Source organism: Camelus dromedarius, chromosome 21 (assembly GCF_036321535.1).
Source record: "Camelus dromedarius isolate mCamDro1 chromosome 21, mCamDro1.pat, whole genome shotgun sequence".
NCBI lineage: Eukaryota > Metazoa > Chordata > Mammalia > Artiodactyla > Camelidae > Camelus > Camelus dromedarius.
The window spans coordinates 14,375,835-14,664,192 of record NC_087456.1 but is presented as its reverse complement, the minus strand read 5'-3'; the positions used below and the strand labels follow the sequence as shown (position 1 = coordinate 14,664,192).

The window sequence follows — 288,358 nt, the reverse complement described above, 5'->3', positions numbered from 1 at the left end:
GGGTCCTGTGGTAACTGTATGCTTAGCTTTTTGATGAACTACGCACTATATTCCAGAAGTGTGTCTTCCTCGCAGCACTTTGTATCATTTCAGTGCCTCTGATTTTCATTATTTTTTTAAAACAATTTTTAAAATTGAAGTATAGTCAGTTACAATATATCAGTTACTTATGTACAGTATAATGTCCCAGTCATACATATATACATATGTTCATTTTCATACTTTTTTCATTAAAGGTTATTACAAGATATTGAATATAGTTCCCTGTGCTATACAGAAGAAATTTGTTTTTATCTATTTTTATATATATATATATAATAGTTAATATTTGCAAATCTCGAATTCCCAAATATTTCTCTTCCCACCCACTTTCCCCGACCCTGCTTTTCATTATTTCTGATAAGAAGCCAGTTTTCAGTTGCATTTCTCTGTTTTCATGATTTTCTCTTTGTCTTTGATTTTCAGAAGTTTAACTATGATGTGTCTAAGAGTGAATCTCTTGGTGTTCCTCCTATTTGGATGTCATTGACTTCCTTGGATCTATATGTCCAAGATGTAATTTTAAAAATAATATTTAGGAGGTGTATGTGCCCCTCTGTATTTTCTCTACTCTGAAACTCCCATTACATGTATATTGACACATTGATATTGTCCCATAAGTATCTGAGACTGAGTTCTGTTTGTTTTTCAGTCTTCCTCTGTTATTCTGATTGATAATTTGTATGATCTATCTTCACATTCACTTATTCATTCCTCAGTTCAGATCTACTGTTGAGCTCAGTCATTGTAACTTTAAATTTTGGAATTTCCATCTGGCTGTTTTTAATAATAGTACATAGTTTTTTTGGAAATTACTCCAATGAGATGAGGTGAATTATTGTCATCATATTTTCCTGTAATTCTTTACATAGTTTAATTATTTGAATAAATTTTTAATAGCTGTTTTGATGTCTTGGCTATATCCAAGACCTGGAACCACTGGGAGTAAATTTCTATTCACTGCTTCTCTCCCCACTTCCCAGTATTGGTCACACTTTCTTGTTTCTTTACTTCTTACATAATTTTTGTTAAAACCTAGACATTTTAAGCAATATATTGTATCACCAAGATTCTGATTTTTTTGTTGTTTTTGACTTTTTTTGTTCAGTAAAATATCTGTCTCTTGTCTGTTTACCTTACTAAAATTGGGATTCTGAGAAAAGGGGTGGATAGATGCTTGATTTTCAAAGGAAATAGTATGTGCTGCATGTGCTTATACAGTAAGCAATGTATTTATTTGCATGTAAATAAACAAAAAGAATACTCTGTTGCACTAATCTCCTAGGCTACAAAGAATCAGTTATTATATCCATTGCAGGTGACTAAGGTATCATTTTGCTGATATTATTATTAAAAATTGTAGTTGATTAATTCAGAAATTTGTTGAATTCTCTAAACAAAGCTGGGAATGATAAGGTGCATAATGAGTCTAGATCATTAGCTGAAATGCACTAAAACTGGCAGGAATGATGAATTAGATTAAACAAGCACTCAACAGGACACTTTGTTGGCACAGAGTTCCATATGTAAGATTACAGAACTACACCATGCTTCTGAGACTTTTTCCCCCTTGACTTTTCATTATAAGAAACTTATTCATCGGAGGTCAGTCTGAACAGGAGAGAATTTAAAAAAATATACCCGATGGCTCTGAGGCAGAATGGTATTATACAAGAACTGAATCGCAATTTCAAGTTAGAAGGTTACTCACTCTATCATTACATTTGACATCATTGACATCAAAGCAGACAAATTCTATTGCCTTCTGGGTCTACTGCCCTGTTCTATAATCCAAGGGCAATAACTCCTGCTAGTTTTTGTAGATATTAGAAATGGGGATCCCCAAACTTAAATTCCAAGGCAGTTAAGCATCTATTTAAGTTGAATGGGATATTTGAACAAGCTGATGTTGAAAAAATGTCAAAAATATAAAAGAAAAGTCTAAATTGTGTAGTACTGACAATAAAAGAAACCAGATTATTAAAAGGTCAGTGGGATTGCTGGCAGCACAGTGATATAATACAGCCCATCTATCAGCATCATTAAACACTCGGGAGCAAAACTCCTTTGAGGGAAGCCCATGAAGACAGTAGATCATAGCCAGCTCCTGAATCTACAGCTGCTTTCAGTCTTTTAGCAACTTTGAAGTTACCTTTGATTTTTTTTTAATGTTTCTTTCATTCTCAGTTTTTTCCCCTTCATATCTCTGGTCTTTATTCTTTCTGTTTAGTCTATGTTCTCTAGAGAAACAGAACTAGCAGAATATATACATAGAAAAAGAGATTTTAAGAAATTGAGCTCATGTGATGGTGGGGACTGGCAAGTCCAAAGTCCATAAGGAAGACTAGTAGGCTGGAAAATCAGGTCAGAGTTGATGTAGTCTTGAGTCTGAATTCCATAGGGCACCAGGCTGGAGACTCAGCCAGGGTTTCTGTGTTTCATTGTTGAGGAGAATTTCTTCTTTGGGAAATCTCAGTCTTTGCTGTTAAGAACCTTTGACTGATTGGATGAGGCTCATCCACATTCTGGAGGGTAATCTGCTCTACTCAAAGCCTACTGATGTTAATGTTTTAAATGTTAATTGCTTCTAAAAATACCTAAATAACAAGATCTAGACTGCTGTTTGACCAAACAATTGGGTACCATAGCTTTGCCAAGTTAACACATAAAATTAGCCATCACATTTTCCTTTCCACTTGTATATTTAACTTAAATCTATGCTTTCATCACCTCATGCTTGAAATGATTGAAACAGACCTACAGCCACCCTAAGCTAGTCTTCCTTTATCTAGTTTCTCCGTTTTCAATTCATCTTTCTTATGCTACTGCCATATTCCTAGAATATTATTTCCTTGAAGTTTTCCATTACTTTACCCAGCCTATCAAACTACACTGATTTCCATTTACTCTCTAACTCTCCCTTCACCCCATTCATGGTGTTCTCTCACTCTTCTCCACGTGAGTGGCTCATTTTGTGCTGGTCTTGTCGTAGTTGGGCTGTCAGGGTTCCTCCTTTAGTTTTCAAGTGCTCCTCCTATCATGGGTCCATTTACTTTGCATCTGCTCCAATTCCCGTGATGATCTCGTATCTCTGAAGCATGTATACCATCTATCACCAGTAGCTTATGGTTTAACAGTTTAGTTGTTCTCTAGTTGTTTCATATATGTTATCTTTGTTCTCTCAATCAAATTGTAAAGTACTTGAATTAAGAATTGTGTTCATTTCTTCTGTATGCACCACTTCACCTAGAACAGTGCTAGCCAGTGGCTGTGTGAAGTTGACATACTGGCCATTCATTGATTATGGCAAAAAACAAAACAAAAGAAAACTAGACTATTGTGAAATTCAAGTTTAAACAATGCATAAAAGCTATAGTTGGGACTACGTTTGATCTCCTGAATTAAGTCTAAGGATGAGCCCAGGAAACTTAAAAAACTGCTCAAAGTGATTTTTGGTTTTGCAAGTCCAAACACTGGTATTCAGGAATTACTATATAGACTTCCTATTTTTTGGCACCCCATTAATTCACAAAACAGTTCTGTGTATTTTTCCTTCAAATAGTTCACGAAAATGTCTATATTGTCATTGCCTTGTATAAGAATTTGCTTGCATTTTTACATAAATTACGTCAGTATCCTCTGAACTGTTCTCCATGCTTCCCATCAGGCTCCTCTCCAGTAATGCCTCTGTAGAGCTGTCAAAGCAAACTGATTGTGATATTTAAGCATAAAACGCTTTATGCTACCCCCTGCTCAGAATGACATTCGTCTTCTCTATGTGGCTTATAAAGCTGTTCGAGTATATCTGCCTACCTTTGTAGCCTAGGCTTCTTCCACTGCCTGCATCTATATTAAGCTACTCAAAAGAGTTTTATCCTCTCAGGAGTCTTTGCTTTTGTACATGCAAAGAATTCTGTGCCACAATTCATGCCATTTGTCCAAGTAATATTTATTAAACTGGTACTGTAAGGTGGTTTAGGCGTTACCGGACACTAAACATTCTCATACTAAAGATATAGTTCCTTTCTGAATCTTACTGCCCAGGAAGAAGACAGATAAGTAAAAACTACTATAGACTGAGAACGTGTTATTTACTGGGACTAGACTAAGAATTTTACATGTATTATCACTTTTAATCTTCACAGAGAGCTGGGCTAAAGTCCAGGTCTTTGGAACCTAGAGCCCACGTTCTTAACTGCTGTGTTCCTCTGCTCCTGTGTTGAAAGAATTAAGAAGAACCACAGTCATGTCACAGGAAACTTAATAAATTGCTCATGGTGTGGTCTCCTTGATTAACAGAAAAGACAAATGACATAAGGTTGATACTTTCTTTACTCCTTCGTTACATTACGTGGGGACTAATATTTTACTTATTTTAATAGCATCAGAAATGAACAAAGTGCTTGTCATGTGGCAGGTACCAAATAAAAGCTTGAAAGTTCAAGTTCCTTTCCTTCAGCTGTCTCAGATCACTTCACCAGCCCTCAAAGTGTTAACACTGACAAAACTGAGTTTGAATCTGGCTCTGGCCTTTTATTAGTCATTTGTTCTTAGGGAACTTATTCATCTTGTTCTTAGTTTTCTCCTCTGTAAAATGAATCATGCAATAAGTAGCTTGTGGAGTTTGCACTCTAATCAGGGGAGGCAGACAATAAACAAATACACACACTCACACATGCACACATATACAGTTCATGTGATATGTGCTATGGAAGAAACAAAACTGTGAAGGGAATTAGGGAGTCCTCAGTGTTGATATGTACATAATTTTGTAAATAAGGTGGTCAGGGAAGCCCTTCTTGGCAGGATGACTCTAGAACAAAAACCTAAAGGAAGTGAGGGAATAAAGAATGTAGACAAGATGAAGGGCTTACCTGGCAGAAGCCACAGCAAATGCAGAGTCCCTGAGCAGAGGACTGCTTAACATCGAAGAACTCCAGGGGGCCAGTGTGGCCAAAGAGGAGAAACAGAGGGGACAGTTGTAAGAGAGAAAATCAGAGAGGTCACGTGAGACTAGATTTTGTAAGACCCGTGAGTCTGCATTAGTTCTGACTGCAGTGGAAGCCTTTTAAGCCTCAGGGAGATAATTCTCTGACCTCCAGGTTAACAGGATCACTCTGGCTGCTGTGTTGAGAATATGTTATAATGAGGTGAAGGGGAGGGAAGAAGCAGAAAGAACAGTTAGAAAATTACAGCAATAATTTGGTGAGAGATTAGAATAGTTTAGATTCAGGTGTGAGTGGAGGTGGTGAGAGGTGGTAGTTTCAAAAGATGTACTGTCTGATTGGTTGCAGGGTGAGAAAGAGAATGACTCAAGGTTTTGAGCGATGGAAAGATGTAACTGCCATTAACTGAAGTTGAAAAGGCTAGAATAAAAAGTTGCGAGGGAAGATCAGAAGTTGAGTTTTAGGATATGTCAATTTCAAGATACCGCTTACGCACCTAAGTGAAGATGTTGAGTAAAGAGTTGAATGTGAGATTGGAATTTATGTACAATCAATAATAAATGAAGTTTTTCAGATGGTGCATATTCATTTAAGCTTGCCACCTTTATATTCTGCCTCATTTGTTTTTTAGTAATGTACAGGAGAACACATTTAAAACACAATTTACCATTAGTGGAGGGCTTTTTGTGTACAACTGAATTTACAATTGTGTGTGTACTTCATGGCACACTCCTATGGCTCCCGAATACTAGAAAAGCATCTTATTGGGAAGTAATCAGTATTCACTGCACGGTACTAGGTTTTCCAAATTAGTCCTCATGTGGTAGTCATCAGCTCCACACCCGACCCTACTTCTCAGCTAGAGAACTTAATTCTTCAGGTTTCTCTTATAAACATTTTCCTCTTACACATATGGATAATACTTATTAAAAAAAAAAATAGAGAGAAAGAACAGTTTTATTCCTTAGTCCTGGACTGTGGAACTAACTCATGTCATAAAAGCATTTATTATCTCTTGAAAATGGCAGGAGTCCTGTTGCCAGACTATGGGCTTTTATGTTGTATAATTTCCAATGTGCTTTTGGATGATTCTCTTTCTTAACAGTATCTGTTAATACTTCCATCTCAAGTCCCAGGACTTTTGCCAACTGCTTCTTTTGTTCCTTAGACTTTAATTTTAGTTGTACTTCAAAAAATGATTGACAGAAAATTATTTTCTTGAAAAAAGTCTGTGTGCTGTTATATCCCCATGTTTGCCTTAACTATTTCAGAATACACATTGCTCCAAAATGTGAGGAAGTAATTCATAGCTGATAAATGTGCACCTACTAAACGTGCTTTGAGTGACAATTGATGGCTAAGGAGCAAAAGTTTCCTTCCAGAGATAAATGTCACCCTTGGAGCCAGCTGTAGAGTTCCAAGGAGAATGCAGGACGTGGATTTATTTCAGTCAGGTCTAAAGGCAACTTTTGGCTTTGAAAATTTCTATTTAATTCTCCATCTGCTTTGCAAAACAAAGAATTCTGTCAGGGTACCAATTATCAATGACATTTTATGGAATATTAGGGCTGAAATAGTCTCTATCCTTTATTTCACAGATGTGGAAGGCAAGTCACAGATGAGAAATCATTTGTTTGAAAGAAAACAATTTTCTTGATAGAACTGTATCTTCACCGAATAGTCAGTGAATTAGGCCCCAACCTTACTTTGGCTTAAGAATCCTTTTCGAGTCTACAGAGTTAATGTCTAAAAAAAGGGGAATGGGAATTGAAAACAAATATATTTGAAGATAAAGCTATTATTTCTCTCCTCTTCCAGATTTGCTAACATTCCAACTGAGTGATCGCAGCAGTGTTTATCATTTAAAGGGCCACTTTTTGTTGACATTTTTTCTTTGTTGAGATAGTCATTTTCTAAACCAAAATGAATAAAATTGGATATCTACGTTGCATGTACTTATGTGTGTAAGTAGCATTTTAGAGTCCTTTTGAAAAGGCTGTTTTTAAATGTTTTGCAAGAAGCCAGAATAGTCATGAAGGGAAGTTAGTAATCAGATGGTATAGTCACGAAGACCACTGAAGAATGCAGAAATCAACATAGGGGAAGAGGGAGGGATAGATACATATAATTGTGAAGATAAGAAACATTATATATCCTCTATGATAAAGTAGAAAAATGTATCTTGGTCAAAACATGGGGGAGAGCAAAACTTCTCAGCCCTGAGAACTTGCATTAGAATCATCTGGGGAGCTTTTAAAAAATACCAGTGCCTGGACCCCACCCCACCTGAAATAAATCAAAATGAGGTTGGGGTGGGGCTCTTGGGCAACTGGACATTGGTATTTCCAAAAATTTCCACAGGTGATTCTGATGTGCCGCCAAGGCTGAGAGCTACCAGGGTAGAACCATAAAAAGGAACAGAAAATTTTGAGGACTTGGAGTAAAAGAAGAGCAACTCATTCCTCAAATGGAAGGGTGAAAATGGGCCTGTCTTAATCTCAAGAGAAGGACTGAATTCCTCTCTTGATTTTACAGGATCAGTTATTCTTCCTCACCAAAAAGTGGAACTAGAAGATTTTGAGCATCTGAACAGGCTCTGTGAAGCTCCCAGGGGACAGTGAATTCTCTACCACTTCGAAAAGTCTACCCCAAAGCCACCTCCTCTTTTTTTCATAACAGCATGGTTCTCAGGCATTTTCCCCCTTGAACACCCTTAGTGCAGATACAGGATTTTCACAAGGAGCAACCATTGCATTCCTCTGATACTCAGTTTTGAACACAGATCATTTTTGCTTTATTTGGGCACCTATTACCTTTAGCTCTGCTGAAAAAAAAGTTTCATTCATTCACCAAATATTTAATGAGTGCTTAACTATGTGCAAGGCACTATTTTAGATGTTGAGGTAGAGCAATGAAGAAGATAGACAAAAAGTACTATGTTGTAGCTTTAACGTTCTACTGATTCTTTTAATTATTTGATTGAGATATGTAACACTTTTAAACAGGTTTGTACATTTTGTAGCTGCCTTGAGAAAAATCCCACAGTAGTTGCTCCTGAGTATCTCTTTTAAAAAATCAGAAAACTCCTGTTTCATTCCTTGATGAGTTCCCTTGGTGCAAGTGCCACTCTCATCCAGAGCCAGTGAGCCTGCAGGCAGGGAGGACCAGCCTAGGTCCGCTCAGCCAGACTTGTGTAATTTCAAACACACAGACAGATCTTTCAGGAGAAATAAATTGCCAGAAGGGGGTTTTCCTAGAAATGGCATCACTTTAAATTATACTCATGTAAGTTAAACAATGAACAGACTTTAAAAAAAATTCTGGAACCATTGCAATTAAATGCGAACAGGCATCTTTTGAAGAAGAGTCATGTTGTGTTTTAGCTACAGGAGGAGGGAAGGCTTTGAAGTAGAAATGGGGAAAATTAAACATCTGAGAGTCAGGGTTTTAAAATACCCCATGAGGACAGCCCTCCTACTGGTTCTCAGCTAGACGGCTGGTCTTGCTGCACTCAGATCCATCAAAATGGATAAATGGTCACTTCCATTATGCAGTAGGCAAGCCAGGCAGCAGGAGCAACCTTTTTATAAAGGCAGGTTGAATTGAACTACTTGACACCAGCAGTCAAGGTAGCAAGGATGATGACAGAGAGACTGGAAAGGAAGAAACCAAGGAAGTCACCAGTCCTGCTGCCATGTGGTTGGCTTCTTACAAAGGGGGAGGAGGAAGCTGTCTGTTAGCAGTCTGAGGGACCTGGAACCCATATTGGAACGTGTAAATTCAGTGCAATGAATATAGCAGCTTTGTGGCATGACAGGGAGCTGAGCTCAGAATAATACAATGAGGTGCAAATTGTGAAGCTTGAAGAGATAAAAGAAAGCAAGAAAAAATAACCACAATAAAAATAGTGCCTCTGGGCTGTAAACGCCTTTAACTCAGAGGTCTTATTTATCTTTGTGTTCTTGCACAGTGCATGAAGCGAAGATTCTCAGTTAATGTTTGCAGAATTAAAGCCAAGGTGAATAGCAAAAGCTACAGCTGTAGCAAAAGCAGCAAGAGCTGAAATAAGCTGAACTCATGAGGCAGTGTAGCATTTGTGCAGCTTGATGTCTGGACACTAGAATGAATAGCTAGGAGAAAGAGAAAGATGGAGAGAGAGGAGACTGACATGTGGGTACAGAGGACAGAAATGAGTTAAAAAAAAAAAAACAAGTGACAGAGGATGCTGGGGTTGCACCATGTTACATTTAATTAAGAGATCAACTATATACACTCATTTAAAAAAATGAATAGTGTAGAAATTTCAATCCTCCATTGGGCTTAAAAAGCCAAAAAAAAAAAAAAAAAAAAAAGCCCTAAGGTCAGCCTGAGATGGGAAGCATGGCTTTTCTTCAGATCTAATTTTTGGCTCAATAACTGCCTCTCTTAATGCAAAAATTTTGCCAAGCTAGGGGTGATTGTACAGTTTAAAGATACATTTTTTTTCATACATGGTTCCTCCTTTATCTGGTGCTCAAAGCTTGAGGAAAACAAGTACGTTGGACCTGTCAAGAGAAGAGTAAGATGATCTCCAACAGGCCACTGTCCTAATGACCCTTGAGGGTAATTTTAAATGTGTGAACTTTCCATCTTACTTCCCAGCCTAACCCCTCCATTTATGATGTAGCTCACTTACAGAGAAGAAATGAAACACTGACAATCTGCGTGGTTAGAGTTCTCCTATCAAAAAGTTATTTTCTATGACTTCCCAGATGACCCTGAATACATCAGTTGCTTGTTAATCTGTCTTACAAAAAAGATTCTAGGCTCCTTGAGTTGGGGGTATACCATATTTATCCTTCTCCTCCTCCAAGTGTTTAGAGCAGTTCAGGCACGTAACAGGTACTTGGGTGTATTTATTAAATAAATTAGTAAATAATGAGTGATTGACTAAAACCAAAATGATGACTATGAAGAGCTTATTATTATTTCTTTTTTTTCCCAGTATTTCTATGTTTGCCCATGAGTGATTGATTTTTCCAAAACAAATCCTTTGTGACTAAGATTTCAAGTAAATAGTCCTATGATGTATTGTTATAGTAGGATCAATGATTTGAATCCAGAAAGATCCATGTAAGCATTTGGTCAAAGTGCTATTTTTTTTAATTTTGTTTTGTTTGTTTTTATTGAAGTATAGTTGATATACAACATTGTATTAGTCTCAGATGTCGAATAAAGTGATCCAATGTTTTTATAGATTATATTCCATTTAAAGTTATGAAATATTGTCTATATTCCCTGTGCTGTACAATATATCTTTATAGTTTATTTATTTATTTATTTAGTTACTTAGTTAGTTAGTTTTGGGGGGGTAATTAGTTTTATTTATTTATTTTTTAATGGCAGTACTGGGGATTGAACCCAGGACCTGTGCATGCTAAACACATACTCTACCACTGAGCTATACCTTCCCTCTATAGTTTGTTTATTTTACACATAGTAGTTTTTACCTCTTAATCTCTCACCCCTATCTTGCCCCTCCTTCCTTCCCTCTTCCCACTGGTAACCACTAGTTCTCTATATCTGTGAGTCTGTTTTTGTTTTGTTATACTCATTAGCTTGTTCGTTTTTGGAAGTTTGTCCATTTCTTGTAGGTTGTCCAGTTTGTTGACATGTAACTGTTCATCATATCCTCTTAGGATTTTTTTTATCTTTGTGATATTGGCTGCAATTATTCCTCTTTCATTTCTTATCTTATTTCAGCCCTTTGTTTTTTTCTTGTTGAGCCTGTCTAAAGGCTTATCAGTTTGGTTTATCTGTTCAAAAATCACCTCTTGGTTTCATTGATCTTTTCTATTGGCTTTTTTTTTTTTTTTTTTTTGGTCTCTATTTATTTCCTTTCTGATTTTTCTCATTTCTTTCTGCTGCAATTGCAAATCTAATCTAAATTAGATTGAAGATGGATACAACCCTAAGGTAAATTTTGGGCATTAGTTAGTCATTTGGAAGAATATAAGAAAATTTCTAAGCCAGACAGAGCTTCCTCATTCCTTGTGCACAACACTCATATATTATTCCTGACTTTTATGCAGCAGTTACAATGACCTCATTTCGCAGCCACCCTTCTCAATTTTGATTTTTTTTTTTTTTTTTTTTTTGCCCTTTCAAAACACCATAATGGCTTTCTCTTATAGCCGACTTGAGGAGAGACTGTGCCGACCATTATCAGGGCTCTGCCAGCCCCATGTCCCCTTACTGCTGTCACACACTATCTGCAAAATAACCAAACAGATGCCTAGTTCTTTTGGAATGAGCACATGTCAGAGACAGAACCATTACCAACTGCTCCAAAATTACATTTTCACCTGCTTCAGTGGAGTGTGTTCCTTTTATTTAGGAGGAAATTATTCTGAATATTATTTAGGGAATTTGTGTCATCAGAGCTAGACTTTCCTTTCCTCTCCTTCCTCCCCAGTGATCTCACTCGCTCCTCTACCAAGAAGTCACCCCTTATAATTGAAAAAGTTACTGGTCTAGTCCTGTCTGCTTGCAATATGAATGAGCAAGAGCTATTGTTTCTCCGATATGAGGTCCCTGCAAGGCAGTGGGCTCCAACTCTCTTATGTTTGCTCAGTGCCTCGGGATTTGCTCTCTCTGATATTACTGGGAATTGGGACCATTCTCTTCTCTGGAGGATTCTGTGTTGCAGCATTGTACCTCATTACAGATTATTTTGTTGGGGTAGTGAACAGAAAGTGTATGGAGCCAGGGTCGAAGGGCAGTGGAGCGAATACTGAGCTAAAGTAGGATACTGCAGTCCACTTCTCAGTGCTGTTAACCCGCTGCCAGGCATGTCTATTCATGCCTCTGGATCTCATTATGAACTCTGAAAAACGAGAGATTTGTACTACATAATTTCAAAAGGATGTTCCAGCTCTAAAATGCTATGACTTTATTTCTTTCTAGATAAAAGAAAGCCCCCAGAAAACAGACTTACGGAAACCACGTATTTGTTCTGAAGATATTATTTGACTTTTTCCATAATGTCCTACAGGTATGTGAAGGAACAGAAGATCTGGAAAGATGGGACCTGGAATCCCAAGAAAAGATCTTACAATTTGCTCTAAATGAGTTCTATTTAACATGCTCTCTATCTCTCCATAGAGGCAGTTATAAAGAGGAGGCTCAAATAATACAGCATAAATTTTTTTTATAAACCTGCCATGTTGTTTTCTAACCTCTCTGTCAGAACCATATGCTTTACCTGAAAACTGACTTGCTGTTATCATGAAGAAAAACTTCAGCTTTTCTATGCTGTCAAAATATTTACATAAAACGGTTGTTTACTCAAGCAGCAGCTGAATTCATTATAAAATGGCATTACTAATTATGGCAATTTAGGAAACTTTATTTATTTTTAGCTCAGTGGTAATTGTGGATAAGCTGGTATGGAAAAATGTGACACAGGGAACCAAAACAAACCACTAGTGAGAAAGAAAAAAAAAGATGTAACTGCATTTACTGGGGGGGGGGGGGCTACCCTAAAAATGTAGTTACCATGTAGAAATGGGATTTAAAAAATCTATGTTCATAAGTTTCTTTTTAAAAATATTTGTTTTTAATGGGCTTTGAGCTAGCTCTAATGAAATATCAGGGAACAAAAACAGTAACATCTTTATTACATCCCTAAAATTAGTCTCAAGTTATCCTCTAGCCAAATATTCTTAGGTTTTCTTACCATCTTTCTCTGTAAAATGGAAACTTAAAACTAATGTACTTCATATAGTTGATAAAATAAGACAATTACAAAGCGTGCTAGTAGTAATTAATGTAAAGAAATGCTTGATTTTTATAAAGAAGGATCTTTATAAAAGCATTGTCTTCTCAATGCAGTCACACAGTTGGAAATAACTGGCTTAACGAAATAACAGGAAATTACTAAATGTTGGCAGTAAAGTCAATCACTATAATTGATTTTATAAATTGTATGTCTGTTACGTTATTATAATGTTTAGTAATCGATTATAATTAGAAGCATATAATGAGGTCAACTTTAGTCATCGGAAAAACTGTACAGTATGAAACCCTAATGTAAGAACAGCTATTGCCATTTCTACTTCATATATATTTTTTGTTTTATTTTGTTTTAGGTGATTCCATTTTTTTCCTTCCAGTTTTTTTTGGAGATATAATTGACGCAGAGCACTGTATAAGTTTAAGGTGTACAGTATAATGATTTGATTTATATATATCATAAAATTATTATCACGATGAGTAAAATAAACATCCATCAACTCAAAATAGATACAAAATTAAAGAAATAGGAAACTAATTTTTCCTTGTGATGAGATTGTTTGTGAGAATGAGAATGTCTCTTAGAACCTTCATATATAACATACAGCAATGTTAAGTATACTTATGTTGTAGGTCAAATCCTGAGTACTTGTTTTTCTTACAACTGGGAGTCTGTATCTTTTAACTACCTTCATCCAGTTCCCCTTCCTCCCCTTCCCTCCATGTCTGTTAACCACAAACCTAATCTCTTCTTTATGAATTTGTTTGTTTTTGAAGTATAATTGACCTACAACACTATGTTAGTTCCTGGTACACAACATAGTGATTGGATATTGCTGTACATTTCAAAGTGAGCAACATGATAAGTCTAGTTACCATGTGTCACTGTACAAAGGTATTACATAATTATTGGCTATCTTCCCCACACTATACATTTGATACCATGACTCATTTTGTAATTGAAAGTTTGTGCCTCAGTCTCCCTCAGCTATTTCTCACCTCTCCCAAAACCCATCCCCTCTGGGAACCAACATGACTGTTAGCTTTGGTGTTTTAGTAAATTAGCACGTTATTTTTCTGGTTACTCCATTCAGTTAGTAGTAAGATAAAGATGTCCTACACCAGGCTGGTGATGTCTTTGTTCTAAGATTTTAGACCATCAAGTTCTAACATTCTGTGATATGTGTATGCAGTCTGGATTTAGTCTGGCAAATAAATAAGACTTTAATATGCTTGAACGGTAAAACCACATTCTCTAATTCTCTTTGTATTTCTCATGGTTTTTAACATACTTATGAACAATAGGCTTAATAAGCAATGTTAATTGGCTAATGGAAGATAAATTAATTGAACTGAGGAAAACGGGTATTTTACAAATATTTGGTAGTTTTTACTGACAGATTAACAAGAACAGAAACAAAGCCAGACATTTTGCTTGCATTCTCACAAAGTTATTTGATGACTTACTAGTTTCCTTCATTCAGCCAGACTTTTTGCTCTCCTGTATTGCTGTTTGGTGAGCATGGAAGCAGATACACTGCCCCGATCCCATTCAAGGAAAGACTTACTGGCCCAGCAGCTCTTATGGGGTTTATCTTACCTGGGGAGAGTTGCATGACCAGATTCTCATCCTCCCTGGGGCAGCCCACATCCAGTGATAGATTGTGGTGGGGGTAGAAAGGCACAACCAGTTCATAGACCGTGGTGTGTCAAGTGGTGGGCGGGGGTTGTGGTGTGGACTTGGGAAAAATCAGTTGTCTGTCTTAATTTGAGTAGGATGTCCATTTTCAGGGAAATTATTTGTTGCACTTTTATGAGTGCCATGTAATTAATTCCACATTATTTATTCCTTTGGATAAAAACAATTACAGTTGTGCAATGAGTATTTTAATATAACTCGATTGTTACTCTGTATGGCAGATTTGTGGCTTATATTCAACCTTTGTACGTTAATTTCTAGACTTTGCTGCCATTTTAGCTCGTTTCTGGCTGCTTTGAATATGAACCCTGGAGTTGCTGGGCTGCCCTGTCCTCTCCCCGATTCCACAGGAGGTTACTGGATCTGGACACCTATAAACTTAACAGAGTTTCAGAAAAATTAAAAAATGGTTTCATCCACTTAGGCCTGACTGATAAAGGATATGGGAAGAACTTCTCTAATCACATTTATGGGCACTAAACATTCATAGCTGTTAATTTCCCTCTGAGCTTTGGATGCAAGACATAGGTTTTGGTGTGTTTTTGTTTACAATTGTCTCAGAGTATTTTCTGATTTCCCTTGTGATTTATTCTTTGATCCATTGTTTGCTTAAGAGTGTGTTGTTTACTATCCAACAATTCTATTTGAGTTAATGTCTAATGTCTTTTTATTTCTGACTAAAGGACTCTCTACTATTTGTTTGAAGGGAAAGTCTACTGTTGACAAACCCCCTCAGTTTTTGTTTATCTGGGAATGTCTTGATTTCTCCTTTATTTTTGAAAGATATTTTTTCTGAATATATAACTCATAGTTGGTAGGGCTATTCCCCACCCCGCCCCCAGCATTTTAAATATGCCACTCCACTGTCTTTTGTTATCCATTGTTTCTGACGAAGTATTGTCTGTTATTCTCATTGAGGATACTTTTATATGGTGAGTTATTTCTGTCTTGCTGCTTTCAAGAGTCTCTCTTTGTCTCTTTTCACAGATTAATTATAATGTATCATAGTGAGGATCTCTTTCATTCTATCCTGCTTGTACTTTTTGAGCTTAGAATTGCAGATTAAATTTTTTCATCAAGTTTATGATGAGTAGGTCAATAAAAAAGTCTGTGATGAGTAGATAATTTGACTATTCTTCATTCACATATTCTTTCTGTTTCTTTGTCTCTCTCCTCTCATTCTGGGACTCCTACTGCGTGTATATTACTGTGCATGATATTCCCCCACAGGATTCTATGGTTCTGTTCTTTTTTATTCATTCATTTTCCTGTTTGCTTAGACTGAGTAATATCAATCTGTTTTCACTTTTTCTGATACATTCCTCCCTCTGCTCAAATAAGCTGTTGAACCCCTCTTTCAAATTTTCTATTTTAGTTAATACATATTTCAACTCTAGAATTTCTATTTTTAAAGTAATTTCTATTTCTTTTTTGATATTCTGTATTTGATGAGGCACAGTTCTCACTTTCATTTAGTTCTTTAGACATGATTTTCTTTAGTTCTTAAAAATGTTTAAAATTGCTGACTTAAAATCTTAGTCTATTAAATCCAAGGCAAGACACCATCTTGTCTTCCTTAGGGGCAGTTTCTACTTACTGCTCCCTTCACCCCACCACCCAGGTATGAACAGTACTTCTTCTTTCTTTACCTATTTGTTTTTTTGGTTTTGTTGAAAACGGAATATTTTAAATAATATAATGTGGCAGTTCTGGGGGTCAGTTTCTCCTCCTTCACCAAGTTTATTATTGTTGTTATTATATTTTTTAAGTGATTTTTCTAAACTAGTTCTATAGAATCTATATTCTTTGTTATGTGTGACCACTGAAGTCTCTGATCAGTTAGCTTATGAGTCAGCTAATGATTGGACATGGATCCTGAAGTACCTGGAATCAGTAAGTCTCCCTGGCTTTGGCAAGGGTCTGTGTGTGCGTGTTTGAACATGTCTTCAAAAGTCATTCAGACAGTTGAAAATTCTGTCTTAGCCTTCAAATCCTGCTTTTTCAGAGCATCAAGTTCAGCTAGAAATGAGAGTTAAGGCTTCTAGATTCCCAGGAACATGTCAGGAATTTTTAAAAGCCCATATGAACAGCTCATGTTGCTTTTCCTTTTAAGCCTTTTGGTTAGCCTTTTAAAAATTTCTCCGACTGTTATCTACCCGCTCAGACAGCAGTAATGTTAAATAATTGCCTCTGTTTTCAACAAGTACCCTCGGGCCATTTGCATTAGGAAAGCTCCAAATCAGGTCCAAGAGAGACAAGTTTTGTGAGAGGGCTTTTCTAAGGAATGATCAGACAGGTCAAATAATGACTGTTCTCTGGAAACGAGGCTTTTAAGGCATTCAAACCTCATTTTTCTCCCTCCAGTGGCTTCCAGCCTGCTGATTTTTACTGTGATTTCAAGGTTTAAGTTTTCAAAGACACTTCTGAGTTGTGGAAGGCATGATGGTTATAGGAAAAAATCAAATTACAAATATTTAGGCTTTTTAAAAAAATAAATACTCCCCAGGTTCCTTCAAGCCTTTGACTAATTTCCAGAATTTTGAAAATACTGATTCTGATGATGTTGGCTAGTGATCTCATGGCTTTTTTGGAGGGGCAAATATTTGAACTCTTTATTCTGCTAATCCCAGTGCTATCATCCCACAGAGTTTATTTTAAAAATATTTTAACACTTGGTTTGGCCATAGAGTATTTTACAACTGAATATAAGTCTGACTTCTAAGCCCAGTTGGCATGGCTTACCAATTGCAAATTTGATTAATTTAAGTGTTAATTTTCCTCCATTTCTGGAGAAGCGATTAATAACTTTCTTTTAACTCTGGTGTTGTCTGGAGATTTTTAGGGGATTTCTGGCCCTAAGCCATGCAGAGGGAAAGTGTTAATTATTCCCCTAACATCTCTCAGTTAGTGTGTAAACTCTAACTGCCTTTACTCTCTCTCTACTGAGATTACCCTTCAGCCACTAGCCAGAGCGTTGGGCAGAGTTTCTGTTGCCATCTCCCCACCACACAGAACATTGGCTTCGTAAAATAGAGCCCCATCCTGATTTAGTGCTAAATCACTTGCTCAAACCTATTTCAAATAACTTCTCCATATTAAAAAGTGAATTTTTACTCACAGACACAGAAAACAAACTTATGGTTACCAGACGGAAGAGGAGGGAAGGGATAAAATGGGAGTTCGAGATTTGCATACTAATATATATAAAATAGATAAATAAGTTCATACTCTATATAGCACAGGGAACTATATTCAGTATCTCATAGTAACTTAAGGTGAAAAAGAATATCAAAACGAATATATGTATGCTCATGTGTGACTGAAACATTATGATGTACCCCAGAAATTGACACAACATTTTAAACTGACTATACTTCAATTAGAAAAATATATTTATATAAAATGAATCTTTAAAGAGGCCACTCTGTGTAATGATTAAAAACATAATTCTTCAAACCAAAAGAACAGTATCAAAGATGGCTGTGCATATTTTGCATTATAACTTTAGCAGCTTTTAAGCAGGAAAGTGAGAAACTAGGAGAACAAGCAGGAAAGGTGCAACAACTACGTAAAGCAGTGCGCCTCAAACCTGGTGATTTCTTAGAATATTCTGGAGAGTTTAAAAAGTACTCATACCTAGTCTCCTCCTCAGAGCAATTCTATCAGAATCTCTGGAAATAGGAACCAGGCTTTTGTATTTATTGAAATCTTCCTTCCCAGGTGATTCTGAAATGCAAACAGGAATAAAAACCACAGGCATGAAATGTGTGCTGAAGCACACCGCTACCCTATGTGTCATTACAACAATACCTGGAAAACTCCAGCACTGGAAGATCTCCTGCCCTTGCAGACACCTGGAGTATAGGGAGGAAGGGGTACACTGCAGCACATGGCCACAGAAAAGCCCCCCTTGCAGGCAGAACTAAAAACAAAAGAACACTCTGAGTATCTCTGCATAATATGTTCTATACCCATTAAGCACTGACTTAGAAGACAGAGTCCTGGGTTTTACTCAACAACTAACGTACCTGTGAGTGCTTACCTGTGCCAGTCTCTACTCTGTATTAACTAGCGTGGGTAAGTTATTTAACGAGATCTTGGGTAAGTTATTTCTAATTTCTAGACATGGAGTTCTTCTAGTAGCCTATGGCACAGTTTTTAGCTTATGAGTATTTTGCCAAGTTTTTCAGAAGGTTTATTCCATTTTCTGGTAATTATGTTCTTCCTGCTTTGGAGGGTTTGAATATAATTTCTCTTTGTAAAAAGACAGTATTACAAAATAATAGAGTTTTTAAAAAAACTACCCTTAGTTAATGAAGTAAAAAATCAGGAAGTATTTCATTGGTGCTCCTTTTGGGGAAAAAAATAGTTTTAGTTGTCTGTAAAAATTGAATGTCTGAAAAAAATTGAAACCACTCATTTGGAAAATAATGTCTGTATTTGATGACTAGCTGAAAGAACATCAGTTCAAATTATTCCAATACCAGTGTTTGTAAAATATTGTGTTTTGAAACGTGAAATGCCAGCCGCCTTTATTTTCCCCATCTTGGCTTATAGAACAGGCCCGTTTAGGGTTTCCTTTAAATTTTTAACTAAAACTTAATTTTACTTTAAGGCAAAGTTAGCGCTGGAACTTACTGAAAGACTGATAGTCTTAGGTAGCATTGCAAATTGCAAATTTAATTTGTTTGTAAAAGATTTTTGCCTCTTGGGACTAAGCTAGATAAAAAAAAATCACCATTTTCTTTGGAAAATTCTGGCTTTTCAAATGGAAATCTCATATCGATGAACTGTTAACCTTGATTCTGTATCATTAACGATCACTTGGAAACATTATAATCATTGTGGTAATTGGGACAGAATACTCCAGTCATGACAATGTGAATCCTTGTATGAGGAAATCACCAACGTGTTTAAAGAACAGGCCCCCAGCTAGACGTGAGAGTGGCTGAATCTGTTTCCTTAATTGTTTGTCCATACTCTTTTCTCTAAGAGAGCATATTTTAGTTTGAAAGATCCAGGCTCCAAAGACCTTGGAAGATACAGTGTTTCCGAGAATAATACGAGTGTTTTTTTCCTAATTCCTTTCTACTCTATGTGCCGTTCTTATCAAAGCAAAGAATCAAAACATCGTCATTTGGATTCGGTACATGCATATACAAAAACTGGACAAATCAGATCCCAAACTTCAAGGCTTAATTATGAAATCATCAGAATGGAGTTATGAGGTTAAAAATATTTCCTTCTAACTAGAACAGTAGCTGTGCTCAGTCAATATGGTTGAAAAAATGCACGCATAGTCGTCAGATAATTAGATAGGTACCCAATGCCTTTTCACTCTTTTGTGCTTCATAAAAACTTTACGAACAGGTTTCCAGTCCAGCATTTTCTCCTGCACATCTTAAGAAAGGTCCATTTCTGTGCCAGATGAACTGGTTATCAAAACGTAATGTCTATTGAGTTTTCTGTATTTACTCAGAGGACAGAGTGGTGGAGATAAAGGTGCAAAAAGGGACCATCATCACTTAGCAAATAACAGAACCTTGGCTAAATCCATACAAATGCCCAAACAGTCCAGTTTATCAAAGATGGCAGTGTTAAAAATGGTTAGTATCATGCCCAAGGTCTCCTGGTCTCTAATACAGAGCAAATATTGAGATCATAACACCTGCTCCTCAGTTGTACGTTATAATTTTGTTATTTGGGTAGCTAGATGAGCAAATCAAATTATGTGTTTTGAGGGTCAACCTGTCAAGAGTTGGTGAGACTTATTAGTAAGCACATAGATTTTTGGGGTCAGATAACACCTGATTTCAAAGTCTGGTTTCTAATGACTAGCTGTTTGTCTTTGGTCATGTTATTCATGCTGTTTACTCATTTGTAAATAAGAATATCTGCTATTCAAGGCTGTTGTAAGGATTAGTTGAGTTACAGATACCTTGTTTCCTATCATATCAAGTACACGAAGTTATTTTCCATTTTTTACTTTTTCTCATCAATGGCAGCCTTGATAATAAATAATTCATTGTAGTAATACAGTCATGAACAGTAACAGTGGGGGATGGGGCACTTGCTTTCCTAAACATGACAAAATGTAAAGCAATTTTTCTTTTCAAAGTTGGCAGCAAATATTTTATCACAATGGTGAGCCCCACATTGAATCCTAAACCATGTTCTGTGTATTCTATGCACAAAACCTATCCCAGATCTCTGCACTTCCCTCTGTACTCTCTATTACAGCCCTAGACCAAATGACCATTGTCTCTCACTTGGAGCATCCTAATTGCAGCATCCACCTACTTCTCTGAAATTTATTCTTCAACACACTATCCACAGTGCTGTTTGTAAGCCATGAGTCAGTTATCCAATGCTGAGGATTTTCATTGTACTTAGAATAAAATTCCGATGTTCTGCCATGGCAATAGGAGAGCCTTCCATGGTCCGGTTGCTGTTTTATGCTCTGGCTTCATCTTTGTATTAGTTTCCTGGGGATGCTAAAACAGAGGACCACAAACTTGGCAGCTGAAGCAACAGAAATATATTCTCTTATAGCTTGTGAGGCTGTATGTCCAAATTAAAGTGTCAGCCAGGCCATGCTGCAACTGAAGTTTCTAGGAAGAATCCCTTCTTGCATCCTTCCATTCTGTGTGGCCCCAGCCACTCCTTGGCTTGTGGCAACAAGCCTCCCTTCCCTGCCTGCCTCCATCTTCACATGGCCTTTTTCTCTCTATGTGTGTCCTTTTCTCTCTCTAATAAGTTCACTCTCATGGATTGAGGGGCCATTCTAATTCAGTATGATCTCTTTTCAATCTTTGCTTTAATTTTATTAGCCAAGACCCTCTTTCAAAATAAGGTCACATTCTCAGACTCTGGGTAGACCTGGATTCAAGGGTGGGAGGCACTATTCAATCCACCACAAGCTTGTGGGATCCTTTTTCGGTCATTACATTCCAGTCTCCTTGACCTAGCCTCCTCAGTCATTCCCCACGGCTTCTGTATTTCCTCTCTTCTCCTCCTGCAGCATCTTTCTCCCTGAGTTTTGCGTGATTAGTGCCATACACATTCAGCTCACATATTAACTCTTGCCCTTAACTTTAGATAATACAAGTCAGTAATAACTACTCAAAAGTCACTTGTTATTCCATCACCTTGTTTTACTTTCTTTGTTATAATTTTGACTTTCTGAAATTATCTACTTTTATTTTTGTGTTGGTCTACTTGCTTATTTTTTAATCCTACACCATTCCATTCCAATAGAATATAAAATCCACGAGAGTAGGGGTAATAACCTTATTTTTCATTAATGTATCTCCTGTACATATCTCAGTAATAGGAACATAGTAACATTCAATAAATATTTTTAACGGAATGAATGATCAAGTAGGAGAAAGAGTATGAATTGGGGGTTAGCTGACCTAGATTCTAGTCCCTACTTTGCCACTAACTAGCTACGTAACCTTGGGTGCCACAGATAATCTGTTTATCAATTTCTCCACTTATTAGAAGGCTGATGGCTTAGTAATTTTCTGGCTAGAAGACTCTTTTTCTACAACTTCCATTAGGTGCTTGACCACGTTTCTGTCAGAGACAAAATTTGCAAATAAAAACATCCATTGTATTCTTGAATAAAGCCTTGTTCTGTGGCTAAATTAGTGAATTAATTAGAAAGTTCTAAGTTTCAATACAATTTTGGGAAAACATTTTTTTCCTTAAAAATTGATTCTTTCTGAAGATGGTCATCAGTTCTATTTTTTATTTGTCGGTTGGTTTCTGAGCATGTTTCAGATAGTTTTGGTCTATTAATAACCTGGGTCAGAGACTACACTGTGCTGAAAGTGGGGAATTGATTTGCCCAACTACAGTGTGCTAGAGAGAGAATTTCTGACGCATGAATGGTGATGACAATATTACTAGCACTCTCACGAATTCAAAAGAAGATATATTTGAATTATTCTCCTAACTTACTTACTTCTACAGAAATTCAGGTTAATAAAATAGGTTATTTTCTAAATATGACCTCTAGAATTCTATTTGTTTTTTCTTGAGAGTTCTATACAGTGAAGCCTGCCTGAATACAGACTCTGAATATGCTTTTTGGAGGAGAATAGAAAAGAAGATGTTTTCTGCTCTAAGTTAACCTCCTCCTGGAACAAAACTTCAGTAACAATGCTACTTCAAAGACAGAGCATAAGCTTTCAATGGCTATTTTCAATATCTGTCACTGTGCTCATTTTTTGACTAACAGAACTAATTCTGTTGCAGCCTCTGAGAGGAGATAACATAGAGCTCCAAACATATAATAATTGATCCTAAATCCAAATGTGTTCTATATCCAGAGCTGCTGCTACCCTCTTGGCTGTCTCTGAGATCCATGAATTTGAAAGGCTTTCCTTTATCCTTTACATGACTCATTGAATTTTTCATCTCAATAAGAGCAGTTTATAAATATGATGCTTCAGGTGGCTGCTAGAAGAGTATATATTTATTAAAGTTGCATATAAATAGTGTGACTTGCACCAAACTATTCACTCATTTTCTGTTTGACCAATTAGCGGTCAGCTAGACATCAGCCAAGATGCAGGGGTGGTCTACGATTAAGTAACCAAGACATTTCTATGTGAGAAGTTGAATCAAACAGTATTTTCAGTTTTTTTCAGCAACCAAATATCTGTTTACATCCCTTTAACATAATAATTAGGAATGAAGGACACAGTTGTGTATAGACCTAGGTATTTGCAAAAGGCATATTCTACAACATTTAGCATGGTGAGTTGTATAGTTCTTCATTCTGAAAAGAAACACTTATTTCCTATGTCATTTATTTAATAATAAAAAGTATTCTTCATGAAATGAAAAATGTGAGAGAGAAGGAACATAAAATTCCATAAACTGAGTACGTTAGTTGAAACAAAACATGGTAGCAGCATGGAAGTAGAAAAAAAAAATCAAAAGCATCTGAATCACAAAGTGATAAATCTACCTGCCTCGGTACCCTTCACCTACCTCCCTCTTCCTCTTCCTTTTCCCGTTTCCTTCTTCTCACTTCCCCCTCTCTTTATCTTCTTTCTCCTTCTTCTTCTATATAGCTAAATATTTTTGCCTACCCTTTACCCTTTACTTAGGATATATTTCTAGAAATGAAAGTACTAGGTCAAAGAAAAAACATCAACTTTTTGAAATTTCTAGCAGTTGATATTTAATAGCTTGGTTGGCAACATCTGTGTTTATCACTAGTGAAACTCATATGCAAGGTCCAGGAATCCTTGCCGTATGAAGGCTAGATTAATAAAAATTATTGAAAAATGTTTGGTAGCAAAGAGAGTCAGGACAACATGGTACTGCAAACAGACCAGGAGGAATTTTGATTCTGAAAAGTTTTCAATTAAGAGATGAGAATAGTACACAGAAAAAATTAGAAAAGTGCAATGTTCACTTGATGTTCTCAGTCTTACAACTCTGAAGATACAGTACTTAAAATGCTTAGCATACTTTTGGTTCTCATAGCACAGCAATCTCAAATGAGAATATTAGAGTATATAGTACTATCATCTTGACCTTTGATAGTACAAACAGATTTTTTTAATCATTTTGCTTTTTTTTTTAATGAGTTTAATTGTTAGCTTTGCAGAATATTAGCTTTAGAAACAATTTGCAGCTGGATTTTTGGTTTGTTTTTTTAACATTTTTGCCAGTTTCTTGAGAATTTAATTTATGTACAATAAAATTTACCAGTGTAAGCATAGGAATGGATGATTTTTAACAAATGTATACACTTGTGTAACTACTGCCACAATTATTATATAAAACATCTGTCATCTCAAAAACTTTCCTCATTGCCCTTTTCAATCTTCTCTAGCCCCTCAACCTCTCAGTAACCACTAATTTACTTTCTCTCATTATAGTTTTGCCTTTTCTGGAATTTTATATAAGTGGAATCATATGGTATGGGTTATTTTATGATTGGATTCTTTCACAGAGCATCAGGATTTTGATACTTGTTCATGCTATGGTGTATATAAGTAGTTTACTCTTTTTTTAACATGAAAAATGTGAAAAAATAAGGCTATAGAAAAACGTAAAAATTCTTTCTGATGACAGTAAATAGGAATCTGAAAGTGTTAACTCATAAGTCCTACTTGCAACTAAATCATGGACAGAGAAATGAGCTCAGTGTGATGGCAAGGAAATGACCAGAAAATTAATTGGACCTAAACAAATTCATCTTGACTTCTATTACTCCTCCAGCATAGACATATTTGTTTTTCTGGCACTGAATTAATTAGAAAAAGTCTCTGGTGCATCCAGTATGTGTATGTTTTATTTCTAAAATAGATAAACAGCTTGAAAGAAATTCTTTTCTTGAAATGAATGAAAAATGCTTTTCCTGAGAATAATAACATATGCTCATTCACCTTTTCCATTCTTTATCCTGCTGTTCTTGCTAATTAGCAGAGACATCTGTGCTTACCTATGTTGTGTTTTTCCTTATAGTACAGCTTTTTTTTTGTTGCTAATGACTTAACCTGCAGTGAAAGTATTTGCCTGGACTTCATAGAGAATGAAATTGCTAGTGAAGCTGCACAAACACTATTAAAATAAAAACACAAAACAAAAAGTTCTTACAGTGAGAAAAAGACAAAGCTTCCAGAGTTTAATGCCCTCTTAGCCTCCTTTCTTAAGCTTAGATGCTAAGTCTGCTGTATTTCAAATCTTGTTCCATATTGTAAAGCATAAGGACAAATAAATATTTAGTTTTGGTTCATATTACTAAGACTATTATAAAATTCAGTAGCTCTCATTTAAAGAAATATGTGCTACTCTAAAGGTTTAAACTGTTCTTAGAAACAATGAGCAGTATATATATATATATGTAAATTTTAAAATGGTTTTATCTTTCAATGAGTTGCTCTTCCTAGAATAAACTTTGTTTACCCCCTCAAAATATGTGCTACTAAAAAGCCAATGAATAAATTTAAAATAAAATAATATATTCAAACATACCAAAAGAAGGTAGGAAATGGAGAACAGAGAAAGAAAAAAAACCAGAGGGATAAACACAAAACAAATAATAAATGGTGGACATAATTTCAAACATCAATTTATTACATTAAATAGACTAAATACTCAAAGGCAAATATAATCATAGTAGTTAAAACTGAGTGAAAGCAAATGGTTAGAAAAACAATATGCCATACAAATTATTAAGCATAAGAAGGCTAGAATGGCTATATTAATTAAACACTGAGACTACAGAATAGTCCTGGGATAAACCATAGGACATCTGCATAATTAAAGAGATATCATATTCATGAAGTTAATATTAAGGTGACAATTTTCCTCAAATTTATCTGCTGATTGAGGAAAATCCCAAGCAAAATCCCATCAGGGGTTTTATTGTTGTTGTTGTTGTTGTTGTTTTAATGAAATTGATAGGTACTTAGTAAAATTGACATGGAAACATGAAAGATCTGGATTAGCTAAATCAATCAGAAAAAAGAGCAAAGTTCTTCAACCTCATTAGTCATAAAAATGCAAATTAAAACTATGAGGTACTGTTTACACACCCATTATAAGAGATAAAATTACAAAGACAAACAATACCCAAGTGAGAATGTTGCACAGCAGGAACTTTCATATACTTCTGGTGGGAATGTCAGATGGTATAAGCATTATAGAGAACAGTTTGGTATTAAATGTACATAAGGATTAAACATACATCTACCATACAAAACAGGCATTCCACTCCTAAGTATTTACTCAAGAGGAATAACGGCAGATGTTTACATAAAGACTTGAACGTGATTTCTCCCAATAGTTTTACTCATAATTGACCCCAAATTAAAATGACTTAAATGTCTATCTATGGCTGAATGAATAAACAAAATGTAAACATTACTCAGCTGTATAAAGGAAAGGAAGTGAAAGTAGCAGGACCAAAAGGAGTACATACTACATGATTGATTCTATTTATACAAACTTATAACTCTAGAATTCTATAATTCTGTAATTGAATTTAAACAAAATTCAGACTACTTAATAGTGACAAAAAGCAGGTGAATGATTGCCTGGGAAGGGGATAAAACAAAGTGTTGGCTACAAAGGACCATGAGGAATCTGTACGTTTGATGAATATATATTTTGACTGTTGGTGATTTCATGGGTGCATACATCTATCAAAATTTATCTGACTGTACAATTTAAATGGATATGGTTAAATGTATGGAAATTATACCCCAATAAAATTGAATCTAAAGTGCTACATTGACTGGCTGAGCACATACTAAAACCTCCTTCATGATTAAAAAAAAAAAAGCAATGCTCAAAAACAACAAAGGGGAGTCTTTTTATATTAGAAATCGAAAGGTCTTGGCAACAGACAAATAAAGCTAGAACAGAAACAGATGGGAACCCATAACGATAATCAAGGGACAGGGACAATGGTTCAAAAACCAGAGGGAGCCTGTACTGGATGGATGCCAATCATGTAACATCAGGACAAAGGGCCCAATGTCTGTGTGGATGAGCCCCTCTCTCTAGGCTGGAGCTCAGGTGAAGTGTGAATTTGTAACACCATGTGGTAAGGAGCCAGCATTAGTTACCTGGGAATGACCATACCCAGCTACTCAAGTTTCCAGCAATATATGAGGCTCCATTGTACTGCAGGGAGCAGGAGCGGTATCACCCATGCCTAACTGGGACTCCGGCCTGTGCAATAGGTGCAGGTGTAGGACACAGAATTGTACCTTAGAGCTAGAACTCCAAGCACGGGTACCCAAAACACGTCTGATTTGGATCAGTGTCTCAAATGGACTACCAGACCCACTTATAGGACAGCTAGAAATGTGGAGGAGATTTCCAAAATAATAATAATTTTTTTAAAATGCAGAGTGAAAATTATCCACTAATATATCTTTATTACCATCTACATAATGATAATTCCCCTATTTACATATCTATAAGTATGCATGTTTATATGTAAGTAAATTCCCAGGTTTATATCAGGCTTCTTTGAGCACTGGACATTATATCTGTCAACCTGTGAAGTACATTTGGATATCCTAGAGATGTCTCAAACTTGACATATTCAAAACTGAACACTTGAGTCCTCGGACCACCATTTCCCCCACCATTCTTGTCCTTTCCTATCTTAGCATGTCACCACCACTTACAAGTCTTGGGGCCCAAAATGTAGATGTGTTCCTTGAGTCATCTCTTTATTTCACCACCACTACATTAATTCATCCAGAAGTGATTTGAATCTATCTGCAAAATGCGTTTACTTTCATCCACCTCTGCTGCTATGTCCTGTGTTAAGTCTACATTATTTCTTGCCTTGACTCTTACTTAGTCTCCTCAGTATTCCTCCAGTTCCCACTCTTGCATCTCCTATAATTCTCAACACAGAAGCCAGAGAGGTCCTTTAACAACATTAATCAGATATTCTCTCTCTCCAGCTTACAACCCTCCAATGTCTTATTTAGTGAAATTTCCTGTGGAGAAGTAATTCATTTTCAGTGTAGGAAGGTGCTAACTAGCTCTCAGAAGACATAGAATTATACAAAGTGAATCCATTAGGTTGAACTCAAGACACTGAAGAAATATTCTAAAATGATCATTTTTATGTGTATGAATAGCAGTTCGGGGTCATGTGAGGTAACCAGTAGAATAGCTTTTTCTGCTGTCTCTTTTGGGATTTTGGATAGGACGGGGTGGTGGGGGTGGGTGTTGTATTACTACTATTGAGAGCAGCTCCAAATTCAGAAACAATATATTTGAAAGCCCCATTTTTTTCTTGGCAGCTCCCAAGTTAGAGAGTGTGGGTGGCAGCTGATTTCCCATTTTCACTTGGTGCCAAATTTCTCTGGGTTTGATTTAGCCAAAATAGCAGGTAGCTTCAGTTGAGCAATAAAAAGGTTAGCTGAGGAGGAAGGAGAAAAAAGAAAGGATAGAGGTACTTAGTGTGCTTTTTAATTGTTTTGTTTTTCTGGCAAATGTAGCCATCAAAATATTTATTTGACCAAATGTTTTATTATTGATGTTCTTAGTATTTGGAGTGACTCTGTTAGATTCACTTAAATCTCTGGGCTGGTGAGAAGCTATTAGCTGTGTGGTTTACTTTTTTACAATTTCAAGAGTGATAGGTCAACATGTCATAAAGCAGAAGACAGTTTGATGGAATTATTCATTTTTTATGTTGTGACATTGAGAAGAGTGCCATGTAGGGGCAATTCATTGTCCAGGAGATGCTATTATAGGAGGCTGAAGGAAGAAAACAAAACAAACTAGATACGGTGAACTGATTGCAGTTATGGCTCCAATTTTTTTACTCCCCCTTATAACCTTACCCTTCAACTGTGTCCTCCCATAACGACTCACATGATTTGTTTTGACCAATAGAACAGTAGACAATATGACACAAGGAGAAACTTGAGAAACAGCGTTGCTGCTCTTGAACCCTGCTACCATATGAGCATGCTCAGACTAGCTTTCTGGAGATGGAGAGCTCTTGCAGCGATTCCAAGCTCCCTAGCCAACAATTAGCCAGCTTCCAACTTAATCAGAAGCTGACAGATGACTGCAAACACAAGTGTCTCAGATCAACCAAATTGCAGAGCTGACCCCATCTTAAACTGTTGATCTGTAGACTTGTGCATGATGATAAATAGATGGTTGAGCTATTTCTATTTAATTTGGGGGTGGTTTGTTATGTAGCAAAAACTAGCTATTACACTAAGGTAAAGATTACAGATTTATTCTTATGAGGGAAAAAGAAACCAAGATCCATAGAATGTTTTCTCAATTATTGTAAACCATTGGATTAGTAGCCATTTGTAAGTTGGGAGCCAGATTTGTCTTTAGGAACATTTCAGTGCTCAGGTATTATTGTACACCATTCTGCAGGAGAGTTCACCAAACACCTCCTATTGACTGTCTCTGATGCAAAGGAGTGGGGATAGATTTAAGGCTGTTTTAATTAAAGTGATTTTGTTCTTTTGAAGTTTAGTGGAAGGCTGTTTACCACCACGCTCTTTCCATTGCGGTGTAATTCTTGTGTGGCCTATTTTCCATAACAGTATTAGAAAGACTCCCTCGGAGACCTCACTACAGATTGCAGAGATGGCCTCTACTGAGAAGAGGAACTGTTGAATTATAGCTTGGAATTTGCTGCAGTATTTACCAAGGGCCATTACATTTTTTTTTTTAATTCAAGAAGCCAGGTATGAGGTTATGAAGATAACTGCAGTCCAGAAAGAAAACATTACTGCTACTCTTTGAAATTGCAAGTACCTTAAAGTACATCTTCTAACAGCACAGCAGAGTGACAGATCAGCCTGGCACCCATTAAAAAGGAATCCCACAAAAGGGAAATAATATTCTTGAGGAACCACTTTGGGTGAGCCCCAGTAGTTATTTTGTTTTCCAGTGGAATAAAATATAATAGAAAGTTTCAAAAGAGTTGTGAAAACTCATTTACTGGAGTCACACCCAAGAGAGCTGTTGGAGACATAAGATGCTGTACTTAGTACGTTTTATACAGTGCAGAGGAGATAATCCAGAAGTGACAGGTAGTCTCCATTAACCAAAAAAACCACAGTCTAGGAGATCAAAATAGTGGAAGGCACTACAACAGCATTTGTCCACAAAACACAGGATTAAATGTTTGTGGGCCCAGGAGTCTTTTCATCCACATCTGCATACACTGAGTGGATAAAAGTAAAATGTTTCAGGAAATTCATTAGTTATTCTATCTGGCAACTGTCTAGATGGTGACTAATATGATACAGAAAATGGTACAACTATCTTATAATCAATCTTTCTATGGAATAATTCTTCAACTTGAAACTTTTATGTTTAATAGCTTTAGTTTTAAAAATACCAAAATGATGCAAATCACTTCCATCCTTATTGCAGGGCATACAAAATCGCTAAGATTCATTGGGTTCATACCATTTGCTTAGGTGTTATTCTAAGCCTCATGTGTAAAAGGAACACTGTACTTTAAGACTGATTCCTCCCACACTATCTGTTAACCACTGAGCATTTCATTTTTAGTACCTCTTTTTCCTTAGGTGAGTTTTGTTTTGCCCAACAATTTCTCAGGATTTTTTTTTTTTAACTTTGCTGCCTTTTGCTTTGTTTTAGTGATGCAGAATAGAAATAATAGACAAAAAAAAGAATGGAACACAGTAATGCATGAGGATTCCCTTTTTGCCACATCTTTGCCAACACTTGTTATTTGTTGTCTTTTTGAGAATGGCTATTCTGACAAGTGTGAGATATCTCATTGTGGTTTTGATTTACATTTCCCTGCTGATTAATGTTGTTGAACATCTTTTCATGTGTCTGTTTTCCATATGTATGTCTTCCTTAGAAAAATGTCTATTCAAGTCCTCTGCTTATCTTTTCTGTTTGGATTGTTTATTTTTTTGGTATTGAGTTGTTTGAGTCCTTTATATATCTTGAATAGTAAACTCTTACTGGATTTATCATTTGTAAATATCTTTTCCTATTCAGTAGGTTGCCTCTTTGTTTTGTTGATGGTTTCCTTCACTGTGCAAAAGCCTTTTAGCTTGCTGTACTGCCATTTGTTTGTATTTGCTTTTGTTCCCTTGCTTGAGGATAACTATCTGAAAAAATATTGCTAAGACTGATGTCAAAGAGTGTACTGCCTATTTTTTTTTTTTGGACTTTTATGGTTTTGGGCATTCCACTTAAGTCTTTAATCCATTTTGATTTCTTTCTGTATATGGTATGAAAGTGGTCTAGTTTCATTCTTTTGCATGTAGCTATGTCCAGTTTTCCCAACACCATTTATTGAAGAGTCTTTTTTCCCACTGTATATTTGTAGCTCTGTTATTATAAATTAATTGATTTATTGGCTTCTCTCTATTTGGTTCCATTGATCTGTGTGTCTTTTTTTGTGCTAGTGCTATACAGTTTTGTTTACTTTAGTTTTGTAGTATAGTGTACTTTGAAATTGGGGAACATGATACCTCCAGTTTAGTTCTTCTTTCTTAAGATTGCAGTGCTAGTCAGGGTCTTTTGTGGTTTCATACACATTTTAGAATTATTTGTTACAGTTCTGTGAAAAATGATGTTGGTATTTTGATAGGGATTGCATTAAATCTGTAGATTTCTTTGGGTAGAAAGGACATTTTAACAATATTAATCCTTCCAATCCATGAGCGTGGTATATTCTTCCACTTGTTTGTGTCATCAGTTTCTTTCTTCAGTGGCTTATAGTTTTCCAAATACAGGTATTTCACCTTCTTTTTAAATTTATTCACAGCTATTTTGTCTTTTTTGATGTAATTGTAAGTGGGATTGTTTTCTTAATTTCTCTTTCTGATGGTTCATTATTAGTGTATAGAAACATTACAGGTTTATGTGTATTGATTTTGTATTCTGCAATATTACTGAATTAATTTATTAGTTTTAATAATTTTTGATGGAGTCTTTAGGGTTTTCTGTATATATATTACCATGTTATATTTAAACAGTGACAGTTTTACTTCTTTCTTTGCAATTTGGATGCCTTTTATTCCCTTTTCTTGTCTGATTGCTGTGGCAAGGACTTTACATACTGTGTTAAATAAAAGTGGTGAGAATGGGCATTCTTGTTTTGTTCCTGATCGAGGAGGAAATATGTCCAGGTTTTCTCCATTGAATATGATGTTAGCTGTAGGCTTGTCATATATGGCCTTTATTATGTTGAGATATGTTCTCCTTCCCCATGTTTTATGTTTTTGATGTAATATTTTACATCTTTGTATTTTGTGTACCACTTTAATTTTAGATATAGATAATTTTATTAATTTTGTCTTTTAATCTTCATACTAGGTTTATACATAGTTAATTCACTACCTGTACTATATATTTACCTTTACCAGTGAGATTTTTTTTATTTCATAGTTTTCTTGTTTCCAGTTATGGTCTTATTTTTTTCCCATTTATATATGTCCCTTTAACATTTTTTGTAAGGCCAGTTACATGGTGATGAACTCCTTTAGCTTTTGCTTGTATGAGAAACTCTTTACCTCTCTTCAATTCAGAATGATAGTCTTGTTGGGTAGAGTAATTCTTGTTGTAAGTTTTTTTCTTTCAACATTTTGTCTGTTATACCAGTCCCTTCTGGCCTGTAAATTTTCTTCTGAAAAATCACCTGATAGTCTTACGGGATTCCCTTGTACATACATAACTAGTGTTTTTCTCCTGCTGCTTTTAAGATTCTCTTTTTATCTTTAACTTTTGGTATTTTAATTATAATGTGTCTTGATATGGGTCTCTTTGGGTTCACCTTGTTTGAGACTTACTGTGTTTCCTGGATTTGGCTGTCTGTTTCCTTTGTCAGGTTAGAAAAGTTTTAGCCATTATTTCTTCAAGTAAATTTTCTGTCCATTTCTCTCTCTATTCTCTTCCTGGGACCCCTGTAATGCAAATGTTAATATGACTGATACTATCCCTTATATACCCTTATTTTTTTAAATTATTTTTTCTTTCTGCTGTTCCAGTTGGGTGATTTTTATTACCCTCTCTTCCTGATTGCTGATCACTTTTATGCATCCTCTAACCTACCATTGATTCCCTCTAGTGTATTTTCATCTCAGTTAATGAATTTTTCAGTTCTGAGTGGTATTTATTTTATATTCTCTATTATCTCTTTGTTGAAGTTCTCACTGTGTTCATCTATTCTTCTCCAAAGTTTGATGAGCATCTTTAAGATTATTACTTCGAACTCTTCATCTGATAAATTACTTATTTCCATTTTGTTTAGTTGTTTTTCCAAGGTTTTATCTTGTTGTTTCATTTGGAAGGTATTCCTTCATCTCCTTATTTTGTCTAACTCTCTGTGTTTGTTTCTATGTATTAGGTAAATCAGCTACATCTCCTAGTCTTGAAAGAGTAGCTTTATAAAGATAGTGTCCTTTGAGGCCCAATGGCCAGTCCCCCCAGTCACCAGAGCCAGCTGCTCCAGGAATATCCCCTGTGTGGGCTGTGTACACCCTCTTGTTGTGGTTGGGCCATAATTGCTGTGGGCATGCTGGTGGGCAAAGTTGGGCCCCCGGGCTGGCTAGCTGTGAGACCTGGCCACAATTGTGTACTGATGTACAGGGCTGGGGCCCCAGAGCATGGGCTGATTTGGAGGGGTACTGGTGCTGCCTGGAGCTACCTGCCGGGTTGGGCAGGGCTGGAGACACTTTAGGGGGAGGTTGGTGGGAAAGTGGGGGACATTGTGGGTCCCCAAGTGAATGCCAGGATGGGGCACATGGTGTTAGCTAGGTTGGTAGGAGGATCCCTGAACCTCTAGCATATGCCATAAAATTGGTCAATGAATGTCCTTCTTGTATGACTCAGGTGCTTTCAAAGCTATTGCCTCTCTGCTTAGACTAGAAGCAACTGAGTTTGTATGCAAGCCTTTGAAAAGCAAAGTGTTGGTTTCCTCTAGCCCTCTTACTCTCTCAGATGTAAGCTGTGCTGATTTTCCAATCCAGACACTATGAAGGTTCGTCTCCCTGGTGCAAATCCCCTGGGCTGGGGGACTGACATAGAGCTCAGACTCCTCACTGTTTCTTTCTTATTGAATTTCTTATGAATTATAACTATGTATCTATTAAAATTGCAAAAGTTAAGAAGATTGATTATTCCAAGGTTTGGTGTAGATGTGGAGCAACTGAAACTGTCACATAATACTGCTGGGAACGTAAAATAGTGTATCCACTGTGTAAAGTGTTTTGACAGTTTCTTAAAAAGTTAAACATATATCTACTATATGACCTTGCTATTCTAACCTAGGTATTTACCCCAAAGAAATACAAGCATATGTCCACACATTGACTTGTACACAAATGCTCATTTTTATTTGTACAAGGCAAAAAAGGAAACAACCCAAATATCTTTTGTGAGTGAAAGGACAAACAAAATATATTATAAACATACAGTGGAATACTACTACAATGGAATATTGCAATAACACTGTGATAAAATTCTAGCAATACAGATAAATGTTACATGCAAAAATATGAATAAATCTCAAAAAAGTTATGCCGAGTGTAAAAAGTAAGACAACTCAAAGTACATACTGAGTACAAAATGAGTCAATTTATATAAAATTCTAGAAAATGAAACTGATCTAAATTATAACAAAAAGATCAGTGGTTTACATAGAGAATGGGTAGAGAAGGAAGTTGCAAATGGGAGGGATTACAAATTCTTGCAGGCGGTGGCTATGTTAATTAATTATGTTAATTGTGATGATAGTTTCATGAATATATACATAGGTATATATATCAGAATTTATCAGATTGTACTGTTTCATTATGTGGAGTTTATTTTATTCAGTAAAGCTCCTTAAAGTGTTAAAAAAAAAAAAAAGAAGGCAAAACCAAGAAATACAAATTTCTCTGCATCTTTCATATATGCCCAAATGTCTCCATCCAATGATATGTTTCCCAATTCTTCCTCATCAGTGTCCTTACAACAGTATGAGAGACTTGGCAAGGCTGAGTGTTCAGATGATGCTCTAACTCTACACTCATTACAGTTATACTTGACTTTGTCCTCAGCCGTATCTGCCCTGTGATTCTCAGAGATGATGACCTCTTTCAAAGCCATCATGGAGGCCTTCTGGTTCTCCTCACATGTTTTTAATTGCATGTTCATAGGTTTTAATTTCTCTTTTTCCCTCCTGTGCACACCCATTAGGGACTTAAGTGGAAGCTAGTTTCCTCTACAATCTGTTGTCATAGAAGGTATACACATGCCACAGCCATTAGTTCTTCTCACTCTTCCCTCTATTTCCATTTCATCTCATGTTATATTAGTAATACTTTGAGTAATTGTGAAGCCTGTCTAGCCATCAAGACTCTTGGGTAAGTTACCTCAATAATTGTTTAATCCAGCTACTTTCTGAAGTGTCCACTTGATCAATGGGATCTTCACATATCAAGAGGGGCTAAATTGCTAAAATGAGAGTTCTGTTCTTTAAAAAAAAATTAATCAAAAACAATAAGTGAAAAGTTAATCTAATTATAAGATATTTTTATTTATCTACCCTGAATTGTTTGATAGCAGCAATGGGATCAAACAATTTTAAAATGAACATGTATAAACTATCTGAAATTTTGAAGAGCTTGGTCTTAGGAAAATAAGTTAAACAGGAGCACAGAAGGTAAGTGAAACAAAACATTTAGTAAGTAAAACTTAAATACATCTTAAAAGGTAATTTTTATCTCACTTCGAAGGCAGAATGATTCTGGGCAACATGGATCATGAATGATTCAGGCAATGTCTTAAATGTTACTTCCACGGACAAACTGGGGCTCCTTTTAAGCATTGTTACAATAAAGTCAACTGGAGGTGACTATCAGAGGAAGCTTATTGCTTTCCAGTGTGATGAAAACAGAAACTCAAGTCCCAGATGTTTCTGGAAAGCAGGATAATGATCACAGATTTTGTGTTTCTGAAAGTGTTGCTCAGCCTCTGGTTTTGTGCTTTGCTTGTTCCAAAAAAAAAAAAAAAGAGAGACATTCATGTGTTCAAACATACAACTTTAGCAACTGACTCTAAATCAAAAGGACATGTTTTCATTAATATGTGTTCTCACTGGGGGTAAAGACTAGGCCGTCTTCTTCATGCTATGAGAGTTCTTAAGGTGCCCAGAATTTCACTAGAAACTTAATGGATTTTCAGTAAATAATGACAGTTGATAAGGAGGGCAGGCTGAGTAGAGAGAGAGTTCTTGGATTTGCGCTTGCGGACTTCTGGATAGTCTCAGTGGCTGTGCTGACTTCTCGTGCCTTCCCTGTTATGTGCTCTCCGCCCTGGTGGTTAGGTTTCTGTGAGGATTTCACACTGCAGAAGGACTTCAGACACCTTCACGTCCTTAGCACCATTTAGCTCACCACTGTGTTTGTGATCCCGTGAAAGCCTGATCGTGCCCCCCCATCCCTCCATCCCCCCTGCTTCCTTTCTGTCAAAACTTGCTTAATTCATATACCGCTGCCATTCCTACTGCCCATTGCTCATCCTGATAGTTGTGCCTTTCTGCTTTCTCACCCACCTAGCATTTTCAGTTTGACCTTCTACTTCCCCTTGTAAATCCTCTAACTCACTAGGTGGGCCACAGTGGAGCGAGTTCATAGTCTTGACCTATATAACCTGCTCCAGCTTTTATCATCCATTTGATTTGGATTTTAAAATGTGTTCATCGCGTTCCCTGGTCATTTCCATACTTCTCTTAGATTTGGACCTGTGACAGGCTACTCGCCTTCCATCTACGCTCTTTATCTTGGCACTTCTCAGACTACCATTGACTAGTTATGTGTCTTGGGAAAACCACTGCAATGTCTGTAGCCTCATCAGTAAAATGGGAACAATAATGCCATCTATCTCATAAAGTGGTTTTTAAGGATTAAATGAATCAATATATGTAAAATTCTCAGAAATTTGCTTGCTCTAGAGTGCTATATAAATATTAACTATATGTAAAAATTATAAAAATTGTGAATTAATATATGCATATGTATGTATTTTATTTATACATATATATGTATGCATATCTATTTATCATCTATCTATCCATCTATCTCTTATTTAGCCCCCTCCCATTGGATGTTGTATTTTTTTTATTTTTCCCCTTTGCATTTCAGTTTAGGAAATTTCTGCTAAAATGTCTTCAGACTCACTCATTTTTCCTTTGGCCATGGCTAGTGTACAGATGAGCCCATTAAAGGCATTCTTCATTTCAGTTATAATGTATATTTTCTAGCACTTTCTTTGATTCTTTCTTAGAGTTTCCATTCTCTGCTTCCATTACCCATCTGATCTTGCATGTTGGCTGCTTTTTCCATTAGAGCTCTTGACATATTAATTATAGTCATCTTACATTTCCTGTCCAATATTCCGAATTTTTTGTTGTATTTATATCTGGATCTGATGCTTCCTTTGTCTCTTCAAAGTGTATTTTATTTGCCTTTTAGCATGATTTGTAATTTTTTACTGAAAGGAAGAAATGACTTATCAGGTAATAGCTGAGGTAAACAGTTCTTTAATGTGAGGTTTCATGTTAATCTGGCCAGGAGTTGGGCTGTTTAATATTTCTTGTAGCTGTCTGAGGCTTCAAATTGCCCTGGTGTCCTTGTTTTTTATTTCCCCTGTTGTCTTTGGGCTTCTCTAAAAAAAATCCTCCTTGAATGTGTTGCTGCTCCTTTAGCTGTAATCTGCTGTCATTATACAGGCTCCCTGTTCATGTGGTGTAAGGTGTAGAGAAGGGGAAGAGGGCGTGTTCTGGTTTAGAATCTGGTGATTCAACCTCAGTCTTTCAGTGGCTTGTGTTCCTGGACTGTGAACTCCAGAAGCTTTTTTAAAAAAATCTCCTCCTCTTCCTTAGAGAGACAGGAAGGCTAGAGGGAGCTGGAGTTGGCTGACTACCCTCCCCCAGGTTGAATAAGACTCTGGTAAAGTCCTTTGCATAGTAGGTCCTGGATATGGCAAATGCTGTGGGCATGTTTCAAATACGGGTTTACTCTGCCTGTCCACCTGCCAGAAACACAAGGGGAGTTTTCTTGGCTCTTCACCATGACAACTTGATGGGATCTCTGGATGTAAAACCATGAACATATGTGAGGGCCCTAAGAATGTGGCTCCTGGAAGTTTCTCGTTCTCACAATAATATCTCATTCTCAGCCTCTGACAATTCAGTAACATTACCATTAAGGTATTTCTGCCAGCTTGTAACTCCTGTAGATTTTGCTCCAGGTAAACAGATCTCAGCTGTGATTCTCTGCATCCTCCTGTCTCTCCAGATTTCAGGATGGCAGTTTGCCATGTGATCTCAATTCTTTGGTGGATCCAAGACATTAATTTTCAGGTCGTTAACTTGTTTCCCAGTTGTAGGACAGGAATGATGACTGCCAAGCTGTTTCTGTGTCACAGCTTTTTGGTAAATGAGGATATAATGTCATCAGAGCCTGGAGGGCTCACTCTCTCCCCTTGTTCTCAGTTTAGTGTTTCAGTCCTTTGTGCTCCTCCTTCAGTAATAATAACCATAGTCAGGTCAACTCAGGTTTGCTTGTTCATCTTTTTTAGTACATATTTACTGAATGTTTACTGCATCCCAGACAGTATGCTAGGCTATAGAGACACAAGGTGAACAAACAGGTGAGCTCATCCATTTTCCTTTTGGTTAGAATTCTTACACAGTCCTGCTGCCTACCCGCTCCTTTGGGTCAAGACCTTGCCACACTGTCACAAAAACATATCACTTCTTCCTATCCTCTCCCTCCACCATGGCATTTCCTTTCCTATAATCTTCACATCCTGCTCAGCCCTTGGTGCCCAATTCAAAACCCACATACCCTAAGGAAACAGAATTTTTCTATTTATGCAGACTTGTTTTATTACACCTCACTTTAGTGCACTTTACAAGTATTGTGTGGTTTATAAATTGAAGACTTGTGGCAACCCTGTGTTGTCAGATGATGGTTAGCATTTTTTTTAGCAAGAAAGTATTTTTTAAAATTAGGTATATATATATATTTTAAGATATAATGCTGTGGCACACTTAATAGTTTAGAGTATCTTGTAAATATAACTTTTATGTGCACTGGAAGACCACAGAATCTGTGTGACTTGCCTTATTGTGTTATTTGCTTCATTGCAGTATTCTGGAACCAAACCCACAATATCTCTGAAGTATGCCTATAGTGACGTTTTTCCTCATTGAATTCTTACCACTTTGTGTTTATTTGATTCATTATCAGTGGGGGCAAGGTGGAGGGATATTTGTGGAGGGCTTAATAATACAATACCTTGAATTGGAAGTTGCCTTTTTTTTACGTCATCTATATTTCAGTTTCCACATAATTTGTAAGCAACTGGGATGCAAAAACCTGGTCGTCTTGTTCCTTACTCATTTATCAGTTGAGCACTTTCATTAGTGCAGAGGACACAGTGGGGTATCACGGAAGAAGTCAGTCACATCCACCAGAGCTCGTAAAGACCAAAGACAAGAGCAAATACTAGTAGGTTCTGTGCTGCGTGCTGATGGCCATAAAAGAGTTTGGCCAGTTTCTCAAAGGCACTTGATTTCTCCACAAGCATGAGTGTCTCATTTGTCTTTGAGAGGATGTGCTTTTTCAGAGACTGAGACCCATGCTTATTAGATCTTTTTGTGCTATTCTGAGTCCTTTGCCATATACATTAAGCCCTTGAGGGTGAAGCTATCAGATAATATCTGAAAGTGTAGGTTGTTTTCTAGTCAATCATTTCATTTGTCAGGCGGTTTATGCCTCTGTGCTAAACAACTTCAACTCTTTCTTGTTAAAAATAACTGTGTGTTTCACAGGGAATTCTATAAATACATCCAGTTTTACATGCTTCCTGTAAATATCCAGTGTGGTTTCTGCTCTCTCCACCGTGGGGACACATATGTGTTCTGTACCGTTGGCTTGGATTTGCCAAGAAGTGTTCTTGATGAATGTGTGGAATGCCCTTTTTCCAGAGTCAAACATCTGGTTTTGGCACCAGTTTTCAGGCCAGCCCTATGCTCAGCACAAAAATGGAATGTACTGGATTTGCTTGGGTAGAAGTTGCTCACGCAACCCACATTTCCAAATGCCAAGGCTATTGCAAAATTCATGTCAGTCGATTTTAGGTATGACATGGAATCAGGAACAGTGCTCCTTCTTGCCTGCTCTAGATCTTTGCTAGTGCTGCTATCCCATATAAACCATTGCGTTACACATTTCTGTGTTCGGTGGGAAGACCTGGTTTACCAGCAGTATCAAATAAGGGCTAAGCAATTTCCACATCAACAATCAAGAGAATGAATACCTGCAGATTTTAAAAATTGCAGCAGCAGCTGAGTTTAAAATTTTTTATTATTGTTAACCTATGTTCAGAGGTAAACATACAAGAGAAAAACAATTGGGATTTATGCTTAACTGTACTGTACAATAGACAACTGTTCACATAAACCCTAATGTTTATTAAACCTTTGGATTATACTCTACGATAGCGTTGAACTTGAGTCTTGAGGAGAATTTCTGTCATATCTTAGAGGTCCTGCCGTATCCATTAGTGTCGTCTTTTCTTTTTTCACAAGTATTTATTGAGGACTAACTATATGTCAGTCACTGTGTAAATGCTAAGAATATAGTCATGAATAGAACAAAGCTCTTACAAAAAACAAGCAGGAGTAGGTAGAGATGATAAAAAATAAATGACCAGATAAATATGTAGTTAGGAAGTAATGTGAATCACAACCGAGTGAGAGGATAGTGACAGCTAGGGTGACCTCTGAGTACACGTTTGAATCAGGGGAGGGGGGGAGCCAGTTGTGCAAACATCTGGGAGAAGTATGGTCTGGGCAGAGTAGGGGGGAGAGTGCAGAGCAGATGCTCTGAGGCAGAAGCTTGTGCAGCCTCAGAGGCCAGGAGAGCGGTGAGGCTGCGGCAGAGCGAGCAGGGATGCAGGAGGTACTGAAAGAGACAGCAGTGCTCAGATCCTTCCAGATCAGAGTAAGGACTCGGGTTGTTCCTAATATGATGCAAAGTAGTTGAGGGCTACGTCCCTACAGCCTGGCAGCACCTAGCAGATCAGCCTCATGGTAAATGTTTGTTGAATGCCAAAAAAAAAAAAAAAAAAAAAGATGAAAAACTGAATTACACATTGCATTTACTTCGACAATCAATAAAGCCTTCAGCACAGCAAAGTGAATAGCATTATTATATCTTACTCATCACCCTAAATCCCCTGCATCTATTTGTGAACGTGTTTTTGATCCTTTCATACTTCTAGTAATTTTCCCTGTCTGAATACTCACTCATTTTCCCCATTATCTACCACGGAGGGACGTGGATCTCATCTGCTTTCCTCTCACTGACTTGTGGAAGGACCTGGACTCTTGTTTCCAGGTACATGTGCTTGACACTGTCTTGTTGTTTGAGCCCATCACTCCTTGTTGTTCTCTAGGACCCAGCAGAGGCTCTCTGGAGTCAAAGAAAGAGCCAGCTGTCCCCTGGCCCAAACCAGAGTGTTTGCTTGTTTCATTCGTGGAATCAGAATTGTTTTTTGGAATTTTCCTCTCGCTCTGGGTCTCTAAAACAGAGCATGTAGCCAAGCCATATTTTGACACTTCTACTCAACCAAGAGGGAAAACATAGGCGTAGAATGTAGACAGACAGAGGCTGTACGTCTGAATCATGGCTCTGGTGTGTGAGGAGGCAGTGAGTGTGCAGGACCTGAAGTGCCATGCTGCTGCTTACCTTGTGTGACTTTGGGAAATTTGCTTGTGTCTTCTGTGCTCGAGCTTCCCCATTGGCAAAACATGGAAAATAAAAATATTTTCTTCACAGAATGAATGTGATGATTAATGAGTGTTTGCTATACATATAAAGTGCTTAGGAAATAACCTGAAATACAGTAAGCACAAAATAAGTATTAGTTATTACTGTTATTATACTCACCGTGGTACCTACAGAAATTGCTTAATGTCCATGCACCCCAGTGTTCACAGCAGCACTATTTACAATAGCCAAGACATGGAAACAACCCAAATGTCCATAAACAGATGACTGGATAAAGAAGATGTGGTATGTGTGTGTGTATATATATATATATATATATATATATATATATATATATATATATATATATAAATTATATATATAATGGAATACTACTCAGCCATAAAAAGAATAAAATAATGCCATCTACAGCAACATGGATGGACCTGGAAATTGTCATTCTAAGTGAAGTAAGCCAGAAAGAGAAAAATGCCATATGATACCACTTGTATGTGGAATCTAAAAAAAAAAAAGGCAAAAATGGGAGCTGGGGAATCTATCTCAGAAGTCCCTGACAGACTTCCCTTCACATATCATTGGCTGGAACTGGGTCATATGCTCTCTTATAGACTCATCACTAGCAAAAGAAGAGGGTTCACCTTGACTGGTTTACACCAACCAGGATTTAGCTCTGGAGTCAGGGTTATGGTCCTTTTCTGCTGAATTCTCTGGGGAAGTGGTGAACCCCAGAACAGCACCAGGGCTCTGCTGTCAAAGAAGAAAAGAGAAGAAGGTGCAGTGTAGACAGCAGTGTCTGCTATAAATGACCAGCAAATCTTGCAAAACGACTTGGACTGTCCTCCAAAACGCACTCATGCTTAGATCCTCTGTTTTTACAAATTCTAAGGACTGACTGACTGCTACATTCGGTAGCTACACTCATGTTTCTCACCCCAGACTATTACATAAGAGATGCCTTGGATATTTTCAAAACCTTGTCTTTTTACATACCCGGAGACAACCAGAAGTTGCAAAAAGTCTCCCATGAACATTTCAAGAGTTCTGGGTCAGAGACTTTCTTACTGCCAGTTGAGTTGAATTTTACCCTCAAACCAAGTTTCCACATTCCACAGGACGCCAGTGGAATGTGAGATGGCCAATGAAGAGGGAGAATTGGTTCTTAAGTTTGTCCTTTTTGTGTTTGTAGTGATACTGTTACTGCTTTAAGAGGGCAGGAAATGCTAGCTTTGCTTTTTGTGTATTGAATACAGCCTGCCATAAACTTATTTTATTTTCCTCATAGCTGTATTTAATTTTCATCTGTGTTGATGAAGCAAATAAATGTCTCACAGGACCAGCTGGTGAGGATTTGATATTAACAGGAATCACTTTCTTAAAAAGTAGTTGAATGTAGGAGCAATGAAAAAGTTAAAAACTAAACAGCAGAGAACTCTTCTTGTTGAAAGTACAAACTGTACCATCAGCACTGGTCATGCACTGGCTACAAGGACAGATCCAGTGAGAGAGAGAGAGAACCTCCAGTTGAATTTTCCATTATAGAATCTTTTACAAAGGGTATTAAGATGCTGAAGGAAACCCACCTTAAATAAGTGGGTTTTAATTCTTAATACTGAGGTCATGAGCAGTGGGTATTAACAATACTTGTTTACATGGGCTTAAGTTCTGTGAAAAAAGAAACTCATTCTTCTTCATCTGCTATAACCTTTCTTCTGCCATCAACACTCTAGGGTCTTTAAATAGCCGTTATTCATTACCAAGTGCAATAATCCTTTCCTTATTATCCTTCTCAACTTCTGCAGTAGTTGATTTACTCATTCCATTTGTTAACTCTTCTCCCCTCTTGGGATCCAGACTAAATATATTCAAACTGAAAATGTCAGTTCTACATTCTAAATGAAGAGATGGAACCAGTGGCCACTGGAAGCCAGTAGATGGTCAGAAATGAGGGGTAATTATTGATTTACTATAAGCATAAATAATGAGTCTATCATTATGTCCATGGTCCTAAGAGACAGACTCTCTTAGCTCAGAGATCTAGGCAGCTGGTCTGGACTTGTGTTGGGCTCAATCCAGGGAGAAACAGCTGAATCGATGTATAGATCAAAGTCACCAGAGTGAGGGTAGCAGGATGGAGGGAATGAAGTCATCTTGAGACCGAAAAATGAGGCAGGCAGCTCCATGTAATCGATGGATCAGTTTCCTCTAGAGTAACTTACTCGCATGGTAGGATGGGGATTGGGCAGACAACGATCCAGAAGCATTCTCAGCTGTACTCCACGCCACTGAGGGGCCATTGGGACAGTGTTATAGTTAACCTAGGGTAGGTGGGTAGGCACTTGGAAACAGGATGTGCATACCTAAGTCAGGACTCATGAATGGTAAATAATTTCATGGCTGCCGGGGATACATCAGGGAAGGTTTTCATCATTGTTTGGGGACTAACAGAGCACGGAGGCTGCTTGGTCCTACTGATTATTAAACAATGTTTATTAACTACAAAGCCCTTGATGACAGAGAAGTGATTCACTGCACAGTACAGACCTGGGTAGGGTCAGTGAAGGGACAGGAGAAACTGCAAGGGCTCAGGATGGCAACAGTTACATGAAGAGCCACATGTGAAGACATAAGACGGATGAAGAAAGCAGATCAACCAGAGGAACTAGAGGATGATCAGTAAAGCAGAGAACCCCACGTAACACAACTAGAAAGAGACATTGGGGAGCTATGGTCATAGTCCAATTAATTGTCATAATAGTTAATTTTTAAGAGCCAGAGTCAGTCTGGTGTTTGAAACAAAGAAATTCTATCATCACAGTCCAAGAGTGTTCTTTCTCTTTACAAAACTGGTGGCTCAGTGAGTAGGAAAGATCTAAAGAGTCCTATTCCTGGGAAGTACACCTGGTGCAGAGAAACAGGCACAGGGGTTGAGTCACAAGGCTCCTGTGGTAGTGGCCTCTCCTGTTTCACTCTTCCTGTCTCTCTTGAGGGATTATTCCTCTTCTAGCCCCTGGTCTGCCTCGTCTTCTCTCTTCTATGATGTGGCAGCCAGTCTTTCACCCTCTTCCCTCTTCGGCAATCTCATTCACTTTTCTGATTTCACATCTACATCTCTGGTCCCAGCTTCACACCTAAGCTCCTAAACCACTCAAATATCTCCACTGCACTGTATCTAGATGTCACTCACATCTCTCCTTCTGGATCAGAGCTAAGTTTCCCGACTTCCCTTCTCTTTTGTTGGTATTGTCATCTCAGCCACTCTGTCTGGAAGCCTCCCTAGTTTTGGAATATACCTTTAACCTTACTCTTCATTCAAGATCCTGCTAAATTCTAGACATTCTAACTTTCTCACTTCTCTTGTATCCATTTCCTCCTCCATTCCCAGGGCCATTACCCTTGTTCAGGCCCTTACTTCTCACATAGTCTACTATTCAGCTTCCAATTGCTTTCCTTTCCACTCTGTCCTGTAGAGCACTATGGCATTAAATTTCCTATAGTATATATTTCTTTTCATTTCCACTCCTTTCAAAAACTTCTTCTGTTTCTCCATCACCATTGAGAAGACTGCAGTCCAGGTCATCATCAGTTTCTCGTCTACTACAGTAGACTTTTTATAGACTATTTACCACCTCCAATTACCCTGTGGTAATCTGTTACCAGAGTGATTGTTCCTAAAATCAAGTGTGAACTCGTTAGTTCCCCACCTATAGCCCTTTAGTGGCTCTCTATTTCCTTAACATAGTTTTGAAGGCCTTTCACAATCTAGTCCCCTATTTTTATCTCTGAATCTCACCTCTTGCTATCAGTTGCCAACCCCGCCACCCCTGCACCCCTCTTAGGATACAGAACGAATAAGTAACTAATGGCAGATGTTCCCTTTTATCAGACTGGGCAGCTCATGTGGGTAGGCACCACTTAACTCTTTAGCAGTTGGCTTAAGGCCACTGTGTGTAAACAAAGCCTGATGCTTTGTTTCCATGATGCCAGAAACCATGTTGGTTGAAAATGAAAAATTCAGCCAATCATCTGGAGGCATCCCAAATATCCAGATGTTTGGCACCCTGCAGACAAAACAGCCAGATGATTCCAAAAGAAATTTTCACCCTTCCAGTTAGAATATGTTTTGGTCTCCAGTAGTTATCAAAGGGGCGCACATGCCCAAGTGACTTTCTGGAGAAAATGAATTTCAGGTGGAATTAAAAACACCAAAAGGCAAAGGAGTTGTGAGGACCATGGTTACTGCACTTATAAGAATCTAAGGACAGTGACGTCGTTTGAATCAGTGCAAATTGTTGTTAACAGCAGTCTGCCTTGTGACTGCTTGATGTTCCCAGCCTCAACTGTGGTGATGGCTTCCATATCAAGAACGTCCACAGATACTCTGACATGCAGTAGGCGAGTCCACATGTGTCACTCTGAAATGACTTCGGTGCTTTTTGTGTACAAACCAGTTTAGCCACCTGAAAGAATGAACGTTATACTAAGGGTTACTGTGCCTGAAGCTGACATTTCTGAAGCTGTACCTTATAGCCAAGACAACCTGAAGAGCTGAAGAAAAGCTAATCTAATGGCGTAAGTATATAGGTTTTTAGTAAACTGAAGAAGAAAACTAAACAATGATTTAATTTCCCAGTTAATAGTAAAGCACAAAGATGTGCTCCCACAACTCTGAATGCTGTAGGGAGGAGGCTAAAGGATTGTAGCAAGTGAGTTTATCTAGCCCAGGAAGCACTCAGAAGTTAAAAGTGAACACCCCCAAGGAGAACCAATGACGATAGTTGAGAATTTGTATCTGAATCTATTAAAGTTCATTTTAAATTACTGCTGAAGCCCTTGGACATACTACAGATACCTGTCAGTGATTTTATTTTATCTAGGCAAATACACACTCCTAAGAGAATCAGTTGGAACCATTTGGGACTTGGTTAAAAAATGGCTACTGTCTTAGATGCATACTCTCCAGGAAATGTGTGTGCAGTTACTCAATGTGTATGTATAAAAAATTTCCATTGCAAAATTTATCACCAGTTGGTTGAAGTTCATGAAGAGAATGTTTTCATCAGGCAGCAAGTTGATGGGAAAATTTTCAAGGTAGAATAGTGATGCATGTAATGTGAAACATCAGCAAACACGACCAGAGGAATCTGTATTACAGTTGAACTGCAATGATAACAACAACATAAAAACCTCATCTCAAAGTAGAATATTATCTATGCAGAAAAGTGGTAACTGATTACACTTTTTTCTACTATATAATGTTAGGGTGTGTAGGAAGTCACATCATTGTGTTGTTTAAATGAAATTAATGTTTATTTCTTTCGTGGGAAAATTGGTGAAGCAAAAATATCTTGTATGTTCATTGTACCAACTGCATTTGTAGCAACATCAGTCATATATTTTTTTGGCATTCACCTGCCTAATAATATGTGAACTGAATGAAAGTACCTTCAGATATTCCTTCAGCTCTAGAATTACCTGATTACGATGGAGAATTGGCAAGTCTGTCTGGTTAATGTATAGCAAAGAGCTAAGTTTCATGGGAACAGAACCCTGGTATTTTAAATCATTAAAGTCCTAGGCCTTGAAGAATTTTGTAAATTCTAGGAAACAATATGGGTCTCTGCTTCTATGAGGCCGATGAGAGTATTTTATTATTTTAGAGAAAGCAAAAGTTGATGGCTTCCTGTGGGTATAAGTTTTTCCTTGGGAATCAGGATATAACTCAGAGCTCTGTTAATTTCCATAGATATATACATCCTGTCCACTCACGCACATGCCTAGGAGTAATTAAGGTTTTGACTGGAAAACTCTTTACCACATGGGATGAAAATATGATGTTGAGACCAAGTCTATGGAATACACACTCCAACATTTGGTTATGATTAGCCCCAATGAATGTACAATAAAAATACATTCAAAGAACTAGAGTGCGTGCTGAGCAGAATGCTGATAGTTCCTTAAAGTTCTGTTCTATTATTGAATTTCTTCTGCTTTCATATTAAACTTCAATTAAATGGTCTCATTGGTTCATTGGAGTAGGTTTCCATTCAAAATGAACATTTGTCAACAGATGCATTTATAAACAGCTGTGGTTTTCTTTGGTTATATACAGAGTCATTATCCAGACCATCTGGCCATGTTACTGATGGTGTTTCTTATTTGGGCTCTGTTTCTGACATCATAATTTATTATCTTTAATCTGCTTGATTTCTTCAGAGAGAACTTTTCCTTCTCTCACACCTCATGAACTGACTCCCATCCCCCCAAAAAACCCCAAAACAAACAAACAAAAAAGTAAACTAACAAATTTTAAAAGGTTATAGGAAGTGAGCAGACTTTTCTAAAGGTCACTGCTTGGCCTGGTTAATTTTTTTTCTCTTTTTACTAAAAAACATAGCCTGATTAGAAAGAAAGATCAGTTTTAAAACAGAGTAATACTGCATTAATATTTTTAAACGACATTTTTTTCCAAATATAAATATTTTCTGGGATTTATTTGTTTGATTTATTGTTTTCTTAATTTTAGAAACTTTGGCCACTTCACAAATGATGAAGAAACAACAGCTTTATTTTTCCAGGGCTTATCATGCTAGTCCATGCTTTTCTTACCACCATTTTTAGTCAGAATTATATAATCCTGGGGGGGGGGGAAGAGGAGTGTAAATGTGTTTATTTTAAAACACATTCATCCATGAGCAGCATAAGAACCTAAAAATATGTACCCTTTTCTTATTAAAATATAAGAAGTAAATTTTTTAAATGCAGAAAGGTATAAGGAAGTGTCATTTTACATTAATCTGAGCCAAATATGTAATGAGTATATTGGTAGTCAAAAAAATAAGTCACCTTCTTATAATTATCTTATTATACATATATAAATTATTAAACTTTGATATTAAAATTCTGTATAAATTTTAAGAAAAATTATATTGGAAAGCAAAATATTGAATATAGAATAAGAACTTGTAATTTTGAATGTAAGAACTGACTCTATCATCAGTGACCTAAGAAACCCACCAGAATAGCATGATCATTGTAAAAAAATGCAAATTTCATTCTATAACGTCAGTGAAAAAGGTAGGTTTTCAGTTAGAAAAGAAATGGCAAATCTTATTTAAAAGGTTCAATTTTTTAAAAATTGATGACATGATAGAAATAGAAGACACAGAATATGTTTAAGGTAAATAAACTTTGCACTTATTGTATATTCATTCAAATAACTAAGTGCTTTTTTTGTTACCCCTAGCTTATTTAGAATTATTTATTCCTAAATTACTTATTAAATAAATATTTTAGGAGGGAAGATATGCCTTTAAAGATAAATAGAAGAATGTTGAACTTACGCGTAGCTCTTTCTGAGAGTAATTTAGATGCCAGGATATTCTAGCACTTTCTTGTGAATAACATACTGCATTAAGAATTTACATTTATAACAGTGATCATCAGTGGCTGCTAACATCAGAAGAAGAGAGATAACTAGATGTTATTTACTTCCTATTGGAGCACAACACCACCTATGAAGTAGTGTCACCTAAAAGAAAATTACCCCTGACACTGCTCTGTCTCTCTGACAGTTTACAGGAAGTACAGATTAGAAAGACACACATGTAAAGTGACCCTATGAGGATGAAATCAGCAAAATCTAAACTGTGGGAAACTCTGTAAGACAATATACAATTGCTTCAACAAAAAGTTGAAAGAAAAAGAATTAGATTGAAGAGGTCCCTATAGATTAGAAGAAACTTAGGAAATATCTCAATTACAATGTATGAACCTTATTTGGATTTAGAAACTATAAAAGTTAATAAGCAGAAACCTCAATTAAAATAAAGTCAGGAGGCCAAAAGGGGCGCTCTTAGGTCCTATGATGATAGCGGAGCCCAGCAGGAAGAAGAAAGACTTCCCTTCTTGCCTGGCAAGAGCTCAGTGAGAGACAGTCACAGCTCAGCCAATGAAAAGCCACTACACTTGAACTCTCAATTCCTCCAGTGGACACTCTATTTACTGTAGCCCTTGCAACTTCCTCTTCCTCTCTTTAAGAGTTCTTCTCTCTTTGTAGGGGGATGACTTGCATGTGGCTCACTATAGTTGCAGACCCCAAATTGCAATTCTTTGCCGATCCCAAATAAACCCATTTTTACTGGAGAAATAATTGGCAGTCTATTTGTTTTAGGTCAACATTTGGGTGCTTCATACAGGGATCCAGAGACGACCCCTGATGACTCAGGATGAGTGAACAGGTGCAGTACCTACATAGAGCCCATGGTTGCTCACTGCTGTTGTCACCAACCCTGGGGTTTGAGGGAAAGTCTTCCTCCTGGATTGGAGCTTTTGCCCTCTTTGCATTTTGAAGCTCTTCAGGGTTTATTCGGGATCGATTTTAAGGCTTTGTCCTTTCTGGTCAAGGCTTTGTTCTATATGGGGGTACTCATTCAGCACTTCAGCCTGACTCTTTCAAGTCAGGCTATTCTAACTGAAATTGTGCTTGCCTTCAGTCCAATTCCTTTGGGAGAAGGTGCTGTTCTATCAGAAGCCTTAGACCTGACTCCTTTGGACCAGGCTGTTCCATTAGAGCTGTGCTGAGCAGTCTTCAGCTTGGATCCTTCGAAACCAAACTGTTTCTTGGACTATCTGGTATTAGAGCTGTAGGCTGTTTAAGCTGTTTGAGCCATTTAAACTGGGCTATTTAAGCTGTTTAAAAAGTATCCTTTCACTCTAGAGAAAAATCTCTGAGAAATGGGATCCTAGTTATCTAAATATTTTAAGAGTGACTCCCTTCCTAATCCCCCTTCCCACAGGGACCCCACAGGGGAGACTTTATGCTGAAGAGCCACAATTCTTCCTCACATGCATTTCTCACTAAATGCACCAACCTGACCAAAGGCGATTTAGAACATCAATGGCCATTATGGAGAACTTTTGAAATACCCAAACTTTTACTTTTTTAAAATCTGAATTGGAAAATCGTAGCTCTAAAAGTTTCCAAACTGAATGGAGCACTTATTTCAACTGGTATTTTCAGGTTTCCAAATATTTTCAGGAGCTTAAAACTACCTCTCTGCAAACAAGGCAAACAAGTGATTAAAGAAAGAGAAAATGGCTTCTGAAGCCTCATGCTCCTCTCCCCCACTTTCTTTGTCTTAGGCTCTGTTTCCAGCTCCATCTTCCTCATTCCTTTAGAAGCTGCCTACACCTTCCCTACACCCTCAGTTTCCCCGTACCAATTCTCTCACCAAACTTCACTTTTTTGCCTGAAACTCTCCACACCTCCTTTCCCTCTGTCAGAGCCTGACCCTTTAAAAATTAAGCCTTCTGGGGATCCAGAGGCTAAACTCTTCATTTCTTACATTCCCATAGTCAAAGATTTTCCCAAACTAACTGAAGATCTTTAGAGATTTTCTGAGGAATTTAAAGTAGTTATCAGATTTATCAACCAGGTTACTCTGACTTACATCAGCTAGTTCATATGCTTGTTGGTAAAGGCCAGGCCCAACACTGAATGAAGACCACTCATCGGGAAAATCCTGACAGGTTTTCTAGGATTACAGCTGGGAGACCAGCCTGCTACCCTGTTATATGATCAGGCTTGGGGAATCACGAGGTGACTTAATCAGACAATTCCTAGGACTTTTCTAAAGCCTATTGATTGGAGCAAAATTCAGGCTTCTACACAAAAATCTGATGAACATGTTCATGACTATTAAAACCAACTTCAGATTATTTTAAAAGAAAATTCTGGTTTTCCTTCAGATGGTGATTTCACCCAGATAGCTGTTAACTCTGTTTATTAATGGGCTGAACTGGGGCCTTTCCCTTCTAGTAAAAGGGACCAGGGTGGAATGGGAAACTATGCCTGCTCTAGACTCAGTTAATCAGGCAAGCCAGCTCATACTCTAGCTCAGGCCCCTAAAAGGAGGACTCCTAGAAGTCTTAATCTTCAAATCTAGCAAATGAAGGCCCCTAAAAGAAACCAAAACCCTCCTAGTTTCTGCTATTATTGCAAAGAGCCAGGATATTGGAAAAGAAATTGTTCCAAATTTCAGTGCTTCAGGTGCCTCCAGCCCTCTGACCAGCTTTTCCAACATCCTCCCAGCTCTCAGCGACAGAGGCTCTTCCTAGTCTTCCATCTGAATCAGCTGGAGAAACATCTCTCCACATTGAGGATGAATCTCTTCCAGCCCTAACTGACACTGGAGCCACACTCTCAATGCTCAGCCCCACCGCCATAAAGCAGCCCCTGGCTCGGAGTACTAAAACAGTTCAAATAGTGGGGAACTCCAGTGAACCTCAAAACGTTCCTGTCTCTGAACCTACTTCCTTTGGTTTAGGCCCTTTGTGAGATACACACACTTTTGTCCTTAGTTCCTCTTCCCTATCCATTTATTGGACTGAGACTTGGAAAAGTAGCGTGCCAGAAATTCTTTCCCTGCAAAGGAGGAAATAATTCTAGAATTTGACGATCAACATCAAAGCAGCCAACCAGGTGAATTAAATGACATCTTTTATTTGCTGTATCTCTGATGATACTAGAGCTGATTCTGGAAACAGTGATCATTTGTCCCTATTGAACACTCCCTATGGGTAAAATCTCCAATTGCTATTAGCGAAATTCATTACAGCATACCTCCCATGGAGATTTAAACAGACCCCTCAAAGCCTCTTCCCAGAATTAATCAATGACCTGGAAGTAATGTAGCTTTTTAAGGTATAGAGCCCGTAACAGAAGATTACAAAGCCCCAGGCTTCATTATCACTTGTACTAGTCCCTGTAATACTGCTTTGCTGGTGAGAAAAACTTCAAGGCTTAGGGGTGGAGGTTTGTCCAAGACCTTTAAGCAATAAACAATGTTACTATTCCTCAGCATCCTGTGGCTTCTAACACTCATGTGCCACTAACATCCATTTTCACTAGAAGCAAATTCAATCAGTTTTGCTTATCTAATGAAGCCTCCATATATATACAAAAGGGAGGGGTTCAGAGAGCTTCTGGGTTGGTGAACATGTGGGGATTTGGGAAGAATGGTGCACTGAGAAGGCACGGAAGGTCTGTGTCCTTTCTTCATACTTTTCTCTATGCAACATGTCCATCTGGCTGTTCCTGAGTTATATCCTTTATAATAAACTAGTAATCCAGGGAATAAACTGGTTTCTCGAGTCCTGTGAATAACTTTAGCACATTTATTGAACCCAAGCAGGAGGCTGTGGGAACCTTTGGTTTAGAGCTGGTGGGTCAGAAGCATGGGTGATAACCTGGGTTTGCAGTTGTCCTCTGACATGGGGGGCAGTCTTGTGGAACTGAGCTCTTTACCTAGTAGAACCTCGAGGTGGATACTATCACAATTGAATTGAATTGTAGGACTCTCACCCGGTGTCAGAGAATTCTTAGTGGTGTGGGGAACCACCCTTCACCCCACATCAGATTTGGAGTCAGAATCATTACTCCTTAAAGTTCCTTTCTAAGGTCCCTAATCTCTCCATTAGATCATAATTCTCTTAGTCCCACAGACTTGAAATTGTGCCATAATTTTGAATTATTTCTTTCTTTCATTGCAGTCGCAATCAACTGACGTCTTGATGAATCTTGTTTGTCAATGTGTCATGTATTGCCCTCTCCCAACTTTAATTTCCAAACCTCATATCTGAGTCCTACTTAAGTAGCTGAATTCTCATACTACTGACATACTCCTTCCTAAAATGCTAATTTCATCACTTCATCCTGTACCAGAGAACCTGCCATAGTCTCCTATTGTTTGATGTCTACCTTTATTTCTTTGCCTAACAGTCCACGTTCTCCTAACTTTGTCCCTGCATTACCTATAGCTACTTCTTCCTTCTCCACCCCACAAAGCTTTGCCCTATACTCCAGCTCCATTTTTCAACTGTCTCCACTCTGTTCTCAAAGTCTGCCTTACATAATCACTTGTCCTCTAACTGTAAGGTTTGGTCAGTAGGGAGCACTATCAGGGGATTTATGGATTAAATAAAACCTACAAGAGTTTAAAAGAAATTTTTCTTTAAGATGAAGTGAGGGAAAAAATCCCAAACAAAACTGTTTTCTCTCTATCCTAATAAGAATCATAGTAAATTATATAGAATCTCAGATTAAAAAGAGATCATACAATTTATTTACTCTAATGGCTTCCAAAGCCAAAGTTTTCTATGGAATAGTCCCTAGCTTATGTTCCCTCTTTTCCAGGAAATTCCTTCCAGACTTTGTAAGCTTTCATTTTCGGAAAGTTCTTTCTTATATCAGACTTTCTGTCTCCTCAGAGCTACATCCATTGACTGTGTCTACGACTCTGGACCTTTAAAGATAGAGTTTCGCTCCTTATGATAGCACTTCAACTCTTTTATGATAGCCATCACTTTGCACTTCTCCAAGCTGGAAATTTCCAACTTTAAAAACTGAGTGAAAGAACTTGTTTCAAAAATCTGCAGAGCCTGTTGACTAAGGCTTCTCATAGCACTCACTTCCTTACAAGGACTCTTCTTTGGCAGGTGCCTGTGCGACTTCTTAGATGCCTGGCTCTTCTCTCAATGTGAGCTCTTTAGAATCAGTGGCTGTGTCATTTTCATCCTGTATTCCCACAGCCTTGCTCAGTTATTAGTACTTTTATTTGTTTTTAAACAGATAAACAGATGGATTCAGTTACTCCCCTTTAATGCTTCATGTGTGGCTCGCCCCCTCTCAGAAATGAACTCGATAGTTCCAATGAGGTCTGATTAGTATAAAGAGGATTGAAACTGTACTTGTTCAAGATGGAACATCATACTTCCTATGATGGAGCCTGAGATCCTTAGCATCTTTTTTTCCCTCAACCATAGACACTGTTGACTCGTATCAAATGCATTTTAAATTAAAATCAAATTCTTTTTTTTTACATATTACATCCAAACCATATCTTCCTAGCATGTATTGGTGCAGGTGCATTTCTTTTTCTTTTTTAAATATAAGAATAATGTCTATACATGTTAAATTTATTCTTACTGAATCTATCAGACTATACTTTGAGATCATCTAGGATTCTGATACTGTCATCCGTATATTTGCTATCTCTCCTAGTTTTTTCTTTGCTAATTATGAGCATGTCTTCATAATCCTTTCTTCAATGTATTGATAAAAGTATCAATTTTTTCATTCATTTATTTAGTGGCTATTCATTGAGCATCTAATAAATGCAAGCACTTATTCTAGGTACTGGAGATTCAGTGGTGAGCAAAAGAGACATGATCTCAGCCCTTAGAAGCTTATATTCTAGGGTAGTGATTTTCCAACTTTAGCACGACTTAAAAAGCATATTGAAATACAGATTATTATAATGGTCTCCACCCCCAAAGTTTCTGACTTAATAGGTCTGGTGTGGGTGTGTGTGTGGGAGAGGGTGAGATTTTGCATGTCTGACAAGTTCCTAGGTGATGCTGATGCTGCTGGTCCAGGACCCACACTTTGAGGACCACTGTTCTAAGGAGAGATAGACATTTAAGTACTAAGGACTTAATTATAATCAAATATGAGTTTACAGGACTGAGAACAGAATAGAATAGACTGAAGTTAATTTTATTCTGTATGGTGCTTGTAAATATAACAAAAACAATAGGTTGACAATTAATTACGGCAAAAAAGATTATCCAGTATACTGGGGAAGAATAAAGAGCATACTAATAGAAAACCAAACTGCTCTGTTATAAATTAATCAGTTAGTTCAATTGAAATAAAATATTTAATATCATCCTTAAACAGCTAAAGTCCTTTTTTTTAAAAAAAAATAGTGACTATTACATTATATTAAATAATAATTTCCCAAGTATTTTGTGTAGAAAGTAGTAAATCTCTAACATTTTATTAATATAACTATGAATGAACAAATGAATAAGGATCAGAATGTTAAGTAAGAAATAAGTGACAGAGTCTGGACTTGAATTCAGATCTCCAAAGGGGAACAGAGTCAACAGTACATTTAGAGCAGTGAAAGCTTGTTTCTAAGTCAATGTCAGTCTCCCAGATAAACGTACGAGTTGCCTAAAGTTTGAGCATTTATTTTCAAAAGTGCAGTTAGGCTTGGGCATCTTGTGGGACATGGACAACGATCTGTCAGACTCCCTTGAGAATTTCCCCTAATCTCAGATCCTTAACTATTTCTTGGAGGAAAGCCAAAGAATTGTACACACTGTACTGTTAACAGCTGTGATCTGGCAGACTGGCTTTAAGGAAAATTCAAGGGCTGGCCCACCCAGATAGGACCTTTTTGGCCCAATTGAAATGTGTGCCGCTTGCCCAGCTGGAACAGGGCACTGGAGAGATGAGTGGTGGTTTTTAAAGGTTACCTACAGCACAGAGCCCTTCCTATCCCTTGTATTCAGGTGCCCTGCTTCCAAAGTGATAACCATACCATAGACCTACTACAGTGGTTGGTTTGAGCCATCCCTTGTGCTGTTCTGGGAATAAACCTCATAATGTGTAAATCATGCTCACTGCTGAACTAAAACTTGCCTACACACTGTCAAAACTTCTAGCATTTATTAGCTCACTAGATGAATAATTCAGCTCTCAAACACCCAAGTGGTTTCTCTTTCATTATGTCAATGACTCCACACTTTTTGATGTAGAAATCTCATATCTTTGTTTGTTTTAGACCTCACCTATTTTGAGTCTACTAATCGCTCGTACTCTGTTATTTTATTATTATTATAGGTATTTACCTACCTTGTTAGTCACTAAGTTCCACAAGGATGGAGGCTACATATATTATATTGTTTAAATTAAAGTGAAATGAAATTGATTTTATGTTGAGAATCTTATGCCAGTAATGGAGACCATTTAAAGTGTCTGGGTTGTTCCATGCATTCAGAGGGGAAATAATGGTTTACAGGTACAGTGACAAAGCAGGCTACTCTGGCCTGAATTATAGTCCTTCTAAATCCATATGCTGAAGTTCTATCTCCAGTGTGGTGGTTTTTGGAGATGGGATCTTTGGGAGATAGTTAGGTTTAGAGAAGTTTCTGGGGCAGTAACAGGTGACTCTCGTGATGAGATTAGTCCTTTTACAGGTGGAGACACCGAAGAGTTTGTTCTTTGCCTCCCCCTTCCAAGTGAGGACACAGCAAGAAGACCACTGTCTCCAAGCCAGGTAGGGAGCTCTCACCAAGCCTGGCCATGCTGGATCTTGTGCTTCTATCCCCTAGAACTGTGAGAATTCAGATTTCTGTGGTTTAAGCCGTCCAGTCTGATATTTTGTTATGGCAGCCCAAGCTAAGATGCACAGTGTTTAAATGAAACTTTTACATGAATTAAGCCATCTCCGCTAATAACACTCAGATTTTGCTGCAAATGAAACAGACTCAGTTTGCCTTTTAAAGATTAATTGTACTGGAACTTTGAACATTATGAAGACATTACCTGGCTGGTAATTTTTATAGCGTATCACTGCAGATATAACCTGTTTAGAAAATAACAAGATGACTCTTAAGTGACTTTTGATGCAGTGTACAAACTCACCAGCTATGAAAAACACAGTGGAAAAATATGCATCCTTTTTCCTTTCTTTTGCAAGAAAATCATTGACATTTAGAACAATGCTCAGAATCATAACTAATTAACTTGGACATGCCTTTCTTGGGGTATATAGTTTGAAATGCCACATGCAACCCCTTGAACTACATCTGTATCTTAATAGAACATGATAGCAGGCTAAGTTGTGCAAAAGATTCTGAGAGCTGAGGAGGATACTGATTGGCAGAATGCCAAGTAAAGCCATCCTCTGAGTCAGTCAGATGTTCAGATTTCCAGTAAAGGTCCGACAAACAACTACCCCAAGTGCATTGAGAGTCAACTGTCAAAACAACAGCTTCTCTGTTTTCCAAAGCAATACATGTGTACAATCCATAAACAAACTGTCAAGGACATTGTGCATCTGGACAGCACAGTTGCAAAGTTAATTTTGGTCGGAAGAAAACTGTGCCCCTGGTTTTAATTTGGATGGAATTTTGATCAGAGAAAGAATCCTACCGTGGGCATTTCTGATGTTTCCATGGACATGTGCAGCAATGCTATGAGCTGCCAAACCTAGAAGATTTTTATAAAGAAAAAGAACATAGCATGAAATAGTGAAGAGTGAAAACCACTGAACAGTTTCTTCTTCCTTATGGGACTATAGTGAGATTCTCACTCTTAGAAAAGAACACCATCATCAAAGTAGTTATGTCCTCTTATGCCTTTACTTACTCAGAGCGCTTGGAGCTGTCTACTGAATAGTCCTCTTATTTCTGATGTTATGGAGGTCCCTATGAATCCAGCGTCTCCAGGCAGTAATATCAGAGAACCAAATGGCTCTTTCCATCCCAATTTAAAAAAAAAAAATAAGCATATTTGTAATGACAGGGCTCACTGGAGAATCTTTTTAAGCATGGATAAAGAAGAAAGTGAATAACTTTCATGATGTTGCATAAGGGAACCCATACGAAAGTCAGATTCTCTTTACCACGATCTCAATCTTTTCTACTTCTCCCCTGAGTAGGACATGGTCAGCTGCATGATACAGCCGCCTTATTTTCTGTTGTTGCAGCGGACTCTTGTTCGTGTCCATGTGCACTCAGGACAGTGTCTGAAGTCTGTGCAGTTCAGATTACCAGGAGAGGAAGAGTCTGAGGAGCATTCGGCACTCAACTATTAGGTGCCACCCTTGAACACCTATCTTAGCAGCTTTCATCACTATTCTGACAGAAGTGGCTTTCCACTTGCATGGGACTAGGCTAAAATATTTTAATAACCTGGGCTTTTTAAATTTGAGAAAAGCCAACACACAAAGTTCAAAATTATAAATAGATGCACTTGAGAAATGATTTGTTTTTTCATAAGGGTTGAAAATTTGCCCAAAGGGTGATTGCAGTTACCCTAAATGATGACAGTGTCCAGTGTTGAACTTGTTTTACCTGCTCTGTACAGGGACATAGGAATAGCTCCTTTTATGTCGAAATTTCATACACGCCAAGTGTATTGATTCATATTATCTTGGTGACAGTTTTATAAACAGTACAGACCAAGAATGGTGTCAATTTTGTAGCTGTAGAATCTTAGAGATTAAAACAAAAACTCAGGTTTCAATTTCAAGCTTCACATGCTTTCTACTATATGGTGTCTACCTTTGAGTAATAGTAAACATCTAATAAAAACACTTGGGTAGATTAACACAGGGTGTCTATTGCTATTTAAAGAATAAGGATCAGGCATACTCATTAAGAATTATGCATATTAACTCATAATCAAAAATAACGATGCATCTGTGACATACGTATTTTTTCAATATCATCGTAACTGTTTTTTGACCTCTACACGTCTCAGTATACTTTAAGCATGAAGCCTGTATCCATCCCCATATGGGAAATATAAAGGCCTAGAGACTTTTCTGGTGAATCAGGAGGCAGAATTTGCTGTAGTAATCTCATATCAACTTGGGACTCACTTCTGATAACTGGGCTTTTTAATAAACTGCGTTCCTAACCCATGTTCCAAATCTCTTCCCTCTTGCCCCAGTTTCTGTCTTAATTCAATGCCGGGCACTTTGGTTCCTTCAGTCTGAAGGATTTTTTTGCCCTACTGCTTCCCACAGCACCCGTCACCCCATGCCCAGGCACTTTCCCTCCTGGAGCAACACTTCCTCGACGCTGACCTTAGTCTGCTCTCCGGGGTCAGGAGGGTCCCGGTGGCGACACCATGGACTTTGGAGTCTGACCATGATGGGTTTGAATCTCACTCTTCACTTTTTAGCCATTCATTTTTATCTCTACAACAACTCCATGAGGTCATTTTTCAATTCGTATTTTACAAACTAAAACCAAGGCAAGTTACTTAACCTCCTGAGGTCTCAGTTTCAAAATTCTTAAAATGCTACCACTACTATTATTGCTTGACCAGGGCCTCTCCAGTGTTGACCAGAAATTGGACTGCTCTCCATCCAGGCTTTTCTGGCTTTGTGGATTCCCTGCAGGCCCTGGGGCATTTGTTGAGGCTCCAGGTACCCCCCCCCCTTTTTCTGGTCAGCTCTATTTTATGACAATGTGGGCTTCCAAATACCCCAGGAACAAATGCAGATTGACAAAGCAAAGTATAAAAGTTTAGATAAACACTCTTTGTCATAAGTTTAAGACAGCGACTGCATGTCATGTACTGTGAGATCTGAAACAATTATCCACTGAAGTTCAGTTCAGATGTCCTTGTATCATTGTCTTCCTTTGTACCTGGGACGGTCACAGATTCACTTTACCTTGCCTCGTTTTCCTTCTTAGTACTAATCCGTCATTGCTGTGTGGCATTTTGTTGTAGCTCTCTTGGCTTACTGTCAGGCTCCTCCTCATGAACAAAGCCTCCTCTTCATGCAAGGAAGGTTGTCTGTGGTGTTCACGTCTTTCTAGCACATAGAGGAGTGCTTGGCACATGATGGTTCCTCAATAAGATTTGTTAATAAGGAAGAAAGGGAGGGAGGGAGGGAAGGAGGGAGGAGCAAACTTGGGGTAAGATTGGAAGGATACAAATTTTAATAATTTTGATGTTAATGATCTCAAAGACTTACTGATTGCTTACTCTATGTCCTATTCTAAGAAATCAGTATGTGTTAACTAATCTAATGGTGCAAATACAGATTAAGAGATAGGTAAGACTGGGAAACTGGGACACAAAGAGGTTAAATATGGCCGCAGAGCTCCTAATGGTGGAGTTAGGATTCAAATCCAGGAAATTTAACTCCAGATTCTGTTCGCTTAATCTCCGTGATGCACTGAGTGTAGAATTAATTCATGGACTGAAAAAATAAGGCTGAACATTTATTGCTCTTAAAGCAAGTGACTTGAAGCAACTCTAAGAAGATTCTTAGTAATTGTTATTAAATTCTGTAAACTCAAAAAATCCTTCTTATTTAAGCAAATTTACAGTGAACCCTTGAGATAAGAGGACTTGAAGAGAGAAGGACCAGGCTGAATCACACATTTCTTGTTGAGACCCAGTACAGAATAGTAAATCACAAACGATTCAGAGGACATCCTCATGCAACTCTGAGGGTATTTCAAGGAACCTTCCCATCTGGAGTCTGCGCTGATTCTTTTCATATTGTATTTCCCTAAGGATGACTCACAGGAAATTGAGGTTTCAGAAATATGTTGTGTTTTTTATGGCATTTCTCTACCTTCACTGCAGAAGTTTTAAAGATAAGTGATTTTGTGGTGGTGTTTTTACCCCTTAAGTTTAAAGAAAGAAACTCATGTTTCAATTATTTTCTACAGCTTTTCCAGTCATAATAGTGTTTATGCTTATGCGACAATAATGGTGATATTAACGATAATCCTGTTGACCAGGGTACAAATATTCAAGTAAGTGAGGGTATGAAGAGAGTGGGGGAAAAAAAAGAAACCCTGAATAATAGATAAAATTGCAGTCAAAAAACAGTAGTTGGATAAGCGTTCTGTGTATGGAGCTAAGGGGCAAATCGTGAGGGGTGTGGTGATACATGGCATCATCTCTCCTCAAAGAAACCTGTCTGTTGGAAGAGTCGGAGGTAGCCCGAGTGTCTCCAGCAGGGGATGAAGGCAGTAAGTGTGTGAAATAGGATCACACGTTCACTGGCATATGATTAATTCCAGCTGGAGGACCCTTAGAGCCTTGTGGAAGGGTGGCATTTGAAATAGGTCTTGAGGGATTGTAGACTTTCTTTAAAAACACCATGAAGAGTAATGAAGAAATTTGTTAAGGTGGAGATAGCAGAGGAGGACGTGGGGAGAAAGCAGCCAGCTCAGAGGCATTCCTCACTTTTTCCTTCCTTCCTTCCTTCCTTCCTTCCTTCCTTCCTTCCTTCCTTCCTTCCTTTCTTCCTCCCTCCCTCCTTCCCTTCCTTCCTTCCTTCCTTCCTTCCTTCCTTCCTTCCTTCCTTCCTTCCTTCCTTCCTTCCTTCCTTCCCTCCTTCCTTCCAGTAGCTACACACCACTGAATGGGGAATAGGCCAGAGTAGGCCTTCACAAATCTCGCCCTGATATGGGGTGGAGGGGTGATGCCTGATGTATGCGATATTCAATAAATATTACTGGGAAAAAAACTGGATATATTGTGTACAAATGGGAGCTTAGGTAGGTGAGCACTTCTCATTTGAAGATTACGGAAAAGCTTTTGTACTATATCACTTACCACATGAAAGTCAATTTAAAAAGTTTATGAGTATCTGTATGAGCCACACATTGTGTAACTGCAGGAGAGATAAAAGAATGAACAAAAATTCAAAGAATAAAGTTTTTTTTGATTCTCTCTTAGTAGACTCTGAGACATCTAGAACAGGAACCATATCTTTATTCATTTAATGGGTATTTTATTTGATTCCTGTGATGTGTCAGCTGCTGTGTGAAGTACTGTGGTACAAAAATGAAAGAAATGGCTCCAGCCAGTGCTGTGCTGACAATTGATGGGGAAGAAAAACAGATAATACAAGGCTGCTGCTGATTTTTAGGTAATATCCACTGCCAGGCACTCTGATAGGCAGTGCAAATACATTATTTGTTTGGTATGCCCACCCTCTGGGGAGGATACTGTCTCCACTTTACAGATGAGGGTTGAAAGCTTAGATAGGCTGAGTAGCTTGCCCGAGGCCACAGCTATTGTGAGTGTCAGAGCTGAGATTAAAATGCTCAGACTCCAAAACCTGTGCTCTTGGCTGTTTATTACACAGCCTCAGGGGTTGGCAGTACAGTTGACCCTTGAACAATACGGGTATTAATTCACATAAAATTTATAGTCAGCCCTCCATAACTGGGGTTCATCTGCATCCACGGACCTAACCAACTGCGGATGACGTAGTACTGCAGTGTTTACTATCGGAAAATATCCCTGTGTAAGTGGACCTGAGCAGTTCAGACCCACGTTGTTCAAGGGTCAACTATAGTCACTTCCTGAATTGGTGCCTATGTTGGGTCTTAAAAATTGATTGGGGATTTGTAAGGGAGAGAAGTGGTAGGGAGAACATTTGGGGCAAGAAAGCAAGTGGTTTATTAAGACTAGGGCACAGGGTGTGTTAGGAGAAAGGTGTTGGACCTGCCAGTAGGGAAATAGCAAGGAGACAGTTTATAGGAAGCACTGGGTACTTAGGCTCGAGGAGTAGCTCCTCACCTTGGCTGAACATTGGAGTCAACTGGGGAATGTCTAAAAAATATGAAAGACTGGACACCTGTCCAGACCAGCTAAAATAAAGCCCCTATAGGTGGGGGTCAGACGTCTATATTTTTAAAACTTCCTCTGATGGGTCTAGCACAGTTTTGGGTGAAAACCGCTGGGCTGAGGTATGGGAAGTGTTGAGGGAGATTAAGCAGGGAAGTGTGGTAGATGGAATGGACGGGCCCAGAGAGAGGTGGGGGAGTCAGTTAGAAGGGGGCTGATGAGTAGCCATGAGCATCTCAGTAACATGAGGGGCAAAATGAGAGGAAGGGAGGGGAGATGTGTGAGAGGGAATGATGAGGGAGCGAGGGGCATCCACAGGTTTTGATCTGTCTGGATGCACAGGCTGGAAAAGATGGGGACGTGCCTCTTCAATGTTGAGCCTGGGTGACAATGTAGAAGTTAATGCCATTTACCAAGCCACATACAGGAGGAAGGGCGGGTTTGGGAAGAGACGGTGAAGCCCCAAGCCTGTGAATGAGACTTACTGAACAGTCAGAGAAGCGGTAGAAAAGCCAGGGGACCGCAGTACCATGAAAGCCGGGAGAGGAGGGGCAAGTGGTCAGTAGTACCACATGCCTCTGGAATTGGGAACAACATGATGTTACTGGACTAACTGAAAACAGAATAGCAGACTGATGCTGGTTTTTCTCCCTTTGGCTACCTGCTAAACAGATTCCTGCTTTGGATTTAGAAAGCCAATGGGCATAAGAGCAGAATTAGAAGCAGCCCATGTCAGTTAAGTCATTGTCCTCAGCTCCAGACACCCCTTGTATACTCTGCCCTTGATGCCAGGGCTGAACTTGACCAGCTGCTCCCTATTAAACTCTGCCAAGGAGGGGCGCTGGAGGGCAACTGCGAGGCTGCAGGAGGAACCAGCCACACTCTATTTCTCCCCAAGGCAGTAGCTCTGAACATCACTTCAGAATTGTTTTTTCACTCCCTAGTGACAGTTTCTTTTTTCCCCCACAGCAGCAGCTGAAACCAATTTGTAGTTTTTCTTACACTTGTGGAACCAGCTTCATCCTTTCTTCCACCCAGAAACAGCAGCAAGAACTGTCTGGTGCCCCCTCTCCAGAGACCTGGGCCCAAGGGCGGTAGCTGCTGTCTGCAGCTGCTGTCTCAGGTGTCTTAGCATTCTGCTGTTAGGCTTTATCTGTTTAAGAACTTGATAACTAGTTGATAATTCTTTACATTAAAATTTCTTGGATCAAATAGGCAGTGTTGTGTCTGTCTCAGAAATGAGCCCTCACTTACACAGAAATTATTAGTTCCAGGGGCTATCTTAGGACACAGATCCTCAAAGTTATTTTGGAATTAGTTTGGTCATGTTCTCGAGCTCCTTGCCAATGGGAAGTGAGATTCTAATAACCCATGGCATGTAGTCTCATTACAATTAATCAAGTTACTCCTTGTGATGGATTGTTATGAAGTATTTACTAAATGAAGGGTCTTGGGGACTCAAGTAGCTATTGCACTTGACTGTTGTGGGAATAAGGATACCCATAAAGACTGTGGTATGGGATAGGTTTTCATGAGTGCATTGGAGTGCTTATAGAACGGAAATGATAAACACAAGTCTTTACATTTTCAGCTCAAGTCATGGTCAGAGAATCATGAAGCTCTCATAGCAACCCAAAATGAGTCTCATTTTTTTTTTTTTGTAACCACAGGACCATTATTCCAAAAAGCTAAATTCAAGATATTGTGTGTAGGTTGCAGAACTGCAGTATATGTTGAATTCAAGCCTCACCCAGTCTCTCACAGGGAAGTTAGGGCTTTAATTAGGAAGAAGTAGGGCTCAGAAATTTGAAATGTACACATCAAGTAAGATTCAGATGAAGCTGAGAATCTTAGACTCAAGTCACTCTGAATCTCCCTTGTCAGTAGGAGCTGATTGCCTATCTGTGTCTGAAAAAATAAGCCTTCCCTTGTTTGAAAGCCTTGCAGACATCTAACCAGGGGCTGGTGCTTTGCAAGGGGAGCTCATTTTACTCACGATTAACCTCCACCGTCTCTTGTTGCCACCAGACTTATGACTAGGGTCAGGTCTCTGCATGTTCCATAGGTCAAGTACAGAATCTGACCCAGAGGGAAATAGTTTATACACGAAAATAATTGCAAGCTTTTGCAAAAATATATTGATAGGAACCTAGGGACTATGTGTGGAAGTCAGTTCTAAGGAAGATGGGATATAAAACAATTTTACATGTTTAGTTTATTTTAATGTTTATATAATTTTTCAAAGTTATGCTCCATTTACAGTTATCACAGAATATTGGCAATGTTGCCCGTGTTTTACAGTACATCCCTGTCGGTTATCTTACACCCAGTAGTTTGTATCTCCCACTCCACCACGCCTATGTCGCCCTCCCCTTCTCTGCCCACTGGTAACCACTAGTTTGTTCTCTATATCTGCAAGTCTGGTTTTTGTTGTATTCCCTAATTTGTTGTATCTTTTAGATTTCACATATAAGTGAAAATACACAGTATTTGTCTTCCTCTGTCTGATTTATTTCACTTAGCATAATGCCCTCCAAGTCATCTATGTTGCTGCAAATGGCAAAATTTCATTCTTTTTTATGGCTGAGTAGTATTTCTCTCTCTCTCTCTCTCTCTCTCTCTCTCTCTCTCTGTGTGTGTGTGTGTGTGTGTGTGTGTGTATACACCATATCTTCTTTATTTATTAATCTGTTAATGGATACTTAAGTTGCTTCCATATCTTGGCAATTACAAATAGTGCTGCTATGAACATTGGGGTGCATGTATCTTTTTGAATTTGTGTTTTTGGTTTTTTTTTTTTTTTGGATATATACCCAGGAGTGGAATTGCTGGGACATATGTAGTTCTATTCTTAGTTTTTTGAGAAAACTCCATACTGTTTTCTCCAGTGGCTGCACCAATACATTCCCACCAACAGTGTATGAGGGCTCCCTTTTCTTCATATTCTGGCCAACATTTGCTATTTGTGTTCTTTTTGATAATAGCCATTCTGACAGGTGTGAAGTGGTATCTCATTGTGGTTTTGATTTGTATTTCCCTGGTAATTAGTGATGTTGAGCATCTTTCCATGTGCCTGTTGGCCATCTGCATTTCCTCTTTGGAAGAATGTTTATTCAGTTCTGCTCATTTTTTAATCAGGTTGTTTTTTTTTTTTTTGATGTTGAGTTATATGAGCTGTTTCTATATATTGCATGTCAATTCCTTATCAGTCATATCATTTGCAAATATTTTCTCCCATTCAGTAGGTTGCCTTTTCATTTTTTCAGTGGTTTCCTTTGCTGTGCAGAACTAGCATGACTAAGTCCAGGAAACAGAGCACTGGTTAGAGCTAAAGGAACAGATCTAACAATGGAGTCAGATTTGTTCTTCCCTGTTACAAATGTATGTAGTTTTGCTGCCTAGCATGACATGAAATCCCTCTTTTATGCCTCACATAAGAATTAAGTTACTTTACATTAATTTTGGACATTTGGACGTGTACTTCCTCTGAATGCAGTATTTAACTGAGACTGAACAAAAGGCACAGCTTTATACCAGTTATATTTTGGAGCTACTGTGAGGATTTCAGACCCCAGTCTAGTATCTGTAGCATCCCAGACACAACAGTGACTCCAGAATCGAGCCAAGAGGGAACTTTCACTTTCACTATTACTCTCTGCCTCCTTGACTTTTGGTGCCAGGGATCAAGAATTGACTAAGCATAAGATGGGATGGCCCAAAGGCTGAGTTATTGCAAGTCAGGGGTTACATGACCAGGTAATGGTGTACAGAGAATTTGATTTGTTTTGTGTTATGTGTGAGTTCAAGAAATTAATCAACTTTCTAAAGTCTGATATAAATTTTGTGGTTCGTTTTTCACCCAGTTTCAACAGATTTATGAATTTCTTAGGTATCATTGCTTTCTGGAGGGGAAGAGAAAGTTTGTGGCAAACACGTTTCAGTTAAGTAATTTCAAGACTTTTTCCCCTGTTCTGCCAACTGGAAACAGATCTCTTTGATTGGTACAGCTGGTCCAGAGCCCACTGTGGGTCAAACTCTGGATTCACTGATAGAGGACACTTGTTACCAAAAACTGACAACATGGGATATAAGCAAAAGACAGAAAAGTTATGTCACAGTAATAGAACCATGAGATTGGAAAAATACCAGCATTTCAGTGGACCGCTTCAGTGTCCAGCATTAGGACTTATCTGAACCTTCAGTACCGTAAAAATCTTTTGTCTTTGTGATGGCTGGCATGACCATTTTTGGAAGAACCTCTGACTGAGTAGAGAGTTCATAATTACACACTGAAAAAGACAGAAAGGCTCTCCAAATTTCTTCCAGCATAAAGGAGTTTTGGAGAGGGACATATACCAGGAGGCCAGTTACTCTGGCCAGCACTGTGTAACATGGCCACATCAATAGGCAGCAGGATGGAATATTCTCATTGGAGCCACCAACACAATCACATGGAATGGGGGAGAAATATTTCTCCAAAGAAAGTTGAGGTTGCTGTTGTGAGAGGAAGGGTGGGAAAGTTACGGAACAGACACAATAATGGATAGCTACCACAAAATTGCATTAAAACAATTATAAAAGACTCTCAGTTGTCTTGCAGCTGACTTTTTTCAGATATGCAACAAAGAAAAGTCTTATATTGCAAAGTTTGTTTTTTAATTTAATAATTCATTAAATTAGTTATGTCCAGAATATTTCTTAATTCAGTTAGTACTATATATTAAACATATACTTATTGTACTCTATTCTCAATTACTCTGACACTTTCTGAATAAATAGCATATTACCAAAGTAACTCTCTTAGACCTGACAGAACCTAGCCTAGGGTTCACTGTAGCTAGTGATTGAGAGTTTCATGTGTCACCTTTGGAATAAATAAGAAGAAATCTAATTATTAGAATTTTGTTTATACACTGACTTGAAACAATATTTTAAAAACTTCACACTCCTTGAGACCTTTTAAGATTAAACTGGTCAACAGAGCTGTTAAAGATCTGCTGACATCAGGCAATTTCTGTGAGGAGGCACTGTAACCCAATTCTAGGACACCTGGCAGGGCAGAAACTATCCACTAGCTAGTGCTAACCCGTAAGGACCCAGACACCCTTGGAGAGAGTAAATGTAAAACAAATTAAAAAGGGAACAAGGAGCCAGACTTCCCAGACTCAGACCTCAGGCTAAACATAATTTGGAAAGAGAATTTGTCTGGAAATCTGGATGTCTGAGCTCATAACTGTAACACTGCTGAGGCCCTCCAAGATGCCGAAAATGAGTGATTATTTGTAAATACAGTAAGTTGAGAGAAGAATCTAATACTAGTGTCAGAATTCAATAGTTTATTTTGAGTCTCTAATGTGTAACTTTGGTCTTAGATTAAATTATAATCATACATTAAAAGAAGTCATGTGTATCTAATCAATTTCCTTTCTCTTTGAAGTGATGTATTAAGAAAACAACAATGGCTAAAATACCATTAAATTTATAACACTGTGTACTGAGTCCAAACTGGGGTCCACCCCACAGGGAGCCCCTCACTGACAAAGTCTTTTAGTTCCTTAGAAACTATTGCCTTTGGAGGGACTCCAGGATGATGGCTGTTTGTTTTTAAGTCCTTCTCTGATCAGGAGTTTGCAGTACATTCTTCCTTAACTGAATGCCTCATTTGTAAAGAGAAAAATGAGTCATGAGAAAGGGATCCCCAGTCTTCTGCATACATTCTCTGACCCCAAACACAGTACCCCTAACTTTGTCCTAAAACTTACACTTCACTCAGAGTTGGTAAAGTTGCCACCAACAGTGGTCACTAAGCACCATCCCAGGGAGTCAAATGATGCTGTTGACCTCCTATTTCACTCGTGGAAACTGATGTACATTTCTCCAAAGAATCCCTTGCAGTTGCCACTGGTGGCCCCTAGCAATCCTGGGCATGCAGCACTTGGAAGCACCTGCAGCCCCGGCTCCCAGAAAGTCACATTTAGTTTGGTTCACAAAATATGTGTAGCTTCTGGGTGAGTCAGAGCATTTGAGTGTGCAAAAATAGATTGGCTCTAAGGTGATCAAAAGAATGAATTTGAAGTCACATACATCAATGTAATAAGGAGAAACTGAGGACAACATATGACAGGATCAATTACAGAAAACAGGAAAATTGACATCATAATAGAACCAGGGAAGGACCAGACCTTAAAAAGAAAAGCATCTTATTAATGCTTCACCCGACATCTCTTCTTTCAGATTGTGATACTTAAAAAGTCTGCATTTCAGATAAATATATAATACATATATACACACATTTATATGTAAACATATACACAGCTAATGAGGAATAAAAACTGAGAAATAGAATTCTTATTAGCCTAGGAGTAGTTAGCCTGCACAAAGTTGATTCTTCTGTCAACCAGTGCTCAAACTCTGTATTTTGTTCGGATCACTGAGGGTAGTGAAAGGAGCATGCATTTTCTGGTCTGAGGGCACTTGGGATAGAACCTCAGTTCTCTCATTTATTATGTGTATTATCATAAGTAAATTATTTGGTGTGACTAAAAGACATAGTTTCCTTACATGTAAAAGGAGAAAAATAAAATTCTTGGGATGATTAAAATGTCAGTATTTATAAAGCCTCTCATGGTACCTAATACAGAAATGCCCAGTAAAATTTACTGCCTCTTGCTGAGTACAGAGGGAAACAAATAAATTTAACATGTTCCAATCTTTCCAGGCAGCCTATTCACAAAATTTTATGATTGGTCAAAGGAGTAAGATTGTGTACGTCTGCCAACTTTGTATGAAAACTCTTTCTATGTAAATTTGAGTCTTGGTTATAGTCCTTTTCTTCTATTACATGTGCATTTTGCTGTGAGATTTCTCAATATTTTTAGGATGTAAGTTAAATTTGGAGTATAAATTGAAATGCCGGGAGAATGACAATCAAAATGCATTTTCTACAGAACTGTTAACCGTCCTCAGGGTAATTGCTGAGGCTGGGCTCTGCTGGAAATGCCAGGTTTCAAAATTCAAGCAACTTTCATGTACTAATTACTGGAAGCAAAGCAAATGTCTCACTGTAGAGATTAAACAAAGTGTAGATGTAATATGTACACTCTGGAGAAAGTATTTTAATAATTAAGAGCTAACTAGTCACTCCACCTCCATTCAGTAGATGTTGAAATCTTTCATCTGTTCTGTTTTCACACATACTTAATCTCTGACACCATTTGATTACTCGGGTCCGGTAGAGTCTTCTTTGACTCTAAACTGCTAATCTGCTTCTGAGACACTGCGGTTAGAATTGCCTTAGAGACCAATAAATAGCTACTGTATGGGAAATTAGAGGAACAAACGTCCCACTGGGCAGCGTGCCAGCGTGCTTTCTAAAGATCTTCTATAGGAGAGTGACAACTGAGACATGCCTAACATGTTTACAATTTCCCCTGAATGACATGCCACTCAAAATAGAACAAAAGTCATGACACCTTTTGTCCCAAATATTAATGACCAGCGTGCGCTGGATTTTTCTCACACAGCCTTGAATGGAAGGACCTTGCTGGCCTGAAATGAGGTTGAACATTTTAAAAGTAACTGAGCTCTTCTTTGCTGTCTGGAGGAACTGAGTGCTCATTCCTTCCATGTGTAAACAGAGACCCTGCTCCTTTTCATTTCTGAATGGCTGAATTGGTCTGCCCTTGGTCCTTTTCCATTTCTAGATCTAAGTCTCATCGTGGTAGACAGACCTTAGAGGCTTGGGAGTTTACAGAAGGCACCTTGACCTTGAAGGTTCTATAATCTCATCCATTTTTATCTTCAAGGGATTATTAGTCACAGCCCTGTATTTGCAAGATGGGGAAACTGATGCTCCCCTTGCTTGTCATCACAGTCGGGCAGTGGCAGGATGAGGACTAGAACTAAGATTAGGACAGTTTCCCTTCCACCATGAATCATTCTTCTCAAGTTCAACCTAGGTACCAGTTTTTCTGTGCCAATATCCCGTGTGGCAAATCTCAACAAAGACTATCACTAGACAAATTCCCTAGACTAAAAGAAATAGTAATTTTCCAAAGGGCCATTATTAATTCAGTTCAATTTAATAAACATTCTTTAAAGACTAATATTTCCAGCATAATATACAGAGTCTGGCTCAGAAATGATTACCTTAATTACCTTTTGAGTGGGTCCACATAGGATAACAGATTGTCTCTGGCCATTGAAAAGGCCTGGGGGTTAGTTTATTGTGTGCAAAGAGCCGGAACATGTTCTAACCTGCATTCTGTGTCCTAAATTTCTGATGACATGCTATTACATTTGAATCCTTCAAGCAGTCAGAATGCTTCCTAGGTCAGAAGCTTTTTTAGCTCTTCAGTGTTCAGAAGCACTCATCAGTCAAAAGCTGTATAAGGTGTCAGCTTGCTAAGCCACCACAGATAAGCCTGGTACCTGGACAAAAATGTAGCAAAGAAATGACTATGTAATTTAGATGTTACTTCAACAGCCTTTTAATTTGAGGAAAAAGCTCAGTCATATTTTTATAGAAACTCAAAGATCTACCAATTCTGGCCTCCAATATATTTGCCAGAGTGTGCTTCTATGGGAGGAGGTTGGGTTGAAGGTGACAATGAGTTTGCAAAAGGAATATCACACTTGCCGCTCCTAGAATACACATTCTGGCTACTACTATGTTTAGCTACTCTGATAGCACCCAGGCTGATGATAGGTGATGAGATGGACCTGGGATAAAAGGAAAGGATCATCTTCAGGTTCAAGTCTGAGTTGAAAATTGGGCTCATTCTTGACCTAGGGCAGAATTAAGGAAGTGGCAATAAAGCCACATGATCTGTGTTCAGTGGTCATTACAGGTCTGGAAAAGCCAGAGCTACCCTCTGGTGTCAGGCAGTGTACAGTCTGCTAAAAGAGCAGGAATCCCGGCACAGGAAGGGGCTGGGTGTTTCCCTAGGATGTTTCCTCTGAGGCATTTTTGTAAGAAACATATTGCTGGTACCCACTGAGACTGTTGCTCTCCATGGCAGCCCTGCGACTCTAGGCAGTAGAGCTTTCTGGGATATGGCTTACATAGTGGGAAAACCAGCTGCTGTGGATTCTGACTTTGGTATGTGGTTCTCCTGGTGCATTTTCGGCATTAAATGGCTGTTACTATTACAACAGAAGCTAATCTAATGATAGGACGTAATCCTGGGTGAAGAGAGGCAAGATCGTCTTCACCCAGGGTATGACTTACCAAGAACCTGACCTGTAGAATCTGATACTCATTTGTAAACTGGAGTTTTTGAAAAAAATATTCAACCCAGCAGGCATTCGAGGGCAGCCTAACCTGGTGCAGACCCCTTCTGAAGCCTCTCAAGCATAACAAAAATTACAAACTTGGGTCACTACCTTCTCCCACCACAGTTTTCTGCTCGGTCAGCTTCTCTGTCCTCCTCTACTTCCTCCACCTGCCTCCCTCCCTCTCTTCTCTACCCACCCCTACCCCCACCACACACACATACGTTCCATATGTAGAAGCCGCTGTGCATTATGGATGAACAAAGTAAAATTTTAAAAGTCCCTGTCTTCAGGGTACTACAATTCAACACTAAGAAAACATGTATTAGTTAAATGATAGGAGAGCTCCCTAGTAAAGAAAGCTATGTTCTCTTTGGGAAGATTAGAAGTTACTCCTATCTCAGGCTATCACAGGGCATATATCAATAGACCAGTATTGTGTCAGATCTTTTTCCTTTCCTTTTTGTACACCTCAGGCAGAAACAGCTCTTATTCCCTGTGATCGATGGCTTATACATAGGAAACCCAATCAGCCTTGACTCTGTTCTTTGGACAAGGTCTGAGGGATCACTGCTAAGTGTACTCAGCTCTTCAGGCTGGCTCCAGGGCATATGGGTAGGTACATCTCCTTTTACTTTCAGATGGGGTCACTCACCATCCCTGTAGTGGTTTTTAGCTTGCTCACTTTTCCATCCGACAGCCTTAGGTTTCTCTCTAAAATTCCAGCAAGATTTTAGAAAGTCTTATAACCCTGGAGCTCCTGGAATGAAGATGAGGTGTTGCAGTTAATCAGATGTACTTTTAGGGGTTTGCCTCTCACTCTTCCTGTCTGAACCTTTACTGGGGATTGTGACTTTAGCCAGACCTTTGTGGTTGCTCTGATGTCACTTATTGAATATAATTGCATAATTGCCACATGCTGTACAGCTGTAATGAGCATACAGGTATTTCAGGGGAGACGAGTTAAAGCACTGAGGAGCTTGGAGAGTTTAAACGAGCTTGGAGGAAAAGCACAAAAATCAATGTAACTTTACAAGTTTGCTTTAGCTTCTGAATGAGGCCGCTGGCTGCTTCATTATGACACTCTAGGAGAGAAACAAATATTGAAGTTTGAGTCAGCCCAAAGCAAAACCAAAAGGGGACTAATGTACCTTTGACACCCTCTTTCCATAAGTCAAGATTTCAGCTGCTTCAGAGCCAAACCCCAGCATGGTCTCCCACCTTGACCAGCCAGCGTCATCTGGACCAGAATTACTTTCCAGGCTCTGAAACCACTTCTGTCTGCCCTCCCTTTCCCTTGAGACCTTACTGGACTTTAATGAACTGTTCAAGGGTTGGTGGGTTAATATATATGTTTTTCTCTGTTCCAAACGATAATTTTGGGAAAGTGTATAATTTTTCATATGTATACATATATATGTACAATGCACTATATATGCTTTTATATGGCTTGTTTTTATATATATGCTTATCAATAATCTCTGGGCATATAAAGTGTGATTGCTAAGTAATTTTTTTATATTTGACATTAGAGTCTATACATTTCCATGTTTTCCTGTGTATTTGCAATACTTTTAATATTTAGCATTCATTATATTCACATAATATTTGACTGAATTTTTCCTCTTATAATCTGTTAAGGACTCACTTTATTTCTAGATATTTGGAAATAGAGAGGTAGCAAGGATTCACCTGAGATTTAGCCTCACCTGAAATTTAGAGAAGTCTAGCCTGTCTTGCTAACTGATGTTCTGTGTCCAATAGAAGCCTGTCTGAATGGGAGCCTGGAAGAGGGGTGCAGTGTGATGACTTTAGCACAGCAACAGTAGGCCGGGGTCAGAAAGGAATACTGAGTTTCAGTTCAGTTCAACATCCATATTCAGTGCAGCCACATGACTCATTTCTATATATGAGAGGCATAAAAACTAACATAAAATTTAAAAAAATTCAATTTCTCAGTAAACTATTGAAGTCATGAAGCAAAACTGCTTTGAGATATCCTCCATTTTGCCACCAAGAGTGGCCCAGTGTAAGAAAGTCACAGCTATGGAAAATGGAGTGTTTCATAAGAGCAGTAGTGGTCGCACCAGATGGCAATGACAGTGCCTGGTGAGAGACACAAAGCAAGAATGAAGCTCTTCAGGAGACTTGTCACGTGGGAGACACTTTTGGGGCACGTGGGAGACACTTTTGGGGGCTCCTAGAAGTACCTGGAAGAAAAACATTTGCCAAAAGGTGAAGAAAAGACCCAAGAATTTCACATTCTTTCTAACAGTGTGACCCCATTACTTTCTGTGATCTAATGATGGCTGAGAAATCTGGTTACATAATTGCACTTCTAAAACATCTCAGAACTTACAGATAATTCTTTCCTTCCTAAAATTATTCCCTTGGGATAATATCCCAGAAGTGAGAAGAACTTGTAAATACTTGGTTATATTTGTGTCTCTTTTAGAAATTAGTTTTACTTCTGATGGGGTTTTCAAGAGCCAGTTCCTTTAGAAGACTAGTGGGAAATACATTTTGGTGCAAATGAGACTCCTGAAACACCTTAATGCACCAGGCTATGTTAATCTTCATGTTCTTTATTCTCCAAGGACTGGCACTAATTAAAGTCTCCCCTTAGTAATTTGAATTGATCAAAGAAAGAAATATAGCTTCTGAATAGATGTAATTGGATATGCTGCAATTATAGCAACCTACTTGAGGTGATTGCATCTAATCTAGTTTCAGAGTCATTAGACATATAGATTTGCTTAAAAGGTGAAGAAAGGTTTCCTGGTATATTTGGCTTATAGTCAGCATCACCCCTGGACTATTCCAGAAACTTTCCTGCCTCAGGGTCAGTCCTGACTTGTTTAGTTTTTCCTTCCCTAGTTACCTAGACCCTTAAGATCTGAACAGGAAACAATGCCTTTCCTGCACCTGGGCAGTGAGATCGAGTAGCATGTTTACCTGCAGAAATGATTCTTGGCAGCAGAAGTGAAACTCAACAAATAATCACACGGAGATTTTCACCCAGATGCACTTTGAAAAACCAGTAAATAATGAAAAAATGCATAGTTTTTCATTTTTAATATTCTTTTAAAAATAATAGACATCATTTCTACTTTTACTTCCACAGTGAGGTGCAGTGATGATTTCCTGCCTGTGATAAAATGACTCTTTTCCCCTGAAATCATAATTAATAGTCCATAACAATTTGTAAATAAAATGAAAGTCCAAGAACCACAGCCTTGAGGTGTCCATGACCCAGCCACAACTTAATCCTTAAATCGTTCTCACCCACTTTTTCCCTTCATCCATATCTAATTATTCCCTTTGTCACAATACACTTTTGGTCATAGGTGTCAAGACAAGGGTCTATGTGGGATCAGGACGAAGGCCAGGTCAAAATAAAAGTGGGAGGGTTCTGGGTTTTCGAAGAAAAGGAGCACAGGTGGCATATTAACTACATTCAATTCAACCAGTCAGCAGAGATCTAGACAGAACCAAGGAGCAAGAAGCCACCTGACATCTTTATTGCTGCTTCCTGTCCTCTTGCCCGCCCTCCCGCTCTCCCAGTTCCCCACAGGGCATGTGGAGCAAATTGCTTGTGGAGGTGATCCATTCGGATCTCGCTTCAAGAAAACCTGTTGCACAGCTGATTCTTGATAACTTCTAGTTTATGCATTTTTTGGATCGACTATATAGTTCACTCCAGGCTGTGCTTTTGTAGGGCTACCCCCAGCCAGCAGCTAAGGACAAGGAGGTGTGAGACGACAAATATGTCATTTTAAGGCACCCAGCTTATGAAGCGTAGTTATGGGAGTCCTTGGAAACTGATACAGATATTTCTCCAAATCAGTGTCTTGCATATCTAGCCCCATTTTCGTATCTGATTCTTGGAGATGCCTCGCTGTGACACTTGTGTATTGCTGGGGGCTAGAAACAGTCTGACATGATGACCCATGGAAGTGGGGAAAGAGGGAAGGCGGGGGGGCGTGGTAAAAAAAGACTCCAAAGATTTTCACTTCTTAACGTCAGAATCACATCATTCTCACCAGTTATATTTTACATACTTGCTCTTCCATGAGTTCTGTGAACCTCAAGATGAATGAGAGCTTACCTCCTCCAGATCAAGCCAGTGTCTTTCTAACTCTGATGGCACACACCATTTTACATCTTGGTTTCTTTTTGTACATATCTTAATGAGATTCCAATTCAAAACTGGTATGTCAAAAGGGATATTACATACTTACGTGAATCCATAGATCTGACTCTTTAAAATATTTGCCGCAGAACTTAATGTGTGATATCCAGCAAAAGCCAGTTTTATCTGCTTTCAAATAAATGAGAATGGCATTAATTTGGGGTTCTGGGATCCCTAGATGATGAATTGTGAGATCTTGAAATAATCTATTTTAATCCGTGTATAGTGCGGTACATTAGCTACACAGTAGGATATGGGGTGATAAATTTATAAGCTCTTTACAGTGTGAGGAGTATGTAAAATGAATGTTCCTGTCTTATCCAACCCAGTTATGACTTGTGGGATTTTCTGAGCCCTCTGCATCCTCTCACATCATTTCTTAATTACTTCAAGCAAAAATGACTGTCCAGGAACACTATACTGTGCTTATGAAATAGAGGACAACTCTTTGGCAATTAGGGACAGCCCTGGCCAACAGCTTGACTGCAACCTAATAAAAGGCCCTGAACCAGACCACCCAGCTATGTCATTCCTGGTTTCCTGATTTTTTTAAACTTTGTGAGATAACAAATATCTATTTTAAGTTACTACATTTGGAGGTAATTAACTAATACAGATTCATTACTATAGGACTTCCCAAAGCCTTTAGCTTGCTGGATCTTTAAGGTGTTGGATAGACTATCTAGTTAATCCCAGTTTTTTTACCACAAAATATTCTTTTTTTCCCCAAAGAATCCTGAAGGGTAGAGTTTCACTAAATATTTGGAGGAAGGGCTGACATAGAGCTTTGATTCTTCACAGTCACATTAAAAAGAGCTCAGATCCACTTAACTATAAGCAACAATTTCAGAGCAGTGAATTTAGAGAAATTTGGAAAAGCCCAGATGCACTTGGCTGAGTAGGCCACAGAAGTCGAAACATTCTAAATCTCTGATCTTTGGTACATTTCCTGCAGTGTGCAGTGGGCATTGCTACACTTAATTAGCAGGTTATCAGGATCTGATTAAATAGATATTTTTCTGCAAAGAGCTGTTACCAAAATAATTCATGAAAATTAGAGTCCCTCATTGTGATGTTGGTCATATTCCATAGCTAAGCATAAGAAATTATCAAACTGCAAATGTTAAACCTTTAAAATTCAGCTTTGCCATGGGGAGAACATTCGCATATGAATAGGAAATGTATTTTTTAATTCCTACACTGAAACTCAAAGATCTTGTTTTGCTGAAGGAAATTGCTACTGGGATTCAGATGAGAATAAGACCTTTACGAGGGAGCCTACACCACTGCAGTGGGCTTCCTCAGATAACACTTGAGGGAACGGCTCAAAGAGGGTTTGCATGACTCTCAAGGGAAAGGGTTTTGAGAAAGGCTTATTCCTAAGCCACTAACCTCCAAAATGTAGGCATAGCTTCTGCAGGCTTATGGCAAGCACAGTGGATGGACTGCTCACCATCTGACCACTTCCCTTGGTTATCATGTCTGCCCACGGATAGGCAATGTAGGAATTTCAGACCACAGTATCAAAAAATGTCTTTAATGCCACTTAATCTAAACCTAATCAAGGGAGCTTTCTGTTTAGCACTTGAATGGAGTCAAGTCGACTCAGAAGGCTTTGCAGGCAACTTGGCCTGCTCCCCTCATTCATTGGTTTCATTCCTTTGGTTTGAAAAAATTTTCATTCTGAGCCAGTTCTCTGACAGCATTCTTTAGTTTGTGAGTATCTTTCAACTGCATATATTTAATTAGCTCTCCACTTATTTCTTTTGCTGGAGTATTTAATTTCCTCCTGGTTGACGTTACTAAGCTCCTTACTACAACATATACAAGTGTTTAGTTCTCAGCTGGGGGTAATTTTGTCACTGAGGGGACATATTGTAACAGTAGGACCTTGGGGGCCTTTCTGGGACAGCCCACTTCCTCCTGGTGCCCTCCACCTGCTTCTTCTTTGTAGAAAAACTTTAGCCTCCTAGGCCTTCCCTGAGTTCCAAGGGACAGATTTAATCAGAGAAGTGAAAAAAGACAGAAACAAAGGAAAACAGTCAAGCAAGGCAATAATAATAATAATAATAATAATAATAATAATAATAATAATAATAATAATAAAGGTTTGGCCATTAAACAAAGCTAAGAACCTTTAGTTCCTCTTCAAGAGCTATAGATAATATTCTCAGCCGTACCCTTGAGTTCTTTTGCAGATACTGAAAGCCCCACCAGGTGGAAGAAGTTAACTGCATGCTGACCACACCACATGGATCCTAGATCAGTTGGAACCAGAAGGTTGATGATGTTGATTCCAATGAGCTCATTACCAACCAATCAGGAGACTTTCCATGAGCTGATAAGGCACCAGCATCCCTTTCCCTCACCCTGTCTTTAAAAACCTTTCCCTGAAAGCCATCAGGGATTTTGGATCTTTTGAGCATTAGCTTCCTGTAATCCATACTTAGCCTTGAAGTAAACCTGAACTTTCCTTTACCACAACCAGTGGGTTGGACTCTGTTTGGTAACAATATGGCAGCATCCAGAGATATTTCTGGTTGCCGCAATCTGGGTGGCACTACTAGTATATAGTGGGCAGAGGCCACTGATGCTGCCAAACATCCTACAATGTACAGAACAGATCTCATAGCAAGGAATTAGTCAGTCCAAAGTATCAATAGCACAGAGTTTGAGAAACTCTGTACTATTAGAAGTCATACTGTTTTATTTTTCCAAGTTGTGTGTGGTAGTTAGCTGTTAATTGTTCTCCCTCACTCACAGCTAGTACTTGGTTGGACTTCACTAATTTAGCTATTTTACGACTAGTTTACCCAGCTTGCTTCATTTTTCAGACCCTGTTGAAGCTAAGGACAAAACTGTACATCTCTCCAGCCTTTACCACAGTCGTATCATTTCAATCCATCTGATATTTTTGTGTGTCTTATGTTGTCATTTTTTAACTGTCCTTTTCAGAATCCTGAAAAATTGTTCCAAATAGAATGCAGAAAAGTGATCAAACATGAAGGTGGAACTGGGTCTAATAAAAGCTCATTGTTAATTATAAACAATCAATAGGGAAGATTTCAAAAATTCCTACGTTAATTATAAACGTATTCATTTCTTGTCCCTGACCACACCTCCACAAAGGATTATCTCCAGGCCAGCTTCCACGTGGGCCATGTCAGACTTGGCTGACTTCAGTGTTCTCAAAGAAATTCCATACTTATCATCTTCATAATCAATCTAAAAAGTTTATCAATCCAGTGATAAACTCAGTTTAGAATGACATATGCCAGTAATTTGGTCAAATATCAGAGATCAACACCATGAAATTTCTGCTGTCTAACTTTTACTAAAAGCCATGTGATAGAAATAAAAACTTGGGAGACCATTTCTACCTAGTCTTCAACATGAGTTTCTCAATGTATGGATCCTGAACAACTTGGCAGATGGGGTATGTATAGAAGTCTAGTTTGGGGGGCTTCACTTTAGACCTACTTTACAAGCTTCTCTAGCAACAGGACTCAGAAAGTTGCCCTTTAACCCAACTTTCTGGTTATTCTTAGGCACACTGAAGTTTGTAAAACACTGCTATAGAAATTCAAGACATTCTGATATCCAAGGCAAATATCAGAAAGATGTGCACGTGAATAATATCATTTTGACCCATGCAGAAGAAATGCTTTCACTAAACTAAAATTGGTGCTATTCCATTACCTTAAATCTAGAACCAATACGAGATCAGTCAGAGAATCCACTACAATATTTTATATTAATATTGTGTTCTTCTTGTATCTCTCTCTGTGACCTATATGAAACCCCTAGAAAGGCTTTGTTTTCATAAGATGTAGATAGATACTCTTTCTCATCATGGACAAGGAGAACTAAATTCATTGGTTTACTGATAAATCTTTCACTTTTCGATGTGGCTGCCTAGAAAACAGAAGTCAAGCAAGTCCTAAGAGTTATCACTTCTGTGTTTTTTTTTTTAATTGTTTATTCCTTCCCAGCCTGGATCTGACCTACTCCCCTTTATAACTTGTACAGTTGTCTTCAAAAAAGAGCCAGGGACAGAGATTTGGGTGCGTGTGATATTTGGAGGCTGGCACTCAGGAGAAAGGGAGTGAGGACAATGGGAGAAAATGGAGGAAGGTGCTAAGCAAAGATGTGGTCTCAGCTGGAGTCTAGCCTCAGCCTGGCCCCACAGAGAGCTCTGGAGTATGTTACAGCACAGAGTTAGTGCCACCTAAGGCAGAGATGTCTGCATCTGGTTATCCCCATGGCAATCATGGGCTGTGGGTCGCCCATTGGGGTGGGGCTGGAGCTGGGTAGCTTCCTAGGGAGGTGGCTTCTGATCTACATAAGACTGCTTTCCAGAAAAGGGGGTGGCTGTGGAACTGTTAGCATCTAATACTCGGAGCGGCTGGGGATGGTGCCACTGGCCCAGTAACACCCGCAGTGTCCCCTAGAGTTGTCATGTATGTTTTCATTTGTGTTTTGCTATTTTAATGCATGAATTAGTTGTATTTCTCCTTTCCAAAAAGAGAGGATGGCCTGGGAACACGTGTGAAAATTAACAGAACCAAACGAAGTAGTTTAGGCAGAGCTTAAAAAAACAAAAAACAAAACAAAACAAAAAAACTACAGACACATGTATATGCTTTGCTGATGAAAACTATTTACCACAAAGAAAATATACGCAAGTGATCACTGTGGACGCAGCCCACAAGGAATGCCTGCTTAACATTCAGGTTGAAAATGTTCTAAGACCTTGCATAACTCAGATGAGAAGGTTTTTGGACTTGCACTGAAACACACCTCACCTAGGCATCATTTAAAATTGGATTAATATTTAGAAGGGGAATTTTATTTAACAATATTGACTGTGGTGACTTCAGTGGCCCATTTTCAATGTGCAGACTTCTAACGTCAGCGATTCCCACATTCATTTCTCTTCCCCAGATCCCTGACCAGAGCTCATGTGAGTATTCTAACTGCCCACTAAGGGTTTCACTTTGGTGACCCGGCAGATTTCTTAAATTCAAAACTTGCGTCTCCCCCTCAAACCTTCTCCCCGTTCCCCCAGCCTAATTCTAGCTGGAGGCAGCAGCTTCCACCCAGTGCTCCTGCCCGCTGGTGCGGTTCAGACCCTAAGGGACCGCCCCACGAGTCCTCCAACTCCTTGCCTCGCATTCCCCTCCGCGTCTGTTCCCCGCTTTTGCCAGAGTGATTGTTCTATAAAGTACAGCTCTTTTCACATCATGCCCTATTTTAAAGTTTGAAATGGCTTTCCTGCTGCCAAATGCGGAATTCTCTGAAAGGCATCACACTTCTTTCTAGGGGGTCTGGCTCCTGGCCAGAGTGCTGTTGTGATCTTTCAGTCCCAAGCGTAGGCAATTTCAAGGTTTGGTCTGGCAGGTGTCGTTGGGGAAGCTGCCCTTCCCACAGCCAGTGCGCTGTAATTTTCTGGAGAGAGTGGCAGGCAAGCGCTCAGACCCAGGCAGCTCTGTTCAGAGGCCTCCTTACTGGGGCCTCAGCTGAGGCACTTTTCTCCACTCTGACTCTGTGACTTCCCACTGCTGGCCCTTCTCCCTTTCCTCCTGCCTCAGGCTCCCGGGAGCATAAAAAGGCAAGAAACCACGAACACAGCAATTACTTTGTTGGCATATATGCAGTCATCATTGAAGAGATTCACACACTTGGCTAAAATGTTTGTATGTACCTAGACCGTGGCAGTATTAAACCTTCTCAATGTGTGCATAAGCTCTTAATTGTTGCACCTGCCTGAGAAACAAGATGGGTTAGGTAGATGTCTCAACAGTATCCTGATGCTCTATCTTTCCAACTCTAAAGTGCTTGGGCAGTGATAAAACTTGAATCTGGACCTGACATTGCCACTCACAGAAACTTGTTTAGAATTTTTAATTATAAACTCCAGAAACGTACAGTTTAATGTCAGTAATATTTAAAAGTCTAAAATGGTGTTTAAACAAAGTAGGTGATATGATAAAAATTGTCTACTGCTTTTTCTTAATTGTATAGTGTGGAAATGGATACCATCCACAAAAGTCAGCTATCAAGTGGAATGAAAACTAGTGTTTATTCTATGAGTTGATTTCAAAATTATACCATGTAAGTGACTAATATTCTCAATTGGATACAGTTCAAAATGTACCCCATAATGGATTTCTTCCCAGACTGATTATAAATTTGTTTAAGCATGAAAAAGCTGAGTTTCATTTGGCCAAGGTAATAAATGTGCATTGAGCTTTCTACTAATAAAAGGCACCCATTTACTAGTGTTAGCAAATGTGCTTTGTAATTAATTTCTAAACAAATTTTCAGGATTAAATTATCACTGAAAAGCTTTGATAGTATCTATTGTGAGCCAAAATTTGAAAATGAAAATAATGAAACCCTTGTTTATAAGTTGCAAGAGTGTATAATAACAAAGTGCAAGTCTCTTTAGTTGAAGAAGCTTTTGAATTTTTTGTGTACAATGAGTAACTAGTACCAGCTTGTCAGTTAATAGGAGAAATAATTGCTATTTGTATCCCATTTACTATTAAGCTAGTAGAAGAGGACACATAAATGTTTGCAGAGCTGAGAAAATTTGGGATACTTATGCACAAGGATACTTCAGATGGTTACAACAGTTAAATCCCTGTTTTCATCTTCATTCATTTGTTCATCATGTACTTTTTGAGCACTTGCTGTATGTACTATGCTAGTATTTGGAAATAAAAGTACTATAGTAAGTGAAAACAAATGAATTCAATTCTAGTGGGAAAGACATAATAATCAAATAAGAATAGTGTGATGAATATCTGATTGTAAACAGGGAAATAAACAGAGTTTTATAGAGTGTATTATAAAGATACCTGAATTGGTGTCAGAGAAGGCTTATCAGAGAAGTGATACTTGAGCAGGGTTATGAAGAATGAGTAGGAGTTTGTTAGATGAAACAAGTGGAGGAGGACAAGGAGAGCGTGCATTCCAGGCAAAGGGAACAACAGCAGCAGAACTTAATGAAAAAAGAGAAGTCTGCTGGGGCTGGGAAACAGAGAGATAGAGAGGGATCCAGCATGAGCCTGGAGAGGACGGCATAAGGTAGACCAAAAGAAGGGCTATCTGAATGATTCTGGCCCTCATCTTAAAAGGATGAAGGCCAGTTCGTGGCTTTAAACTGGTGGGTAACACAGATTTGCATATTAAAAAGACCACTTCTCCATCCATGACTGGAGCAGAGAATGAAACAAAAGCAGTTAGTAGAAGAGGGACTATGGTGCTGGCTCGGATTAAGGTGATGGCTGTGTACAAATTCAAGACATGTTCAGGATACAGGTTAATATGGTTTGGTGATAGGTGGGTGTGGGGTGGAAGGAGAGAAGACATCAGCGATGACTTGGCCAACCAAATGGATGGTGATGCCATTTGGCGAAGCCGGTGACAGCTCAAGAGGGTCAGGTCTGGGGAGAGGTAATGAGAGTCTTAGGTATGCTGAGGTGTCTTTGAGAAGTGGAGCTGTCCAGTGGGAGTTAGCTAGGTGAAGATGGAGCCCAGAGAGACAGCCGAGTCTGAGAGGGCAAAAGAAAAAGAGTAAAGACTGGACAGGAAGTTTTTGGTGAATGTACAGAAATACTTTGTAAAAGAATGACAGCTAAAAAGAAAAAAATAGTTGTGACTTGAGACACATGTAACACAGTGAACATATTCTAGAATGCTAACCCAAGGAGAAAAAGAAATGGTTTAGTGAGTATTAGAAATAACGAAAGCCAAGGCTTAGTGAACAAGGGGTGCTGAGTCAAACAAAAGAGCAGAGTCAAAAGTCCTGGTCGTTGGAAGTAACCCCTGTCTTTCAGGAAGGGGTAGCTGACATCTGGGTGGGGATGTGTCAGACAAAAGCTGTAGAAACCTTTGAGGTGGGGTGGGATGAAGGAAGCAGGTGGAGTTTACGAAGCTTTCCCCTCACTAAGGTAACCACAGTAAGTTACTCTTAAAAGTTCCCATCACCAGTAACCATGTTACTCCTTGACATCTTGGAACCAACACATGAACACGTAAAGACCCGTTTCTCTGGAAAGGGACATTTAAGTAAACTCATGCTGAAGCAAAAGTTACATATTAATTTTAATGGCGTTATGAGTATTCAAATAGAGACATCTTTTACTTTATACAAAAGCAAATTTATACTCACACTATGATAAGGAACACACACCACAAATAAGTTATGATTTGACTAGAACAGCAAACAGTTTTTTCTTAAAAAGGAAAACAAAAAAAAGTTGATCGAGGCCTCCAGTTCTTAGGCATAAATAGATATCTCAAGTCTTCAGAATGTCTACCTTTTTTTTCCTTCTGGTATTCCACATAAAATTTCTTTGTTTGAACTTCTAGCCTTCAGAATCAAAGACATACAGATTTTTTACACAAAGTGAGGTGGCATTTAATCCTTCTTATATGTCACCTGTTCCTTAGAATTTGAGAAGGAAACCATGCCCTACACCCTGCTCTTATTTATTTATTCATGTTTTGAAGCCAAGACACAAATTATTCAAGTCCCTCTTGGCTTTAGAAGTTTCACTTTTTCCTGTTTTGCAAGAGTGAAATATTATTGAAAAAAAGGATGCATGACATGAGTTATGGTAGCAAAGTATATAGATGTATGTGATAAATTTAAAAACTCCAAAATATTCTCTTTTGCATTTACTCGCTGTAACATACGTAGACAGCCTTCCCTAGCATCCGTGCCTAAGATTTCAGATGAGGGAGTTCCTAATCCTTGCTGGGTTTGGTACTTTTTTTTTTTTTTTTCACGTGTCCTTAAGGGCAAAACTACTCACTCTTTAAACTGGTCCATTGAAAAAATAAACTCAGAGACTATGTCAAAATCTTTATCAGTGTTTTTTCCACAAGAAGTAAACAAAATGGAACTTGAAAAAATAAAATTGATATAATGTGCACATGCTTTCTTAGATTTTTTCCCCCAATCTTAAGGAGAACACTGGGGACTAGTTTTAGAATATTTACTGAATGTCAAGGTGCTTGGGAATGAATCAGTAAATTCATGGAAGACACTGACAAGGCATGTACTCCAAATACTTGGGGTATGGGGTCTAGGAGATTAGCTGGCAACGACCTTCTTTAGGCTTCAACACTGCCAGAATGCTTGACTGTTTTTTTCTTACAGAAAACGTTCAGGTGCCCATGTTTGGCATTTCGATTACTTCAGTGTCAAGACAAGGTCTAACAATGATAAAATAAGGTAGTGATATAACATAATTTAATAGAAACAATCTTGAATTTATATGCTATTTCAAATATCATATTTCAAAATTGAAATTTCAGAATATTTACTTCTGATTAACATCCACCAAGATGAACGCCCGCGCATTTAACAAGGGTAGTCATACTGCATTAAAAATATTTCTTGAATACTGTGAACGAAGGAGCCACAAAAACTCAGCATGAAAAGTGACATCTTGGAGTTCTGCACAGCCAGGATCAGATCTAAATCCTCAGCAGCAAGCAGGAGACTCAGAAAATACCGACTTTAATTACAAACTTTATTTGCCAATGCAATTTCACAGTTTATACATGGTGCGTTCCACCATACGAGCTTTCAGAACAGTTACTGTGGAATTGGGTGTCGCTTTCCTTCTAAAAGAGCCTGACTTTCTAAAAATTTGGTTAGAATTTTTTAAGTTTATAAAAGTACCTCCAACAAGTTAATTGAATATTTACATTTCTAGCTTAAATTTAAAATTTGGAAAATAAGCATCTATTAAGTTAATTTTTTAAAGATCCGGGGTTTATTTTTTAATGAGACCCTAATCTGAATGCCACTTATTCAGATACCTCCCCCCACCCACCAGAGTAAGAGTAATATTTTGCAGTTCTGTGTAGGGAAACCATTTTCTTTCTGCATTTTAAAAATTATATTTACAATGTACAGCAGATCTATGTATGAAAATAAAGAAAGAGGAGCAATCTACTAGATGCCTTTACTGAATTTCTTCTGAATCTCGAAAACATCGAAAGAGTTGCAGGATATAAAAGTAAACTAAAAAGGATTATCAACCTTTTCTATCTTAAAAAAAAAAAGCTCTCAAGATTTAAATTGTGCTATAACAGCTTTTTCTGTAATGTCAGAGATGAATTATGCCTGCAGTCTGCATTTTTCCATGTGCAAAATCACAGTGATCCCAGTTTCAACTTCTGCTCTCACACTCAGTCACAACTCCAGAGGTATACCCACAGAAGGCTAGGACTGTGCCCACCTGTGACTGGCACATCTCCTCCCCTCCTCTGGCAAAAGTCACCCAAGGAAAGAAAATCATATAAGCCTTTTCTGCATCAAAAAGCAAAGAGATTCTGGCAGTATAATGTTTATTAGCAAATGCCTGTAACACATAGTTGTGCTGTCTTCCTTTCATCAGAATGGCAGTTCACACCAGTTGTCGAAATTCACCTTCAATAATATCCATTTTAACAGTTTTATTCTGTCAAATCATTTATATATATATATGTATTTTCTTCTTCCACCTTTCAAAGATGTATAGTGATTAATAAATGTTAAATTCCAAATACTGCCAGGAAAAAGGGGACTGTTTGGGAGCAGCCAGTTTTACTGGCCTGGTAGTAATTACGCTGTATGTATGTACCGTTGGTACCGGCGTTAAATAAATACTCAGAGGGGCCATCCTTGCACCTCATTTCTCTGCAGTGCCTTTAACGCTAGGGTTTCTGAGTGTTGCGTCAGTGTCCATCTAACTTGGCATCTATTCCTTCTTCGGGCATCATCACTTCGGTCATTTTACACACTGTTTCCAGCAAGGTATGGTACTCAAACGGGAGTTGTGGGGTAAAGGACTGTGGAGTTGAGCCTAGGGGTGGGGCAGGGAAGGAGAAACCACACATTAGCTAGAGAGGTTCTGTTTCTTCATATGATAAGGCACTGACAAAAATTTTCTTAGGTAAAAGGCTGCATAAGAATTTCTTGCCATTTACAAAAAGGAATGTTGTCATCCACAAATGGTCCGTATCTAGGCTCAGTTAGGTAGACCCTGAAAAGTTAAGGACTGATCCCTCAAAGCTACATTATTACCAGAAACAATTATAATTCATTCTGAGGCCTTATGGCACGTTAGGAAAAAAGGAGGAAAACAGTCTGGGCACAAAAAGGCATCAGACATGGCTTGTTTTATTCCACTCGTCAAAGAAAGTGGACCGTTCAACAAGCATCATCAAAAAGATAGTGCTGGCTCAGAATTCCAAATTCTCTTGATGGTAGATGACCATGATGGGTGTATCTATTTTTTCCCCCTTTTGAGCTCATGCACAATTTAAAAAATGCTACCAGCAACAGTCATAAAGAGCATACAGAAGTCCTCACCTATGGCCATGCCTACGGCTCTTCAAAGAGAGGGCTATTTAATGTTCTCAATAACAGCAATCTCCTCGCCTGGACAGCGTGGCGTCAATCCGTTCAAATAGATACTTTCCGTTTTCAGTAAGGGAGGCAAGACATCCCTCTCGCTGGCGAGGTGGTTCACTGACAGGGTCCTCCTACAAGGAGTCAGCTCCTGGTTATGGTTTCCAGCCAGTTCTGCCGAGAGCTTCCGCTTAATGGACGTGGCGCGCTGGAACTTGTCATAAATCTCCACGCTCAGCCGCCTCCTGGTTTCCTTGAACTCGGCCGTGACGTTGGCTGTCCACTCAGCAGCATGGGCTCTGAACTCTCCCACCTGGAACATGCACGCAGAGAAAAGAGACAGACACCAACAGGGCAGTCAGTGTGCTGTGTGCTTTATCTTCTGATCATTTTATTTGGAGCTTTTAAAGAGAAGACTGTAGCCTTTTATAATATGAGAAGTCTGAGAAGTGAGGTAACTAGACAGATTGTGGAGAGCCAGATCCCATTCTGTATAGCTACGACTCTAAACATTAATCTATGAGCTTGAATTCTATAAACCAAATTATATAAGAGGTACTAGATGTACTTGTTTCTGGACACGAATCCTGTTATTGAAACTTCTGATGCTATAATAAGGCAATCTCTAACCTTTGAAAACTCTGTGAGTTCTCTTATCTGTAATTGTAAGAAGTATTCCAATGTAGAGAAGGCAGCAAGACACAGGAGAAGCAACAAGACAGAGTGATAAAACCTGGAATGTGAACCCGGGTGACCTGGTTGGTTCTGTTAGTAGCAGTGCTGTTCACCTGGGATATAAATACAGATTTTAGGGACCAGAAACAATGTGTGCAGGAACTCTGCATCCAACCCCTACTGGTCATTTAGGAATTCTCCATTTACTAAATAAGCAAGAAAACATATATATTTTTCTGCTTCCAGGGAAAGCGAATAGACAAGGACTGGCAAGTTCATTTTGAGGCCCATTTGGAGAATAAGTCCGAGGGGTAGTTTCTCAATGAATGTTTGTGGCATTAGTGAATTTAACCTTCTGAGCTGCCATTTCCTCAGCTATAGAAGAGGTGTCTTCATAGTGCGCACCTAACAGGATGGCTGGGCTAATGGACTTCACCAACTGCGGGAGCCTGTGTACTTACCATTGTGGACTTTGTCTGAAGGTTAGATTAAAAAAATATTGCCAAGTCCTCAGCATATGCATAATGTTTTTCCTGACCTCTTTAAAATTATGTTTGCACTTTAGTGACCTAAAATAGAACAATGACCAATCCCTTTATAAGTTTCTATTTTTTTTTTTTGGTGGCTTTTCTTTCTTTTTTTAAAATTTATTTTTATTGAAATATAGTTGATTTACAATGTTGTGTTAGTTTCAGAATCACAGCAAAGTGATTCAGTTATACATTTACATATATATGTTCTTTTTCAGATTCTTTTCCATTATAGGTAATCACAAGATACTGAATATAGTTCCCTGTGCTATATATGAGGTCCTTGCTGTTTATCTCTTTTATATATAGTAGTGTGATATGTTAATCCCAAACATCTAATTTAACTCCCCCCTTCCCCTTTGGTAACCATAGTTTGTTTCCTATGTCTGCGAGTCTATTGCCAGTTTGTAAATAAGTTGATTTGTGTCATTTTTTTAGATTCCACATATAAGTGGTATCATATGTTGTTTGTCTTCCTCTATCTGACTTACTTCACTTAGTATGATAATCTCTAGGTCCATCCATGTTGCTGCAAATGGTATTACTTCATTCTTTTCTGTGGCTGAGTAATATTCCATTTTGTGTATGTGAGTATATACGTGTGTGTATGACAACTTCATCCATTCATCTTCTTAACCAACTAGAATTTAACAATCTAGAACATCTAGAATAATCTCCTAATGTGGAACAACTCTCCATTTCTCATTGTTAGCACTTCTGCCTTCAGCTGAGGGAGCCCTACTTAAGTCCTTTTTTTAAGTGATCTGGGCTCCTCTTTACCTGGCAAGCAAATAACTACAGCTTTGTTTTGTTTTATCTCTGTTGCTTTTGTTTTAAATTTTGATACAGGAAATGATGGCTTCTGCCATAGTCTAAATGTCTGTGTCTCTTGAATAATTCCTATGTTGAAATCCTAACTCCAAAGGTGATTGTATTAGGAAGTGGGGCCTTTGGGAGGTGCTTGAGTCATGAGGTGAAGCCATCATGAAAGAGATTAGTGCTTTTATAAAAGAGGTTCCAGAGAGCTCCCTCCGCCCTTCCACCACGTGAGGACACAGCCGGAAAGGCTCTGGCTGTGACGCAGGAAGAGCATCCTCCTCAGTCTTGCTGGCACTGTGAGCCTGAAGGCCCAGCCCCCACAGCTGTGAGAAAGCAGTGTTGTTTATAAGATCCCCAGTCTGTGGTATTTGTTACAGCAGCCTGATTGGACTAAGTCAGTTTCTAAACATTTATACTGAGAATCTGAATTATAAGAGGGCATATGTATGTACATATGTGCCAGTATGATGTGGACATGTACTTGAACAGTCACAAACAGAAGTGTGTGCATACATGTGTACACAAAAACAAAATGCAAACTGTTCAAATATCCTTGGAAGGCGGTACATGGCAGGTCAGCTCTCCCTCATCCACCTGTAATCACGTACATGCACACATTTGACGATCTACTTGTTATTTCAAAAAGGTCTTTTGTCTCCTACTTGTATTGTGCTAACAAGAAATAACTGCTTGTTTTCTGGGTCTGCTTCTGAAAAAAGCAAAACTGGAAAGATGAGAACTGTGTGGCACACAAAATTGGCAAGATCAAGCATTCCTTAATCTCTGAGGCAGTTTAGAGGGAACTTGCAGAAAAAGAAGTGCTAAATTTATAGCAGTTCAGCCTGAAAAGTCTCGCTCTTCCTACAGGGGACCGTGTCTTAGATCTAAAAGCGAGTTTGAATGTTTGCTTCTGCTCTGGGCGGACTCTCGGGTTAGAGACATATGGACAGTGTGATTGGTGGTAAGGGATGCTGAATCACTCCCGACTTATAAATAAACCCTCCAGCTGTTTATATCCTTTATTTAATCGTTATTACAACGTTGTGGGGGAGAGTCTATTATTTCACAGAAGAAACTGAGGCCAGAGAGGTTATAAAACTTAAGACACAATGAATATGGGGAGAGCCAGGATTCAAACTTGGAGGTCTGACTACAGCATGTTATTCTGCCTCATCAGCAAAAGCTTACTAATTCTAAACACTAAACATCTTTGGGAGGCGTGCAAGGAGAATTTACATTATGTGGAAATCCACCCTACAGCAGGTTATATTAGGGTGAGGACACACTGCCAAATTTTCCTTAAGATACTCAAAAGTTAAAATTGACTCATAAAAATACACACTAGGGCTCATTGTCTAAGTCAGTAATGCTATCGATTCCCTCTCTATTGTACCCTGATTTTTCTACTCTTCTTCATGACACTAGACTTAAGGAACACACCCACTCAAACTCAAAGCTTGGAAAAAAAAAAAGGAGAAAAAGAGAAAAGAAATAAAGGAGAGTTCCTCAAAAACCAAACCAAGGCCATCAAAATAAAGAATTACTTATTCCCATTTCTAAAAAAAAATTCCTGAATTTAGAGAATTGTCTATACTAATGTATTCATTATTCATCAAATCGCATACACTGTCCTAAAGTATAGATTCATATCTTTTAATGGTGATAAAATTGTACATTCAAACTCTGAAGATTTTTGTTTGTTTTCAAAGAAATTAAAAAACAAGGCCCTGAAAACAGCATGTTTATATACACACATTTTTTTCTTGCTTGAAACATGAAGGCTGCTGGTGTTCTGGATAATTAAAATGAATCCTTATGCATCAACACATGTTTGTTTCATTGTCTTTTTAGAAAAATCTTTCAGCAACTTATTCAAATAGTATGTCATCACCCTAAAACTAAGCAAATGTACATACACTTAGTAATAACAAAGTTGAGGAGCCCACCATGAGCACAAATAGCTCATAAAGGATCGCAATGAATGCTCCTGCAGCTCATGCAACTTGACCCAGAGGTTTTCTCCTGTGTTCCATGTGTTCTTTTGTTTTAATCTTTTTAAAAAAAATTTATTGAAGTGTAGTTGATTTCCAATGTTAGTTTCAGGTGTACGGCAAAGTGATTTAGTTATACATATGCATACATATATATTTTTTTCTTTTCTGATTCTTTTCCATTACATGTTATTACAAGAAATTGAATATAATTCCCTGTGCTATACAGTAGGTCCTTGTTGGTTATCTATTTTATATTTAGTAATGTGTGTCTGTTAACCCCCAGCCCCTAATTTATCCCTCCCCACCTATGCATTCTTTCACATTATTCTCGCAGCCCAGGTGATCTGATTTACAAGAAAAGAAAGAAAAGAGAGGGTTACAGTCAGTTGCTTACCCTCAAAGCTCTACAGGAAATGCTCTCGTCCTTGTCACTACATTCAGTGCGCCAGTCTCTCCGCCTCTCTTGCCTGACCTACACAGCGGCAAATGGCGTTGGTGACCACTCCCTCCCTCCCAGTCTCTGCTCTTAGCTTCTAAATCAGCACATTTTCATGTTTTTTTTTTTTAAACATCATTAAGGTTAATTCTCAATCAAACTCGTGGGCTCATGGGCTCATTTTCCTTCACCTCCTCTTAACGACCTTTGTTCCTCAGGCTTCTGATCTCATTTTCCCTGGTTGACTGTGTCCTTCCAGTTGTTTGAATTACCATCCGTTTTGCTGATGACTTGGGAAGGCATGTTGGTAAGTCGAGTTTCTCTACTGAATTCTGTATCTGTACCACTGACTGCTTATGAAACATCTTCATTTTAGATGCCTCCCAGGCATCTCAAACTCAGCATAGTTCCAAATGAAATCATTTAACTTCTTAAACCTGTTCTTGCTTTTTCCTTATAACAGCACCGTTAACCACTAAGTTTCCCAAGTTGAACTTTTCCCAAGTATCACCCTTTATTCTTCCTCTCACTCAGCCTTACAGCAAATCAACCCTAAGTCTTGCTGGTTTACCTCTTTTTGTCTCAATTCCTCTCACTTCTTTCCATTCCCATTGCTAAAACTATAGTCTGGTCCATCTCTTGATCTCACCTATATTATTCCAGCCACTTCCTAACCAGTCTTGTCGACTTAAGTTCATCTCCCTTAAATGCATTGTTCACGCAGCAGCCAGAGTGCCCCTTATGAAACACAAATCAATCAGATATCTTCCCCTGTATAAAACCATTCAGTTGATTCCCACTTCACTTGGTCCAGACTCTTTAAAGTGGTTCATATGTTTGAGGGGCTACCTACTGTCTCAGCCTCAGTTCTAACCCCCAACCCTTGCAGAGTCATCATGAACATTTCTTTTACTTCCTCAAGCATGCCACCCTTTCTTTTCCTTCCTTCTCTCATGTTGTATTATTCTCTCTGATTCCCAGTCCTTCTCCGGGATATCTTCTACTCATCCTAAATTAGACATCTTTATGGAGACATTCCCTTATCCCCTGGACCACATCAGGATCACTTGATATTTGTATCTATATCAGCCTGTACTCCCCTAGCATTAATCTCATCACAACTTACTACAATTGCTAGTTTAAATGTTCTCCTGGCTTCATGGTTATAGAGAGAGTTTGTATTCTTAGGACCCAGAATTGTGTACATAGTGGGGATTCACTAAATATTTGTTGAACAAATGAATAAATGGCAGACAAATCAATCACGTTTTGGATACATGCCCCCGTGAAAGGAGTCTGCTTCCTAGTTGACTGCTGAGATAATAATGCTGTTTCTCTCGGGAGGGAGATACCGCCAGGGGTATTCATAGTATAGGTTCAAAGTGGATGTCCTCAAACGTGTCCGCCTTTGTAGCGCCCCCTCTGCGTTCTAAGAAGCCTGTGGTATTCTTACTGTCTCATGATCACAGCGAAGAGCATCACGCCTGTTGTGCGGGCCCCTTAAATCAAACTTCCTTTTCTTTCCCTTCCTACCAGCTCCCTCACCCTTTTCATTGTTCACACCACTCTGGGTGACAGTGCCTGAATACCCTATCCCAGAGCCTGGGCTTCACCATCCTTAAGGGGTGCAACCTTTTCAAAGTTAAAGGAACCCTTTCACTTCAGAAGAATCGCTAACATCTCCATCACCAACTAGGAACAGTTACTAGGCATCTAATAGCTTTTCAAGGTAGCAAAATCTCATGATTACAGAGGCCCAGTATTTTCCTCTCGAATAGTGGTTCCAAACCCAAATTTAAGGCAATTTTCCATAATCAGGTAAGACCGATAGGCTGGCCTAAGGAAGCGGAAAGCTCACTATTCTAAAACTTGCAATTGATGAACTTTACAGGAAGCTCACCTGTAACCAGAGGGAGTATTTATTACTCCACTGCCTCCAATTAACCAACTACATGGCAGATTCCTTGTGGGTGAGGATCCCTGCCCTATTTCTTATCAAGCTCACCCTTCCTTCCCATCCACTCCACATCGCAGAATCTTAGTGCTTTGAGTAGAGTGTTTTAATGAAATAAATTTGTCTTCCCAATAAGATGGTAAGTGTAATGACAGAGACTGTGCATCATATTCATTTCTTCTCATAAAAAGTACCCAACATTGTAATGTGAATAAATTAGATTCGTACATATTTTCAGACCGACTAGTGAGACGTCTGTTACCACTGACTGACAGCCCTCTTCCTGCACAAACAGTCTCAGAGGCAATCATATGAAGCTGATATTTGCCTAAGTTTTCTATCAGTGTGTACTGGTACAGGCTGCAGAGAAAGCAATTTATAAACCAATTTTACTGATGACTAAAATGTTCCTATCCTTTGATAAAGGTCAATAATTAACAGAAACTTATTCTGGGCAAGAATTTCCACCAAAGGAATAAGTATGTAAGAAGATACTCTCTGAGCCACATTTTGAATAGCATAATATTGAGATAAGCAGATGTCATTTAAGAAGTCAGTGTTTATGAGAAGTCATTCAGTTCTTACTATCATGACTACATTAAGTGATAAAGAAAACAAAGTTGTCTTTATTCTGATTACAACTATATAAAATAATGACTTTATATAGGCAAGGGTATTAAAAGTGTGTAAAAATAGAAACTGTGAATCTTAACAACCCTGTACTAAATATCTACTCTGTATCAGGCCTTGAACTTAGTGCAGACCTACTTGAGGTGTGGACATTTTTGAGCAGTCTTTTCCTTTCAACTGTCCCCTTTCTGATGTTACTGTATTCCCCGTGCAGATTCAGTATACAGCACCTCCGGCCCTGAACAGACTCTGCGAGGGCACGGATCTCCAAGGATTGCTATTTATTTGCTAAGCACGTATCAGAATTGGACGGCGGTTGTCCCTGGGGGTCTTCGTTATCTAAAGCAAAGTAAAAAACACCTCGAGGGAGTCTTTAATTTTTATTGTCATGAAGAAAATTAAAAATAATTGAGAATGCTTGAGTCAATATTTCTGAATCCTAACTCTCTAACTTGTTCACTGAAGTATTTTTTTTGTACCTTACTGTATACCTGGGTGTGATGAAGGGTAAGCCCCTGTTCTGATTTTTCGATTTGTTAACGATTTCACTTCTGAAAGTATCCTTGTCCCTATGGCTGGTCAATTTTCACTGTAGTCATTTCTTAGTAACAGAAAGTGTAACCTGACCTTAAGAGAATTTTCACTGTTCTCAGTTTGAAAAAATTTTTAATTGCAGGCTTTTAAATGCTTGGTTTTTATCAACTGCGTTTCTTTTCTTAAGTTGAAGAATAGTTGAGTTACAATGTTGCGTTTGTTTCTGGTGTACGGCATAGTGATTCAGTTAGATATATATATATCTAGATATATCTATATATATCTCAACTGCATTTCTAGGATAATTTTCCCCCAAACAAGTCTACAAAGTGTCAGCGACATGTTCTTCCAAGAGTAAAGCTGATCTGTGAGGAGCCCTGCCTCCTTACAGTTCCTTTTTCCCTCTGATCTGTTTCTGAGCCATGCTTCTGTGACAGGCAGTCTTAATCCTATTTTGACGTTTTGATAAGAGAATGCACTCCAGGATGCATGTCATCTAAAATCATCTTCTCCACACAGCAAAAGTCACTGTCACCCCACCAGCTGGGGTTACCTGAAATATCACGGTTGAATATTAGCCAGAGGGACAGAGGCTCTGCCATTTGAAGCCATGCTGTCCCAAGAGTCCTCTTTTCTATACAGTTCACCCAGCAAATCACCAAGAGCTTGAACATTATTTCATTTTAAATCTGTTACTTATTTTATCTAGATGAACCTGTGAAATGCCTCAAATTTAGAATAATTCGAACCCACATTTATTTATTTACCTTAACATCACTATTTCACTATGACCTTGAGAGCCACCCACAACTTTGTCCTGAACAAGCCCTTTGTACACAGCCAATTTCATAATTGGAAAACCTAGTGTTCTCTGCCTCAGCTTTTCACCCAGCGGCATAACCACCCCACTCGCCCTATTTATGAGTTTTGAATTTCTGCAATAGTCTTTACAGAGTTTTGGGTTTTGATCATTAATGGATGAGTGATAATCAACATTTGCTAATATTCTAAATTGTCCGTTTCCAAAGATTTCTCAGCAGTCATCCTAGGCAGCCACTTCAGAGTGGAAATTTGTGGTATGCTTTGGAAATCTGGCAACGGCAACTCTACCTGTCCATCCTCTGCCGTAAGGTAACAGATCAAATTTCGTTTCTCCAATCATTATCCTTGAATCACGTCCTTCCCATTCTCACTTCATGAATAAAGCCATTCCTTCCTTCCTTCCCTTTCCTTCCTTTCCTTTTTCTTTCTTTACTCTTTCTCTTTCTTTCTTTCTCTCCCTCTCTCTCCCTCCTTCCTTCCTTCCTTCCTTTTCTTCCTTCTTTTTCTTTCTTTTTCTTTCTCTCTCTCTCTTTCTTTCTTTTCTTTCTTTCTTTCTTTCTTTCTTTCTTTCTTTCTTTCTTTCTTTCTTTCTTTCTTTCTTTCTTTCTTTCTTTCTTTCTTTCTTTCTTTCTTTCTTTCTTTCTTTCTCCTCCCTTTCTTTTCTCTTTTTAATTGAAGTATCGTTGCTTTACAATGTTGTGTTAGTTTCTGGTGTACAGCAGAGTGATTCAGTTATACAAGGCCCTTTTTTATTTATTTTTTTTTGCAGAGCTACAATCCTTTCTAGTCCTTTTTCCCTACAGATCTTGCCCTGCCTTACTTTCTGTTCGATACTTTCTATTCTAATTGGCTTTACTTTGTTTTTCTCTCACATACACGACTAACTATGACTAATCATTCATTATAAGTAAGACAGCCCCTTTCATGGGGTCATAGCTGGATGAGGAATATTTATCTGAAATGTTGTAAGGTTTTTGTGAGGTTTTCAGTTACCGACAGCCAACTCAAGTATTGGATGGAGAAGCCTCAATTTTTCTTTAAAAAAAAATACTCTATTTATGTGCAGATCTAATCACTGTTTCTGATGTGGACAGAGTAACATGGATAGAGAAACTTTTCACTAAGGGATCACTTCAAAGAATCTAAAGCAAAGCTGAGCATTTAGGATTTAATGGCCACTAAGTAATTTTCTTCACCCAGAAGAAAACAAAAGAGGTTTTCCTTGTCTGGGATCAATGCTCTTCCCCGTCCCTTTTCACCGTGGGATTTTAATTTACTCTTCTCAGCGCTCAGTGCTTATCTACCTTAATGACTTAAGGAAAGCTAAACATTAAAAGCAGTAGCTGAGTTGAAATCATCCCTCTAGTTAAATTTGTAAAAATAATTTGAAGCCTACTTTGCATTCCAAATTCAGAGGCTGCCTAGACTATAATTCCTGGCAATTATCATTAATTCATTTTTCTGAAGTATTGCCATTTCGATGTATTGTTGAACTGTACTATTAAAAGAACAATTCAAATTACTCTCTTTACCGAGCAGGTTTAAAAAAAAAACAACTAAAAGGATTACAGAGTGTCACATTATCTTGACAGAACAGTACATGATGTTTTCCTCTGGTTTTCAGGAAAGTATATGTAATATTCATAAGGTCTCCTTAATCTAAGTCACTTTTTTTAGTTAGCAGTTTCTCCACTTCTTAATATCGCACATATTAACATAACTGTGTAAAGATTAACTACAATAGTCTTACTAGAAAAGAATGTCAAGAAAGATAACAATACTAATATTAATACCATGATTTTAAATACTTTTCATCTAAAACTTGAAAGGATAATATATATTAACTGCATTAATGATGAGCTGATTCGCTTGTAGAGTAAACTCAGCTTCTTAATCTTTGTCATTGTAGTGACATACTGGCTTTGTGTCACTGAACACTTGAAATTCTCTGCCTGCTCTGGTATTGGGGTTACTTTAATAATCCATGCTATGGAACCTACTCAACTTATACGACATTCTGCTGTGTTGAATCCATGAAACAAAATAAAATAATTTGTATACTTTTTTTTTTTAGAAAATTCTACACGCTTTTATATGATTGAGCTATAGTAACCAGATATTTGTTTGTCAGTACAATGTGGAAACTCTGATTGGGGGGTGATGGTGAGATAATCATCTTTTTGTTATTTAAGTTCTTAAAGCTGTATAGCTGGGCAAAAAATATTGATTTACAGATACTGACTACTATATGTAAAACAGATAAACAACAAGGTCCTACTGTATAGCACAGGGAACTATATTCAATATCTTGGAGTAGCCAATAATGAAAAAGAATATATATATACTATGTATAACTGAATCACTGGCGGTACACCAGAAACCAACACAACATTGTGAAGTGACTATACTTTGCTTTAAAAAAAGACATGATGAAAAAAATAAACTGTTTGGAGGAAAAAACTCCACACAAGTAATAACTGAATGAAGGGGTGAGCTGAAACCTTAAAAGTATTCTCTACAAAATATATTCATTACCTATTTCACAAAATCAAAGTACGTAATGATGTTTCAAAGTAGATTTAGGAAACCAGGATTTGGTAGTAGTTTACCTGTGACTAACAGGCATTTTATGTTCCTGTAGGAATACCAGACCTGTGCACTAGAAAAGGTTTTGCTTCCCTCCCTCTCCCACTTTCCTTCCTAAACAGCCCAGCCCCGGAGCAGTCAGGTGGAACAGAACGGGCACACATTCGTGGGGCAGGTTTGGAGGTGGGGGACCATGGTGCCAGACTGGAGTCTCAGAGCTAGACCAGCATGCGGGGAGCACCTGAACAAGGGGGCAGCCCAGCTTTGGGTGTCAGAGCCTGAGATGGACAAGGAGGGCAACCCCAAAGGGAGGCTCAGCACAGACTGCTGGAGACCAAGCATGAAGGCAAGGGCATCTCTGAAGGGTCGGGGGTGGTAGCAGCAGCGGCAATTCAAGACTGGCTACCTACAAGAAGAGTGGTCAAATGATATATTGAAACAAAAATTAGGTATTTCACTGGAAGAGAAAGTAATTACAAATATAGAAAAGCAGAAATCTAAAAGGAACTCTTGTGATACATTGGAATTGGAAATATCAGTTTGAACTCATGATTTTTTTTTCTGTAATTATCATTTTTTTTAATTGGGGTATAAATGACAGAACATTATATTGGTTTCAGGTCTACAGTGCAATGATTTGATAGTTGTATATATTGGAAAATGATCACAGTAAATCCAGCTAGCATCCTCATGGTTTTCAAGATATATCGATATATAGATATATAATAAATATAGACAGAAATATATATATATGCATGAATATAAAATATACTCCTTAGCTCTGTCTACTCATGGTACCCAGGAGCAGTGACAACCCATTACCCATGAGCATTCATATCTTTCTAAATACCACTATCCACTAAAAGAAACCATGGCTCCCCGGACAAATGAATGATTCCAGGGCTGGAGCAGAGAAACTATAGATCAACCTGGGAACATTTTATTGTGCCAGAAAGTAAAGTATTGCTCAAAGATTGATGGGTATGTACCAAAAGACGCAGAAGATGGCTTGAAGGTGCTCCCACTGGCCAAGACTGTGGCCACTTGAAGATCAAATAAATGATGCTTGTAACAGATTGTAACTCACTGATAAGAGCAGAAACCCATCAGTCTGTACTGACATGAACAAATAGACAAATAAATAAGTAAATAAATAAATAATGGAGAGTCTGATGAGGAGACAATTGTGTAAGTTTCAGAGTATCTCCCTACAATGTATCCATTAATTATGGAGCAAAAGGAGTAACTTTATAGTGCAGAAGTCTGGCAGCCACTTTGCAGCTTTCTACTTTTCTACTCTGTGGAATCAAGTTAACATACAAGTGATGAGACAAATCAACAAGGTGCACCATCTAAGAGGATGCAATGAGAAGAGCTTTCTCACGTATTCTTTAGACTTAACCACGGGTATCAACCACTGTGATATTTATATTTCACTGTACATTTAAAGAGATATATAATATTATAGTTAAATGTCTGTGCTTAAGTTCACTGATAATTATACCCTTTGCAATGATTTGAAGAATTTTTAAATTTTAATTTAAACATATGCATGGACAAGACCTCACTTTTCAAAAGACCTTCAGGGAGTTCACACACGAGAAGGGTGAAGACCACTGTTCTGGAGCAGTGATTTACAGCTCTGGCATTAAGTAGCAACAAGAAAAGGTTTCTCCTCCAATCCACCTCCTTCCCCTCCCCCAGAGACAGATGTTGTGGCTCACTTCTTATTCTCCATTTCACCTTTCGTCTTTCTCTATCCCAGAGTTTTAAGAAGAGAATGTAAATATTTTGGCACCCTAGACCATGACTGATTTAGGAAATGTCACCCAACCGTGAGCTGCAGGGGCTTTGTGAACCTCTTAAAACTGTATATACACTGCTAGGATTTGTGCATTTTTCACTAGGAAAGGGGATCAGAGCTCTTAACAAACCCTCAAAGAGGATGTGACCCAGTAAAGGTTATGAACCCTTTGCCATATTAAGTAAATTCAACATGGATGCTTATAAGTGGAGTTGTCCTTTCTAGAAGTGGAAGACCAGTCAGAGCAGTCTGTTTTGTAAGTTTCACATTGTGCACTGTTTGTTTTATCTCAGCTGCCCAGCACAGTGCAGGCACACTGCAGGCACTTACCAACCTTCATCGAATGAAGGAGCCAAATGAATTTTGCAGAGTCACAAGGAGGAGGGTAGATAATGGAGAAGAGGATAGAGGAAGTATTGTGAGTGAATGACATCATTTTCAAACAGGAAGTGGCATGATATAAAGGCTCATTTGAATGAGTTGGGACAAAAGCTACTGACCTCAGTGCTTCCTAGGTGAGACAGATAAATAACTTAGCAAGCAAATACACAGTTACAAATGATGATTAAGTGCAATTAAGCCAAAGTAAGAAATGTGATGAAAGCATAGAAGAGAGAGGGATAATTCATACTGGAGTGGTCCGATGGGATGTCTGGAGAGATGTGACACTGGATTTGAGATCCGAATGATCTCTGTGGTTAGCAGGGTGATGGGTGTAGAGAGAACATTCCAGGCTAGGGCATTAGCTTGTGGGAGGGGAAGGGACACATGTGAGAAAGAGCTTGATGCAAGTTAGAGAGGAACGATTGGAGGGTTTTAGAGTGTGAAAAAGAAGATGAGAAGTGAGTAATAAAGAAGTAAGAGAAGGGAAGGTGTAGCTCAAATGGTAGAGTGCATGCCTAGCAAGTATGAGGTTCTGGGTTCAATCCCCAGTCCCTTCTCTAAGAACAAATAAATAAACCTAATTACCTCCCCCGACCAAAGAAAAAAAGGAAGTGAGAGAAGAACAAGTCTTCATTCTGCTATTCTTCGCTGGTGTTATTTTTGGAGATTAATGCCTTTATCTTATTATTATTATTTACATACATATTTAATTTATATAAATATATAGATTTATCTTATTATTATAATATTATTTATTAATGCAGTTTGAAAATAGCTTTGTCGTATTTAAACTTTGCATAAAGGGCTGTGAAGAAAATATTCAATATGATCTAAGCAGCTAGATCCAGGAAAATCATTATTTCCAACTATTTTCAAAGGGGAAATTGTTTCTAGAAACTTGCTCTTACAACATACACTTTCCCATGTACAACTGCATGGGTGTGGGTGGTTGACATTGCAGCAGTCCTCTGAAATAATTGATGATCCCCGTAGAGCTGTTCACCTTGACACATTAGATGAAATGCAGAGGTAGCAACAGTCATCCTAACATAAAGCTCAAAGACACTCTCCAAGAACTGCTTCCAGCCGGGAAAAGAGTAAGTTATGTGAATGGACACGTCTGTGTCACTGCCTTTGCAACTTGCCCTTTACTCTTCTCCTTTCAAAATTCCTTGAAATGATGTCAATTAAAGACAATAAAACTTCTAGGAGGAAAAACACAATCTTTATCATTAGCACAGAAGCAGCTTTCTTATAAAACAAGTTACTGCCAGAGATTGTCAGTCGATATCCTATGGCGTAGGCTGTAATCTATATTCTCACCTTTATCTCCAGCTGTGCTCTCCACTTCACTGGCCACTGTCATTCTGGCTACTGAACACTTTAAACATGACAAGTCTGATGTGAGATGCACTGTGAGTGTAAAATACGTATCAGATAATGAAATTTATTTACAAAATATATTTTAAAGTCTCACTTACAAGTTTTATATATTTACATATCAAAATGATAGTAGTTGAATATATTAGGTTAAATAAAATTTATTATAAAAATTAATTTCATGTTTCTTTTTTCTTTTTTAATGAGGCCATTAGAAAACTTCAAGTTATGTATGTGGTTTGCATTTGTGCTTTGATTTATATTTCTATCAGACAGCACTGGTCCATAGAATGCCCTTCTATTGCCTTCTTTAAATTGGGCTACAAAGAATCATGCTTTTATTCTTTCATGAATGTATGAAAAAACTTTCAGAAAAAAAATGTACAAGTGGTCCTGTATTTTTGGAAAGCAATGCAAAACCAGAAATTTCCTCCCACTCTATTTCAACAAGTAAAAGTGGCAGAGACGGTCTAATAACGCACTGTTCACTGCACATGAAACCAGTCCCACAGAAAGGTTGCTCGCTGTGCGGGGCAGCATCTGTCCTACAAGCATTCCACTGTATTTCAATTAACTTGGCCAGACTGTGATGGGCTGCCTAAGAAACGGGAAGAAAAGATAAAATTAAAGAAGGGGCAGTGGAAACACTGAGGATGTGACAACAACACACAGCTAGTCTCTCACCCGGGAAGGGTGCAGGGCTCTCTCCCTGGGTGATGTATTTCCGTCAGAAATGCCATGAACCTGCACCCTCAGCTGTGTCCACTGATGGCTTATGGCTTTACAATTTAGGTAAAAACAACACCACTGAGTGTAAGGATAACACACGGGGCATCCATCCGTTGTGAAAGGAAAGCCAGAGCTAAGCATCTATGTCCCTTCAATAAACGCTTCTAATAATATCTGGAAAGGCAGCACGATGCACTCACAGCCCCCTTGCCTGTGGCAGTCGGAGTTGTCCAGAGCAAAGTACACTACACTAATAGCAAAGACCTCTCCCAAGACAGAATGAAATGGAACCTCTTCACTTCCCCTGCTAACCTCGGGCAGGCTGACTTCCCTGCATAGCACTTAAGCGATCACTTCATGCTTTAGAGAACACGATTTGACCTATTTTCATTTGTATCCATTTAGCAGAGAGCTGTGCTATGATGGGTTTCTATTATACTTTGGTCTGGTTATTTTATGAAGCCTGTGTTACACCAAGTCCTAAAGGGGCAAGGAATATTCGGGACTGTGAGAAAAGGCAGGGGAAAAGCAACGCCAAATCCAAGTGCCTCTCCAGATGCTCCCCGGTGGTCTAGTGGTTAGGATTCGGCGCGCGCGCGCTCTCTCTCTCCCAAATGCCTCTCCAGGTATCATGCCAGAGTTACCTACTGTTTTTAATTTGATACTGACTAAATAAACCCAGATTCATTTTCTTTCACATTAAACCAATAGTTAGAGAGGGTGGAGCGATATGGAACTTTTGCCTGGGTCTGATTTTAACATCTTCAGGGCTTACTTACAACGAAGTTCTCAAAGACTAACTTTTCCCGAGTGCCCCTCTCGCAAGCCTCCTTTTCTTCTTCTTGAGATGTAAAAGTTGGTTGCCTGTGCATTTTGAATAATGGAAGGTGGAATCTTCCAGGGAAAGGGAAAAGAAGAGGAAATTAACCAATTCATTTTTCTCTAGTTAAAAATCTCTTTAAATTGCCAGATTGTCCGACAGGGGACAAGCCATACGTATGATTGCTTTGTGAGAAAAACCACCCAGCTACCTGAGAGCTTTTAAATACAAGAATATTACGCTAGTTGTGGATGCCAAACGTGGACACACACAACACATCTGTAATAGCAAGCAGGTTCAAAGAGGCAAGGATGTAGACATCTACATTTAAAGTCATTTCTGGCTCAGCTGGCAGTGTCAAATCAGGGATGCATGCAAAGACCCTCAAGTTGACAAGAGAAATGGGGTGAATGTAGAATATTTATCAAATATTAAATTCTAGAACTTTGACATTTTCCAAGAACTTCTGAAATCACATTTTTGAGTTATGTGCTTCCCACTTACGGAAACTACACAATTTTGATTATAAGAATCTAGGGTTTATTTGGCAAAGTAGGGGTTCTAGAGGCAACTTCACATTTCTATTTCTAACACTTCCTCTGTTTATTTTAAGGAAGTACTGGATTTTGAGATTTAGCTTCAGTGTATTACTATTTAACAGTTCCGTGGTTTATGATGCTTGTAAAATTGGGCAGGGTGGGGGGGGGGAAGCTTTTTTGGTAAGGCTGAATCTGCTTATTTAAAATAAGAAGAGTACTCGTAACTTGGTTATGTTTCATCAGGCCTCCTCCTTCAATAAGCCATTAATGACAGCACCACCCTCTCCCTTCATGAGAAGAACTCCATGAGGCAAGTGAGCTTTCCCACTGGTCAAACATTGGAAAACAAAACCTTTGTCTATCTCGAATATAAGACTATATATATAAAACATTTTCACTTTTGATATACTTTCCACTATATGACATCTCAAGCCAGGAACACTTTTGTTCCAGCCAAGTATAAGCAACCCCAAACGTTTCCCTCTCAAATTATGGAAACCATAGAGATTTTATTTTACATATAGTCACTAATGTAGCAGAAATATAAATATCTAATTTAGCATTTAAGTGCCAACAACGGTATCAATGTTCAGAGGATCTTTAGTGTGTAAGTTGGTTGGGGGGACGGGAGATCGTACTATTTCGTTCCCCAGACTGCTCATTCACAGTTCCCAAGTAGATCAAACCGAATGTCAGACACACCATTTGCAACAGAGAACACACCTGCTCCATCAGCTCCCGCGGGAGGGGAAAACCTGTACGAGTAGAAACTAACAACGATTTTGAAACCAGCATCTCTGAGCAGAAGATTTCTAACTAAAAAAACAAGCAGCAGACAACTCAGCATTATGTATTAGAGGTAACTATTTTCTAATTGGAGATCCTGGAAAAATACTGACTCCTCACTTAGAATTCCGCATCGATTTAATTTCACGTTAAGGAGACAATTCCCCTAAGCCTCCTTCACTTTAACCCAATACTGTTGCGCGTGTACTGCTCTATAGAGGCAGGTCAGACAGGTTCTGCCTGCGTCTTTTTTCTCTCACGCTGCATTTTACTTTTCAAATCAAATAAATGCCCTTCAAGTCAGAAAGATTTCAGTTTTACAGAGCCTAGAAAGTTTAAAAGCATTAAAACCTTCTGGAAACATGTTCTTAATGCTTAAAGTAGAACAAATTGCCATAAGCAGTATTTCACATGGGGTGTGGGGGGGGACTTTTTAACACAGCAGCAAGGAATAGTAAGAACTGATTATTATAAAATAAAACAAACAAGAACAAAAATATTAAATTGCCAAGAAATTAGAACATCAGAAATAAAAATGAAATTTTCCTGCCTGACATTTTATTGCAGCTAGAGACTAACTTTTGAACTAGCTTCTAGCTTGATGGTATCAAACTTTGTACGACATCTTAGAGTAATGACTCAAGGTTTTTTTTTTTGTTTGTTTTATTTTTTTTTTTCACTGAAACATGAATTGTTTTAGCCTACAGAAAATTCTAACCAGCTTATATGTCAGGCTATTTAATTATGAAATTGATCATCTCTTAAATATTAACTATAATTTATTTTGTCTCTATAAGCAGTAATAAATGAATAAAACCCACCAAATCAAGTATACTTGGGTTCTCCGGAAAGTGTTAAAGAATGAACAAAATTAAAATCATCTCTCTGACCCGACAGAGAGGAAAAACTAGCCCCTTCCTCTTTTATCACTGAAGAAGTACAAGATGTGCAAATATTGAATGTAAGCTTGAAAAAGAAGCTCCCTATATTATTTGATATGTCTCCAAATTTTTCCGAATTAATTCTACTCCTTCTTCTGAATTCTGAATCATTTTATGTCTACACTTTTTCATTCATTCAACTCAAGCACCCATTGAGTGCCTATTATATACCAAGCACTGTTTTACCTGATTTTGATGAAGTAAAATATCAAAAATTCATTCCCTTATGAACAATACCTTCTGGGAAGAGAAATAGGCAATAAACAATGAAACACAGTTAATGAGTAAATCACCTAGGATGTTAGAATTTGGTAAATATGATGGAAAACTAGAGCAGGGCATGGAGAGTCAAGGCAGCTGGGGGAAGAGGAGTTTTAGCTTTAAATAGGATGGTCAGGTGTGTCCTCACTGCCAAAGTGGCAGGTGACAAAGATGTTCTCTTCCACACTGGTTCCTGCAGCAGCACTTCCAATGTGTAAAAGAAGGAAAGCCACTAAGGCCAAAGACTTAAAAAAAAATCACTGCACAAATTCTTATGTTAGATTAAACTATCAGTTGTGCTGTAATATTATTTATCTTCAATATGCGATGGGACAGGAAAGATGCTGAATGGAGAGGTGGAACTGCAGGGGAGTATTTTAAACTGAAGAGGCAAAAAGTTATACTATTTATAATTTGGATGACTGTTTTTATACAGAAGATTTTTCTCCCCTCAAGTTGTTTCTGGAATGGCACATTGTTTTCATTATTAAAAATTGAAATCGTTTATTAAAAAAAGGTTTGAAGACATTAGGAAGTGAGCCAGCCAGACAGATATCCTGAAAAAGAATATTCCTGATTCAGGGAATAGTCAGTGCAAAGGCACTGGGGCAGGGGTGTGCCTAGTATGGGGAGGAATAGTAAGAGAAGAGGTCAGGGTAATAGGGACTAGCTCATACAGATCTTTCATGCTATTTTACTGACTTTAACTTCTACTCTAAGAACAATGGGGAGACACTGGGAAACTTCTAATCAGAGAAATGATGTGATACGACTTGTTTCAAAGGATTAGTCTGGCATGTTGTTTTGAGAACAGACTTTCCATACAGCAAAGGTGGAAGCAAGGAAACCAGTTAGGATTTAGAATAATCCAGGTGTGAGCTAATGATGTCACAGAAAAAGATATGAGAAGGTGAGAAATGGTTCAGTTCAGTCCGTTTTCAGATCAATGCTGTAGGGCTGAATGTAAAATGGGAAAGAAAGAGAGAAGTCAGGGGTATCACCTCCTTTATGCAAATTTCCCCAAATCACTTAATTAAACCTAGTAATTCTATTTCTGTAGACCGTTGCACACAGAGCATCGTCTTTTTATCTCTACCATAGTACCTACTTGCTAGTAATTATTAGTAATCATATACCCCCACTTACCTGTAAATTTCTCCTTGAGGGCAAATGCTGTGACTTTTCTTTATGCTTCTATTCCCGATACCTATAAAGTGCCTGACACACCATGGAAAATCAAAACATGGCTGATGAACAGACCAGTCAATGAGTTCGTGTAGAACAAAGCCACTTGTGCTCTGCATCTCTTGTGGGTGGCACAACTGTCCCCACCTTGAAGACCAGAAACACTACTCAGTGAAATCCTTATTTCTCCTATACTCAAACTTGGACTCCAGTGCCTTCTGGTCAATTCACATTTAAGACCAAGTTTTCATGTTGCAGTCCATGTGGCTTCAAAATAGGAGAGCCATTTTTATCCTGCCCTGCTTATACACATCCTTGCAGACTTTATTGCCCATTTGGAAATGTGTATTGAACACAGAACAGTAGTCCTTAAGCTGAAATTCTATTTAGGTTAACTCTGTCCAACAGGCTCTCAAAGTGTGGTGGAAATGACACAAATTGGAGTAAAGGTAATATAATATCCATATGTATATAAAGAAGAATATATATATATATACAGAACACTGGATGACATAAAAACATCCTAAGAGAAATATTTTAGCTTCTCACAAATAAGCACCAGGAAACCGAAAGGGCTATTGAAATATTACAAGCTTTGGAAATCGTGAGAAAGACCATGAACAATATCATATTTATACACGTAGCTTCCAATTTTGGAAATAAATTCCTCTGTATAGTAAGATTTCCCAGCATGATCGATTTCCCACCTGGCGTTAGGGCAGGGTTTCATACAAACATGTTGCTCGAAGGATAACTAAATGCTGGCTGATGTGGAGAGATTACAAAACTAGTAAAACCAGAGTGGTTATGAACAACTATGTGTAGCTGGGATAAACAGCTGTAAGATGTGAGCAGCTTTTTGTTTTGTTTTGTTTTAATTCTAATGGCAAAAAAAAAGCAGACATTTCAGGGATCATAGGCAGCCTGGTATCCTGGAGCTAGAGTTTGTAGTGTGACCCCTTCATTATAAACATGACTACTTTGGTGAGCATGTTTGTTTAATCACAGAAATGTAAGTCAAGTACATATCCACAGCTACTAGGAATGACCCTCACTGAGAAAGCAATCCAAATGAAGCTGTTCCAGAGTAAGATATCCAGGATCATGTGTAACAATTTAAACAGCTATCTCCATTTGGGTGAGAGTTTTGTTGCATATATTGTATGTGTGTGTGTATACATATACACATACAACTTTTGTCTGTATATATTTATACACAACACGGTATATATTGTATTGTTATTGTGTTAATTGATCTTCTGCTGGTTTGGTCCCTGAGCTTAGGAGAAGGAACACTCAATAGAATGAATGGGTCTACAGTGATAAGCAGATCCATGCCATACGCTATTGAGCCAGGGGTGGAGGTATGAGATGGCCAAGGGGGGACTCTTCCAGAAGATGACCCATGGACTCTGGGAGCAATATTGTCTGATTGCCCAAGCATACAGTTTTCCTCTTCTGCTCTGTAATTCCCCTGAGTTATCCTCAAGACTTCCACAAAGTTATATAAATGGTTTCAGCCTCATAGTAGCTGCATTATGGGAAATACAGTGCGGAATCTATATCCACGAGTGATGTGAAGTGGCCCCAGGGAGCGCTTCAGCAGTTATGACGTGGCCAGGTGAGAAAAGAAGAGGGAAATCCAGAGCTACAGTCTGGAGTGACAAGTGGTAAGTGACAAGTGACAGGGATAGAGTCGTGCAGGTGTAACAAATTGGTCTGTCTTCGAGTTGAGATAATTGGTCTATAGTCTGTACATAAGAAAAACAGAATTTTGAAAAGCTTTAGCCAAGTACCAAGTAAAGAAAGTATACCAGAAATTGTAGAATAGATAAACAAGATTATACTGTATAGCACAGGGAAATATATACAAGATCTTATGGTAGCTCACAGAGAAAAAAATGTGACAATGAATATATGTATGTTCATGTATAACTGAAAAATTGTGCTGTACACTGGAAATTGACACAACATTGTAAAATGATTATAAATCAATAAAAAAAAGTTAGAAAAAAGAAAGCATACCAGGAATATCCAGCCATATATGATTTTGCATAATGCATATGCTGTAATTAATGATGGATTATATTATGTATAGAAACTGGTTTGTAAATACAATTGAGTATTAGAATATTCACTATTAGAGTATTAGCATTAGAATATTTCACATGGTTGAACCATGTGAAATTGTGAGTTTAAGGTCAAAAATAGTTGAATGTCAACAATTTTATACAGTTCAACCTAATAAACTTCAAAAATAATATTATATAAGGAGAACGTGTTCTTTAACATCTATGATTATTTTGGTATTACGCATTGGTTTCATGAAACTTAACATCAGTTCAAGATTCTTTCTTTCAGAACGTTTATACATAAAACAGATTCAATACCATGGGACCCAATCTTGAATGAATATATTATCACGAATGAGAGCAGAGACTGCTTTTTTTATAGGAACAGGGATATTTGGTCTCTGAACAATTTAAAGACTATCTATAGTTTCTTTAAAAAGCATGTTGGTCTGTTTTACTTCAACTCTTACCTTGATGTTTTTTTTTTAATAAAACCATTAGTGAATCTTAGATAAATATAGATAATATAGTATTTTAAATAATATACATGCAAATAATCTAATCTTTTCAGAGACTTGGAAACTAACAAAATTCACCAAATATGAGTATGGCATATAAAAATTTAAATCTTCTAAATTATTATTATTATTACTTTAACTCTTTCCTTGAATTAGAGCAACTGTATTTTATTGTTTTACTGGATTAGTCAGGATAGGGGAGGTTATAATCTAAAAACAAAAAAAAGAAAACAGCCTCTTAATATTAGTGGCTTAAAGCAACATAAGTTAATTTCTCACTGCTGCTGAATGGCCATAACATGTCAGCAGCAGGTTCTGTTCATTATGGTTATTCAGGACCCTGGCTTATACAGCACCGTGATCTTTAAGTAAGCACTTGAAGAGACTCACAGGCGCAATTAAATCTTCTTCCCATCTTGCCCACAAATGTGGCCAGAACCATTCCTATGGCTCACCAACCACAAGGGGAAGAGGAAGTGCAGTCCTGCCATATGTCTAGAAGAAGAGACAAATGAAAATATTTGTGTTATAAATAACATAGTATTTGCATAATAAATGAATAGCACTGAGGACTCACACTTTCCCTGGAAGAAGAACAAGGGTTCTTCCTTGTTTGGAAAGAGGATATTTTGTGTATCCGTGTGTATACATTCACAAACATATCATTAATTGGATTATTTTGCTTCAAATCACGTTTGAGGTAGGAAGAAGTAAATTTCCTTACTAAAATTCTGGTGCCATCCACTAAACAAGTCACCATACTTTGTTGCAAAGGATGCTTGAATAATCCCTGGTTAAACTTCAAAGTGTTCCCCTTACTCTCAGCAATAATCGACCACAAACTAATATTCTTTCAGAAAGCCAGCTACGGAGGACATAAAAACCAAATTATTTGTGTCATTCATCTTTGAAAATACACCTGCTTGTCTTCAGCAAAAGTAGGTTTGATTTTTTTTGTAAAATGTAATTGGTGTTAGCTCTGAATACAGGCCTGCACAATACTCTGGTTTGATGAAGAAAGTCCAAAAACAATTTTAAAAGCAGAGTTCATGGTGGTCACTTTTCTTAACACAAATTCTCAGAACAGATGACATTATCAAAACAGTCAAAAGAGATAGATAGCATTATATCTTGATGCATTAAATCCCCTTAATGCACTCTCTAGCTAAAGAAAACAAAATTACTTAAAAAGTGCTTTGAGGCAAAAACTATTATCTTAAGTTATCTTCCTATTGTGTACAAATGAATAGAAAAGATTACTCTGAATTTCCGTTGCCAGATGACATTCTGTGAAATACCTGAAGAAAAAAGAAGTTACAATTTATAGATTCTGAGGGTTCAATCTAAAATCTAAAACAGCAAAAAAAGGAATCTTCCCTCATGTTTTTATTTTTTAACATAACTATTGAGCTACTCAATTTAATAAAAGGAAGAATACAAATGAATTCTACCCCAGTCCGCACATCAAGACATCTGAAAATCTGGCTCTAATTCAAGAGAAGGATTAAAATAAGAGTAATCTGGGTTGATTTAAGAAAAATTTAATGCAAAAATAGTTTTCAAGGCCACAGAACATCCAGCAGATTTGAAATTCTTGTACCCACTTTTTTCCTGGGCTATTTTGGACTCTGGGTTTATGATCAAATTCCAGTAATATACATAACTTTAATGTTTTCTTGTTTATCTTTTCTTTTGTGTTTGTTATCTCAACCAGATAAAATGTTTAGCCATATAAGCACTCACAGCATTTCAGATTCTATAATGGAGAATATATGATGACGTATAGATGATAGTCTTAAAAATGTACAGGATCATTTGATTTGGGACAATAATTTGATACTAATTCCTTCAGAAAACCCATGAGGAAAAGAGTAAGCATACATTAAGCATGTAGCCACATCCCACATTCTTCCCACTGAATCTTCAAGGCACCTCATAAAGGAGGTTAAACCTCACTTTATAAGAAAATGGAGACTTACAGATTAGGTATTTTGGTGAAATTTTCAGAGCTAGTAAACAGGATAGAATTAAACCACAGTTTTAAGGGTTCCAAAGGCCATGCACTTTTTTGAAGTAATACATTTCCATTCATTTAAAAGAGTGTTAAAACTTTAGGTTTCAAGATTTCACTGGTCTATATACCACAACACAACCAATGACGAAACTAAAGTCACAGAGCTCTTCTCTGTAGCTGCACTGTAACAGAGGAGTCAAATTTGGGTACTTACTTCTAATGTGTTGATATTACTTACATATAAAAGGATAAGAAAAAAAGAAAAGTAGCAACAATACATAACCAACTTTTTTGAGCACCTGGGAAGCAGCAATGCAGAAAAAAGTTACTTTAGCAAAAAGGCCTGGCCACGCAGTCGAGCCATCTGGGGGATTATGGATTCTACCCCGTACCAGCTGTATAACCATAAGCAAGTCACCTTACCTCCCTTGCTTCAGTTTCCTTATGAGCAAATATTATTTTGCAGCTGAACACTTTATCTCATTTAAGAGTAAAAAAAGAAATAAACTATATTCTAGAAGAAAAGCATTTCCATTTTCACTACTCGCAAACCCTATTTTGTTTTTAACACGTACTCTGCCTTGTAAGGACTTCCTCACACTAGATGCACAAAGGTTCACGGTAGGTAATACAATACTAAAATGATACAGAAACATAATTCGGGGTCTTAGTCTACGGAAATGACTGTCCATAAAATTCATTTAGAAATTAGACATGTATTGGTGTGTGAGAGTTACTATTGCCTTGAAGAATAATTTAAGTCTTACATTGCTATTTGTTCTTTTATTTTTATTCTCCTTCATCAGGTGAATTCATCTATACTCACAACTTCCGCTGTCGTCTATGTTGTGATGACCACCCTCTCCACCACCACTCTCTCCAGCTCCTATCCTTCCTACATTCCAGGCTTGCATATCCAAATATCTACACTTGAATTACCCACCTGGATGTCCAACACATCCATCAATCACAATATATCCAAAATGACATTCTCATTCCTCCTCCATCTGCTCAGAATCTCTCATTCTCCTGTGTTTTGTTATCCCATCCAAAGCTAAAATCATGGATGTCATCTTCCCCTTCTCTTTACTGACCACAGCTAAAGGATTCCTTCTATCCCCGAAATAACTTTGAAATCTCTGGTTTCATCTCTATCCCCCTGCCAGCATAGATTCTTCATTCTGTATTACCTAGATTCCTGTAATAATCTCTCCCAACTGATTGCACAGCATCAAGCTTTGCTTCTAATCCATCTCCCTCACTGTTGACAAGATATTTCATTCCACTTATTTAAACTACTTCAGTAGCTCCCTAAGGTTTTCAGAATAGTGTCTAATTTTTATTTCAAAGGGCATATAAAACCTTTCATATTAAAAGTCCATCTCCCATAAGAAATAATGATAAAGTACTATACTGAAGCCTTTCCAGGGCTCAGAATGCAACTGTTCTTTAACTGTCCATCTCCAGGCGAGATAAAGAGCCATCAACTCCCAGCTCTTTCACTAAAGGGAGGTATCACCACACCGAGTAAAGTTCAGAGAAGACCAAATGCTCTTGCCAAGTAACCAGCAGAAAAAAAAAATTACATCCCTCCACATCCTCAGGTCCCTGTGCAATTCTGGGGCCAAATATAAGTTTGAGGGACAGTCTTTCAAGGCCTCTCGGCCCTAGAGCTTCCCAATCGGAGTTTCCTTAATATGATGTAAAGCCAACTTACTAAAGTGAGTGTCTTCATTTGCATGAATAGCTTCAGAGGCTAAAGAAATGATCTGGTAAAGAAGTGATGTTGGTTAGTTGTAGTGCCACGTGGCCTGAGAACACTGGCATACTGACATAGGGGCTGTGGTGGTGTTTGTCTCACATACGGCTGGGAACACCCCAAACACTGTAGTATGTGTACATCAATACCAAAACTATATAGAAATCACAGGTCTTTCAAACTCAAGGAATGTCAACAGTAGCAAACAGAACTATGTCTGCACGTAATAAGAATGCACTATTCTCTGCTTGTTTATGAACTTACCTTCTCAATTTTGTGGTCAAATCTTATTTTTATTCCTCCTGATATCAGTATTATTGTATTATCCAGAATATATAAATAATCTTTATTCTCTAAATGGAAATATTATTTCCTCAGAAGAGGGTATATGGCTTCATAGACAGTCTAGTCATACCACTTCTTCTTGTTGAACACGTGTTACTCTCCATTAGAGCTTAAAAAATAATGAGACAAATACACACTTCTACAGAAACTCATATGCCTCCATGGAAAAATTATTGAGATCATTATTTTTTTTTTGAGGAATGCAGATCAACTGTAATTATATGTGACACTTCTGAGACTATGCAGTGCTCCAACTAGCCATTTCCTTTCAAATACTTCAGATGGATTAGCTATACCAACATGTTTTATTTCAGTATGCTCATAAAAAACCATTTTTCCTTACTTCTAAACATAATATTTTCATTAAAGTTAGTCTTCATTGGAAACAGAATATGCTTTAACCTAAAAAACAGAAATAAGGCCACATATGATTAGAGCTCTATGTTTATACCTAACCAATATGATTTAAGATTTGTTTTTGAAAAAAATAATATAAGCTTAGGATTTACTATTCCCCAGAATCTTTTCATTTGGGGAAAGCATGTGTTTTTGTATTATTATTTAGAAATTTGATACTATATATTATTTTATATTTTTATATTCTGTACTAATTACATTTTTAATAGAGAGGATGCTAAGTTATCAAAAATAGCATTTTTATGCAATTGAAATCTAGAAATATCCTTATTGTTTCTGAACATTTTGGTAGGTTTTAAAAGTGGAAGTATCTGGAATCATTTAGGTACAGAAGATAAGGAATACATAGTGAACAGTCACCTAGCATGGTTCATGTGTGTAAAGATGACAACCAGAATGTATTTAGTTGGTTTCTATTTAATCATGTCCTTTAGTGAGTTATTTCAAAACTAAAATTATCAAATAATCTTTTTTCCATTACTGTAGAAATGAGTAGTAGTATTTCATCCATAAAAACTTTGGCCTTGATCATCTATAGATAAATTATAAATCGTCTTTCCCTTTCTTTCTTCATATTCTCTGTTGAATTTGCAATCCAGTTTTTTCACTTCCATAAATTGCATTATTATAAATTAGAAAACACACATCTGCTCCAAGTGACAGTTCCATTGCAACTGACTCAACTGTCTGGAGCAGCTGCAGCTCCGGAGGATTCACATAAACTTGCTCATGGCCTCTACTCACACGAGCTTTCCACAGATGCAGTCACCAGAAAGTACATGTCACTCAAAAAGCTAGGTAGAAACCAAAAAACTCATGGTAAGAAAAGAAAACAGCTCTCTACTTTTCAGTGTTGAAAACACATGAAACACAAAAGTATACTTTTGGCTGAGAATCATGGAGATCACTCATAAGCAGGCAAACAAACTTATTTTTCATATTAAATAAGCCAATTAATGTAGAAATGTAAATTTAATTCAAAGGATTGTATTATAGCCTGACTTTTGGGTCCTCCAAAAAGTCTTACGTTGAAGCCCTAACCCTAAATGTGATTATATTTGGAAACAGACCCTTAAAGGAAGTAATTAAGGTTAAATGAGGTCATAAGGGTGGAGCCCTAATCCGATAGGACTGGTGTCCCTATAAGAGGAATAGCCACCAAAGGCCCACCCCCTCTGTCCAGGCACGTGCACAGAGGCAAGGCCTTGTGAGGACACAGCAAGAAGGCACCGTCTGCCAGCCAAAGAGACAGACCTCACCAGAAACCAGTACCTTAATGTTGAACTTTCAGCTTCTGGAATTGTGAGCAAGTAAATTCTTGTTGGTTAAGCCACCCAGTCTATTTTGTTATGGCAGCTCAAGCAGAGTAATACAGATGATTATCTCACTACTCTGGGAAAAGGTGCCAGTGCTTTCCCAGCTCGTCCTACCACAAAAGCACTGGTTTTTAATAATACAGGTTTTTCAACTCTAATCAAATACAAATTATACAAATGGTGTAAGATAAAAATTCCCTCTTAGTCTCTGTGTGCTTGGGTGGCTTTCAAACTTTTGGACTGTGAGCCATAATAATATTAGTATGTATACGCAAGTATGTATATAATATATAGTGTGCTTATTATACATATACATGTGTATATATAAATATATATTTCCACAAAACAGTACTTTTTAAAAAGTAACTATAGGAGATTGGTTCTGTTCAATTCTATTTTATTTAAAAAAATAAATGTGTGTGTTTTTAAAATGCATTTGAAAGCCAGTTTACTATGAGAAGTTTGAGAAGTTCTCTTTTTAGCTCTGCTATGCAAAATATTTCCTAGTTACAATTTCCCCTTTTCCCTTAGTTTCTTAAGATCCTTAAAAGACACTTAACTTAAATTAAAATAACCATAATTCATTCATTCTCTCTCTCTCACACACACAAAATGAACCTAATACAGACTGGGGAGAAATCAGTTGGGGTCCTATACAGAGGAGAACTTTTCACATGATTTAAACTAGAATGCCAAGCATACTGTCTTGCTCATTTGTTTATATTAAATTATTGGTTTTACAGTATAACTAAGATATAGATTAATACATACAGACTGAATATATGAATTACCAGTTGAGAAATATGGTATCTGTGAGAGGAAATGTTGGAAAAATTTATACTCCTTTTAATTACTGTAGGCACCTTGGGTATTAATAAGAAATTATATGACTTGATGAGTTTCAAAGAAAATGTTTATAGAGAGAACATTTCCTATCTCATTCTGTTCCTTTTGGGTGTATGTTTAAAGACTCGTGCTTGTTGTATCAAAGATTTTGACACTGGTGTCTCTTGGCCTATGAACAACACATAATGAAATGAAGGGGTAAGTAAAGGGAGACAGGGTACTATGGCTGCAGGCCTTACAGATTTGCTGTGCTCTGAAAAAAATCACTAAGTTGGCTAAGACTCAGAAGCAAAAAAATACAGAATTCATAATAAAACACACTCAAACTAATAGTACTTTTGGACCCGTCATTATAAAATCAAAATTCAATCTCCAAACTAGGAAATTTCAAAAATCAAGATTTAAATTTCAAATTTTCTAAAATTGCATGAGTCAAAATTCTAATGTTCATTTCTGTATATACAACTGTACAAAACAGATAAAAGAATATCGTTTTGAAGAGCTGAAATCTGTACACAGGGAAATTAGTCATAACACACATGGCTTTGGGGGAACTGCGCATGTGCATACATGGGCACTTGCACAAACTTATATAGATAGATGAAGAAAGGAAATTATTGAACACAATTTAAAAATTCAATATGATACAATATGTTCATTTTTTCATGCTACTGATATTCTGACACAAATATTCTATTGTCTATTTCTTTATGGAATAAAATTTACCCTGTATCCTGGAGGTAATAAAGAAATAAAAGAAAAAAGAAAAAGAAGTAAGAATATATTTTTAATTGCATCTTTCTTCATTACAAGTTACCCTCAGCACCAAGGTATCATCTGGCATGTAGAGGTGTTTAGAAAGTCTTTGTTAAGTGAATGAATTTTAACTCATTTGATAGCCTCATATAGCAAATTCACAGCAAACATAAATATTAAAAATCTTAATGTTTAAATACTTAAAAAAATAAATGTAAAAAACATTAAAAATAATCTTTACTGAATTAGCTAAGTAAGACTGTCTTTGCACACTTCTTAGTTCTCACCTCTTCTTTTGTCTTTTTTGATATCACTCGGAGCCAGTCTCCAATCATGCTCAGGACAGCAGCAAAGTAAGCAAGTCCTACCAGGATCCAAAACCACACGACAGGCTTATAGAAGTCTAGATACTCAATATCCGATCCACCTGTAAGAGAAAAACAAAGTAGAAGAGAATGACTTCATATTCATAAGAGTAAACAATATAGATTACTGCTAAAATTATCAACTGAATTTTGGCCTTTCAAACATAGAAAGCTTCTTGTCAGTTGATCCATGTCAGTTTCTTCGTATGGAATTCCTTGTTTTCGCTCATGCAATCCTTAAAAAATCCTATTTTTCAAGAACCAGTAAATAAATTCTTTTTCCTATTGAAGTAGAGTTGATTTATAATACTATATTAGTTTCAGGTATAAGTATGTTCTTAATGAGCCCTCTCATTACCTCTCCAAGTCATAATAATTTTTCACTGCCCAAATTTCATTTTTGTTTATTATAATCAATCTCAACTAGTCTAGCACTTAATTATTCCATGTGTATCAGGTTCTCTTTCTACTCTATTGCAACAAGTAGGAGACAGAGACAACGCTTTTTTTCACGTGCATTTAACTTAGTACCTTTATCTCACTGCCCATCAATTCATGCTAACCAATCAATACATGCAAACCAATCATCAATTCAAAGTCATCCTGGACAGAAAGTAGTTCTTGTTTTAAAATCATCAATACAATGAATTGATAACAAATGCCAGAGACAATGCCTTAGTGGATCTAATTTGAACAAATAGTAGCTTGCAGGTGATACCGCCATTCATTATTCGCTGACTTTTCAAAGGAATTCCTATGCTTGCCATATATTTAAATCCCTAGCTCTCAAGAAAAAATTGGCAAAGAAGTTCTTTTGCTTTAATCTTCGTTACTTCTCCATTTATTTGGTACAGTAACTGCATCTATGAGAATCTGAATCCATTTCAGTACATCCCAACTTTGCACATATTAATCGGGCTATTAAGTTTCAAACACTGAAAGAGTTTCTTTTTTTTTCCACAAGAGAGGGAAGCAAGTCTCTCTCTGGAAAAATTCATAATTTAGCCTGAGGAAGCTTCACATAGACAATGAACCATAACGCGGTATACCGAGTGATGGCCAAAGAAGAACAAAAAGTACTGTGAGAGGACACAGAAGAAATGATTTTTACTTCTGGAAGGGTGAAGATGAGAAGACAGAAGGTGAGTCAAATAATGAGGATCAAAACAGAAAAGTTCAGTGTGAAAATATATGGTATATTCAAAGGACTTTTAGTATTGGCTAAAGCTACATATGGAAGGGGGCCAAGGGAGCAGACAGGTAGAAGAGAGGAATCTAGAAAAAGTAAGTTGTGTCAGGTTGTAAAGGCTTGTTTCTACAGCAATGCGGAGTATGTCCGTGTTGGACTATATGCCCAGAAAGATCTAGCGGCAGAGAGTGGAGGACTGACAGGGAAAGACCCACGAGAAACTTTTGTTCTGAACTCACTAAGGAATTACTGTGCCTGAGTTAGGCTGGAATGAAAAGAAGAGACCTTTTAGAGGCAGAATTGTCAGGGGCTGATGACCGCTTAGTTGGTGTGATAAGGGTAAGGAAGGGCTCTAGAACGACCAGAGACCAGAGACCCTCAACTGGGAGATGGTGCCCGGAACTGAACAAGGAAACAAAGGGGAAGGAACAGTGGCCAAAAAAAGGAAAAGTAATCAAACTGGGACGTGATAAATTGGCACTGCTCGAGATACCCACAGGCAAGATACCCAATAGGAACCTTAAATACAAAAGTAACGCTTAAAGGAGCAGAGCCAGGAGATAAGGATTTTAGGATCAAAAGCACTGAGACCGGGGATGCTTTAACAGAGGCTGTGGGTATACTCAGTTCAAAAAATTCAACCTGTACAGCCAGAACAGCTAGTAAGTAGCAAGTACACATTAAAAACCAAACATAAAATTCTGAATGTAACATTACTCTCTATAAATTATAAGACGCGTTGCCCACAGTGACATTTTCAAATATTAAAAGGGTCAGAGTAAAAAGAGAACATTTTTTATATCAGGCAAATAATATGTCCCAAAGTTCAGCTTTCTTTTGGGACAAATAGTAATTTTCAAGATTCAGTTCACAGAGTCAATATTACCTTCAAAATAATTATAAAAATTTTTTTACCTTGTGCAGCATTTTAAAAAATATCATTTCTGGGAAGGATTATAAAAGCTAAATGCATCTTTTGGTGGTTAAGACTTGGCCCACGGGGGATGCAGCTCTGCAAATTCACAGAAGTGACTTAAGAAATGTGTGTGGAAACTTGTTATATGATAGGCTCACTAGCAAATTCCATTTTTTAAATGTTTCCATTTCAATGAAACCAAAATGACATTTTTTCCCCCAAGTACTTTCTCTTTCAAAACCAAAAATCTTCATCCAAATAGTTGTGACTCACTTAACACATAAGTTCACCAAAATGTTGATTTTAGAAGTTAGTTCATGCTCAAGATGGCTTTTTATAAGTCTTCTTTCTTATAAACAGGATGTCACAGTTTGAACAGAGTAAATTAACTTAATCAGTAAAAGGTCTATATTTGGGTAAAATGTTCATCCCACAGGTTTTAGTGGATTCTAAGCCTGGGGTGGGGGGGGGTGTTTTCCCATTCTTAATTGCCCCCTCTTAAGATGAAATACTGGCAGTCAAGTGATCCAGGAAAAGCTAATGTATATGGGAGTATTATCAAACAACTCACAAATCCTTTTCACTTTCTAATATCTAAGATTTGTGCATTAATTTTTACATTATTCAATTCACTTGATTCAAGAATCTTATTCAAATTAAAATATCTGCAATGTTAAGATAACTTGCTAAAAAAAGGTTCCTAGTGTTATTTTTTAAATTAGGAAACTTTTAAAAAAATGTATTGGCTGTTATAAGCATTAAGTATAGTGCAGCATATTCAAGAAACCTGTACGTGGGTCTCTTGCTTGTTAAGAGCAGAGGGTAATGTCTCTATCCTGGATCGCCTCCCTAAATGCCCTTACTTCCCTCTCCACCCCACCACTTCATCACTTTTTTCCTTCCCAAACTCCTGAGATGCCACCTGCAGGATGCTGCAACCCTCTCTCCCTTCCTGGGTTCCTCACTCACTCAGCACGTCACTGCTGTTTTCTTTGTTGCCACTGAAGATACGCACACAAGTCCTTTCCATTTTAAGAGCTTCCTGGCTAATCATAATAGGAGAGCAGACAGACGGTAATAAAAATAGCAAAGAAGGGTGGAGGTACCAAGGTTTTAGGAATTTTATAAACTTTTCAAAGTAGTTAAAGTAAGTCGCTGACTCTCACATGACACAGGCCGGCCTCTTTTACATGGCGCCATTTTTCTCTGGACTTCTTCTCCTTGACACTTTACATAAGGAAATCACCAGAGCCTAAGTTTGTCTAGCAGATAAAACTGCTAAAAATGTAGCTCAGGAAGGATTCAGTCTGGTCTTATTCCTAGGAACCCATTCTCTCCTCAGATGCGTTTCCCAAACATTTGCTGGCAACAATCCCTTTCCTACTTGGTCCCAGCATTAAGAGAGCCCTTTCCTGTCTGGTCATAAAGAGCTGTTGGTTGAGGGGCCAGAACAGACCACGAAAAGGCTCTCTTGTTTTGGCCCGATAGTCCTACCTAATTCAGTCTTTATGCCCATTGCAGCAGATTGTACAGAATATTTAAACTCTGATCTAGAAAGAGGAGCGAAAGCTACGACTTACCGATGGCTTACCGAAATGAAATCATTCCATCCCAAGCCCCGAGGAGGGGACGTGTTGAGGGGAGTCACATTCCCACTCTTTATATTTCCACGGATTTAGTACGAGATTCTTAGTAAGACCACTTGGCCACAGATTTAAGCCTTACTTCCAGCTACCTTTATAAGTAATTAAGCTGGTATTTCAACTGCCATCATTCTCACAGTCTGTTCAGAACTCAGGGATGAAAGGTTTGTCTTGGCTCCCTGAAATCCCAACAGTAAGTATTGCCATTTTACAACAGAGAAGCCCTATGCTCAGAGGTAAGATAACAGTTATCAGGTCCTACAGGAAAGGGGACAGCAGAGCTAGAATTCAAGCTCAGACCTGTAGGGCTTCATAGCTCAGGCTCTTTTCATTAAACCAGGCTGTCTGTATCACCTATGATCTCAGCTACTATTTTTCCCATCACTTATCCATCATCCTTTTTAATCCCTGCTGTATGGTAGACGCTTAGCTAGGGCTGGAAACACTCAGTCAAACAAGGTGTTCCTCTTCCCCTCAAGGTTCTTACTGAACCAGGTGGGTCTGAAAGTAAGCACTGCTTTCCCAGGAGCCTCCTTACCTTGCTATGTCCTCATTCCACCGGTTTCCAGAAGTTAGCCCTATTCTGCTCCATGGAACTTGAGAGTACAATGCCCTCTCCCTGCTAAGTTTAATTTTCTTTGCCTTGATGCTGCTGAATCACAGAATATTTATAAAAAAAAAAAAAGATATATCCTGGATTTAAAGAATCATCTAGCCATTCTGGAGTAAGGTTATCAACTCCACGTCCCTTCTCTGGTTTTTTAAAATGATACATGTATTATAGAATACTAATATAGACTTTGTTCTAAATAAAATCAGGATTTTTTTTACATGGATCTATAAGTATTTTTAGTTTAGATACCAAATTATCGATTTCAATTTTTTTGATTTGTTTGATTTTGTTTTTATTAATCAAAGGTACTCTGTCTTAATATGAAAGGGAAAAAACTTTCTGCTTTCATGTATTTTTTTTTAATAGTAAAGCAATTTAACTGAATGAAGTGTTTTCTCAGTGCTTCAAGAGCTAAAGGCCCTTTCAATAATGTTAAGTTCTGTTTTCATTTTTACAAATGGAACTGTGACTTCAGTATTAAACAAAAGCTCACCTGCTAAACCAAACTTCCCTTATGCTATCTAGTAAAAAAAACACAAGACCAAAAAAGGCCAAAAAAAACTAAACCTCTCCAGCATTTGAACCTATATTTTGGGATTTTCAATTTCAGCATTCAAGAAGTTGTCCATTTCCTGCTAGGTTCTTGGCCCAAGATTAGGAAAACTGCCATTGGAACAATATTAGGCTCACAATCATAAGGAAAGGAAGATCAACACATTGCCTTACCCAACCTTTGCAAGCATGGACATCTACAGTATACAGGATGCACAGAATTTTTATCCCTAGAAATTACCTTTGAGTCTCAATACAGAGTAATTTGGAGTCTTCTTCATTAAATCTAGTACAATTTGCTGTCTGCCTCACTAAGACTTAACTGTCAATCACTGAAGGTTTTCCTTCTCATTTTTTCCTCCACATGCTTCCACAATTCTTCTATATATCCATTCCAAATCCCAGAAGTTAAATAACTTCTTGGTTTCCCCATAGTCCCTAGGATTTCTGAACCATTTGGGTCAAATCCCACTTAATTAATCACACAGAGAGCTATCAGTTCTCTAAAGAGTTCTGAGAGACCACTAGCTAAATAAGGGGGTTATCAGACCCCTTGCAGAATTTTCCCACAATAACACACAGAAGCACCAAGAAGAGAAAAGATTTCCTGCTTGATTTAATTGTTACTCCTTGATTGCAAACATTCTGTCCCATTGGAACAGGAACTAGAGCAATCATGAGCACTAGTGCTAAGCACAGCACCTGATACATAGTATGTGCTCACTGAACACCAGGATGAATGAACGAATGAGCGATGAATATAAGACATCTCCCTTGCAGTCACATAAACCCTCTCTCTGCAGTCCAAGCAATTTTTCTGAGCCACTGTGGTGATGGTGGTTCTCACTGCTCATCAGTAGCCCTCACTTCTCATCAGGTACCTTCCTTGTCATCTGTTAAATTCCTGGCAAACTTCTGCTCAGTGATCAGCTCATTAATAGCAATTTTAATAACTGGCTTTTGACATGGTTGCAGAACGTTAGGCAACATGAGCAACTGTTTTCTAGAGTTTCTCTATTAGGACAAACGGTTTTGAACAAAAAACCTTGCCATGGTTTTCAGTGGAGGTTTATATGTTTTCATGATAAAACTGCCTTCCGTGAAGAAAGCTCTGAGCACACCACTAAATGAGTCGTGGTTTTGGTTGTAAGAGAAACTAACTGTTTGGAGACTAAAACCTGCATTTCCAATAATGACTTTGAAAACATGATTCCAAGGAAACTTAATATGATATATACAAATATGTTCTTTCCAAGTCAAAAAATGTGAAGACAAATGATTTGACAGCTGTGAAAATCTGTAACAGTTTAGTAAATATAAACACACCAGAAGGAGACTTCTACCTGTTAAAAGTCCCTAATTATGTACAGAGAGAAGAGTATAAGGCATTAGACTGAGATGAAGCAAATTTTATTATTAAACTAAATACACTAAATTTCACTGATCAAAATTCCAAGAAGATATATTTGGATGGCAAAGTAAATTTATGCTGAGATGGAAAATGTGTTTCCATAATATCAACCATGAGGATTTCTTAGAATACATCTGAACTTTTGGCTAAATTTTTTTGGTTTTTAGTTAGAAAAATAGGTGAGGTGAGGATACTTTGTGAAATTATAAATTTGCATATTATTATGCAATCATATTATCTCTTATGCACTAACCTGGTTTACAAAAAGGACTGTATCTAAGGAATTCTTTGGGCAGCTTCTAAACGATTCATGGAAATGCACTTCTTGGCTTACGTGAGTCACTCCCATCCTAACAGCATATATTAAAGAGAACACTGATTTTGAAAAATAATGTCAACTTGCATTAAATTAGGCAGTTATTTCATTTTTTTCAGATTTTGAAGAATCATCAACTAATTGTTTTTATTGTGGTATAACTGACATACGTTACATTAGTTTGAGGCGTACAGCTCTAACACAGTACTTCAACATTTATATACATTATGAGATGATCACCACGACAGGTCTAGTTACCATCTGCCACCATTTAAAGTTATTGCAATATTAATGACTATATTTCCTATTCTGTACATTACATCCCCATGACTTATTTATTTAATAACTGGAGGTCTGTGCCTCTTAATCCCCTTCACCTATTTTGCCCATCCTCCCAACCCCTAGGAATTTTTTTTAATCATGGACTTAGAAGACAAATTTTGAAAGCAAGCCTAAATAAGCAGAACTCAATCTTTCACACATTTCCATATACTTAAGATAACTTCTTAGATTTTAATGAAGAAAGGCTGATCTAGCTCTCAGTCCATAAGGCAAGCATGATTTAATAATTTATCAATTCAGACTTCTCATCAAATACGAAATAAAATGACAAAAGTTAATAAACAAAACATAGGAAGCCAGCAGTAAACTGTCAAACATAATTTTTACCATTAACTTTAACTTACCTCTACAAATTTGACTATAAATTATTATAGGCATTGCTAAAATCAAGTAAATGACACTTTGCTAAATAATTTACTTCCTTCTCTCACCTTTTTGGGAGGGTGGCTCTGCTAGAGCTGCGGTTAGCACTAGGGGGCCTGTTTATTCATATGTAAAATAAAAGTGCTGGAGGGGCTGTCTGGCTCCCAGGTCTTTTTAGCTCTAGAACCCTGAGCATTGGTGAAAGAACAAAAAGGACCATCAGGAATACTCATCACTAAGGTAACCAGCCAGCCAGTAAAACAGGTCCTCTGCATAAATATAAATGTAAAATTAAAATCTTCCGGAAGGGCTCTTCCTGCAGAAAAATGACTAAATGTTGAATTCTTACATTCAGTCTCATACACAGAGAAACCTGAACTCTTGTACCTACTTCATCTTCACCAGTGGTCTCTAAATGCTTTTGATCCAATATTGCCAACAGTGAAAAGGATTTGTGCATGCCAATGTAAATGTATATTTATTCATGACTGAGAAATCTATTATGCTCTAACAAATTACATCAGGAACATCATGAACTAAAAAATAAAAAGTAGGGAATGAGGTTTTAAAAACACAAAGCAATAGAAGTTTTCCTGTTTTCTTCCTATGGAAGAAAGTTTCCCTGCTTGGACTTTCTTGCTCATTTCCCGGGGATGAGCACTGTACTTCAGAGCTCTGGTCAAAGCCACTGCACCACCACTGGGTGCTTTTGAGATGCTCCCAATAATCACACCAAGGTTACAACCTATATCCTAAACACTTATGTATCACTTTCCAAAATTTCCTCCTTTTCCTTTAATTTAAACACCACTGTTTGCAGAATATGTTCTTTAAGCTGTCTTCAAAGAAGTTCAATACAACAACGTAACTGAACTCTAATCCGATTCAGAGCAGGGCTTGCTGGCTTGAGAAGGGCATCAGACGGTGAATGTCCCTTACGGGAAGTACATCTGGGTTTCTTTTGAGATTTACAGCCCAATAGAAAGATGAGAAGGTTCAAGTTAAAGCAATGCCTCTCGCTTTTTCCTGGCAAAAATACCAACATGAGTGAGAATACTATCTGTCGTTATATCTGACAGCAAAAGGAAGGTTCTAAAAAGTAAACAACCGATTATTTCCCAGATGGGGTACTCGCCTTAACTCAGTGGCTAATTTTACCTTATTGTCACAAGGTAGCCAGGAGGAAAGACTATTTTTATGTACTCTTCTGAACTATACAAGACGATTCTTTTCCAAGATCCTTTTAAAAAAGCTCATAATTTTTGTTTTTCCAAAGACTCTTGCAAACACGCATTTCCTAGCCAGCTTTTGCCACGTCAGGCCCCCTCGTCCGCATTTCATTCCCAAAATGCTCCCTGAGCACAAGGATCTAGCAGGTAAAGACTACAGTACTAGGAACAGGGTTCTACAGTTTCCAAAGACCAAAACAGCTACCAAATACAAAAATTAAAGAGACAGAGACGGGTCAACAAAAGTAGTGTCCATCTGCCTCTTCTCTAATTTCTTTCTCAGCATTTGTTGCTTTGATCACATCAAAGTCCTTTGCAAATGATTGGCAAAGTGTATTTCTACCATTTTCCCTTATTTCCTCTGAAAAGTAGAAATAAAATTAAAATAATGGGTTTAAAGAGAGGTACAAGAAAATAAAATCCTAGTAATAATAAAGATGTTTATTACACTACTCAATGCCATGCAAATACCATTTTGTTCCCCTGTTCCCCTACGATGCTGTGACCATGACTCTGTATTCAGGGCCCCCACTGATACACATGGGATGTTTTCATTTAACTTAACTCCTCAGGCAGTTGGGAAGGGCCACTAAGAAACTCACAATCTAGCCAGTTTCAGAGTATTATCTCCTAAGGTAAATTAAAAAAAAATTTTTTTTCATCTTCTATGAAACCATCAAGTAAAAATATTTGTTCTTTTCTTCTAAGCCAGTTTACACTGTGGTCACAAACACACCATTATTTTAGGATTCCACCCACATTTTTTTATTTATAATTTTTGGGTTTTTTTAGAGTCTCGAACTGTGAGGGTCACATACTGGACTTACAATGTGTTTAAAATAATATGTGCACTGTATTATATCATTGAAATTCGGTAAGACAAAAGAACTTAAATGTTCTCACTAAATAAACAAAGTGAGGCGATAGATGTATTAACTCATTAGATCCTTTCACAATATATATGTATATATCTTTCAATTGCACCTCAATAAAGCTGAAAAATACATATATTAAGAAATACACATACCTATGCGTTACCATAAAAATTAAAAATTGAGTAGAATACAGTAACGTGTAATACAAGGCTACCAGCCTGAACAGGGAAGACTCTCATCACCTAGAACCTGCATACTCCACAGTTTCTAGAAGATCTCGTTAATTATATTTATAAAGTGATACAACAGCCTAAGATTAACATGCCGCAAGTAAAATTTTTGTTATCATCACTGTGTCTCATTTTCTGCTATCTTAAAGCACTTTCCACTTCTACTTAAGCAAATTATTTCTATGTCATCAATGAAAAGGAGAAAAATGGGTATTTTAGGGCAGAAGCTTGTTGGCCTGTATGGAGCTACCAATGTCTGAGAGTCTTCCCTCTGCATTTTGCTAATTAGAAAACTAAAAGTAATCTCCAGCAGAGTGTTGCAGCCTCCTTTCCCAGGGCCTCCATCCACCACAGAGATGTGCATGGGGTATTTCTGACCGAAAGCAAAGCTCTGCTTGTAAAAACATCCCCATTTCCAGGATATTACACACTCCCCAAAAGAAGGGCTTTGCCAGGTTAAACTGTAATTAACAAATAATAAAAACAGATTCTTCTCTGAGATTTTTATAAAACTGCAAAGCAGATTTTCTTTTCTGATAGTATTTAGGAAAGAAGTTTGAGTTAAGAAAGAACGGCAACCAACCAGAAAGTATAAAACCCTCCTAAAACTGAATCAGGCTAGTGAGTTTATTCTGGGAAGTTTAATAGTTTAAGTTTAACTAGAAAAACATGCTAAACACTACATTCCTACCGTCATGTTTAGCATGTTTTTCTAATACTTCAAACTGATTTAAAAAAAATGGTTTGGATTTTCAGGAGCTGGTCCAAATGATCCGTGACAGAGAATTACTGTATTACTTTTACCACTATTATGACAATTTATTTAAAATTGGAGTTAGAACAATAATAATAATTGGATAATATAACCAGAAAAGAAAGGGTTGAAATGATAGGAATGCAAGACCTAAGAGATACAACAATAAAGCAAACAGCAACTGAAATAACATGTATAAAAAAGGAAAAAATTTTTTAAAAAACGTGAATTACAAAATGTGGAAAAAATATTTAAAAGGTAAAAAATATTGACATTAGAATTGAAAATTAAAGGAGATAAACATCTTAGAGAAAAGAAGGTTTTTAAGAAGCTAAGGACATTTTCTAAAGTTTGCAGGTGTTTCTAAAACTCAAATTTAAGAGACTAACATCACCAAGATGGGAGAATAACTAACTACGATCTGAGAACAAGACAGCACTGAGAGGACATAGAACACGGGAGTGAGGTTGAGGCATCCTCAGCACCACAGGGACCAAGGCAGACTGACTGCATCAGAGGACTGGATGTTAGCTGCACCCACTGTAGTAATCATTTCATTTCACGATCTGTGTAAATCAAACCATCATGCGGTACATCTCAAACTTACACGGTGATGTACATCAACTATTTCTCAACAAAACTAGGGGAAAAAAACTAAGACATGAAAAGGCTCAGTAAAAAGAGCAAAGATAATTTAAACTTGAATTCTTGTGCCACTTAAAAAAAAAGAGGCAGATATCTCGTTAGTAAAATCAGGGTGGGACAATAAAATTCTGAACAAACTGCAATTTAAATTTCTTTCATAGAATGAAAAACAAATATTCAGTTGCACCCCTTTGCTTACCTTCATTGTCATGAAATGACCTTTTTTTTTTTTTTTTTGCTCTGACATAGTTGTAGATTAAACTGTCTTCCAAAAATATGTATTGAAGTCCCAACCCTGGTACCTTAGAGCATGACCTTATTTGGAAATAAGGCCCTTACAGATGTAATCAGTTAAGATGAATTCATTCTAGACTAGAATGGGCTTTTGGTTCAATATGACTGGTGTCTTTATAAAAAGAGGGAAATGTGGACACAGCAACAGGGACACAGGGAGAAATGCCATGCGATGTTGGAAGCTGGGATGGGAGTAAGGTCAGCAAGGACTGAAGGTCTCTCCTCCAGAAGCTGGGAATAGGCAAAGAGGATCCTACAAGAGTCTGGGAGGGATCTGGCCCCTGCTGGCACTTTGATTTTGAACTTCTATGAGAAAATGAATTTCGTTTGTTTAAAGTCACCCAGGGTCTATGGAACTTTGTCATGACAGCCCTGGGAAAGAAGACAGTAACTGTGTCCTGCTGCAAACCCAAGAAAACAATCTAAACAACAAGCGTTGGGGGGCAGGGTCGGTGCCACCAAAAACTTACCTGCAACGTAGTCGCCAAATCCAATGGTCGTCAGAGTGATAACCACAAAATAAATGGCATCCAGGGCACTCCAGCCTTCTATGTGCTTGAATATGATCGCAGGCAGAGCAACGAAGAGGACACAGCCAAACAGTATAAATATGATTGTTGAGATGATGCGAATCTTGGTCTGACTAACATTCCACTTCTAGGGATGAGAGAGAGTGAGAGAGAAATAGATTGAGATCGATCACTGGTGTACCTGCAAAGTAAACCTATAGACACCGTTACCAGCAAATTAGCAAATGAGAATGGAATTTTATTCCCTTTAATACTTAATTTTCAACTGTCTTTACTTGTAAATATTGAGTATAACATGAATAACTGAAAACAATCAATGCTAATAATGTTGCTACTTTGCCCTTACATACCTTTGCAACAGGTAAGATATTTTCTAAAGTAAATTACATTTGATTGGAGAATCAAATTTCAGATTTACATCATTGTTTGTTTACCTAAACCACTTTTGAAATATTTCTATTCTGTAGGCATAACATCTGATTGTGGGCCAAACACAATCTAGAAACAGATGAAAACGGAGAAAACTGAACTATGAATTAAATATTTACTGTTGATAAATGATAAAATCATTAATTTCATGAAGACTTTTCCCTCTTGCTCCTACCAGATTTTCCTTTCATTCTTCAACTGATTAAAGTGAAATACTAACAGACTTTAAAGTCCACAGTTGGTTCCCAAGTGAACCAGATGAACTCTCTTTGTTCTATGGCCTTAAGTTGTACAACTAAATATATCAGACATGCTATGAAGGCAAGGATACGTCTTCAACACCCCTATGCTACAGCTCCCTCAGAGTCCCCATATTTTTTCACCTCTTCTTACCAGGAATTTCCGCAGCATAACATAGGAGGTGAAGTCCATACACACAGATCTCCTTTTGAGGTCGTCACCATATATTTTCATCTCTAAGTGAATCTGTCCTATCTACTATGAAAATTATAGGTCACATCCCCACCATCGAAAAATCACTGAATTTTAGAGCTTGAAAATTTTCTAGAGATCAAGATCTATGAAACCATAGAATGGAAAGTAAAAATAAAAATTTCTCTAGTTCACCATCCTTATCACATATGTGAGAGTTAAATGAATTCATGTTTGTAAAGTTTTCAAAACAGAGTTGACTATGAAACGCTGAATCTTGACCACTGAAATATATTCACTACCAGGACATCTGTTCTAAGCCCTGATGTGGATGCAGCATGAAAAACTCTCCAGCATCCAGCAGGCAGTCAAAAATCTGTTGAATGAATGATTGAAGAACAATTCAGCATTACTAAGTTTGTGCCACTAATCTGCCCTCTCAATTAATACAAGATACTTTTAATATCAATGTAAGAAAAATATAATACCAGAAAAAATGGGTAAAATGCCTATTCTGGAAGAACCATGCCTATTCCACTCTCACAGTAAAAATATTTAAGAGTGAAATTTGAACTTAATGTGAAACATATCTAATGCTAAAACTAGAATTATAATTTAAATTAAAAAAACTAATATTCAGTGGTCTTATTTCATCAGTAGAGTTCAATGTAAAATACTTCGTTGAAATTTTTGTTAAAAGATAAAACATTATTGAAGAGAAAATAAAATGTAACAGTAGTGGCAGCGGTAACAAATCATTTATAATCTCACCCTCTAACACAATTGTTTTCTTTATCCGTAATTTTTTTCAAGAATAGAAGCTTGTAATCCTGATGATACTGTTTTCCCTTAAAATTCTAACCAGAGCATTTTCATTTTAATTATTTATTTCCCTACTGAATATAAAATAGCCATGAACATCTTCATGTATATTGCTTTTGGTTCTACTGAATGACATCCCTGAGATAAATTTCTGTCAGTGACATTACTGAATCAAGTTATATGACCCTCTTTATCATGTTTGCTGTATATTATTCTGTCCTTCACAAAAGGGCTATGTAAAGTTTAAAATGCTACCAGCCATGAACAAGGGCACCAAAGTGATTTTTAAATAAAATGTCATTCACTTACTAGCTAGGTTAAGCTTTCACATCTAATATCTCCAACTCTCAGAGCAATGCCCCATCATCAGTACCATTATTCACATTCTACAGATGGCAAAATGAAAAAAAAAATGAAGACGAATATATATGTATGTATATGCATAACTCGGACACTGTGCTGTACACCAGAAATTGACACATTGTGATCGTACTTCAACTTAAAAAAAGGGCAAAGTGGAGATTTAAGGGTAAAATAACTACTTTAAATGAATAAAGCTATAAGATGATACATCTAGAATTTGAACCTATGACTTTTTTCCTGTTTATTTTGCTTTTTCTCATTCATTAATGTATTTATTCAGAGAAATATAAAAAAACTAGAAAGTGAGTTACTCGCAAATAGAGGCACATATAATTTGTTGTAAAAAAAAATAACTAAATGTCTAACTATACCTGAAGTGAAGAAACATTTATAATATTTTTAAAAATTAAGCAATTAACATATGTAGTTAAAAGACTATTGCACTCACAATAAAAGTATCTTCCACTTTTGCAATTCCTTTTCCAAATATGGTCCCTAGTTGATCTCCAACTCCGGCCAACAGAAAACCAAAGAGGGGAATTCCCAGTAAGGCATAGATGATACAGAATATTTTTCCCCCTTCTGTGCGTGGTGAGATGTTTCCAAATCCTAAAAAAAAAAAAAAAAAAGAATTCAGTTGTTTATAAATGGGTGATAGTTTAAAACATATGACCTCAAGCTTGATTCAGAAATTCCAAATGTTGTATCAATTCTAGATTTTGACTAATTAAGAATCCCTTTATACCATATAAGCTTTTAATGGAAAATTCTCTTATAAACAGATATTTTAACAATCCATAAGTTATAGCTAATGTTCCAATTAAACTGGATGATTGAAATTGAGGGAGTAACATAGGCAATGAAGTCACTATTTTCATTAAATTAACTCCTATCTTTCTATACTGATAATCCTGTTGACTACAAAGCTTCCATTGCCATTTACTGAGAAGAGTGTATTGCCTTAAGAGTATTCACATATGCTTAAATTATTTAAAAAGTTTAATAACTTTTAAATTTGGGTTTCATTCAAGTACCTACCAAAAAGTAATAAATAAAAACTTAAAATTATCAAAAAATTTTTAAAGTCCTGAGGATTTTTAAGGCTTTCCAGTTTTGTGTAAGGATGGTCTCTACTTGTTATGATTAAATCAGCTCAGTTCCCCCTCTTTTTCCTAATAACAAAAGCAGTGTCTAGAAATATGTTTGAGGTAAAGAATGCACATCTTCTAGAAGTATACAGAGCACCTATGTGAGCCTCTCATTGTCCTTCATATTATATTAATCTGGAATTTTAGTTTTAATTTCCTCTTTTACTCAAGGCTGTGGATGGATATTTTAAGATTGTTTTTTTCTGTTGCTACTTTCTAGTTTTATGACTATTAACAGTTGAAGAGTATGGCCTATATGATTTTTACTTGTTTGGAATCTACTGAGATTTTCTTCCTGGCTTTACAATGGCAATTTTTGTGTTCGCTTCACTGTTCTTTGAAAAGAATATGGGTGTTCTATTTGTTGGGTACAAAAAGGACACATATGATCAAGGGGCTTCATATCACCTCTCCAAATCCATTCCTAATGTTCTTTCACAACACATTCCTCGGGGGAGGTGGGGAGAGGCTAATATTTAATCCCTTTCGCCCATTCATTTTTCTCCCCGTAAGAGTTCCATCTTCCTCTTCTTGCTTCCGCCAGTTTGGTGTTCATTGCTAGTCATTTCATCTATTGAGGGTTTTTTTTTTTTTCCCAAATGTGTATAATTTTCAAGAACTTTTGCCTTTTTTCATTAGCCTGTTCTTATGCTATGAAAATAATAATTATATTCATTTCTTGGGGTTTTCTCAATGTTGTACCATATATTAACTCAATTCCTTAAGAGAAATTCTAGGCTTCCTTGATTTAGGTGAATTGCTTCAAGTGTTTGAGCATTCCTAGTTGTATTTTCATACACATAAGCATACTATAAAAACAGATTGGTTACTATTTGTGGCTGAATGTATTTCCCAGCCTCAGTGAGAATCGTGGTTGCTCTGGTGGTACATGCAAGAGTCTCTTCAAACAAGTGTGTTGGCCAGAGAGAAGGGGACCGGGGTCTGACTGGGCATTTCATTCATTGAACTGATGTGGGTGTGCCGCTCACATAATTTGAGAGCAGGGTCTCCTAATTCCTCACGGCAGCCTCCAGGTCACAGCTGCCTGACTGCTTCTCAGGCCCGCTGGCTGCTTGAGGAAGATCTGTCACACAAGTCTTTGAAAAGCTTGTATTCACAGCTTAATTCTGGAGGCAAAGGCTGGAGACAGCTACTGTGAAGTCAGGATTAGCAGTTCCCCCAAGCTTTGATTAGTTTACAGGCTACTGCTCATGGGCTCACGTCTGTTTCTAATTTGGATGCCTTTATGAGGTTCCCTAAGAAAAATATTCCTTTTGGACTCTTCCGTTTTGCTTCTATGGGGGATGTGGGCTCCTCAATTCAAAATATTTCAGTGTCGATGTGCTCTGCTCACAGGATGAGGAGGGCCGGAGGGCCCTGGGTAGAAGGAAGAAGCCTCAAGTCAGGATAAAAAGCCTGCCATGGATGGCACTCCAAGACCTGGGAAAATGGATGGGTATCTACGCATTTAACTCATTTATCTTCCATCTGCTCTCATCTACTAATACCTGGGAATGCCGAACACCAGGGCAACATGTGCAAAGGTCTCTCCAGAGCAAGTGTGAAAAGGGCCCAGAAGTCTTGTACCAAGGTAATTTGAAGAAGAAAAAGGCCATCCCAAAGGTTAACTAGACAATTTAAGCTGGACTATTTGGGACAGTGCATGATTGCTGTACAATATCCAAGAACAGAACTCAACCATCTCAACACTGTCCTCTGTTCTAGCATTAATAAGCAGAGTACCAAGAACAAGAGAGCCTTGTGAAGTCAGCAGGGGGGATTGTTTTGACCTGAGTCCTCTGATTATTCCAGAGAGTCCTGCTAAGATCCAGCACTGTTCTTTATTGTCCCCCCAGATGAAAAACCACGTGGCCTGAGGTAGGGCAGGCCTACACCATCCCACTTTCTCTTTTTGCATAAGAGGACAAATGTCTTCAGAGGTATATCCATAAGAAGTAACCTACCTCCAGGAAGGGTCAAGGATCAAAAATAAAAGGTACAACTTTTAAAAAAAAATTCTGACTCTGGCATCACTATACATAGCCTAGCTGTCAGAGGGCTCAATTTGATCTGCTCCACGAAAGTTAAAAGCGTAAGAAACAAAGGCTCCAACTTTTCATCCATCACTGACTCAGATTCAGCCCAGAAGCCACTAGAACGTCTTCAGAAAAGCTGACAGAGAATTTCCTCGGGAAGCCCATTTATATCACCAACGAAATGGCCCCAAGTCCAAAGAATTCTAGATGTAAGGAGAGCCAATCTACCTTTCATTGATCAAAAACAGAGACCAGTTCCTTGTGGCATCATTGTGCTTCATGTTCATTGTCTCCATGGCAAAGTCAGCAGAAGGGAGAACGAAGTGGGTAGGATTGAGGGAACCCGATATGATTCTTTGCTGAGTCTCTGCTGCTTCCCCTTCCAAATATTTCTCTCGACACCATTAGGCTGCCCTCTGCGCCCTCGGGGGTGGGGCCCCTCCCACAGTCACCCAGCGCACACACACAAAGTGACCTAGCACTTTTCCGACATAAATAATGCCATCTGCAGCAACACAGATGGACCTAGAAATTATCATATTAAGTGAAATAAGTCAAAGACAAATGTCATATGATATCTCTTACATGGGACTCTAAAAAAACCTGACACAAATGAACTTACTTACAAACTGGAAATAGACTCACAGACATAGAAAACAAGCTATGGTTACCAAAGGGGAAATGGATGGGGAGGAGGGGTACATTAGGAGCTTGGGATTAACAGATACACACTACTATATATAAAACAGGTAAACAACAAAGACCTACTATATAGCACAGAAAACTATATTCAATAGCTTATAATAACCTATAATGGAAAAGACTAAAAAAGAATATATATATATATATATATAAATAAAACTGAATCATTTTGCTGTGTACCTGATTACAACCTTGTAAACCAACTATACTTCAATTAAAGAATAAAGAGCATGCCAGCAACTCCCCAGACACTTTCCTGGGCGAGAGGATCAAACGGCTGTTCAGGGGATGGTCCTCATGTTTTCTTCCCTCTTCCCTGCGTAAAGTAAGAGTAGGCTTGTCTCCACAGATACGCCACATGTTCTAACCAATGATTAGACAATGTTTAAACAACTCGATACTATTAACGGATTTATGAAAAGTATCCATTGACTCTAAGCAATACAATGTGCTAAGCTTTTCAAAATATTGATCTTAGTAGTTGTCTGGATTTCCTGACCCTTTCCCTGGTTAGTCAGCAGCATCTCCATTGCCTCGGGGTGGAACAGACTGTTTTGGCAAGAAGAAAAATGGGAAAGAAACAATAATAAGTTTTGCTTTCTTTTAACTCCTAAATTAAGGTGTTCACACTCAAAATGCTTCGCCTGAGGAGAGCAGCTGTCAGTTTACAGCATAACATATGCTTCGCAATAAAGTTAAAGGAGTGGCTTTCAGTGCAGCTTCCAAAGAGCTTAAGGGAACAGAAAAGACTGAAGACTGATGGGGCCTAACCTTGGAGGAGGTGGGGTGGGGCAGAAACCAGAGAGAGGACAGGGCCTGGGGTGGTGGGGTGTGTGTGTGTTCCAGTGGTATCCTGAAGCTGTCTTGAGAGATCAACGATCAAATGCTTGGGAATTTTGCAAGTCAGCTGACTTCGCATTAATAGCTTGAAATCAACTACCATAGAAATTGGCTGGCACTACAATTTAGGGATTTACACCCCTCAGCCGCCTAATATTGGCCAATACGTTATAGAATAGGAGTCAAATTTAAGAGGCTATACATAGTCTGTGCCAGAGATCTGGATGGAAGCTTAACCAATGCCTGTTGGCCAACCCCTGACAGTTACATAAGCACATCTCCAGAACAGCTATCATCTCGTCTTCACATCACCTTCAGGGAAGAGCCTTCCACAGAAAACTGCTATTAAGTCCATTGTAAGCAGATCACTTAGCAGGAGGGCCATATATGCCACTCCTATCTGAACAGTCCTAGGTGGACTGGTCATTTTTCTGACAGAATTTATTAATACTACAAATAAATAATACCTCCCCTTCAAGAACTGTCCACACTTGCAATTAATTATTTGCAGCAATCCATTTGATGTCTATAGTCCCTGCTTGGCTATGAGTTCCATAAATGTAGATATTGATTTTATTGTTTTTTATATACATATACTATGTATATATATAAGGCTATAATTCCAAAATCTTACTGGCTTATTAACTAGTGCATTAATGGACAATCAATAAATATTTTTTGACTGACTAATACATGAACCTAAAAAATTTACAAAACTTTAGCAAGAGGGTTAAGAAAACAAAAAATACAGAGAAATCCAATGTTTCTGTGTGAGAACTCATAAAAAATTAAATGTTATCTCCCACCAATTAATAAATTTACTATCTTTCAATCAAAATCTCATAGTTTTTAAAACTGATAAACCCCAAATACATTATTGGCTATGTGTGCTTGAAATATTTACTGAATAAAATTATTCTAAAGTTAATCTAGAGTAAAGTTAACAATAACAGTCAATATGGAGTAAAGTTAACAATAACAGTCAATAAATATTTAAAAGGAAGATTAATGCGAGGCAAAGTTTGCTTCCAAATTAAAAAGATACTATCTGTGTTTTAATAATTTAATTTAATAATAATAAGTTTTAATAATTAAAAGTGGCAAATTAATGAGTGAAAACAGTAGAAAGTATAGTACAGACCCCAGCATATAAATGAGTTCAATATTTGATAAATATGATATTTCACATAAATATAGAATTAGAATCAATAGACTTGATTATTAACTAAACAGTGATGGGGTAAACAGTAAGCCACCTGGAAATAAATTCTGTCCTTATCTCATGTTATACACAAAATATTACAGATGGATTAAATCATTAAATATAAGGAAAATATGACCATAAAATATACAAGAAAGGGCAGGAGGATAACTCTCTAAGTATAACTCCTAGGGCAGAACCATAAAGAAATGAAGGATAAATATGACTACACAAAAATATAAGGATGCTGTATGTCAAAAGAAGAACATAAATTCTATGTAAAGGCCAACCCAAGAGGCAGTGAAGAAAGACCCAGTCACATCTGCTGCTGGTCTGACCAGGGCTCCTCTTCATCAAATCACCAAGCTTTCATTTCATTTTCAGGGATGAAGTTGGCCCAAGTCTAACATGTCTGCACTGGTGCTTTGAGATGGTCTTCTAATTTAGCCTTCTGCCTTTTGCCTCCAGCCCTCATCTGGAAACCCTGGATTGCCACATAATAATAGACCTATTCCCAGGAAATATCAAATTTCCATAATGATAAACTGATAAACGCCAAATACATTCCTGATTTTGTGCACTTGGGATATTTACTGAAAGACTGTCAGCTGGCCAACTTGCACAAACAAGTTCACTTCCACTGAAAAATGTCAGACTGAACTTCTAATAAGCAACACTGTTGGCTTCTACCCTCTGCCTAAGACTTACTGAAATTAAGTTACATAGTTCAGTTGTTTACACTTCTTAGCTACAGCACACACACTCTAGGTTTAAGAGCACTATGTGACTAGCAGGCAGTTCATGAAAATCTTTAATTTCTTAGCCAGCTTCCAAAGTGGAAACAGTAGTTTATGACCACTTGTATTGACGACAGCAATGATAAAGGCAACAATCAATTGAAATTGCATTTATATGGACCCTCCAGAGTTAAACATAGTTTACAAAACACATCTAAGTAATTCTGACCCAAAATTTAGGAGGTAGGCTCTATTACCCTAATCCCATGGAGAGAAAATTTAGATAAGAAAAAAATACTATTATTTTACTTGTGATCAATTTTATATCATGAAGTACCAAGCTATACACAGAAAAGAAGAAATCAAACATCACCACAGCAATCAGTATGATTTAATTCTGTTCAATGAAGAAGTAGTCAACCAATACCACACCAATCACTGTGCAAGACACTGTGGACACAAAGACGAAGATAACACTCATTTAAAAAATTCCAAACCATTAATAAAGTCAAGCAAATATTCTATCTACTAACTTTTCTTGAAACATCAGTGAAGGTACACAAATGGACAAAGATTTGCCACAGTGAAAACCAAAAATAGCAATGTGTGTGTGAGAAACAACCCCATTAAAACACCGCACTTAGAAAGCTGGGTAAACAATTTTGGTCCCATATTTACTATGATCTGTGAAACAGAAGAGCAAGCCAACTAGGAAGTGGCTAAGTTAGGTCTATTCAAATGCTGACTGTACTCAGAGGCCGTATGTACTCTCGTTATGCAGCATTTAAGCATTGATGGTAGGACAGCCCCAAGACGAGCCTTGAAATAACTCTATTCTGAAACAAAAAAAATGTTAATGTAGTATATCGGGAAATTCTGCAAGGACCCACGGATAAATGAAGAGTGAGGAGTAATAGGAGACTGGAAAAAAAAGTGGAATATAAACCACTCAACATGAGCCTCTAAACAAAAAAATCCATGAATAAATCAAATGCAAAAAACATAAACACAACTAAAGCAGAAATTCACTCCAGATAAGAACAATTTCACAGGACAGTCTGAATTAATTTTTAAAGAGGTATGTTAGAATATTCAGAGGAAGAAAAACATAAAACTTCTATAGTTCTAATATACCTCACATAGGTCTCGTATACCTAATATCTGGGGGAAGAGAGGAATAAGCCAGTGCAAAGGACCTGTGGTAGAAGTGGGCCTGGCATATTGAGGGAGACTGAGGAGGCCAGTGGGGCTGGAATGACAGGAGCAAGGTTGGGCCTGGCAGGGCCTGATTGTGGGGGTCTAGTGTAACCTCTAAGGCCTTGCAGGTACAGGGATGCAGAAATGCATTTGATAAAACTGATCTTCATTGATAACACAAATTTTAGCAAACTACAAATGGAAGGAAATTTTTATTAACCTGACTTTTATTAAAAAAACAAAACTAAACTAACAGTTGTTATTTACTTAAGGTGAAATTCCAAGTATTGGCTTTAAGATCAGGAACAGGCCAAGCACATCATCATTATGACATCTTTACTACACTGCATTGTGGGTCAATGCTACAGAATTAGGGGAAAAAGGTATAAAATGAGAAAGCAAAAGTTGAGGCTTTTACTATTTTTTTGTACAACGTGCTTGCCTATGTAACAAAGACAAGAACAGGTTTACTGGATTCAAAATCAAGAATCACCTCACACCAGTCAGAATGGCCATCATTCAAAAGTCCACAAATGATAAATGTTGGAGAGGATGTGGAGAAAAGGGAACCTCCTACACTGCTGCTGGGAATGCGGTTTGGTGCAGCCACTGTGGAAAACAGTATGGAGATTCCTTAAAAGACTAAAAACAGATCTACCATAGCTTATAAAACCCTGAGGTGTTCCAAGGCCTTTACTTACGAATCACCATTCCTATTCACCCATACATTCAATTTTAATGATAATGTATTAAGTGCCAAGCATTTGGATACACAAGCTTCACTGAATCTCCACCACATCCCTGTGAGGGAAGTACTATTATCACGTCTCTCTTAAAAGTGAGGAAAATGAGGCACATAAAGTTTAAGCAGCTTGCCCAAGGTCACACAGCTAAGAACTGGAGGAGCCCAGATTAGAACCCAAGTGGCCAGACTCCTGAACCAGTGCTTTTAAGCAATAAAGAGGTAACCAGTAGGTAAATTTCCTGCTATGCAACTGTTCAACCTTCTGGTAACATCAAAACCATCATTACTGACTGAAAAAACTAAGCTAGACTTCTCTGACTCCTTATTTTTTTTGTGTGTTTTGCTCCTTCTGACTGGTACAAACATGGCCCCTTAATTATCATGTGAAATCTTTTTTGTCCTTTCTGCTCCACCAACGAAACACCACCTGCAACACACAGTCATTCCTTACTCTTTCAACCAGCTGTGATCTTGCCTTCTTTCAACAAACACAGTTCTTTCATTTCCTTGGGAGGGATTATGAATTACTCTAACATGAATTCTTGGCTTAACAGGCTTTTGTCTCTCTTCTTGATGATAAACTTCTTGGGAGCAGAGACTCTGTTTTAGTCATTTTTCTCTCCTTTACATACAACATGTAGTGCTTTGTTCTGAGCAGATGTTCCAGAAAATATGTTGAATAAAAAAGAATTGCCTGTAGGTTTTATTAACACATTGTATTTTAATTAAACAGACATGCTCAGATCTAAATTGTTCTACTGTACTAATTTTTTTTACTCCTTTTAATTTTATTCAAAACTGACAAGAAAAAAAAAGCCAAATTCTTGACCCATGCAAATTGTATTTAAAAAATAACCCCTAAAAGTAACAATGAAAATATTTTAATACAAAACAATTTAAATTATTTTTGATGCAGAAAAAAAATACAGTTGTAGGGCATGAGAATAAAATGTTGGAGGTGGGGTGAGGAAAAGAACAATGTAAATTCAGGGCGTGCTCCATGATCAACCTAAGAAAAAGAGGACGCTGCTCAGAAGTCAACTATGGAGGACAGTATGAAGATTCCTTAAAAAACTAAAAATAGATTTACCATATGATCCAGCAATCCTACTCCTGGACATATACCAGGAGCAAAATATAATTCAAAAAGACACATGCACCCAAATGTTCATAGCAGCACTATTTACAATAGCCAACACAAAGAAACAACCCAAATGTACATCAACAGATGACCAGATACAGATGTGGTGTATGTGTACACACACACACACACACACACACACACACACACACAATGGAATACTACTCAACCATAAAAAATAATAAAATAATGCCATTTGCAGCAACATGAATGGACCTTCACTTCTAAGTGAAGTAAGCCAGAAAGAAAAAGAAAACTGCCATATGATACCACTTATATGTGGAATCTAAAAAAAAAAGACACAAATGAACTAATTATTTTTTTTTTGAATATGTGTAAGCACATTTGACTGTCCTTTATGATTAGATTACTGCATTCTGTTGATTCTTATTTTGTGGTTGGCTTTATTCCTTTGATAACTATGTAAATTTAAAAAGCTAAATCTCTAAACTCTTCTTAGAAACAATGAACAGTACATACATGTAAATTTAAAAAATACATACAGTAAATTGTATATATGTATTTACATGCAATATATTATCTATGTGCAGTCAAATTGTAACAATTCTACTCAATAAAACTGAAAAATGAAAAAAATTTTTAAATAAATTTAAAAAAAAAGAAATCAAGGTGCAATGATAATAACGCCTAGTCTTTTTTAAAAAGCTAGTCAAACCCACAGGTCTGCCATATAAGCAAAGAAGCCAACCAAAGACCGAGAAAGAAATATGGTTCCAGAAAAATATGATTGTAATTAAGAGACCATTAAATAATACTTTCATTTCAGGACTTCGACACTCAAAATTGTAGCTGTTCTTCTAGATCATTGGTTTTAAAACAACGGTGCACATCAGAATCATGTTATGAAATTTAAAAAGTCCATCCCAGAACACATAAATTATTGTCTTCCCCTGGGAGGGGGAAGGGAACGTGCATATGTATTTAAAAATATCTACAGAAGTGATTCTGGTTTACACCCCTGTGGCAGAGGCAGGGTTTATGGGTCTAAAGCTATACAATTCAGGGAGAGGGGCTCTTTAGGAGAAAACAATACAAAATTAGGAAGCAAACCTGTGCAAGTAAGGAGTCCTGAAGTTTAACCCTCATGAGCCTTCAGGTAAATCTGCCCCTGCCCCTTTGTATGTCAGATGACCTTGACTGGAGTACCTCTCCTAGACCAGCTCTGGTGTTACTATACTACCATGTTTTCATTACCAGTAATAAAATAATAATAAAATAATTGTCATTCCCAGTAATAAAAATCATGGCAGACACTATTATTTGTTGAACCCTCGCTCTCTCACTACATGACAGATACAATGTTCCTTCATACATACACTTAATTCAACTTGCACAACTGGATGAGATGAAGTACAACTATTATCTTCCCTCTGAATGTGGACACTGAGGATGACTGAAGTACCGTGTTCAAGGTTAAATAGTTACTAAATGGTACGGCTGAGATTTAAACTATTAACTCAATTGCTTAGAGCAAGTATTTGGGACCAAGTCTATAAACACCGTTTCTCAAACTTACGGGTTTGTTTTTTTCTCAGTTGTATAATCACTGGGTATAAAATCCACACTTGGACATGCCGTTGTGACAATGTTTGCCATTTTACCTAGTCAGACTAGGAATGAATGGACAGGTTTGTCAAAACAAATGTGTCAAAGTAATTAAATCGAAGGGTTGTTTTGACCATTTGATTCAACATTAACATCACCAGACTTCCTCTTGGCCCAGAAGACATGGGCCTGCAGTTCAAACAGTATTTCACAAGATGGCCCCCTTGCTATCTTGAGTTTCAACTTACATCATAAAATCCTACATCACAGTTGAATATTGGCAAATCTATAGGAAGTCACATATTTCTGAAGTTGCTTTTTGACTGAGTTTCTACCAGATATTTTTTCGCTAAGACACACTGATAAAATCTATAACTGCAGCTAAAGGTCAAAGGGAAACTCCCTTGCGAAGGAACTTTGCCAAAGAACGGCAACATTAATCCACCTGCCTGTTGCTTCCTAACTCCCCCAGCTTTTTCTTTAATACGTTGGGACCGCTTCCTATCCCCTTTCACCTGGGAGAGTATGTGGGAGAAGGAGAGATCCTGCAAGAAGAGCAGGAATGAGAGTAGCACCAGAGCTTCACCCACCACTCCGCTGGTGAGAACGGTCTACTGTGAACAGGACACGGGAGGAGGAAAGCAGCTCACCTCACAGTCCTTCTCAGTCCACACAAACCTCCCAAGGTGGGAGCCTCTAACTGTTCTGGATTTGATTCTAAGTGTTTAAAGATGTGCTGGGTTTCTGCTTGTTTGTCTGTTTGTCTGTTTGTTTAGATTTTTAAGAAGACTATCCTTTATTTAATTATCAGGATAATTTTCCCTTTTATTCTTTTTTATTGAAGTATAGTTGATTTACAATGTTGTGTTAATTTCTGGTGTACAGCACAGTGATTCAGTTATACATACATATATATTCTTTTTCATCTTCTTTTTCATGATAGGTTATTACAAGCTGTTGAATATAGTTCCCTGTGCTTTACAATAGGACCTGGTTTTTAAAATCTATTTTATTGACACTAGTTTGTATCTGCTAATCTCAAACTCCTAATTTATCCCTCTCCCTCCCTTTTCTTTCCCTTTGGTAACAGTAAGTTTGTTTTCTCTATAAGTCTTTTTCCATCTTGTAAATAAATTCATTTGTGCATTTTTTTAGATTCCACAGACAAGTAGTATCATACGATATTTGTCTTTCTCTTTCTGACTAACTTCATTTACTATGATAATCTCTAGGTCCATCCACATTGCTGTAAATAGCATTATTTCATTCTTTTTTGTGTGAGTAGCATTACTCTCTATATAGATATATATTCCACAATTTCTTTATTCAATCATAAAGATGTGCATTTTTGATAAAACATGAGCATTAACATTGGCCAACTATTTCATCTGAGGCTCAAGCCAATAAACAGGGATCTGTTTCAGATGTAATGAAATGGTATTTCTATAAACAGCAGCAAATTCATGTGCTATTTAACTGCCCAGTATTATCTGGTTCTCCTCCTGTCCCAAGAGGGGAGAAAAATGTTCCAACAGCATGAAAGAAATAGGGAACTATTTCTTAGCAAGAAATCTAAATAACTAAGTTTTCCCACATATTGAGAGAGATTGTAAATCAGGAATCTGAACTCTGATAATGCATTTTCCAGAAATCACACTTTAAAAGTTATTGTTAAAAGAATTTTCCTGTAAGAACTTCAGTATAATTTGATGTTGTATTCCTGATCATCCATGGCATCAAACAATAAACCATAAAAGCAATCAGTAAAACCACGCTCTCTATTGGGAAAGGTTCTCTCTTTGACCAAACTTTGGTCAGGCTGTTGGAGCTCTTTCTTTGACTAAGCCTTGGGCTCCTGTGTCCTTCTGTGTCAAGCCCAGTTCTAGAAAGAACCCTACTAAGTCAGTGTAGCCAGAATCCCCCATCCTCAGTATCTGATCACCCTCAATATCTGATTGGTGACCTTATCCTCCACCATCACCGGGGGGCATCCAGTCACTGCTGACAGGCCTTTAGCAAGAATCCTGTTAAGTCAGTTTGGCTAAAATCACTGCTTACTTCTTGTGTTTTCTTTTAATAATTTTCTTTCCACTGATCCCCACTCCTTTCCTTGGCTATAAATCCTGACTTTGCCTCATTGTATTCAGAGTTGAACCCAATCTCTCTCTCCTACTACAAAACCCCACTGCAGTGATTCCTACACTTATCCCAATGGTCCTGAATAAAGTCTGCCTTACCATTCTTTAATAAGTATCACTGAATAATTTTTTCTTTAACACTATAAGCAGTAAAATGATAAAACTATACAGTATCTCTCTCATCAAACTGCCCTGAAAGGAATACACTAGATACAATAAGTTGGATCTTGGAGGACATTAATAATCTGAATCCCTAAGAAAGCTACAGTATCTTTGAGATGCAAAAATTTTCCTCAATTGCTAATACACTCACTAAAATTTACCTTCAAGGGTATTGAGGGCAGAGTAGCATAGTGATTAAAACTGCAGGCTGCAGAGCCCAAATATTTGGGTTTGAATCCTAGCTTTGCCACTCTGTCATGGAGACAGTTACTAAAATATATATATATATAAAACTATATATATATATAACTATATATAGTAATCTCTCTGTGCCTCAGTTTTCCCATTTGTAAAACAGTAATGAGGATTATGTGGTATATAATACACATAAAGGATAGAGTATGGTGTTTGGCACATGGCAAGTAGTCAATGAGTACCAGTCGGCTAACATCACTTTCCTGGCTGGTAAAGCGTGGCTCAGGGACTGTCACTGATACTCTCAGTAAGTGTTCACTGTTGATGGGAAATAATGGCGGTAGAGTCAGCCATCGATGCTCACGCTGACGCTACTTTCCCCACTGAAACACGTTTGGAGTAAGAAGGAGTTGAACCAGCATTCTTCTTTCATGCTCTTCACTTTGCAGATTATGACGTGGAACAAAAACCGCTATTTGATACCAAATAATTGGCGAAATGCAGTGCTCTGAGTTACTGCAATTCACGGTGTACTGCCCCAGCCAAGAAGGCACTGGCAGCTCTCAGACCTTTCATCCTTCATTAGCAAGTGGTAAACATAGTACCTGTGTCCCAGCAAGGCCTGCCATTTGGGAGGAACTGCTTCGACAGCTCTAGGAGGATTGCTAGACAGGATCTTGTCTGAGGTGGCCTGCTCTTTTTCTATATTCACAATATAAAGTTCCATGAATTGAGAGGGAAAAGGCGCCTGAGTTTTTTAAACAAAATCGTAAATTGTAAGAACTGCAATGGCCAGTGGAATTCTAACCCCATCGTTACACAAATATGGAAAGCTGAGATCAAGAAAATTGAAGTTTTGGTGGTAATTAGGTAGCAGAGGTTGAAGAGATAAAACGCAAAGTTTTCAAGTGTTGTGTGTCTATATTTAATACAATTTAACTTGAAATTATGGTGTAAGGAACTATGCTTGTCTTGGCGATTATCCTGGGGCAATAACTCAAAAGTTATCAACTATTGTCAGTGTCAGACAGGAAAAGAGAGACAGTGTGACAGCCAACCTACCTGAAATATGTGTAATTATCCAGATACTGAACGGAGGGTTGATAGCTGATGTCAGGTCATTTAGATGAAAGAATACAGCACTCATATCATTAAGAGGCACTGATTAAACTCAATTTAAATTTAATACCCAATATCTTTAAGATTCATCTCTGATAAGAGATTAGATTTCCATGCATTCTGTAATTCTGACAAATATCTTCCAACTAATTCATTTGTGTATCTTAAAAAAATAGACTAAAACAGAAAATTAAGGGTGTACATTTTTATGTTTACAAACTAAATATCCTCAACATCAAGAGAGTAAGGACATTTAGCCAAAATACCATACAAGGTGTTCTCACACATGGTAAAGGCAGATATACTTTGCTTAATTCAATATTTACAAGTAAAAAGTGTTAGGGGAACCCATCAGAGCCCAGTGCTCTTCAAGCTGATTTTATGCAAATTACCAGTAACTTTTCCAGAGGTGAGGACGGTATCGTCCCTTCACCTACAAAGGTGGAGTCTTAAAACTAAGTCCCTACCCATCAGGAGGGAGAGATGAACAGCTATCATCAGTTCACTCAAAATTTCAGGTAAAGGATAAATACCCTACTTTTCTCAACATGTGATGCAATGCAGGTCCGAGGTTACCAGTGCTCTGACACTGCGGCCAAGCTCTGTGGGTTTAAAACTGCACTAATGCCATGGACTCGCTGCATGACTCGGCGAAGTTATTTAAACTCTGAACGCCTCTGTTTGCTTATCCGAAAGTAGGAATAATGACAGCAATTGCCCTATAGGGTTGTTGTCAAGATGAAAATTTTTGCATACATACATAGAGTGCTTAAAACAGTGCCTAAACCATACTGAGTGTTTTATTTATTTGCTATTCTTATTCTGTTACACAAGGGACCATACAAAAGACAAATCTTTTAGTCCAATGCCACAATTTTCCTGACTTTTCAATGTCTCTTGGGTTTTATAGGTCTCACCAATCTACACCTCTTATATATTTCTGTCAAGTAAAGAACCATCAAAAGCACAAAATAATCCACACTATAACAGCTGGTGGCTCATCGATCATATGCTATTAATCTTTTTATTGTTTCTGTCCTACCTAATGGAGATATTTGCTTTATGTGGGGAATTTCCTTTGCTGTCTAGAATTGATTTTCCACAATTTCCCACAGAGAGTATAATGTGTGCTTTAAGCCTTATGACTGGGAGAAGAGTGTGGGAAAGGCCTGTCCCCCAAACTCTGGGAACACTCTGAACTGAAAAGGTGTGTAGAAGGCACTTAACACGGACTGATAATCTATTGTGAGTGAGGGACTGCGGTATCCTATGCACACTGGCTATATTGTTCTCAGTTAATCCCCAAAGTAACATTCTGGAAAAGGTGTCTTAAATATACTAAGGCTCAGAAATGTTCAGTAAAACACATATGAGCAAAAGAAAGGGGCACCGCCCGTTTAAACGCAGATCCATTTGAACTCCAAGTCTCGCCTACTATGGAAACAGGCTGCCTGCTCTTGAATACAACCCACTACCCCTGCCCCACCACAGGCAGACATGCACACGCATAAACAGTTCCTCTTATCTGTTTTATATATATTTGACATTCATAAGGCTTAATTTAAAGGAAAGGTTCCAGGGGGTGGGGGACAGGGAGGGAGTGCGAACACCATTGTTCCACATCACCCTGCATCCTTAATTCTTAATTTCTTACACACTCTTGTTAGAGCTTGAAATGAAACACAAGCACAAAAATGGGGACTCGATATCTTTTTCTCCTTTCTGTAATCTCTTCCCAGGTATGAAGACTGCCTCAGATCAAGTCCTTTAGCCTAAATTCAGTCTATTAGAAAACCTAATCCTGGAATGCAAGATATTAGCAAGAAATCAACAAGACTACTTATTCTTAAAGAGAGCCCAGAATAATATCTATAAAAATACTATTTCCTGGTTTCCATAACAATCCAGAGCCTTTAGGTGGGGAATATGGGAGGGTTTTCCATTCAGTAGAAGTGGACTGAAATGTACCAATTGGTAGCTAACTGTACTTATGTTATCCTGCTGCCAAGCCTGCCCATGTTGAATTAAGTAGAAAGAACTTTTCAGGCCCCCATTCACACTCTGTTTCACAGTTTAGAAACACAAATCCAAAGTGAAAATAAGTTAACAGAAAAAACTGGAAAAGAAATATCTTTCAGATGCCTTTAAAATTGTTCCTCCCGTACCCAGCCTATTTTCCTGGTCAACTTTTCCCCCTAAGCTATATAATTAATTAACACGTAACATTCTATGTAATTTACTCCTTTATTAAGTCTCCCACTCGTTTTTTTGTCTATTTGTTTGATCTGGAAAGTACTCAAGATTAGCTCAATAAATACCCGCCAACTGAATGAATGAATGATTAGGAAGAGAATGTCTCTGAAAATGGCATACTGCAGGACTCAGAAGAGAAGAGGTAACATGACATATCTATAAACCTGGAGCCTAAAACTAACAAAAAACGAATTCACTAGGATCGAAAGACAAAATTAAGTAAAGAAAAAGAGATGGACTGAGTAATTTAATATTGAAAGGAGACTAAATGTGCAATTGCCAAATTAAAAATCTGTGTTTAAAATAATTAAGGAGCAGAATTGAAACAACAGAAACTATAATCAATGCCGCAGCTTACAAAATACAAAAAATTCCAGAATTACAGAAAAAATAAAGCCATTTGCAAATATGCAAATATTTATTCCACCCACGTACTTTTACGGAAAACTTGTCTGAGGATTACATAAGTTAACTGTGAGATAAATCCTCACGATAACAAGATATTTATATGGCATGCTGCTTTCTTTTTCTCACAGTTTTAAGTGACGCATTTTGAATCTTACGCTGGACGACACAACAATTTAAATGACTGGATCATACTGTCTGGAGAATAAGAAAATAAAACTTTTTTCCTTCACAAAAGTAAAGCAGCACAGTATAACTAGTAGCCATTGTAAGTGACAAGTAGATTAAGTAATGACTTTCTCTGTCTTTAAAGTTCATATCTACATTTCTGCATTTTTCCATTTCTATATTAATCACATATTACCATACATGAGAAAAGACCAATTTATATATGCAGTTTGATAGAGTCACAATCATCATTTCTTAAAAAGTAAGCACAGGAAAAGGACTGTTAAAAAGTGGTACTGGACAAAGGAAAATATGAAATCTTATATATACATATATATATATGTTATAGGTTATATAACATTTAAATATCCAATGTAGTGCTGTTGGATTGAAAAACCACAGAAGTTTGCCAATCACTGGACTAAAGAAAAGAGTGTAGAGTAAGGAAAAAGAGTGTAATTTGTAAACACAAGACCTGATATTAAAGGAGATTAAAGAAATCATGACATAGTCTTAAAATGGAATACTATGCAGCTGCTAAAACAATAAAGCAAATCTTCAGAAAATGATAAAAAAAATTTTAAGATCTATTATTATATGGAGATAGTAAGATACAGAGTGGTTTTCACTTGTATAATAAAGGACCATTTATATATCAATTATGCACACATACACTTACATATATATACATACACACACACACACACACACACACACACACACAAGTGATTTCTAGAATGATAACAGTGGTTGACTCTGTTTAAGATGAGCTGAGAGGTCAGCTGCAGGAGGAAGACAGCTGTCACTCTGTTTTTTTCATACTGCCTGTTTCTCATTTGTTTAATCATGTACATGCGCTCCTTATTAAAAATTTTAAGTAAAAGTATACAGCATTTGATTTTGAGTGAGCATACCAGTAATTCCTCACTATTTGCATGCTCCATGTTGCCACATGAAAGAATACGATTTCTCTTCTGCACTGATGTCAGCAAAACACCTATCCTGAGTTGCTTTTATTTCTATATCTGTCCTAGAGTCGCCATGAATTTTGAAAGGTAATTAGTACTGCTCATCTTCAGACATTTAGCAAATATTTATAAAAGTCAACCAGGAAACACTGTAGGAAGACAAAGAAGTTATGAAACGTGATTTACAACCAGGTCTATGTTACTTTTTTCTTTCTAGATTATCCACATTAAGAGGGTCTTTATCGATAACAACCTCCTTCCTATTATCACAAATCTACAATTTCCAACACCTCAATTTATCCCCAGAAGAATATAGTGATTCCTTTTTCTGGCACCTAAATTTTATTTTATTGAATTTTTTCCCCAATGTCTGAATTTTTTTAAACCCAGAATTGTCATGGATGGGGATTGGCAGTACTCTGGTTTTCTAAAATAGAACGTTTCTCATCATGTTTACAGAAAACAATTCAGAATCTGCAGGCGTTTGGAAGCACTGAAAATACTTGACACTACAATATCACTCGGCAGTAGAATGAGGTTTTCTTATTTTTAGGAATATATTTTCACATGGTTTCTCTCTTGAGCACTAGACACAGTTTTCTAAGCAGTTATTTAATGGACCAGCATTTACATGAGCATATTGCTGCTATGTTTCTAATATGGTATTTTTTTTGTCAATTTTGGAAGTGCTACAAAATGTTATTTTCCATCAGTCTGAAAATTGAAATAGAAATTATTCAAGCCAGTGGTTTTAAATCCTTTAGAAAACCATGGAGCACTCTGAGAATCTGCTACGCACGAGGAGCCCTCTCTCCAGAAAACATGATCATAAGCCCTTTAAGTTTCCCCTTGCAAGGTTCACAGAAGTTGAGTCGCAAAGCTCATTTCAACTTTCCCTGGACAATGAGGAAGAATGGAGAAGTACAGCATATTCTTTAAAAATGATCCATTTCAATCTTAGTAGTTAGTTAAACATTATTTAATATATTCTCTTTTGAGTTTTTATAAAATCCTGTGAGACAGCAAGCACAACTATTCTTATTCATCTATCAGGAAGTCACTTAAGACTATTCACAAGAGGAAACAATTCAGAGGAGTTCAATGATCTGGTCAAAATCACGCAGAGAACAATGTTAGAATCAAGACAAATCCAGGTCTTCTATTTACCAATTGTATTATTTTCCCTTTCTTCACACTCTTTTCTTTAGTCCAGTGGTTGGCACCTTTTCTGTAAAGGGCCAGACGGTACATATTTTCAGCTTTGTCGGCCACATGGCCTATGTTGCACTATTCAACTCTGCCATCACAGCATGAAGGCAGACAAAGACAACGTGGAAATTAAAGGGTGTAGCTGCACTCTGACAATGACGTAACAGGAAGAAGGCTGGATTTTGCCCACAGGGCCATTGTTTGCTGACCCCTGAGTTGTTCTGCCCCTACATCAAAAGTAAACTGAGTCTTTTAATTTCCTTTTCTAAATGGTTTGAATGTTTTTATCATCATGATTTTGACCTTGTTAAGTGATCACCACTAAAACACAGTTGGCCCTCCATATCTGTAGGTTCCATATCTGTGGCTTCAACCAACCACAGATGGGAAATATTCAGAAAAAGAAAATTCCAGAAAGTTCCAAAAAAAAAAACTTTGAATTGAATCTGCCACATGCTGGCAACTATTTCCATAGCATTTACACTGATTTACAACTATTTACATAGCATTTATATTACATTCGGTATTGCAATTAATCTAGATTATTTAACCTCAACATGGGATTGTACACAACACTACATCATTTTATACAAGAGACTTGAGCATCATGGATTTGGGTATGTGCAGGGGTCCTGGAATCAGCCCTTGCTTGGATACCAAGGGATGAATGTACTCTAAATGCTAATGGAATCTCTATATAATATCACCAGTAACAGCAAAACCTCTGCCAAGAAGCTGAAAATAGAATTTTATATATTGATTTTTATTTTCACTTTGAGACAGTTTCCCTGATGAACCACTGTACAGGGAGGTAATTTCAGAACACAATCTCCTTCAAAAGCACAATATTAGTTGTGAAAAATGAAAATCCTGTTGCAGTGATGGAGTTGAGACATAGTTTGGAAGAGCAAATTAAAATACATAACTTATTTTATTATAATGTCTAATTAGTTTGAATATCAAATAACATTCAAGGAGGTATCTAATTAGTATATCTATTTATGGTAGTTGTTAGGCCTGTCACAAAATATCCTGGTTCTTCTGAGCACATGGCATTTCCCCACCTGTATTCTTGAAGCTGGTCTGGCTAATGTCATGTGAGTGAAAAAAAAAGAGCGTGAGCACATATCTGAAGCTTGATTAGCCAGTGTTCAATTTCCCAAGCTCTCCTTCTCATGCTGAAGTGGTCCCAGAAGGACATGGGGAGCAGAAGTGTCACTAGCAGACGTCTCTGAAGAAATACAACTTTTATTTTGTCAAGATGTGAGGATTGTTTACTACAGAAGGCAACTTAGCAGATCCTAGCTAATATAGAGGCATAGATTTTTTAAAAAAATCATATAGAAAAAGACTTGTACAAAGATTAATTTTTATTATACTCAACTAATAGTAATACCTTATTATATTATGTATTACTTTGATCACATTTTAGATTATCTACATATCATTAAAATCAACTCATTTCAATAGATCAAAAAATAAATTAGATGAAGAAATTAGTCAAATCTGACACTTAGGACTGTGAGACTAACTGGTTTGAGCAAACCTGAATAAATCATGTGAAGGCGAACATTAGATATATTATAAGAATTTAAATGTATGGATTAAAGCTTTAAGAAAGAATACATTTTCTTGCTTTGTTACCATTAGTAGTAGAAATGAATGAACAAAAGATAATATTGGCTTATTTTAATACTAAAATAATAGAAATAAGTAATGCAATTTGCTCACTCTAGTTTACAGTCATTCGTGTACGAACTATTTTTACATACATAACTTTATTTTAGCTTCACAACAGTTCTGATTGTGAGAAACACTAGCCCCATTTGACAAATAAGATCAAGGGTAACAGAAGAACTGTGATTTGCTCAAGAACACAACTCTAACATTTCTCTGAAATGAAATTCAGTGTTCTTTCTACTGATCACTTTAAAACAACAGGGAGAAATGTCTTTATATTTATATAAAAGTACACAAGTACAACTAGGTTAAGTGCATGAGTATCTGCGGCACGTTATTTACTTGCAGTGTAACACTTATTAGGAGGTCATGTCTACATCTATTTTTTTAATGCAGCAAATGAAATTGAAACAGAGTTTCTGCTAAGTTATCTGCAGATACACTAAAGTTACCGATCAAAACGTGCCCTCTTTGAACAGGAGCTACTTAGTCTATTGTGATTTATTCCACACCCTTTCTTTCTTTTCCTCCTCTTGCTGCTTGCCTTTGGGAATTTCTCTCTTTGTTAGCATCTCCAGTAAGGGAAATTTAAGCTCAGACAGGAGAGGTACAACTCATCAACCAAACTTGCCCACATGTCTGTTGCTTTTGCTTTAAAAATAAAGTTAGAAGGGAAAGAAGTTTAAGGTTAGTAATTACTGTGCATTTTTTGATGACTTGTGACTTCCAAAAGGTCATAGTATCAATATTTCCCCCAGAGGTACGTTAGAACCAAGAGATGGCTGCATGGAATTCCTTTCCATTTAGAATTAGTCATTATCTGCGTTGTACCTCATGTGCCCACAAACCACAATACTTACACATGAACCTCATTTGGCACAGGTACTTCTTTTGTTAATATCATGTTATAGTTACAGGACCACATAAATAACAATGTCAATTTTCTAAGATTGCACAAGTCTAGATTTTTTTGGAAAAGGATTGGGAAGAACACAAATATGTAGCATAATTACTAGCTGAAAGTAGACAGGCCCAGACAAACCTTATTACATTCCTTTCCTATCAAATGAAACACTTGAGACAATTACCAAAAAGATTTTTCTGATAATCATCTCACCTAGTTTTAACACATTCAGAGCAATACTTGCATATCTAGAGGTCAATCCGATGCTCTATAAAACCTATAATCTATGACAAATCTGCTGCATTTCAGTGGTTGGGAAGAGGGGAAAGACAAGATAAAAACAGATTTTGTATCTATTCAGGGCATGAACCTCATGACAATTCTTCCAATTGTTTGGTAATTTCATGATCACACCATTTGAACAGTGATTGCTTTCCAGAAGATTAAAAATATGTTACTGTAAACTTTTCAAAAGTATGCAGAAATATATAAAAGTGTATTTTGTTACAGAAAACAAGCTATTCTCCTGACTTGAACACATCCAAGACATGGATGACTTCTATGCTGGTACCATAGCCAGCCCTCCTCTCAGTGGGACTTTCAGTTTCTTTTATAGCTAAACTTTTCTGCTCTTTGTTCTCCTACTACCAAAAAAAAAATAAAATAAAATAAAAAAAATACTGCCTTACCCCTGGGAAGATTACAACCCTAATGCTCCAAAATCCCCTTTCAACTAGCACAGGATTCTGAGTACTAGGTGCTCTGAATTAAACCTCCATGTGACTGATTAACATACGTACGTAAGGAGAAGAGAAGACGACAAATCTATTTCATTACTGCTTTGGAGTCTACAAACTACTTATGCAATAATTCAGCTTTATTGCCTATCAAATGCAATTTTGCACTCTGCCAACTTAATTACTGTTCATAAGACATTTTCTCTAAGAAATGCATTTTAACTTAGAAAATAAACCTACATGAAGACTTTGAATGGTAGGAACATATGTTAATATCCTGAGATAGCTTTTATTTTCAATAGTTTTAGTGGAATGGAAGAGAAACAGAGCATCAAAGGCCCCAAACAATTTCTTAATTTCAACTTCTGTACTTAGACTGCACAAGACCAGAATTACGTATTTTAGAAAAATAATCATCCTCTTTAACCAACCGGCAAAAAGGAAAATGCAATGAAATTGTAGAGTCAGAGCTGAAAGTCTCCTTGTAAGATTATCTTCTTTTTAAGCTACATAAAAGAAGCTCAACCTTCCATTAAAATGGGTTTCCAAAATCCAATATGCAGTTCCCAGAGAACAGCCAAGAGACTGGTGAAATGCTACAGAATTATGAGTGTACCAAATTAATAAGATAGCACCCAACACCCAAAGCTGCAATGATATCATCCCCTGGGAGTATGCTGACTGTCAAATTCTACACCACTGCTTCAAGTCTATTCATTTCCAAGTTCAGATAGTGGTTTCATCAGATTACAAAATTGAACAGAAAAAACCCTAACAACGTTTCCCTTGTTTTTTAAGTTATAGTTTTTAACGTGGTCCAACAGAAAGGTCCCAGACTCTCTTCTAAAGATATGCATAAGACTTCACAGTTTTCAATATACTCTCGACACTTTCAAAATTGACCTCTTCTTTTCATCTGGGACTGTTAAAACTACTTTAATATTTTTTCCTTTTTTTTTTTGTTTGCTTTTCTAATCAATTAAGCATTATGCTCAACAGGTGAAATAGGAGTTCGCAGAAAAATCTGTGACCACTGTCAAAGCAGCTTCAGCAATTCAATAATTCAATCTAGGGTAAAGGCAAATTGAAAGTCCCAGTGGCTGGTTCAAAATATAGAAAAACTAAACATAGAAACTACACACCTGAATCCAATCTATATAACTCAAGGGGTAGAAAACAAGAGTCCTTTGTAAATAGGAGAAATGTTACTCCAAGAAAATGTTTTCCATAAGACTTAACATAATGCTTTGGGATCTTAAAGTTGCTGCAGACCACAGTGGTGTCTTGTTATTTGCATTCTGACACAGAGATCGTGATGATTCAGTGATAAGCTTGGGCAAATTCGGGCCCTGGCATTCCAATTTACTTTCCACTGGGGAAAATTTTATTATATTTTAATGCCTTCAAGTAATAAAATCATCTTACATCTTACTCTAATCTTTAAATTGACCTCAAATGGGATAGTTTTCCATTACATCATTTTTGCCAACAGCCTTCCCCAGAGTTTAAGTGATTTCTTACTAGCTTTAAAATAACTGAAAATTTAAACCACTAACCCCTCTCTGGCACCATGCTCAGAGATAAGTACATCTCCATCTGCAAACTCTCCTTCTAAAATCATGTAGCTGTTCACTTTTCACTTTCCTCTTCAGTTCAAGTCAACAGCTTCTCTCATAGGGATTAACACAATAACCTTCTTACTGGTCTCCCTGCTTCCCCTCTGGCCCTCCAAATGGCAGGCTGAGTGACATCAGGCCTCCCTTCTGCTTCAATTCTCCCACAGCTTCCCACTGAATTGAGAATATTGTCATGACCGACCAAGTCCTACAGGCTTGGCTCCTATGAACCTTACTAACCTGGCTTCTTCTTTGCCAGGCTGCACCCTCCTCCTGAACTCATCTTTGCACTCTCTTTTGCCTGGCTGATCTCTTTTCATCATTTAGGCTTCAGTTTAAATGTGACCTGCTCCAAGAGTGCTGGAAACAGTCTGCTTTAGAACACCTCCCACTCCCTGCCCCGGCTCCACCATCTACTCTCTGTCACGGGAACTCCCCGCGCAGCAGTTACTGCCGCTGTCCACACTGGTCTCTGTTTTCTGCGGTGCCGACTGATGGTTGGTCTCAGCCCCAGCGTGAGCTCCAGGAGGAAGCCTGTCCACCTTGGCTTTCTAGTCTGTCTGAGTTCAAGAAGAAACCAACAAATAAAAATCGAGGAGGAGAAAACTTTTAAAAAGGAGCTTCCTACTATGACACCAGGTATAAAATCCTGGCCATTTTTCAACTCCTTTCTTTTCACAGGCTTGACCAGCAACTGCCTAGGAATTACCAGCCTGCTGCCTAAATATTCATTGCATTTCAATATTCAACATGTTGATGCCTCTCCCTTCACTGTGTTAGTCATCAGGGCCTGTGGATTCTTGTATCAAATCATTTTAACCGTTGGTCTTACTCTCATCTTTCCACACCAGCTCCAATCACCCCCAGTCAACACTCTGGCTCCCCTTCCAGGGGTCACAGAAATGGCCTCCCAGCTGCTCTCTCAGCTGTCGGTCTCCATGAATCCTCTTCCTGATGGATGCATCTACTGATACCACTTTCAACCATCACTTTCCAAAAAAAAAAAAAAAAAATCCATGGTGTATCTTAGTACAGTAGGTCCAAAATTCTCAAAACTCAAATTATATTCACCTGTATATTTCCCATCCGAATTGGTCATTATTTCCCACTACTCCTTTAAACAATTCCTCTGTTCTCTTCAAATACTTATTTTCTATCCTCCAAATACATCAGGCTCATTCTCTCTTGGTATTTTTGCTTAGCCATGTCACAGACTGGGAGACTTTTTCCTCTACATCAGTCGAAAACAAAACATTTTCTTCAAAGCATAGTTCAAATCCAACTTCTCCAACCCAGACTTTCCTCCCAGTTCTGGCCCACACATTCTTATAGCACTGAAGCCATCAATCTATATAATATTTGATTATACAAGACTTATTTCTGTTACTCCTCCACTATTTCATAATTGTCAATTTTATCTCCCAAATTAGATTGGACACAAGGACTGTGTTCTTATTTCCTTTATGCTCCCAGCAGTGGCAAAAGTAGAACTGATCCATCAGGAGTTACTACACTGACCTAATGATTTACATGGTCCTGGGGATGAACCCCTTCAACTACAGACCACTGTTCTAGGTAACTTGTAATTCCCAGACAGATCACGTTCTCTCTTACCCCTAATCTTTCTCATGTGAGCCCCGGATGCCTAGAAGGCTCCCTTTCCACCTTTATTCACCTGGGAAATGCTCAATTCTTTTTCCAGTCTCAAGTAGGACCACATTTACTAAAGCGAGGGAAGTATCCTTTGCCCCTGTTTTTATCCACCTACCCACCCCAATATCTATGTGCAGTGCCCTCCCAGACATTCCCATCAAGTGCTCTTAACCCGCACAGTACGTTGTAAATGACCGTTTGCCCATTGGCCTCCCTGACTGGTCTGTGTGCCACTCAGGCTCAAGTAATCCACCTTTTATGTTTACAGTAGCAGAGTGATTACGTTTTTTGAATAAATAAATGAACACACAAACAAGCTGGTAATGAAACGTGTTGAAAGAGCTAAGAATGTAGTGTAATAGATATTAATTTCGTGTTTTCTAATTTCCTACAAGCCACAGTTCATATCATTTAGAATACCCATCTGTTTTTACTTCCAAAAATAATCATTAAGGACCCAGTATGCGTCAGGCACTGGGGATACAGAAAAGTCTCAAACACATAAAAATCCCTAACCTCACAGAACTTGTACCTTACTAGGTGAGGTGAGCAACAGAGTATGGGTTTGCTCCAACTGAGTTGAAATCCACAGACTACCTCTGAGCAGAAGGTTTCTTTATACATGGATGCTGGCATTAAGATGACTGATGCTGGCTTGGACCAAAATGGTGGCAGTCTGAATGGTGAACAGTAATTAAATGATAGACCAACTCTCAAGGCAGAGCCAACAGGACTGACTGATGAACTGGGAGCGAGAAATGAGAGAAAGAGAACAGTCAAGAATGGATTTTAGTCTGTGCAACTGTGAAGGCTGTGGAAAGGGTATGATGTTGGAAATAATGTGTAGATATGTGAAGAGATTCTCTGAAGTTCGGCCTTACATTTTAATATTCTATTTTGTGTAAGTGAACTTTCCTTGGTATATTTCTAATAAATAGTAAGGGCCACTTGGGCTTCTTAGACAAATGACTAACATGGAAGAGAAAAATCTGGGACAACTGCAGCCGATGCAGCTCCATGAAACACTGCCTGTGTCAGGCACCCTACAAAAGCCACTGCAACTTACTCTTCCAGGCTGTCTCAAGTTCTTTTTCAAACAACTGATGCAATGCAGCTAGGGCTAGAAGCTATAATTTCTATGGTTTCTAAAAACCACTTCATAGATTAAACAATCATTGTCATTAGCAATATTAATAATTATACTTTGAATTTTACCAAAGTTATGTGGATGTCAAATGGACACTTATGAAGGAGGCCAAAATTTTTACCTTGCCCTGGACATGCATGATCCAGTCCAAGGTCAGAGGAGATGGCCTTGACCTAGGAGCAAAAGACCATGGAGCAAATGTGGCTGACCTAGAATGACTTAATCCACCTAAGACTAAAGCCTGAGATAGAACAGTAGGAGATTTGGGCTGGCAGGCAGCTACCTAAACAATCTAAATAATCAGCTACTGTGCTTAATGGCTGTAATTTGGGGTAAGGCTGGTAATAATGGTTTATTTTTTTCATGTGTTGAAGTATATGTCTACAAAACTTACTGAATTTGGGATTCAAAAAATGAGACTGTTTATAAACACAGGATGCAACAGTAAGTCTGTATAATGACTAAGTCTCTTGCAGAATAATTTAGTGGTGGTCATGATGAGTTATAACGTAGACTTTTGAGTTTTCATTGGGCAGAAACAAACCATTCTCACTCAGTCTGTGAGCTTTTTTTTCCTTCCAGACTGTAAGTAGTTTACACAATAAACAGTTATTTCCATAGTAGAAATGGCCAAGCTGTCTAAGCTCTAAAGTCAACCTGTTATTATGGTTAGAAATCAAGGCTGCCAATCTTCCAGATTTTCACAGCCACACTTTTGACCTAGCTGATGGAAATGTAAGAGTAAACATAGTTCTTTGACCTCTTAACAAAGGCAAAAATCAACATGCTAAGGTATTTATTTAACTGGTAAGTGATCCAGCACAAAGAGACATTACAGTGGATTTATATAATGACAGGACACTACAGATTCCTCTCCAATGAAAATTTTAAGTGAGAGTTCACTCATAAATAGTCCATGTTTTCTTATTTAGGACTTTGATATAAAGTACTGATTTGAAAACCTTATATATATTATATACTTCATAATTAATCAGTGACATCAAAGAGTAAAACTGAAACTTTTCAAATCTTAATTCACACCCCCAAATCAGAGATCAGGCCCATGGAAGCACTCTCATCATAAGCATATGTGGAAGGGGAGATATCCTTTGCACATATATTCTCTTCTGCTTTAAATTCCTTCCTAACTGTGATGAGTCAATTTCCTTTCCTATCTTGAAAATTATGCTTTAAACCCACCTTCTTCCATGAAACAAGACAGGTGTAAGCCCTTCCAATCCCCACAGCATGGCAAACATGGCTGTCACTAGGGGGTCTGCGTTTATATCCTCTGGATATTTCTCAGGCATGGATGACTAACAGAAGAGAAGTCAGCTACATGAACCCATCCTGCTGCCTAGAGGGTGCTGAGTGTACGCACTGTCAATCCTGAGAAAGAGACCCTGTTCTACTATGACTCTTTTTGAACACTATGACAAACAACATAGTTAAAAGGCAAAAGGGCAAGGGCTCAAACTTTCATTCTTTTTGTAATCCTCATATTTCAGTATCAACTTTTTATACATTTGTGTTATTGGAAAAACATAATGTATAAAAAAAAAAACTGCCCTTAAGTATTCATTATGGACAGGCATATGAGAACAGGAACAATCTGTTGAAATGTAGATTTAAATTTTACAAATTGAAAAGGGTGATATCAAATAAGAACTTCATGAAAAGAATGTCAACATTGTACTCAAATCATTTCTTTCTGCACTACAAAATCAAAGATGCAGAAAAATTTTAAACTACTTGCTCCCCCCAACAAAAATCATTTCAAGCCATTTGTTGATGTTTTTATCCATCAGTCAGATGACTCACCTGCCCTGTTCTCAAGTTCCATATGTACTTTAAACAACTCAGTATTCTGAAACAATAACTAATTCATTTCCATCATTCCTTTGTTCAAACCTTTAAACTCTCTTTTCAAAATCAATTTACTAAAATCTAGTTTTCTACCTTAAGTAGACCATTTTGACCAACTGTAAAAAAAATATTCAAACAAATGAATTTTAGCTTACAAGCTGTATCAAAATTAAAAAAAAAAAAAACCACAAAATAAGTTGTCTCCTACCTATGGTTGTAATAACAGTGCCAGCAAAGAAGAAGGAACTTCCCAAATCCCAGTGACTGATTTGATTGGAGGTGTTTCCTAAAGGTATAATCCCTGCATTTATTGCTGCCACTATTTGCTGCAAGTTTAAAAAGAAATTTATCAGTACACATGAATCACATGGAAGCATCAAACAGTATATATCCCATCCCAGATGACCAATTAGACAAAGAGAATCAATTCTAAGGTTTGCTTTTCCATTTAAAGTATGCAACATAGATTAAAACTTTACACTAAAGAATTTAATACATTAAATGATAGGAAAATTATATTTGATGTCAGGTGAATGGATCTGCATATGCATAAGGCTTATCATTTGGGCTGTATGCATTCATATTATCCAGTACCATACTTAGTGACTTATTTGAATTAACAACTAAATATAGCAATAGTTTTTAGTAAGCAGCACAGAGTTAAAATATCAGATTGCAAACTACACTTCAAATAATATATAATAGCATCATCGAAAAAAAACCAAGTATTTCCAAAGTGCTAGTCATTTTGAATGGTAAACACAGGTACCCAAGCCTGGGGTGTGTATAACAGTAGAGAGTATAATGTCAGGGAGGTCCAACAAAATAGACTAAGACGAGAAGCAACAAGCAACAGCAATCCACCATCAAGCTTAAGTCAGTCCGTTTATATCTAGATTCTTAGAATCTCTACAGATTTTTATAAATTCTGTAACAGTGAGTGTCACCAAAGACGTGTAGATGATGACAGTCAATGGCATTACTATAGGAACACTAGAATATGGATGCTGCCTTGAGTAGTACTGGCAGAGGCAGAATGATGTTATAATCCCTTCTCAATCCTCTGATGTTGGAGAGGGGAGGAGGAGATCCAGAAGCACAAACACAGAAGAGAAAACTTTAGGAGAAAATATGTAGTAAAAGAGAGGCATACAGATTGTAGCAAAAGACGTTTCTGTTGGAAACACAGTTTTTAAATCTTTATCACTCAATTTTAAATTGGATTTAAAATTTTTATTTTAAAATCAGATTTTAAAATTGGAAGGAACTTCATTTGCTAGGCAAGGAAATTAAAAACCAACAGCGGTAAAGTGACTTGTTTAAAGTTATACCGTTTATTGGCAAGTGGACAAAAACTACACTGTGACAAGGGAGGCACTATCCAAGGAAATGACTGTCAGATGGAAAAGCACAGTAATCTCATTTGTCTGGCTTGTCCTCACCTATAAATTGAAACTCCAATAGTTAGCTGAACTGTAACACTTTTGTTTACTTTAACAATGATACAAGTTCACTGCTAAAGAAATCAGGAAAAACAGAAAGGCAGAAAGAGGGTAATAAAAATTATTCATAACTCCAGAATCCAGAGACAACCACTATTAATAGATTAAGGTATCTACTCCTGATATTTTGCTATACATTTTTACAGAGTTGGATTTGTGAAATATATGAAACATATTCTCTATTTTTGCTTACTATTATTCTACATGCAGTTTTTCTTTGTTATTTATTTAATCATTGCCCAATGTGTAGACATATATGCTATTCTAAAATTTGTCTTATTATAAAAAGTGCTGCTGTGAACATATTTGTGTATCTTTTTTCACTTCTGCATATTTTTGTGGGAGATATTGCTAGAAATAAATTTGCCACATTGAAGATTATGAAAATTTTAAACCACTGGATGGGTAGTAGCAAGAAGCTATCCGAGAAGGTTACTCTAATTTACAACAGCCCCTCAACAATTTACGAGCACCTAGCAATACTATTACCTCTAATATTAATATTTTATCTTTACTGAACTGATAAGAATTATTTACATTTATATATACTTGATTGTGAGTGAAGTTGAATACTGTTTCCTTTCTCATATATTAAATGTACACAGATATACACATATACACATATTTGCCCAGCACATAGTGAAGCTAGTTTTGAGATAATTGATTCTCTTTATCTGACTCTCTGCTGTAAATTTAACATCAGATAAGGTAGGTTTCTCTGATTATCCTTCTTCGAAAAAATTTTTTGCAGTTTCTAACCTATTATTCTTGCATAAACTTTAGAGTCATTTAGTTAAATTTTATAGAAATAATCCTTTTCATGTGTTTAACATATTTCTGTTGTTTGGATATATGTGAAATCTATAAATTAATTAAGGCAAATTAACACTCATAATAGTGAAACTTCCCATCAAAGAACATGGTGTGAATCTCCATTTACTGAGTCCCCTTTAATATTCTGAAATAGAGCATTTTTGGTGTACTTCACATAGGTCTGTAAGGTTATTTTTAGCTATTTTACTTTTTTTCCATTTTAAATTATAACTGGTTATTGCTGTTGTATACATAAATATATGTTGCCCATTTTCTGCACCAGCAATTCTCAAATTTTTTATCTCAAAACCCCTTTTCAGTCTCAAAAATTATTGAACACATCAAAGAACACTGGAATATGTGAGTTGTAACTATTGATATTTTTGCTTGAATTTTTACCTCAAAATGTTTTAATTCATGTAAAAATAAAAATAACCTCATTATATGTTAACATAAGTTAACATACTTTTATGAAAAATAATTATGTTTTCCAAAACAAACAAAGGTTTAACGAGAAAAGAAACATTGTATAATTATCTAAATGTCTGGCTTAACAGAAAACAGATTATAATATATGCTTCTGCATCCAATCTGGAAAACAGTATGAAGATTCCTTTAAAAAATTAAAAATAGAACTACCATACAATCCAGTAATTCCACTTCTTGGTATTTATCCAAAGAACAGGAAAACGTTCATTCAAAAAGATACAGGTACCCCTATGTCCCTGGCAACATTATTTACAGTAGCCAAGATACAGAAGCAACCTAAGGGCCCATCAATAGATGAATGGATATATATACACACACACACATACACATACACACACACAATGGAACATTACTCAGCTATAAAAAAGAATTAAATCTTGCCATTTGTGATAACATGTATAAATCTAGAGGGTATAATGTTGAGTGAAGTAAGTCACACAGAAAAAGGCAATTACCATACAATTTCACTCACAGACGGAATCTAAAAAACAAAACAAACAAACCAAAACAGAAACTCCTAGATACAGAGAACAAACTAGTGGTTGCCAGAGGGGGAAAGGGCAGGGGGCTGGGTGAAATAAATAAAGGATATTAAGAGTACAAACTTCTTTATAAAATAAACAAGTCACAGGGATGTAATAGGAACAGCAAAAGGAATGTACAGCAAATGTACAGCAAAGGAATGTACAGCAAAAGGAATATATGTACTAACTTTGTATGGTACAGATGGTTACTAGATTGATCACAGTGATCATTCTGTAATGTATTTCATTGTTGAGTCACTATGTTGCATACTCGAAACTAACAAAATATTGTATGTCAACTGTACTTCAATAAAAAAGTATTTTTATATATTACAGACATTTCTTCAACACATTCATTTATTGAAAAAAACATTTATCAATTATTTATGGTGCTAGGCAACTGGGAAGCAACAGAGAAGTAAAAACATGGGTGATATAGATGGGAAAAGATAAGGCATGTCTTTAGACTGCACCCAATTAAGTAAAATTAGTTATTTTATTCATTAGAAGCAAGCTAATTCCTCCAGTTGACTCAATATTGACTCCAAAGCCAGCACCATCATTCTAACCTATTATTTGGCTTGTCGATGATAAAGCACAGCATTACCCAGACATCTGGATAAGTTCCACAAATTACTTAAATGCAAAAGAAGCAAATGTAGACTTAGAGACAGTAAAGTCTGGCAATGTGTAGGCTGTAAATAGTTATCACAGAGCCGTGATTATTGCAACAGAAGCTGGAGATGGGACCAGGAATATGTCAAATCACTAAGAATGAGTCTACCAGGAGATCCTTTCTTTGGAATACTCTTGTAAGTTTATTTTATATTTTTTTGTACAAGGTCCCTTTGTCAACATCCACAGGAAATCGGACGCCCTTGGCAAGTGCACTGGCACAGATCGAAGAGTCTCTGCAATTTCGTCAGTTCAGGCCATCAGAGCACTTCACAAATGCCTTCATGGGAACCACTTCCGAATGCACCCTATTATGTGCTTAAAGCAGCAATCACTTCATCTATGATAAAAATTCACTTTTCCACTAAAGGCAACTTTTTTAGACAATCAAATCATGTTGGCAACTTATGAATAAGTTGAATTTTTAAGGTGAGGGGAAAGGGAATGTGGGATCCTATACATTCAATCCTAACATACAATTATCTGAAGTACTGATTAAGGAAGGACTTCCAAACCTAAAACCCCCAACGGAAACAGTATAAAATAATCTTGGTTGGATTCACACTCAATTTTGCTCTGTAGTTTATAGACAATCATGGAATGTGCATTAAGGAAAGGGAGTTGCTACATGGTTCTAGTCAAGAATAGGAGCTTAAACTTAGGAAATGGAGCTCTGAGAGGCTTATACTCACAGAGGTGATAAAGGTAATTACTCATAAAAGTAATTATGAAAAATCTTAGTTTTCATGACAATGATGGCTTTAGAATCAAAGTTCACCGAGTTCTAACATGAATTTGTGTATTCTTGAATTGTAAGAAGTTTACGTCTCATCATCACCGGGCATTTTGGAACTATATTCAGCTTTCACGACACCAAACACTGGTAAGACACACTTATCTGTAATTGTAAGAGACTCAGGGCAATCACTGACAACCATGAAAGTGTTCCTGTGAGTCCAGTGCCTGGGAACAACTTTTTCATGTGTTATAAAATACTCGACAAGCTATTTTTTCCTTTGAAGGAAAAGATTTCAGACAGCAAGCACCCCCAGGGAAGGCCTCAAAAATACATTGTTTTCAGAATAGGTTACACTGTGGATCTTAAAATACAAGCTCTGTTTTTACTTTTTTGCCCCTTTACTCAGAGGCTCAGATGTCCAGGTTCACCAGGACAATACAGACTGTTCTGAATGCCTTCCACAAATTCCTCCTCTGTTAATATCATAATCAAGATTTCACTAAATATATTATCATGCCTATAATCCTAAAAGTAAGGTCACATTAATAATTTGAATTTTTTAAGTGATATAAGAATTCTAAACTGCAGGTACAAGGCATTGACAACTAATTGGGCCACACCAATGATGTATGTGTAACCAGTTCAGTGACAACTTCTTTTAACTGGATATTTAAGATTGATATTTCTTCTCCTTGGAAAAAGGACATTATTTCCAATATATGGATATAATAGCTAAATTCAATTATACTGATGTCCATATAATTATACAGTTCCTCAGAGAGTAAGAAGTATTCTCTTGCCAAAATTCTGTAAGACACAATTACACATCTCTTTTGGTCACTATTTCCTTGTGGAGGAACTGGTTTCATCCTGAGTGGAGGCTAGTCTTTAGGAAAGAAGTTCAAATCACACATTCACAACACTGTACCTGACCACTTCAACCATGTAAACAAGACTGTTTTGAAAGATTTGAAGGCTACATAATGAGGAAAACAAAATAATACATGATGCTCTCCTTGCCAGATGACTTGGTGAGGAGGTATTATGCAGGTATCATTGCTATTTATTGTCACATCACAAAACAGTCATCATCCATCAACGGTACACAGCCGTGTACGAGGACTGCTGTCAAAGGCTGCAAGATCCTTATGCATCTCATTCTCAACCTCCTGGCTTTGCCTCAACACCATGATTACCTAATGCCAGATGATGTGAGCTGCTTTGAAAGGTCCAGCTAGTAAAACCAGAGAGTATCTCAAGATGGCCTTTCTTCTTACAGGCTCAGAATTCACATACAGCACTGACAGATCCCAGGTAAGCTCCACTGGCATTTTTGAATCAATGAGGAGTCACTTTTGTTTATCCATTTCCTACATGCTTCTTTAAACAACTTTATTATCCATAGAAATTCATCTTAAATGGTATTTACAAACATCATTTGCACAAGAAGTTTCTCTTCTAATGTCAGTCTTAATCACGGGGCTGCTTCTTGGGCCATTATGCATATCTATTTAGGTTCAGCCAAGAAGTGGTATCACAGGGCCTTATTGCAAACTTACATACACAGGCAGCCCATGACACATTCTTTGTACCACTGGGAAAACTCCCCAGAAACCTAACATCTTCTTCACCTTTGTGTCCTTTCAAGGTATTCCTGAAACTAAGCAGTGCCATTGGCTTCCTTGCATGAGATGGTTATTTCTGTCAGAGTTTCACTTGGGGCTGTTGACAACCCAACAAGGAAGCAAACAACTTCCTGAAAACCATACTATTAGCATATTGCAAGAATATTCCAGCAGCAGCTCTCAGCTAATGATAATCCTGGTTGAACCACATAAAACTGCCAATATCCAAGCACTTTTTGGCCTATAAAATGACAATTTCATATCAGCATACAAAAGAATGGTATTTATGTTTTCACTAATAGTGTGCAAGCACATCCTAAATTTCACTGAGTGTGATACTTACTACTGCAGCATTAAAGCTAATCCCCATAAGCAGGAAACTGTTAATAGCAAATTAATCTACTATGGTGTTGGTTATAGTTCTACGTTGAAGGATATACACTTGCTAGTTTAAGTAAAACCCTCTATGGCTGAGAATGCTATTCTGAGTAAATACGGACTAACTATTGCATCCATACTGGAAATTCAAGGTATGTACAACTTTGGCATAGATTTCAGAAATCAAGGGGGTATTATTTACTATTTAAGATGATTACATTTTGTAGAAATAAATGTGTATATTCATCATTTGATATCAAATATTTCACATTAATATACATTCTAGCCTCTAATTTGATAAATGAACTTGAGACACATTATTTTACTCAGTTATTCAGAAATCTATAGTTATATAGAGATGGCATTTTTTTCTTTTCTTTTCGTTTCTTTTTTTTGGCTAGGAAAATTAGAGGCACCTACATAAATCCAAAAAAAAGAAAAAAGAAAATCCAAAATTACATTCCACAATTAAATGAACTGTTGTAAGTATTGACAAAGTTATATTTTTCTAAATCTAACATCAATAATCTTTTTCTTTTTAAAAGATATATTTCTGATTTCATGTGGAGAAAAAAGAAGGAGTACACTCGCATATTTTATACAGAACACAGGTGATTACATCGTTCCATATTTAGAGTCTGGTAAAGAAGGAAGTTTTTAAGGTTTCCGCGCAGTACATCTCATAAGTGAGAAAGTGAAAAACAAAATAATGTTTTTAATTTATTGTTTTTGTTGGAAACAATTTGAATCAAAATAGATTTTCTGTTTTCTTAAAAAGGCTTTCAAAGTCCTTAGAACGTGTTTCCAAATAATGTATGACCTAAGCTTAACCACACATTAATTATAAACTTCTTATGAAGAAGCACCCTTTTTGTGAAAACAAAACAAAACAAAACAAAACAAAACAAAACCTTAATTCTTACAACTTAGAAAGGATAATACTTCTGACAGGGAGCAGTTTCCAAAATACAGTAGATTTTAGGAAGCACCTCTAAAAGGAAACATTTCGCTCACCTATCCATATCTTTCCTCTATTTAGGGATTATGCCATTGCATGTTAGAGATATTTTTACACAGACTTATGAAGTGTACAGCTTTTTTCTTGCTCTTTTGGCAGTGTAAATTTATTTTCTATTAGAAGGAACAAAAGCTTAAAATTCAAGGTAGGAAATAACAGCGAGCCAGAGGTGGATGTTAGCCAGAAGCAAGAGGCACACCACTGGATATGAGGTTTGCCTTCCCTGTTTTATCCACTCTGGAAGATTTTTTTAAATCATAAAGGTAATATACATATTACTGGACATTTGGAAAAATGAGAATTAAAAAAAATGACTCACAGTCCTCACAGTCCCTAAAACAGTTTTTTGCAACATGCATATATTCAATTTTTGGTTTTAATAGGTATAATCATTAAATCTGCTTTCAACTATTTTCATGTAACATAAGCATGTTCCAAGGCATTTTGAAGTTATCAATATCTCACTGAGTAGCTACACGTAACACAGTTCACATACCATTCCTCCATCATTAAGTGAATTTGTATAACCATATCCAAGTTCAAGTGACCACTTGCAAGGTGACTATAGAGATAATTTACACAACAGACAAGAACCAAACTGGAAATACTGAAATTCTGTTATTCTTTGAGCCCCATGAAATGACACTGTGGTACAAAATGGATAAAACACAGTCAAGACTCTTGAGTCCTTGCAACTCTGAAAAAAACATACAAAGCAGGCAGACTGAAACACGCATTTCCCCAGTTGTGCATTTTTCCATGAGTTTTCCTAAATTCCGTATTATTATATGGTGTATTAATATTCTACCAGAAAATTAATCTCTGTCTCTCTGGCCCCCTTCCACCTCATCTCAGTATAAGTTAGGGGTAGGGGGAGGTTAATAATAGAAAAGGAAATTTTGGAGAGAGAAGGACATAAAGCAAGAAGTCAGAAAGAAAGAAAAGGACAAGTAGAAGAGAAAAAGATGAAGGCTGTTTAGATAACAGAAAATCTTAGAAGAACAAAGGAACTTAATACAAGTTACAGTCACTCTATCTAGGAAGTTCTTTTCAAAGAGGTTATCCTTCAAATAGGATTTGAGCAGGCAGAAGACAGAGATCAAGGACACACAGCATCTAGGCAATATTTTTACACCAGTTTGCCCAGACACACCACACAAACCAATATTTATTCATGCTCTGTTTTTTAAGGTTTGAAGTTCTAAACTGATGAGAGAAAAAACAGCCCAAAATGGAACAAAGGGAGTTTCATTCTGCTAATTTTATGCATCCACAGAATTCTCAAATTTGGAGATTCTGTTGTCTTTTTCAATAGAACATCACTGGTCTCTACTCATTTGATTTTCCAATTCACTTAAGCATATATTTCCATTACAGACACAAGTTTAAACAAAAAAAGTACTTTATGCCTACATAAGAGTAATCACAGGGGAAACAGGGAAACTATTCAAGTTTCCACAGAAAGGCAATCTTTTTTTATTATAGGTTTTAAACACAAATGAATTTTTTTTCCCCTGCCTTTCCTGAATATGTAACTAAGAGATAATGACAAGGATTGAAAATTGGAGGTTCTGCACACACACGTACAACCAACAAAAGTAATCAGTTAACCCAACTTGTATTAGAATAAACCAAACTTCCCACATGCCAAATTAGTCACCAATAAAGGCAATTACCACGGCACTAAAACATCGCAATACTCCGATAGTTCCTTTGTCTCAGGTCCTGTAAAATTTATGTATTTCTCACTTCAGCTGCACTGACTCACTGCCATCAATCAGCTTACAAGAAATTTCTGTGCTTTTGGGTTCCAGGTAAAAATTTCTTAATACACTGCAGAGTAAATCTACTAATGACTTGCTAACATTATGGAGAGAAAAGGAAGTCCTGCAAAATTGCTTCATATGTTTATACTTCTTGGCTCTTAATGTCACCAAATCAAGACAGCAAAAATAATATATGAATAATTTCTCAAAATGTAGTGATTCACACTCATCTTGTCTTAGTGTCTTGGCATTTCTCGAAGTTTCCCTATCTTTCTCAATTACATACCCGTACACTCACCAGTTACAGCAAATCTGAACTGGTTGAAATCCATTCTGTTGAGAAACAGAAACCTGATGGAATTTCTTATACTTTTTCAAGCCAACTGGAATGACTGAGCTACCCTTTGACACCTGTCCAGTAGTGACTGCACAAATATGCAATTAAACCCCTCCCTCGGGCACTTCTCAGCCTGACTTGAGTGTCACACCACAACCGTCAGCGCTGAAAACGAGCCTGGCACCTGTCCTCATGTTTTCTCCATTAGTCATTCACATGTGCAGTATTGTTCACCTCCTTTCACACAAGGATACCAATCCCAAGGGCATTTCAGAGCACAGCAACCTACGAAAGGGAAGACGCCCCCAAATCCACATGATAAGCCCGAGACTGCAGGGTCTCCTCTGCTCAGAGGCCCGGAGCATGAAGATGATATTTAGCAGGGCAGTCTTTAGCGGAGGATGGGTCTAGTGTCTGCAGAGGTACCAATGTGGGCCAAACATCCTTAGTGAGTGTCACTTCTCCTGCCTGCAAACTCCCTCAAACCAAGAATGTGCTTATACTGGTGGAACGAGCAAGGGAGAGTATGTTTAAACTGGGCAGAGAAAGAGAGAGAAATGAAAAATCACAGTACAGCAACACGCAGCATCCTGACGACCCAGAGGCGGCGTGGCGGGGCAACAGTGCTGGCGTCAGATGATTTAATACACTTGAACTTCCTTTTTCGTTTTTAATTACCTGCTGTGCATCTACTGAGTGTCCTCTGACAGCTGCTTCTCCTTCAGTTAACTATTTGGAACCAGTAGTGCAAGACCCAAGGTACTTCACCATCTCATAAAAATAACTCTGTGATCACTATCAGTATGGTATCCTTTGACAGGCATCAGATACTTATAATTTATCTTCCACAAAAGCTGAGGCATAGAGAGGTTAAATGGATCACTAGGCCAAAGTAAGTAAAAACAATAATAAAGTAACCTGGAAAACCAGTTACAAGTCTTGGTGTTACCGTTTGTTAGAGACTTTTTTTTTTTTCTTTTTTGGTGTTAGAGTTTAGCTGCATCACAGCTTTGGTTGCCTAGCTTTGGACATAGTTATCATTCATAATATTGTTTCTATGTGATAACACTTTGGAAGTTCCAAAAAATAAATACATGTATCAATAAATTTTTTTTTAAAAAAGAATCAATTCATAAGTTTGAAGTGGGGTGAACATCTTGTTTAGTTTGTCCACATGTGTATAATGTGTCCCAAATGATCATCAAGCCTTGTCTTGTATCTTTGCGTCACATATGGCCTGTATGCCTAGTGTAATGCTAACTGCTCAAGAATTATTTGTGGTATATGTTGTGCTTACTGATTTCTAAGGGCACATAAAATCACTATCATGAGCCGACGGGCTAGACGCTAATTGCATAGTACAGGTCATGGTAAAGAGAGTAAGACTTCGCGGTAGCAGTTGACACTGCTAATCTCTCCCACATGGCAACATGTCTTCACTTGGCTCAGAGAACACCACCCTCTAGCTCTCCTCCAGTCTCCCTGATGGCTGTCTCATCCCCCTCACCTTTGAGCCCATGGTTCTGTTCTCAATCTGTCCACACTCCTAAGTGATTTCATTTAAACTCAAGATTTTAAATAGCAATGTAACCCCCAAATGTGTCCCTCATCCTGGACTGTTCCCTGCTTGGATGTCTGGAAGGCAACTCAAACCAATAATATGCCAAACTGAACTCCTAAAGCTCCTCCCTGAAACCGTGCCACCTGAGTTTTTCCCACCTCAATAGTCGGCAACTTTATTTTTCCAGTTTTTCAGGCCCCAAGTCTATGAATCATTCTTGAGTTCTTTCTCTCGCATGTCACATCAAATTCTCCTAGCTCTACCCTCAAAATATCCCAATTTGATCACATCTCATCCCATTCAGTGCTTCTGTTCTCATCCAGGCCACCAACATAGCCCTCCCGGACTCTCCTAGAGGATTCCCAACTTTGCCCACCTATGTTCTATTCCTCACAGGGCAGCCGCAGTGATCCTGTTAAGTCCTTGATCTGCTCCAAGTCCGTTCATGGTCCTGCAACTCACTCTGAGTAATCTGAGGCCCCTTACACTGATGTGCAATGCCCTGCAAGAGCTCAGCCTGTTACTCTTCTAGCCTTTTTTCATGTAAGTGTCCCCTTCAGTCATCCCTCCTAACCACCTGCCAAGAATGTGCCTACCTCTGGGCTTTCGCTTTCCTCTCTCCCTGGAATGCCTTCCCTCAGTTATTCACATGTCTACGCATACCTATTTATTACCTTCCAGATTCATGCTAAAATGTCTGAATTCCCTGAACTGCCAATTTACTTAGCTCAGGCAGTGACTCTCTATCACACAAACTATATATTTTTTTTATTTTTTCAAAACACTTAGTACTGTGTTTTTTTAATTTGGAATTACCTTATGTCTTTATCAGTTTACTTATTCATTGTTTCTATAATTATAAGAACCTTTCTTGGGTTGCTCATGGCTTTAAAGCCCACAGCCTCACGGGCAGTGACATCAGCAAGATGGAGAAATAGGAATCACTAGACCCTCCCCCTGCTACAGAGATACCAGCTGAACAACACACAGACCAATTCCCTTAGTGAGAAATGCAGAAATCAGTTAAGGGGCTCCTAAACCTCAAGTGAGCATGAAACCAACCACATTGAAGCTGGTGAAAACTTCAACGGTCTTATTTGCCATAGTCCTCCCTCCAGTTCAGTGTGATGCAGCTGGGAGAAAACCCAACCCCTCACTTCTTCTTGTAGGGGAAAGAAACTGGAATATACATCTAATGTTCTGGGGTTTTGAGATACCACCCAATGCACAGGTAGCTGCCTTGCCTGTCTTAGAGCACATATGGGTCTCAGCACACTCTAGATGTGAGGGGACACTGAGAACTAAACTGAGCTGGGCAGCCTGCTTCTGCGCCAGAGGAACCATGGTACAGAAGACAGAGGCTGTTACAGCTCAAAAATCTCTCCCTCAGAGGGACAGAGAAGAGCAGAGCATGGTTCTAACACTCTGGCTTTTGGGGCAACTACCCAAAAGACTGTTTTCTATCTCATCCAACTCAAAGCACTGACGGGATGCTGCATACTCTAGAAACTCTGGGGACACTGAGAATAAAAGAGACCTGGGAGGCTTGCAGTAGCTCTAGAAAAGCTGCAGTGATATACACAGACACCAGAAATAGCAAAAGATTACAAGCTCCAAAAAAAAGAAACAGGCAAATACACCTAATTGGGAATTTATATGCATAAGTACAGAGAAGATAAATCCACAGAAAAGGTTTGAGAGGCCCACAGAATCTCTTGGTGGGAAGACTGGTGAACGTCTTTCCCTGAACATAATGAGTGTAAAGACTTGAGAGAGGTGGCTGTTTTTTCAAACGGGTAGATCACCACACAAAGTTACACCATACACAAAGAAACAGGGAAGCATGGCTCAAAGGGAGAACACAAATCTCTAAAAACAAACACCAAAGAAACAAAGGTGTATGAATTACCTAAGGAATACAGAATAACTATCATAAAGATGATCAGTGAGCTCAGGAAAGCAACACATGAACAAAATAAGAATATTCACAAAAAGACAGAAAATATAAAAAAGAAGCAGAAATTCTGGAGCTGAAGAATACAATAATGGAACTGAGAAATTTTCTAGAAGGATTCAGCAGCAGATCTGATCATGCAGAATGTCAATCAATGGATAAAGAAAAATGTGAGAAATGTATACACACACACATAATGGAAGATTACACAGCCTTAAAAAAGAAAGACATCCCTGTCACACGCTACAACTTCGATAAACCTTGAGAACACTATGCTAAGTGAAGTAAGCCAGTCACAGAAGGAGAAATATCTCATGATTCCATTTATATATGCTATCGAAAGCAGTCAAACTCACAGAAGCACAAAGTAGAATGGTGGTTGCCAGGGACTAGGGGAGGGGAAATGTGCAACTGCTTTTCAATGGATGTAGAACCTCAGTTATGCAAGATGAAAAAGTTCAAAAGATCTGTATAGCATTGTTTTTACAGTTAACAACACTGTACTTTACGCTTAAAATTTGTTAACAGGATAGATCTCATGCTATGTGTTCTTTACCATAGTAAAAATAATAATAATAATAAAAGATTAAGTCCTTGATATAGGAGAGTAGTTTTAAAAGACTATAATACAGCTATAAAATGTTATAGATAAAAACCATTAAAAAGGCTTTCATAAATCTGTATTTAAATATATAGATATATATTCATAATATATTGCAAAGTGAGACAGTAAGGATATAAAATAATATGTACTATAACACCCAATTTTGAGAGGAAAAAACCCACAGTCTCACATAGTGCCAGGTACATAATAGGCATTCAATAAATATTCACTTAATATGTAAAAATTCATGGAATTTTCATTCATTTATCAGACAGATTAAAAAAATTCCAAGTTGTCTCACTTCTTTCCTAGTTCATTTTGATTTATCATCCTTTAATTAAAATGATTAATCCCTTTTAAAAATTCATTTATAAATTTATCTGGCATTTTGGTGGCAAGAAGTTTCAAAAGGACACTTCCAACTTCAATTTTTCTCAAGATTCAGGAGGATTCCCCATAATTGTAAAATTCTGAGATTTTAAAAATTCATTCATTCATTCATTCTGAGAGGCAGCAAGCAATGGATAGAAGCAAAATAATGAGTCAGATGTGTCTGGGTATGTGGACTACATGCAGACTGTAGCTCTGGAAGGCAAAGAATAAAATATCTGGATTACTTATTTCGACAGAATGAAACATCTTAGAATAACAGCTCTGATCCTAGGAAGATGCTGATACTTATAAAAGAAAAAGGTGAAATTGGGAGGTGGGGGCAGAAGTTTGGGGAATTAGAAGTCATGGATCTGATATAGTTCTGTCAATAACTGGTAGCATGCTCTTAGGAAAATCATTGAACTCTGTATTTTCCTAGCTCTAATATGACAGAGTTTGTCTAGGCAGTGTAGATTCCAACTTCCAAATTCAATGAGCTTATTCCTTAAAAAGTTGCATGCAATTAATTCAAAATACATTATGATAAAATTTGCTGACGCTTTTCAGAAATTCCCTGCCTTTCAGATGTAGTTACCACTTTTGCTTGTGCTTTGCATTTTCTTTGAGACTCAAAGACACATATCCCAGCTTGGTTTATATATGAGATTAAGTTGGATTTTTTTTTTCCCTCAAGAAAGAAATCTTGTTAGGTCCCTATTAAGAAGACTATGTGAAGTAATTAAATTAAGTATGAGGGAAGAATCACAGGGGATAAAACAGAGATACACGCAAATACACACACAAGCTCTCCATGGATCAAGAAATAAAGCTGTGAGGTACTGAGTAATGGAAAATAAAGCACAAAGTCCTGTCCTATCAAAAAAATACTTTTTGTATTATTTTTGCATAATAGCACTGTATGACAGTCCAAGAAAAAAAAATGCCTCAGGAATGATATCCTCATTGTAAATAAGATTATTTACAATTTCAATTAAACTAAATTATTTAAAACTAGCCTCACAAAATAGATTTTCAGGCCTGCTCAAATCAAGAGCCAAATGTCATCACCCAATAAAACATCTTCCAGAAATGAAAACTGGTGTGAAGCTTGGGAACTTGTTAATCAGAGAGAAAAAAAGGCAATCGATATTTACCAAGAAAAAGTAATTACAGAATTATTTATGGTAGCATGTAAGCTGTAACATGCCCAGAAATATCAATATTGTGGAAGGTTTAAAATAAAACTTTTAAAGGCTATAAAATACACATCTTACTTACTAAAACAGATATTAGAATGCATTTTGAGAAAATAAAAATAAAATAAAGGGTTTCTGTCACACAGAGCCCATGTAAATCACCTAGCAATTATCTGTGCTCACTGAACCATCTTCTTCTCAATCAATCTCAGACACATGAGCTTAGATCTCTAGTTTCAGCTTCAGAGTCATCTCCCCTCGCCCCATACCTTCCCCCAAACTGCACACATTACCAGGACCATCACCCTCAAGCGTGTCTTCCTAAAGGGCATTGTCTTCTCCTACGAGCCCTGTTTTGTCTCCTCTTGGTTCTCCTTATTTAAAATTCTTCAAAAAATCAACTTTCATTAAAATTTCTCCAGTCTTTCTAATTTGATTTTATCTAATTCCTCTAACAAATCACTGTATTATTTGCCTAGCACAATTATGATATGATTATCTGTTTGTTTCTTTCTAAATTTCCTGTTTGTTGATTTCCATTGCACGTAAAACCTAGGCCACTTATCAAGGCTTATATAGGTCTTTGGCCTGCTTCTCTCGTACCATGAATGATGGCTCAAGCACACCAGTGTTTGCACGTGTCCTAGGACACACTCAGACGCTCTCCCTTTCGTCTTTGCTGCCTACTGGAACACTTCCCCCAAGATCTCTTTACATGACTGACTCTCCCTCATTCAAATCTCATCCCAATGTCACCATCTCAGAGGAAACTTGTCTAAACACAGCCCTTTTAGAGGAATCTTGCCTCCATCATTCCATCTCATTGGGTCGTTCTTTAGTCTTCACAGTATTCGCACTTCATGGAATTATCTTGTTCAGGACTCTGACAGTCTGTCTGTCAGTATAGTTCTGTGTTGATTATGCCCCTTGCTTAAAACAACACCTTTTAAAAAATATGACTGAAACATTATGCTGTACACCAGAAACTGTCACAACATTGCAAACTGACTAGATGCCAATAAAAAAAGCAAAAAAATAATTACATGCAGAATGAATAAATGAATGAATGCTCATTTAAACCACTTCTTCCTTTAGATGAGTAGATCTTTATACCGTCTTACCCCCAGGTCTCTGTCAGAGCTGCTATGCTATCTGAACCTGACAGATAAATGCAAAAATATTTCTGGGTGAGGATTCAGAAAGAGAACTCAGGATATTCAGTGTGTGCCTAAATGTCTAAAAAGTTCTGATTCTCAAAACTATGCTGCAAATCAATTCTCTTTTTCCCTGGATGAGTTGTAAGTTATTTTTGACTTATCAAAATGTAATTTTGCCTTATAAAATTTTATTTCATTAAAAACTTGGAATAAATGTCTCCATTTTTGCCATGCACTTGATTTGTGTACGGACCGGGACAAATGGAAAACAGCAGCAGCCTGCTTCGCCCTCTGAGAAGGAAGACTAAAACAGGTGTTGGGAGAAACCTTCACCAACCCCTGCCTCATGCAACAGGGACTTCAGAACCGCAGCCAGCAACCTTTACATTTCTCTATGGACTGATATGTAATTAACATTGTAATTTCTATTTTACTGGAAAAAAGCACAATCACCAGAGCGAGTTTTAAAGGCAAAGCTAAGAAGATCTCTGCCATATTCACTAGTTTCTTCTTTGCTGAAGAAACACCAGGATCCTGATCATTTGAGAAGCTGCAACACGAAAACATGCTGCCTGTTAAAGAACATAATTTGCATGCATCTCCATGGCTATTTTAAAGAAAATAAGACCTTCCCTTTATTCCTCCTGAAAAATAAAATGTAAGAACTCTAAGCCCATCTAATAACTATGCTTCTTTCCAGTCCATTTGGGCTTGCCTGGCTTGGAAATCTGTCAGTGAATCCTGACCACGCTGTTACCCTGTTGGGAAAACACACACAGCACCTGAGACTCATGGTGTGGTGACTCTTGGGTTCCCACAAAACCTCCCTAAGGACCCCCCTTCAGATATGGAGGAGAAGTGAGGTTCCTTTGCTCTCTGGGTTAACACCGAAATGTCCAAATGGACACAAACCAGTGTCTCTTCACCCATAAATCTCAGCATCTGCCTCCCTGGTACCATCCGTATCACTCTTGCACTGAGCGCACGTGATGCCCAAGGGGAGAGGAGTTCATTTTATTCTGTCACTTAATCAACTGTTTTCAAATCACCCTCTACAGTATATGAGTAATAGTGACAGGAAAGGAGAATTTTTCATTTGCTCAAAAGGAACATGTTCTGTTTTAGCTATTACGAGTTTTTGATGACTCCCCATCTTTCTCTAAGTGAGTTTTAGCAAAATACGAACAGATGCATAACTGTAGAGAAGGAACTTTACGACAGCCGGGAAACTACGTCGGGACCCTAAAAATGGAAAATTTAAGAATTAAAGACTCTTTCTCCTGAAACGTGCATCACTGCAATCCACGTGGTCACGTGTGCCTGCTGAGCGTCTTCCCCCTTTGCACAGCACTGTCAGTCACTGCTTTACCTCGTTCTCAAAGTTCCTTTCATTGCTCCATCACCAGAGAACACATTTTACTTCTACAAGCTTCTGGTAAATTTTGATTCCTTAGGTACCTCTAAAAAAATACACACTTTTTAACTCAGCAGCCTGCAAATATTGGCCCTTTCACTTAACATTCTATAGACTGAGGACTAATTATACACTAAATGGTGCTCTCACTTACACATAACAAATTCTAAATAAACTGGAGTTTTCTGAGAAAAACTAAAAGCAAAACAGAGTGAAAGCGAAGAATATTTTTGATCGCATATGCAAGTTAACTAATCATAGGGGGGAAACAGAGCAGTAGAGAAAGTAAGTATGCTTTGTCAATCAAACAGCTATTATAAGCAAGTACGTGAGGACACAGAGAAAAGTTAATTAGCAAAATGTGAGAAGTCATAAAAAGAAGACTATCCACTAAAGACTGAGAAAAATTGGTTCTTTGTAAAAACGGGTATGTTTGGTTATAGATCTAAAAGAAAAGGTTCTAATTGTTCAAAAATGTAGATACAATAAACACATATTTGAAGGGATGAATGCAAATCTAGGTATCTGTTCTGCAGTGCTTTAATTTTACACTAAAAAGGGAAATAGCAAAGTATGGAAATATCGCCATGATCTCTAAGATTATGAAATGCCCGATATTCAATTAAATTTTAAAAATCTCACCAGTCTGGGTAAAGAGACACACAAATGAGAGTTGAGGCTCACCTCTGTCAAGTGAAAACTAATGGCTTTGGAAGAAAACCACCCAGGCCACTCTTTTCAAATAGTTTTTTCTGTAACCTAGAAGAAGCCACAAGAGTCAGTGCAATTCTTTGCCTGAGGACATCATTCAGCAAGGCCAACATACAAAACACTAGGCAATGCCAGAGATGCAATAGAAAAAAAAAAAAAAAGTACAGAGAAAGAATTAAAACAGAAAGCCACTCCTGTGCTATATCATGATTCCTCCTCTTCTGGGATACTGCCCACAGCTCTGATGGACACTTACCAAAGTGCTAACTGAGCAGAAAGCAGTTCAAAAAAGGATGAGGAAAATAATCAAGGAGATGCAGTAAGTACTAAGGAAGAAATGGAAAAACAAGACGACTAAAAAGTCAAAGACTCAAGACACACACCATCACGGATTACAAAAGCATACAGAGCTGAGCAAGAATGAATTCTAGGTGTGGTAGGGGATAAAGATAAGAAAAGACAATGTCCCTGTCTTTAGAAGGGAATTACATGACTTTGTTCGCAAAATTCACTCAGTATATGGCTTAAAATTAAGGATGTAATTGTATAAAAGATCATAATGAACAGGAAAACTTTATTGAGTAGAATGTAAGACGCATCTCAAGAGAAGGTACAGGCTGAAATGTGGTTAAATTCGAACAGCTTAGATAAATTAAGCTTATGAATATTAGATCCATGACAGATTTTTCATAATGTCATGATGCACAGGGTACAGTTGCCCCTTTTAAAGCTGTTTCATAAAGGGAATAATACCACTGTTTTTAAATGTTCCTTGGTACCAGAGTTAAGAGTAAGAAATACTAAGCTGTATGAACTACTATTCTTTCTTTTTTTTTTTTTAATTATTGAAGTAGAGTCAGTTACAATGTGTCAGTTTCTGGCGTGCAGCACAATGTCCCAGTCACGCATATACATACACACATTCGTTTTCATAGGTGAACTATTATTCTTGATTCAGCCAAGGCATTCAAATGCTAATAAAAATGAAAGGCAGGGAAATAGTAGAGGAAGGTAAAAAAATATCATCTCATCCTCTTTATGAAAAAGGATTTAACCTAACCTATGTGAATACTAAGTAAGAAAACAGGAGTGAATGGGGCTATGCCTGTGTTTAGAGCAGAGGATCCCAGTTGAATGGCGGAAAGGAACCATCATTCATTTCCTGAAATGAAAACATAGTTCTCTTCTTTTTGCAACACCACAGCGTCTACTCTGCTATACTCTTCAATACTCTGTACTCAAACTCCTCAGTCAATACTTTGATTTCTTCTATACGTTACTTATTAAGTAACCTTTGAACCACTGGGACCAAAGGACCACAAGGGAATTTAAACGTTTTACCTCTCCTCCAATTCTAAACTTCACTTTAAAAGAGTTACTCAATAATCTTCACAATTCTAACCAACGGTCACAAAGGCACTGACACCCCCTGGAGAACTTTTGTTAAAGTTCATCTACCACCGTCCACTGGAGAACACGGTCAGAAAGAAAAACAACCGCGTGAGGTCTTGGTCTTAAGTGTGTAACTGAAGCGTAAGGTGTAAACTGAAAAAGGTAGCAGAGAGCAAGAAAATTATGCAGTTTCAGATGCTTCCCCCAAAATATTCTTCTTGTTAAAAATTCACCACAAGGAAGGAGGGATGGCCGATAACAAAATAGCTGTTTAAAAATGAGAAAAAAGAAAAAAGAAAGGTAAGGGAAAAGAAAAGGAGGAAAGAGAAAGAGAGAGAAAGGGAGGCAGGGGAGGGGGAGAGAGAGGACCACATCTGTAAGTCCTCACCTGAGAAGAGACCCACAGCTCTCATTTTAAGAATCTTTACTTCACTACCAAACTTGTCTAGCATCCTCTTACATGCCTTGCCAAAGCACTTCTCTTACTACCACCATATCTTCAGTCTTACATAAATACATAATCGCGTACATTGTACAACTATCCACAGGCTAAGATAACTCTTCTTAATAACTACAGATGTGGTCTTTATAAACACGTTTTTACGTGAAAGCCCCCTCCTTCTCAGTGGATCCGTTAATTATCTGCTTGCTATTCAGATGCAAGCAGGGCTCAAAGACAAAGGCTACTCAGACATTGAGTTTTTTATCCTGCCTTAATTTCTCTAACGATCCAGGCTCTGCGTTCAAAAGGACCCAAAGCCAAGCACTACCTTTGCTGATGAAACTTTAAAGATAGAAGTGTTAAGAAAAAAGAGAATGTCCTAGAATGACGCTGACGTGCCCCACTTCATGCCGCACTGAACACTGTGAAATCAAGGTTTTGCATCTTGAAAACATCACTCATCTGATAGAGAGGCTTTCTATTTGAAGGTCTACTGGATTTGGGCTCCACTTTCTTAAAAACATTATATACCAGTTTATGTCTATGTTGCCTATAAAACACATGTGAATTCAAAATGGCCCATGTTGTAAGGATCCTCAGAGCTGCTCTACCAGCAACGGTGTCTGTGTGAGGTTGCCCTACACCACCACCACAAGGGACCTGGGGAGTGGCAGCCTTCTGTGTCAGGTCCTCTATGTCAAAACCCTTCAGACAATCTCTAAGAGGAAGACTTGGAATATTGCTGAATCATCCCTTACACAATGATGAGCAAAAAATGGATATAGCAAAGTAGCATGCATATGTGATCTCGTGTGTGTAAAACTGTGTGGACATTCGCACATATGTGTGTGTACACAGAAACACAAACACACACACACACACACACAAACACACACACAGCCTCAGTCTATTCCATTTGTGTATATACGCCTAAAGAAAGGTCTTGGCCAACTCCAGGGGAAGGACTTCAGATGTTACTTTTTTCTTTGTATCTTCTTGTAGCATCTGGATTTTGTATAAGATATTATTAATACTTTGTGAATGTCCGAAACAAAGAAAGGGGTAAAAGTCCTGTAATCCTGCAGACAGAATGTTAATTTAGTGCCTTCCTGCCACTATTTCCCTCTGCTCCTCCTCTCCCCAGCCCTGTCCACCTCTGCCTTCCAGGTAAGCATCCTCCAGCTTTAAATCACCTTCCCCAACTTCCCTTACCTGGTCGTGCTTCAGCACGACTAGCACCCAACCACACATGTCTCAGCATCATATTTCAGTTGCTCACTTGTGGCCTTATAATTGTAGTGTAGTTTTCCATGAGTATATATTTTCCGTCCACATTGACAGACCTGCCACACCTGCTGCGGCTGAACTTCGCTAGTACAGTGTGGGGCGCACAGACGCAACAGCCACGTGTAATGAAGTGTGTCCTCGGTGCACAAGTCAGAAATCTGATTTAGTTTGTAGGGTTAGACAAAAGGGGAGCCCAGGGTGAGGAAACACAACAAAAAAAAAACGTTGCTTCTAAAGAGACCTTTGGTAGCGTGGAAACTAGCCTTCAGTCACCTGAACGGCAGCCCGAATTCCAGCGCCCGCTGTACCACTTTCCGCATCTCAAACCAGAAAGGGCTGAGTAACCCGGGGTCAAACATTCTGTGCCTCCGTTTCCCTATCTACAAAAGGGGCATGGTGAAGAACCACCTCTCTGTTTCCTGACCAAGCAAAAGAGAATACACATGAAAGTACCTGTAAAAAGATACAGCCTTGGGCTAAACATTCTCTGGGTGCTGACTATCACTAGACATCGTGGTGCACACATTCCTGTGCAACTATCTACGGGAAAGGCCCTGGAGATGGAGTCACAGGAAAGGATCTAATCAAGGTACTTAATCTGTCTGCGCCTCAGTTTCCTCATTTTACAAATCTGAATTAAAATACACATGTCAAGGGATGCGGGAATTAAACAACATAATGTACCTTACCATGCAAAATGGTATGCCAATATATGATATAAGTCAAACGTGGACTGTGCAACTCTAAGAATTTTAGAGCCATCGTCATCATTGCTATTGACAGATCTACACTAGTCAAACTTCACTCTCATCCTATTTGACTGAGTTGTACATTGAAGTCATGTTTTTAGTTTAGACCAAAGAAATTGTCAGCCAAAAAACATTTTAAAATGTATTACAGTGTATATGCAGAATAACTTCTCTCAGTCTCAGATAACTATTCCAGCTATCAAATAATATTCCTTTTTAATCACATCAGTTTGGGTGATATTTTATTGACATATAACAGTCATATAGCACTTTACTAATTTTTTTTACCAATATTAACTAGTTAATCAATCTTCATACAGCCTTTGGAGATAAAATCATTTTCTGAAAAGCTTCTTTTACGTTTCATAATAAAAACCTAAGTATAATTAGGAAAGAGCGAATGAAAGTATCTCAATTATTACTTGATGTACTTATGCATGAAAAAAGCCTTTCCATTTAAATTCTTTCACTCTGAAAGTCAAGACAGCTTGAAGATAGGGGCAGGAAGAGGAGGCAAACATGTTATTCCACTAAGAAAGGAGTTCGTGAGCGAGACCTAGGAAAATCAGAAACTGACAAGGTTTTCTTCAAGGCTTCGAGATCATCCTTGATAACTAATTTCCTCTTGTATCTTTGAAAGCAGCACTCCGAAATAATTCTCACCCTCCAAGCCCAGTCCTTGAAACGGCTCCTAGATAATCCGGTAAAATAATCCAGGCTACTTAGAAATTTACACACTATGCTGTCCAAAAGTGTTTCTCCCAGAGATTAACCCAAAGGACCTAAAGTATTTATGGGATGTTTAAACATTTTTCAGGCTGTTTTGCTCAGAACTGTGTTCCTAACGTCTAAATTTAGGTCCAAAAAGTTGAACAAGAAGAGTAAAATCACTGAGAAGAAAAGATAGCCTCTTCCGATGCTCTCTAGACAACATGATATTGTGTCCGTAAATTAAATGATAAAAGACAAATATGCACTTTGCGAAACTGAAGCCAAATATTTAACATATCTAGGCGCTTATACAAACTAGAAGAATAGCTGCCCACCCACTGTGTACAGAATCACGTAGTATCACTCACTGCCACGTACAGTCAGCTCTAAGCACACACTTCATACGCCAAGCCATCCCCTTTGCTGTTAAGAGAGCTGCGAAACGTCATCAAAAACATAATTGAGCTCCCCTATTCAAACACCTTCGGTGGCTCCCATGCCTAGAGACATATTTTTTAAATGTTTCTTTTAAAGGGTCCCTAACAGCAAAGAAAAATGAAAACTTCAGAGGTCTGGGGGCATAGGGTGAAACAGTTTGCTAAAATGAGAGGAATGTCCTTGAAATCCTTGAAATTCATGTGAATTCTGGATGCTACTCTGTAGCAACCTCTCCATGTTGAAGTGTTCCTGGGATCATTCAAGAATCTCTGCTCGGCTCAACCTGCACTCATTGTCCAGGTGTCTTTGTCCAACGTCTTGACTTTAAAAGCTTTCTGTGTATTGATGACCTCCCAGTCTGTATCTTCAGCCTGACCCCTTCCTGGAAGCCCAAACTCACATCTCCAGCATCCTGATCAACAGCTACCCTGGCGGGGGTGGGGGGAGTCTTCCCAGGCATCTCAAAGTTAACATGGCCATGCTGGCCTGGACTTGGTCTGGGCTGTTGTACTAAAGCGCCCACACAACACTGTCCCCTGGTAAAGGCATGAGACGCGCTGACCAAGAGTATTGTTTTATAACCATGGCCCGAGGAGCTTCACGGAGGTTAACACCAGCTTGTTGGCATTATTTATTGATAACAGTGTGATGGACGGTTTGCACCTGGTCTCGGAGAGACTCCCAGAAGTTCTGCCACTGAGATTGGTTACAGAGCAAGAAAATGCCCGTGCAACCAGCAGGATATCAGAAACTCTAGCCAAGATCCTATTTTTGGCTCCCTGGCCCTGTGGAGTTCTGTGCACACGCTGGAAGTTCTTGATTCAAACCAGAATGTCCTGGCATAGCCTTACAGAGGGGGACAATGGCAGCTGGCTTCCGGCCTCTCCAGCCCCTGTGCTGTGGTGTGACCCTTGCCTGTGCTGCAGATCTTTATTTGGGGGTGCTGTTTTCACACTGCACCATTTTCCTGCATGATACTATAGATCTGTAAGCACTGTTATCTGGGGTCCTCTGACTCTTCTTCAACAACTGAAGCCTGTCTAACAGACACTACTAGTGCAGTTGCTCTAAGCTCCTGACATTATCACCAAACCAGCTCCTCCTGCACACTTCTCTGTCTCAGAAAAATGGGAGCTATATTCTTTTAGTTCATTAGGACAAAAATCTTTGACGCCTCACCTTTGCCCTGCCCAACTTGCCCATCAGTAAAGTCTCCTTGGCTTTCCTTTCAAAACACATTCAGAACCTGCCCCTATCTCACAACCTTCCCAGCTGTCACCTTAGTTCTAGCCTCCCTGATCCATCACCCGGATTATGACGACAGCCTCATAACTGCTCCCTCTATTTCTGCCCATGGCCTCCTCCAGCCTGTTCTCAACTCAGAAGCCAGAGTGGTCCTGGTGAAACATAAGCCAGAACACGACACTCATCTGTACCAAAAAGTCCAACTCCTGAGTGTAACTTACCAGGCCCTACATACAGAACGTGGTCCTCATCAACGGCCTGCCGTCGTCTTCTACCGCTCCCTCCTCCCAGCATCCCTGCTGCCCCTCTGCCTGCAGGGGATGCTCTCATCTCAGGGAGATCCTAAGCCCTCTCCTGAGTGTTATCCCCCAGAGAGCCCCTTGGCTAATTCCCTCACTCCCTTTACTTAAAAGTCACCTTATCAGTGAAGCTTCTTCAGTGACCGTATCTAAAATTAATCACCAATAGCCTCCGACATTTACTACCCCTCTTCACTACCTTGTTTTTTCTCCTGAGACTGATGGTACCTTCCCCCAGTAGGATGTGAGCTTGCTGAGGGTGAGAATTTTCACCTGTTTTATTCTCTCCTATACTTCAGTGCCTGGGACAGTGCACAAGAAGCAGGAATTCAATAAATATTTTTGAATGAATGATGATAGAATTAATATAAAACCAATGTTTTTCTTTTTTTAAAAAAGTCTAGTTCATCGGCATTCTAGGAAGGCAGGAAGCCCCAGGTATCCCCTGGTACACAACCAACTGCCCTCAATGGCACATCTACTCCAGGGGGAGGAGAACGGGCCTTGGATAAAGCCCCCTCCCTCGTGTGGAACAACAGGCCTTGCTCTGCTCTGCCAGACTTGCTCGTGACCCTGCCCCGACACCCAGATACCTCAGTGACACTGTGCCCTCTGCCTAGAACATCCGCTGATTCCCACATCTTCCCCCAGAGAGCTCTGAGTCCACACTTAAAATCCTTTCACCTCTTCTTCTGTGTCTTCCCAACTCTCTTTAGGTGGTGAATTTCTCCCTCATGTGGTCCGGCTCCAATCTGCAAATAGTTCTATTACAACTAAGTTTATAGCCGTCTCCCCCACTTCACTCTGACGAGGGGGTGTCTTCCAAGAAGCCATGTTCTTCCCATCGTTCTACTTGGCTCAATGCCCAGCCTAAAGGGCAACACTTTGGAAGTGCTCAATAAATGCCACTGAAGGAAGCAGTAAAAACAAAACTGAGAAGAGGGAGCAGTGCAGAGAACAGAATCCCCTCAGCAGGAAGTTTCCAAAGACCTAGACCCCAGGCCGCCACATGCCCTTGTCAGATATGTCTGTTTCTTCACCCAAAAAGCAGACAGAATACCTTCCCTCCCTCCCTGATGGAGGGTAGGGGGACAGGGAGGTAGAGCTCAAATGAAAAAAACAAAAGCCAAGTCTCCCATGAGATGTTTTTATTATCAGCGTATAATATAGATCATAGGTTTTTTTTGCCCTATTTTCTAATCTCAGAATTGATTCAGCAAACATGGAAATAACTAGATGAAAACCAGGTACATCCAGTATGACTGTGCCTCTCCTGGGTCACCACGTTCAAGGAGGAGAAAACCAGGAAGTGATGTCCAAAAAGAAGATTAAAACCCAGGTTCTATACTCTCCATGTATATGGAGAGAGCGATGTTATGTAACATAAATCACTCTGTACATGGGACTATAATTCGATATTCATTACAGTCTAATACACAGAATAATAGGGAACATTCCAGCAAACTTTAATGTTTATTAAATTTTTTTTAGAGGCAGAAAATATAGGAACTGAAGACATAAGCTCTGGAGTCTGTCCGTTTAGGTCTGAATAACAGTGCACGCTACCTTTTGGAAAATGAGCTCCCTCTGACTCAGTTTCCACATAAGTTAAATAGAGATAATAAGGCACTTACCTTACAGGGTAGTTTAAGAGAATTAAGTGAGACATTACATGTACAGGGTTAGAACAGTGCCTTGCACATAGTAAGTGCTCATTAAATTTTGTCTGTTGTTACTGGTATTCATGACTTTTGAAACTTAAAAGTGTTTCCATATATTTTTCTGTATTGATGTCACACTAACTTAAATGTAATGGAAGTTGAAAATCAAAGTTTTCCAAATATTTCAGCCAAGAAAAGATCTGTCTTGATACCTCTGCCCCCCCTCCTCCATCTTGCCTCAGAGGGCCTTTGTCAAAAACAGCACTTTGACGGAACACACATGCTGGCACTCGGTAACAGAAGAGGAAGTCACTCTCAGGTGCGTCAATGCTCCATTTCCCTGTCCCTCCCTGTAGCACCCCCCACGCCTTGCAAGCCTACCCACACCCCATCACCCTGAGACACAACCACAGCACGGAATGAAGTTACCATTGCCCACCCAGAGGTATAATTAATAGCTTGAGGCCAGATTAGATGAACCGTACTTGACGATGGCCTTACTGTCTGACTACCCACTTCCTCCTCCTTCCCTGCTGTTCACAAGGAATCCAGAATTCCTCCTCCACCAACACTAGGACTGAACTTTCAACTTCTCTGACTCTTTCCCCCTCAGCCCTGAAAAAGCTGAGCCCTGAAAGAACAGAGACCCCTAGGAATGAAGCTAAATCAAGATTCTGAAGACCCGAACTCTCATCCTCATAATACTACTTGGGGTAGGTCACTGGGACTTTCTGTGTCTTAGCTTCCTCATCCTTAACACTGTGATATTACTGCCTAATATACCTGCTCATGAAGTTTTAAGGGAGGATTAAAAGGGAGACTAAACATGGGAAATATATGTGGAAATTTGAGGGAATCATACAAATGAAATGTAATTCTAACATATGATTACTGGCTAATTTGCCTGCCTCCCTAATTAAACACTGATCTTGATCTTGGAGCCATGCCATGAAAAAGATTTCTTTTATTAGAAGAAATTATACTCAAAGAGAAAAAAAATAATTTATTGAAACCATAGCGTTAGTGATACGACAATAAATGAGGCAACCTCTGCGTTTAAAAACACTGAATAAGCACAAAAATCCTTAAGATTTTTTTTAAGAAGCAAAAATACTCAATCAGCAGTAAATACTAATAAAGCTAAAATGGATTGTCTGGGTAGAGCAGAAAGAAATAAATCAGGTCATATTTTGAGCTCTGTTTGTGTTCATTCCAAAAACAATGTGACTTCTTTTTTTTCCCTGCCCAAAACCAACGACCTCACTTTAAAAGGTAAGACTGCAACTACTTGAATTAGATGCTTCCACCCAGGAAAGAGATAAGGCAGGAGGGAAAAATATCACAGCAAACAAACCTCACACTTCTTGAGAACCTAAATGCCTTACGGGGACTGTTTCTTTACCCCTCACAGCAACCTGATTTGATGGGTATTCTTTCCTCATTCCGGATAGATTCTTTAAGGCTCAGAGTGGAAAATTACTTGCTCAAGATGACAACTCCAGTAAAATACTCAAATGGAGTTTAAAACATCCTATCTGATCCCAAAGTTCAGGCTTTTACTACTCCTCCATGCTCCCTCCACCAAAATACCCTAGAGCTCTCCTTCTAAAACCCAAGAGAAGTGGGAATTATTCAAAGATTGTAGTACCTCTAAGGACTCTGTGCACAAATGGAGAATGAAGTGGAAGGGATCTCATGCAGGAACAGACAGTTGGCAGGCTCACTGTCAATACTGAAAATGGCTCCACCACCTTCCATTATAGTAGAGAATTCAGTATCTAAGTATCTGAAGAGCCTTTTCAAAATTTCAGTCAAATAGATGAGATGCAGAAGTGTCTGAATATGGTAGGAGCTAAATGAGGATTGAAGAAGTCTAGCTTCCATAGCTTTCAATAAAACTTGACTGAGAACTTGTATGCGTAACTCTGTAAACAGAGGGAGGACGGAAGTAGCATTTGGGGACCCCTGGCAAGAGGAAACAAGAAGGGGAAGGTCTTAGAACAAGAACTGTTCCAACTCATTCAAATGATGCAAAACCAAGTACAAGATGAGAAAGAATCTGCTCAGTTGATGATTCAGATGATTTTCAATCCAATTTGACTTACACCAGGTAAGAGAAGTAGGCTTGATAGGAAGATGAATGTGTACAATTAAAATGCTTTCAACAATTAGTCTCATCTCTCCTTGAAAGAAAGTTCTAGGGCTTTCTTCTTGACCAAGAGTCTTGGTTTGACCAATGAATTGTTTTGAACAAAAAGAAATCCACAACAAAAATATAGCCATCACCAAGGAGCCTAACTGAAATTTTTAAATCACTTTGGGATTAGCTTTTTTTAAAAAGTGTTTTTCCTTAAGGATACTGTTCTGCTATTATAGAGTAAATTAAAACTAAATTAGTTTTTATTCAAAAACTCCATTTTTCTGTGTAGTAGTAAATTGCTTTTAGTTGGTGTCTAGAGAGGCAATGAGTAATCACTTCTCCCTAGACACCTAAAAAAGGCAGTTATCAGAGTCATACTTCGGCTAGATTAAAGATGTGTGCCACAGCTTGTTAACTGGGAGGGGTACCCACCTTAAGAGGGTCACACCACAAACACATCTTTACTATCTTATGTGGCCACTGCCATGTTTACTGCACTTTTTCTGCCCTCTATTTTCCCCTCATTTGCCACAGCAAAGTTTCTCAGTCAGCAATGGTTATCTAACCATGGGGGCCTCCAGCAAGGTAACCCCAAGTTCACAAGTGTCCACTGGTAGGTCTAAGACAAGGCAAAGGAAAAGAAAGTGGGGAGACAACAGGAAAGAAACAGAAACTCAAGAGTAGAAGAGGATGAGAAGGAACAGCAAGAGGGAAAAATAAAGGGGAAGGAGAAGAAAAGATGGCAAGGTAAGAAAAGAGGGAGGGGGTGCCATTTGGAGAAAAAGAAACTGTGGGAAAGAGGACAAAAGTGGACTGGACCCCCACAAGCAGATCAGGGGGCTTTGTATTGTGTTATCGCCTCTTACTCTTACTTGTCTTTCCCCAAAGAGTCAACAAGTAACAACTCCTGGGGGCCATTACCTGGATGAGTTCGTCCAGCTCAGTCGAATTGACACAGGAGTGCTGGGAAATGAACGTTTGCTTCTGGATCACAATGGTGGTCCTCTGAGAAATCTCGTGAGGCTGCTCCAACGCTTTGAACACGGTGGCGCCGATGATCAGATAGAGGACAACCACCAGGAAAATCGTGGAGACCGTCTTCCATTTCATAACATTAATGGTCGTGTCACTCTCCACCCGGGAAGCAAGCACTGTGGGTTTCGTGGAAAACGAGAGCCTCGGTTTGGAGTTCTGAGCGGCAGACTTAGGATCCAGCAAGTCGGGTGCCGCCACTGACAACAACAGAAATGAAGGTTAGGTTGGAGGAGGTTAGAGGGGGAATGGCTCGGCTTTGTGAAGGGGTCAGCAAAGGCTGACTCAACTCCGCTTGCTCCCCTGGTGGAAGCTCTGGAGCCAAACCCAAAAGGGCTCCCACTAGATTGCAGCCAGGACCACATACATGGGTTCAAGGAAGAGGGGCTGGGTCTTAGCTCTCTGCTGCTATTGGGGTTTCTGATGGGAGGAAAAAAACAGGAAGCAGATCAAGAAACTTTAAATAAAATAAAATAAAAGCATGCCTGAGGTCTTCTTAGTTAATTTCAAAATTTCTGTCTGTCCAACATGCTAGTCAGCACATTTACAGAGCTCTGAAGAGTTGAGAGTACTAAACTAGGTATCTGAATGCTCATAAAGAAGGCTAATAATGGATTATTCTTGTTCTCAAGAACTTGACGTTTGATATCACAAACAATAGATGTAAAGAACATTACTTATTTTTATTTTAAAATTCATTATAGTAAAGCAGTTGTATTGTAAGTGAATTTGAGATCCAAACATTGTTGCTCAAAGTAAAACATTAGCAATTTTCTGGTAAAACAGGATGGCAAATAAACCACTCAGGAGCTCAGTCATTTCTTTCTGCTGTCCTCCAAAACGGGCTCATGTGTAAGCATTCTCTGTGTTTTGCTATTCAATCTCTGACATCTTTAAAAAGAAAACAAAAGTATTGCTACGCATTCTGGCACAATCCTAGGTGTAGCCAAGAGATGACAAGCTCCTTCCATTTCAACAGTGAACATCATAAAAAAAAAAATTTAAAACCTTTTCTCACACCTTAGACCCTACATGCTATGTACAAAGCTAATTGCTCCATTAGAGTGGATTTATGTGTCCTCTTACAAATTCCCTTATACTCTAAGGTGACTCTAAATCCATTTATTATTCATCTCAGCTGTTCAAAAATATCATTAATGGATTTCTTCTTAGGAAATTCAAGAGATACTAGACTTCTACTTCCTAAAGGGAAAATGAGCCATCTACAATAAGAGTATTTGATTGGAAAGGCAACATTGAACCAAAAGGGGTAACAGAATGGCTGAAAATGGGGGACTTAAAAAAAATTGCCAATCCAACCAGAATCATCAATTTCACATTCACAATTGCTATAGATATAAGTAAAATTACTCTAGTGTATATGATACAAGTTTAATAAAATAACTTAATCAAAAGACACTTTTAGGTAAGTATGTAAGAAATCCCTCAGAAATTGCACCCAAATACCCTACAGGAACCTGAAATTACTTGAAAATAAGAAGGGAATAAAGAGAGTGTCCATTTTCACGTGGCTGCAGACCTTGCCCTCTTGACGACCACTGGGAGTTAAATGTTGGACTACCACAGTGGGAGTTCATGAAATGGATCTCCTATTGCCCATCGGAAGGAAGCTTTGCAAACAAAGCTATGGGGAGCATCAGACCTGAGGAGTATTGTACAATGATGGCAGATAACGGAGGGCTCCTCAATCAGCCAAACTCTGAATGGTTCTGACTCTGAAGAGATGGAAGTCAGAGTCAGAGATGAGGTAACTGTACCCCTGGCTCCAAGTAGAGGTTCTACATAAGCACAGATCATTTCTGCAGTTTCCTATGGCTGAGCCTGCCGTCTACAGGTGTGCACAGCTTCCCTCCTGTTACAGTCCCCGGCTCCAAATAAAGCCCCACACCTTTAACCTGTGATATTCATAATGGGAACTTCATTCAAAATTAGCACTGGATATGTGTTTAATGTTTTAATTTTTAAAACCTTTTTAACAGAACTGACAATAACAGTTAAAATCACTGTCATCTGCTGTCTAGCCACCCCACCCCACTTCCAAGCTGCTTAGTGAGTCTGAATGAAAAATAAAGGTCATAATCTAAAATTAAGCTATCTTTGGAATAAAAACAACAGAGAATCACAGAGAAGCTCCACATTCTCTCTCTGAAGGAAGCTTTCTAAGCCTTTCCTTCCCGGTTCTCTGTGCTCTCTCATATTTCTGATTTTTCACATCAATGGTTTCTAATCTGTAGAACTGGAAAACACCAAGACTGTTTACCTCCATGCTCCCAAATCCCAATCCTAAAATGCAATGCCAAACTAAGATATTATCAGTATATGCTTTTGGGGAAAAGGGACAGGTTTTTTTTTTCTTTTAAAGATTGTGTGTTTGTGTGTGTGTCTGTGTGTGTATATTAAGCTAATATATTTCCTGATGGAGTTCAATTCTTTTGAGCTATTGCTTTATTTTTTAATTAGTAGATGTGTGTGTGTGTGTGTGTGTGTGTGTGTGTGTGTGTGTGTTGCACATCTGGCAGACAGAATGGGCAGAAACTGGTGAAATACCAAATTAAAAAACAGCCTTTCCTCTCGGTCTAACATGGGAACCCTCTGGGTTTCCATCTCCCGGTCGTTTGATGCATGATCCTGAAGAGAAGCTCCTTAGAACACAGAGTCAAAGATTCACCCCTTCCACACACACTTAGCATCATCACTACCTCCCTTCTCTGCCCCCAGCACATCACAGCCTCCTCTTAATCCTGGTCTCTAATCTTCATCCAGGTATGTCTTCTACGCTCCCGGCCACAACTGGCGACTCAATACCAGGAGATATGAGCTTTCTTCAGCACCACTGACTATCCCACCACGCAACGGGCAACAAGTGTGACCAGGGTCACCATGCGTCCTGCCTGTCGGCTACTCCCAAGAGCTGACCCTCCTCCTCCTTCGGAAACTCCTCCAAGTGTCCCAAACCCATACCCAAGGCAGATGCAAAATCCCTAGGCACCAGCGGGAGAGTGGGGAGAAGCAGCCAGGAGAGGATCCGGGGATAGGTCTGTCTCCAACCCCAGATTATGACCCAACACCCTGGACGGGAAATGAAGGTGGAAAACGTCCGACTACTGCCAGCTGGACATTTACAGCCCTCCCGGGACTGGCTGCGGCGGAAAGCGCGCGGCGGGAGGTGGAGAGGGGGGTACCCGCGGGGAGGGGGGGGGTCCTCACCTCCTGCTGTATAGCCGGGTCTCTCCCGCGAGGCGCTGGGAAGCATGAGGCATGCAGCATTCAAAATGTTTTTTTTTTTTTTTAAAGACGGACTTGAAGCTTTTACAAACACGCCATTGTACTCACTTCTTATTCAGAGACGGGCTGCACGCTCCGAGCTGCACGGGCAGGCATTTTCCCCGGCTTTGTTTTACAAGGTGGGAAGAGCGGGGCTGGACGCGGGAGGGAGGGTGGGGGGAGCGTGAGAAGAAACGGAATCGCGGAAAGGAGGGGACACCGGCAGGCTGGGCAGAGGGCGAGGCCGAGGCCAAGTTGGGCTGGGGCGCCGCCGCCCCCGCGCGCGCCTGCGGCCGGGCCCGGGTCACCCGGAGAGCGCGGGCGACCCGGGTCCCGCTCGGGCCCGCAGCCGCCGCCGCCGCCGCGCGCTCCGCCCCGGGCTCCGCGCTGGCCCGGCCCCGGCGCGGCGCGGCGCGGGGGCGGTGGGTGCAGCCCGAGCGGCCGTGCGCCCCGGCGTCTTTGTGCTCGAGCCTCGCTCAGCCCCTCTTCGCATGTCTTTGTGCGTCTCCCCGGCAGAGCCCTCGGTGCCCCGGGGGCCGAGGTGGGGATGAGGATAGGGGTGGGGGTGGCAGGGTCTCGGCGCGCCGGGCGCCCTCCTGCCCACAGCTCGGCCGCCCGCCGCCGCTCTCCCTTCCAGGCTTGTTCCTCTCGCCCCTCGCCAGCTCCTTTCCCTCCTTTCGGAACTCCCTCCCCCTCGCCTCTCCCCCCTCTCTGTTCACCGCCTGGGCTCGCCTCTCAGCACCCACTCCGAGCCCAACCTTAGCCTGCGTCTCCCCTGCCTTTCCCAAAGTCCCTCTTAAGCTGCCTCCCCGCCTGGAGGGCTCGGCCCTCGGGTTCACCTGCTGCCTCTCCTCTCGGTCCCTTCCACTAACCCTGCCCCCTCCTTATATTCGCACTCACACTATGTGGCACGCCAGGCTCCAACCCACCTCCTTCCAAGTTGGGGTGTGGGATGTGGGACCGAGCTTTGGGAAGCGGGTCCCTGGCCCCCAGCACATGGGCAGCCTCCCCTCCCTTTGCGCTCCCGCAGGGTTGTACAGAGAAATGCCCCCATTCTCACGTACACCCTGAGACTCCTGGAGTGGGGGCGGTAATAAGGGTGCTGATTTCTTCCAGTCGGCGCCCGGGGAAGGGGTATCAAGTCACCAACAACCTCCACCCAGTCTCCAAGGGTGCTGGACCTGGGTAGTGAGCTCTGCTCAGCAGAATGTTGAACGAATGGGGAAGGCACCGGGAGCCAGGGTGAAGACGTTTAGGGATGCAGAGGAAAGGGAAGAAAAATCGATTAGTCTCTCAGGACAAGACCCCTTTTGCTGGGGACAGAGGTTGTGAATGTGGTCGGTAAAGCAGCGCGGTGGGAGACCTGGGACCTCGGTCAGAGCTCGGCGCTCCCCTCCCACCTCGGCATCAAGATCCCAGCTTGGCAGGTACCAGACCCTGACTGCCGCGCCAGGGCAGCTGATCTCGTGGCAACTGGGGTGCGGGAACCGAACCCACAGAGGAGGGGGAGAAAGCTCGCAGGGGACAGGGTCAGCTATAATAAGCGAGTCTTCTCACCGTGCACATGATGCAGTGGCACTTCAGCCGGTTTGTGAACTCTTCCTTCCCACTTTTGCAGCGGGAATCCCCTACTGACCTCCACCCTCCCACGTCCACCGCTGCGCGAGAGTTTATCTTCCAGAACCTCTGCTCGGCCAAATTGGAGTATTTTCCCAGTTAGCAGAATTTCCCAGCGAAAGCTACAGACATGAAGGAGGTAAGGGAGAGAAGAAGGACTCTGGATTGTAAAAAGAACCTCGTAAACCTTCTACAAGGCTATGGCTGTCAATGATTTAAAATGCCAAATTATTTTTTAAATTCCAGGATAGATTTGGCCAGCTTTCTCGTTCTTTCTCCTACTAAAAAATGTCCTCCTTATTAGGAATTCCTTCCTGCTGGAATGGAAACATGTTTTTCTCGACTTCTGCTCTCAATAATAATTTAATCAGATGTGATGTCCTTTCTAAAGTGTGAGTCTGATCCTCTCATTCACCGACTTAAAACCCTTTCAGACTCTCTAAGTCACATATAATGTATTTCCTGATCTGTCCTCTTTTTTTCATTCCTAGCCTCCCTGGTTACTGTCATCTTACCTCACACACATTCCCCAGTCTTCTCCCCAACTCTGCATGACTAAGACACTGCATCAGAAAAAAACAAAACAAAACAAAACAAAAACAAAAAAACAGAACAAATAGGATATGGTGTGTGTGTGTGTGTAAATTTTATTCTAAGGAATTGGCTCCCACAATCATGGGGGTACCAAGTCCATCTGAAATCCCTAGGACAGCTCCAGACATTCAGGCAAGAACTGATGCTTCAGTCTTGAATTTCTTCTTTTCTGGGAACCTCAATTTTTTACTCATAAGACCTTCAACTGGTTATATACAGCCTACCCACATCATCAAGGGTAATCTTTCCTTAAAGTCAACTGACTGTAGGTATTAACCACATCTACAAAATGCCCTCACAGCAACCCCCAGCTAAGTGTTTGATGTAAAACTAACCATCACCGGTATTATCCTCCACATCTTATCCCAGCTGTCCAGAAGTTTCTCCTGAGTCCTGGTCAGGTGTCTCACTGTTTACTTCCCAGGGCAACTTACGCTTCCATCTTTGTACTTGTCATGTTGTATTGTGCTTCTTTAAACTAGACTGTAAGCTCGGCTGGGGCATAAATCACATCTGTTTCCCATAGTGTCTGCAGTAACCACTGACTGGTAATAAATAAGTGTTTGATAAATATCTGAGTGAAACTGTGATTGTAGACATCATTTACCTGGCCTCCTACAAAATTGGAACTAAGTATTCTACATTCATAGGAAATGAAACGAATTTACCACTTTCAGAATCGCTTTCTACCCTATCACTGGCTTTTTGTTCTCCAGGTAAAATAATCCCAAACACTTTGAGGTTTTTGTTGTTGTTGTTTTGCTGTTTTGTTTCTTGTTTTCACTTTCCCCCTTTTGTTTAACTACTTGGTGAACTTGGTGATTCTTTTTTTTGGTTCTATCTAGGTACTTTGCAAATTTAACCACACCTTCCCTTTGTCAAACTGGCTAATGCTTACTGAATGGGGCATTGAGTCATAGTTCAAATATGCCTGTATAGTGCATCCCTTTCCCAGACTCATGGGATACAAGACTTACCACCAATCCCAAATCCTGAACTGTCACTTTCCCTCCCTTTCTCTGTCAGTTCATGTGTAGCAGTGGTCTTCTGTGTTCCCCTTACCTTATCCTCACATTATGCACACATATATGTAGAGGGCTGGGGGTAGAGGTCATGGATTTACTTTACAGAGACATGAAAATAAGAGCTTAAAACAAGAAAATTCCAAATTGTAACATCAGCAAGAATCACTCCAACAAGCTAGCCTTGCTGTTGTAATTCACAAGTAATTCAAAAAACCCAAGAAACTAGTCCCTGCACTGACTCTGGCCCTGCCTTCCACTGCAGCCCCCCACAGCCCCCTCAATTAAATACTCCTATTCCTTTAAAAGCCTTCTTCGGCTTACTTGCCGTGTTTGAAGTAAGAGATGGGGGTAAAAGGAAATACACTAGCTTGTGTATCATTGCAACTGGAGAAACAAGGAAATGGGATGGTTTATCCTGTTTAATTTTATGCCCCCATTTCTCAAGGCATATAAATCCCATCAGAGGTGTTACAGAAAGACTAGATGGACTCTATTTCTTTCATGCTACCAGACCCAGACTACTCAACACCCTTTAACTTTGTTATAATAGATAAGAAAACCTGACATATGTAATAAAAAGATTTTGCTCTCCCAAATTCTATACTCCCCTCATTCCAGTGATTTCAGAGCTATTGTTATGCTCCAAGTAGCAACATGAAATCTGCAGGACTTCACTTTCATATCTGTTTTTCTTTTTGACCTTGGCCTATGCATAGTTTAAAAAAAAAAAAAACAAAAAGGGCATGCCATTGCCTTTTCCCTGATTCCAATCAGACCTGGAATTTTGGAGTCAAAGTGACTTCTGTGGAGATCCTAACTGTATCATTTGTGAACCAGGTGAGTCTGAGGGAGTTCCTTTATCTCTCTGACCATCAGTTTCCTCATCTACAAAATAGGGATAATATACTGAACTCACAAGGGATTGTTGTGAGAATTAAACATATACGTGTGTTTAACATTGTAGGTCCTCAAAAGAACTCTGTTCTCTCCTGTGCTTGACCTAATCCAGTGAACCAGGGGACTCTTGGCTCTGCAATAAATCTTGCCATTTATTTAATCTTCTGGATAGCACAATTGCACAGGTCTAAGATGAGGAAGAATGAATCACATTCATCAAATATTTATTGAATGCCTGCTAGCTGCCAAGCAGGAGCCCTGTGGATATGGCAAGGTTGCTGTCTTCATTAAGCTTATGGTCTAGAGATGGAAGGTGCTAAACAAACAAAATTACAATTCTGTTAAAAAGTCCACGAATGATAAATGTTAGAGAGAAGGGAACCCTTCTACACTGCTGGTGGGACTGTGGTTTGGTACAGTCATTATGGAAAACAGTATGGAAATTCCTTAAAAAACTAAAAATAGGCTTATCCTATGATCCAGCAATCCCACTCTTGGGCATATATCTGGAGGAACTCTAATTCAAAAAGATACATGCTCCACAATGTTCATAGCAGCACTATTTACAATAGCTAAGACATTGGAAGCAACCTAAATGTCCATTGACAGATGACTGGATAAAGAAGTTGTGATACATTTATACAATGGAATACTACTCTGCCATAAAAAGAATAAAATAATGCCATTTGCAGCAACATGGATGGACCTGGAGATCATACTAAATGACCTAAGCCAGAAAGAGGAAGAAAAATACCATGATGTCACTTATATGTGGAATCTAAAAAAAAAAAAGAGGACACAAATGACCTTATTTACAAAACAGAGCAGACTCACAGACATAGAAAACAAACTTATGATTACCAGTGGAGGAAACGGAAGAGGGTAGAGAGGGATAAATTGGGAGTTTGGGATTAGTAGATACTAACTGCTATATATATAAAACAGATAAACAACAAGGCCCTACTGTATAGCACAGGGAACTATATCCAATACCTTGTGATGGCTTATAATGAAAAAGAATATGAAAAGGAATATATATATATGGTGTACTATTATGCTGTACACCCAAAAATTAACATGTTGTAAGTTGACTATACTTAAATTTGAAAAAATAGTGACACAAGGGAAAAATAAAATAAAATTCTGATAAATGCAGTAAATGGGAGGTACAGAACACAATGAGAGTATCTAATGTTGGAGGGTCCAGGAAGGCCTGTCTAAGGCAGTGACATTTGAGCCATATAGTTGAGCCCTGAAGATGAACAAAGGTGGAGAGGGAGAGGCAAGATGTAAGGAAAGAGCTTCCCCTGGAGCAGGAAGAACTTGTGTCAGGAATAAGCGTGGAGAATTTGGGGAGCTCAGAGAGTGAGGACGGGTGGCAGACAGTGACCAAGCTGGAGAGGCAGGCAGAGACCAAGTCGTACAGCCTTGAGTTTTAATTAATGGGACTTGGACGAACTTTCAGCAGAACACTAACTTCATCACATGGCATTCAAAAGAAATCACTTGGGTTGCTACATGGAGAACAGACCACTGTCTGTAAGCATGTAGACAGCAAGTTTAGATGCTGTTGCTTTAGTCCAGGTGAGAGAGTTGTGGTGACTTGAATGAGGGTGGAAGAGAGGATATGAGAGGTGGCAGCAGCAGGGCAACGAGGCTCTGTGATCCATGGGGTGTGGGGAGAGAATGGTGAGGGAGGGCATTATCCAAGAGGTTTTAGTTCACTGCAAACTCAGAGACAACAGTACAGGCAGTACTTCTTCGAATGCCTGCCTGATACGACCTCTCCCAGGACACTTATCTTCCCCGCTCATGGCTCTTGTGTTTCTTGTGGGACTCATCCCTGATTGTGGGGGCTGTGTGTGTACTGGGTCTCAGCCAGCACAGTCGTGCCCCTCAGCCATCAGTTGGTTCAGGCATGAGCCTGTGAGCCAATTGGCCAATGAAACTTATGCCAGAGTTTCTGAGAAAACAGACTTTGACTCTATGCCACTGACCTTGAACCTGAAAGCCTTCCAGACTATTATGCCAATAAGAGAGGAGAAGCTACCTGAGAATGGAGCCAATACAGAACAAACAGAACCAAAATGACCAGGTCCCTGTGACAATGTTTGAACAATCCCCTGTATCAAACCATAAGCTATACACGTTTTCTTCTTGTGTGAGCCAGTTTGTCTTGAGATTTCTGACCCTAGAAATCAAGAGTCCTGATTGAAACATTACAAAGCAAGGAACTGGAGCAAATGAGAAATAATTTACCTTTATGGGGGGGTCTCTAAGCTGACCCTCAGTGAGTCCTGCTTCCTAGTATTCATGCCCTGTGCTACACTGACCTCCCCCCGCCTTGAATGCGGGCTGCTAATGAACAGGATATAGCAAAAGCAATGAGATGTCCCTTCCAAGGTTAGGTTATAAAAAGACTGTGGCTTCCCTCTTGTGTGCACCGTCTCACTCTCTTGGATCCCTCCCTCTGGTAGAAGCCAGTTGCTATGTCATAAGGTAGCCTTGAGGAGAGGCCCATGTGAACCTAGAACTGGATTTCCTGAGGGCTTCCAACAGCCACTAGCTTAAGCTTATAAGTTAGTTTGGAGGCTGATCCTTCCCTAGTTGAGTCATGAGATCACTATCGTCCTAGATGACACCTTGAATACAGCCTCTTGAGAAACCCTGAGCCAGAACTACCCAAGTAAATTCCTTCCAAGTTCTTGAGCCTCAAAAACTGTGAGATCATCTAGAGGAAAACATAGCAGAATACACTTTGACATAAATCAAAGCAATATTTTGGGGGGCTCCATATCCTAGAGTAATGGAGATAAAAGTAAAAATAAACAAATGGGACTGAATTAAACTTAAAAGCTTTTGCACAGTAAAGGAAAACATAAACAAAATGAAAAGACAACCTATGGAATGGGAGAAAATATTTGCAAATGATGGTACCAACAAGGGATTAATTTCCAAAATATATAAACAGCTTACTCAGCTCAATATTAAAACAAACAAACAAATAATCCGATCAAAAAATGGGCAGAAGACCGAAATAGATTTCTCCAAAGAAAATATCCAGGTGGCCAACAGGCACATGAAAAGATGCTCAATATCACTAATTATTAGAGAAATGCAAATCAAAACTACAATGAGGTATCACCTTACATCAGTCAAATGGCCATCATCAAAAACTACACAAACGATAAATGATGGAGAAGGTGTAGAGAAAGGGGAACCCTCATACACTGTTGGTGGGAATATAAATTGGTGCAGCCACTACGGAAAACAGTATAGAGAGTCCTTAAAAAACTACAAATAGACTTTATGATCCACTCCTGGGCATATATCTGGAGGAAACTCAAATTCGAAAAGACACATGCACCTCAGTGTTCAAAGCAGCACTGTTTACAATAGCCAATACATGGAAGCAAACTAAATGTCCATTGACAGGTGACTGGATAAAGAAGTTGTGGTATATTTATACAGTGGAATACCACTCAGCCATAGAAAAAAATGAAATAACGCCATTTGCAGCAACACGGATAGACCTAGAGATTATCATCTTAAGTGAAGTAAGCTAGAAAGAGAAAGAAAAGTACCACATGATATCACTTATATGTAGAATCTGAAAAAAAAAAGAGACAAAGGACCTTATTTACAAAATAGAAACAGACTCACAGACACAAAAACAAACTTATGTTTACCAAGGGGGAAGAGGGATGGGGAGGGATAAATTGGGAGTTCAGAATTTGCAGATACTAACTACTATGTATAAAATAGATAAACAACAAGGTCTTACTGTATAGCACAGGGAACTAGATTCAGTATCTTACAATAAGCCTACAGTGAAAAAGAATATGAAAAGAAATCACTTTTCCTTTTCATATTCTATGCTGTACACTAGAGACTATGAATCACTATGTTGTACACCAAGAGACTAACACAATGTTGTAAGTCGACTATAGTTCAATTAAAATTTTTTTTGAAAAATACAGAAACATTGATTTCTGTTTGATAGAAATTATATTGAGTTTTCTTACCAATTATAAAGCTAAAACTGTTTTTTTCAGTGATGAGATTTATGTCTTAATTCATTTAATAAATTAATTTTGATTTTCCATCATAAAAAAAAGAAACTGGGCTAGATAACAGCTCATCTGCTAACACAGCTGGCAAATCATAGCCGGCACTGGTACACATCACCATTCACTCTCACTCTCAAAGATGTGCAGTTCAGATGTTCTTTCCGTTTGCAACACCACCTATATGTTTTATGCCATGTATGGTATAAGAAATACATTTATTCACTCATTCAACTAGTACTTATTAAGCACCTTCTGTGTACCAGTAAGTCATTTTTCTAGCATTTGGGCATATACAGTAGTAAAGAAGACACACTAAATCTTTATAATCACGGAGTTAAAATAAGGAAAGCATGACACTAGTAAAATTATGTCCGTATCTGATCGTAAAACATCATTGAGTTACTGAGTTTCAGAGTAAAGTGCCTCCATTTGAAAAATGAAAAAAAAAAAAACCTCATGTTTCCATAAAACTTTGCAACATTAATCAATATCAGGAGGTTCATTTCATGAAAATAAACTCTATATAACACTCAGCAATATCTTTTTTACTGGCTTTATATATTTGCTTATTTTATAATAAAAATATATATACAAAACTATGAAGAAAGATAACATTTTAAAATGTAAATAAGAATCTCTTTTGTAATGGTAATTCTTAGCCCCATGTGATTTCAGTTTTGAAAGTTTATGTAAGTCAAAACACCCATCTTTTGCATATAAACATCAGTAATTAATTAGTGTACACACAAGTGTTCATTATTAAAAAATAAGGTAATATTCATGTATAATTTTGCTTTACAGGGAATAAGATATAGACTAAGGGTGTTATAAAGAAATCCTTATAAAATGGTTCTCTGTTATAATAGATTAAATTTGGAAAACACTAGAATTTACTTAGTTTACAAAGAGGACATTCTACTCCAGATTTTCTTTCCCCTTTCAAAGCTGAGTATCATAAACTATCACTAGGAAATGAACATTTTGCTGATATGTAGCTAGACTAACAATGAATTCATTAGATAATTTTTAAGCCTGCCAATATTAGGCAAACTAATTATATAAACTGTGATGCTTGTTATTAAAATCAGCCATAAATCCAGAGAGAACTAGAATCTTAAATTTTTCTTGATGGCTTTCATTACCTAATGAATTTTCAGCACATCCAGTACTTTATTTAAAACTTGTATTTGCTGTGAACATTTGCCAATCCAGCATTTTGACTTCACCTGAGACTACAAATTCTGACAATGAAGAACAAAGCAATTTTTGAGTAGGGGGAACATATCAATTCAATTTCTTTTCTAAAATAAAGTCACAAATTATAAAGGCGATAGAAAAGCAGAGGATGGGAGGATTTGGAATCTCCTAAAGATATTTTTTTAAAGGGTTCAATAACCCAAGATCTTAATTTCACCACATATGTTTAGAATCTAGCTTTCTCTCATACCTTTTTTGTGTCAATGATTAAACGAGCACATACGACACTTGCTCAAGGCCATCTACTAAGTTCAGGGAAGAACTGAGATGAAAAACCTATGCATCACCCCAGGCATGTGTGTTCTGTAAGAAAGCCCTTAAACAAAGAAGTGGCTTGTGGTAGAATTTTAAAATGTGTTGAAATGGTTGTGTGATCTCTTCAAATTCTACAAAATGATCAAGGCAAGAAGACACCACCACCACTTCGTCCCCTGAACCTTTGCTGGGGGCTCATCTCCACTGAGCCCAGAGCCATTCTTCACAAGGCAGCCAGATAAAGAATTTAAAAATAAAATCTGGTTAACTTGAAGCCCGGATTAAAAGCATATACTAGCTTCCCATTGCCTTTAGGATAGTGACCAATAGGCTAAGGGCATCCCCAGGGCCTCGAGCATCCTTGCCCTTCCAATAAGAACAGGAACAACAAGAACAGCAGGAGTCATAACAATAGGTAACATCCAACGAGGCATCCGCACCAGCCATTCTTCTAAGACCACTGCGTTTAATCCTCCTAACAACCATATGGGGTAAGTACTATCATTATCCTCAGAGAAGTTAAAATAACTTCCCCGAAGTCACATAGTTCGTAAATCAATACACCTACTGGCCAGGGCCCAGATCACCAGGTTCTGCAATTTCCTCTCATTACTGGTTTCTTGAGTGCCCCCTCCTCCTTTTCCTTCGTGCCTTCACACACACCAGTCCATCTAGTGAGACTCTGTTTCTCTCACAGCTGGAGCGTAACTTCTACTCATTCTCCTGACCTCAGCTAAAGCATCGCTTCCTCTGAAAAGGCCCCATAACCTCCTATCCAGATCAGCCCACCAGCGCCAAGATTTGCATTCTCAGAACCCTCTGTACTCTCCCCTTGTTATCCTGCTCACGATTGTTGTCAAACTGCTTGTTCAAATGATTATTTACTCATTGCCTCTGTTGGTCTCCTGGAGCTGCCGTAACACTGTACCAAACACTTGGGTGGCAAGGATGCCAGAAATTTTGATCTCAGTTCTGGAGGCTAGAAGTCAGAAATCAAGGTGTCAGCAGGGCCACACACCCTCAGACAGCACCAGGGGAGAATCCTTCCCTGCTGCTTCCAGCTTTGGTATTTGCCAGCAGTCTTTAGCATCACTTGGCTTGTATGTATATCACTCCAGGCCAGTGGCCGTCTTCTCCTTGTACGTCTTCACATTGTTTTTCTTGTTCGTTTCTATCTCTGTGTCTCAATTTCCATTTTTTAAAGGATACCTGTCATACTGGGTTAGGGCCTACCATAATGACCTCATTTATACTTGATTACCTTTGGAAAGACTCTTTTTCCCAATAAGGTCACATTTGCAGATACTGGGGTTATAGGACTTCAATATGCCTTTTGCAGAGGACACAATTCAATCCATAACGTTGCCTTTGAGACGAAAACAAGTTCTAAGAGAGAAGGAACCTTGTCAGCTTGTTCCTCAGCACAATATCTTACACATAGTAGGCACAAAAATCAGTACTGATTAAATGAATGAAAGCCCATTTTTAAGAGGTATTATTGAAAGGATCCTGCAGTTAATCAGGGCTCAGAATTGCCATGCCTAGAGCATCAGTCATTAACATACATGCGTGAATTGGGTCCAGTGGACCAGTGAATGCGAGAAGATGCCTAGTTATCTTTAGCTGATTACTGCCCTGAGAGAACATAGATCCTGTGTGTCAAACCTTCAATTTTTCAAGAGAAGTCAGATATACAAACTGTTTAAGAAGAAATCTTTCTATTTCAAAATGGGGGCCATTAAATCAATTTTCTGTCTTTTTTGTTTGTTTACACAAACAAAACAAAATGGGGGCCACTAAATCAATTTTCAAAAATAAACAGTGCTAATGTCAAATTAAACATATCTGTAGGCTGTACATGAACCAGAGGGCCTCGGATTTCAGCCTCTGGGTTAAGGTAACATCAGATGCCCTGTGAGGTGACATCTGCAATAAAAAGCAACGATTCTATTTTCCAGGCTATATTAAGTGCTGAAACATCTCACTGCAATTGTAGTTGTGTAGGTAGGGCTGGCCCTAGGAGAAGGTGAGTGAGGCACTCCCCTGGGGCACACAATTTAAAGTGGGGTTCAAAAACAGTAATCAAGAAAAATAATATTTTAAAAATCCATATTAATGTAAAAAAATCCATGATGAACACAAGTTCAAAGTTTTAAATAAAGACAGGATCCACCCTTACCCTTGCACAAGTTGGTCTTACTAGCCTTACCCTATTCCTCACCCTGCTGCCCTGTTTCACTCATACTTACCCTCCCTGCTAGATCATACATGGCAATGCTCTTCTATTGCATAAGCTCCCCTTTCCTGGAGCTCCAAGTACTGGGCTATATTACAGAAGAAGCAACCTCTCATCCACCCCAAATTCTGCGCCCAAGCATGCGTTGCACTTACACCTTACCTTACACCTCCTGTGGATTCTTAAGTTTATCTCCCTCCTTGGAAAGACTGCATCTCGAACACAATAATGTTTTGTCTCTGAAATATTCTAGGCACTTCTGATGGAACTGCCTTAATTATACTTTTCTCCCAAGTTTCAGCTTAATACCTGCTTACTTCTGCCACACTGCAACAGCCTGCTAGGGGAGTCCAACAAACGCAGGTTAGTTACCATGGAATGCTCGTGCTGGTTCAGCTCTCAACTTGGAAATCACATCTGCAATGTTCTAAAGCTAGATATTACAGAGAACACTTTGACCTTTCCTAAACAGCCACTCAAAATACAGATCTTCTCATCCATCATAACCACTGACCCCTCCTGGAGATAATTAATGTGCACAATTAGGTAATAACTGAGGGCAAGATGTTAATTCAGGGCTGTCACAATCTCTATAAGCTTTTTTTCAAACAAGTCACAAGACATGTCAACCTCACACCAGGACTAACACAGCCAATTATGCAAATATATTTATGAACTGTCAAAGCAGCCGGTGGGAATATAATTGGAACCAGCAGAGAAACTTCAATGCTACATAATCCCTGTAACTATAATTTGAATAAGAACAAAATATGATGTGGAAAGTTAAGTTTGGTCCCAGTTCCTGTAAAATCTGGGTTTTCAGACATTAGAAAATAAAAAATGTAATTAGTCAATTTGGTTAATTTGATCAGAACAGTTGCCTGATCATATATCCTGACTGTTCTCCTCTGTGAAAATTTCCCTGTTCTTTATCTCTTATAAATTTGATCACAATTGCCTATGTATCCTGATGTAAATTCATAGCACCTTTTACTCTTGTGTGTGCATCTGTCCACACATCCTGCTTCCTCTACTAGACTAAAAGGTCTCTGAGGACAAGTATCCCACCTAAGTTATTTTTGATTTCTTAGAACACGTAGTAGGTATTCAAATGTTTTTTGAATTGGTGTGCATAAAAGATCACCACCATCCCAACACACACAAAATCACCAGCTCCTATGACCTTCAAAGAAGAATTTCATGGTAACCATGACATTTATCATCAAAAAGCATTCAGTTCACATCAAGGTACTTTCATTTCTTTGAAAGTCACTGCATTTCTTCCATGCCCTTTGTTATCCCATTTAATTCTGTTATCACACAGCTTCACAAGAAAGTCAGCATAGTCTGCTGGTGAAGACTGTGAGCTGCCTAGATTCAAGTTCAGATCCAGCCAGTTATTAGCTGTGCCTTATTTTCTCATCTGTGAAATGGGGGTGAAAAGTAATCAACCTCAAGTTATTAATGAGATCTAAGAGAGTTCATACTTGAAAAGTGTTTAGATAAATATTCAAAATACAATAAGAACTAAATAAACATTGGTCAGTATTAATACTGCTATTCCCACTGATAGCACTAAATCATGAAGAGAGGGAAAGAAAACAGATCTGAGGTAAGAAGTGAAACAAAAAGGAAGAGGTCATTAATCTTCTGGGGCTTGGCCAGCAAACACCTGCAAGCTGGCTTTCCTAAAAGCAACTGGGATTCAGGAAGGAAAAGACACCTGCAAAAGATGGAGTCAACTTCCAGCCCTTCTGCTCTAGAAAGCAGAGGACTCTGCAACTCAGACAGCTTCGCTCTAGGGCAGGAAACCTTTCCCATTCCACCTGATAGGGGAAAGGTCCTTACCAGGATGCAGCCAACAGAGATGGAGAAGTGAGAACCAGCTGAGTTAGGAAGGGAGACAGTAGGTGGTTTCGAGGCTCCACTGGGAGCCCAGAAACAGACACAAAAGTCTACTCTCATCATCATAGAAATGTCACCAAGTGGTGTCACAACTTTTTTTGCCACACACGTATTCAGGTCTCCCTTTGGCTGTGGTCCCAACATTTTGGATGGCTGCTATCTGAAACTGGCCCTCAAATTGTGTTGACTTTACTGTCTATCTCCTTAGCAACCATGATTGCTTCAAAGGCTCCTGGGTTTGCTTGATTATTTCCCCTTTCATTGTTATCAGTGTTGTTTTCTGGACACAAATAAAATTCTTCTTTTCCACAAACAGGGTTTTTGGTTCAAGTAAAACCTTTGGAACCCCAAGTTGTTGGTTGCTAAGGGGATCAATATATATAAATAACATAGAAACACAATAAGGGCCCCAGAAAGGGAGTTTTCTGTTAAGCCAACAGGTGTAATGTGTGTTTACTCCTATGACTCAGATATTGTACCTGTTCCCTCTTTGCCAATTTATCAAGGATCTCTTTTATTCTTCTCACCCCAGTATCACATTACGCTCATTTTAATTAAAACTGAGATGTCAAATATTTACTGTTCTATTTTTAGCAGTTTTTGATGAAAATCTGTTAGCCACCAAGCACAGCTATGAATAGAATAAACCGCCTCTATTTCTGTTTTTATATCTACCCCAACAGTAGAATGCTAAATCTTGCGGTGGCTTTCCTTTGGATGAAAATTGGGTGGAAGAAAACTTCAGTGTTCCCCATTAATATTGTTTCAAGAAGGGGAGCCAGTAGTGCATTGTTGAGATTCCACAATGCCTTGCCAGCCTTCTTGGTAATTAACTATAGTGTTTCCTTTGCCTGAAGTGGTTAGTGTCATTTGTACCATTTTCCTATGTGTCACTACATTCTTCACAGACTGTATCTGCATATTTCAGGCAATATTGATTTTAACTCCAGGTGTCTTTCCTGCTGCCCTTGACCCTGAATTCTAAGTTTGGAGTTAAGTTCTCTTTTACCATGATCCTCTAACATAGAGTAGGCATTCAATAAAAACTGAACCATTGTTACTATTTCTATAGGACTATACTTAAAGCTCTAAGGATTGGGTGATAAACATCTGAAAACCAGATAGCCACCCCTATAAAGATTTATCTAGCTAGGAAGACAACATGTCCATGGGGAAAAAAAAATAAATCATAAAGACAGACCTAGAAGGGACCATAAAAGAAACATCTGCTAAGGTACATAATAAATATTTATTTAAATAAATTACATAGGAGCATACGCCAGTTAGATCTGAGGACCTCTCTATGAGAATACTTGGTTAGCAATCCATTTGAAATATTAAATATGAAAATAAGTTATTTTTAAATTCAATTCATTATTATTTTTTTGGTCATTAATCTGGTCTAGATTTTCTCAACATCTGGTTAGTAAAGTCATCATCCCAGAGTCAGTCATTCTATTTAGAAACTATTATGTGAAACATGATTGTGATCACCACATTTTATTGTGGATTATTTCTCTTTCCATCTTGCCAGTGAGTCCCTAAGCATAAGGGACCATGTCACCCTCATGTCACCCTCCCTCATGCCTAATACATAGTAGATTCTCAATAAAGCCTTATTAAAATGAACACAAACATTTCAGCAACCTCAGAGACTTTTTAATTTATATAAATTTTACAAATTTTTAAATTATTAAATATTCCCAAAGCATTGAACATAGCATGCACCTGGATTTTAAAAGTACTAACATTTTGCCATACTTGCTTCAGATACATTTTTCTCCTTTTTTGAGGAAAAACAGATTACAACCACAGTCCCAATTCATCCCAGCCCACCCTGTTCCTTTCTTCTTTCTCCCTCCCCCAAAATAACCGCCACCCTGGAGCTGGAGTTCATCATTCTTGTGATTGTAAATATATCTTTCCCATGTGCCTAGGTAGCCATAAAAATAGAAAGCATTTTAAAATGTACACAAATGTTATCATATTATATGAATATTTGAATTCTTGTGAGCTGGCTTTTTTTTTTTATTTAAAACTTAAGTTGTCAAGATTTATCCATGTTGAGATATAAAGAGCTTTTTCAGAATGATCCATTTCCCTCAATCAAATTTCGAGTGAAAAATCTTTATCATCTAAAATCTAATTTTAAGTCCTAAGTTATAAAATGAAAGAAAGTCTTATGAATATGTGGCAAAGAGTCCCATTCATGCCTTTGCACTCTGTCAGACTACCTTGGCCAGCTCTCTCTAGAAGTCCTGAGTTCAGAGCCAGGGATTAGAAATGAGAGGCAAGGCATAAACTGTGCACATTGATCCAAAGATCTACACCAAAAACCATCTAGTAGTCAGCAAATTCACCAGTTTAGAAATGCCCAGTTTAGAGCACTGACAAGAAAAGGAGGTGGAAATTTCTCTTTTGAAATTTCAGAAGAGACATCTTTCTTTCCTTTTCTCTCAGCTTTTTTTTTCAAAGACATATAGCTTGTTAATAGCCAGATGTGGCTATTAACTAAGGGGATGGGTTGCTAATGCAAGTTGTCCAAAATTTCCCATCAAGTAAAGATGTATAGTATTTGTGAAAACAAAGCAGTGGCTTATAAGAAGAGACTTGCTAGTTAATTACATGCATAATTTCCTAAAATCACTTTCCTAGACCAAGTCCCTTTTATCGTTGGGTCCTGGGTACCTAATTCTCATGTAATGTAAAACTGAAACACTGAGTCATAATTTACCTCTAGTCAATAACCAGATGACTATTGCTAAGGAAATAACTATTTTTGAGGTCCTAAATGTTCCAATAAATATATTTCATATACCTCAATTCATAAATTTAATGCTTGAATTCACTTCTTACTTTTCATTATTTTTTTTTTCCTTAAAAATCTGGCTAAGGACCAAAAAAACATCTTTTGGAAAAAAATTTAAAGAACACATAAGTTTCTCTACAACTTCTGGTTCACAGGTATGTGGCCCTAAAGATACTCATTTACAAAATCCGAACTTTGAAGACAGATAAAATAGACAGCAGCCCCCGGCTTTGTACAAAGATTTATCTGATTGTGTCTTCAAATTAGGCTCCCTCTAAAAATCATGTTACATTTTTAAAGTTCTGTTTACACAAACTTTTAAAAAGACTTCTTTGAAGTTCTTAGATAAATTTCTATGGATAAGACTGCAAAGTATTGATAAAAGAATGTCTAATTCCCCAATTTAAAACTACTGTAAGTAAGTGGCACATTGCAATACCTGCAAATTTGTAGTCCTTTATCATCTTTCATTTCTAAAGTTTCCCCTAATCATATAATAACCTCATCTGTTTGATAAAATGAAGCTAATATTTAAACACTGTACCACAATACTGCACAACCCACAAACGCAAGAAATAAAGAGGGTATGTGGGGGAAACCATCAACAGAAGAGGAAGATACACCTTCCCTATTTGAAACAGCAAAGGAATTTAAGTATAAGTAATGCAATTACCAGAGATAGACTTCAGCTTGAATTGTTGAAAATGAAACCACCCTGCCCTCAGTGAAGCCTGGGCTTGATGTTTAAGAAGAACAGAGTGGCCTCTGTTTCCCAGCTCCTGGAAGACCAGACTCGGCAGCAGTTTCGTCCTCTCTTCCCTGACCCAGGTTCCAGCAGTACCTAGAGCAAGCTGTGGCTTCCGAGTTACCTGCATCCCGTTTGTGGGACAGCTTAGTGTCTGAGTAGGGAGCTCCCTAGAAAATACTAAGCAAGTCCAAGCCTGTTGGAATCACCCAGGGAAGCAAACGCTGTTCTAGACATTGGATTTTGCAGCCTCATAACTCAGGAGGTGCAGCCAAACATCCTGTGTCTGCAACCTAAGAAGTTTCTGAATTTTCTGAACCATGTGAAATTCAGTTATTTTCTTTGGTTGGATCAATATTAAATACACACACACAAGCTTTTAAAGGTGGAAAATTGACACACTTTTGTCTCAATGATCAGGAGGGTTCAGATATCTCAGAGAAAGGTGGTATTTTAACTTGAATGATTCATGTGGAATCTCATTTCTCTAATTCTCTTTGCATGAGCACATGTGATCTACATAGCTTACTTAGATTACAAAAAAATCTTTAATAACCTGATGGACAACATTGTTTTCTCAGTCATGTCACCCCCACATCATGTTGCTTTTCCAACTTTAGAACTCTACTCAAGGAAACTTACTCAGAAGATCTCCCTAGATATATTCAATGCAGCTCTTGCCACTCTGGTTACTTTTAAGTTTTCACCTTTACAGATCCAAACAGCTATTAATTTTGGTTTTCCTTTGAAAGTATTGTGAAGGGAGGATTTCTCTGCTATCTCTGTTTTTTTATGTTCTTTCTCCATTTCCATATGGCACCCTAACCTCCAGGTTCCTGACGCATCACAGGTCCCTGAGTTACGATACTCCATTAGGGAAATGAAGGCTAGTATATCATGTGTTATATGTTTCCTCTATTCTCTTCCCAGTCAAAAGAGACCTGTTCTGCATGCCTTCCTTCAGACGATCCTGATTAAGAGCTGACTAGCTACTATGGCGTGTTAGTTGATGATGGGTACTTCTTTCAGGCCACAGAGGTGCACTTTAAGGAAGCTTTCTTTGCGGAGTTTAATGGTCAAAATTTCAGTCGTTGTGACGAGCTAATAAAATAATTTAATCCTCTGCAAAGATGATGTTTAGAGTCTTACACATTTTAAAGTCTATGGTGACAGTCAGAGGTTATAGGATTGTTCCAAATGTTCACTAATTGTTCATGAAGAGAAATCTCACTGATCCCAACAAACTGGGAGGAAATACAGAATAAATTAAAGAAGAGCCAGTGCTATTTTTCAGATAGTTTAAAGAAATGCTCCCTTCCCTTTCTTGGCTCCCAGAATGCTGACAGCAGGCTTAAGTCACTTCCCTAGGCCAAGGATTAGATAATTCCTCTGTGGGGAAGCTGATAGGCCTAAGAAGAAAGGTCTGTAGCTCACTGTCTGCCTGATCCCTATAGTGAGGCTGCCACTTAGAAACTCACCACTTCACTAGACCTCCCCACCACACACACACACACTATCGGTTCTCATAAATACAAATGGACCCCCAGGGATCATCACACATAAGCGGAAATCCTGTAACACACAAAAAAGCAAATCCATTTAAAAAATAATCTCAGGCAAACAGAGACTATCCAGAGACTAAGAGAAAATTTCAGAGAGACAAGTATTATTCTGACAGCTAAGAGAACTAGGTGAGGTGATGGACATGTTAATTAGCTTGATTGTGGTAATCATTTCCAATATATATCTACATAAAACTATCATATTGTATGACTTAAATATGTATAATTTTTATGTCAATTATACCTTAATAAAATCAAAAAGAAATAAACCTCTACTTTAAAATTCAATAAAATTAATTATTAATCAAAAAAGATAAGATATTGCATCTACAAAATAACAGGAACTTATAAAAAGGAACATTCAGCAAACAAAAAGAAACTCTTGGAAATCAAAATTTTGGCAGCAGAAATTAAAAAATGCAGAGAAGTTTGAGCAGATACCTTCGAGGATATCCCCTGGAGAGTGTGACAATAAACACAAATAGGAAAAGGAAAGAAAATATAAGATAGAGGATTAGTTCCGGAGCTCTAATGTTAAAACAATAGTAGTTCCAGAAAAGAGAACAGATACAATTTTAACAGAGAAAACTGTCAGAGAAATAATACAAGAAAAATGTCCAGAACTGAAGACCAAAAGTCATCAAACTGAAATAGCTCACAGAGTGTACAGCTCAATAAGCATATTACCCCATGTGAGTCACAGTATTTTTAATCTTAATAATGTAAACAGTGAACACTGACGACCAATAATTATGGTATAACGTCTTTGTACCTGTTCTCTTCCCAACCTAATACATGCATTCAATCAACAAATCCCACAAATTGTAATTCATGAATAGTTTACATCCTTTCTTCTCCATCCCACTGTTTATGCTGTCAATTCTCACCTGGAGGCAGGTGACCCCAGCTGAGGGGTCAACCCAAGGGTCCTGCCAGGGTCGAGTCTAGGTGCAGAAACTGGAACACTGTTGGATGTGGCTGCCCTGAAAACTCACTAAGCTAAAACAAAATCAAAATAAAACTGGGGGCCGGGCGGGAATCAGAACAAAGGAGAGAAACTACCCAAAGAATTATGTTATTTGAAGACAGTAATGAGAGCAAATTGGTCAAAAACAGACTCTGAATCAAGCTGCCAGCACTTATTTGCAGTATGACTGCCTTGTTCCTTTTCTCCCCCTGTAAAATGGAGATAATGATGATACTTTCCTCACAGGCCTGTTCCGAGAATTATATAATTTGTGACCTGTAAAGGGTGTAGAACTGTCTGGCACATGGTCAGAGCTCAATAGATACTACTTATTATGATTAGCACAGTTACTTTCTGAATAGGCAAGACAAGTATCTTTCAAGTGCTAGTGACACGTTGAATAAGAAATCCAAAATGCAAGTGTGCATGGAGATGTGGATGGAGACGGGTTGTGCAAGATGGCCCCGTCACCTCATTTTTCGCCAGGATGACTGCAGTAGGCTCTGAGTGGGTGCCCTTGCCTCCACCATATCTCTTTCTAATCTCTTCTCCCTGCTGTGGTCAGAATCCAACCCTACTGAAAGCCTTCCAGTGGCTTCCCAAAGCCTACAGAATAAAATTCAAGCTGCTGGCATGTATAGAAGACTCTTCAGTTGCATGTTTCTTTGGTTTTGTGTTCTAGCTTGTGGCCACATGTTATAACTCTATTCCCAGCCTGTTACTGTTATGTACTGTAAGCTCTCTGAGGCTTCCATCTCTTTGCACAAGATCTCCTTGCTCCTTGACCCAGACCCACCAGGCCCACTTCCACTCATCCTTCAGAACTCCTTCCAAGACTGAGCATCACCTTCTCTCTCTTTTCCTCTCTCATAGGAATCTTTATGGACCATCCTTCCAGCACCAAGCTCAGCCTTTTATAATTCTTATTTCATACTCATAGGTTTTCTGGTGGGTTCATTCTCCTTTGAAATCAGGGCCTGTATCTTTCACTTCCTCTATCCCCAAATTTTACACCATGGCCCAACATATAGTAGATGTCTTAATAAATGTTTGAAGAGTCAGAAATGAGTTTGGGATCAGCAAAATTTACTTTTAAAAATATTGAAAGGTTTTCAAAGTAGGGCTTTGATTTTAACAAGCCTTCTGTGTCCTTATTTGCACGACTGCCTAACCAACATATCATTTAGTAGTGTTGAATTAAACTTCAGCCCACCCCAGATCTAATTATCATGAATACTGGCTTAAATATTTTATTTTGTATTTTAGGCTTAGGGATCTTGTAGATTCAACGTTTGGCCTACCTTTCTTGTTGGAGTTGGCCTTTTTGAAGTGTGATACCATATTTATTTTCCCACTGTGTTCTATCTACCTGGAAATAACCTGATGTTGTGGAATTGCTAAGGGACTAGCTACACAGTTCAATGAGTTTGGTTCATGACTGATCACATGTCTTGTTTACATCTCAAAGGGTTTAAACTGATCTGAAGTAGTACTTAAAAAAAAAAGTTGCAGCTATTAAAACCAAATAGAGGGTCTTTGTTTATTGCCCAGGACTTACCTCTTTTTTTGAAATTAAAGTCCATGCTCTTATCTGTGTCTTTGGTTTCCAGCATAGTGTTTTGATTCCCTGAGAGTAATTTCTGGCCTTTTGAACAGGCTTAGACAATTAACTCTACCAGAGATCTGTGTAGTATTTAATGAAAGCCATGTATTGGCTAGAGCAGAAAAGGAGAATGTTACCATTAAAATCATCCTATCATATTGAAGACTGTTATCATTTATTATTATACTATAAAATTATTTCAAACTGCCTAATAATTTATTAACAATTCTTAGAGCTTAAAGTCAGTGTTTAATTAAAGCTTCTATAACTTTAAGATTATTTTCTTTTAAAAATAAAACAAATACTAATAAATCCTCCTTTATCCCAATTGCCTCTTGCCTATTTCCTAAATCATATGTTTCCAAAGAAACATCCTGAGCTAGGGTTAGTTAACTACTTAAAACTAATTACAAGGATAACTACTTCTTTTTGAGAAAAATAGTACTTCCAGAATATTTTTAAGGAAATTCACTCCCCTCTTAAATCCACTCAGTTATCCAAACCAACTCAAAAATACTTTTCTGAAGGCCTTAAGAGTTAGCATTAGTGAATTGATTAACTTTTAATTCACAAGACTATTTGCATATTTGACAGCTATCATAAATTTTTTTAAACTACATGAATAATTTTCAAACCACAAAAATCTCACATCAATAAACAATTAAAAACTTGTTCTTTGGACTTTTTTTTTTTCCCTTTTAAAAGGGACACTGAACTCTAATTTAAAAAATAAACTAACTTCCAGGTCTAAAGTATGTCAAATCTCATTCATTTCACATGGACGCTTAAAGCAGATGCTTCAGAACATTTTGACAATAAGCAAAGGTCATGTCGTTTGAAGGTGATTATAGGCGGTAACAGAAGAATTCATTAATAATAAACTTTCATACAAGCTAGTTAACATGTTACCACGTCTTCAATGATTGGGTAATATACACAACGTTTAATATATAAACAGAATTATTCCTAGTAGAAGAAATATTCTAATAAGTTTATTGTCTATCATTAGAGCTATGGTCTAATAAATCATAATATATATGCATTGTTGATTACATACACATTAAAAACTTTTCTCAGATATTTTAATGGCATGGGAAAATGTTCTCCATATGATTAAATGAATATTTAAAGCTTAGAAACTGAGCATGGTACATAGCATGATATATAAATTTGCTACTATATAGAATATCAATTTTGAAAAAGAATGTAGAAACAGAACATACAACGTGCTACCAATTTTTGTATTAGATCTGTTTCCATTAATATCCGGTTATGTGGTCCAAATTTTCCTAATATTCATGTCTTCTCTAATCAGAAAATTTTTAATAATTTTTTTGTAAATTTTATACATACACATATATCATCTTCTAGCTGCATAATCATATATTTCTACACTTAATATTTAGCTTAAATAGCTAAATGTCTTCCTAAATTTATTCTTTCATATTTTCATAACCATACAAATAGTGAAAAACCTAAGAAATCAGCTTCTGTGCTGATATTATGAGTCTCCTGTTTTCTAGAGAAGATAATTTGCATTCAGTGAACACCCAAGACATCAGAATGAAGAATGAGTTTCACTTCAACATGGTAGAATGTGCTACAAAGTAACCTACACAACACTCAGTTATATAGAGAAAATGCAGATTCATAATTTTGTCTAAAACTGCTCTGATCTCCTTCAAATCCCTTACTTTTAACATGGCGGGAGAAAAAGAAAAGGAAGGGAGGGAGGGAGGGAAGGAAGTGGGGAGGGAGGGAAAGAGGTGGAGAGGGAGGAGTTGAGTTCAAATCAGTGTCAAAGTTCATCTGAGCCAAAAATTTATACTAGACACCTAGGTGTTACGTGGTCCTTTGGAAATATTTGCCTAGTCCTTCAGACACTTATTTCTCCTTGCTTCTTTCAGAGATGGTATCTAGGGCACAGGAAAATGTTTTTGTCATCTCTTGGTGTTTTGGGGAAGGAGGCCACTGAGGTCATGCTACTCCTTTGTTGTGAATTAGTTGATCCCCTGAAGTATCGTTAGGCTGATCTCTTCCAGAGCCTTCTGCTGGAATCAATTCTTGAGTCCTCTGGTCAATAGACCAAGAGTCTCTATTCTTTCTGTTCAATTGGGACCCAGGTTCCACCTGCTCACACAACCTCACTCAGCTCTTGCTGGCCACCACTGCAGCCCCTCTGAGCCTCTGCCAAGTCTGAAGGCCCCAGGGCAGGCCTGCCGGCTCTCCTCTCAGCACACATGCCACAGGGAAACTGAAGCCAGGCGGCACACTGCAAGATACATGAATATCCAGGCTGCAGAGTCCCAAGGCCTGCTGAGCGTGCTGGCTTGTCCTGTCAACTGTGTTGGGCCCCAAGCCCAGAGCCCCGTTTTGCCTCAGCACCTCTGTGTGAGGATCTCATCACCGCAGGGGAGCGGACCTGGGGAACATCTGCCGTGGGGCTTCCCTTCCAGCCCTTGGTTCAGACCAACAAAGGAGGAAAGGGCGCGTTTCTGACTTCCTACCTCCCATGTCTTCTATCTTTCTTCCCCTTCCCTGGGGCTGGATTCCACGGCCTTTGCTCATACTTCATCTTTTGTCTGTCACAAATAACCTATAGATAAAATTCTGTGATCTCGTTTGGCCTGGCCTGGCATTTTGGACTGTTGAATGAGGGAGATAGACATTTACAAAATCCTTTCTCTTTCAATAGCCTCTGGCTTTTAAAGTCACTAATTTGCTGCAAGATTCTGTTTTGAAAGTCATAAAATAAATTAATATCTCTTTTTCTTTTCTTAACAATCTTAATCCTCAGTATATCCCAAGGCAGGTGGCTGCCTTCAGTTGTTTGGACATTGAAAGTTAAAAAAATAAAAGCATATTAATTTTTCCTAAGTAGTATTTCATGTTATTTTTATCACTACTGACTTAACACATTTTACTTATTACTAACTTACCAAGTTAGAAGAAAGATGGACAAACTGAATCAAGCTGAATTAACAGCTAGATTGGAATGTTGATTACCTGTAAAGAATTTCAAATACTGGCAAAGAGTCTGTATTCAGAGGCTGAATCATTAATTTAACAGATTATGTACTGAGTTCCTATTAGATACTACACATAACTCTTGGAACTGGGGAAGGATTTTGTAAACAAGACAGGCATGGCCTCTGCACTCTTGGAGCTGAAATTCTAGGGACATACACATATATATATACATATGCCCCCCCCACACACACACAAGAAAAACAGAAGTGAGAATGTGCTTGTGTGAAGAAATAAAGTAGCATAATGTGACCCAAGAGATTGGGTGACTTTGTACATGGAGTGGCATCTAAAGCTGCTCAGAGAGTGACTTTTAAGCTAAAATCAAAATGACAAGAAGGAGTCTGGCATATGAATATAAGAAAGAAAAGACCTAGCCATTTGGAAGGCCCTAAAGGGGAAAAATCAACACTTGGCAAGTACAAGAAACAGGGAGAAAAACATCTTCAATGTGGCTTGAGGGGAAATGGCAAGGAGAAAAGTAAGATGAAATTGGAAAGGTCGCGGGAGGCGATTATGTCAGGCTTTGTAAGCAGGGAGAAAGGGTTTGGATTTTATACACGTGCAGAAGGAGGCCACTGTCTGGTTTTGATGAAGGGAATGATTTTATCTGTGGAGAAAGACTGAGGCAGGCAACAGTGGGAGCAAAGATGATGGTAGAGAACTTGGTGATTGCAGACACACAGGCGGCTGGTGAGATAGTATGAAGAAAGCGGAGGAATTTAGTAGATATTTGGAGGTAAAAATCAAGAGGACTTATTGATGAACAATAAAGAGCAAGAGGAATCAAGAAGAATTTCTTTGCTGTTGGCATTTTCTGAAAAGACACATAGAGTTAGAGTGAGCAAATATCCCTTTCCAATCCCCACGACTAACGACCCGGGATTGTCTTTAGTTAAGTTCCAGCTCCTGCTCCTTGCAATTCTGTCGCTCCTAGAAGGGCAGGAAGGTGGTAAATCTCACAAGCATGAGGCAGGAGTACCTCTGGCAGCCAGTGAAGAGGTAAATGACAAATGTTTATCTGGGGGAGGGGCCTGGCCATGGGGAAGAGAAAGAGATGATGTTCCTTGAAGAGGGTTGGGGCAAAGCTTCAACTGAGTCCAGGTGACATTTAAAAAAATCAATCTCTTTCATGTTCTTTTTCCATTTAGATTCCTCACATTCTACTCCTGTTCCCCAGGCTGCTTCTGCATTTGTTTATTTTTCTTCTTAAACTTTGTTAATTGTGTCCTTCATCATCATCATCATACCATGATCATCACCGTCATCAGCACCATCACTGCCACCATGATTTATTGAGTATTAAACCAGCACATGTTTATGGTCTGAATTACTTCTTAAAACTTCCCTGGGGGAGAGGTGATTAGCCTCCTTGAAAAGTCCCCAAGGCTTGGCGAGACAGAGCAGCTCACCCAAGGTCAGAGCCAAGTGTGAAAACAGGCTTTTCTGCTGCCGTGTCCTCAGCCTGGTCTCTCTTGCTCTGTGGCTCCTCTCTCCTCCGTTCGCACTCACTGCCCTTTCCCTCCTGTCCCTCTCTCCATCTCTGTCTCCCCTTCCTATCGTCAGGCCCTGGCCTTCTCCTGGCCTGTCTGTCTCCCTTTCTTCTGTCTCCTCTTCTTCCTTCTATTCTAGTCAGACTGCCCTGCCTCATCCCTCTGTCCCATCTCACTATTACTAACCCGAAATTTGGTATTATTACACATAGAAAATAAAAGTCCTGGTCTATTGGAGCTGAAGGAACTTCAGTAGCAGAGCCAAGACTTAAAGGCAGGTCAATGTAGCATTTACTCCATAAAACCATCGCTCCTAACATATAAATACAGACCAAGGCAGAAACCATCTTTTTTCCTTGTCGCCTGTGTGGGTCCTGCCTTGGCTCTCATACCCAGAGCCATGCCATTTGTGGAGGATACACCCTCCGCTCTGACCTCCAGTCCAGTCCATCTACACATATAGGACGTTTGTCACATGCCCAACCAGGGTTATAAGCACTTTAAAAGATCATTTTTCATATATCCATGTCACCCACCAAGTATAATTCGAAATGAGAATAATGCTGAACCAAAAAGTAACGGTGAGAATGTTCCAAAAATTGCGATTTTCCTGTAACATTTCTATGCTTAAATCTACAAAGCTCAAATTCACTGCAAAAAAAAAAAAAAAAAAAAATTTGGACCTCTGGTTTGCTACTGCCCCAAGCACAGGCTTGAGCTGACTGCTGGGTAATGCAGAGAGCTGGCTGAGAGCATGTTAGGAAGTAAACAGCAGTGTAGAAATCCAAAGAGGGGTGATACAGATAAGTAATGAACTTAATTATCACCCACTCTGAGCTACACAAGTGAGAAGCTGTTTACATTTAGTTCTTCCAACAAACATTTTAGATAATTACTAATATTATTCCTATTCTTCTGATGAGTCTCTGAGATAGGAAATTTCCTGGAGCTGGAGCTGGTTTTGTTGTCTCCACAGCCCAAGTGAGTGTTTAAGGCACACTCTGCCTTGCAAACATCATGCAGATGTGACTTTTTTACAAACGTTTTAAGTATTAAACAACTATACTGTTGTCTTAATATGCTTCTCTTTTCCTAAGGGTCATTATTGTTAACAGAAAAATTGGCCTCTGCACCCTGAAAAGCAAATTCAAACTCGGAGGCAGAGTTTTGGGAGCAAAGAAAAGAGCAGCTTTGTTGCTTGGCTGGGCAAAGGGAGTCGCAGCAGGCTCGTGCCTTAAAGACTGTGCGCCTGCCTTGGGGCTGGGGTCTTGAGGTTTTATAGAAATACTGGATGGAACAGGAAAGGTGATAACAATCAGGGCATTTTATAGGGTGCTACATTCCTCCTAACCTCAGTGAATCTTCAGGAGGAACTCTGGAGGGTCTGTCCATCCTTCTGAGATTATCAGCCTGTAATCTCCTTCCTGGGGCATAGCCTCTGGGTTAAAGTTATTCTCAGTAAAAATGGATCAGCAAACAGTTTCACATCAGGGAAGGCAGTTTGTTAGTTTGCTTTATACTCTTTCATTATGTCTGAACTTCATCTTTAGTCAACACTTTGGAGAAACACTAATGATAGAGTTGCTAGATATCATAAACAAGTATTCTAGGTATCTTTATGCTCTTAGCTTTACGTTTTTTTTTAATTTTTAAATTTTAGTATTTTATAAGCCACTCCTTCAGGTAATTTGACACATTTTAAGAAATCAGACACAGAGTACTTGGTCCTTGAGGCGGCCTTAGGCTTTAAACGTGTGCTTTAGGATCTGCAATCTGTAAGCCATTTCATACGCAAAACAGAAATTTCCAAGAATTTGCTATGCCACCAGACAGGAGTCCTTTAAGGACAGTGCAATGTCTGATCACTGAATGCAGATTTCCATGGGAACAGGTCGTTGTCATTCCTCAGCTAGGTCAGGAGAGCAACGACAGGTGACAAGAACTCCTAGTATTGGCCCGACGGAACCCTCCTGCCAGAGACAGAAACCCAGCCAGAAGGTAAAGGGTTTGAACTGCAATGAAGGGAGGGTGGGAGGGAGGATGAAGAGAAGAAAGGCTGGATACCTTGTCCCTCTTCCCCATTCAAGTCGGGAAGCGTAAGACCACAAAGAAGATAGGAAACTGCAGAGGGCCTTCTGGGGGCTTGTTTTACTTCCTCACAGTAAAATCAAAGCTCTTCAAACAGTAACTGGAAGAGTGTGTCCCTTTCCTCTGCTCCCCCACCCAGCCTCCGGAGAATATACCTATAACTCTGGAAACAGTTCTTTGGGAATGCCTCCTGGTACCTTGGGAAAACCAATGGGCAGTGCAATATTCATTTGTTAGTCCTTATTTATCGCTTGTGTAAATGACATGTGTCTTACTCTCTCTGAAATGGGAAGAAATTCTGAGCATGTTGTGAGGGTTTCAAATCACAGGTAGTGCCTGGGAAACATAAAACACTTGTCGGAAGGTGGTATAAAGACAACCAGACACTGATAAATCTTAAGTCTTGCTCTGCTGTTTACTCAGGAATAATGGTAATATTCTCTAAGAGACAGAGTGCCACAGACATTGCTTAACATAATATGCACTAATTATGCAAGGTCAAACTTTTGGCCTTTCAGAATTCTGATGTGTTTTAGATTTAATGATAAATTATGATATTCATGCAATATGCTGAAAGAACCAGTCCATCCAGTCCAATTACCATGAAATCTTAATTCTATGTTCATTATTTAAATTAGTGATCTTATACTTGAATCATGTGCCCAACATTCAAATTAATGATTTCAAGATATAGTTTCACGAACACTCACGGTATTTGGTAAAGATAAGTAAAAACAAACCTAGTGGAAAGGACATACTAGAAAAAACGAAAAATGGTTTGAAGTACGGGTGCACTGAGATTCGTCTTTCTGAATAAGCCTTGATTGGTTTGTGTGGAAAAAGGCCCCAAAGGCCTCTCTTATAACTCAAAAAATGTCCTGAGTTAGGCAGTCGTTTCTTTGTACATATTTTTGTGGTTTGCATTATCACTCGCTATTTATAGAAAGACATGCTAGTGACCTTGACACAGAATTTACAGGCTCTCCCTTGTGCACAATAACTCGTGGCTGGGGCCTTTTTGTTCCCTCGAAACCTCAAAACACTGGGTGTGCAATGCAGCCTCTGTGACAACTAACCATCTCCAATGGGCATCTGGTACAAGCCCAGGGAGGCTAAGTTACACCAAACAGAATATAGCACATTTTATACTCATGTGATGAATTACGGTTTCCTGGTGGAGATGTGGTGCCGAACAAAGCAGCCTTTGAGACTTCTCAAAAAGTTTTCAAATTGGCCTGGGGGCTTCGGCAGTCAGAGCTAAAAATAAGGAGCTGTTACAAGCTTTTCTGTCTCGGAGGAGAAAGACTCAAAACTCCCTTTAACAATCTCCTACCTACCCAATTCCCCTGCACCAAGGGAAGTGACATTGACAACTCTGAGTTAAGTGAAATCTCAGTAAACATGGTGTTCTTTAATCATGGAAGAAATACTAACAGAAATTGAAAAGCTCAAAAAATAGAGTTGCAGCTCAAAAATTATAGATTTTATGGTACCCATGCTATGATTTATTTAAGGTGGAGGGCCATTTTGATTTACTAAGTAAAGACAGCTTTGCAAAGTTGCGATAAAAAAAAAGAAAATTTGCCGTACACGAAATCAAAGCACAACCGCCAAGGCGGTACTTAGTTCACAAATGTCTAACTTTCTTTCCACCTTTGAAAGCTAGAAAAACAACAAAGAAGACAGTATTCACTTACTTTTCCATTTTCTGTTTTCTAGAATTTCCTAGTTGCAATTATGATTTCAGTTCAGGCATAGAAACATCACTTTTCAGGTGAATGTTCTGTTCCAAAAAAGTTCATCTAACATCTTCCACTCATAATTCGCCTTATCCATTTTATCTCTCCCCACCTAATTGTTGGTTCATTCATGTATTCACTGCTCATTCAACAACTTTCCAATGTCTAACCTCATGTCCTCATACACACTAGGGCCTCAAATATTTGTCAGCTGAGTTATTGATTTCTGATACCTTCCTGTCTATTACCCAGAACACCTAAGAAAGATATCAGTCATTGTCCCTATCATCCCAGGAGAATTTCGGGAGACGGCGTCCTGCCTGAGACGAGTTTAGTTTTCCACGTCTCTCCACGGATTTATTTTTCTTGCTGCCGTTTTATAGACGGGAGCCTCAAACTCATCATTAAATGGCTGAACCCAGAAATACAAACACCAGAAACTCCTGCAAGTGAAAACACGAGAAGCTCCCATTACCTCTGGCTTGGGGGAAACAAGTAACCCATCACTCACTTACTGCATCTACCCAGCCAAGTTTAACGTGACTACAGGCATTTACAGAAAAGAGAGAAACTGAGTACCACGGCAAAAACTCAGCGAAGTACCTCCTGTTCCCTTCACCTACAGCATGCTACTGAATGCTATGTGAAGTCACGACGCACAGCTCTTCCTCCTCCCTTACTTTTCATCACAAAACTAATGACTAATGAACACCATTCATGGCTGGTACCCCACACCTAGGAATTGAGACTGATTCCTCTCCCACAACATCTAATCCTGGATTTCTCAGCCTTGGCACCACTGACGTTTTGGGTTGAACACTTCCTGTTGTGGGGGCACTGTCCTGTTCACGGCAGGATGTTTAGCAGTGTCCTTGGCCTCTACATGCTCATAGCACTTCCCCAGTCATCACAAATTTTATCCCCAGACATTTTAAAATATGCCCTGGAGGGTGAGGGGTGTGTGTGTGTGTGTGTGTGTGTGTGTGAAAAATCATTCCCAATTGGGAACTACTGAACCTAAAATCAAGTCCTGAAAGCTGACGTTTCAAAATGTTTCTTGAATCAAAGTCAACATCTGACCCAGATTTAATCTCTCACCCTTCACCTGGACCACTATGATAGCTTTTCACTGCAGTCCCTTCTGTCTGTTTTCTGCTCTATAGTCAGTGTGATTTTTTAAGACAAATTTCAACCAGATTATACCATTTCTCTTCTTAAACCTCCCAATGGCTTCTCACTACACTGGGAACTGCTCACTGTATCACCTCCCAGCAGTCTCCCTGTCTTCATGGCTCTTCAGTTTCATTGACTTTTATACCATTTTTCAAACCAGTTTCATTGACTTTTATACCACTTTTCAAACCTGCCAGGTTTTCCCACTTCAAATTATATACTCTCCTTGGAATGCTGACTCTTTCGTAGTATTCAAGAGTTTGTTCAAATAATCATTTTCCAGCAAGTTCTTCCAGGACCATCTTAGGCAAATAACTCCCTTCTCCCCTCAAAACTATATGCCATTATCCTACATTATTTTTCTTTTTTTAAAATGGCGGTACTGGGGATTGAACCCAAGACCTCATACATGCTGAGCATGTGCTCTACCACGGAGTGATACTCACCCCACAACCCTACATTAATTTTATTATAGTCACATCTATCATCTTTATTTGGAATTACATTATTTTCAATTCTTCACTTTACATTCATATGATTTTTCATTTTCATTTTACATATTTAAAATAATGTATGATTTTTATAGTATTAAATCGACTCAAAGCAATTCAAACTTTTCTTATCTCACTCAGAGTTAAAGCAAAAGCCCTTCCAATTGACTGCAAGACCTGCGTGGTCTGGACCACTGCTACCTTCCCCAAATGATTTTCCTAACATTTGCCTTTCAAAACTTGAGCCACACGCTGGCCTTCCTTCTGTCCCCAAACATGCCCAGCATGTGCCCATTTCAGAGCCTTTGTACTGGCTGCTCTCCAGCCTGAATGCTGTGCCCCAGATGTCCCAGGACTCCCTCTCTCATATCTATTAGGTTTCTGGTCAAGTGTTCTCTTCTTAGAAGAGCTAGTCCTGACCACTTTCTATAAAATAAAAGCAGTCCTGTCTACCATCAGCTTGGAGCTGTCCTAGCTCCAATAGCCAGGCAAACATATTTTTCTCTTGAATTATAAATCATTTTACAGAACACTAACATTAGACAAGCTATTCTGTGGAGTGATGGATCAAGACCAAAATAAGAGTACTCTGTAATTGTGAGTGGACAGAGACCAGAAAAAAAGAAAAAAACAGAGTGTAAGAGAGAGAGAGAAAACACTGTCAAACATTCTCCCTGCTCTTGCTGTATGAGCGACTGCTCCATCTTCATCAATTTCTGCCGGAACTCCACTTGGTTCCCTCCACTCTACCCATACAGTTATTAAGGTTATTAAACAAACCATAGAATTGCTTTGATTCTCTGGCAGTACCAAATCAAGAGCAAAACCACACTTCCTTGAAAGTTCTCCAAAATCACCCAACACAAGCTCAAATCCAACAATAAGCCCATCTTAAGAATCTCTCACCGAGACATTCCACAGTTACCCATGGTGTGCTGTCTCCCTCATTACAGTGAGTTAATAAACCCAACTTTCTTCAGCTACAGGTGTGTTTATGTTGGATTTTGCCTGGAGGGCATTGACAATAACAACTCCACATCCATGAGCACTGCCCACGAGTTTAAGTAAAATGTGGATATAGGCCAGTTTGCTGGGAGAGCCCGTTTACACCTCTTGTTTATGTATGCCACGTGGGTAGCGCCATCTGTCACCCTCAATGGTGTCACAGTTTGGAAGATAAATTATAAAGTCACCACATCTTTACTCTGCACTATTTTTATAATAACACATCACCATTAGAACATGATACATTTATTTTTTATTTGTTTCTTCTCTCTCTCTCTCTCTCTTCCCTCCTATTCCTCAAGTAGAATTTAAGTCTCACATTACAGTAAATTTATCTACTTTTTAAGTGTTCCAGCCTCATCACCTGGACAGTCCTTGGCACACAGAAGGCTCTCAGTAAATATCTGTTGAATAAATTAATTAATGAAAAGTTATAATATAACACTACAAGAGATCTTTGAACTATGAACAACTTTTAAAAAATCATCCCAACACATAAAAACCAGTCACATTCCTATCTTCTAACATATAGAAACTGAAACCAAATATAGCACCATTTATTCTAACTTCAAAGAAAATGAAATGCTTAGATTTATGCTTAACAAAATACGTGCAGGATCTGTATATTGAAAATTTTAAAAAGCTAATGAAAGAAATCGAAGAAGACAGAAAAACAGAAGTTCATGAATTGGAAGATTCAACATAGTAAAGATGTCAGTTCTCTCCAAATTGAGCTACAGGCTGAATAAAATTCCAGTGAAAATCTCAGCAAGGTTTCTATAGACATAGACAAGCTAATTCTAAAATTTATAAGGAAGGTACAGGGTACAGAATAGCTAAAACAACTTTGACGAGTAAGAATAAAGTAGAAGGAACTGCTCTGACATTAAGGCCTGTGGTGAAGCTACAGTAATCAAGACAGCATGGTATTAATGGAGGAATAAACATATAGATCCATTGAACAGAACAGATAATCCAGAGATAGACTCACACAAATATGCCCAACTGATTTTTCACAAAGGTGTAAAAGTACTTTAAGGGAAGGAAGATAATTTTTCATTCAATCAGCGATTGGATTTCCATGGGCAAAAAAAAAAAAAAGAAAAAAAGAAAAGAAAAAGAATCTAAACCTGTCACAGCTTACGCAAAGCTATCTCAAAATTAAATCTATGCAAAATACAAAGCTATACAGTTTTTAGAAAAACAGAGTAAAATAAAATCTCTGGGATCTAGGGCTATGCAAAAAGTTCTTAGACTGGACATCAAAAGCACAATCCATAAAAGGAAAAATTGATAACTCAAACCCCATCAAAATTATGATCAATTGTTCAGCAAAAGATCCTGTTAAGAGGATGAAAAAACCACAGAGTGGGAGGATATGTTTGCATACCACATATCCAACAATAGACTGTTCTCTAGATCTATAAAGTTCTCTCAGAACAGCATTAAAAAAAAAAACCAACTTGAAAATGGGCAAAAGTCATGAAGAGCCATTTCACTGAAGAGGATGTACAGATGGCAACTAAGCACAGGGAAATATGATTAACCTTGTTAGCTATTAGGAAAATGCAAATTAAAAACACTCTTGTGTTTTTATGAGATATCACTACATACCAAACAGAACAGCTAAAAATAAAACTTACAAATTTAACAACAAATGCTGGCCAGGATGCTGAGAAACTGGATCACGTATATACTGCTGATGGGAAGGCAAAATGTGACAGCCACTCTGGGAAATAATCTGGCAGTTTCTTATGAAACAAAACAGGTAATTATCATATGACCCAGCAATTGTGCTCTTCAGCATCAGAGAAATGAAAATTTATATGCGCACGAAAATCTATGTGTAATGTTCATAGCAGCTTTATTCATAATTGCCAAACAGTGGAAGCAAGCCAGATGCTGCTAATAGGCTAAATGTTAAATAAACTCTGGTACATCGTGTAATACTACTCAGCAATAGAAGGGTGTAAACTACCGATACACACAAAACTTGAATGCATCTCCAGGCTTGGAGGAATTCTTCCAAGATGACATAGCTTGACCAAGGCACGGGCTCTGGTGAACCAGCGAGGTGGATATCAGTCTCCCCTGTCCCTCTGGTTGAGTGCTCAATGGTAAGTCACAGCCCTAGCAAAGAAGGGACTACAATTTACTCTGGGTATTAACTGTCTAAAACAATAGGGACCATTTGACTTGAGAAAAAATGTGAGTTGAAAATCATGCAAGTCTTTTTAAAAATAAAGAATGTGGTGAGGAACCATGTTTTATTTGTTATTCTTGTTTGGTTGGCTGCAAAGCATGATTCGTTACAGCCCATGCAAAATCAGCCAGTGTGAGAAATACATTCAGGAAACCATAATGGACATTTCGTAAGAAACTTCCCTTTTAATCACTAAGCAGGTTTAAAAACAAACAAACAAACAAACACACCTCATACGACTGGAGATGCTCATGAAGACTGTCGTGTGAATGCTGCTATCCACACTTTTCTTGGAGAGGAAACACAGAAGACCTTTCAGAATATTACTTCTTCAGCTCTAGGTTAAGTGCTAAACTGATGACGTTGAGTCGATACCAAATTCACAGTTTACAAAAGAAAAAAGTATCACCCCTTCTTGCGACTCGCGGTGATGTATCTGTTGAAGAATCACCGCGCTCAGCTATGTGTTCATTTGTGGAACGGAAGAGTGTGCACTATCTTCCCAAGCCAGGGAGATCACTATGAAAGCCTGGCCTTATCTATGAAGGTCTGTCAAGATTATTTGAAGTGAATAAATTGATTGGGAAAAATATTATTGGAGAGTTCACGGACAAAACTGCAGAAATTCTGGGTTTTTAATCAATATTCCTGGTAAAATTCAGCGAAGAAAGCTTAGTGTTGTGGGGGATTTCACTGAGTTTTTGTCTGCAAACAGTGGTCTCTAAAACCTGCCCAGTGTGTGAAACATCAGTTTATTTGCCTTCCTTGATACAGATCAACCACTGTTCACAACTCACCCCTGTTGATATAAAGACTATCCTGATATTTAACTCTGTATAGAGATTATGAAGGAAAATGTTCTTGATTGGATGTGTAACATAAAAGTCACAGCTTCTGCATTGTTAAAGCAAGGGGGAAAGTTTGCTACAACATGTAAAAAAATATTTTTCAGAAGAATTCTGCAAATTTTCTAGAGATATTTGAAGTTTTAATGCATTGATAGAGGGAGCAAACATCATATCACTGCTTAAAAGTGTGATCACATATATTGTGAAGTTATGATTAAGATCAGGGACGTAGCAGCCAAAGAGCTCTATGTTCAAATCTAGGTTCTATCAGTTGCTAGGTGTGTGATTTTGGGCAGTTACTTACTCTCTCTAAATCCCAGGTCAAAAAATCCAGGATTTAGAGAGATTACTTAATAAAATTACTTCATCTGTCTAAGTCCCACCTTGGAAAACCTCATCTCTAAAATGGAGATAATAATCCTAACTACTTCATGCAGCTGTCTTGAGAATTAAATAAGAAAATCCAAAGAAGCCAAAGTTTGGCGTCTTTCAAAGTTAATGCAAAATGCCTAGCACAGCGGGTATATGGTAAGCATTCAATAAGATATTATTTTTATTAATATTATCCAAACCAACTATATCACTACAGGAATTGTGCTAACATATCTGTCCATAGTCTGTGAAAAGTCTTTTCAAGGAGAACATTAAATTATATTTAATTTTTCTATAAATTGAAACCAGACAATATTTTCCTGCCATGATGCTGAAATTTCCCATTTTGAATATTACAAGGAATCACTTTCTTAATCATTTTCAAGCTGTTCCAGACTTTATCTAAGAAGTTTTGAAATCAAGTATGATTTGATTACTTTAGACAATTACTAGAAAAATCACTATGGAGAGAGATACGTCTCTCTTTTCCCACAGGCTTAACACTGAAACTGATCTACACTCTCACACTTCAGTACTTGCTTGGAGAGAAAATCTTGTAACAAACAAGCAAAGTCAAGCCTCAAATTTATATCCCGAGGTAAAGTCAAGAAATATATCTTTTGATATAAAATTTATTTTTACCATTACCTTAAAGTCACATTATGTATATATTTTTATATAATATAAAAGGAGAACATAAAATTTTGTTTATATAATTTGTTTGTTTTCCCAGGTTTAAAAAGCCTAAGAAAACTGATCTGAGCCTATGAATATGGTAATAATTCAGCTCAATCTGAATCTGTTTATTCTAAGGACAACTTTCTTCCAACTGTGCTGAATGTAGTTTTTTGCCTGTGATCTTTCAAAGTTGAAAAAGCACAAGCATCAGAATGAGTATTCCATAACAGAAAATGAAGCCTCTCTAAATTCCATATTCTTACAGACCAAACGTGACCTTTGTCAAATAGATTTTGCAACCATATTCACTACACCTGGAAAATATTAAACTGATATAGCATTAAAAATTAAAATGCCTGAATATGTACATATTTAATCCTTTACTTTTTCTTAGGTATAGTCTTTTTTTTAATGCCAAGGGCCATCTCTACAAAATGTAGAGCTACTGTATTTCTCAAACCATATTTTCCAAATCGAAACCATTTGTGAACTGAGATTTCTATTCACCCCAAGGGACAATTCCATTAGGCTCTATTTTCCTGGCTATGACCTAGAATTTACAATTCTAGGTATAGCTTAAGACCTAAATATTTGTGAATCACTCCTGTATTGTAAGCAATTCTTGCTGTACTAGATTTCCCCATGATTACTTGAGCTATTAAAATGTGTAATCCATCACACAGAAAGCTGTTGAATTCCACTTGTTATATTCTGGAGCTGTTTTTACAATATAATGGATTTTTGTGTTTTGTCAACAGTGAGCCCTTTAACAAGGAAATTACTACAAATTGTACCATTATTAGCATCAAGGGACATTGTCATGGAACACACATCAACACTCTTATAGAAGTCATGCATTTGTTAGCAGGGCAAAAGGAGGGTCAACAGAATGGAAAATCTATTTATAGGTGAGAGTCCAGGAAAACCTATTGGGAACACATAAACTAGTCTGAACAACTATTAAAGGGTTTTTTTTTTTTAATTTAAAAAAATTATTCAAGGTCAAAACATATATAGATTGAAAAATGAAATTTTCAGATAACAATTCAAGGACAGAATTTCAGATATAGTCTATCAAAATAAGCAAAGGTTATATGCATATTTGAGTTATTTTGTATGCATTTGGGAAAAACCCAAGATTTGCATAATCCTTAAAATTTCTTATCTCAAGTATTACTCACAAGGTCATCCTTTGATGAAAAGCAACAAGCAAGATTACAGTTCTCTTTGAATGTTAGTTTGCAAAGGAAAATTGTCAAATTCAGAAAGACGTTAGATCCCTCTAGCAGCTCATATAGGGACATGATCAATGCTACGAAGACCCAGACAAATTACTCCCCCAGGCCAGTACTGGGTTTTACATGGGATCACGAAGGTTTATTTTATTGGTAGGTATAGCTACTGTGTTATTGTTCAGCTAATGACAAATTTGTTTTTAACTCTGTTCATCTGCTAAGAAATTGTTGCCAACTCACCATTACCGCACACGCACACACACACACGCTAACTCCCAACTATCTAGTTATAGAATACCACTCTGGTCAATCAGCATCCTCAATTACGGCCCAACTTTCATATCTCCCTATCAACTTGCACCCTTTTGTAGCCCTACTCTTTTAGGATACTACTTTTTACTGTATCTGTATGCCAATATGTGGTAATTGGTCAATCAACTGATTAAACTGACTAATGGGTTACTTTGCCAAGCAACCATAACTTCTAATATCTAACTCTATGAAGTAGGTATTATTATTACCATGCTCTCTTCACAACTGAGAAAACTAAGACTCAGAGGAACGGCATTCAAACCCAGGTCTTCCAACTAAAGACATCCCATGTACTTTCAATTACACCGTCCTTTCCAAAGTATGTTTTAGGATGTTAACAGATGTTTTCTTCAAATAAATTAGGAAAATGCTGGATTAAATAAAAATGAACAGTTTTTTCACCATAAGAATTCCCAGAGCTAATGAATTTTACAAGTATCTAAGAGGAGGATTATATGTGTGTGTGTGTGTGTGTGTGTGTGTGTGTGTGTGTGTGTGTTCTAAAATTTATTAATATGTAGTTACCCTTTCTCTACACTCAGTCAACCCAAGAGGGTTCGATAAAAGAGCAGAAACAAAAGGTGACTCTAAGTTTAGAATCTTGGATAATTGTCCAGCAACAGAGCCACTGATAGGAATTTTAAAATTGAGTGTAAAGACAATGTACTCACTACTCGCCTGCTGTTAATCTTAGGCAAATTAGCTCAATACACCCTTGGTCCATCCATTCTCCTTCTGTTAATGCCCTTACCCAAGATTATATTTGGACAAGAATGTTCTCTTTTTGGTTTTTACAAATCATCAGGCCTTTTTGACTCCATCACTGATCTATCTTATAAAAGTCTAGCCTCTACAGGAACCTTCTCAAACTTCATTCCTATTCATTTCTGCTAAACCGGTGCCTCAAATAAAATAGCCGCTTTGGACAAGCCATGCCCACAAATCCAATTAAATGATTTCTTCAGTACTTGGTCCTTTGTTCTTATGTTCTCTCTCTGACTCTCTTCATAAATATTGTTTGAGAGACTGTGAACTCCTACAGAAAAAAGACCTTTTTTTTAGGAGACTTTCGAAAAGCCTCCAACCTGATACTCAAGACAAAACCATGTTTAACAGGCGATGCTCCTTCCTGACTGCTACATAGCCCAGAACAGACTTGTAAACTCTCCAATTCATCTGAAAGTCATCAACAGGGGGCATTCTGCATCTCTCCAGGCATATATACACTTAATAATTCATCACACAGTTTTGAGGACAAATATCTGAGTTTGAAACCCAACATTTTCAACAAGATAATAATACCAAAATTTAACCATATATGATTTGCATAATTACCATATTAATGACAGACAGTGACAACAGGAACCACAAAAAATTTCCAAACTCTATTTTAGGAAAAAAAAAGTTGGCCTTTCCTATCACCTTGGATCCGAGTTATGAAAAATAAAATTTACACCCTTGAATTTTATCTTATTTCATATCCTCAGAACTCTTCTCACCAGCTAACTAACTACCAGTCAGCACACACTGGGAGCCAGACACTCTGTTAAGCACTTTATGGGTACCATTATATTTAATTCTACCATTATATTTAACTTTTGAGAGTGGTTTTTTTTTATTATCCTCAGTTCACAGATGAAAAAAAAAAAAACCTGAGGCTTAGTGAGGAAAATAACTCACTCAAAATAAATCCTTAAAAAGTGGCAGAGCCACTTACTTAAGCTCCAAAAATATGTAACAAAATAGAAAAATGGAATGAGGCATAGTCTGAGTAACTGGTTCCTGAAATACTGCCAGCAGACTCTGAACATCAAATGGTTTTGCTCAGTCCAGCCAGAAATGAGATGGTAGGTAAGAAGAGGAGTGAAACCTAAGGATGCAAAAGTTTAAAAGGAAGACAAGCCGTGGGTCAGAGGTCCTGACCTTATTCAGACCTGTTTTCCTTGGCTGGCTGTGAGGCGAGAGGGATTGCAGAGCGGTCCATATGGAACACAGCACCTTCTTGTCTGCAGAGCACAGACGCTGTGCAATCAGCAGTTTTGTGTCAAATATTTCTTGGTCCTCCCACAGCCTTTAGAGGTTGAGTTGTCTGGTAGATATGATTCTCACCTAGTGTAGTCCTGACAGGCCCTGAAAATTGATAGGGACTGAATCCCAATGAGGCTTGAGAAAACTGGTTTGTTTGCACAGGACCTCACAGCTTGCCTGTAGCCACACTGTGTCTAAAATTCCAACTGGTAGCTTCCTCCTACATCATGCTAGTTCACTTCCAGTGACAGTGACTTCCTCACTTCCTAAGCAGGGACTTCCACTAAGTGTGTCAGTCTTTTTGTTTATACTGAGCCCCTGGATTCCCATTAGTCATAGAGTTGTGTAAAGGGAGGCTATGAAGGGTTAACTAGCTGTTCCAGTTTCACGTACTTAGAAGCAGAGTGGAATGTTCATAAAGAATAATGTCTTTAAAGGCAAACAAGCCTAGGTTCAGATTCTGATCTTGCCACTGAACTAGGAGTGTGACTTTGGGCAAGTTATGTAACCTCTCTAACCATCTGCTTTGTCACCTGTAAAAGGGAAGTAATAATAGTACTTTCTTCATAGGTTGAATAATTAAAGGTAATTACAAATATTACGTAGCCTTGATTCTGTGCCTTGCAACAAGCCTTATGGTGGACAGAGTCCCGTTCTCCGAACAGATAAGAGCAAATGGCTAAAGAACTGGGAGTGGGGAGCTCAGATTTAATGGCAGACTATCTGGCTCAAAAGCCTATGACCACTACAAGACTGTAACATAAAGTATTTAGTACAGGAACTGGAATATATTACACATTCAACTCAGAACTCCTTTAACTACACCATGTTTATCCTTCCCCACTTCTGAAACTGCCCAAAGAATGGCATTCCATAATATTCTACAGAGTGTCACAGCCAGATTGCTCAGTCCCTAGTTAATTGCAACGTAGGAGAGAAAATCAACTCTTCTGGGAGGAAATAAACAGCGACAGAAAAAGCCTTCATTCATTCCCCCTTTGTCCAAAACGTTCCAATCGCAGGAGGTTCAGAGTAGACGAGTTCTCCAGAAGATAAAATGAAAAAAAATTATTAGAAAGCAGTTTTTATGTGATGGCAAGGATCCAAGTTCTGAACTATCTATAGCCTGAAGGAGAAAAATACTTGGAGAAAGAGAACTAAAGAGAAAAACTGCCAAACAGTCCATTAAACAGAATTGCATTTGGTTTCTGACAATAATTTTAAAAATATCTTGAAGTCATAAATTTTCCCTACTATGCCTCACTTTAAGTTAAATTTTATAATTTACTTTTCCATTTAAATTGAGTGTCTCTATCAATTTTCAAAATAGCTTACTTCAAGTTACTTCTCTTCAATATTCAAATACTACCTTCTTTGACAGTATTTATTTATAGTTTGGAAGATAATGGAAACATAACCAGCATGGATGAGTTTTATTGGAAAATTAGAAAAAGTCTCCCAAGTGGAGACTCTAAGGAAATTATTGTGTAACTCAGTGGCTTCTGTGATAAATGTCTGATCAAACTACTCTTTATTTTTGAAGATTAATTTTGTTTCTAAGGGACAAGTTTTATGAACAGATGGAATTGTCCCTGCCTTGCTGAAGAATCATGGACTACTTTATGAGTCAGCTTGTTAAAACAGCAGTATAAAGTCAGAGTAATTTTTTGTGTGACTCAATGCAGTTGACAAAGATTAAAGACCGGTCAAGACACAGAATGACACTCTAGATTTACTACATGGGCAAAACACATACGTTGGGCTCCAAATTTGATTTTACATTCTTATAGATACTCTTAAAACAAAATGGTTAATTACTATCTAAGTTATATCTTGTTTTCCTTTGGGTATAAATAGTAGGCAACTTTTCATTTCTTCAACATTATCTGTCCAACCTAATTTCTACCCTAACTAAAATCTTTATGAGGGGGAGGTAATTAGGTTCGTTTAGATTTCCACTTGGAGTAGACACTGAGGATTGAACCCCCAACCTCTTGGGTGCTGAGCATGCATTCTACCACTTGAGCTATACCCTTCCCCCTACCCTAACTGAAATCTTAATTCTCTTTTTTGATAGCATAGTTGCTTCCATGGCAACAATAAAAGATGTGAGAGTATTCTCTGTCACAGGTGAAAATAATCATAACTTACTGATAAACCATCTTAAGATACCATTTTCATGTAAATGACCTTATAACTGAAGAGAGAGAGAGAAGAGAAACAGAAGCAAAGTGGCATTCAGAATGCAGAAGTACTTGGAATAAAACAATTTTCAATGGTTTTAGAGATGTTAAAAAGGGTCAGATTGAGTCAGGATGTCAAGTAACCATGCCTCTTGATTAGGATTTGTAAATAAACAATATTCCTTTAGAATTTACTGAGGTAAAAAGGACAAGAGTTCCCTATTTCAGGAGTACTTAGACCCTGAAATGAAAGGGGTTATCACCTTAACACATACCAACTCCATAACCCCATCCATACATCTCCTGAGGTACCATCAGCTAGCTGTTGGTACCGGCAAGCAAAATATACTTGGAAGGCATGTGTCAATGAGTTGTAAATTTGCTCCATTTAGAGCCTAAGAGGACATCACTGATGAGCCTCAGGGCAAGGAACTAAGTGAGGAAAAGGCTTGTCTTCAGAGATTCTTAAACCCCTGGAAGGAGTGGGTGGGTCTATGACTTCCCTAGTGAGATACAGGGTCTCTTTAGTCTCTAAGATTTACAGATGAGGTAAACGGGTGGATTGAGTTTTCTCCACCTCTGAGATCAGAAGAACAAGGAGAATGGGCAGCTAGAAGCTTCCCTCTTGTGTCTTGAAAGAGGACTGACAGCATACTTGTTGCTATAATACACATAGCTACCTCCTCTTCCCACCATGGGCATCTAAAAAAGAAAAGAAAGAAAGGGAGGAAGAAAGAAAGAGAGGGACAGGGAAAGAAAGAAAAAAAGAAAGAACACAATGACCAATACCAGAGACGAAAGGAATCACTAGATTCTACAAACCTTAAAACGGAATAGGGTATATTAAAAAAAAATGATGCCAATACATTTGATAACTTAGATGAAACTGACACATACCCTGAATGACAAAAATAATTAAAACTGACTTAGAAAAAAAGATTATCATAATACTAATATCTAAATATTAAATATTAACTGTTAAAATAACTGAATTTATAATTTAAAATCTTCCTACAAAGAAAACTCTAGGCTTGGGTAACTTCAATGGTGAATTCACCCAAACGTTTAAAGAAGAAATAAAGCAATCTTATACAACTCTTTCCAAATATAGTGGAGAATGCAATACTTTATAACATTTTACTAGGTCAATAAACATAACTCATATGAAAACCTGGCAATGACATTACAGAAAAAGAAAATTACAAACCAATATCCTTCATCAACTTGAACCTGGAAATCCTTAACAAAACTAGTAAGTCAAACCCAGCAATATGTAAAAAGTCAATTCATCATAAGGAATTGGAGTTTATCTTAGGAACAGGAGATTGGCTTAGTATTTGAAAATCAGTCAGCGTAATTCACCACATAAAAACAGTAAAAGATAAAATTTAAATATGATTATTACAAAAAATATAGGAAAATCATTTAATAAAATTCTATGCCCATTCATGATAAAAAAAAAAGTTCACAGCAATTTGGGAATAAAAAAGTAACTTTCTCAACCTGTAAAAGTTGGCTAAAATGCTACCATATAATGCTAGCATATTTCACAATGAAACATTGAATGTTTGCCTCTGAAGATCAGAAACAAGGTAAGGATACACATTGTCACCACTTCTATTCAATATTGAACTGGAATTCTAGCAAATGCAACAAGACAAGAAAAAGAATTAAAAAAATAAGAAATAGAAAGGAAAAAGTAGAATAACCTCTATTCACAGATGACATGATTGTCCAGTTAGTAAATCTTAAGCATATACAAAGCAAATATGAGAACAAAGAGGCACATTTATTAAGGCTGCAGATCAATAAACAAAGTCAGTTGAATTCCTGTGTATTAACAACAAACAATTAGAAAATGAAATTAAGGAAATGATATCATATAAATAACATTAAAAAACCTGAGAGACTAAGGGACACATTTAATGAAAGATCTCAAGGTCTGTACACAAAATACTCAAAAAGTTGTTGAAAGAAATTAAAGACAATTTAAGTAAATGAAGAGTCATAGGATCTTCAAGGATTCAATCTGGTGAAGATACAAATTCTCCCTCAAATAATCTACAGATTCAAGACAAATCAGTTCAAAATCTAAGTAGGTATTTTGAAGAAACTGAAAAACTGATTCTAAAAATTTGAAAATACAAAATAGTTAAAACAATATTGAAAAAGAAGAACAAAGTTGGAGGACTTATACTAACATTTCAAGACTCTCAAAGAAGCTATTTTTACTAAGACAGTGTGATAGTGATGTAGATATAGCAAAATACATAAATGGAATAGAACAGAAAGTCCAGATACAGATCCATACTTATGTAGACAACTGGTTTTCAACAAAGGTACCAAAGTATTTCAATGAAGGAAAGGAATGTCTTTCCAACAGTTGGTGCTGGAACAACTGGATGTCCATGTAGAAAACAAATGATGCTTATCTTACTATATACAAAAATTAACTGTAGATGGATTACAGCCTATAAGTAAAAGTTAAAATTATAAAATTTCTAGGAAAAAACATAGGAGAGTATTCACAAACTTGAAGTAGACAAAGATTTCTTACATAGTTCACATAAAGCATTAACCATAAAAAAACAAATTGGAATTCATGAGAATTAAAATTTCTTATCAAAAGATACTGTTAAGAAAATGAAGAGACAAGAAGTGAACTAGAAAAAAGAATAGTTATGCATGCATCTGACAAAGGACCAGTGTCCAGAATATATAAAGAACTTCTGTAAACAAATCAAAAGCTGACAATACTAAATGCTGATGAGGATGTGGAAACCGATTCACTGCTTCTGGGAAGCAGAATGTGCAGCTACTTTAAAAGCAGTTTGACATTTTCTTATAAAGGTAAACATGTACTTACCATAGAAATCAGCAATTCTACTCCTAAGCATTTATACAACTTAGTTGATAATGTAGGTTCACACAAAAACCTGTACACCAATGTATATAGCAGCTTTATTCATTATCATTAAAAACTTGAAACAACCAAGATGTCATTCAACAGGTGAATGGATAAACAAACTGCGGTGTTATCTATGCAATGAATTACAACTCAGGTGATTCCTACAATAAAATGGGGGAAATTTAAGAGTAGTTTGTTAAGGAAAAGAAACCAGACTAAAAAGCTACATATATAAGCTTTCAATTATATGACAAGAAAAAAAGCGAAACTAAAAGAATGGAAGACAGATATTAATTTCCAGAATTTGAGAAATTGAGAAGAAACTGACAATAAAGCTACACAAGGGAATTCTAGGGTAATGGAACTATTCTGCATGGTACTAGGGTGATGGATTCATGACCCTACGCATCTGTCAAATCTCCACTGAACTGTATAATACAAAAAGTAACTTCACCATATGCAAATATTAAAAACTCAATCAGATGTCAGGAGATGACAGGATGAAATACAGACATACAGACTGTGACAGATGAGTCTAATTGTATTAAATATGTATTAATATTACATAATATCACTAAAGAGGATGTGGAAAAAATTTTTTGACCTAAGTAACTTTGGAAAGCAGTGTCCTTACTAGACATTGTAAATACAAAAACAAAACAGTTTGTAAGCAAATACGAACTCTAGTTGGCAAATTTGTTTCTCACAGGGGTACAAGTTAGCAATTCTGAAACTACATGTATACCAGAGTTAAATAAGTAAATAAATCATGATAATGGGATCCAGGTTTCCCACTGTCTGAGAAAGAAGTTACAAATAAGCAAGTTGCAGGGGGTGGGGAAGGGATTAGAATGAACATTGTGATGCTGGATTAGAATCATCAATGTCAATATGACTTCATGTATATTTTAAAGTATATACAGACACATAGATAGAAATATATGGATACATTTTTGTCCAGATCTTGCTTTCCAATGCCTTTGTCCAGTAAAAGAAACCAGGACTCCTTGGGGAAGAATTTGAATTTAGGGCTGAGTCAGGGAAAATATAAGATGAGCCTGGAGCATCTTGTGCTAGAAAATAAGAAAGCACAAAAAGAAAAACAATAACAAAGAGAAAAAGAACAAAGAAAAGAAAAAGAATGTTGCATATCCAAAGGATGCAGGAGTTCTCACAGGCCAACGTTGAAATAATTTGAGCAAAAATAACAACAACGACAACAGTATTAGATTATAATCCAAAGACAATACTTATAAATTCATACAGATATAAATAAATGTTTAAGTTGATAATAAACAGTGGAGAAGGAACAAATCTTTCTTACAGAAAATTTCAAATAATATACGTAGATATTTCCTCTCCCAGGAAGTGGGGCTTAACTTCCCTCCCCCTGAGTATGCGATGGACTTGGTGAATGGATGCTGAGAAACAGTTTGGAAAAAGAAAATAGGAAATTTACAGTAGAAATCTGTAAACCAGACTAACACAACCAAGTTGAGATGATGTGCCATTAGACGTGATGTGAGAGGGGAGCTTCATCCATGTGACATTTTCCCCAGAACTCCACAACTCTGGTCTAATCATGAGCAAACATCAGACAAGCTCAAACTTCAGAACATCTGACAAAATATGTGACCGGTAGTATTTTTCAGACTATCAAGGTCATGGAAAAACAAAAACAGAAACAAAATGATTGAGAAGGTGCCACAGGATCAAAGAGACTAAAGAGACATGACAACGAAACGCAACATGGTGTTCTGGATTTGGTCCTGGAACAGAAGAACACAGGGGGCCAAAACTAGAGAAATCTGAACGAACTACAGATTTTAATGAAGGACGATGTATAGATACAGGTTCATTAGCTGTGGCCACTGATGAATTTGAAGAAAGTCTGCAGTGTAGTTAATGGGAAACTAAATCGATGTCAGCTTTTTAGTTTTGACAAACAGACCATGGTTATATGAGATATTAACACGAAGGGAAGCTGGGGGAAGGGAACAGGCTATAGGGGAACTCTGTGGTATCTTTGCAACTTTTATGTAAATCAAAAATTATTCTAGGTGGTAGGGGTAGAGCTCAGTGGTAAAGCGTGTGTTTGGCAGGCACCAGGTCCTGGGTTCAATCCCCAGTGCCCCTGTGAAGAGGGAAAAATAAAAATAAAAAAATTAATTATTCCAAAATAAAGTCTAAAAACAAAACAAAACAAAACCCCCCACAACTTTTCCCCAAATTGGCAGAAGACTCCAACAGATACCTCACAAAAAGGATAGAATGAAGCAAATGAAGAGTGCTTAATTTTTTTAACATCATTAGTCCACAAGGAATTGCAAATTAAAACCACACTGAGATATCATTTCACAAACACTGGAATGGTTTGAATTACAGAGACTGGCAGCACAAAATATTGGCAAGAATGTGAAGTAACCAGAACTTTCACACATTCTGGTGATACTGTAAAATGATAAAACCTCCTCAGAAAACTGGCCGTTACTTATAAAGTTAAGCATAAACTTGGCATAGGGCCCAGCAGTTCCCCTCCTGGTATTTAATCAAGAGAAATAAAGAAGCAGGGCCAGAAAAAAGACTTGTACAAAATATTCATAGCAGCTTTATTCACATGAGTAAAGAAGAAGGAAACAACACAAATATTCATCAGCAGGGGAGAGTATCTACAAATTGTGGTACATCTACACAATGGACTGCTACTCAGCGATGAAAAGTACTGAATAATGGTATATGTAAAAATATGCATGCATTTTAAAACATTATTCTAAATGAAATAAATCAGACATTTCAATGAATTATTAAATTACTCAATTTATGTGAAGTACCACAGCAGCAGGTCTAGTTTACAGTGACAGAAATCAGAGCAGTGGTTGCCTGGGTGTTGGAAGGAACTTACCAGAAACGGACATGAGTGAACTTTCTGGGTTAATGGAAATGCTCTAAAGTCACCCCTCAGATACCAAAATTCACAGATACTCTAGTACCATAGTCAACCCGCTAGATATGTGGATTCCACACCCATGGATATGGAGGGCCTACTATATATTTGTTGGAAAAAAATGTGTGTTTAAGTGGACCTGTGCCATTCAAAACCATGTTGTTCAGGGGTCAACTGTATCTCTTAATAGGAGTGTGAGGTACACGGTGAATGCCTTTGTCAAAGCTCTCATCTGTACACTTAGGATTGTATGATCTACACACTTCACCAAATGCATTATACCAAAATGCAAAAATCTATAGGAAAGAGTGGAAACTTTAACCAGAGGAAAATGCCTAGTTTAAATTCCTCTGCTATTAAAGAAGGCCTAAAAGAACTTTAGCTTAGTATATTTCCTAAAAATCAGAATGACAAGGACAAAACAAACCAAGAGAAAGTAGAAAGAGGAGATTAAGATGATGCTGAAATGAACGACACAGACATCAAAAAAAATAAAATTAAGATAATTCTAAAAGCTGTATTTAAAATCTCTAATAAGCCTGGTTAAGGAAAAAAAGAGAAAAAATTTTAAATATTACTTTTCTTGGAAATGAGACAATCACAAATGCAGAAGGAGTTGAAAGAATTATAAGACTATACTGCACATATAGATATATGACAATTAATTTGAAAAGCCAGTGGGAAGGGATCATTTTTAGTAAAATACAGAAGTCATTAATATTAACCAAAGAAAAGGAAGGAAACTTCTATTGACCGATTTCTTTAGAAGTGAACTAAAGGCAAGTAACAACCATCAGACACTTTCATAATTGAGGTCTATGAGAACTTCAAAGAATATAATTTATACTATTCCAAACCACGGAAAATACGGACAGCTTCCCAATTTTATATAAAGTTAGCATAAATTAAACATCAAAACTTGATTGAAATATATCAACCTCATTTAGGAAACTAATTGCAAATATTCCAAATAAAATTTTAACAAATAGAATACAGCTACATACCAACAAAAACTTCAAACTGACAACTGACTGAGTAGGGTTTATTTGAGACGTACAAGAAGAGGTTCGAGCTAGAAAACCTATCATCGTAATTTAGTGTTTCTGTAAAATGAAGGAAAACAACTCATATAACTATATTAATAGATGTTGAAATGACTGTTGAAAATATTTAACAGCCAATTCCAATAAAACTCTTTAGGTAAGATAGGAAAAGAGAACCATCAAAATATTCGCTAAAAGCAAGAGTCAAAAACATTCTCAATGTCAAAATAATAGAAAGAATCCAGTAAAACTCAGGAATCAAGCAGAGATCTTATTACTACATTTATTCAATATTAGTCTGGAAAGTCTAGCGAAAACAATGAGATATGAAAATTTAATAGTAGGTATAAATATTGAAAATGAAGAGATAAAACTCTCTATTTTGCTGATGCCATGACTGTGTACTTAAAACTCCAAGAGGCTTAAAAAGAGGAAACCTATGAGCACTGATAACAGAATTCATGCAATGACTGAATACCAGGTAAGCAGACTAAAATCAACAGATTTTCTCTTCTTGAGTAACTTACAACCTTAGAAAAAAGCAAAAGGAGAAAATATTCCCTTTAAAATAACAATATAAGCTGAATTGAATAGGAAAGTCATAGAACCTAAGAAATCTATGAATCACATTAATCTTATTAATATTTGGCAAGGGTATAAGTCAATTTGGGAGAGAAAAATACATCTATTTTAACAAAATTTCTCCCCAAATTGGGTATCCATCTTGAAAAAATTAAACAATCCTCTCTCATGTCACACACACAAAAAAACAAGTAGATTAATGTGTTAAATATAACTATAATTGTTATATTTTATTAGGACTTCCTTCCCAGAAGGGGAAAACATAGAAGCTGATAAGTAACTGTTGTGTGGCAGAAAATACTATAAATAAAGAGAGTAAACAATAGATTTAGAAAACATGTTTGCAATGCAGATGACAAATAAGGGTTTTAAAGCTATAATTACATAAGGAGAGCTTTAAAAATCGACAAGAAACAGGCTACAGCCTAATAGAAAAATGAGCAACAGATATAAATAGGCAATTCACAGATGAGCAAATCCAAATGGCCAATAAATACATATAAAATATTTTTTAAATTCACTATTAGGGAAATTGAAACTAAGTTAACAATAAACCATCACTATAAACCTATCAGACTGGCAAAAATTTTAAACAGTGATAACATTGTCAGCGGGGATATGTGGAAAAAAGTATTTTCTACATTGCTGGTGGAAATGCAAATGAGTACAGCTTCTTGAGAAAGCAATCTGGCAACATTTATTAAAATTAAAGATACATAAACCTTTTGACCCAGCAATCTCTCTCCTGGGTATGTATCCCACAGCAACATAACCACAAGTAAGTAAAGATACATGAGCCCAGATGTTTATGGCAGTACTCTTTGGTGGCAAAAATGTATACACAAAGAGATAAATTATGATAATCCACAGAACACAACACTATTCAGATAATTCAGGTAATCAATAGGACACAGTATTACTGTTCATAACCGCTAACCTGGAGGTATTTCCAAAAGCTATTTGTGTGTGAGAAAAGAAAGATGCCCCTTACCAAAAAATGTATGTAATATGGCTTCACTTTCGTGGAGCAAACAATGACAAAAACATGCACACGTATGTGTGTATACGTGCACATATGTATATTATATGTATACGTATATATGTGAGCTCTGGTTCGATAATCATCAGGGACTTTACAGCAGAAGTCGTGTAAGACTACAGTAGTTAAGGGAGTTTACACTTGCTAATGTTTACATTACTTTGAGTCGTTGGAGCAGGAGAGGCAATTATGGGAGGAAGAAGAAAGAAATTAGGGACCAAAAGGAGAAACCAAGAGGAAATAGTATATTGAAATGAAAGCATTATGATAATCTCATTTTCATAAAATTATGTCTGTGTATATACGCATATTTTCTGACCCATACGGGCAATGTATAACTACATGCATTGAGAGTGCTCTCCTAAGCACGTTACATGAACTAACTTATTTAACCTTCACAACAACCCCATGAGGTTCAAAATTGCTATGATTTTCATTTAACAAATGAGAAAATAAGAGGTTAAATAACTTTCCCAAAGTTACATGATTATTTAGCTCCGGGGCTTGGATTTGAACCCAGGCAGTGCAACCCTGAAGCCTCGGCACTTGACCACTAGACATATTGGCTTGAAGCCAATTTATGTCCAGGACGTACCATTAAGCTAAATACACAATTGCACTGTCAGTTAAAAAAAAAAACAAACTCCTATAGGTACATATGTTTGTTTGAGCAAGAAGAAAGTTGTAGGAGTCTAATCCATAGGCTGTTAATTTACCAGCGCTGGCAGGAGGGGATGGCCAAAAAGACAACAGTGGTGCAATCAGCTTTACTTTATCACTAATACATGTTTGATAAGCAGTCAGAGTCTCCCACACAGTGAAAACAATTCATGAATCACTGAGGGTTTTTTTTTTTTTTTCTGATTTAGGGCTCTTTACTGTTTAAGGAACATTTGTCCAGTGGAAATTTCAGACATGAAAAGCTTTATGAAGGAGGTGGTATTTAGTGCATAAGTTAAGATTTTGAGAAGTCAGAGGAATATGGTTTAAAAAAGCTCAGGGCAGAAAACTGTAAGTCATCTTCAAAACATATATTGCTGTAGGAACCTGAGCCAGCACAAGCGGTTTTGCATGAAAGCAGTGTTAAATGTGGAAACACACACAGCTTTATACAGCCTCGGATACCAGGATATTCTCTGAGCAGGTGGACTGGACACCTGCAACACTGGGCCTCTTAACATTGTGAACTAACGCTGTGAGAAAATGACATGGATGCTGCAGGGTGTAGTGGTAGGAGATGAAACAGAATCGGCATAATGTAAAATTTAAGGTCAGCTCTCTGGGAGCAAGCATAATTGCTACGATAGGTCAACCCAGCTTTGAGCAACATCTCTCATCCAAATATCTCATCTGAAAAAGAGTGTCTTGCAAACTAAAAACTATTTTTTTAATGTATAATTGTTTTGCATCACTTCCATTTTTAGTAAAAAAAAAAAATCAATGTCAAAACAAATCTCGGAATTTGGTGCTTACTAAAAGACATCTGCTGATTGATGGACTTTAGCTGTAGTATGTACCCTTAGATGCTAAATCTGTTTGCAACATGCCCAGGCTCACAGACTAGGGCACTTAACTATTGACTATAATTGTTGTGGAGTTATTTAAAGTAAAATACTGTCATGTCTCTCCATTCTCAAAATGCTTCAATGTAACTCAATTCAAACTATAAAATAATATTGAAGTGACATACTTATGGCCAGGGGGCAGATATTAAAAGGAGATTCATTAAAGAGTCACTGAACTGACAAGTTCACTTATGCATAGCTAGATAATACAGCAGGAATTCTCTTTGTCAAACAGAGGTACACAGAAAGACGTCTTTGTAAGAGAGAGCTGGCTGGAGCCCAAAGAGCCTATGTATTTCCAAGAATAAATTTCTTTCCTAATCTAACTGTACAGGAAAAAAAAATGCAACAACACAAGACAAACTAAGCCTTAGAGAAAGTTCCTAAAATGCAAGATTGGTCATTTAGAAAGGGATTTACACAGCTGTTTCACAGTAGCAATAGCTCCATGAAAATGGAAGTCTCACATTTTAGGATCACTTCCTTTAGTTTAAAAATCTGTAGGCTATGGAAAGCCATGTATAAACAACCATACTATTCATACTTGGATATTATATAACTGGGCTGTCTCTCTTCATTCCTGTAATTCCCTTTTACTCATTTGATTCAACTCCCATTGATAAAGCCAATTCTAGACTTACAGTCTCAGGGAAGGAAAGAACAAAGAAGCAAAATCACTGACTTCTGAGTTTCAAAAGCCAAAATCTTTTCTTTTAAATTACTTACTTTACATAAGCTATGTTTTCATTGAAGTAGAGTTAATTTACGATGTGTTAGTTTCAGGGGTACAGCAAAGTGATTCAGTTACACATATATCTATCTATCTATCTATTCTTTTTCAGATTCTTTTCCATTATAGGTTATTACAAGACACTGAATACAGTTCCCTGTACTATATAGTAGGACTTGTTGTTTATCTGTTTTACATATAGAAGTGTGTAAATCTTAATCCCAAACTCCTAATTTATCCCCTCGTCCCTGGCTTTCTCCTTTGGTAACCATAAATTTGTTTTCTATGTCTGTCAGTCTATTTCTGTTTTGTAAATAAGTTCATTTGTATCACCTTTTTAGATTCCACATATAAGTGATAGCATATGATATTTGTCTTCCTCTGTCTGACTTACTTCACTTAGTATGATAATCTCTAGGTCCATCTTTGTTGCTGCAAATGGCATCATTTCATTCTTCTTTGTGGCTGAGTACAAAAGCCAAAGTCTTTATATAAGCATTAAAGTTGAAAAATCATGATATATGAAATCCAAGGTTTTTTGTATTTCAGAGAACATAAAGATAATCTGGGCTGGAAAAGGAGAGGAAAAATTAGAGAGAGGAAGAGAGATTAGATGCTCCTGAATCCTTGGGAATGGTCCTGTACCTCCTCCCACCCTAGGACAAGTCAGGCAGGCAGAGAATGCACATCCTCAGACAGGTTTGGGGATCCCAGAGGAGCCCATGACCTGGAACTTGCTTTGCAGATCTCAGTAAGGCAGCATATTTCTTTAAAATGCACTATGCCCTGCTCTGCATGGTAGCATTTGAGAAGCAATGGCTGCATAAGATGTCCTGTCAAAAAGGGACTGAGATGGCATCAGAGAGCTCCTGTGGACCCGGAATGGCACAAGGGACCAGGCACACATGTCTCACGTCTCCTGAGAGGGGCTCAGACGTTGGCAAATAGACTTGATGAGGCCTAATGTTTAGGACAAGGGGGATGCAACTTCTGAAGAGTCAATAAGCAGACAGAGCACAGCCGGTGCCACCAAGGCAGATGTCAAAATATCCACCCCAAGGACTTGGACCCCTGAAAGCCCCAAACCTGGAAGCAAACCTGGGATTTGAGAAGATGCAGCATTGACTGAAAAACCCCTGAAACAATGGGAGAAACTCCAAATGGACCCATGATTAAATTTGTAAAGTAAAATAAGGAACTTAAAAGGTGAGTTCACTTTATAGGAAAATCAAATCATATTTCTTAACCATTCAGGTTTATAGGCTGAGAATCGTAAGTACTTCACATGACTACCTCAAGCATAATTTTCTCACTGTTCAAAGGTAGATGACCATTACTGTAAAGTTTCAAAAATGTTCTTAATATCCAATATCCAACTATTATCTATTAATGGACATTTTGTGATTTTTTTTTAACTTGGATCATTTAAAACTATTAAAATAATTAAATCTTCTCATCACTATTGAAATGTGTTTGATTTTACTGGAAGATTAGAAGTAGGCAGACCAAGAGACGTAAAATGAAATTAAGAAGTGATATCCTGTGTGTGACATTTTGGTTAGAGGTTCTTTAACCCCAGTTATTTGCCTGAGTATATGTGATTAAAAACAAAGAATAAAGTATAAAGCAAACTTTTTAGAATTCACACATCCGAATGATTACCACCCTGAAATAATCACAGTGGAAAACCATTGAACGATACGGACGCTGAAAACATTTTTGGAATCCCTCTTTTGAAGCTGGCTTCTGAGATGGTATATAAGCCCCACCAGAAAATAGGTGTTGTCACGAGGTTTTCACCAATTTACAAGCCATTCGAGAAAGGCAGTCTAAACATCTTTGTAGTCAGACTTTACCTTTGATCATTAATACACTTTGATTATGATACACTTATTCAATAAATTTGGTCCCAAATACTTAATGGAGTTCATAGCACAAAACCACCCTCAAGGAATGCCCCCACTGAAAATACCCAAAACATCACACTTCTGAAGGACACCTAGTGAAATGATCACAGGATTGGTATAAATGATAGAAAATGCACTCAATTCAACAAGGGAGGAAAAGACAGTTAATTCTATGAACTTTGACCAATAGATCTATGATGACTCATGTTGAACTATATTCTCCCAGATTTTTTTCTTAATAAAATATGGCCAGAAATTGTGGTCTCCTTTTTAAAAGCAAAACAATGATATTACACCAAAGAAAGAAAAGAATAACAGAGGCAAACCAGCTGAGTCGTTCTCCATGGAGATTAACCAGGCATCCTGAAAAACTGAATGGTGTGAGAATATAAATACCTCTAAAATAAACCTCTTTAACAATCTTGCTTCCCTGCCTCCCAAAAGGGCTGTAGGTGGTATGTCTGAATGTTGCCCGTCCTCAAACTCTAGTTCCAACCATATAGAAGGTGAATGAATTGAAATATGTTCCAAAGGACAATTTTAATATTCATGAGCAGAGTGAGTTTTTAATGTTTAACAAACATTTATGCATTAGCACTGATCAATTAGAACAGATACGGCAACTAATGGGTACTAGCCATTAACAACCAACATTGTCATCCTGGACATCTTATCTGAGCCCTGCTCATGGTTTCTCAAGGGGAGAAATAGCTCTTTTTCACATAGAAATATGTTTTTCTTCTTTATGTGGACTCAGTAAAAAACAGTCTCTAATTTCAACCTATTTTTTTTGAAAAGTTTCTATTTCACTTCAGGAACAGTAGAAATAAATTGTAAAGCTAAGTAATTTTATCTGATCAGAAGACTTTAAAAACAAAGTGATATCACTCTACCAAACAGAAAAGGGCCTCCTAATTTTTTTCTTTTTTTTTTAAATTGAAGTATAGTTGATGTACAATACTACATGTTACAGGTATATAATATAGTGACAAATTTTTAAAGATTGTACTCCATTTATAGTTATTATAAAATATTGGCTGTATTTCCTGTGTTGTACAATATATCCTGGTAGCTTATTTTACTCATAATAGTTTATACTTCTTAATCATCTACCCCTACATTGACCCTCCCCCTTCCTTCTCCCACTGGTAACCACTAGTTTGCTCTCTATATCTAAACTACGAGTTTGAGTCTGCTTCTTTTTTATTATAAAAATTACTTGGAGTCTAGGTTCTGTTGGAGAAAACCATGCTACATCCAGTTATCGATAATAGTGTAATAAGGATAAAAGTATCATTTTACCAGATACTTGGGACATAGAAGATCATAAAATTACTCCAAAGAGCAAAAAGTATTTCTTAGATTGCTTTCTTTCTTTTTTTTTTTTTTTTTTTAATGCTGAAAGAGAATTGCATTCCTTGGGTGCCTGCCAGACCTAGCCAGCTGCATCTCTCACTTGCCGTGGCCCCTAACACACACACTCTCTCTCTCTGATTTTGCTCTTGACTCCTCCAATTCACTGGCCATGTAGCAGTCGGAGTAATCTTTTAAAACTGCAAGTCTGATAATGTCCCTTCCCTACATAAAACTTTTCAAGAAGTTTCTATTGCTTTTAAAATGACAGATGAAATCTTTAGCATGACTATGTGGCCCTGAATGACTGGCCCTGCACATCTCTTCAATCTCATTTCAAACCTCTCTCCCTTTCACTCATGTCTTCCTGCCACACAGGACAGAGTTCTTCCCATCCTCTGGCTGTGCACACATAATCATTCCAATGTCTTCACTAGCTCTTTTCTACTTGTCCTTCAATTTTAGCTAAACTGTCACTTTTAAAAGGCCTTCTCTGAATCCCCAGTTAATTTTTTCTTATCATTATGAAATAATGGATTTAAACAGTTGATGGATTTCAGCTCATTGCAATTATTATCCTGTTCAAATTGTCTCATTTTTAGCTAACAGTAGCCTTTTAAAATTGGTTCCATATTCATGAACCAACAGTACAGCCCCATTAGCCTTGAGAGCTTCTTTACTATATGGTATGATAAGATGTTTCATTTTCATCTTCTACATATCTTGACTCACACTTGGACTCTCCCTAAACTTATCTATATATTTACTACTTATACAAAACAAAATCTCAGCAAGACTTTTGTAGATATTGTCAAGTTGATTCAAAATTTTATATAGAAAGGCAAAGGATGTAGAAAACAACTGTGAGAAGAAAGAACAAATTTAGAGGACTCATGATATCTGATTTTATGACTCACTGTAAAGTTATATTAACCAACACAGTATGGTATTAGTGAAAGTATACACACATAAATTAATGGGACAAAACAATGCGTCCAGAAATAGACCTACAAAAATATAGCGAACTGACTTTTAATACAAGTGCAAATGCAATTCTATGGATAAAAGATAAGTCTTTTCTACAAATGGTGCTGAAACAATTGGACATTCATATGCAAAAATATATGCCTCAACCCACACATTATACCTTATAAAAATATTAACTTAAAGTGGATCATAGATGTAGATGTAAACCATAAAATTACAAATCTTCTGAAAAAAGAAAACACAGGAGAAAATGCTCATGAGTTTCGGTTAGGAAAAGAATTCTTAGATATAACACTAAGAGCTTTATCCAGAAGAGAAAAAAAATAGATCAATTACACCTTATCAAAACAAAAACCATTTTCTCTGGAAAAGATGGTTAAGAAAGTGAAAAGCAAACTGCAGAAAATATCTTCAAATCACAAAATCAGTAAAGGATTTATACCCATAATTTTACAAGAACTCTCAAAACCGACAATAAGAAAACAAATATCCAATAAAAAATGGACAAAAGATTTCAACAGACATCTCACCAAACAAGATTTTTAGAACACAAATAACCACATGATAAGATGCTCACCATCTTAAAATCATGAGATGCCATAAGACACTGATTAGAAAGTCTAAGAAATAAAAACAACCAAACATTAATAAAACTGACTGAAGATGCCAAGTGCTGATGAGAAAGTGGAGTAACTAGAACTCTCTTACATTCCTGGTGGGAATGCAAATTGGTAAGTTGGTCTGGAAAACAATTTGGCAGTTTCTTATAAAGTTAAATGTATATTTACCATATTATCTGCCATCACATCCTAAGGAATTCATTTACCCTAGAAAAATGAAAACTTACATTCACATAAGAACCCATGTTTACAGCATACTATATTTAGAGCAGCATTGTTTATAATCACCCAAAACTGGGAACAGGTTGATTGTTCTTCATTGGTGAATAAGTCAACAAACTCTGTACAATAAAATACTGCTCAGCAATAAAAAGAAACAAACTACTGATGGACATGGATTAATCACAAATGCATTCTGCTAAGTGAAAGAAACCAGATTAAAAGGTTGCAGACTATATGATTTCACTTATATGACATTCTGGAAGAAGCAAAACTATTGACAGAAAAAGGTGTTCTCAGGAGTTAGGGATGGGGGGTTTACTACACACAGAGCAGGGTGAGGGAATATTTTGGGTGTGACGGAGCTGTTCTTTATCTTGATTGTGGTGATGCTTACTAGACACTAGTTTTGTCAAAACTCGCAGATCTATGCATACAAAAATCAGTGAATTTTACTTTATGTAGATTTTTAAATAATTTAAAATATATATACAAAATAAAAATCTGTGTTTTGTGAGCAGACTATCTCACTCTGAAGGAGTGAGAATCCTGTACATTTCTCCAAAATAAAACAAATCTTAAACACACGAAGGAAAAGAAGCAAGAACTTTTCCAGGATCGCACTACTCAGAACTCCGAAATTTCAAGGCATGAAAAGTTACCGGATGCTTTTTACATATGACTGTGATGCTTTTACATATGACTGTTCAATTCATCTTGGCCTCTCACCTTGGGTTTCCAAAGAATAAAAACAGCATAAAGAAAACAAAACACTTTGGCCTCGTACCACTTAATGACCTGTAATTGCACCTCCATTAGCTCTGCAGCACTGAGTCTAATCTTAAAGTCTTCAGACTCATACCAAGGAAGACTTCTGATTACTAGACTCAGATCAACAGAAATAACCATGCCCTGAGTCTTAAAATCTGTGCCTATTAAGATGTAGTTCATCAGCCTTCGAGGAGCCATGGAGCAGAGTTTTACCTGATGTTGTCACTTTGTTAATTGGTTATATGTGTGTGTGTGTGTGTGTATAATATAGAAATGAAACAATATAAAATATGTAAAATGCAATTGTCCAGAACCATGTCATTTTAGACAAGGAAGGTGACCAAGAGTATGACTGTGGCCTTGACTCCTTTGTAAGACAAAAAATTTAATAAGCAAATACGAGCATCTTTACTCTCTAGAAGTGTCTGAGATAACCTGATAGTAGAGGAGACAGAGAATTGCAGACATGTAGATTTTCTGCATATCTGAGTTTGAACCTAGTTGCAGTATCTCTTTGTATATGTGCCTGATGGCTTTGGCCTCTGTAGAAGGCACAATACAAGGTAAGTGTTAGTGCTCAAGTTTAATGCTCCTATTAAGGCATGAGAGAGGCAGAGGAATCATGTATTTCTGGATAAAAATCAGAGATGGTCATAAAATGATCAGACAAACTTTACTAGGTACAAAGTCTCACTTCATGTTTAACCTTCTCCTTAGACAATTCTGCCTGATCTCTGATTCATTATTCATATTATGCAGTAAATAAAGTAAATGTAACATCTCTCTCTACTTCAAAGGTGAGGGGGGAAATATAATTATATATGTGGGAACATTTTAAAAAGAAAATGGCACTAGAAAGATGAAAGATAATATCTCTTTAATAGCCATGGCTGACACTCTCCCAAATACATAGTAACTTTCCAGATAGTAAATCCAACAGCTAGATTGCTATTTCATATCTGTGATGTGTAAACATTGCTTAAGCCAGTTTAAGCAGTGGTATAAGAATGGTGGTTCTGCCAAATGCTTTGTAGCTGTGCTTGTAACAAATAGGCACCATAAATTAAATCATCAAAACACAACATCCATGAAAAACTGTGGCTTTTGCAGGCACCATAGGAAGACATCACAGGAAACATTCTGAAGATGAACATTTCTGTCCTTAAACATTCCAGAACCATCACCGCTGAGAATGACCTTGCTAGCTATAGTGGTTTTCCTAAGATGATTAGACACAGATGAAGGAAGAAATTAATTAGCTAAGACCAATCCAGTGTTTCGACTGTCTTAGTCATTGAACACTATAGAATAGTCAATCAAATTGAATTAGATCACATAACACATCTAAAATACCAAAAAAAAAAAAAACCCAAAACAAAACCCCACAAACCCTTCATTATTTTCAAGTCATATATTCTGATTGCCTTATTCTTTTACTGCACTTCTAATAGCTTTGCTTTACGAATTTCTTATATGAAGAGCCCACTGGATGGAGAATAGATATTTCTACTGGGTTGCATCTTTGGATAGCATTTAGCGCAAACAAGGAATTTAGGTTATTTTAAACATCTAGAATTATTAGAATGACAAAATTAGAAAGGTATCTAAAGTTCATGTAGTTTAAGCATCTTACAGGCCAAGCGGTTGACATAAATTATTTCATTTAATCTTTACAATAATTCTAAGAGGTAAAAATTATTAACCCTATTTTATATATAGGGAACCAGATGCTCAACGTCACACAGTTTATAAGTGAGAGATCTGGAATTTCAATACATATTTGTCTGATTCAAAATACTTGCTCTTCCCTCCACAGTGAATGTCCTCATCTACCAGTGGTAGGGAGCACCTAAATATATAAAACAAATACTAACAGACAGAAAGGGAGAAATTGATGGGAATACAATAATAGTAGGAGACTTTAACACCCCACTAACATCATTGGACAGGTCTTCTAGACAGAAAATCAGTAAGGCAATGGAGATAATAAATGACACAATAGAACAATTGGGCTTGGTTGATATTTTTAGGACATTACACCCTAAAAAAGCAGAATATACATTCTTTTTAAGTGCTCATGGAACACTTTCTAGGATAGACCACATACTCGGGTACAAAAGAAGCGTTGACAAATTTAAGAGGATAGGAATTATTTCAAGCATCTTTTTTAACCACAATGGTGTGAAATTAGAAATCAACCACAGGAAAACAAATAAGGGGAAAAAATGACTACATGGGGACTAAACAACATGCTGCTAAAAAACCAATGGATCAATGATGAAATCAAAGAATAAATTAAAAAATACTTTGAGATAAATGAAAATGAAAACACAGCCACACAAAATCTGTGGAATACAGCACAAGCAGTCCTAAGAGGGAATTTCATAGCAATGAAGGCCTTCCTCAAAAAACAAGAACAATCTCAGATAAACAACCTAACATACCACCTAAAAGAACTAGAAAAAAAAAAAACCTAAAGTTGGCAGAAGGAAATAAATAATAAAGATTAGAGAGGAAATAAATAAAATAGAGATTTAAAAAACAATGGGGAAAAATCAATCAAACCAAGAGCTGCCTTTTTGAAAGAGTGAACAAAATTGACAAACCTCTGGCCAATCTCACCAAGAAGAAAAGAGAGAGGGCACACACACACACACACAAAAAACAAAATAAGAAATGAAAATGGATAAATTAAAACCAACACCACAGAAATACCAAAATTCATAACAGAATACTATGAACAACTATATGGCAATACATTGGACAGCCTAGAAGAAATGGACAAGCTTCCAGAAACATACAGTCCACCAAAATTGAATCAATAAGACCAATCACTGGAAGTAAAATAGAAGCAGCAATAAAAAAAAACCTTCCTACCAACAATAGTCCAGGACCGGATGGCTTTACTGGAAAATCCTATCAAACATACAAAGAAGAGCTCATACTGATCCTTCTCAAATTCTTCCAAAAGATTGAAGAGGAGGGAGTACTCCCAAACTCATTCTATGAAGCCACGATCACCCTGATACCAAAGCCAGACAAAGACAATACCAAAAAAGAAAACTATAGGCCAATATCATTGATGAATATAGATGTAAAAATCCTCAACAAAATATCAGCAAACAGAATCCAACAGCACATAAAAAAGATTATATACCATGATCAAGTTGGGTTTATCCCAGGGATACAAGGATGGTTTAACACACACAAATCAATCAATGTGATACACCACATTAACAAGAGAAAGAACAAAAATCACATGATCATCTCAACAGACGCAGAAAAAAACATTTTATAAAATTCAACATCCATTTATGATAAAAAAAACTCTAACCAAAGTGAGTATAGAGGGAACATATCTCAACGTAATAAAAGCTATTTATGACAAACCCACAGCCAGCATAATACTCAATGGTGAAAAATTGAAAGCATTCTCACTAAAATATGGAACAAGATAAGGATGCCCACTCTCACCACTTCTATTAAACATAGTATTGGAAGCCCTAGACATAGCAATTAGACAAGAAAAAGAGAAAAAGGGATCCAAACTGGGAGAGAAGAGGTAAAACAGTCACTATATGCAGATGACATGATACTATATGTAGAAAACCCTAAAGGCTCCACACAAAAACTATTAGAGCTGATGAAAGAATTTGGCAAGGTAGCAGGATACAAGGTTAACATACAGAAATCAGTTGCATTTCTTTACACTAACAATGAAATATCAGAAAAGGAAAGTAAAGAAACAATCCCTTCTAAAATCCCATTCAAAAAAATAAAATACTTAGGAATAAATCTGATCAAGAAAGTGAAAGACTTATACATGAGAACTACAAAACACTGACTAAGGAAATTAAAGATGACTTAATGAAATGGAAAGATATCCCATCTTCTTGGATTGGAAGAATCAATGTTGTTAAAATGGCCATACTACCCAAAGCAATCTAAAGATTTAATAAGATTCCTATCAAGTTACCCAGGACATTTTTCACAGAACTAGAACAAATAATCCTAAAATTTACATAGAATCATAAAAGACCCAGAATTGCAATACCCAAAAGCAATACTGAAGACAAAGAATGACGCTAGAGGAATAACCCTCCCAGACTTCAGACAGTACTACAGAACTACAGTAATCAAAACAGCATAGTATTGGCACAAAAACAGACATATGGATCAATGGAACAGAACAGAGAGCCCAGACATAAACCCACAGACTTTTGGTCAATTAATCTTTGACAAAGAAGGCAAGAACATACAATGGAGTAAAGACAGTTTCTTCAGCAAATGGTGTTAGGAAAACTGGACAGCAGCATATAAAAATCAATGATGTTAGAATACTCACTCACACCATACACAAAAATAAACTCAAAATGACTTAAAAGACTTAAACATAAGATAAGACACTATAAACTTCTTAGAAGAAAACATATGCAAAACATTATCTAACATAAATCTTAGCAGTGTTCTCCTAGGGCAATCTACCCAGGCAATAGAAATAAAAGCAAAAATAAACAAATGGAACCTAATCAAATGTGTAAGCTTTTGCACAGCAAAAGAAACCATTAGCAAAACAAAAAGACAACCTGTGGAATGAGAGAAAATATTTGCAAAAGATGAGACTGACAAAGGCTTAATTTCCAGAATATATAAACAGGCTCATACAACTTCATAATAAAAAAAGAAACAAGTCTATCCAAAAATGGGCAGAAGACCTAAATAAGCAATTCTCCAAGGAAGACATACAAATGGCCCAAGGCACATGAAAAAATGCTCAATATCGCTAATTATCAGAGAAATGCAAATTAAAACTACAATGAGGTATCACCTCACACCAGTCAGAATGGCTGTCATTCAAAAGTCCACAAATGATAAATGCTGGAGAGGCTGTGGAGAAAAGGGAACCCTTCTACACTACTGGTGGGAATGTAGTTTGGTGCAGCCATTATGGAAAATAGTGTGGAAATACCTCAAAAAACTAAAAATAGACTTACCATATGATCCAGCAATCCCACTCCTGGACATACATCCAGAGGGAATTTTAATTTGAAAAAAATAATATTTGCACCCCAATATTCATAGCAGCAGTATTTACAATAGGCAGTACATGGAAACAACCTAAATGTCCATTGATAGATGACTGGATAAAGAAGATGTTGTATGTTTATACAATGGAATACTACTCAGCCATAAAAAATTATGAAATAATGCCATTTGCAGCAACACGGATGTCCCTGGAGAATGTCATTCTAAGTGAAGTAAGCCAGAAAGAGAAAGAAAAATACCATATGATACCACTCATACATGGAATCTAACAAAAAAAGAAGAAGACAAAAATGAACTTATTTACAGAACAAAAACAGATTCACAGACACAGAAAACAAACTTATAGTTATGAGTGGGGAGAAGGGGTAGGAAGGGATAAATTGGGAGGTCGAGATTTGCAGATACTAACTACTATTTATAAAACAGATAACAAGTTTATACTGTACAGCACAGGGAACTGTATTCAATATTGTATAGTAACTTATAATGAAAAAGAATATGAAAATGAATATGTTTATGTATTTGTATGACTGAACTATTATGCTGTACGCCAGAAATTGGCACAACATTGTATACTGACTAAATTTCAATAAAAAATAATCGAATGCCTTCTCTTTCCTTAAAAAGGAAGACTTAATACTTCTCTAATGTTGCATCATTTCTTGCTTGAGGGCCAGAATTCTGCATAATAAATCTAGATGATTTTAGCCTGAAAAAGTGTTCATGTAGGCAATATCAATCAATCTTTTAATTCTTAAAAAGAACTTCCAAATGATTCCTATAGAATATCTTGTTCTAATTATAGTCACATTCTGATAGATCTGCCTAGATAAATTACTTGTAAAATACACCTCTAAGTAGGAGACTGAACTCAACAGTTAACATGATAATTTAAGCTTATCTAAATGTTATATATGATTATCCAAAAGTCCTCCAGCTTGATGATAACTGTTGCTTAGTTACAGCTTCTATCATTTCCTACCCAAAGGATCCCACCATCACCTCTAATAAGATGCAATAAAATCCAGTGTACAGCATTCTTCTTTCCTACTTGTGGTGGTAGAAGGACATGTGTTCAGCTTAACGAGTATCCACCGCAAGTGATTTAGAAAAAAACAAGAACTACAACAGTGTTATCATATGACACAGAGATGGCATCTGTCATGAGTTCCTACTACCTCTTTCGCTCTCTCCTACTCAATGCCTTTCTCCATATTTTATACTTCTCTCTGTCACTCTAGAAACACTTGGTTTGACTCCAAGAATCTCTTCATCCACTCGCCTCTCAGTTTAGTTTCATGCCCCTTATACTTAAACAAGGACCTCCCCCATTTGAGGACTTGGCCACTGTCTTGACCTACCATCAATCTTCAGCAGAGGGGGCTCCAAAATTGCTAATTCCAAGTCTCAAGGCCACAAACTAGCACCTGGAAATTACATACTAATTGGAAATAAGCTGATATTTTACATGCTGAATCACTCCAAAAACTACGGTATCCCTTCAAATAAACAGTAAGTTGGACAAAATTTTTTGTACTTCAAAAGAAAAACAACCAAGAATAAAAACCAATTAGAAATCGGATTTTTAAAGAAATCCCTTATTGAAAACAGCAAAAATGTAACCCCATTATTATATAGTTCTTGTTAAACAGAATTCAATCACACTCATGGATAATTTCATAATGTAAAATCCTGACATGAAATGATTACTGTACAATTAGAATATTTGTCCTGTTACCCACCAAGAGCATATGTTCAACATTCAAAAGCTGTTTATTAAGCGTGTATTCTATGCCAGGCACTAAAGATGGACTTAGTTCTACTTAATATTTACACAGAATTCGCTGTTGTTTCACATTTCCAAGACCATAACAATATTCCTATGGAGTCAGAAGTCTTAGATAGAGACAGCTAACCAATTTTCAAACAAAACTACTTGCCAAATAAATTACAGCAATGTAAAAATTTAAAAAGGCCTTATTTCTCAAGTTTTAAACTATCATACTTTTTCTTCCCCATTTCTAAGATTCTAAGCCACCTCTTCCTTACTATACAAACTAGATTCACAGAGGAAAGAGCTAATATTCTAAGTCAATTATAAATAATGTGTGTCAATTTATTTATGAAAAAAATTGATTATAGGATTAACCATAACATGAAACCAAAGTAAACATCATTTAAATGACCAGTATCCAAATGTAATGGAATTTATAGATACTTACGTTGATCAATTTTGCATTGCCAGAAGTAATACATCACATAATTAAAGCCTGATATAACATGCCTATTATATAAAACACACCCATATTAATGTGCAATTTGTGTTGCAAGGTCATGGGAAAAACTAACTCTCTGTAACTAACTCTCTGTTGGAACCACCCGAGTTTAATTACAGACTTGTCTGTAATGAAGACTCCCTACATCAAATACTTGCTTGGAAATCTGCTCCCCACACTCTAGAAATTTTGCAAATAATAAGATACTAGATTATCGCTAAAATACTTACAGTAGAAGTTCCTTTTTGCTCGTGGGTTCATCATTTGGGGATGGTTTCATCAGGAGTCATCATGCTTTTGATCTTTAATGCCGTTCTTCCTCCAAGGTTTCTTGTCCGTAATTTCCCAGAGTCACTTGTACTAACAAGCCATCGTCCCATACTGTTTCCTTTTTGTGTGTGAATGTTACCCTGTAGATCGATTTCCTGTCCAACACCACTCAAAAATGAACAAACGCTGCTGTATGCAAGTGAAAGGTGTGACTCAAAATACTCTGGTTTTGCAGTTTGGTTCAGGAAGAAATTCCCTGATTGGAATGAGGAGCTATATCCTAGTTGTTCCAGAGGACGTAAAAGACAGCAGTTTCTTCCCTGTGAATGAGCATATCAAATTTGCCAGCGTCATTTATTCTCACTAGTCTGTGGCTCAAGTAACGACTGCACCCGAAGCATCCGCGTGCTCTGTGCAGCCTGAAGACACTCCCAATTGCCACAGTAACCATATCCCAACTATATTTTAAAATCAGGCTTAGTATGCTTTGAAGTACATAATGTTTTCCATTCCTGAAAGGACAAAGAGATCTACATTGTCAAAGTTTATTTTTAAGCTCATGTGCTTGCTAAGTGCAGTGGCGAACAGGCTTTCCGTGCCTGTAGTACCATTGCTGGAACCTATTAATGCAAACAGATGAATCGTTGGCTTGGTTCCACAAAGGCTTTTATTTCTTTTTTTTTTTTTAACTTTATCTAAATTGCATTGATTATAATTGTTTTTAGTCAAGAATGCTATCAGTTTTCTGAGCTTGCTTGTTTTAATTTTATCAGTACAGAAGGAACGCGAGAAAGGCAAATAAAAGGAAAGTTTCAAATAGTCTTTGCTGAGATAAGAACGCTAGAATTAGAAGTAGATTCTGTTTCTTGCAGAAGTGCAAGGGGAACTCGCAGACAGTAAAAATGACAACAAATTTTAAATAAAGGAGCCAGAGATAAAGAATGAAAGAGAGAGTGAGAGAGAGAAGAGGGGAGGTAAGGAAAGGGAGCAAGCAAAAGTCAGAGTGAGAGAGAAAGAGAGAGATACTTTGACTATTAGTAATAATGCTTAACATATTGTCTTATTGTTGGGAAAGCAAATTGCTCTGGTTTGGATAACCCCCTACCAGTCTGCTCAACCCACCAAAATTAGCCCACATGTCATCTAATGCCAGACTAAGACTTGTGGAAACACATCATTGCTCTATTAGAGTCATAACAAAATACAGCTGAGCAGTGAGCATTAGGTGGTAGGGTGACCCTGAGGTAACACAACCCGTATTATGGAATTTCTAGCCCAAATTTCTAACATCTGGTTTTGATATGATAATAAATGTGATAATGCACATTAAATACCAGTATTCAAGGAACATAATCCTTCCATCTGACTACAACAATGCATGCTTTTCAAATCGTATGAGAGATTAGACTGGCAGACACTTATATTTATAACTGTATATATCAAAACAATCCTCACCGCGCACAGACACCATGTACACATATGCAGCAATAGCATATAAACTGTCAGTTTCTTTTCCAAAATAAGAGTGGGTTTTCACCAAATCCTTTCTATGCTCTCTTTTCTGGACGTCCCTTTGCACAGTTGCTCTGATTTGTAGGAGACTTGGCTGAGACTGAGGGGACTGAAAGGGGAATGTGAAAAATAATAACGCTAATTGGACCAGACAGAGATGTGAACCCCTGACCTTTGTTTCATTAGTACCATCTCATGCCATAATCTGATGAAGTACCCAGCCACTGGCAACTTGAAAAATAAACTAAATCAGATTATCCTTATCCTGTTTTAACTTCATGGGAAAGAGTTTCTGCATTTCAAATCCAAATATTACCATATTATTAGATGTCAAGTAATTCAGTGCTGTAAATGGTTAGAGTCTAGAAGTTAAGATCCCTTTAAATGAGCATCTTAGAATTAGACCAGTTGATGAAAAAGTCCTAACTTCTGGGCATTTGCTTGAAAAGTCCTAACCTATACATCTGCATATAAGAAAGCTGACAGAGTGATCTGGAGGATGGAAGAGAGTGGAAGCTGCTGGGACGAATGTCACATTGGGAGTGACAAATGGTTGGTAAGTATGGGGTTGAGAGATAAGGAAGTTGCTAATGATGCTTGAGGGCTCATGTGTTTCAGGAAAGGAAAAAGTTTTTATAGTGGTGTACTGTGCAATCCATTTCTGTTTATCGAACATCTACTGTGCCCCAGGCACTGTGCTCAGAACACAGTTTTGCATGTTAAATGCAGTAATATAAACATAGACAAAGTAGAGAAGCAGCAAAGATGAGGGAGTAGTTAATTATGTTTGGCAAGATTAAGGTGAGATGGGTTTGGAAACTGCCAAGCTGACTACAGGCAGTAGCTCATTCTGAACAATGAAATCAGCATATGCAATAGTGAGATGAGTTAAAGTGGCAAAGTTATTCTCAAAAACACAAATAATATGCACTATTGGATTTTAAAATCCCAGTGGAATTTCCGAATGGGCAGGATAATTTTGTTCAGGTTTGTCCATCCCCTTACTCGACCATGAGTGCTCTCCGAATGGAGAGACTAAGTCTTGTACACCTTGATATCACCTATATTCCCAGCACATAATGAGTTGACTGGTTGACAAGTTGCACTGCCACTCCACCCCTCAGTGAAGATTGCAGGAGTGCATCTGGCTCCAATGGTATCCTGTATTCTGCTCCTTCTCCCAGGAAGAAGTCTTGTTCAAAGTATGTTTGAACACGAGGAATATTGAAAATTTATTCACTCCCTTGTTTCCTCCTTATGTTCAAAGCTCCATGAGTCAGGTGAATGGTATTTGAAGAAGCTGGCACAAAAAAGAAAAACCCCAAGTGCTCTTCCTTGGTTTGAGCCAAACCCAAACCTTTTCAAAGGCGTGAAAACATGCAGCCACATTTGTTTGGTTTTCCTTTCCTGGGCCACTCTTCCTCCTGGTGCTGGCCAGCACCACACAGAAATCTTGCAACATGAGCCATTTCCACTGAATTTTAAATTCTGCCAAAAAAAAAAAAGAGGGATTGGAAATTTCATGAGAATGGTTATTCTTAGGAGATTTCCATCCCAGATTCCTAACTTGTGTGGCTCAGATAACCATCTAAAATGCACTGCCAAACCTTCTGAGGTCCCTAATGCACTTATTTCCAATCATATTTCTGCATAGAGATGTCAAATAACAGTGAATGAAATGGTTTGTTGGGAAATATTTTCTATACGCCAGCCCAAGATCCCCCTACCTATGTGGAAATGGGTTTGGAATGCCATTTATAACACAAACATTGGGTTTGAATGTCCCCAGAATATGTTCAATTTTTAGATGAGACATATTTACATTCTCCCAAATGAAAACAACCTATCCCAAAGTAACCCTTCAATTATTTTCTATTCTTTTGCTCTGAGAAACTTCAAAATATTGTAAGAATATTTTCCTGGCATAATGTTAACTGTGTGACTGCCCAAGCTCTTCCTATAGCTTCATTGATCATGAGATGACTATACAGTAAACACAACCAAAATCACACTGTATCAGTTAGTCACTGTTACGTAACACACCTACTCTAAAACTCAATGGCTTAAAATAATAGGCATTTATTATTGCTGACTATTTTACAGGTCAGCATGGCAATTCTGGTCTTCTCTGGGCATCAGCTGCCTGTCAGGTGACTCTGTGATGTTGGCTGGGCTCTTTAACGTGTTTGGGGGTCAGCTTTCTGCAGGCTGATACAGGATAGACTCAGCTGAGACAACTGAGCTCTTCTCTTTGCGTTTTCACTTGTCTTTCAGATCCCATCAAAACAGACTAGCTCAGGAATGCTCTCAGGCCAGCTTGAATATGTTTTCAAGGTGATCAAAGGCAAGAGAGGAAGTATAACTGTACAGGTGCATTTTAATGCCTCTGTTTGGGTCAACTTGTTAGGGTCACACTGGCCAAAGCAAGATATAAGGCCAAGCCCAGGGTCAGTGTGTGTGTCTGGGGGTTCCCTACCGAAAAAAGGATGTAGATACAGAGAGACATGGAAAATTGGGGCCATTCATACAACCTATCTACCATAGGTATATTGAAAACAAGAAGCCAGTCCTATTCAGTCACTTGGACGAACCTATAACAATATCAGGATGCCTCAACCTGTGAGACTAGAATTAGCTTTCAGTACCAAGACAGAATGAAAGCCAAATCCTAAGTTGAAGTGGGCGGCAAGTGTCCCAAGAAAGCACAGGCAGCGCGCCAAAATGGCACCTGGGTCAGAGGCGAAGCTGGAGGTATGGCCAGAGACAGCAATGAGGAACACATAAGAGCCACACAAAGCTACCAAACGCACTGAAGCCAAAGTTATCAAGCACGAACAAGTTAAAAGATGAATACTTGGCTGACACCTCTCCAGAATAATTTTCTTGAAGGTGGTTGTTTGAGGAGGAACGCAGTTACAAATGCAGCTGTCTACAGGAGACAATGGATTTGATTCAACAGAACAGAGTGGTGAGAATGAGGAAGCAAGAGGGCACAAGTGTCAACGGTACGCTTGCTATTCACCTCCAGCCAGTATTTGCTGTGAAAAGACTGGAGCACCTAGTATGGCCAGACATTAAAATTTAAACAACAACAACGACCCTGCTTTGTAACTTGTTCCAGATGTTTCACATGCTTCATAAAATAATTCCACATTAGTTTCCCTAGACTAGTGCTTGGATCGTGACATCTGTCTTTTCCTGTGTTTTCATAATTTATTTTGGTGTCCGTGTGAACTTGATCTATAAGAGTAAAAGGAATTATTTTTTAGATTCCCCTTTCCTGGAATGTATCTGGCTCCTTGCAGACCTATCATACTTCTTATTCATGGAAGATCTGACATGGCCACTCTCAAGCCTAGATCTGCCACTTCCTAGGGTATGAACTCACCCAAGCCATTTCATCTCTCTGGATGTCAATTTCTACTTTGGTAAAATGGAGATGATAACAGTAATAACAGTCTATAGTGTTTTGGGAAGGCTTAAATAAGTTATTATATCATATATAGCATATATATATGATTATTACATATGATTATACATGATTATCATATATATGATTGAGTATTTGGGGAAGGTTTAAATAAGTGATATATATTATGTATATACTATGATATATGATATATATCATATTATATGATACATGTGATATATAATTTTATATATGATTATATGTGATTATCATACATATATGATTGATCGGTGCCCAGCATATCATAAGTGTTGGTTGCTTTAGTTATTACTGTCAAGGAACAAAGAAAGGTCTCTAAGAGAGAAATTCCTCTTACTCTACAGCTTTGCTGGTCTTCATTTATTCACTTACTCAGCAAATGGTTATCAGGTGGCAAAAGGTAAAATCAGCACCAGGTGAAGGCAAATTGGAGACTGAGGCTAAAGGAAGTCAGAAATACTAATCCTATTTTTATTTAACATCTTGATATGTTATTCATTACAGTCTTTTGCATTTCAGCTTTTTAAAAATATTGCATTCAAATATTACTTATCTTAATTACTGATAAAAACTGGCATTACTTGATGTGCCCTCTCCCCAATTACATTTTAGTCCAAAGTTCGTGCCTCAGTTGCCTCGCTTAGTCTTGGCCCTGGACAACTGTGAGCAAAGCAGCCTCAGTCCCAGTCCTCACGGTGCTAAAAATCAAGTGGGAGGAGGGACAGATCTTCACAAAGTTATCACAAAAATATGCAAATTCTTTCCATTAAAAATGCAGGAGTTTTATATTATCCGTTAGGCCTGTGGATGAGTATAAATAGTTTTTTAAAATTGAGAGCTTAAGTTTTCACTCATTCACTTCTCAATAAATGGGTATAAAGTGCCTACCATATGCCAAGCATTGCCCTCGGTGCTGGCGCAGAGCAAAAGAGACCCAAATTTCTACTTTCACAGAATTTATATTCTATTGTGGAAGAGAGACAATGAACAACACAAATAAATAAAACAGACCATATGTTATATGGTGCTAAGTTATAAAGAAAAAATAATAAACGGAAGGGAGAGACAAACTGTCTGGGAGAATTAAAATGTTAGAAAAAGAACACTGGAATTGTGACCTCTGAGTAATGACTTGGTGGAAGTGAGAGAGAGAGGAAGCAGAACTCTGGAGGGAAACAGTCCAGGCAAAGAGAGCAGCTACTGCGGGGCAGAGACCCTGAACTGGGAACGTGCCTAAAACGCTTAAGAAAATAGCAAAGAGGCCCATGTGGCAAGGAAGAACGTGAGCGGGAATTTAGACCAAAAGGTAACAGAGAGCTGATCATGGAAGACCTTTTACACTATCCTAAGTAGTTTGTTTTGCACTCTGACTTTGAGGGGAAATCACCAAAAGGATCTGAGCAGAGGACTGATGAGATCCGACTTAGGTTTAGCAGGGTCAGCCCAGTGCTGTGCTGAGGATGGACTCACTGGGAACATCAGAAGAAGCAGGACCATTTAGGAGCTCACTACACAGTCCAAGCAAGACGTGATTGGTGGTGTCTTGGACCAGAATTTAAGCAGTCAAATTCTGGATGTATTCTGAAAGTAGAGCCAAAAAGTTTTGCTGTTGGCTTGCATGTGGCGGCAGAGAAAGAGAAGCCAAGGAGTCATCAAGGCTTTTGGTCTAAGCAACTGGAAGAACAGAGTTACCATCAGCTGAAATAGGAAAGGCTGTAAAGAAGTAGGTCTGGGAGGGAACATACAGGAGCTCAGTTTTGGACATGTTAACTTCAAGGTGCCTATTAATGACCAAAATGCATAGGGTGAGTAGACATTTGGATATAGGCTAGAACTTTAGAATGTAGGGTACCAGTTGGGTCTAGAGACAAATGTGGCAGTTGTCAACATATAAATGGTATTTTAAACCCATGGCATTAGACGTAGGAATGGGCAGAGAATAGGGAAGTGTCTGGTACTCAGATACATGAGAAGGTATTAGCAAAGGAGACTGAGCTGGAGAAAATCGAGTGTGGTGACTTGAAATCAAATGCAGTAGATAAACTGCACTGATAAATTGTCAGACACTGCTGATAGGTCAAGTTAGATGAGGATTAAACACTGCTCACTGGATTTAACAAAGTGAAATGACCTTGACAAGAGCATGTAAAATTAACTGTGATTTTCACTGATTTTTTAAAATTGAAGTACAGTCAGTTACAATGTGTCAGTTTCTGCTGTACAGCACAATGTCCCAGTCATGCATATATATACATATATTCACTTTCATATTCTTTTTCATTAAAGATTATTACAGGATATTGAATACAGTTCCCTGTGCTATACAGAAATTTTTAATCTATTTTTATATTAATTTTCACTGATTTTGAAATCAAAGTTTAAAAATTCTTTGCTAAATACAATTATATTTTTCCATGTTCCTTTACACTATTTGTAAGAATGTTCATTTCAAATAGTGTACATAAAATTAAATGTTATTTCAAGTTGAGAGAAGAAATATATACTTTCTTAATCATATTTCTAGTATTTTTCAGCCTCTTGTTTTATCTAGTCCTTTGAATCTGTTCCATTCATCTTGAAAATACCTTACTTGGAGCCAAGTTATTTTTTCATTCATTTACTCAACAGATATTTACTGAGCACCTACTTAGTATCAGGCACCACTGTAGCACTTGGGATATAGCAATGGACAGAACATTCTGGCCTTTGGAAAACTACATTCCAGTTCAAAGAGAAAGAGACAACAAACAAATATATAAACAAATATGGTAATTCAGGCAGCGGTAATTTTTACAATGGTCAAAAATGAAGCTGGGAAGGGGGACAGGGATTCAATGAAAAACAGAGGAGGGGTCAGGGAAGGCTTCAGCAAGGTGATATCTCAGAAAGAACACGAAGGAGGTAGGGAAGTGAGACATCCAGGGGAAGAGTATTTGAGACAGGAAGTTAAAGGGGATCCAAGACTGGAGCCTACCTAGCATGCTTAAGGAAGATCTATCGGAGGGGGTTGGGTGAGGAGTAGATGAGATAAGAGGCAATGTGGAAGGTTAGGGCAAAGGATCATGTCAAGGGTTTTAGGGCATTGAGACAGTTTAGGCTTTTCTCTAAGTAAACTAGGAAGCCAGTGAAGGGTTTTAAGCAGCAGAGAGATATAAATTGGCTTTTCATTGAAGTATAATTGATTTATAATGTGTTAGTTTCAGGTGTATAACAAAGTAATTCAGTTATACATATGCAGATATATATTCTTTTTCACATTCTTTTCCATTATAGGTTATTACAAGATACTGAATATGGTTCCCTGTGCTATACAGTAGGTCCTTTTTGTTTATTTTATGTATAATAGTGTGTATGTGTTAATCCCAAACTCCTGATTTATACCCTCACCTTCTACTTTCCCCTTTGGTAACCATAAGTTTGTTTTCTGTGTCTGTGAGTCTACTTCTGTTTTGTAAATAAGTTCATTTGTATGACTTTTTTAGATTTAGATATTTGTCTTTCTCTGTCTGGCTTACTTCACTTGATATGACAAGATGAATAAAGCCTGAGGATCTAATGTAAAATGTGGTGACTATAGTGGATAACACTATATTATATAATTGAAATTTGTTAAGTTCAATGTTCTCACCAAAAAAAAACCCCCAAAACCCAGATAAATATGTGAGGTGATGATGTGTTAATTAACTGGGTGGTAGGAATCCTTTCACAACATATACATATATCAAAATCCTTTCACAATGATCATGTATATCAAATAACCATGATGTTCACTTTAAATATGTTCCAGTTTTGTTTGTCAATTATACCACAATAAAGCTGGGAAAGAAAGGGAAAATCAATCAAGAAAATAAAAAAAGCAAAAAGAAACCCAGTTTTCTGACCTGAATGAAGGCATTTACATGTTGTAACAGTACCGGGGGGGGGGGGGGGGCTTGACTGTCCCAAAACAGCTCATCAAATCCATCCTTCATTTTCAGCCCTTCCACCCTCCATTTACCTACTAACCCAGACTCCATCGCCTCACCGGGGTTCTTCTGGTTCAATCTGTCAGTATTTTAGGCTATGACTTCAAATCACAACCTTCTACTCACTTTCAATCTTCCAGGACTGTATTGAAATTTCACATTCATTGATGGCTCTTCCTGATCCCTTTGCTGTTATGAATCTTTTATAAGGAATTACAAAATTGGATGACAACCAGGGTCAGGAAGACACAATAACTTTGTGTAGCAGAATGTTGAAGGTGTATTATTCATCTAAAATGGCAACCATTATCTACCTGCAGCCAATTACTGACCTGTGAGAAGGAAATACAAGTGTTGTCAAGTATCTGATTTTTCAAAACTGGCCAGAAATATAAACTTTTATTAGAAATAACCAGTCTTTAAAAGTTGGAAAATAATATTTTTCTAAGTACTTTGCAGGATAGTCAAAATATGTTCACTGGCAAAATCCAGACCTCGATCTGCCAGTTTTCAATTTCTGATTTACACCTTTTAAAAAAGTTATTTCTGCTTTCATTATAATGAACTAAGGAAAAAAGGTAAACAAGTATAGGTGTTCAGTCTGCCTCCAAATTGTAGGAGTTAAATTCAGTATCACCTATAAAACCTTAGAACAATGACCAGTGCATAGAAAATAATAAATGTTAACTCTTGTATTATTATTATTGTGACTGAGTTGGAGCTTTTTTCTCCATCACACTGCAAAGGGCAACAATGACTTATGCATTCAGAACCACAAAAAACAAGGCCAAGATGGCAGTTTTTAGAGGTCAGACCAAGATTATGTGCCCAAATTATGCCAACATGCTAACTCGTGGCAAATAATTGACTCTCACTTTGAAAGAAAGGGGAAAAGAGACATAAAATAGTTATTAAGTAGGTGGTTGCCAAGAATACACTCTAACAAATTCTAATTATACCCTAAATCTCGGCACTCATTTCTCCTTAAAAGAACCTAGGAAAATTCCATCTCAATTTCCATGGCTTCCAGAAATTTATGTTTTCTCAAAGACAACCTGACATGCCTACATATCATTTAAAATCCTCTCCCCCAAAGATTTATGGGAATTTTAAAGGGCACAAAAGAAGAAACATTAAACACACACATACATGCACACACAATCACACATGCACTTGCACGCACACATAGGCATGCACACACATGCATAAACACACGTGCACAAGCACATTCTTTCTTATTCAATCATCAAAGTTTCAGCAGAGTTTTCCAGTCTCCTGCAAAGTCTTTTCCATGAATCTATCTCGGTGCTTCTTTGGTAATGATTTGTCAATTATCTGTACTATTCCCCAGAGATTTTGCACCGGGCAATGTTCAACATTCAAATACAGAAATGGTTGTCCAACTCATGGACAAAGCCTGTGTTTCCCCAAGGGGCCTCAAGCTCCTCTGGGCAGGTATCTACTGATAACAGGAAGAGCCACCTTCATCCCCAGGGCGTTCCATGGGCACAAATCACCAACCTTCCCAAGTCTTACCCCTGCGGACAGTACCTTGCCACTGATGGTTTGCTTTTGTCACAATTCATTTTTTTCTTTTTTAATCATTCCTAGCCCTAATTGGCCAGAGTAAAAATTCTGTCTTCTCTCCCCAGTAGATTTACAGAAGAGAACTGAAAGCAGGCCCCCTGGGCTGTCCATTTTCATTATTTATAGTGTGGCCGTAATTAGCAGCCATAGAAGAAAGGATAATCTGCCTCCCAAGCACATGTCCGTGAGAGCCCTGGATGGCTGGACCATCCTTGTTTAGTGCTAAAAACTACACTGTGGGAACATATGGGTTTTGTCTTGTTTTTTAATGATGGTATCAGTTAGCGGGAACGGGGCCCAGGTTATCTCTTTGCAGGACTGAGCAGTTGCATACTGTGCCTTCTCTGAATCTCAGTTTCCCTTCTGGGAAATGGGGAACCAAACTCATGGGCTTCTTTTAAAAGCCCTATTAGATGAACAGAATTATTCCTACTGTCCAGATGAGGAAATGAATGTTTCAGGATGTAAAAAGAGTTTTGTTCACTGCAAAGCACTTTACAACTTTAAGTTATTAATATTACTGTTTATCTAAAACTATTGAGAAGATCCCCTCCCCTCCTCCTTTCCTCAACAAGTATGTAAATTTGGAACTTACAGCCTAGTGATAACACAAAAGGACACTGAACATTTAACATGCAACTGGGGATAAAGATGTCACAACTCTGGTCAGGGAAAAATAACTTCCAGGGGAAGGGCTAGCCCAGTGCTCCCGTTTTGATGGAAGGATGATTAGAGAATTGAATTTTCCATCACCAAATCTGCGACCCTACTGTTGATTTACCCATAGTACGTAAAGCAGTTGACGGGTGTTTTAATGAAAGGATGGTATGTCACTCTGGGGAGGGACTCCAGGATTCAGACATCACAGGCAGAAGCGACTGTGCTGAGAACCAAAAACAATGCTCAGAGAATCAAAGACACCATGACTGGAGTCTTAAACTTGAGTGTGTATCAGTCTCCTGAAGGGCTTCTTAAAAACCTGAACTGCTGTGTCCCACCCCTAGAGCTTCTGATTCAGCTAGCTGGAGATGGGGCCTGAGAATGTGCATTTCTGACAAGTTCCCAGGTGACCCTGATGCTGCTGGGCTTCCCTCTGTGCCTGTCTGTGTCCTAATCTTCCTACACGGACACCATTCAGATTAGATTAGGGTTCACCCTGCTGACCTAATTTTAACTGAATCACCTCTTTAAAGACCCTAATTCCAAATAGAGTCACATTCTGAGGGACGTGGGGGTTAGGAGTTTAACATGTGAAAGTGGGGGTTGGGGAGGTGTTCATAACAGCCAGTAAACTCAGGGTGATGAGCAAACGCTGCCAACACAGTGATGCTGACAGCACAGCAAGCCAGGAGCCAGACAGCAGATCCCACACACGAGCAGACACCCTACACATCACTCCATGGAGTGTGTCCAAGGACAAGTGGCGCAGGGGAATATTCTGCAGGACTTTGTGAGACTGTGGGAGGATGACACAGGCCTCAAACCTGAAGGACTGGTGGTTTGAGTCACTAAAATACATTTGTTGCAGGACATCTTGGTTCAACCCAGTTTTCATAGATTAAAGCCCAAATGCTTTTTAAACAGGGAGCAAGGGTCAAGCAGGTGGGTTTCTGAGTAGGGGGTTATTTAAGTGGAACAAGGCAGCAATGCTACTAGAACTTAAACCCATGAGCTTCTGCACGGGGCTCAAGCACTCATGCTCTCCAGCAATGCTTCTCAGCCGCAGCACTTACTGATCGTTTTGAGCAGAATGATTCCTTGGTGTGTGTACGATGGGTGGGGCTGTTCTACCCACTGCAGGATGGTGAGCAGCACCCCTGGCCTCTAGCCACTAGATGCCAGTAGCAAATACCCCCAGTTGTGACAACCAAAAATATCTCTAGACATTGCCAAATGCCCCCAGAAGGTGGGGAATACGAAATCGTTCCAGTTAAGAACCACTGTTTCATAGGTTCTGTCTTCATTAATCCATTTGGGCTGCTATGACAAAAAAAATACCATCTGTTGGGTGGCTTAAACAATAAATATTTATTTCTCACAGTTTTGGAGACTGGAAAGTTCAAAATCAGGGCACCAGCAGATTCAGTGTCTGGTGAGGACTGGCTTCCTGGTTCACAGACAACCCATCTTTATGCTGTGTCCTCACGGTGGAAGCAGGGAGTGAGCTCTCTGAGGTCTAAAAGGGCACTAATCCCATTCCTGAGGGCCCCATCCTCATGACCTAATCACCCCCAAAGGCTCCACCTCCTTATACCATCACCCTGGGGATTCAACACATGAATCTGGGGAGAGGACACTCAGTCTACAGTAGGTTCCATTTCATAAACTCCAGGCACATTATCTCCATTCTCACAACAAGTCCGTGAAACAAGTATTACACACACTTCTTCTGGATTAAGAATCTTAGACTCATTGATACTTGACTCACTTCCACATATCTAAAAAGTGTACCCTTGACTCTCAGATCTATACTCTTTTTAATAGGCTGCCTCCATGCACTAGAATATAAGGATAATCAAGTTCCTGTAGCTGAAAATGACCCTAATTCCCAGAATAAGGGAAATGAAAATACCTTAGGTTCCGGGTCGGAGAGAGATCACACAGTAGTAAAAGGGAGGCCAATTCTCATATCCAGCTGCTTGGGCAAGCAGCCGCAGCAGGCCCCCCACCCAGGCTCCTTCTTCCTGCTGCAGCCTGAGAGGCATCTGTCAGGTAGACGCTCAAAACTGGCAGGGTATGAAAAACACACTCAGCCCTCTGCGATTTATCAGGCAAAGCACAGTTTTTCAGCCTGTCAGTTACTGTCATGTTGGTGCCAGACTGATTTGGGTTCTTTCATCATCATACATGAAATACTTCGCGTCTGCAGGGAAACCCTTTTGGGAATCAAAGTCCTGTTTCTTTTTCTGAATGTTTCTTGGATGTCAGAGGTAATTCACGGCTTCAGAGGAAGTAAAAGAATACGCAACCTGTCTAAAGGATATTCCAAGGGCTGAACGCCTGCTTGGCCACGCCAAAGGGCACAGGTTTATTCATTCATCAGGACTTTCACGGAACACCGAATGTGTGTCCCGTCTCGGGCCAGGCACAGGACACTCACTGATGGACACAGCATGCTCCATGCCCTCCAGGTTCTCACCGGCAGCTGGAATGAGACGCTTAATCAATTAGCTCGAATACAATGGTGCTCAGGTGTTTTCAACCTAAGAAGAAAGGCTAAGGATCCATATGAGGAACAAAAAGGACAGGGGATACAAATTCAGAGATGCCTTGCTGAATTAAATCATGATATGAGCCGTCTGTCTCCTCACAATTCAGAGTAAAAGAAACCCACTGGATTGAAATTAAAATCCCATTTGATTCTCCCCTTTATAATCAACCCTTTAGTCCCCATTGCTTCCATCTCATTCAGTCCAGACAACTGTTTGAATCACTGCTCAATATCTGTGTCCCATTCTTTCAGCAATTCTCTGCTATGTCTTATTTGTGATCTGTTGCCCTATCCTGAATAATTCTTTTTCCTGCTTTCTGCTTTCCTTCTTTCATGTTTACCAAATGCTCTCACTTTCTGATTTTAGTGGCTTTTTATTGCAACTATGAAATGTCCCACTCCCACTGAAAATTCTCTGCTTTTCTCTCTTAGATTTTCTGGTCTGAGTTTGCATTCTTTCAGCAAAGAGACAATAAGAACTAAGCAGAGCCAGACATATTATTTCTGATTCTGCTAATTTTACCTTATTGTGGCTGAAACAGCAACTCAGGTGAGATTTCAACAAGGACTTGCTTAGAGCCCTGGTGTGCGGAATCTAAATTAAAGAGAACGGCACACCTTCATCTGTTTTGTCCTTTCAATGTGAGACAGCATCATCACTTTGAAGCTGCACTTTATATGGCACCACAATTGAGTTTAAGTTTAAAGTGATTATAAAGGAAACAGATTAGAAGCCAACAGTAGGACTGAGCAAGTTAAGTCAATCGTTGAAGCTTATTTTGCCACAAATAAAGGGAAAGACAAAATCGGAACAAACAGAGCTAAGTGTTTAGAAGCTGGTGTTTTATAATGGGAAGGAAAAACACATGAGCCCTGTTTATTAATAGTTTTTAAATTCAAATAACCTAACTTGATGTTCAGACATGACAGTGACATGGTCAGATCATCTTACACAACTATTCCTCCAGATTTGCCCAACAAAGAAAGAGCAATAAGAAAAAAAAAAAAAAGCAATAAGAGAAAAGGAGTGTCCTTTCCCAGCCCCCAGCTGGTCCAGCATGTGTCCTGTGCACAGACAGAATCAGGCTAAGTCAGGGGCTCAACACATAAGATAAAAGGATGGAAGAAGTAAAACAGTCCCTTCCCTCATTTATTTTTCCATCTGATTTTTTTCTCTCACCTTGTAGGTGAGTGTTCCTCAATCATTTTCACCCACTCAACAGCAATGGATAAATCCCAAAAAATAGATCTAAAAGTGAGTACTTCCTTCACGTTGCACGCATCACCTCTTCAACCAAGCTGGCAAGACTTAGCTTTCGGATGCTTGCTACGTACCAGACATGATTCTTAGTGCTGCATCTACAATTACATACTTTGTACTCTTAGAGTCAATACTAAAACCCATGAAGTAGGTCTTGATATCCTCAAATGAGGAAATCAAGGCTCAAAGAATTTAATGAACTAACCCAACGTGACCACATCCATCCTAAGTGTTCAAACTGTGATTTGAATCAAGGTCAGTGTGACTTTCTACTGTCCTGAGCGTCCCTCCTGGCACGCATATATACAAACCCGCGCTGCCTCTCTCTCCCTGGACCCGCCATATGCAATTCTCCTGGAATGCTACTCCTGTCCATTTCCATTCATCTAGTCCCCCCATTCCCTCCAGGTCTCAACTCAATTCCCATCTCTTCCACAGAGCTTAGTCCAGCCTTTCCAGTAATCAATTGCTCCTCTGAAATCCTACAGTGCCTCTTTACTTGGCATTTAACAAATGCAGCCTTCTGTTCATCTGTTCTGCAGCAGGGGTTAGAAGCCATCATAAGCTGTTTACCCACTGAATATTCAGACAGTTTGGGGCTGTAATTCTCCCTGCTAAGATGCATGATGACAGAAATGGAGTCTGTTTCATGAACCAATATATCCCCAAGCTGAGCAACTGACACATAGTAGGTACTCAATATAATTTTACCAAATAAATACATATGTAGAGGGATGTTAATGTTGAGAAAGCACAAGAGTTACATGCCCCAAAAGCAAAGAAGCATTTTGTGAAAGTAATTTATTGTCAGCAATGATTAATCTAAACCCAGTGGGTCATGTACAAAAAAAGGGGTAGTTTTAAGCACCAACCGAAGTATGTTGTTCACATTTTCCCTTGGCCTGTCAATCACCACATTACCAATGACTCTAGCAGACCTTAGTCAAAATCTCAGGGACTTAAGAGTATTATAAAGTGAATACATATTTAAGTTGTATGAGCTCTTTTTATATTCTGGAAATTAAGCCTTTGTCAGTCACATCATTTGCAAATATTTTCTCCCATTCCATAGATTGTCATTTTGTTTTGCTTATGGTTTACTTTGCTGTCCAAAAGCTTATAAGTTTAATTAGGATCATTTGTTTATTTTTTATTTCTATTGCCTGGGTAGACTGCCCTAGGGGAACATTGCTAAGATTTATGTCAGAGAACCAAAAATGGGCAGAAGACCTAAACAAGCAATTCTCTAAGGAAGACATACAAATGGCCCAAGGAACATGAAAAAGTGCTCAGTATCACCAATTATCAGAGAAATGCAAATCAAAACTACAATGAGGTATCACCTCACACCAGTCAGAATGGCCATCATTCAAAAGTCCACAAATGACAAATGCTGGAGAGGCTCTGGAGAAAAGGGAACCTTCCTACACTGCTGGTGGGAATGCAGTTTGGTGCAGCCACTGTGGAAAACAGTATGGCGATTCCTCAAAAGACTAGGAATAGACTTACCATATGACCCAGTAATCCCACTCCTGGGCATACATCCAGAAGGAACCCTACTTCAAAAAGACACCTGCACCCCAATGTTCAAAGCAACACTATTTACAATAGCCAAGACATGGGAACAGCCTAAATGTCCATCAACAGATGACTGGATAAAGAAGATGTGGTATATTTATACAATGGAATACTATTCAGCCATAAAAAACGACAACATAACGCCATTTGCAGCAACATGGATGCTCCTGGAGAATGTCATTCTAAGCGAAGTAAGCCAGAAAGAGAAAGAAAAATACCATATGAGATCACTCATATGTGAAATTAAAAAAAAAAAAAAAAAAGAACATAAATACAAAACAGAAATGGACTCATAGACATAGAATACAAACTTGTGGTTGCCAAGGGGGAGAGGGGTGGGAAAGGATAGACTGGGAGTTCAAAATTTGTAGACACTGACAGACATATGTAGAATAGATAAACAAGATTATATGGTATAGCACAGGGAAATATATACAAGATCTTCTGGTAGCTCACAGCAAAAAAAAAAAGTGACAATAAATATATGTATGTGCATGTATAACTGAAAAAGTGTGCTTTACACTGGAATTTGACACAACATTGTAAAATGACTGTAACTCAATAAAAAAAATGTTTAAAAAAAGTCCACAAATGATAAACGCTGGAGGGGATGTGGAGAAAAGGGAACTCTCATACACTGCTGGTGGGAATGTAGTTTGGTGCAGCCATTATGGAAAAAAGTATGGAGATACCTCAAAAAACAAAAAATAGACTTACTTATGATCCAGCAATCCCACTCCAGGGGATACATCTGCAGGGAACTTTAATTTGAAAAGATACAGTGCACCCCAATGTTACCAACAGCACTATATACGATAGCCAAGACATGGATGCAACCCAAATTGTCTACTGACAGATGACTTGATAAAGAAGTTGTGATATATTTATACAATGGAATACTACTCAGCCATAAAAAGGCATAAAATAATACCATCTGCAGCAACATGGATGGACAAAGAGATCATCATTCTAAATGAAGTAAGCCAGAAAAATAAAGAAAAATACCATATGATATCACTCATATGTGGAATCTAAAAAAAAAAGAAAAAAGGAAAAAGAGGACACTAATGAACTCATCTACAAAATGAAACAGACTTGCAGACATAGTAAAAAATCTTATGGTTACTGGGGGAAAGGGAGTGGGAAGGGATAAATTTGGGAGTTTGAGATTTGTAAATGTTAACCACTATATATAAAAATAGATAAAAACAAATTTCTTCTGTATAGCACAGGGAACTATATTCAGTATCTTGTAGTAACCTTTAAAGAAAAAGAATATGAAAACGAATATATGAACGTATATGCATGACTTGGACATTGTGCTGTACACCAGAAATTGACACACTGTAACTGACTATACTTCAATTTAAAAAAAGTGAATAAATAAAAGTGTTGCTTTATTAAGATCTCTGTCAGGTGCACAGCACACAAAGTGCTGTTACTTTTTATCTCAGGCAATAGATCACAGCAACAAGCAGGCATGGAAAGCATTTTCCTCTCTTGAGCAGTGCAGTCATCCAGGAGGTAAAGATTCATGAAATGTGAGGAGGGAGAAGACCATGAAAGCCTGGTAGGGGGCTAGACTGACTTACACATGGAAAGAAGACCAGAGGGCATTACAGATCAGCGCTATCAAGAAACATCCCTGAAGAACCAAAAGCAGAAGAGAGAACATGGTAGCCTCTCCAGGTGGCCAAGATACCTGCCCAGTAAGGCACGATGAAGAGTCCCTGGACTCTGCCTCTTGGACAAGAAATCTCTTTTGGTTAGCACAGGTGAGATATTCCTTCAGAGCTTCCTGAACTAGCAGGGAAAATCTGAAGTGAGAATGGTGGGAAAAACTATACATAGCTGAAAAATACCGCTGGGTTTGTTTTTTATTATTACTGTGAACTTTTTTTCTGTGTAGCCTGGGAATATTCTGGTTATAATGGTATGTGCCCCAACTTCTGTACAAGATTGCAATCCCTTAGAAGTTGGAAATACATTCATTTTGTTGTCCTCAAGCCTTTGAAAGATGTTCTCCATTAGATCCTAGTAAATAAACATTTGATGTAAAGATGATAATGCTGATATGAATCTTACAGAGATCATCAAAAGACATCTTACTTTTCTTACATGCAGTTGTTATTGCTGAATTTTTAAAAATGTTTTGCTTCTGCCCCAAAATATTCCAGTAATAGTATATTCAGTATGACAAATAATTATACCTTAATCAATCAAGGACCAGCTCCCCCTGCCCCCAAAAAAGGCTTTTGTAATTTTAAAAGAGTCTGCAGTACACATTTTGTTGCCTCAGAGAATGACACTTGGAGGAATCCAGGGTCAAGCAAACTTGCCAAAAACCACATACACACAGTACCCCTAGACATCACAAAACAAAGCAGAGAGCTCAACCTTTTCCGAAGGAAAACAGATAAAACATGAAAACAATCTGGCCACTGCAGGGGCCCATTTGTCCCACAGTAGAATGTCAGATGCAGCTAAAGCAACAAGAGTTTATGGGGCTCTGAGTTGCCAGGAAACGTCTCTTTGCTACATTCGAATGCCTTTTCAGCACACTGAGAAAGCTGGAATCATGGTATTCAGACATGGACAGGAGAAGATGAGTCTTAATGACCCTCCTCTCCTAGAATTTTAGTTAGATTATCCTAAAAGCAGTTGGGTATTCTTTTGAATCAAAGTACTGATGATAGTGGAAAGGGGAAACTGACTAGCCCTTGTGATAGCCTCCTCACAATAACCAAGTCCTTTTTATGATTCTGTGGCTCTTAAGTCATTAAATTTTCCCGATCAGCTTCTGCTGCAAATGACAGAAACATAACTTTGCAGGGCCAAAGGGGGCACATTTTGGCAAACAGCCCTAGGCTGCAGCTGGACTTGGAGAAAACTGGGGTAGGGCTTAACATTACCAGAATGCTCTCCAGTCTCTCAAATCAGCCTCTCTCTCGGGTTCCATCTTCCTTCTTTCAAACTGGCTTCGTTCAGAAGGTCAGAGCATGGTTGCTTACTGCTCCTCACTTCATACCTTCATACAGCTCCACTCATCACCCTAAAAGATCACCTCTCTGTTCTCAGTCCAATTTGAAAAGACCCTGGAAGGAACTGGCTCAGCTTGGGGCCCAGACAGGTGGGTTACTATGATGCAAAACTTCCACCAGGAACACACGATACAAATGGAGATTGGAGACATTTCCAAAAGGAAGAGGAATACTATTCCAGAAGGAGGGAGGGTAGCTGGGTGGACACTAATAATGGTCCACTGTACCACTGCATTCTAAAACGTTGATTTAGAAAAAGGAATATTATGCATTTAAAATTAACATAATGTACTATCCAGGAGAGTCTATCTGGATTTCAATTTTCTTGTTTTTTTTTAAACCATGCTGCTACTAATCCAGGTAATCGATAAATTGCTGCTTAAGCATCTTATAAGCACAAAGTAGAATCTTTAAAAAATAAATAAATAAGCAAGTACAGCAAGCACTTTTTTAAATGCTAAATGTTCTCCTCCCTGTAGTCTGACCAATCCATCTCTCGTGCCCTATACATAGTTCTCACCTTTGCATACAGACTGCCTTCTCAGGAATGTTTTTTTCCCCTTGCTTCATTTTCATTTGTTCCTTCTTTCAGAATCAAGCTGGAAGCTCACCTTCTCCGTGAAGCTTTCTATGATTAAAATGATTTCTTTACTCAGCTCCTCAGTGCTTTCTGTTGCAGTATTTGCTCTCTTAAGTTTGTTCTTATAATCAGGAAGCTTTTTTTTCCCTATGAATATCAGAATCCCATCTCTTGAAAATGTTAAATGCAGAGTCTAGGTGTTGAGTGTGAATGATTAAATGTACATGGCTTTCACCTATGGTTCAAAAAGAGAAAAGAGGTTAAGGCAATAATCTAAGGGTATACTCAGGAGAAAAAAAGTAAATATATTCTTTTTCATAAATAATTGTCATTAAAATGAACATCCCTCCATAGAAAATATAGTTCCAAACCTCAGCTTACATTAGGAAAAAATCAGTAGGATGTCCTAATTCAACCGTGATCACCAGGGGCCATAATGTGCCAAATACTGTGTTAGGGCAACTCCGGGATGACAAAGATGAGAAAGAAAAATCAGCTTAGCACAAAACTCATAATCCAGCAGAAGCAAAAGATCATGGTTGTGAATTAAAGGTGAGCTGGAAAAGAAAAGTAAGTAGTGGAAGATAAGGTTTCCTCAAGTTTCCCCAAAGGATTTGGCCAACACTTACACGGTATCTTTTGCAGGTTCCCATCACAGCCTGTGTAATGGTTTCTCTCCTTGTTTTTCTCCTTTCTACCTACTCCTCTCTCACACCCTCACTCTCACCTGGACAGAAACTGTGCCCATTTATATTTGTATATATTTCCATAAAGTATCCAACAAAAATCTACTGCATGAATGAATGAATGAATGCATGCATGCTGACATGATTTAGATGCAGACAGTAAGGTGCCTTGTACACTTTGCTCAAGGGTTGGTATTTTATTCTCTAAGCAGTAGATAGGCACCACAGCTTCCCAAAAAGGAAATAAAGATAAGATTTGTATTTCATAAAGAATACCGGGGTGTTAGCAAAGTATGGAATGGGTGAGGCAGGGAGAGTCTGAACGCTGTTATAACATTACAGACAAGAGACGAGTTCAGACAAGGGTCTGAACTAAGGTAGTAATAATGGGGATGGAGAAGCCAGGACAAATGTCTGTGAAATAGAATTTGGTTTCTGCTTGGAAGTAGAGATGAAGGAAGAGTCCAGGATTAAAACCATTTTGATGTGAACAAAAGAATCTGGGCAATTTCTTAAAGATTGTTACAGCAGGGCTTCCCTTTGTGCAAACAGGGATGATTGATAGTGTAAGTTGCACAAGCCCACAGAATCAGCATCCCTTGTCAATGCCAAATTTTTCTTACCCTTGAATTCCCAGCACCTGCACTAACACAGCCTTGGCTCATGTATTTTGTGAACTGCCACCGTACTTGTTAATTTTATGACTTACATAATTATTCCCTTTCATGTGTCTTAAATGTCAAGGTTCCTGAAGTAACAGCAGAGTAGCAAATTAAGTAACTTTGACTGAACTTAGGAAGTCTTAAGTATTTAGGCAACCTTTCAACATCAGCAACTTCTACAAAACAATATTACGAATCCCGGGAATCTCCCCACAAAGGGTGCTTCTAACAAGATGTAATTATTTCACTGAAGTTGGAAAATGATATGCAAGGGCACGCTGGAGTGTTGTTTCATCTCAGCCCCCAACAGACGCGACCCTCCCCAACATAGGCTGGATGCCCACGGGCCATTTTGCTCTAAGGAAAAGTTTCAAAAGGAACAACTGGACCAGTAAGCTCAAACATTTCAGATCCAGGAATAAGACCGAAGGATCTGAAATAGATGTTGTCAGTCTGATTCAGTTCTCCACCCCCACATCAGTCTAGAGAGAGAATGCTGTGGGCTGGGGAGTAAAGATATTAGAGACAGAACAGATACAAACCATGAGAGTTTACCATTAATGAGAGAGGTGGGAAGGCTGTGTCCTAACCCGTCCTTTCTCCAGGCTCAGCCTCCATGGAGAGCCAAAAATACCTTCAACCCTCCAATTAAGTAGTTCAGTTCAAAGCTGAGAGAACCGGGGCCTCCATTTTCTAGGGGAAATCTGGGAGAGGAATTGGCTGTGTCAGTGTGGTGTGAGCATCAGAGTATAAAGGAGAGGGCTGGGGACAACCTGAGAGAGTTCTTCTGCCCTGGAACCAGCCAAAGTACATCCAAAGTTGTTGTCCCCCAACACCCCACTGGTTGCAGCAGCTGACCAAAGGGCAGAGTGCTGGTGGCTTAGAGGACCGACAGCAGGGGCCCTGATGCAGAGACCATAAAGTGGCCTGTCCAGCAGGGATTCTGCTGAGAATGCTGTTAAAATGCCACAGGTATCGTGTCATGGTGGAGACAAGTCGGAGAGTCAAATGAAAGGAAAACAGCAGGCCACCAAGACAAATCCAAGCCATGAAATAAAACACCTCTCCACCGTTCGCATTGCCTTCTGAGCAGAGCATTAAGGCCAGGAAAAAGAAGGGAGGAGGAGGGTCGAATAACTTCAAACCTGAAATGAGAGAAAGCAAACTTAAACACGACTGAGTTTCCTCTGTGGTGACTAAATTTAAATGTTTGCATCAGAAACAAGGGGTTTAAGGTTTTCTCAACAAGTGAAGGAATTCACATATTTGCTCACCTGAGTAAAGGTAACTATGAAATTTGTGTATAAGTTCATGACACAGAAGTCAAGGACAGGAGCACTAGTTTAAGACAGATCTAGATTTGAAGCCAGTTCTGCCAGTTACCAGCTATGTGGCTATGAGCACTTAATTTATGTTCTCTAAGCCTCAGTTTCCTTATCTGACATTCTTATCTGACTCAGACTTCTGACGTTTACTCATTTATAAAACTTAATTCCTTGCCCATGTACCCATCCTATATTCCTGATCTCTTTTTCTGTTCTAGATCTGTGTTATCCAAGACCCTTCCCGTTCAATTGCAGTTTCTAATTTCCAACTGCTCCTTTTCTAGGCCTTTTTAGCCCAGAACTATGGCCTCACAATTAACCAGGCAGTACAGTTCTGCCAAGCCCTGTACTTGAAAACCCAGTCTGACATCATTGTTGGAGTATCTTCCTGGAGGGGACGGACTTTCAGTTTAGTTGATTCTGCTCTGATCCTTAAGGCAGAAATCACACAAAGATTTTAGGAGAATAAAGAAACTTAAGTAGTGATTAGATTAGATGGTGCTTGTAAAGCATCTGGTGTTAAAAACTTTAGCTGTCAATGCTGTTAATAGAACCCTGTAAGCACAACGAGTTCCCAGAAAATAAAACAATAAGGACAGAAAATATTCAGCAAAGATCATTAGCACTATCGGAAGGTACAAGACAAAGCACAGAGAGTCAAGTCACAAGCGACACATGCAGAAGCCAACTGTGCTTTAGAGTTCTCACCACCTTTGGATTTATCAGATTGGTCTCAGTAGACAATCTTTATGCCAGCTTTCTTGGGATCACTCAGCATGGAAATTAAATTATGTCGTTGCACAGAAACCAGCACCCTCCTCATTTCCCTGTATCTATTCCAAACATTCCCAGAATAGCTAAAGCCCTTTGGATTCTCCTTTTCAAACTTCCCTTCCTCTCCCTCAGGGTGAATCAGGGGGCACCCTTAATTTGCTATTTTTCATTGACATGAGGTTCTCTATTCTTTAATATATATATATATATATAATATATATAAATTTTAAATATATATATATTAAATATATATATATTTAATATATATATTAAATATATATATATTAAATATATATTAAATATATATATATTATTAAATATATATAATATATATATAAATATATATATTATATATATATATAAATATATATTAAATATATATATATAAATATATATATGTAAATATATATTCTTTTATATATATATATATATAATGTTGTTTTGTAAGTATTTCAACTATGTATATTTTGTTTATATCCTTACTTTTTAAATTGAAGTATAGTCAGTTTACAACATTGTTTCAATTTCTAGTGTACAGCATAATGTTTCAGTCATACAAATACATATATATTTTCTTTTCATACAGGTTACTACAAGATATTGAATATAGTTCCCTGTGCTATACAGTATAAGCTTGTTGTTTTATCAATTTTATATATACTAGTAAGTATCTGCAAATCTCAAACTCCCATTTTATTCCTTCCCACCCCGTCTCCCCTGTAACCATGAAATCGTTTGAATAGTCTTCTTCTGTTTTGTAAATAAGTTCATCTGTGTCTTTTTTTTTAGATTCCACATATAAGTGATATCATATGGTATTTTTCTTTCTGGCTTACTTTGCTTAGAATGACAATCTCCAGGTCCATCCATGTTGCTGAAATTGGCATTATTTTATTATTTTTAATGGCTGAGTAGCATTTCATTGTGTAAATATACCACATCTTCTTTATCTAGTTACATGTCAATGGAGATTTAGGTTGTTTCCATGTCTTGGCTCTTGTAAACAGTGCTTCTGTGAACGCTGGGGCACATATATCTTTTCACATTAGAGTTCCCTCTAGATATATGCCCAGGAATGGGATTACTGGATCATATGGTAGGTCTGTTTTTAGTTTTTTGAGGAATCTTCATACTGTGTTCCATAATGGCTGCACCAAACTACATTCCCACCAGCAGTGTAGGAGGGTTCCCTTTTCTCCACACCATCTCCAGGATTTATCATTTGTAGATTTTTAATGATGGCCATTCTGACTGATATGAGGTGATACCTCATTGTAGTTTTGATCTGCATTTCTCTGATAATTAGTGATATAGAGCATTTTTTTCATGTGCCTATTGGCCATTTGTGCATCTTCACTGGAGAAATGCTTAAGTCTTCTGCCTATTTTTGGATTGAGTTGCTTGGTTTTTTTTGTTACAGAGTTGTATGAGCTATTTATATATTCTGTAAATTAAACTCTTGTCAGTTGCATCATTTGCAGTATCCTTACCTCTTATACAAAGGATTTGGGGTGGCTTATAATGACAATAGAAATCTCAAAAATCACAGTAAAATATAAATTAGAATTAAAAAATTAGTAACAGAAAGAATACAGATAAAAGTAGCAAATTAAGATTTGAGAAAAGAAGAGAAATAAGCAAAAGTGATTATTATTCAGAATGAAATATAATAAAATTGAATTTCTATTAGAATACTATAATTTAAACATGGCAGACTATTCAGATTTTAGTTTAAAGCATGGACGGTTTCCCATAACAGATAGATAGATGTAAGATACCCATGCTTTCTCATGGAATGATGACAATCTCTTCTGTCCCCATCTTCCCCTAGAATAGTCCATCACTGGTCCTTACCTTTGCAAGGAGAGAAGTGATCATAGTGGTGGAGGATATAGTCAGGGTAGAGAGCAGGACCAACCACAAGAATAATTACTAAGACTTACTGAACTTACTATGAATCAAACACTGTGCTAAGCTCTAAAATATAACCTTTGATATAACCCTCACAACCACCCTTGGAGCTGCCCCGTTACACAGAAGAGGAGACTGAGACTTAGACAGGGCAGGCATTTGCCCAAGATTCATTGGTTAGTAAGTGGTCATGCTGGATTTCAAGATTTGTCAGGCTGACTGATAATCCACATGTGTTAAACCATTGTGCCAGCCTGCCTGGAATCCCCGAATTCACTCCTCCACCACATCAGGGGCATTTGTGGCTTCTGTGTTGGCAATCAAAGTCCTAGCGTAACCATGCTGATGTATTCCCTCAATACTTTTTCAACTCCAGACTTTTCTAACTTCTGAATGGAACCTTAGACTCCTTGTAAGAGATGACAATATACATTTAGGTTGTCCTGAACCACTGAGGCCACTGTTTCCCTCTGCCTCCCTCAGAAGCCTGAGACAACTTCCCAGAAAAAAACTAGAACCCTATTCTTCAGCTTTAGGACCAATTACATTAGATATAAGAGACTTTGTCTTGAAGATCATGGACCCCGGAATCTAACCACTATGCCTCTGTGAACAAAATGCATCCTGTAAAAACTCTTGGGAGATTTTGCTTCGTTTAAAAAAAAATATTAAAAATGTTAAGAATGTATCCATTCTACTAGAAAATATTTAACCTTGAAAGTACCTCAAGAGGCATATCTGAAAAATCCAGAAATAGATATTTTACATTTTACATTCAGCCTATTTTCCTGTACTTAATTGATTCCATTATTCATGTTTTCCACACCCCAAAACTTACTGATTTTTTTCTTAGTGCTTATGAACTTCAAGAATGCATAGTTATTAATCAGAGGATCTGTTATTCACTCAGCCAAGCCATCCATATTAAATTATTTTCATCTCCTGCCATAAATCAGTTCTTCCAGCTCCTTCATTATTTGCATCACTCATGAACATGTTCTTTCCAATTTATCTGAGATGTTTGAAAATCCCCATTCAGAAAGGGATACTTCACTTCCAAAATCACGATATGATGACTACCGAAGTAAAGGTAAAC

General features: G+C 38.0%; 1 protein-coding gene and 2 long non-coding RNA genes across 7 annotated transcripts; 2 read left to right on the top strand and 1 right to left on the bottom strand.

The window, feature by feature from the left end:
* Window positions 1-84,513: 84,513 nt before the first annotated feature.
* KCNK2 (potassium two pore domain channel subfamily K member 2) lies at window positions 84,514-262,065 on the bottom strand. Of its 5 annotated transcripts, XM_031438579.2 has the most exons (8): window positions 194,988-195,107; window positions 191,649-191,959; window positions 161,737-161,854; window positions 132,444-132,604; window positions 129,890-130,076; window positions 117,970-118,109; window positions 87,792-88,143; window positions 84,514-87,282 (listed from the first exon to the last, which is right to left on the bottom strand). In XM_031438579.2, the coding sequence occupies exons 1-7, from the start codon at window positions 195,031-195,033 to the stop codon at window positions 87,826-87,828; spliced, it is 1,281 nt and encodes a 426-aa protein (XP_031294439.1). In that variant the 5' UTR covers window positions 195,034-195,107; the 3' UTR covers window positions 84,514-87,282; window positions 87,792-87,825. The 5 variants fall into 5 exon arrangements, with proteins under 5 accessions (XP_031294439.1, XP_064333258.1, XP_031294440.1 ...); XM_064477188.1 differs by lacking the exon at window positions 194,988-195,107 and adding an exon at window positions 261,682-262,065 and having other exon boundaries at window positions 84,514-88,143; XM_031438580.2 differs by lacking the exon at window positions 194,988-195,107 and adding an exon at window positions 195,114-195,204 and having other exon boundaries at window positions 84,514-88,143.
* LOC116148667 (uncharacterized) lies at window positions 92,412-95,285 on the top strand. The gene is made up of 2 exons (XR_004132191.2): window positions 92,412-92,591; window positions 95,083-95,285. It is a non-coding gene; the product is annotated as an uncharacterized LOC116148667 (long non-coding RNA).
* Window positions 111,108-135,982, top strand: LOC135318787 (uncharacterized). The gene is made up of 3 exons (XR_010377143.1): window positions 111,108-111,167; window positions 119,012-119,189; window positions 134,500-135,982. It is a non-coding gene; the product is annotated as an uncharacterized LOC135318787 (long non-coding RNA).
* Window positions 262,066-288,358: the final 26,293 nt, after the last annotated feature.

Coding starts and splice junctions, on each gene's coding strand:
- KCNK2 (XM_031438578.2), bottom strand. CDS start 195,033: ATGCTTCCCAGCGCCTCGCGGGAGAGACCCGGCTATACAGCAGGAG. Junction 118,110..129,889: donor ATTTGGCGACTACGTTGCAG/GTAAGTTTTTGG, acceptor TTTCTCTTACAG/GTGGATCGGATATTGAGTAT. Junction 88,144..117,969: donor CAAAAAAGACAAAAGAAGAG/GTGAGAACTAAG, acceptor TGCATGTTCCAG/GTGGGAGAGTTCAGAGCCCA.